This window comes from Pristiophorus japonicus, chromosome 9 (assembly GCF_044704955.1).
Source record: "Pristiophorus japonicus isolate sPriJap1 chromosome 9, sPriJap1.hap1, whole genome shotgun sequence".
Lineage (NCBI taxonomy): Eukaryota > Metazoa > Chordata > Chondrichthyes > Pristiophoridae > Pristiophorus > Pristiophorus japonicus.
In genome coordinates, this window is record NC_091985.1 from 103356311 (window position 1) to 103644668 (window position 288358).

General features: G+C 46.6%; 2 protein-coding genes across 2 annotated transcripts in view; both read right to left on the reverse strand.

Annotated features, from left to right (window-relative positions):
- Positions 1-15862: 15862 nt before the first annotated feature.
- Positions 15863-169906, reverse strand: LOC139273904 (uncharacterized). Its single transcript, XM_070890978.1, has 12 exons — positions 169859-169906; positions 169090-169248; positions 136909-137004; positions 135587-135725; positions 134329-134423; positions 102614-102709; positions 55624-55722; positions 28007-28116; positions 25707-25764; positions 22071-22237; positions 18079-18190; positions 15863-16747 (listed from the first exon to the last, which is right to left on the reverse strand). Exons 1-12 carry the CDS (start codon positions 169904-169906, stop codon positions 16691-16693), a joined length of 1236 nt encoding a protein of 411 aa, XP_070747079.1. The 3' UTR covers positions 15863-16690.
- Positions 169907-287384: 117478 nt separating this feature from the next.
- prr18 (proline rich 18) overlaps positions 287385-288358 on the reverse strand; it is a 2174-nt gene continuing 1200 nt past the window's right edge. Inside the window, exon 1 of the mRNA XM_070888731.1 lies at positions 287385-288358. This exon is cut by the window's right edge and continues 1200 nt beyond it. The gene's annotated coding sequence lies outside the window, so the exon portion shown is untranslated.

A 288358-nucleotide genomic window follows, 5' to 3' on the forward strand; every position in this document is an offset into this window, starting at 1 on the left:
CTCTTCAGGTGTCAACTGTTCAAAAGACACGTCCCAGGAGATCGGTGATTCTTGGGTTAAACTGACAGACGACTGCGTAAGTTCACTCTCAGCTGTTTGTGGGTATTCAGCCACATGCTCATTTAGTCGGGTGATTCCTTCTTTTCCTTTACTTGCTCTGTCTGCGATATACCATTTCCAGCGCACTATGGAGCTTTGCTGCGCTCGCCTGACCTTGTGTGTCTCATTTTCTGAGAGAACCCAGGATAATATGGATAGGTCTGGTCTTAAACTGACTTTGTCGTCCCCTGTCTGTCTTTCTGTTTCTGTTAGGGCCCAATAACATGCTAATAATTGTTTCTCAAATGGAGTGTAACGAGTAGCAGCATCTGTCAATTTTCTAGACCAGAACCCTATGTTGAACCTGCCACAAACTCCATACTGCAGTATCATTGGTAACGGATACCTGTAGCTCAAAAGGCTGTCCAGGCACTCGCGGGGCTCGGGGTAAAGCTTGAGCTACGGCTTCTTTGGCTGCATCAAAAGCCACCTGTTGTTCCTTTCCCCACTCGAAGTGGGCCTGTTTTCGTGTTACGGCACACAGCGGTTTTAATAACATCGTGAGGTGAGGTATGTGTCTCCTCCAGTAACCCAATAGTCCCACGAACCGTTGTGTCTCAGTTTTATTCGTGGGGTGGCTATTTCTTGAATTTTATTCTTCACAGGCTCGGGTATGATGCGCTCACCCCGAGACCATTGGATCCCCAGAAACTGGACAGTCTGGCTAGAGCCCTGCACCTTCTTCGGATTTATCTCCCAGCCCCTGTCTCGCATGTGTTGGACTAAAGCAGCTAGGGCTTCTGAGACCACTGCCTCAGTGGGACCCCTTATTAGTACATCATCGATGTAGTGTGCCAGTGAGACATTAGGAGCCAATGTGCACATGTCCAGGTCCCGGGCCACCAATCCGTGGCATAGGGTAGGGCTATGTAGGTAACCTTGAGGTAGACGTTTAAACATGTGATTGCCTCCCTTCCCAAGTGAATGAAACTGGTCTTGGGATTCTTCCGCTATTGGAATGGAGAAAAAGGCATTGGCCAGGTCGATTACTGCATACCACTCCGCACCTTCTTCAGACAGCCGCTCTGTTATAGTTACTGCATCTGGGACAGAGGTTGCCAGGAGAGGGGCAAATTTGTTCAGTTGTCGGTAATCCATAGTCATCCTCCAACTTTTATCGGGTTTCTGCACAGGCCAAACAGGGCTTTTGTAGGGGGACATCGCATGTCTAATGATACCCGCCACCAAGAGCCCTTGTATGGTTTCCCTTATTTCTTTGTGTCTCCCAGATATTCGGTACTGTTTCATAGTCACTATACGTGATGGCCGTGGTATTACCACTGGTTCCCACTTTGCTTACCCTGCAATCACAGTGATCGCCTGTATCCCAAATGAGAATCGCCCGAACGAGGTGTTGTGTGTGGTTCCTTTTAAAAGGTCCATCCCAATAATATGTTCCTTTACTGCCAATATTAAGACCGTTACCCAACGCGGAGGCCCATTTCCCAATGCCATTCTGATAGTTGTTCGGACAGCGGGCGTTTCTGCCCCTCCAAACCCATTAATCATCGTACTGGTCCCTGTGTGTTTCCTAGGATTTCCATGGATAATAGTAACTTCTGCCCTGTGTCTAGTAAAGCCACATCTCTTTGTATGTTCGCCCCCCCCCGCCAATGTATCGTAATCGGAATATGTGGCCTCAGATCCCTGGGAGCTTGGGTTGATGTGGTTCTAATGGGGAGTGCTCCCGGATCCCGGCTATACCCCTAGTCGAGGGGATCTTCTACATCCTCTAACTGTCCTAACAATAGGCAAGCGTGCCCCACCCGCTGCCCTTGGGCTGGTCCCAATGATGCGAGTAGCGCACCCCTCATCATAGGAGGGCCACTCTTCATCAGCCTGCTCCGCATTCCTGCCTTAAAGAGCTCCTGATCTGGCCCCCCCATATTGTTGGTGATATATTCCTCCTTGTGTTGCCATGTTGCGCAACTGTATCGCACCCTCCGCCATAGTATTCCAAGGTTTCATCTCCCCTTCCCAATCAACGGCAGAGGGATATTTTTGCCGGACCCCTATAGTAACCATGTCCCATAGTGAACTTGTGCCCTGGACATTCCGTAGCACTGCTGTGATAAGGTGGTCCGTAGTCATAGTCCCCATTTTTGTTAACTCTTCAGGGTTAAGTATTACGCCTGATGCTCCCTGGTCCCAAATCCGGGTTAGCCATTCTGACAATGATTCCCCGGGTTTTTGATGAAATTGAGACCCTATTTCTTGTAACTCACTAGTGGTGAAGTCACGCACCCCTCTAGTGGTTACCGGCTGTTCCCCATCTTGCTGTTTCGTCTTATTTGTCATAAGGGATCTAGCGTATGGGGGAGGGTTTTTAGTTCCCTCCCGCTCCCCCCTCTCTATATCTGTCCACTCATATTCTGAGTTAAAGGAGTACCAGATATTTTTGGTGCACCACCCACAATTGTTTCCAGCTTGTATACATTCCCCACATGATTCTGCATTGGCTTTTAAACACTCACTGGGATCTGATTGAGCAAGTCCATACCACATGCAGCAGCAAATCAGTGCAATATAGAAAGGATATTTTTCAAATCCATCTGTAATTTCCGTGGTCTGGCTTTCTTTTTATTTTGTACTGTCGGCAGACAGCATATTAAAGTTTCTGATTGTTCATTGACCTTGTCCGCCTGCTCTTGTGCAGTGCGGACCGCTTCAGTCAGGGTCGAGTTTTGACTTTCCAAAATCTTAACAGCTGTTTTTAACTGTAAGTTTTTTGCCTCACTTTTCTTAAGTTGTTTACACATCGCCCTTAATGCTATCAACAAAATCCATCCCATTTGTGGGGAACTATTTTTCTCCTGTGGGAAGCCTGCTTCCTCCAGGAGAGACAGTACTGCATGGGGTACGGCACTATCTTTGTTCTGTTCCAATAATGACGGATCCCCATGTTGCGGGGGTCCAAACCGGGCTAGTACCTTGGCAAGAGAGCCAAAACCCTCATCCCTCGTGCCCCACCCTGGTATTCTATACTTCTCTCCCGCAGGAGGAGACTGCTTCTTGTCTTTTCTCTTAAACATTTTTACCAGATCCTGTTCATGACGCCAAACTGTTTTGGATCGATAATAATAGGCCCAGGTTCGGGATCTGGATGAATGTTAAATAAGAGACAAGACAAGTGAAGTAAAGAATAAGATACCGTTTACTGAGAGAAAAGAAACATTAATAATACAGTTTACGAAGAAAAGAGAAGTATGATAAGATGCAACAATGCTCACGGCCTTCAACTCGTCGGGAACTCTGCAGTGACGGCTGGTCTGGAGCCTTGGGGGTCCCGGCACCGCTCGCGGATCGCGGTCCAAGGTGAAGTTCAAAGAGCTATGGAACAGTGCTGTACCTTTATACTATCAAATAAACATACTATTGAACAAAACATGGGTGCATGTGGCTTATGGCCAACTCCTAATCTGTAAGGCCCCAGGTGCTCGTCCACAAAGCATGAGATCTTGAGGCGCCGACCGTCTCATAACAAGCTGGTGTGCGTTCCAAGGTCACTTCCCTCTCTCTCTATAGCAACAACATTCTACGGGGCATGGGACAGAGACACACTGTAAATGTCTAAATATCATAATTAACAGTATGTGATTAACCCCATACAATACACCATCAGGACAAAGCAGCCCACTTGATTGGCACCCCATTAACCTTAAACACCTTAAACATTCACTTCCTTCACCACCAGCGCACCGTGGCTGCAGTGTGTACCATCTACAAGGTGCACTGCAGCAACTTGCCAAGGTTTCTTCGGCAGCACCTCCCAAGCCTCGACCTCTACAACCTAGAAGGACAAGGGCAGCAGACACTTGGGAACACCATCACCTGCAAGTTGCCCTCCAAGTTACACACCATCCTGACTTGGAAATATATCGCTGTACCTTCATCGTTGCTGGGTCAAAATCCTGGAATTCCCTCCCTAACAGCACTATGGGAGTACCTTCACCACAGAGACTGCAGCGGTTCAAGAAGGCGGCTCACCACCACCTTCTCAAGGGCAATTCGGGATTAGCAATAAATACTGTCTTTGCCAGTGATGCCCACATCCCAGGAATGAATATAAAAAAGGCTGGGGCTCTTTTCCCTAGAAAAGACAAGGCTAAGGGGGTGATCTAACTCTTTAAAATGATGCAGGGTTTGATAGGCTCGATGTAGAGATGATGTTTCTATTTGTAGAGGAGACTAAAACTTGGGGCCATAAATATGGACCAATAAATCCAAAAGGAAATTTAGGAGAAACTTCTTTACCCAAAGAGTGGTAAGAATGGTCAGAGTGGAACTTTCTCCCACAAGAAATAGTTGAGGCATATAGCATAGATACATTTAAGGGGAATCTAGATAAGCACATGAGGGAGAAAGGAATAGAAGAATATGCTGAGAGGACTAGATGAAGAGGGTTGGGAGGAGGTTTGTGTGCAGCACAGATGCTGGCATAGCACAGTTGTCCCGAATAGCCTGTTTTTGTGCTGTAGATTCTATGTTATTCTAAAAATATGATCCCTCAACACTAATATAAGTCATGAATATAAGAACATAAGAACATAAGAAATAGGGGAACAGGAGTAGCCCATACGGCCCCTCGAGCCTGCTCCGCCATTCAATAAGATCATGCCTGATCAGATCTTGTCCTCAACTCCACTTCCCTGCCCGCTCCCCATAACCTTTGATTCCCTTATCATTCAAAAATCTGTCCATCTCCACCTTAAATATATTCAATGATCCAGCCTCCACAGCTTTCTGGGGAAGAGAATTCCAATGATTCATGACTCTCTGAGAGAAGAAATTCCTCATCAGTTCCGTTTAAAATGGGCAACCCCTTATTTTGAAATTATGCCCCCTAGTTCTAGATTCCCTCACAAGGGGAAACATCCTCTCTACATCTACCCTGTCAAGCCACTTCAGAATCTTGTATGTTTCATTCTTCTAAACTCCAATGAGTAAAGGCCCAATCTTTCTTCATAAGACAACCCCTTCATCTCAGGAATCAACCTCATGAACTTTGTCTGAACTGCTTCCAATCCAAGTATATCCCTCCTTAAATAAGGAGACCAAAACTGTACGCAGTACTCTCGGTGTGGCCTCACCAACGCCCTGTACAGTTGTAGCAGGACTTCTCTGCTTTTATACTCCAACTCCCTTGCAATAAAGGCCACTATTCCATTTGCCTTCCTGATTACTTGTTGTACCTGCATACTAACTTTTTGTGTTTCATGTACAAGGACCCCCAGGTCCCTCTGTACTGCAGCACTTTGTAATCTCTCCCTATTTAAATAATAATGTTTTTTTATTTTTCGTACCAAAGTGGATAACCTCACACTTTCCCACATTACACTCCTGACATCCAATGTAATAAAAATACTTTAACTTGTTCAGTCATCTTGAACCAGTGGGCATGGCCATGTGTCTTTATTCAGGGCTGTTTTCTGTTGTAGTTGTGAAGTTTTTCCCAGTTTTGTAGGTTGGCATATATGTTGTAATGGGAAATACTATTCATCTGGTATTACTTTGTGCATTAATAAATACTAACTCTCATAAATTGTTGCCTTATTCCATACTAGAAATTCCATCAAATAATAATGACATTTAAACTCGAGCAACAGCTTCACGACAATAACTTTGTACTGGATTTGCGCATTTCACAAGCAATTTCTGAAAGCTGTGGTTGGATAACTCTGGGCTCGCTGGCCAGTTCGATGATAGCGGAGAGCGGCTGGCTGCACTGGCGCGTTTCTTCAAACGGCGGCAGGGGGCGGGAAGTAGAAAGTTTGCAGAAGCTGCCTTTCCAGAACGCCTTCAGATAAGAAACAAAAATGTCTTCAAAGAAAAGGGGGGCGGAAGGCCGCCCTAACGCGAGGAGAGGACCCACTGGAGAGCCAACAGAGCAAGAGCGCGCGCTGCTGCAGGTAGAGGGCGGTGGGCGCGCGATGGAAGGCCGGGGGTCACCTTCTCTTTTGGAACGTTGTGTTGGCCGGGGCAGCGCGCGCCAGCCCCTGGCCCCGCCGCAAGGACCACTCTGACTCGCGACAGAAAAAGCCCTTCCGCACAGCAGGCTCTGCAACTGTGAGCTTGTGTTTGTAAACTAGCAGCGCCTTTTGGCCGATAAGCTGGAAGATGTGCCTCGACATTCTGGGAAGTGTAGTTTAACTGATGCACTTCGGTCCCTGCCACAAACTGCGTTCCCCAGCCACGGACTCATAAAAACGTAGGAAGTAGGTGCAGGAGTAGGCCATTCGACCCTTCCAGCCTGCACCACTATTCAATATGATCATGGCTGATCATGCAGCTTCATTCTTGCGTTCTATCCATACCCCTTGTTCCCTTTAGCCAAAGGGCCACATCGAACTCCCTTTTGAATATATCTAACGAACTGACCTCAACTACGTTCTGTGGTAGAGAATTCCACAGGTTCACCACTCTCTGGGTGAAGAAGTTTCTCCTCATCTCGGTCCTAAATGGCTTACCCCTTATCCTTAGACTGTGACCCCTGGTTCTGGACTTTCCCAACATTAGGAACATTCTTCCTGCATCTAACATAGAAACATAGAAAATAGGTGCAGGAGCAGGCCATTCAGCCCTTCTAGCCTACACCTCCATTCAATGAGTTCATGGCTGAACATGAAACCTCAGTACCTGCTTCCTGCTTTCTCACCATACCTCTTGATCCCCCGAGTAGTAAGGACTTCATCTAACTCCCTTTTGAATATAACCTGCCAATCCCGCCAGAATTTTATATGTTTCTATGAGATCCACTCTCATTCTTCTAAATCCCAGTGAATATAAGCCTAGTCGATCCAGTCTTTCTTCATGTATCAGTCCTTCCATCCCGGGAATCAGTCTGGTGAACCTTCGCTGCACTCCCTCAATAGCAAGAATGTCCTTCCTTAGATTAGGAGACCAAAACTGTACACAATATTCAAGTTGTGGACTCACCAAGGCCCTGTACAACTGCAGTAAGACCTCCCTGCACCTATACTCAAATCCTCTCGCTATGAAGGCCAACAGGCCATTTGCCTTCATTGCCTGCTGTATCTGTATGCCAACTTTCAATGACTGATGTACCATGACACCCAGCTCTTGTTGCACCTCCCCTTTTCCTAATCTGTCACCATTCAGATAATATTCTGCCTTCCTGTTTTTGCCACCAAAGTGGATAACCTCACATTTATCTACATTATACTGCATCTGCCATGCATTTGCCCACTCAGCTAACCTGTCCAAGTCACCCTGCAGCCTCTTAGCATCCTCCTCACAGCTCACACTGCCACCCAGCTTAGTGGCATCTGCAAACTTGGAGATATTACATTCAATTCCTTCGTCTAAATCATTAATGTATATTGTAAATAGCTGGAGTCCTACCACTGAACCTTGCGGTACCCCACTATTCACTGCCTGCCATTCTGAAAAGGACCCGTTTATTCCTACTTTTGCTTCCTGTCTGCCAACTAGTTCTCTATCCACGTCAATACATTACCCCCAATACCATGTGCTTTAATTTTGCACACTAATCTCTTGTCTAACCTTGTCAAAAGCCTTTTGAAAGTCTAAATACACCACATCAACTGGTTCTCCCTTATCCACTCTACTAGTTACATCCTCAAAAATTCTAGAAGATTTGTCAAGCATGATTTCCCTTTCATAAATCCATGCTGACTTGGACCGATCATGTCAACTACTTTCCAAATGCGCTGCTATTTCATCTTTAATAATTGATTCCAACATTTTCCCCACTACTAATGTCAGGCTAACCGGTCTATAATTCCCTGTTTTCTCTCCCTTTTTAAAATAATGGTGTTACGTTAACTACCCTCCAGTCCATAGGAACTGATTCAGCATCTAGAATGTTGGAAAATGACCACCAATGCATCCACTATTTCTAGGGCCACTTCCTTAAGTACTCAGGGATGCAGACTATCAGGCCTTGGGGATTTATCGGCCTTCAATCCCTAACACAATTTCCTGACTAATAAGGATTTCCTTCAGTTCCTCCTTCTCGCTGGACCCTCGGTCCCCACGTATTTCCAGAATGTTATTTTTATCTTCCTTAGTGAAGACAGGACCAAAGTATTTGTTCAATTGGTCTGCCATTTCTTTGTTTCCCATTATAAATTCACCTGATTCTGACTGCAAGGGATTTACATTTGACTTCACTAATCTTTTTCTCTTCACATATCTATAGAAGCTTTTGCAGTCAGTTTTTATGTTCCCTGTAAGATTACTCATAAACTCTATTTTCCCCCTCCTAATTAAACCCTTTGTCCTCCTCTGCTGAATTCTAAATTTCTCCCAGTCATCAGGTTTGCTGCTTTTTCTGGCTATTTTATATGCCTGTTCCTTGGATTTAACACTATCCCTAATTTCCCTCGTTAGCCACGATTGAGCCACCTTCCCCGTTTTATTTTTACCCCAGACAATTGTTGAAGTTCATCCATGTAATCTATAAATGTCTGCCATTGCCTATCCACTGTCAACCCTTTAAGTATCATTTGCCAGTCTATCCTAGCCAATTCACGTCTCACACCATCGAAGTTACCTTTCTTTAAGTTCAGGACCCTCGTCTCTGAATTAACTGTGTCACTCTCCATCTTAATGAAGAATTTTACCATATTATGGTCATTCTTCCCCAAGAGGTCTCGCACAACAAGATTGTTAATTAATCCTCTCTTGTTACACAACACCCAGTCTAGGATGACAAGCTCTCTAGTTGGTTCCTCGACATATTGGTCTAGAAAACCATCCCTTATACACTCCAGGAAATCCTTCTCCACCGTATTGCTACCAGTTTGGTTAGCCCAATCTATATGTAGATTAAAGTCACCCATGATAACTGCTGTATCTTTATTGCATGCATCCCTAATTTCCTGTTTGATGCCATCCCCAACCTCACTACTACTGTTTGGTGGTCAGTACACAACTCCCACTAGCATTTTCTGCCCTTTGGTGTTCCGCAGCTCTACCCATATAGATTCCACATCATCCAAGCTAATGTCCTTCCTTACTATTGCGTTAATCTCCTCTCCTCCATCCCATCCCTCTCGCCAACTTCTGTCTGAGGCTGAACCAGACTGTTCGCAACCTTGGTGTCATATTTGACCCTGAAATGAGCTCTCCACCACATATCCGCAGCATAACTAAGACCACCTATTTCCACCTCCGTAACATCGCTCGTCTCCGCCCTTGCCTCAGCTCATCCGCTGCTGAAGTCCTCATCCATGCCTTTGTTACCTCTAGACTTGACTATTCCAACGCACTCCTGGCTGGCTTCGCACGTTCTACCCTATATAAACTAGAGGTGATCCAACACTCAGCTGCCCGTGTCTTAACTAGCACCAACTCCTGCTCACCCATCACCCCTGTGCTCACTGACTGACCTACATTGGCTTCTGGTTAAGCAAAGCCTCGATTTCAAAATTCTCATCCTTGTTTTCAAATCCCTCCATGGCTTCGCCCCTCCCTATCTCTAATCTCCTCCAGCCCCACAACCCCCCAAGATGTCTGCGTTCCTCTAATTCAACCTTCTTGATCATCCTTGACTATAATCGCTCAACCACTGGTGGCTGTGCCTTCTATTGCCTAAGCCCCAAGCTCTGGAATTTCCGACCTAAACCTCTCCGCCTCTCTACCTTTCTTTCCTCCTTCAAGGCGCTCCTTAAAACTTACCTCGTTGACCAAGTCACCTGCAGTAATTTCTACTTATGTGGCTCTTTGTCATAATACTCCTGTGCAGCACCTTGAAATGTTTCACTATGTTGAAGGTATTATATAAATATAATTTGTTGTTGATGCAGACAGTGAAATAAACTTGTTACTATTTATGTTATACTGTAGATAATTATTAACACAACATCATGTTTTCTTATGACTAGCATGAGTTGGTGAATTTGCAGCAAATGAATTTATCACTCCAAGCTGTCCTTCAAATGGTTGTCTCCTTCAACAAGGTAAGTCATTAGAAATTCTGTGGAAGAACACTGAACTGCATCAGTGTTTCCCGTATCTGGTTAACTTTGGAATCTATAGGTTGTTTTCACTTTTGTTTGACATTTTAAAATATATTTTGAATCAGTTACAGTTAACTATAGCAAACTAGCCTGTAGACCTAATGGCCCAAATCTTTTGATATAAGGCAGAGGTTATCTGATAATTTATAGAATTCTGTCGGCATTACGATGGAATACCTACGCCAAGTAATCTAGTTTATACAATATCAGTTATAATTAGACAAACCAATATGGCATCTATTTTCTTTCTCCACAAAAGAGCCTACTTGCGGGCAGTTGTATATGTCAATAGCAATTTTTTAAATTTGCTTTAAGGAACACTGTAATTAATATGAGCCCTGCATGACAAATCAGAGTGACTTCTGATATCCGGTGGTTGTGAAAGGTGATATATAAATGCAAGTCTTTTTCTTTTTCTTTTTAGCAGTTACTGTTTCATTGGTGTTTATAGAATCTATTGTAAGAAAAATTGGACTTATTGTTTTACATGTCTTTTTTAGCTTTTTAACTTTTTTTTGCAGGGCTACTTACCTACCGCCCAGCTCCTGCTGTTTCTCGTGGGCGTTTTTTTCAATCTTGCCTGCGGGTCACCGCTGAGTCTAAACTTGGACGGTGCATGCCGGCGGTCCACTCCCTAGCGGTATTTCGAAACCGCCGGCGGAACTCTTTCTGGAAATTTCCACCGGGTGGTTTTCTGCCTAAACCGAGAAACCGGGCGGAGATGCAGTGGAAAATCCAGCCTGTTGACTCTGAACTGAGAACTTTTTGTGGGACTGAAATGCCCTTTTTAAAGCCCGGGCCATTTTTCTTGGTCACACATAAACTGAGCCAGTCACCCTGCTCCCCAGGCTTCACCAGTGTTAATCTGAACCGTTACTTTGTGATGGTGCCCCACTGATAACACTACCCCCACTTTTTCCTTTCTCCTCCCTGTGGGGGCTGATTGGTGTCTGCTGTGATATTTTCAGCAGTATGGGTTCAATCCCACCTCCTCCCCAACATGCCTCATTACCTCAATGTACAGTGTTTGTGTATTAGTAAAAACTCCTTGTTACTGTGCTTGTGGATCATCCAATCTGATGAGATTTTTCACTCGCTGTAAGTTGCAGGCACCAGTGTTCGAATCCATGATAATTGCTTATTTTATTTCAGCTTATTGAAGAGGTCAGCCAGAACTCTGATCACCTTGCAGGTTAGTACTGAGCAATGAATCATGGCTTTAGATCGCTTACAAGTGGTTACCTCTTCTTTCCTACCAGTGAGGACTAGAGATCAGCAGAATCTCTTTGGTTCCATGGTAATGGCCCGAAAATTGCGGTCGGAGGCTTCCTGTGAGCGGATGCCTCCGACTGAAATCTTTTTTCCGGAAGTACCTGGTGGTCCCGGAGGATCGTAGACTTGCGGTCCAAGGGCTAGATGCGCAGCCCAGCATATGGGCTTGCGGAACCTGGGATCACGTGGGCCTGGACCACCAATCACAATGTAATATTCTCATTGATAACCAACCAGGGGGGCAGGCTATCTTAGATCTCGTCCTGTGTAATGAGACAGGATTAATAAAACAATCTCCTAGTAAAGGATCCCCTCGGAATGAGTGATCATAGCATGATTGAATTTCAAATTCAGATGGAGGATGAGAAAGTTGGATCTCTAACCAGCGTACTAAGCTTAAATAAAGGAGATTATGAAGGTATGAGGGCAGAGTTGGGTAAAGTGGCCTGGGAAAATAGATTAAAGTGTAGGACAGTTGATGAACAGTGGTGTACATTTAAGGAGATATTTCAAAACTCTCAAGAAAAATATATTCCAGTGAGGGGGAAACAGTGTAAGAGAAAAGATAGCCATCTGTGGCTAACTAAAGAAATAAAGGACGGTATCCAATTAAAAACAATGGCACACAAAGTGGCCAAAACTAGTGGGAGGGCAGAAGATTGGGAGGCTTTTAAAAGCCAGCAAAGAATGACTGAAAAAATGATTAAGAAAGGGAAGATAGACTATGAAAGTAAACTAGCACAAAATATAAAAACAGATAGCAAGAGTTTCTATAGGTATATAAAAAGGAAAAGAGTGGCTAAAGTAAATGTTGGTCTCTTGGACGACGAGACCGGGGAATTAGTAATGGGGAACATGGAGATGGCAGAAACTCTGAACAAATATTTTGTATCAGTCTTTACGGTAGAGGACAATAACAATATTCCAACAGTGGATAGTCAAGGGGCTATAGGGGGGGAGGAACTTAACACAATCACTAAGGAGGTGGTACTCGGTAAGATAATGGGACTGAAGGCAGGTAAACCCTCTGGACCTAATGGCTTGCATCCTAGGGTCTTAAGAGAAGTAGCGTCAGGGATTGTGAATGCATTGGTTGCAATTTACCAAAATTCCCTGGATTCTGAGAGGTCCCAGCAGATTGGAAAACTGCAAATGTGATGCCTCTATTTAAAAAAAGGCAAACAAAAAGCAGGAAACTAGACCAGTTAGCCTAACATCTGTGGTTGGGAAAATGTTGGATTTCATTATTAAAGAAGCAGTAGCAGGACATTTGGAAAAGCAAAATTCGGTCAGGCAGAGTCAGCATGGATTTATGAAGGGGAAGTCATGTTTGACAAATTTGCTGGAATTCTTTGAGGATTTAACAAACAGGGTGGATAAAGGGGAACCAGTTGATGTGGTGTATTTGGACTTCCAGAAGGCATTTGACAAGGTGCCACGTAAAAGGTTACTGCACAAGATAAAAGTTCACGGGGTTGGGGGTAATATATTAGCATGGATAGAGGATTGGCTAACTAACAGAGAATGGAGAGTAGGGATAAATGGTTCATTCTCGGGTTGGCAATCAGTAATTAGTGGGGTGCCGCAGGGATCAGTGCTGGGACCCCAACTATTTACAATCTGTTAACGACTTGGAAGAAGGGACCGAGTGTAACGTAGCCAAGTTTTCTGACAATACAAAGATAGGAGGAAAAGCAATGTGTGAGGAGGACACACAAAATCTGCAAAAGGACATCAACAAGCTAAGTGACTAGGCAAAATTTGGCAGATGGAGTATAATGTTGGAAAGTGTGAAGTCATGCACTTTGGCAGAAAAAAAAATCAAAGAGCAACTTATTATTTAAATGAGAAAGATTGCAAAGTGCTGCAATACAGTGGGACCTGGGGGTACTTGTGCATGAAACACAAAAGAATTGTATGCAGGTACAGCAAGCGATCAGGAAGGCCAATGGTATCTTGGCCTTTATTGCAAAGAGGATGGAGTATTAAAGCAGGGAAGTCTGACTACAGCTATGCAGGGTATTGGTGAGGCCACACCTGGAATACTGCGTGCAGTTTTGGTTTCCAAATTTACGAAAGGATACACTTGCTTTGGAGGCAGTTCAGAGAAGGTTCACTAGGTTGATTCCGGAGATGAGGGGGTTGACTTATGAGGAAAGGTTGAGTAGGTTGGGTCTCTACTCATTGGAATTCAGAAGAATGAGAGGTGATCTTATCGAAATGTATAAGATTATGAGTCGGCTTGACAAGGTGGATGCAGAGAGGATGTTTCCACAGGTAGGGGGGACTAGAACTAGAGGGCATAATCTTAGAATAAGGAGCTGCCCATTTAAAACAGATGAGGAGAAATTTCTTCTCTGAGCGTTGTAAATCTGTGGAATTCACTGCCTCTAGAGAGCTGTGGAAGCTGGGACATTGAATAAATTTAAGACAGAAATAGACAGTTTCTTAAATGATAAGGGAATAAGGGGTTATGGGGAGCAAGCAGGGAAGTGGATCTGAGTCCATGATCGGATCAACCATGATTGTATTAAATGGCGGAGCAGGCTCGAAGGGCCGTATGGCCTCCTACTGCTCTTATTTCTTATGTTCTTATAATAATGGGAGCTCAGTTTGTACGAGCTGCCATTGCTATCAATGAGAATATCCCCCAAAACACAAACACAACACAATAAATATTTTTTAAAAAAACACCTCACATATTTAAAATTAATTGAAATTGAATTTACTTAAATGTTTTAGAAAAATAAATCGTTTTTTGAAATTTTTAAAAATATGTTTTAATAGGGTTAAAAATAAACATACCTTAATGGACAGGGGTTTTAATATAAAAATTAGTGATAAAATTAAATATTTATTTGTTTTTAAAACTCTTGCGTGTAGGCTATTTGCCTGTTTTTATCAGGCGTTAGAGTTTGAAGGACGCGCGCTGGGCAAGAGTTGGGCAAATAGCTCAAATCTCTACCCCACGAATGTCCTTGTCTTGGGGATGCGTGCACTTCATAGATCGCAAAAGCCGGTTCTCGACGTATGCGCATCGCGCATCAAGAACTGACATTTGCAAGGCCTCTTCAGGTGTGTGTGCTCATCGTACACGCCCGGAGAGGCCGCAATTTTCGGGCCAATATTCCTGGCAATGGGTGACTGCAACCTAGTCCACTTTCTGTGACACTCAGTTATACCTCCTAAATCAGCATTCAGATTCAGTGCTTATTCAGGGATTATTCAGTCATTCTGACTTGTTAATGGAGGCTGTTGCTGGAGATTGGGATTATTTCCATTGTGTTCCTGCCAATCTTGCAAGAAAGTGCCCTAACTAATAGGATAATTCGCTGGAAAAGCAGCAGGAAACGTACCAGTGCACTGGGTAGATAGGATGTGTGCTTTTAAATAAACTCTAGCAGTACCTTGCACTTGCCAACCCGTGCCTTAGTTCTCCCCTAAACCCACACTTGTTCCTGTCTCAGTCAAGAGTTATGTTTGTGTGTATACTGTTAAATGATGGCAAAGGTATGTCACAAATGTAACTTACAGTTGCAATTTATTAATTTTTATGTAGAGCTGAATGAAGGATGGTCAGCTTTCTTCAGGGTACAGAAGTGATCAAGGATACAAAACTAAATGCTGAAATCTAAAGTTCTGATTCATGGATGTGGTAATATCCTTCGCATAAAATGGAACTCACATGTTTTATGTCCATTATTTTACATATTTCAAAAAACAGAAAGTTGCACATTGCAATAATATAACAAAGCATTACAACAATGACGTGTTTATTTGCAACAGAAAAATGCTATAATTGGGTCCCCTTAATCACATGACCTGGTTGCTGATTGGTCCCCTTAGAGGATAAGACACACCCAGCAGTTTCTCTGGAATGTGAAATTAGAACCGCCTTGTCTACGTAATCAGTGACTTTGCAAAGTGTAATTCGAGCCATACTGACTACCGACTCCCGATAGGAGAGAGCTCACTCTCACAGTTTAAGACCATCCCCAACATCCCAAGTTCCCGGCCCATCCCCCAGCACATGGGGCATTATGTTTGGGTCACGGATTGTTGAGAGGTTTATTGAGTATGAATTGAATAGTGACAGTGTCGTGACTTCCGGATTTCATCCACACCAATGATGTCACTTGTCACAAACGCACCGAGCTTTCTGAGAAATCGGGTGTGGGTATAAAGGAGGTGGGGTTGGAAGAACGTGATCCGTCTTCACTGAGTTCCCTCTCTCTCTTCCCCACCCCCCAGTCTCTTTCCCCCCTCCCGCCAGTGTCTCTCTCTCCTTCCCCCCCCACCAGTCTCTCTCTCCTCCACCCCCCCCTCTCCCCCGTCTCTCTCTCTCTCTCTCTCTCTCTCTCTCTTTCTTTCCCCCCCCCCAGTCTCTCTTTCTTCCCCCCCCCCCCCAGCCAGTCTCTCTCTTCCCCCCCCCCCCCGCCCCCCAAACCAGTCTCTCTCTCTCCCCCCACCCCTCTCCCCTTTCCCCAGTCTCCTGCTACCTCCAATTTTTTTCTCTCCCACAAAAGGTCTCTAAAATGTTCGTGTAGATTATCATAGCGATATTTTAAGCAAAAGTCTAAATCAGCAAAGCTACGTGGTCAGCAACAGCTCTGGACTCCTCACAATACAGGTCTCGCTTTCGGGTTCGAGAAGTCTGCGTATGCGTTGGGGGGGTGGGGGCGGATTCCAGGACGGTCGTGCGCATGCGTAGCACGTGGGGGGCGGAGTACAGGGCGCGCGTGTACAGAAGGACACACAAAAAACTTGCAAATAACCACTCTTATAACAATGGCTGTTCTGACAACCAATCTAATGTGCGTGTCTACATGATGTCCAGAGATGACTGAAGTTTTGAATATATTTATGGAACTAGGACAGCTCATGCTGGAAGTGCTGTTACAGTAACTTGGTTCTCATTTATGCTGCTGGCCTAAGCTTGTGATTTCTAAGTGTATAAAATAAAGCAAAATTGATTAGATCTCCTAACTCTTGTTAAAATTTGTACCTATTTTATTTGGCAAACTACTTTTAGTCTCTCTCTCTAAAAACCGGTAGTCATTTGTATTATGTGAAACAACATTTCAATTGCTGATTAAAGTTTGTCTTCGTGTATGGATTTAAAGACCATATCAGCAGTGAATTTGAGCCATTCTCTGAGGTTACAATAGATCTGTAAGCAGTCATATCCCCAATTAAACTGAACATAATACATGACTTAAATATCCAGGTGAATCCTTCACTGCCTCCTTTAGAACTAGGTGCTGTCCTCAAATAATATTCTGTGCCGGGGGTCTGTTTTGTTCTCTTGTCTTCTTTCATATTCCTATGTTTGCATAGTTTATCCAAAGATTACTGGAACGCCGTTTGGCTTCCTAAAAGACACAATTATCACAAATCAAACATTATCAAATACACTGCTTTATTTGCTTTACATCATGTTTGTCAAAACCTATAATGCGTACATGGACCTGTGAGGGGCAAATAAGAGTTCCCCTTTATCTCTAGTTTTGGTGAAATGGAACTTTTTTCCCCATTTTTTTTTTTTGCTACCCAGTATGGGTAGTTAACACTAAAACATCAGGTCACAGGCCAAGTGTAGAGTTAAACCACATCGCCCAGCTTGAGATGTGCCTACTTATTCTAAAGCTGTTGGGTTTTGGATTAGGGCTTTCGAGAGCAGTGCCTCATGTTTGTTTGTAGTCTGCCATTAATCTCTCATGTGACCTGTTGGAGAACCGAGTGTTCTTTATTGAGAGCTGATGTCAAAGCTGGTACAGAATTTACATCCTTCATAATGTTTGGTACTGATGGAAATAGGAATATTGTGTGAATATCAAATGGCATATTATCAAAACGACAGTAAGCCTCTCCCCTACCCTGAGTTTCATATAAAGAATGAACTCAGGTTTTAACTCTGGTGAATTAAATATAATGGTTGGGCTTCTCCCAATTTCCTGGGGGTAATTGTACTGCTGAGTTGGCCAGTATCAGGATACCAGGGGGAGGGTGCTGCAAGAGGTTTTAATAAGGTTACATTGGAAAATAAGAAAAAAAGTACACGAGTATAAATTGGAATGAAACATACAATAATTGTATGTAATACAATTAGCAATGCATAATTTGAATATATGGTCAGTAGAATCATCATCCCATATCTGGACATCGAAGAAGAAACTGAGAATGCAGCAGACTTGAATTAGAAGTACATAAAGGTATAGTGCGTTCAAGCGAAATACTTATTGTTCCTGGGTTAATGCAATGAGCAGCTTGAGAAGGTCATACGAAACCTCATGCACCTCCTGAATAAAGATTTGACCCATTGATGGTGTAATTGTAACTTAAAACTTTACTTGGTATATATTGTAAAACAGTAATTAATTTTGTTGCAAATTAGTAAGGAATTATCAAATTTGATGACAAGTGCCTTTTTGAAGATGATTTTGTTTTAACAAAAGTTAGTGTTTATTTTAATATTGGGCTTTTTCATGCCAATGTGATCCCACAAGTGGCAAGAGCTTGGGTGTACATAATCTTTCTTATTTAACAGTGCCCACTTTAAATATCCATGTGTGTGGTGTGTGTGTGTATAGAAAGGAGAAACAACACGTATGAATTAGTATTTCTCACTGGTAGTCTAAACTATGCAATTCTCTCCTGGTTAGTGTCCCCTACATTCATCATAACTCCAACCAAATATACCCACCACAATACGGCTGTTTGGGAGAATGTCTTCAATGTTCAAAGGCACATAAACATTCACAGGGTCTGGTGCAACCTGGTTCTGGCTTTGCTCTTTGAGATCTTGGCTTACAACTCTGTCGGACAAAAGTTACAAGTCTTAGAGCAAAGAATTCAATTAATTCTGTCAAAGAAAATGTTGACTAGTGGATAAAGTATGTTGAGGAGTACTATACTACCTGCTAGATTGAGAAATTAGATTAAAACGTATGATGGTAGATAAGGAAGGGCAAACATTTAAAGAAATATTTCATAATTTTCAATGAATATATATTCCATTGAGAAATAAAAACTCCACGTGAAAAGTGATCCATCCTTGGATAACTAAAGAGGTTAAGGATAGTATTGGATTAAAAGAGGGTTATAATGTTGCCAAGAACAGTAGTAAGCGTGAGGATTGGGAGAGATTTAGAAACCAGCAAAGGATGACCAAAACATTGATCGAGTGAGAAATTAGAATAGAAGAGTAAACTAGCAAGAAATATAAAAACAGATTGCAAGAGCTTCTACAACTATGTAAAAAGGAAGAGAGTAGCAAAAATAAATGTGGGTCCCATAGAGGTTGAGATAGGATAATTTATAAAGGGGAATAAGGAAATGACAGAGACAGTAAATAAATATTTTGTATCTGTCTTCACAGTAGAAGACCCAAAAAACATACCAGAAATAGTGGGGAGCCAAGGGTCTATTGAGAGTGAGGAGCTTAAGTCATTAATATTAGTGAAGAAAAAGTACTGGAGAAACTAATGGGACTGAAAGCAGATAAATTCCCTGGACCCAATGGCCTACATTCTAAGGTTCTAAAAGAGGTGGCTGCATAGATAGTGGATGCATTGGTTATGATCTTCCAAAATTCCCTAGATTATGGAACGGTCCCAGTGGATTGAAGGGTAGCAAGTAGAATCATAGAAGTTTGTAGCACGGAAGGGGGCCATTTCGGCCCATTGTGTCCATGCCGGCAAACAAGAGGCTATCCAGCCTAATCCCACTTTCCAGCTCTAGGTCTGTAACCCTGCAGGTTACGGCACTTCAGGTGCACATCCAAGTACTTTTTAACTGTGAGGGTTTCTGCCTCTATCACCCTTTCAGGCAGTGAGTTCCAGATCCCCACAACCCCCTGTGTGAAGAAATTTTCCCTCAAATCCCCTCTAAACCTTCTGCCAATTACTTTAAATTTATGTCCCCTGGTTGTTGACCCCTCTGCTAAGGGAAATAGGCCCTTTCTGTCCTCTATATTTAGGCCCCTCATAATTTTATACACCTCAATAAGGTCTCCTCTCAGCCTCCTCTGTTCCAATGAAAACAAATCCAGCCTATCTAATCTGTCCTCACAGCTTAGATTCTCCATTCCCGGCAACGTCCTCGTAAACCTCCTCTGTACCCTCTCCAGTGCAATCACGTCCTTTCTGTAATGCGGTGACCAGAACTGCACGCAGTACTCCAGCTGTGGCCTAACCAATGTTTTATACAGTTCAAGCATGACACCCCCTGGTCTTGTATTTTATGCCTTGGCTAATAAAGGCAAGCATTGTGTATTCCTTTTTAACCACCTTATGTACCTGGCCTGCTACTTTCAGGGATCTGTGGAGATGCACTCCAAGGCCCCTTTGTTCCTTTACACTTCTCAGCATCCTACCATTTAATGTGTATTCCCTTTCCTTGTTAGCCCTCCCCCAAATGCATTACCTCAGACTTCTCTGGATTAAATTCCTTTTGCCACTGTTCTGCCCACCTGACCAGTTGATTGATATCTTCCTGCAGTCCACTATTTGAGAAAAGAAAGAACTACAGGCCAGTTAGCCTGACATCAATTGTTGGGATCCATTATTAAGGAAAAGATAACTGGGCACTTGGAAATTTTAGCTGATTAGCTGAGGGGTACTGCAATAACCTCAGTGCCTTGGACGAGGAAGAGGACTATCTGCTAGGATTCCCACTCTTGATTGTTACTTTTAATTCCTAATGGAAAGTGCATTAATATGGACTACAGGTGAGGGAAGGGCCAGGCTTGGCTGTACTAGGGGACCTTTTACATCCACCTGAGACATGGTTATGGTTTAACATCTCATCTGAAAGATGGCATCTCTGACAGTGCTGCACTCCCTCAGTACTACATTGGAGAGTCAGGCTTGGCTGTGCCAGGCTGTGATGTCTTTTGTGGTTGAATAACCTGGTAACATGTCCAGATTCACATGAAGAGTGGCCACTTAAAACAAGGTTGTGTAGGACATCTGGCATACCCAAACAAGGGATATGCCTGCAGGAGAGTAGAGGGAGAAAATGGAAATTTAAGATACTACTTGCATAGATGCAACGTCTGTCACATTCACTTATACTACATCTTTCGGGGAAAAAAATAAGGGGATTGACTATTTGTACTGTACTTCTGCTGAGTACCCGCCCTGATGCCTTCCACCCAAAGCATAAGTGCCGGAAACCAGACGTGCAGCCCCGAACTGGAAGTGGGACCCTGCAATCAGTCCAACCATATTCCACAAGCCTTTGAGGGACCCGGTTTGGGAGGGGAGAAGAGAGCGATGGGGGAGGGGGTTTAGGAGGGAAGAGGGAGAGCAAGAGAGCCTGGGGGAGGGAGAGGGAGGGAGGGAGGGAGGGAGAGAGATGGGGTGGGGAGGAGGAGGGAGAGAGACTGGGGAGGGGGGGGCGGGGAGGAGAGGAGAGAGACTGGGGGGATGGGGACAGAGAGAACTGGGGTGGGGAGGGGAGAAAGAGCTTGGGGGGGGGAAGAGGAGAGAGGGGGGGGGGGAAGAGGAGAGAGGGGTGGGGGGGAAGAGGAGAGGGGTGGGGGGGAAGAGACAGGGTGCAAGAGAGCTTGGGGGGATGGGGAGGAGAGAGCTTGGGAAGGGGAGACAGCTTTTTGCAGGGGACACAGAGCTTTGGGGGGGAGGGACAGAGCTTTGTGGGGGGGGGAATAGAGAGTCTGGAGGGAAGAGACACGGTGGGGTGGGGTTGGAGAGATGGGAGGGAAGAGAGATGGGGGTAGATGAGTAGAGAGACATGGGGGTGGGGTGGGAAGAGAGATGGGAGGGGTGGGATGGGGGTAGAGAGATGGTGGGGGGGTGGGATGGGGGTAGAGAGACATGGTGGGGAGGGAAGACGGTGGCTTCTGGGAGATCTATCCTCTGGCTTCTGAAAGTCAAAGTGGATCGAGTTACAATTTGCGAAGTCAGTGAGAACTTGAGCTGCAAGGTTCCAGTTACACATCCTAGAGAAACTTCAGGGTGTGGCTTATCCTCCAAGGGGACCGATCAGAGACAAGGGTCGACTATTTTTACAAATAAATGCATCCAAAAATAATGGGCAATATTTAGTTGAGCTGCTTGTCTGTATAGACCAGTAGCTCGACTAAGTGTCAGCTTTGGCTCAGTGGTAGCACTCTTGTCTCAGAGTCAGAAGGTAATGGGTTCAAGCCCACTCCAGAGACTTGAGCACATAATCCAGCTAATACTTCTGTGTAGTACTAAGGGAGTGCTGCACTGTCTGAGATCCCATCTTTCAGATGAAATGTTAAACCATGGTCCTGTTTCAGGTGGATGTAAAACATCTCCTGGCATCATTCGAAGAAGAGAGTTGTTGTCCTGGCCAATATTTATCCCTCAACTAATACTACTAAAAACAGATTATTTGGTTATTTATCTCATTGTGTGTGGGACCTTGCCATGTCCAGATTGTTTGCCATGTTTTCCTACGTTACAACAGTGACTATACTTCAAAAGAAGAATTTCATTCGCTGTGGAGTGCTTTGGGACGTTTTGGGATCATGAAAGGCACTGTATAAATGCAACTTTGTTCTTAAACCACCCAAAAACATTTGAATATGGAGCTTGGATTTATAATATTGGATCCGGGTATAGGATACTTACAAATGGAAATATATTTGACAAAAACATCTGGTCAGTCATGAGTTGTTTAATGGAAACAGAAAGTTTGTTCACTTACTCTACATTTATTCCTCCAGAAGTTTCATCCTGTTTTTCAGACTCTTCAAGACTCCTTTGGTTTGGCTCCTCACAAAGGTGAGCATCACTGAGAGTTAGGAAAGAGCCATAACTTGTTTTTTGGCTTTGGGTTATCTTTCCAGTTGCATCAGTTTCTTGATGAAGCATCTAGAACAAAGACAGGTTTTCTGATTGGTATTGGGTGTTCAGAATATTCTGTGACATCTGTTTTAATGAGCAACACATTTTTAAAATGCAACATTTATTTTGCTTTGTTTAGTATTGGTATCATAATTCCAAGCAATGTGTCACTGGAGGGGCCATTATTGCATGTCTGAACCACAGAATGGTGGGACATATGCCAGTATTTTCTTGTGGATGCATACACTTGTTTTGAATGTGGTGTGGAGCAGAGTCAAGCAGTTGCAACAGTTTGAGATGCTGTCATGACTCTGGGAAATCCAAATTTGGCCCACACGTACAGAGACCCCAATCCCTGTGTATCTATCTTAGTTTCTCATCCCACATCAGATTGATCTTTGTCTTCATTTTAGGCCAATTGGCAACCAGATAGCGCCAGTGGTAAGATTCGGTATTTCTCTCTCTCGTTCTTCACCGAGGAATGCTATTGTAAGGAAGCTATCCCAGCAGAAGTGAAAGTGCACAATCAAAATTAATAGTTCTTCAGTTGAGATATCTTCCCCTGTAATACCATTCCTTGTTTTTTTTCTCATGCGAGCAGTCCTGAATCAGCATCAACAACTGCAATAGTAAGGTATGAAGACACAGAGTCATAATAGATTTGCTCAGGCCTTCAGTGAACTGGAAAGACTGAGGGCCATAGATGAGCTTGTGGGTGAATGGTTATAACATGAGTGTAGATCATTTGGTGAATATCATACGAAGAGCTTTGCTAGTTATTATGTACAGTGATTCTATTAAATAGAAACATGAGTAGGCACCTCTAGCCTGTTTTGCCGTTCCAGGGGATCATGGTTGGCCTTTATCTCAACTCCATCCACCTGCCTTAGCTCCATAACCCCTTAATACCCTTAGCTAGCAAAAATCTATTAATCTCCGATTTAAAATTATTAATTGAGCTAGCATCTACTGCTTTTTGTGGGAGAGTATCCACACTTCTACTACCCTTCTTGAGAAGAAATGTTTCTTAACTTCTCTCCTGAAAGACCTGGCTCTGATTTCAAAGTCATGTCTCATTGTCCTAGACTTCCCCCACCAGCGGAAAAAGTTTCTCTGTATCTAAGTTTCCCTGTATCGACCTGATCAATTCCTTTCAAAATCTCAATCCAATCGCCCCTTAAGCTTCTATATTCCAGGGAGTGATTGGAATATATCTGCCAATTTTGCCCTCTTTTTTTAATCTATCAATGTCTCTTTAATTTTACGTTTCTGTCTACATTACTTACTATGCCACCAATCTTTGTGTCATCGGCAAACTTGGATATCTGGCTTTCTTCTGTTATCCAAGTCATTAAAAAATATACTGAATAGTTGAGGCCCCAGCAAAGATCCTTCTGGGACACAACGAGTCACAGTCTCTTTTGTGGAACTTTATCGAATGCCTTCTGGAAATCCATATAAACTATATCCATAAACATTCACTTGTTTATTACTTTAGTTACTTTCTCAAAAAATTCAATTAGGTTTATTTGACATGATCCATCCTTTATAAATCCATGTTGGCTCTCTCTAATCAGCTCACATTTCTCTAAACCTTCAGTCACTCTATTCTTAATTATAGATTTCAATAACTTCTCCACAGCAGATGTTGGACTAACAGGTCTATAATTTCCTGGTTTCTCTCTCACCTTAAATAATGGAGTTACATTTGCAATTTTCCAATCTACAGGGACAATTTGTAAACTGGTATCTCTAGTGAAATCGTTAACATACTCGCAGAATGGCCAAAATAGCAGAATGGATAGCTAGCTGGCTACAAAACCGAGAGTAGGGGTTAAAGGTAGTTACTCAGACTGGCAGAAAATGAGAAGTGATATTCCATAGGGATCGGTGTTGGGATCATTGTTGTTCACAATTTACACACACTTTCGACTCGAATCGGAAGTACAAGTTCAGAATTTGCGGATGACACCAAGTTGGGGGGGGGGGGGGGTGGTTATAGTTAATACAGAGGAAGACTGACAAAATGCAAGACGTTAATGAACTTGCAAAATGGGTGTGTAAATGGCAAATGAATTTCAATATAGCTAAATGTGAGGTGACTCACTTTAGAAGGAGGAATAAGGAGGCTATGTATTCCTTGCAAAATAAGAGTTTAAATGGGATAGAGGAGCAAAGGGATCTAGAGGTACACATTCACAAATCATTAAAAGTAGCAATGCAAGTTAACAAGGCCATAAAAAATGTAAATGAAGCACTGGGGCTATTTTCTAGAAGAATAGAGTTGAAAAGCAGGGAAGTTATGTTAAACTTGTATTGAACCTTGGTTGGACCATACTTGGAGTACTGTGCACAGTTTTGGTTTCCATACAAAATAAATATAGAGGCACTGGAGATGTGCAAAGCAGATTTACAAGGATGATACCACAACTGCAAGTTTATAACTATCAGGAAAGATTGAACAGGTTGGGGATCTTTTCTCCAGAAAAGAGAAGGGTGACTTAATAGAAGGTCTTCAGTATTATGAAGGGGTTTGATAGGGTAGACATAGAGAAGAGGTCTTCACTTGTGGGGGAGTCCATAAATAGGAGGCATAAATACACGATAGCTACTAATAAATTCAATAGGTAGTTCAGGAGAAACGTCTTTACCCAGAGAGTGGTGAGAATATGGAACTTGCTACCACATGGAGTAGTTGAGGTAAATAGCATAGATGCCTTTAAGGGGAAGCTAGATAAGTACACGAGGAAGAAAGGAATCGACAACAACAACTCTTAAACGCCTCAAGGCGCTTCCCAGGAGTGCTTATAAAACAAAATTTGAGACAGCCACATAAGGAGATATTAGGGCAGATGACCAAAAGCTTGGTCAAAGAGATCGGTTTTAAGGAGCGTCTCAAAGAATCGAAGAATATGCAGATAGGCTTAGATGAAGTAGGGTGGGAGGAGGGTTGTGTGGAGCATGGGCTAGTTGGGCCAAATTACCCATTTCTGTGCTGTAAGTGTTATGTATTGTTTTTATGATTTTCCTTCTGTTCATGGTTTTGGTACAAAGATCAAATCGAAAAAATTTGCAATGCATTTACATCATTACACATATTGAGCAGAGTAATTCTCACCCCACACAGAGTTAGAGAAATCCCTATGTGTCTATACATTTTTAAAAGCTTTATAGTCATTGTCAAACCATCTTTGACACTATATACTGAAAATAAAGTGTGTTGGAAGCTGTAAAGGAAATCTGATGCTGCAATAATGAGATAATTACTAATAGTCTGCATTAAAGTTTGTACATCTGTGTCATTTGTGTTACATTGGTCATGTAATTAACATAGATGGAACTGTTAGTCACGGATAAGACTATTGTTCACAGATCGATTTCAATTACCATGGCACAGGTACAAATCATTTAATGTAAAACAAATGGTATGTCTGGGTCTTATGGATGTGGATCTTGATCAGGCAAACCGTGCAATGTAAGGGATTTGATTACTTACCAAATCTTGGACACTGGGCTCTTCAAACTCCATGAAGTGGCCACTTCTCTCGAGCAGTCTGCTCAATGTAGCACCAAACAGAGAAAAACAAATGTGAAATAAAAGTGAGATGGTCATCGCTTACCCAACAGACAGTACTTGTTAATATAAATCATCATTTAAATAAAGCTTTCTCATGTTTACAGTTAGTACCCTATGTGGACAACAATATCTACTTTATGCACTGACCTTATAGAGCCAGCATTATGCAGTGATACTTGTGGCCAATAGAAAACATTAAAGAGGGAATATCACTATTAGTAAACATTTAAAATTCAAACAATCTTCATCATACTCCTGTAGGCTTCAGTTAGTCTTTTTAAGTGTAGCATATCTTAGTTTAATACGTTTTGATCTAAGTTGAAACAGATTTATATCAGACCTGTGATTAACAAAAATATATATACTGCCATACATTTTGCACTGACGAGAAAAAAAACCTAAAAGCGCATTCCAGTGTAGATGCAAAAGACATAGATGCATATGTTTACTTTGCAACAACAGGTTGCATTTAGAGAGTGCCTTTAATGTCGTAAATGGAGAGGTCGCGAGTGATTTTCAGAGCTGAAATCTTGGACTGAGATGATTCAGCAAGTTTCAGTGTGTTATAGAAGATGTGGCTTTGTGCACACAGTCCTCAATTCAGTAAGTAAGTTCCTGACGTTTGCAACAACATGGGAAAGTGTGGAGCTGAGGCCAAACACTTCCTCGAGAGGAAGTAGGGAGGATTAAACGATATGCAGGTCACTTCGGTCAGCTCTTGTAGGTAGTTTCAAAGCAGCATTGATGAAGGACCTCATCAATTCTATGTTCTTGGCCATTGTGCAGAAAACACAGAACTGCGACCACTGCAGGAGAAACCGGTTAAATCCCATTTATGATTTGAGAAAAGAATTTAAACAGTACAAGCGTATTTTCCTGTGGAGAATAGATCCATAGTATTGGAGACAGTTGGAACTAAAGACGAAATAAAGGAGATGCTTAGATTGAAACTAATGGAAATCTGTATGATTGTAATATAAGATAGCCCTGTTCTTGGCTCCCAATAACTTGCCTATAATTAGAACTACTTCAATGCTTTTTTTTATAGCACATACTTCCCCCACCCTCCCCCTTTTGTTCCCCTCTTCTGAAAGTGCTGATTCCTTCATTGGGCTGTGGTCCAGTTGTGGGGGAAGGGCCATCATATGGTATCTTATTCATGTGTCCAAAATTCATCTCTTAAACTTCATAGTGCATGCCAGCAGGCTAGCCAACAGTGGAAAACATCAATGCTGAGCCCAATTCTATCCTCATCTAGTGTTTAAACTTGCACATTTCCAGGAGCAGGAATGTGAATCATGGCCATTTTTCTCTTTCTTAAAACCAGTGGTCTGTATCCTAATCTCTGCCCAAATTAAAATCAACTAATTCAGCACAGGCTGTGAAACTAATCTGGGCCCTGAGACAAAGGTGTATCTTTGAGCCAATGGGACAGCAGATATTTCAGCAGTTAACACAGTAGTGAAATGGTGCTGCAGTTTCTTTTCAAAGATTGTTAAAATCTCAAAGAAAATCTGGATTCTGTACACAAGTCCACCTCTTCTAATGTCTAGATAAGTGAGCAAGTGGAGCTGCTGCCACAAAATTAAAGATCCCTAAGAATGAAGTGAATAAATTTACATCAAATGGTGTGATGGTGAGCTTGATTTACTTGGACAAAGCCTACATTTACATTTCAGTCAGTAGAACAAACTTTCTTCTTTATTGTCATTTCCATGTCCATCTTAGCTGATAAAAGGGAATGGGAAGATGACCTTGGCTCTAATTGTTACAACAAAGGGCACATTTCTCTTTTAAAGCAAAACAACTACCTCAGCCTGATTCAAATGCTAATAAAGAGCGAACTGAATTGGTGGCTGGCTTTCTCTCGCAGACAGCCAAATTCTATTTTACTGGGGCCCATTCATCCATGTGACAAAGAATTTATAGTCCAACTTCCAGATCAAGAACTGCAGTTGGTGGTTCTGGAGTATGAACCATATCAACATCCACTTAGTCTTTCACAATCCAATGCACATATGCAGATGATCCGATGCTTGTGCACTGACACTGTTATATGGAATTCTCAATAAAAGTAAATACTCAAAAATTATTTAAAATCAGAGGACCCAATGAAATAAGATTAAGTAATTTCCTGAATTTTATTTTCTATTCAATAAATAACTTTCTGAGCGGTTCTGCTTTAGGGATAAAACTCAAAGAAAGACCAGTAGACTTACCGTTGGGTTACTGCCATGTTAGCAAAGGATCGACTATACATCTGGTAGAGCTTGTTAAGATGCACCTCTCTGTGATGGGAGCTCTCCTGCACCTTATTAAGGGTTTTAATCTAATAAATTGGTTGAATCAAAGGAAATGAGAAAATAAAGGAACATGCACTTTGTGTAAATGTTAAGTATAATTTGTAAAATAAAAGAAAAACACAATTGCACTATTTATACAAATAACCCAGAAAAGAGAGTGGTTTCACTCCCCATATGGTTTAAAAGTATTAATTGCATCATGGGGTGGGACATCATAGCCAAGCCAAGCCTGTCTTTACATGATGCCCACATGTATGCTCTTTCAGGGTGGATCACTGGATAGAGATCAGGAATGGGAACTCTGGCTGATATTACCCCTCTCTAGCCCAGGGGCATTCAGGCTATTTATAGTGGCTCTACTGATATTACAGCACCTATCTCCATAAATCCTGGGACTGTGATCAGGACCTGTAGTATTGTATATCGTAGTGACTGTGTTAAAACCTAAATGAAGTCTTGTAGATAGAATTTCCACAGTGGGTCGCTGATCTCCCACTGTAACTTCAGCATAAACCACTGTTTCTCTGAGGTTGCCAACATTATGGCGGGAGATCAGGGAACTGTTGCGGAAATTCGACTCCATTGTTATTGTGAAAATTATGACCCAGAAAATTATGTCTCGTTTGCCGGGAAGGAGTTCCGAGTAGAGCGCTTGCTTTGGGAGTCTCGTGCGAACGATGTGGCCAGCCCAGCGGAGCTGATCAAGTGTGCTCAGTGCTTCGATGCTGGTCTGGTCGAGGACACTAATGTTGGTGCGTCTGTCCTCCCAGGGTATTTGTAGAATCTTGTGGAGGCATTACAGTCGACGTATTTACTGAGGCGTACGAAAGCATAGGCCTTACGCTAAACATCTGTAAGCCTGTCCTCCATCAACCTGTCCTCGCCGCACAGCACTGCCCCCCAGTCATCAAGATCCACAGCACAGCTGAGGACAACGTGGACCATTTTCCGTACCTCGGGAGCCTCTTAGCAACAACAGCAGACATTGACAACGGGATTCAACACCGCCTCCAGTGCGCCAGTGCAGTCTTCAGCTGCCTGAGGAAAAGAGTGTTTAAAGACCAGGCCCTCAAAACTGCCACCAAGCTCATGGTCTACAGAGCTGTAGTAATACATGCCCTCCTGTATGGCTCAGAGACATGGACCATGTACAGTAGATACCTCAAGTCGTTGGAGAAATACCACCAACGATGTCTCCGCAAGATCCTACAAAGTATTAAAGAGCTACAGCTTAATAACCAGTTGGTATGATGTTTCAAGTTTTTATTACATATTTATGCATCAAAAGCTCAAAGTGGGCCCAGGCAACTCAGTGGAAGATGTGGGGGAACCAGCAACATAATAAACACCATTGTCCACTGGAAACTGGACACCCGGGAGTGTGAAGGAAACAAGCCTGATCTGCAGATTAATCGTCACATTCATTATTTGTTCCCACAAATTAAATTGCTGAAACTGAGCAAGCCAGAAACATGCAGGTGACTTTAATATAATATATACAGAGCACTGAAACTCCTGGAACATCCTGTATGAAACACTGTTTTCCTTTTTTCTAGCGAACAGTCAGTCTAACATCAGTGGTGGGAAAACTACTAGAGATCATTGTCAATGGCAGCAGCATAGGTTAATAAGGGACAGCCAGCACAGATTTGTTATAGGTAAATCCTGTCTGACTACCCTGATTGAGTTCTTTGATGAGGTAGATGTATATATGAACTTTCATGAGGCATTTGATAAAATATCACACAACAGACTTATTCTGAAAATAGAAGCACATGGTATTAAAGGGATGGTGGTAACTGGAGTACATAGTTGGTTAAGGGATAGGAGGTAGGGAGTAGTGGTAAACAAATGTTTTTCTGACTGGAGAGAAGCTTGCAGTGGGGTCCCCCAGGGTCAGTGTTGGGACCATTACATTTCTTGTTATATATAAATAACCTGGACTTAGGTACAGGGAGCATGAGCTCAATTTTCCCGGGTCATTTGTGCCGTTTTTTTTGACGCGCGGCATTTTTTTTGATGTAAGTATTTAAATCAAGTTTCCCCCAGGAATCTGCGCCGGCGTAACTGTGTTAGTTACGATTTTTTTAGGTTAGGTTTTTGTTCCCTCATGTCTGCGCCAGTTTTGATCATTTTTCACAGTTTGCCCCCAAATATTTTCTGCTAGGTCGGCGTATCTGGCGAAAAGTCTTCTGCAGAGTTAACAGAAAGCAGCGCACATTGAGAAATCGGCGCAGAAAGACACCATTGTTTTCATCAAAGTTTTTGGAGGGAGTCAAGAACACTTTAAATATCCATAATAAAGATGATTTTTTATCTTTCAATGGAGAACATGGAAGTTTGATGGAATTCCGAAGTTTTCATTGTTTTTTTACTCACACGCCACCACCGAACATCTTCAAACAGGGCTGGAGGGTCGCAGAATCGGCCCCATGCCTGGACACAATGGCTCGGGGCTCGGCTGCAAAACAAGCCACAAAGAAGTTGTAACTGAGATCTGTGAGTTGGTGAAAGCAGACCTGCAACCGAGAAGCATCAGGAGGACTGCTTTTTCAGTTGAAGTGTCCATTACAGCTGCACTTTCATTCTATGCCTCTGGATCGTTTCAAGCTACAACTGGGGATGTGTGCATCATTTCTCAACATGCAACACATGTCTGCATTCACCAGGTGACAGCTGCACAATATGCCCAGAGGAATGACTATATAACGTTACCCATGACTGCCCAGGCAATGCGTGACGGGGCTGTGAGCTTCTCCAGGATTGCTGCTTCCCAAAGGTACAGGGCTGCATTGATTGTACCCACATTGCCTTGCGAGTACCATTGGAGGACTCCGAAATGTACAGGAACAGAAAAGGCTTCCACTCCATTAATGTGCAGCTCGTGTGTGATGACATGCATCGCATCATGTCAGTCGATGCGAGATACCCTGGGAGCACCCATGACGCGTTCATCCTATGCAAGAGCGTTATATCTGCCATGTTTCAGCAGCAGCCAGAAGGGCAGAGCTGGCTACTGGGAGACAAAGGGTATGGCCTTGCCATCTGACTCATGACGCCCCTACGTGTAACCCGGACGGAAGCTGACAGGGAATACAACATGTCGCACATTGCGACATGCAGCATCATAAAGAGGACAATAAGCAGCGTTTCCGATGTCTGGACCATTCCGGAGGCTACTTGCTATACTCCTCTGAGATTGTCGGTCAGTTCACTGTTGTGTGCTGCATAACTTAGCCATCATGAGGCAGCAGCAGCAGGTGGTAGCAGAAGGTGAGAGTGGCTGATGATAATGATGAGGAAGATGCAGATGACGAGCAGGAGGACGAGGAAGCCATGCAAGTACCTGAACCCGGAGCACGACGACGGAGGAGGGCGGGCCATCGTGCCCCTTTAACGATTGCTCGAGCCTTGTGCCAGAAGCTCATCCGTGAACGCTTTGCTGCCTGAAGGCTCAGCGACAACTATTCCATATGGACCATGTTCTGTAATGTTGTGTTGTGTTAATGGAACAAATGATGGAAATGATTTTTGTTTACTTCAAAAGTTGTGTTAATAATCGAACAAATAATGTAAATGTAAAATATATTTTATTCAAAAGTTTAACAAACAGTTCTTTGTACTTTAATAAAATTATTCTCGTATCAAACTTTAAAGTTTTCAGTTACGATCACTTACAAACTCTAAGATCACTTAAAAACTTTAAGATCACTTACTGGGCCCGAAATTGATCGACTTACTGCCCACTGCCACCGACATTTCATTGCAAGATTCGCCCAGTGCCACATTCGCCCAGAGCGGGCGGAAGGGGAGAACTGCCGGGAACTGCCCGCTGTCCTCAGCGGACGGCTGAGTGGTGTAACTGAGCTCCTGCCCGCTGAGCTCCCATATTGATGTGGGCGGGAGTCGGTACCAGAACGGGGGTGGACCGCTGGCTGGAGGCTGGTCTGTCCCCGACGGTAAGTCTGAAGATCCTGAAAAAAAGGTTAATGAACATTTTTTTTTTCCACAGCGACTTACCTGGATGGGGTCCCCTGAAGATCTTCCGATAGTTTTTTTTTCCCTGATTATTTTTATTTTAAGCCGTTCGACCCTCCGTGGGCCCGACTCCATCCTCGGCGGCACTTGGGCGGCAAGTGCCTTTGCTGCCGAGAATGGGAGCTCCTGCCGACTACCGCCCAGATTGGCGGCGTAAGCCCCTTAATTTGCCACCCGCCGACCTTCGATGAATATCCCGCCCAAAGAACCGTCAGGTACCTCGGCGGCCATTTGGGCGGGCAGGGGCCTTCATCAATTTCGGGCCCACGAAGTTTTAAACTTGTAAACTTACATAACTTCCAAAAAACTTTTAATTTGAGAACAACAGTAACAATAATAATAACAACAGCAGCAGCAATAAAAGGCTGCACCCATCTCTCCTCCACCTTATTTTACGACCGCCTGCTGCACTTGTTCTTGGTGACTCCACCACCCCTGCCCACAGGTGGTGGCGCAGTGTTTCTGGGGTTGGTACCAAGCTTATTCTTTCTAACATCTCTGGTAGTGTGCACCTGTTGGGGGGGGGGGGGGGGAGGAGGGGAGGGTTAGACGGCAATGTGGATGGCCCGGCTTTGGGCTCTTCAGAGGCTGGTGTGGGGATTGGAGTGGGAGTGACAGTTGATTCTGTCAATGGGCGCGGGGTCTGGGCACGTTCCCTTATTGCAGCAGCTAACTCCAACATGCCATCCCTCATGTGCCCTGACAGTGTCTCAACGACCTGTGACATTCCCTCCCTCATGGTCATTGACATGGTTTCAGCTGACTGAGATATTCCCTCACTCATGTTCCCGGACATCATTACCATTTCTCGCGAGATTGCTGTTATTTCTCCCGACAGTCCCGCTACCTCATCACCCATCCCACTGATGGTGTCCAGCAGTGATCGCGTAAGGTCAATGCACTCCGCACTCATTGCCATCATCTGAACCACATCCTGCATATCAGGAGAACACTGTAGAGCTCTCCTTCCCCTCCTCACCCTGGGTGTGCCTCCCCACACCACACCACTGGGACCTGCAGCCTCGGAAGGTGGGGCCCTGGGTGTGCCTCGCTGCACCACACCACTGGGACCCGCAGCCTCGGAAGGTGGGGCCCTGGGTGTGCCTCGCTGCACCACACCACTGGAACCCGCAGCCTCGGATAATAGGAAACCATGGAATGTCCCACCAACACTCAAACCGCTCGTCACGGAAGGGGCTGGCACCTCAATGGGCGGTACCTGCACCTCCTCCAAAGTCAGTACAACAGTGGGGGCTTCATCCATCTCCATCCCCTCCCACTCCCCCTCACCCCCATGCTCTTGGTCTGGAGGATGGGATTGGAAGATGTTCTCTTCAGACTTGTCCTCGTCTGAATCTTCTTCTGCATCATCAGAGTTGGCCTCAAGTTCTGCAAAATATAACAAAACACAGACAACTGGTTAGCAGCAGAGGAGAGGGCAAGTTGGGTGGCATGAGTAGGTTCACACAGAGCAGGCAACAGGCTGATTTGAAGGACCACAATGAATGATAGCACATTGCATCAACTGAAGGGTGGCTGACAGAGACATCCCCAGGAACCAAAGCATGGCTAGCCTGCGCTATACTTAAGCAAAGTCAGTCTGTGGAATTTGCAGGCCTTAACCCTCTCCCTCGAGTGTGGGCCCAGCTTCTGAAGTATTGATTGCTTTTCTCCAGGCAGGACCCATCAAAGCAGCAACCCTCTCTTCCAAGGGTGTAAGTGGCTGCAGATTTGCTGGGCCTCCTCCTGTTCAAGTTCTTTCCCTTTGTTATATGCCACCTTCCTCTGCAAAGATGAAAATGCAACTTTTTGAGGGTATCTTTCTGCTGGGTGGGACATATATAGCTGGTCACATTGCAATTCCATTGAATAAATGAAATTATTACTTACACAAACTACTTGACCAAGGTCCTGCCACTTCTTTTTACACTGGCCTCCAGATCTTGTGGTGGTTACCATTGCACAGTAATCTTCTGCAACTTGGTTCCAGCGTTTCTTCATTTCTTTGGGTGGGAACATTTATGTGACCTCCAGCTCCTGCCATCTGGCCTCAATCACAGTAACTAGTGCCTCCACTTCATCCTATAAGAAATTCTTGGTCCTTGCACCTCGGTGCATCTTGTATTGCAGCTCCGATTTTTCCAATGCTCTCACGCAGCATTCAAGGTTCTCACACACACAACTGACTCTTTAAAAATGGCCGATTGCAGACTGGGAGCGGTACTGCGCATGCCGCCCATTGGGATCACGTCAAAAATGTCCTTTTTTTTGCGCATGCACAGAAGGTGCAGCACCAGATTTGAAAAATATAGTGGGGAAACTTTAGCCAAATATTTCTGGCCTAAAAAAACGGGTGTAATTCTGGCAATGCGCCAAAAAACGGGCTTGGGCAAAATTGAGTCCCATAATTTTAAAATTTGCGGATGATACAAAAGTTGCCAACATGATAACTAGTGAGCAGGATAATAGCAGCCTTCAGGAGGACATAGATACACTGCTAAATGGGCAGAATCATGGCAGATGCAATAATCCAGAGATTACTACCTTTGAGGTCCTGCTTTTAACTTGCTCCTTAAACTCTGTGACTGCAGGACCTCAACCCTCTTTCCCCCACCCCATGTCATTGGTTCTGACATGGTCCACAACTTCTGGCTATTCTCCTTCACCTCCCGCAGAAAGTTTTACACCCTCCCTGTGATGTCCCTTACCCTGGCATCTGGGAGACAGCATAACATATGGGTCTCGGGCCAATGATCGCAGAACCGCCTGTCTGTCCCTCTGACTATCAAATCCCTAATTACTACTGCATTCCTACACTTTACTGTACCCTCACCCCCGGTGCAGTCCTTTGCCTCACGGTGCCAGGCTCCTTCGAGGTGCCATCATTCTCATAGTTGTTTAATGCTGAATATTGGTTTGAGAGTGCCACACTCCCGAAGGATTCCTGTACTACCTGTCTCTTCCTACCCTTCTGGGTGGCCACCCACTTGCTATTCTGACTCTATCTGGCTGTGGGGTGACCACCTCTTGGAGCCGGCGAGCCACGAAATACTCAGCCACCTTTATGCCCTACAATGAATCCAGCTGCTCCTCAAGCTCAGAAACCCTCAGTGTGAGTTCGAGCACCTGGAGGCACTTCCTGCAATCATGGGCCTCCGGGACACATGAAGTGTCCTGAAGGCCCACGTGGCTTCGGAATTGCAGGTTACGCCTCTCCATTCTAATTAGAAACATAAAATAAACTCCTTAGATACAAGGTGATCATCTATATAATTGCGGTTAACTGGGTCTAAACTACACTGTTATTTTTCTACTTGCTCCTCTAGTGAACTAACCAAAGACTAAATTATTTACTTAAGCTTAACATGAACTACTGAGGTACTAATCGCAAAGGACCTAAGTATCTAGATATCTAGATACATAACCGAGTTACTTATCTTAGAATCCGCAGGTTCTGCAGTTCCACTCCTTTTGAGTTGGGCGGAGAAACTGCCTCCCCTCCAGCAGGAGAGCCTGATCTGATCAATATATGTGGTGTAGGTAGCAGGAGAGCCTAGACTTATCATACACATGATGCAGGTAGAAGACTCTAGACAACAACAACAACTTGTATTTATATAGCGCTTTTAATATAGTAAAATGTCCCAACATGCTTCACAGGAGTGTTATCAGAAAAAAACTGATACCAAGCTACATAAAGAGATATTAGGACAGGTAAATCAAAAGCTTGGTCAAAGAGGTAATTTTTAAGGAGTGACAAAGGAAGAGAAAGGCGGAGAGGTTTAGGGAAACATAGAAACATAGAAAATAGGTGCAGGAGTAGGCCATTCGGCCCTTCTAGCCTGCACCGCCATTCAATGAGTTCATGGCTGAACATTCAACTTCAGTACCCCATTCCTGCTTTCTCGCCATACCCCTTGATCCCCCTAGTAGTAAGGACTACATCTATAGAAACATATAGGGAAGGAATTCAAGAGGTGGCTGAAGGCACGGCCAGCAGTGGTGGAGTGAAGGAAATTGGGGCTGCGCAAGAGGCCAGAATTGGATGAGCGCAGAAAACTCGGAGAGTTGTAGGGCTGGAGGAGATCGGAAGGAACGATGGAGGGATTTGAACACAAAGTTGAGAATTTTAACATAGAGGCTTGCCGGACTGGGAACCAATGTAGCTCAGCAGACATAGGGGTGATGGGTGAAAGGTCCTCGGTGCGAGTTAGGATACAGACAGCAGAATTTTAGATGAGGTCAAGTTTATGGAGTGTGGTAAGTAGGTGGGAGGCTGGCCAGGTGAACCTTAGAATAGTCGAGTCCGGAGATAACAAAGGTATGGATGAGGGTTTCAGCAGCAGATGGCTGAGGCAGATCAGAGACAGATGATGTAATGGAGGTGGAAATTGGTGACAGAGTGGATATGGGGTCGGAGGTTCAACTCCGGGTCAAATAGGACATCGAGATTGTGAACAATCTGGTTAAGCCTCAGATAGTGGTCAGGGAGGAGGATGATGTAGGTGGCTAGGGAATGGAGTTTGTGGCGAGGATTAATTGGAGGAAATTTCTGCTCATCCAATACTGTGTCGAGAGAGGTGGTACTGATATAGAGCTGAATGTTGTCGGCATACATGTGGCGCCTGACGTGCTTTTGGATGATGTTGCCAAGGGGCAGCATGCAGATGAGAAGTAGGATGGTGTTATGGATAGATCCTTAGGGGACTCCAGAGGTAATAGTGCAGGAGCAGGAAGAGAATCCATTGCTGGAGATTCTCTGGCTATGACTGGATAGATAGGAATGGAATCAGGCGAGGGCAGTCCCACCTAGCTGGACAACAAAGGAGAGGCATTGGAGGAGGATGGTGTGGTCAACCGTGTCAAAGGCTGCTGACAGATCAAGAAGGATGAGGAGGGAGAGTTCACTTTGTTCAACAGTCACAGTATGTCATTTGTGACTTTGATAAAGTGTTTCAGTGCTGTGGCAGGGGCAGAAACCCGATTAGAGGGCTTCAAACTTAAGTTGCAAGAAACATGGGCACAGATTTGGGAGGTGGCAACACGTTCAAGGACTTTGGAGAGTAAATGGAGCTTTGAAGTTTTTTGAGGAGTGGGGTGATGGCAGCTGATTTGAAAGGGAGGGGGATAGTACCTGAGGAGAGGGTACTATTAAAAATATCAGCTAACATGGGATCCAGGAAGGGAAGTCGGATGGTCTGCAGTTTAGTGGGAATAGGGTCGAGGGAGGAGGATATGGGTCCCTTGATCACTACATGTGTTGTAGATAGGAGGGTCTAGATCTGATCGATACATGAGGCGTAGGTAGGAAGAGAGCCTGTCTGGAATGGCAAATGAAAGGTTGTAAGTCTGATAAATAATAGCTGGCTTGGACAGTTGTGACACCTTGTAACACAACTGTGGGTTGATAAGCTGATGAACTGAAAAGTGTAGCCTGCTTTCTCGTTAATGGGTGAATGCCTTCATTTTTTCCCCAGCATAGTAACACACTGCAAATGAGGTTTTACACTATATTCCAGAAGTAAGGTATACAGGGAACCACTGGGAATAATTATTGTAAATGAACATCTGGATTTTCTTACAAATATCGGTTTTGGCATCTGAGTGCCTAAAATTAAATCAGCTGTATAGCTGAAGCTAGATCCAAGAAACCAGCTGACTGTAGAAGCCTTTCCGGATCACAGAAATTATGAATGTATTTATGGTTCCCTCCCCCTCATAGGTCTCCAGGGACAGATATATATCTTACATCACTGCCCCACCAGTAGAGAAGTAGGTGGGGCAGTGAAACATACCTAGCATCCATCCCACACCTATTAAGACTAATGAGACTATCAAAGCATGCATACATACCCATCTAAAGACTGACAGGGATCAGATGCACCTTCACAGAACTATTAGATTACCAAGATCTTCAAAGAGTGCATAAGCAGCCACTGGTAGACTGACAGGGATCAGACACATTACTGGAACTCTACGAGACCTAACAGACTACTGAGAATTTCAAAAAGCCATCCCACTGCTACTGGGAGACAGACGGGGTTTGGACCCTTCCCCACGAGGCCATCAGGTGTGATGTATAACGTTTATAAATAACACCTGCTGTTGTTCTGGTGCTCGTCCCAGAAACCAAAATGTATGGCTCAGAAACATGGACCATGTACAGTAGACACCTCAAGTCGTTGGAGAAATATCACCAATGGTGTCTCCGCAAGATCCTACAAATCCCCTGGGAGCACAGACGCACCAACATTAGCGTCTTCGACCAGGCCAACATCCCCAGCATCGAAGCACTGACCACAATTGATCAGCTCCGCTGGGCAGGCCACATAGTTCACATGCCAGACACGAGACTCCCAAAGCAAGCGCTCTACTCGGAACTCCTTCACGGCAAACGAGCCAAAGGTGGGCAGCGGAAACGTTACAAGGACACCCTCAAAGCCTCCCTGATTAAAGTGCAATATTCCCACTGACACCTGGAAGACCCTGGCTAAAGACTGCCCTAAGTGGAGGAAGCGCATCTGGGAGGGCGCTGAGCACTTTGGGTCTCGTTGCCGAGAGCGTGCAGAAATCAAGCGCAGGCAGCGGAAAGAGCGTTCGACAAACCAATTCCGCCCACCCCTTCCCTCAACGACTATCTGCCCCACCTGTGACAGAGACTGTGGTTCTCGTATTGGACTGTACAGCCACCTAAGAACTCATGTTGAGAGTGGAAGCAAGTCTTCCTCGATTCCAAGGGACTGCCTATGATGATGATGATGCTCGTCGCAGACAGCAGCAACCAGCTTCCCATCAACCTCAACAACAGGAAACTTCTGATAGGATGCTGAAAACAGCATAGTGAATGCGAAGTGCTATAATATGACACAGAATGTGGTTGTGTATGTGAAACAAGATGTTTTGGCATCCTATTGCCATTATTTTGTCCAAAGTATAGGTGCATCTGAGTCTTGAATACAGGGCGAATTTGGCTCGTCCTGAATAAATCAGCAACAGTCAAAATTCAGGTTACTTTGAGTCTTTACACGATTTATTGTTCATTCTGAGTGACTCTTGAGTTCTGATGATTACATTAACTAATACACATCTATGTTTTGTGTAACCAGAGTATTTAATTACCTGCACATTAATCCTATTTATGTTGTAGCTATATATAAAACAAATCATTTTTATTTTTGAAAAGCAATTTGGGTAGTCCTGAGCATTAGTGCACTGACACTTAGTACCAAAGAGAACAGGTAAGTCACTGGTTTGAGCCCAACCCAAGTCGATTCTTGATCTGAGTCATGCTGAGATTGAAAACACTGAGTGGAAGGGAGTGGAAATCAGTAGGAGAATCATGCCTGGGTAGCTTCTGCCAGCTCCTAGTGGCCAGGCTACCGGTGGGGGTAATTGGTGGCAGCCTACATGCAGGATCAGCCACTCAGCTCAAGACTTCAGGCCATGTGGACAAATAAATTTTTTTTTGCCAAAATACCCCCATGAAACGTTAGACCCCTTGGCTTTCTTTTGAAGATGCTGGCTGTTGTTCGGGTATGGTTCCCCCATCTCCAATACCTCCCCAAAGTGGCCATCTGTGAGGCTAGACAATGAGTGTTGACATGGCTTTGGATCATGGGGGGCCACCACAGTTCAAATCGATCCTGTCCTCACCCGATGTACACACAGATGGACTTTCCAGTAAAGGCCACTGGATGACAATCAGAAGTGTCTTCTGTAGGTGAGTTATCCCTTTCCTAATCTAAAGATACTGAGGCCGATTGTAGTGTCCCAACTGTAACCCTGGCTAAGACCAACTAACTCTAACAGACTGGGAATCAAACCTGGGGTTTTCCTATTCTTTAGGGACCATTGCGATACCATGCAGTGCATTTACTCATTAAGACAACTAAGGAGAGCAAAAAAATAATTACAATCCTGCACGTCAATCAGGTATAACCAGAGCAGGTATTTAACAGTCACAGCTTTTTGCAATGAAAACTCTAAGTTCCTGGAAATCAAGACATATTCTAATAACCTATGAAGCAAAAGATCTACATTAGACAGTAGCAATCCTTGATAGACATCAGAGAGGAAAATTGAAGGATTCCTTGGGTGAGTAATTTAACACGGTATGAATGGTTTCAGGACATGAACTGAATCAGGACATTAATTCTCAACGAGTAAAAAAGGGATGGTCATTATATGGAGTAAATATAATGTGTAGGACCATTATCCTAAGCTGATGAATATGGTCCATAAGACACAAAGCACAAATCCTACAGCTAACTCAGCACTGACCAGACTATCAGGGGAGCCCGAGTAATTAAAGTACACATTGGGGGTTATTTTGGCCAAAGGGCGAAAACAGGCACTAAATGGGTGCACTAAACAGGCACTAAATATGTTTGAAAGTCTGGATTCAGCACACAATATTGGTCCTAATTGCTGATTACCATAATTTGAACTTGCCTGGAGGTGCTAAACCAGAAACCTGCAGGTTTAACACTCAAGTGCTGATTAGACACAATTTTTGTGGAGCAGTATATGTGGGCTCTTCGCAGCCACTTCCATTGAAGGTGTGGAGCGCGTTGGCTGGCACACAGCGGCACGTTGCAGAATGGCTCAAGGACTGAGGGAGATGGCGCCTCTAGGATGCAGCATGGAATTCCTGGTGGAAGAGGTATTGGAGGAGGAGAGATGTCCTGTACCTGCAGGGGGGAGGGGGGAGGATGCCCCCCCCCTTGCCCTCCTGTCTCACTTTCTTGCAACTGCTGGTGCTGCTCTGCCTGGCCTCATGTCCTGCTCCCTTTCCTTATCTCGACCAAGTGGGATCCCTAGCAACATGCCCATGACTAAGCATTCCCTTTCTCGTGGTGACTCCTATAAAGAAAGCATTTAGTCCTTTTAAATGAAGTCCTGAGAGTATTTGCAGAATAAATGTTGGTCAAGTGTTGATGAAGTCTTGACAAGTGTCCCAGAAAGTCTCCCGATGTGTTTCAGCTGAAGCAGTAAGTGAACATGAAATGGTGAGTATCCCTTTAAGTAGCACTTGAAATTAACATCAAGCCCGTGTTTACTCCCAAATAGCTGGTCACTGTTAGGAGGGGGCGTTGGGACAAGGGCTAGCCACCAAAATGTCATGCGGCCTCGTTAATGAACGTTAGGAGGCATTTTAAGTGGCAATCAGCCCCTTAGCGAGCCTCCGGGCGGATGTTTCGATTCCTCGGCTACAATTCCTTTACCAAGATGGCGCCTTGCACTAAATACGGGCTAAACCGACGTTTCAGCTCAAGACCTCATCTTGGCCACCTTGGAGGGTAGTTAGCACCTGAACGAGCTGCCGAAAATCACCCCCAATGAGTTTGAGTTTTAATTATCAGCAAAGCAAACAGCTAAACTCTAGGACTTACCCACAGCACACCCCCTCCCACACTCACTCCAAATCCAACTTACCCTGCCTTTTGTTTAGTATTTGGACTTGGAATATGATGGAAAGCTTATCATCGTGCTGGGTTACATAGGAGCTGCACCAGAAAGACATTCCTTCGTCCTGATTGAATGTTTCAGAGGCTAGATTTTTGCGTCCCCAGGGGAGAGGACGAATTATCTGATGTCTGTCTCCAAACAAGTGTCAGACCTCAGAAAATAAATTTGCAAGTGTAGGTGACTTAAGTGGCATCCCTAATGTTAATGAAGTTTCCCATACAATTTACACTAGGGTGTGCTGGATACTCCGAGACTGATAGAGATGTCAGAGTCTCAGCCCCCCCAGGACTGGTTTCATAATGTTAGCTCTACTGCTGACTGCGACTATAATTTTTTTTGGCTGTACTCACCCACAAATATTGGCTACTATAGTCAATCTGCTGCTCTTTGGTTTCCCCTCTGTGCTGTCACATTGCTAAGCTGTTTGTTGCTTGACTGTCGGTTATCACTGCTTTAACCTTTATGGTCCCGACTGCTTTCAGCAAATAAGCTAGCCAACATCTTGTGAGAAGTAGCTTTTTACTTGTGCCTTGTAGAGGAGATTGTGTAAACTAGGCAGTTACTGCATGAGCTAGCATTAACTTTGTTTGAGGCTGAGCTTGAAGTGCCAAGAGCTGGTGAATACGTTCCTCTGGTGGCTTTGGGAATTCATCCAGTGAATAGCATTCAGGAAGGTCCTGCGTTTGAACCTCGACCTATGCTGAGTTAGCTGATCTTATCAGGGCCAGCAGTCACCATGCTACCAGTGTCCAACTAAGGGAAGGACAAAAATCTGCTGTGGATTTTAGTTCCTGCTTTTGATGGTTATCTAGCAACCCCTTCTTGAAGTGTGTAAATGAGGACAGGATTATGTTTGAGCATGATGGCCCCCAAGTGTGAATTGCTCAGGTACAGACATGAATGGCGGACACCTAGGTGCAATACCTGTTTGCCTGTGATACCACCCTGCTACAACACCTTCTAGAGATTAGGGCAAGGAAGAAAATGTGGCAAGAAAAAAATGGCAAACACAGACCCTCCACGAAACATAGATATCACCATCTGCTTGGACACATTATTCATTTTTTTTCATTTCATCTTAGAGACCTATCTATTTTTCATATTTCACCCTCGTGTCCTGAAGACTTTGACTCGTACTGGGATACGATGCTGAGGGCAGCAGCAAGCTTCTGGTACTTACCTGAGTTTCAATTCTACATTTGTGAGCTCAGGCAGTAGAATATTTTACCATGGAGTGTATCAAAGCCTATCCCAACATCCACACAGGTACGCTCTTCAACAAGAGTCATTAGACAGTGATTTGTTGCAGAAACTCCTTCCTCTGCTTTCCCCTTTCCCTTGAGCCCAGCTTTGCTGTAGCAAACTGCAAGTGCCTCTTTTCCACTGCAGTTGAAATCAGTGAAAGCAGGGATTGAATCTGAGACCTACTGGATCCATATGTTTCAATGATACACCTCAGAATATATTGAATTAATACCAGTGGGTGAGCACACTAAACATTACATTTTGTTGTAGCAGGAAGGAGGAACGACAAGGCGGGAGTGTTTTTTTTGCTACTTTTCTCCTTTTCCGAAGGTGCTGTCTCCTGCTTAGATATGGTCCCACAGGCGAATTCTTCTCCAGAACCATGCATGTGGACATTATTCACGTGTGAGCTCAAATAGTGAGTGATGGCAATTTATTCAACTGTGGGGGCATCGCAGTTGAGGCCGCTGTCATCGTCGTCCATGTGTGCACTTTCCATTGTCGTTCTGAGTTCCCAATCTCAGCTTGTGTATACCATCTCAGTTGAGACCAGGGACTTGTAGAAGAGGACAGAAGGAAATTGGAGCCAGAGACATTTCAAAGGCCAGCCTCACACTTGAAGAATGGCCACTTGGATGATGTACTGGAGGGCAATCTGTGCCATGGAACTCTACCCAGGCATAGCGAGCACATTCAGAGGGGGATGAAATTGACTCTGTACCCTTTTGGACCTGTGACAAACATAACAAAAATGAAAGACTGACCAGCTGGTCCATTGAGCCTGTACCATACAACGATGGCATAACTTCTACACACTATCACCATCACCCACTCACCAGCCTTACACTGTTCTAGGAGAGGCGGAAAAAACAGGGAAAATACCTTTGATCAATTTAGGGGAAAATGGGAAATTGTTCTTCAGTTAGTTCCTTTTGGAATGCTGCAGTGAATCTGAGCCCACTGCAAGTGCCAGCAACTAGTTCCAGAGGTTGATGACTCTGCAAAAGTAGTACTTCCTAGCATCTAACCTAGGTTTATGCTTACACGACTTATGCTTGTGTCCCCATGTCCACCTTAATCTATCGAGTGCAAATAGCCTAACCACATGGACCAAGTCTAATTCTTCCATTATTTTAAAGACATCCATCAAATCTGTTCAAAGTCTATGCTTTTCTAGAGTAAAACGCTCCAGTGCTCTAAGCCTATGATAGTAACTGAGGGCGTTTAAATTAGGTACCAATCTAGTGGCCTTCCCTTGAACCTTTGTGAGGGCCTCTATATCGTCCCACCATGTGACGGGACTAAAACTGGACACAGTATTCTAGGTGAAGTGTAACTACAGGGACAGAATAGTATTTTTAATTTTATATTTAATTGTACTGGCAATACATCTTAACATTCAATTTCCTTCTACAAAAGCCTTCCAGCAGTGTCATGATGTGTGCATTGTAATACCCAGGTCCTTCCCCTGCTCAGCAACCTTGCATACTGCACACATGTGTGCTATCGCCCCTACCCAATTATATAACATTACATTCATCGATATTAAAAAACATTAGCAAGATATGGGTACATTCCTTCATTGCATCTAGATTTGCCTGCAATCTAATTTTCTTATCTAAGGTCCATACACTGCACATATATTTGTGTTATCTGCAAACATAAGAACATAAGAAATAGGAGCAGGAGTCGGCCATATGGCCCCTCGAGCCTGCTCCGCCATTTAATACGTTCATGGCTGATCCGATCACGGACACAAATTCACTTCCCTGCCCGCTCCATAACCCCTTAATCCCTTATTGACTAAGAAACTGTCCATCTCTGTCTTAAATTTATTCAATGTCCCAGCTTCCACAGCTCTCTGAGGCAGCGAATTCCACAGATTTACAACCCTCTGAGAGAAGAAATTCCTCCTCATCTCATAGAACATAAGAATTAGGAACAGGAGTAGGCCATCTAGCTCCTCGAGCCTGCTCCGCTATTCAACAAGATCATGGCTGATCTGGCCGTGGACTCAGCTCCACTTACCCGCCCGTAACCCTTAATTACCTTATTGGTTAAAAATCTATCTATCTGTGATTTGAATACATTCAATGAGCTAGCCTCAACTGCTTCCTTGGGCAGAGAATTCCACAGATTCACAACCCTCTGGGAGAAGAAATTCCTTCTCAACTCGGTTTTAAATTGGCTCCCCCGTATTTTGAGGCTGTGCCCCCTAGTTCTAGTCTCCCCGACCAGTGGAAACAACCTCTCTGCCTCTATCTTGTCTATCCCTTTCATTATTTTAAATGTTTTTATAAGATCACCCCTCATCCTTCTGAACTCCAACGAGTAAAGACCCAGTCTACTCAATCTATCATCATAAGGTAACCCCCTCATCTCCTGAATCAGCCTAGTGAATCATCTCTGTACCCCCTCCAAAGCTAATATATCCTTCCTTAAGAAAGGTGACCAAAACTGCACGCAGTACTCCAGGTGCGGCCTCACCAATACCCTATACAGGTGCAGCAGGACCTCCCTGCTTTTGTACTCCATCCCTCTCGCAATGAAGGCCAACATTCCATTCGCCTTCCTGATTACCTGCTGCACCTGCAAACTAACTTTTTGGGATTCATGCACAAGGATTTTGTACGCCGCCGCGGAGTGTCTGATTAAGGTTAACGGGTCCTTGACGGCGCCCCTTCGCTTTAGGAGAGGGGTGCGCCAGGGATGCCCCATGTCCGGCCAGTTATACGCCGTTTGCGTGGAGCCTTTCCTGCGCCTCTTGCGGACGAGGTTGACGGGACTGGCTCTGCAAGGGCCGGGCGTGGAGGTCGTCCTCTCGGCTTACGCCGATGACGTGCTCCTCGCGGTAGAGGATCCCGCTGACCTGCGGAGGATGCGTGAGTGCCAGGAGATTTACTCGGCCGCGTCCTCCGCCAGGATCAACTGGGAGAAATGTTCCGGACTCCTGGTGGGTCAGTGGCGGGTGGACTCCCTGCCGGAGGAGCTCAGGCCTTTTGCCTGGAGCACGACCCATCTCCTCTATCTGGGAGTCTACCTTAGCCCCGACGAGGAAGCCTGGCCGGCGAACTGGCAGGAGCTGGAGGCCAAGGTCGCCGCTCGCCTAGGGCGCTGGACAGGACTGCTCCGAGTGCTGTCCTACAGGGGTCGAGCGTTAGTCATAAACCAGCTGGTGGCCGCAATGCTGTGGTACCGGCTGGTCACTTTGACCCCTCCCCCTGCGTTTGTCGCCAAGATACAGAAGAAGCTGGTGGACTTCTTCTGGAACAACAGGAAGCACTGGGTCTCTGTCGCGGTCTTGAGTCTCCCGCTTGAGGAGGGCGGTCAGTCGTTGGTGTGCGTCAGCGCCCAGCTCGCGACTTTCCGTCTTCAGACCCTGCAGAGATACCTTTACGTCGAGCCCCCTCCTAGGTGGTGTGCTCTGGCGAGGTATTTCTTCCGCCAGCAGCTCGACCTCAATTATGACACGCAGCTCCTGTTTGTGAACTTGGGGGGTGCCAGGACCGCCCTCCGGGAGCTGCCTGTCTTTTACAGGGAACTCATCAGGGTCTGGAACAAAGTCTCCACCAAGCGCAGCTCTCCGCCGGCTGGAGTGGCGGCCGTCCTGCAGGAACCGCTGCTCGGGAATCCGTACCTCCACGGCCGAGGCTTCATGTGGCGGTCGGAAGAGAGGGCTGTGGCTGGTGAGGTGACCAGGGTCAGGGACCTGCTCGATGGCGGAGGAGCGGGCTGGATGGCGCCAGTCACGCTGGCGCGGCGCCTAAATTCTGCCAACGTCCGCCGCGCGGCCGATGCCATCGAGTCGCTAAAAACAGCTCTGGGCCCTGACTCCGTTAGGTGTATCGAGGAGGCTCAAGCACGTGGGGAGATCCCGTCCGAACTGACCCCCGTCCGGACGGAATTCCTCATCGGCGCCAAACCCCGGAACCTCCCTCGGGGACCGGCGCCTCACAACTTGAGCCGCCTCGGGGAAATCCCCTCCGTGCCTTTCAGTTCCGCGCGGAGGGGTTTCCTGTACGGGCTGCTCCTGCACACCCTCAACTTTGCCATCCTCGCCGGCCGTCCGGACACGCCATGGCGTACCATCTTGCCGTCCGGAGGAGGCGGGGGTCCCCGATGGAGGGCACTCTACGCAGGGGTCCTCCCACTATTCATCGGGGACTTGGCCTGGAGGGTGGTGCACGGAGCAGTGCCGTGCAACAAATTTTTAAGCCGGTTCACGGACTCCCAAGCCGCCTGCAATTTCTGCGGTCTGGAGGAGTCCGTGTTCCATGTTTTTATTGAATGCACAAGGTTGCAGCCCCTGTTCCACTATTTGAAGGGGCTGCTCCTGAAATTCTGGCTGCACTTCAGTCCCACTCTCCTGATCTTTGGGCACCCTGTGCGGAGGGGAGCGGGTAGGTCCGAGGGCCTCCTCGTAGGACTGCTCCTGGGCACGGCCAAGGGTGCCATCAGCCGGTCCAGGCAGCGGGCGGTCGAGGGGGTCGTTCAACCTGACTGCCTGCCTCTCTTCCGCTCTTACATCCGATCCAGGGTGTCCTTGGAGATGGAGCACGCGGTGTCCACCGGTACGCTCGCGGCCTTCCGCGAGAGGTGGGCACCGGAGGGACTGGAGTGCATCATCACGCCCGGCAACCAAATTTTAATTTGATTTTACGTTTTAAAGTTTAATTTGTTTTAATTGCCGGTGTTTTTAGTGTCCCCCTCTCCTTTTATAGGGGGCACTGGAAAAATTTGATTTTAGCGCCCCAAAAAAAAACCAAAAACCAAAAAAAAAAAGGGGCTTGAAAATGTCTGCTGTGTCACCCAGGTCGGGTGGCACAGTTTAATGTTGTTTATGTTTTGCAGGTGAACTCCAAAAAGAGTTTCATGCACAAGGACCCCCAGATCCCTCTGCATCTCCACATGTTGTAATTTCTCCCCATTCAAATAAAATTCCCTTTTACTGTTTTTTTTTCCAAGGTGGATGACCTCACATTTTCCAACATTGTATTCCATCTGCCAAACTTTAGCCCATTCGCTTAACCTATCTAAATCTCTTTGCAGCCTCTCTGTGTCCTCTACACAACCCGCTTTCCCACTAATCTTTGTGTCATCTGCAAATTTTGTTACATTACACTCTGTTCCCTCTTCCAGGTCATCTATGTGTATTGTAAACAGTTGTGGTCCCAGCACCGATCCCTGTGGTACACCACTAACCACCGATTTCCAACAGAAAAAGGACCCATTTATCCCGACTTTCTGCTTTCTGTTCGCCAGCCAATTCTCTATCCATGCTAATACATTTCCTCTGACTCCGCGTACCTTTATCTTCTGCAGTAACCTTTTGTGTGACACCTTATCGAATGCCTTTTAGAAATCTAAATACACCACATCCATCGGTACACCTCTATCCACCATGCTCGTTATATCCTCAAAGAATTCCAGTAAATTAGTTAAACATGATTTCCCCTTCATGAATCCATGTTGCGTCTGCTTGATTGCACTATTCCTATCTAGATGTCCCGCTATTTCTTCCTTAATGATAGCTTCAAGCATTTTCCCCACTACAGATGTTAAACTAACCGGCCTATTGTTACCTGCCTTTTGTCTGCCCCCTTTTTTAAACAGAGGCGTTACATTAGCTGCTTTCCAATCCGCTGGTACCTCCTCAGAGTCCAGAGAATTTTGGTAGATTATAACGAATGCATTTGCTATAACTTCCGCCATCTCTTTTAATACCCTAGGATGCATTTCATCAGGTCCAGGGGACTTGTCTACCTTGAGTCCCATTGGCCTGTCCAGCACTACCCCGCTAGTGATAGTGATTATCTCAAGGTCCTCCCTTCCCACATTCCCGTGACCAGCAATTTTTGGCATGGTTTTTGTGTCTTCCACTGTGAAGACCGAAGCAAAATAATTGTTTAAGGTTTCAGCCATTTCCACATTTCCCATTATTAAATCCCCCTTCTCATCTTCTAAGGGACCAACAATTACTTTAGTCACTCTTTTCCGTTTTATATATCGGTAAAAGCTTTTACTATCTGTTTTTATGTTTTGCGAAAGTTTACTTTCATAATCTATCTTTCCTTTATTGCTTTCTTAGTCATTCTTTGCTGTCGTTTAAAATTTTCCCAATCTGCTAGTTTCCGACTAACCTTGGCCACCTTATACGCATTGGTTTTTAATTTGATACTCTCCTTTATTTCCTTGGTTATCCACGGCTGGTTATCCCTTCTCCTACCGCCCTTCTTTTTCACTGGAATATATTTTTGTTGAGCACTATGAAAGAGCTCCTTAAAAGTCCTCCACTGTTCCTCAATTGTGCCACCGTTTAGTCTCTGTTTCCAGTCTACTTTCGTCAACTCTGCCCTCATCCCACTGTAGTCCCCTTTGTTTAAACATAGTACGCTCGTTTGAGACACTACTTCCTCACCCTCAATCTGTATTACAAATTCAACCATACTGTGATCACTCATTTCGAGAGGATCTTTTACTAGGAGATCGTTTATTATTCCTGTCTCATTACACAGGACCAGATCTAAGATCGCTTGCTCCCTTGTAGGTTCTGTAACATACTGTTCTAAGAAGCAATCCCGTATACATTCTATGAATTCTTCCTCAAGGCTACCCCGTGCGATTTGGTTTGACCAATCGATATGTAGGTTAAAATCCCCCATGCTTACTGCCGTTCCTTTTTCTCATGCCTCCATTATTCCCTTGATTATTGCCTGCCCCACCGTGAAGTTATTATTTGGGGGCCTATAAACTACGCCCACCAGTGACTTTTTCCCCTTACTATCTCTAATCTCCACCCACAATGATTCAACATTTTTTTCATTAGAGTCAATATCGTCTCTCACAACTGCCCTGATATCATCCTTTATTAACAGAGCTATCCTACCTCCTTTCCCTTCTTGTCTAATTTTCCGAATTGTCAGATACACCTGTATGTTTAATTTCCAGTCTTGGCCCCCCCTGCAACCACGTTTCTGTAATGGCCACCAAATCATACCCATTTGTAATGATTTGTGCCCTCAACTCATTTACTTTATTTCGAATGCTGTGTGCGTTTAGGTAGAATGTTTTAATACTAGTTTTTAAACCATGATTTTTAGTTTTGACCCCTCCTACAGCCCCTTTATATTCATACATATTGTCCCTTCCTATCACCTTGTGGTTTACACTTACCCCAGTGTTACTCTGCTCTGTTGCCTCCTGCCTTTTGCATTCTTTCTTGGGGTCCTGTTCATTTGAGCTCTCACCCACTCTAACTAGCTCAGAGCCCTCTCCTGGGTTCCGAATACTCCTTGCATTGAGGCACCGAGCTTTCATGCTTGCCTTTTTATTCCACTTTGACCCTTTAGAATTTTGCTGTACAGTGGCCCTTTTTGGTTTTTGCCTGGGGTTTCTCTGCCCTCCACTTTTACTCATCTCCTTTCTGTCTTTTTAAATGTTCGGCCCCTTATTCTAAGATTATGCCCCTTAGTTCTAGTCTCCCCATCAGTGGCAACATCCTCTCTGCATCCACCTTGTCAAGCCCCCTCATAATCTTATACGTTTCGATAAGATCACCTCTCATTCTTCTGAATTGCAATAAGTAGAGGCCCAACCTACTCAACCTTTCCTCATAAGTCAACCCCCTCATCTCCAGAATCAACCTAGTGAACCTTCTCTGAACTGCCTCCAAATCAAGTATATCCTTTCATAAATATGGAAACCAAAACTGCACGTAGTATTCCAGGTGTGGCCTCACCAAGCAGATAGTTTCCCTGATGTCTTCAACAATGCTTAATGAGGGATAAGCAGCAAGATATGCAGAGGAAAGAAAATGCAACAGATAGTTTCCAGGGCTCCCCAGCCTCACATCGCAAGTACTCTCCATTCCCTTCCACCCTTGAATACTGCCAGAGATCAGCAACCCCCGTTCCAAATTCTTCCCAGCTTATGGACCATTTTCCCACTCAATCCCATACTCATACTCCAACACTTTATTATCAGCCTCAAACTCTGTCACTCAATTGCCCTTGTGACAACATCTCTCCAACAACCTCTCTCCACCCCACCTTCAACCTAATATATGTTGCCTCTCATCCTCCTACATATCACAGACCTTTAAAAAGAAAAGAGAGAGATAGATGTTAAGTACGTCAGTAATGAAATATATATGGGAGTCACAAAGAAACACTGGAGACATTCAGTGGAGACAGAGGGGTGGAGATAGTTACAGAAGATTGCCGTAAAGCAATGTTGGGCAGAGTGATATATAACAGAATGAGCAAGTGTGATAGTCATTGAGAGTGAAAGTGAGAGAGAGAGCATGAAAAAATGCGTGAGATTGTGTGAGAGGGAGTGAAAGAGCATGAGCGCGCAACCTCACAGGAATTAACTAACAGGTAAGAGACAGTTTCAGGAAGAGAGATAAAATTTGTTTATTGTTCACGAGCAATGCCACGGAAGTTTAACTGTATTATAATACAACATGTGTTAGATGGTACAATATCAAAACAATGGGCAGATTTTTCCGGGATGTCAGCGGGCGCGATCGGTTAGCGGGTCGGGTGGGGAAAATGGTTTTTTTTGACAGCGGGTCAAGACACTGCTGTCAACCCGTTGCCATGCATCACCAAATGTTGGGTCTGTCGGCGCTGAGCAGACCCAACACACAGCGGTGGGGGAGGCAATTCAAGTCATGACCTTGTTAAGAGGATTAACAACTATTTTCAGCTCACCCTCAAAGTTTACCAGTCATCCATGGGGTCCACGCTGCTTGGGGATCACGTGAGCTTTGCAGGGTGGGAGTTGAATGGCCGTGGAATCATTTCATTACTTGGCAGCTGGAAATGTGCTATAAAAGCTCCTATCTTACAGCTGGTCACTTTCCAAGCTTAGAAGCTGTTGCTTACTGCATTTGGAAGACAGATTGAGCTTTATGCAGGTTGCAAGTGTTTGGCGCAAACTCTCTATCCAGTGTCACCTCATTGAAACAACCTCTCTCACCATTGACAGATCGCTTCTGTCATCTCAATTTACCTGCTATCTACTACATCAAAATGGGATGGTTAATACTGTCTCACCTTGGTCCTCAGAATCCCACCATGATCAGCCCCAACACCAGCATCACCAGGCACACCAGCAACACCAGCCTTCTCTGCAATCAACTGATGCTGCGCAGGACAGAGGGCATCAGCACCTGACCACATTGCTGCCCGGGATGCCAGGGATAGCCTCACCATGGCCAGATTTAATTCACTTGACGCTGTACACCCTGGCTGCCACATGGTGCACCAGAGGTTGGCAAAACCCCACATCAACACCAAAAAGCATCCTTCCAATGCCCAAGCCATTCTTTTCACACTCACCAGCATTGCGGGGGGTACCATTATGTCTAACCATTCACTGCAACTCACTAAGCCACTTCCAAAGGTTCACCCAAATCTGTTCAAGAACACAAAGTGTTGAAAATAAAGATTTCAATGTTTGACAGCACATTAACAGAAACTTTACATGAACATTGGCTAAAACTAAATTGTTAGTTGGTATGATTGGACAAGGATGAGGATGAGTGTGAGGGGTGGCTAGTGAGATGGGGAACTGATAATGTAGATAGAAAGAGAGGGATGGGTGGAGGTGCAAGGTAAGTTGGTTTGAGTAAGGATGTGCAGGAGAAGGGTAGGGAAGGCAGAGTGATGGGGATGTGATGAGTGGCACAGCAGGATGAGGTTGTGTGTGGTTTTCAGGTAATGTTTCATGATCTACTGAGATCACTGAAAGGTTTGTACCACTGCAGCCTGGTCTTCCTGACGACATCCCTGCTTGTGCCCTCCTGTGCAATGTGCAACCAGGCTGCGTTAATCTCCCGAGGAGATCTCTTCCGCCCATGGGAAGGGAAGAGAACGTCCCTGCGTGCTGTGACTGCCTCCATAAGCATATGGAGGGTCGCATGGAAGAGTCTGGTTGTAGCCGTGCACCTTTGTGCAGTGCTCGTCATTGTTTGCAGCTCCTCAATGCTGTAGAACACTGACAGAAGAACTGTCAAAAGCAATTTGCGCATGTCCCTTGAAGGAAAACGGCTGATGACGTGTCATCAAATGACGTCATCAGACCCGCTTCCTTCAATTGGCCGGCAAATGTGCTGAGCGGGCTTAACAAGCCCCCATCAGGGGAAATCATTTTGTACAACGGGCTGGAGCCAGCAATGAGGCTTAGACCCAGCACCTACATTGCCCGCCACAGACCTGCCGAGGTTAATAAAATCCAGCCCCTTATCTTCTGACTCATCATAAGCAACACTGTGGGAGATCTGCCATCTAATGTGAGGGCGGGCTGAATGTGAGTGAAATTTGACTTTGGCGATAGCGAATTGACAACCGTTTTACACCCCACCCAATTTTCTTTAAAAAAATCATGGGCAAGGTGCAAAGTGGGTTGCTGATTCGCTGTTGCCTGTTTTGCGTGACCGCTGAAGTCAAACTTCACCCGTAATTAATTTGCTTCTCGCAACAGGAGAGTATATCGTCAAATCATGTATGTAGGTCAGCACACCTCATACTATTTTCTGTCTATTGAAGTCTAGAAATACTCTGCCCGCTCCACGTTGCAGGAGTTCACTATTTCTCACGGTTCTCATTTCCACTACTCTACCCAGAAGTTCATTCCACATTTTGAATATTCTTTGTGTGAAGAACATTGGTCCGAATTTTGCTTTTTGCTCGCTTGAGCCTGTGTCCCATTGTCCTTCTTTCACAATTTAGCTTTAAGAAATGCTCCAGATCTACCTTTCCATACCATTTACTGTCTTACATGCGTCTTCTAGATCATCTCTCAGTCCTTTGTTCACATCCTACCCGACATTTAGTTGTGTGAAGCAGGGGAAGGCGGGTGAGGCTAGGGCAGGGGAAGCCTAAAACTTCTTTGTGGGTCCTGCTCCTCCTGGTCCCACAAAGTAAAGCCATGGCTAAGTTGGTAGAACTCTCGCCTTGAAGTCAGAAGATTGTGGGTTCAAGTCCCACTCCAGCGACTTAAGCACAAAATCCAGGCTGACACTTTGACACCTCTGACAGTGCAGCACTCCCTCAGTACTGCACTCTCAGAGGTGCCGTCTTTCACATGAGATGTTAAACCAAAGCCTGTCTGCCCTCTCGGGTGGGCGTAAAAGATCCCATGGCTACTCTGTAGAACAGCAGGGGAGTTTGCCCTGGTGTCATTACCAATATTTATCCCTCAACCAACATCACTAAAACAGATTTTCTGGTCATTTTCACATTGCTATTTGTGAGATCTTGCTGTGTACAAATTGGCTGCGTGTTTCCTACATTATAACAGTGACTACACTTCAAAAGTACTTCATTGTCCGCAAAGCGCTTTGGGATTTCCTGAGGTCATGAAAAATGCTATATAAATGCAAGTCTTTCTCTAAAAACCTCACCGAAGGGCCTTTTCGGCTTCCCGATTCTCTTCATGCTGGCCTTCACCTGATATCATTGAACCCCAATTAGCATATATGAATTAGGACCACACCGGCTTTAGGTGGACAGCTAAGCTTAGCTTAGTTCAGAAGTGACTGTTAAAAATGGGATCCGAGAGGGGTGGGGAGGGTTAAAATTACCCACATCCCATATTCATCCTCGTGACATCCTTCACCTTTCTTTCTGCATGGCTTGTAGAGAACTTTCTTTCTCCTCATTTCATTTCTGATTTTTTTTTGTTCATCAATTTACCCTCATATTTATTGTACCTGCTCAGAAATATGCCTTGAAAGGTGTTCCACTTGTCCTCTGATGAAGTATTGAACAAACCCTACCAAATCAATTTTTGGGTGTATTTATTCTGATCTTAATGTTTCTGTGCTTCTGTCTGCACAGTTCTGTCCTGCCTTTGCACCTGTCATAATGTGACAAATACCTGTGACAAAGCCAACCCCTACCTTGTATTCAGTTGATCCCAGCACCTCCATCACAAAAACTAAGCACTGAGCTTAGCTAATGGAGAATTACAACCTTGGAGCAATCCATTTTATACACCCATCAAATGTAAACATAATTTGGCAATGTGCCCGATGTGAGAGAAAATAGCACCATTCAGTTCTGGAAACAATTATAAATTCATTACTATGTTAACTAATTGATATAAAATTTCAGCATGTGCATGGTAAAGAATTTTTAAAATATAAATTCATATAAAAGTTGTCAAATTTGAAACCTCACCTACAAAACTATTCTGCATGGAGATGGTTTCAAAGGAGACCAGAACCTAATTATTTAAAATCTTCTTTCTATTGTTTTACATTCTAACACAAAGAGCAAATTGACAAATAGAAAACTATCCCTTTGCAGTTGGTTTGGTCTTAAAACTAATACCATACTGAAGAAATCTGGAGTATGAAGGATTTACAGTATATTAAGGTATGCATATTGAAAGGTGCCTCACACAGCTGAAGGAGGTGTAGCTCTGTGTCTTTGATGCTGTGAGAACAGTTGTTGAGCTTTGTAGTTCCCAGCTCTGTGTACGTGTTACCTCAGTAAAAGTGTATAGTGACTCCTTGGAACAGGAAGCAGTTTATACTGTAGTGGCCAATGTAACCCAGTCTATTGTTTCGGCCCATTCTCCACAATATACTAATTACTATTACCATGATAAAGAGGAGTATTCGTCTGCTTTTCTTTTTTTTCTCATTCATTTTTTCTGCCTGCTTTCTACAAGCTTGGGAGTCCAATTGTTATAGTCACATCTTGTCCTCAGCCAGACGGAATCATGAAAGGAACACAAGTAAACATTATAACATAAAATGAAAGACTTACTCCAGGTATTCCTGCCTTGGCTCTGGAATTTACCACAGTCTGGGCGTTGCTTTGCTTAGTTGAAAACATTTGGAAGGCAGAAGAGTGGGGAACCACAACCTAGATCAAAGAGGTATAGAGGAGACACAATATGATGAATATTGTACAAACACCACAAAAACATCCTAAACCATAACACAACTACTTGTACTACACACTGACGGGTAGCACGGTCCCCGTGTACAGCTCAATAGGATGGCACCAATGCCAGCTCAAACAACTTCCACCACCTCCCCTGGGGATGGAGATACCATCAACACATGGAAACGTGCCCAAACTAAAAGTGAGCGGCAGCAACTTATTATACAACATTTGTGAAATTGGAGTTCGGAAATATTGAATACACTGTGGTGCTCACTGGTCATGGAAAGCTTCTTGTGAACCGGGGAACATTGCATGGCCCTACTCCATGGTCACCCAAGCATGTACCCCAGAGATCAAAAATATGAGCAAGCAGTCACAGAGAGAACCTTTCTGACAATATTGTGCATCCTGGACTTGTGGATGGCAGATTTCACCAGGCTCAAGAGCAGACCCTTCCTCCTCCTCCCCTCCCCCCCACCCCCACAACCTTTTCCCAGGAGATCCTTTGACCTGCTTGCCCTGTGCATCAGGTGACCAATGATAAACATTGTTTGTGAAAAACATATTCAGAATTTGAGAAGCAGATGATGGAATGGTGGTTGCAAACTCTGGCAATACAGGTATACGTGGAAAGACGTCTTATCCTGACCACAGAATGTGTCTTTAACATTGGTATTGAAAAGTGGTACTATCAATTGTTGGATACCACTGTGCAGTGCAGCACTATGCCCTTGGTCCCCGATGGTGCCAGGACAGATCCTTGAATTCAGAGTCATCCGCTAAGGACTCTTGTCCACGATAGGTATTAAAATTTCCTGCTGGGGATGTTCCTGCAAAAGATGAAAACAAGGAAGTGTGCAGCAGCAAGGAATACAGAATATAAAGTGGAGGGAACTTCCAAGAGACAGCTCAAGCTGTGAAGCAAAAGTGCCCACAGGGAAAAGGCCTGCACAGAAGAGATCAAGCGCCAGGCCTACAGCCGGTTCTGATAGAAGATAGACAGTTCAAACAAGGAGATCACTCGCTGGTTGATGTAGACGAGCTGCTGGTCATAATTCAGACCATGCAGCTGGATGACGGGAAACATCACCAATGCCAACCAATGCAGAGGATTTACAATGGATAGATCTGAATGTGGAAATTTGACAACTGGGCATGCAGACATTCCAGTGACTGACTGACGTCCCCAAATAGGAGAGTCAGGACTGCTGCAGAGAACCAACTTTGTCTCAGAAGAAAAAGTTCAACTTCGTCTAATTCTTGACCACAAATTCAGGAGGAGGGGCCAAAGTCAGCAGCTGGCATCAGAGCATAGCAGCCATCAGCTGGTTTATAACCAAGACTTTGTACCAATATCAAGGGTACGTTAGGGATAATATTTAGATTGGTCGCAAGCAGGTAGATTACAAACCCATTTACCTTTTCAGAATAACATGCATCATAATGGGGGGAAAATTGCGGTCGGAGGCTTTCTTCGGATGAATGCCCCCGACCCGAAATTATTTTACAAAAATACCTGGTGGTCCAGGAGGAATGTAGGATTCCAGTTGGAGGCCTCCATTTGTTGTGCAGCGAATGGGAACATGTCCTCCAGGTATGTATTCGTATCCTGGAATCACGTGAGCCTGGACCACCAATTACTATGTAGTATTGTCATTGATAATAATGGGAACTCCGTTTTTACGAGCTCCCTTCGCTATCAATGTCTGCACACGCTCTAAAACAAGAAACACAACACAATAAAAGAAAACCTCAGATATTTAAAATTAATTGAAATTGAATGTAATTAAATGTTCTAGAATTTTTTTTTGCTTGTTTTAATGTGTTGTAATAAGGTTAAAAATAAACTTACCTTAATGGGCAGAGTTTTTAATATAAAAATGAGTGATTAAATTCAATTTTTCTATGTGTTAAAACTCTTACGCTAGTAAAAGTAAGGGATCGCCCAAAGTGGAGGAAGAGCATCCGGGGCGGTGAGCACCTCGAGTCCCATCGCCGAGAGCAATCAGAAACCAAGCGTAGACAGCGGAAGGAGCGTGCGGCAAACCAGGCTCCCCACCCATCCTTCAACAACTGCCTGCCTCATCTGTGACAGAGATTGTAGGTCCCGCATCAGACTCTTCGGTCACCTGAGAACTCATGTTTAGAGTGGAAGCAAGTCATTCTTGACTCCGAGGGACTGTCCATGATGATGATGATGATGATGATGATGATGATACACCTTTTACCAGGCATAAGAGTTTGAAGGACATTCGCTGGGCAAGAGTTGGGCAAATAGCGCAATCTCTGCCCCGCTGAAGTCCTTCCTGCGGGGATGAGTTGGATTTGTCAAAAGAAATTTCTCATCGCGTGCCGAGAACCGGCATTTGCGAAGCCTCTTCGGGTGCATGGTACGCACATGGCGAGGCTGCAATTTTCAGCCCAATAAGTTCGATATTTTTAAAGTAAAATAACAGACTGTGTGTATACATATTATAAATATTAGTTGATCTCCTTTGCAGATGGAGAATCAAGACAAAACCATGTCATAAACAGTGTTAGAAAATGGGGGACAATTGGACCAGTGCATGCAGGTATAATTCAGAGGTCCTATTTTAAGGTCCTTATTTTTATATTTCCATTATAAATTCTTATTTTTAGATCGATAATGGAAACTGCCAAAGTAAACTTGTCACACTGTAATTACAGCTCTGACCAGTGGTGGCGCTGCATTGTCTCCACTGAAAGGAGAGTGTAATTGCAGCATAACAATTTACATATGTAGTTTCTATTATTAATGTAGACATAGGAATTTATAATGGAAAAATTAACAGGAAGTGTATGCAGATTTAAGATTTTTTTAATGTATGGATACAAATACTTGCCTCATATATATATATAATATATATTTATATTTATGTATATATTTATATATAGTGTCTCATGAAGTTAAAACATCTAAAAACAACTTTTGAAGTGCAGGAACAGTTGCTGAGTAGTTGTACCCACTATTTCCTATATGCTGAAATGTTGATTTTGGCCACTCCGGCAGGAGGTGACATTGAGCATAGGAGCATTAGGAATATTAATAGTTGTGCCGACCAGAATTTTATCAATTTCAATTTTGAACTTTTCAATTGACCTAGCCACAACGGCTTTTCGGGGGAAGAGAGTTCCAGATTCCCATTACCCTCTATGTGAAGAAGTGCAGATATGAATCACTTCTCCAAGAAAAGAGGCAGTGTGAGTTGAGTTCCATCACTGGTTTACCTCCCAGCTGCCGGTTAACCAGTACCAATGGCAGTGGTCCGACAGCAGGCCCTCAGCTTACTCTTTGAATGAGAGAATGGTGTCTGGTGCCAAGGGATCCACACCGAAAAGGAAAACATATATAAAAACAGGAAGAAAAAGAAGTTCGTTGAAAGTAAGGACTATGTTAAAGCTTCACAAACATTTGTACTATAACAAACAAAGCTCTCTATTGCAACACCAATTTACCTCAGGGACCAACATGTTAGACTTTTAGTTAAGTTTTTACAGTTGCATATTTTTTAGCAGCTATAGGTATTTAGCTTACATTAAAACTCCTAAACATGATGACAATGCCTCTTTAACAAAGCTGCTGGATAAACAGATTACATTTACTTACAAAATAGCACAGATGTTTAGACCTGCTTTGGATCATTATGGCTTCTGGATTAACACAGGCTGGATTAACAAATAGCACTGATTGAATGCAATTCATTTAGAACAGAATATAGATGAGTAATCTCACTTTTTTCAGAATGAATGGTATATAAAAAAGCTTCTGTCTGCAAACACTTTCTGTCAACTGTTTCCATTGTAAATGCCGAGAATGGAAAATGCCTATGTGAATTTGTCACCTTGTATTTATATTTCCCACCTGTGGAGATACTGCACTAGGGATTCACCATAACAGCAACAACAACTTGCATTTATATAGCGCCTTTAATGTAGTAAAATGTCTGAAGGCCCTCACATAGGAGTATTATGAGACATTTGACACTGAGCCACACAAGGAGAAATGAGGCAGATAACCAAAAGTTTGGACAAAGAGGTAGTTTTTAAGGTGCGACTTAAAGGAGGAAAGAGAGGTAGAGAGGCGGAGAGCTTTTGGCAGGGAATTCCAGCGTTTGGGGCCCAGGCAACAGAAGGCATGGCCACTAATGGTTGAGCGATTATAATCAGGGATGCTCAAGAGGGCAAAATTAGAGGAGCGCAGACATCTCAGGGGGTTGTGGGGCTGGAGGAGATTACAGAGATAGGGAGGGGCGACGCCATGGAGGGATTTGAAAACAAAGTTAAGAATTTTGAAATTAATGCATCGCTTAACCTGGAGCCCACTAATATAAAATATAAAAATGTAATTCTTATTTACCCATTACTTATTCCATTGATTCCAAGAATATGTACACATTTTAAAAAGATAATTGCTAAACATTTTGATTGGGCTGACCAGTAAAAATAATTCAGCAATATCTATACTTAATAAAGGTTTCTAATTCTTCGCTTCCCTCCTTTCCTGAAGGCATTGATTATTTGCTAGGGTACGTTTCTGCTGGTGCTTTTCACCCTCTGATGCCTTGTTTAAGTGACTATTATTCATTTGGTCTTAGATGATAGCATTGGTGGGCTATTTTATTGTGGGAAATACTACGACCAAGTCGGACCAAACTCTCACCTAATGTCCACCACATACACACTTCCATTAAGGTTCACTGGATTGTGATTAGAGAGTGTGATGTCTGACTGATTTCCCTCTTACTAACCCACAAGATGCCAAGGTCAATCATAGTGCCATTGTCACTGTTCCAGCTGATTCAGTAAAGACCAGAGATTGTCACATTCCCGGTCTGCATGGCACAGCCACTCACTGAATAAAAGTGATGAGACATCTCTTCCCACTAGACTTCACTATTCCAACGCATTCCTGGCTGGCCTCCCACGTTCTACCCTATGTAAACTTGAGGTTATCCAAAACTCGGTTGCCCGTGCCCTAACTCGCACCAAGTCCCGTTCACCCATCACTCCTGTGCTCACTGACCTCCATTGGCTCCCGGTTAAGCAACACCTCGATTTCAAAATTCTCATCCTTTTTTTCAAATCCCTGCATGGACTTGCCCCTCCCTATGTCTGTAATCTCCTCCAGCCCCACAATCCCCCACCCCCACCCCGAGATATCTGCACTCCTCGAATTCTGCCCTCTTGAGCATCCCTGATTAATTATAATCGCTCAATCATTGGTGGCCATTCCCTCTTGCCTAGTCCTTAAGCTCTGGAATTCCCTACCGAAACCCCTCTGCCTCTCGACTTCTCTTTCCTCCTTCAAGATGCTCTCTTTGACCATGCTTTTGGTCATCTGCTCTAGTATCTCCTTATGTGGCTCGGTGTCAACATTTTTGTTTTATGATACTCCTGTGAAGTATTATAAAAAAGTATTATATGGGACGTTTTACTAAGTTAAAGGCGCAATATAAATACATGTAGTTGTTGTTATCAGTGGAGTTACCACAACAACTTGTGTATGTGTATAGCATATGTACGAAAGGGTGTTTGAGATAAAGGGGCCAAAATTGCCCTTCCCGATAAGACCTCTGGCCGCCTGAAAGCAGCGACCATGGGGCAACTCAGTGTACCGCCAACTTGCAGCGGACTGTGTGACGTTTGCGGAATTGAACTCAGGACTTTTTGCTGTAGTATAAGGATCTGCCCAGCTCCTCTCACTTCTGCTCTGCTCCTGCAGATGCGTCCTTAATGACGCCATCTCAGCGCGCACCGTAACAGCACCATCCATTAAGGAAAATTCAGGTCAAAAAGTCTTCCGGCTGCCTGTCAGTGCCCCCGATGGTTTTTGGGTCGGTGCACAGTGCCGGCTCAAGACCGCCAGTGGGCTTTAAAGGCGTGTTGCGTGTATCTCCAATTTATTTGTCCGAGAATTGTTCAGACTTCTCACAAGTTAGTCAGTTGCCCTTTTCAGAGTGGTATTGAGTGCTAGTAGGCTACAACACAGAGGCCTCATTGTGGAAGTTGTGCTTGCAGAGGCAATGGGCTCAGTGCTGGCAGCGGAACACCTCCTGCACATTGTGTGCGGCAGGGAAGCACGCAGGAGAAGGCGGCACCGTCTCCAATGGATCCAGAGGCAGCGGGCAAGGGACACAGCACACATGGCTGCCCAGCATGCAGAAACATAGAAAATAGGTGCAGGAGCAGGCCTCTCGGCCCTTCGAGCCTGCACCGCCACTCAACATGATCATGGCTGATCAGGCAACCTCAGTACCCCACCCCTGCCCTCTCTCCATACCCCCTCATCCCTTTAGCCATAAAGGCCACATCTAACTCCCTTTTGAATAGATCCAATGAACTGGACTCAACAACGTTCTGTGGCAGAGAATTCCACAGGTTCACAACTCACTGGGTGAAAAAGTTTCTCCTCATCTCGGTCCTATATGGCTTACCCCTTATCTTTAGACTATGACCCCTGGTTTTGGACTTCCCCAACATCGGGAACATTTTACCTGCATCTAACCTGTCCAGTCCTGTCATAATTTTATATGTTTCTATGAGATCCTCTCTCATTCTTCTAAATTCCAGTGAGTATAAGCCTAGCCGATCCAGTCTTTCCTCATATGTCAGTCCTGCCATCCCGGGAATTAGTCTGGTGAACCTTCGCTGCACTCCCTCAATAGCAAGCACATCCTTCCTCAGATTAGGAGACCAAAACTATACACAATACTCAAGGTGTGGTCTCACCAAGGCGCTGTACAACTGCAGTAAGACCTCCCTGCTCCTGTACTCAAATCTCCTAGCTATGAAGGTCAGCATGCCATTTGCTTTCTTTACTGCCTGCTGTACCTACATGCCTACCTTCAATGACTGATGTACCATGACACCCAGGTCTCTTTGCACCTCCCCTTTTACTAATCTGTCACCATTTAGATAATAATCCGCCTTCCTGTTTTTGCCACCAAAGTGGATAACCTCACATTTATCCACATTATACTGCATCTGCCATGCATTTGCCCATTCACCTAACCTGTCCAAGTCCCCCTGCAGCCTCTTAGCATCCTCCTCGCAGCTCGCACTGCCACCCAGCTTAGTGTCATCCACAAACTTGGAGATATTACCTTCAATTCCTTCGTCTAAATCATTAATGTATATTGTAAATAGCTGGGGTCCCAGCACTGAACCCTGCGGCACCCCACTAGTCACTGCCTGCCATTCTGAAAAGGACCCGTTTATTCCCACTCTTTGCTTCCTGTCTGCCAACCAGTTCTCTATCCACGTCAATACATTATCCCCAATACCACGTGCCTTAATTTTGCACACTAATCTCTTGTGTGGGACCTTGTCAAAACCTTTTGAAAGTCCAAATACACCACATCCACTGGTTCTCCCTTATCCACTCTATTATTACATCCTCAGAAAACGCTAAAAGATTTGTCAAGCATAATTTCCCTTTCATAAATCCATGCTGACTTGGACCGATCCTGTCACTGCTTTCCAGATGCGCTCCTATTACATCTTTAATAATTGATTCCAACATTTTCCCCACCACCGATATTAGGGTAACCGGTCTATAATTCCCTGTTTTCTCTCTCCCTCCTTTTTTAAAAAGTGGGGTTACATTAGCTACTCTCCAATCCACAGGAACTGAGCCAGAGTCCAAGGAATGTTGGAAAATGATTACTAATGCATCCACTATTTCTAGGGCCACTTCCTTAAGTACTCTGGGATGCAGACTACCAGGCCCTGGGAATTTATCGGCCTTTAGTCCCTTCAATTTCCATAACACCATATCCTGACTGATAAGGATTTCCTTCAGTTCTCCCTTCTCGCCAGACCCTCGGTCCCCTAGTATTTTCAGGAGGTTATTTGTGTCTTCCTTAGTGAAGACAGAACCAAAGTATTTGTTCAATTTGTCTCCCATTTCCTTGTTCCCCATTATGAATTCACCTAATTCTGACTGCAAGGGACCTACATTAGTCTTCACTAATCTTTTTCTCTTCACATATCTATAGAAGCTTTTGCAGTCAGTATTTATATTCCCTGCAAGCTTAATCTCATACTCTATTTTTCCCCTCCTAATTAAACCCTTTGTCCTCCTCTGCTGAATTCTAAATTTCTCCCAGTCCTCAGGTTTGCTGCTTTTTCTGGCCAATGTATATGTCTCTTCCTTGGATTCAACACTTTCCCTAATTTCCCTTGTAAGCCATGGTTGAGCCACCTTCCCTTTTTTATTGTTACGCCAACAGGGATGTACAATTGTTGTAGTTCATCCATGTGACCTTTAAATGTCTGCCATAGCCTATCCACCGTCAACTCTTTAAGTATCATTCTCCAGTCTATTCTAGCCAATTCACATCTCATACCGTCGAAGTTTCCTTTCTTTAGTCTCTGAATTAATTGTGTCACTCTCCATCTTAATGAAGAATTCTACCATATTATGGTCACTCTTCCCCAAGGGGCCCCGCACGACCAGATTGCTAATTAATCCTATCTCACAAGACCCAGTCTAGGATGGCCAGCTCTCTAGTTGGTTCCTCGAGATATTGGTCTAGAAAACCATCTCTTATACACTCCAGGAAATCCTCCTCCACAGTATTTCCACCAGTTTGGTTCGCCCAATCAATATTTAGATTAAAGTCACCCATGACAACTGCTGTACCCTTATTGCACGCATCCCTAATTTCCTGTTTGATGCCATCCCCAACCTCCCTACTACTGTTTGGTGGTCTGTACACAATTCCCACTAATGTTTTCTGCCCTTTGGTGTTTCACAGCTGTACCCACATAGATTCCGCATCATCCATGCTAATGTCCTTCCTTGCTATTGCGTTAATCTCCTCTTTAACCAGTAACGCTACCCCACCTCCTTTTCCTTCTGTCTGTCCTTCCTGAATTTTGAATACCCCTGGATGTTGAGTTCCCAGCCTTGGTTACTCTAGAGCCATGTCTCCGTAATCTCAATTACATCGTACCCGTTAACAGCTATCTGCGCAGTCAATTCATCCACCTTATTCTGAATGCTCATCGCATTGAGACTCAAAGTCTTCAGGTTTTTTTAACACTCTTTCTCCTTTTTGAAGTACGTTGTAATGTGCCCCTTTTTGATTTTTGCCCTTGATCTCTCTGCCCTCCACTCTTGCTTTTTGTCTTCCTACCTTTTGCTTCTGTCCTCTTTTCACATCCCTCTGTCTCCCTGCATAAATTCCCATCCCCCTGCCATTTTAGTTTAAACCCTCCCCAACAGCACAAGCAAACACTCTGCCTCGGACATCGGTTCTGTTCGGTACAGACCGTCCGGTTTGTACTGGTCCCACCTCCCCCAGAACCGTTTCCAATGTCCCAGGAATTTGAATCCCTCCCCCTTGCACCATTCCTCAAGCCATGGATTCATCTGAGCTATCCTGCATGAAGGCCATGGAAATGGTGACAGACCTCAAGACAGAGAGGTGGCCCAGGAAGGACCTGCAGTGAGGAGGAGGGTCAGGTACGCTCACCCCCCGCACCAGATAGTGGGCAAAATCGAGAGAAGGCAGGATGCACAGGAGGCAGATGCTTACCAGCAGCAGGCTGCAGAGGCCGAGGAGCAGCAAGAGCATGATGGAGAAGGCAGTGAGGCAACTTCCATAGGAAGAGGTGAGCATAGACATGGGGGGAGAAGGCCCTATTATGCAAGAGTCTACAGGCAGCAGTTTTCGTTCATAGACCTGACAGATGACCAATGTCTCCGTAGACTTAGATTCCGGAAGGACATAGTCAGGGAGCTGTGCAATCTCTTGCAGCCAGGCCTCCAGCCTCAGACAAGGTTGAGGACAGCTCTGAGCATCCCAACCAAAGTGACCATAACACTCAATGCATATGCCACTGGCTCTTTCCAATCTGCTGTATCGAACATTTCTCAGTTCGCCGTGCATTGCTCCATCCGCCAAGTGACAGATGCTCTCTATAAGAGAAGGAGGGACTACATTTCCTTCCCGATGAGCAGGGAGAAGCAATTGGAGCGGCAGACCGGATATGTGCATTGTGGGCATCCCCATGGTTCAGGGCGCCAAATCACATTGAGAGCGCCACAGAACAATCCCGAGATGTTCAGAAACTGCAAGGGATTCCACTCTCTCAATGTCCAGCTGGTGTGTGGCCCACCACCGCAAGATTATAGCAGTTGATGCCCGGTATCCTGTCAGCAGCCACGATGTTTTCATCCTGTGCCAGACCGGTGTGCCCAGCATGTTTGCTGGCCCAAACCAAGATTGCAGCTGGCTCCTTGGAGACAAGGGCTACCCTCTGTGCACTTGGCTACAGACTCTCCTTCGCAACCCCAGCATTGCTGCACAGCAAGCCTACAATGACTCCCATTCAGCCACCAGGTGCTTAATTGAGCAGTGCATCCAGATCCTTAAGCAGAGGTTCCGTTGCCTGCATAGCTCTGGTGGAGTGTTGCAGTACTCGCCTGAGCGGGTCTCCCTATTCATCGTCGTCTGCTGTATGCTTCACAATCTGGCAATCATGAGGGCACAACCATTGGAGGATGAGCCAGCAGTACCAAATGAGGAGGACGACCAGGATGTGGGTCGTTGGCCATGCAGGAAGCGGCGTCACCATCCAAACCCTGCAAGGGGAGTGCAGAACCGTCTCATTGCTGCTTGCTTCCAATGAGTTCATGCCCACTTCACCCTTCATCTTTGCATCTCCATGGCCATCCAAATGAGCCCTTTCACATCATTGCCCACAGTGAAAGGAGAGAGCTGCACAGATATGGGAACACAAAATAAAGATTTATTACACAAAAAAATAAAGCTGCAAATAACATACACAATCATTTATCACCCTTATGCATCTCTTTATAGCCCCTCTTCCACAAGCCTATTCTCGAACTACACCGCAATGTCTCCCCTGTGGCTGCATCGTGGTCTGGAAGACTGCTGTGTTTCTAGGATGCCCTCGACCAGCTCTGGCCCTGGAAGGGCCAGCTGCAGACTGGGCCGCACCCTCCTCGGTGTGTTCAGTCAGCCTTGGCTCGGGGCGAGTCCATGCTTGTCGGCAATGGTGGAGTGACAGGTCTGGGGTCAGGACTGCTGTGATCCTGAGAGATCACATCATCATCCTGTTCCAAGGAGCCTGCACCACGTCCCGGGGGCAGCACCTCACCACTGGCACCAATCTGAGGGTGCACAGGTCGGTGGTATGGCACGACACCGGAAGGTCCCCCCTGGACCCAGCCGCGATGGCAACACTCAGATCTCGTGTGGCATCCAGCTGAGACTGTATGAGAGCAGACACAGTCTCGATGCCACCAGAGACAACAGCAATAAGATGCTCCGTGGCCTGTTGCCCAGAGTGCATGAGAGTATTCTGAGCTGCCAGGGCAGCAGCCATCCTCTCCAATACAGCACTGAGACGTTGGCTCCCTTGTGCCTGTGCTGTAATGGCAGCTGCCACATCGCCAATGAGATGCGACATCATGCCTGGATCCACACGGTCTCTCTGGGAGTCCACCATCGTCTGCACTCTGGCAATGATGGGCTCCATGGTGTGCACAGAGCTGTCCACAATGTGGGAGGCGGACTCCTCCACGCTTCTGACCACTTGCGACAGGCTCTCCGGGACCCCTGCCATTGCCCCCAGCATCTGGGAATGCATGGCCTCCACCCTTCTTTCATAAGCCCCAACATTGATGGGCTCGTCCGAGTCCTCTTCAGCAGAACTCGTGTGCAACCTCGCCCCCCGGAGAGATGGCAGCCGAGGTTGCTGTGGCCCTTCACCATGCTGCAGCCCGCTAGGTCCCGGTGCATCACCCAGTGCAGACCCCTCTGCTAAATCTAACCTGACTACGTACTCCAAGTATCTGAGCTGGTGCGTGAGAGTGTAGGAAGCAGTGACGCAGTGCTGGCAGCAGTGTCTCCCTCTTCCTCGGCCTCATCAGACATGGCGCCAATAGATGGAATGGCCTCTAGGGGGTCGTCATGGCTATGGCTGCCAGTGATCTCAAGGCTCGCGTCCTGGCTTTACCTCCCACCCGCATCAGCGGTCTCTCCCTGGCTTTGGCTCACACTCTGGGTCTCATCTGCAATCATAAATGGCACAAGGACCGCCGTGAGGGGCAGATAGGGCATTGCAGCATGCAGCCTGCAACTTGCACACGATCATAAGCAAACGCACAGTGTTCTTTCAGGGCAGGTGGTTGAAAGGAAAGCCTTCATTTACCAGTGCTGGCCCCAGTGGGATCGGCACAACCGGCAGCCACAGGGAAGGCAACATGTGGGCCCACAAGCCTCTGAACCCTTTCTTCCAGGTGAGTTAGCTGCTGGATCTCTGGCTCACCACCACCAGTCCTCTGTTGCTCAAAACTTTTGTGAGAAACCTTCGCCTGCAAAGCAAATAAGGCTTGCTGAGCAGCAGTGTCATGAGGCCTCAGCAATGAGTGCACAAGTGTGTGTCCATTACATGCAGCTGTAACTCCGACATGAAAGGGAGCCTCCATTGCCAGAACGCACACATATATATTTTATTTTGTTTTCCTAACACGGATGAGACTGCAAACAGGGAGGTTAAAGTAACAGTGACCTCAGTCTTCATTAAGACACTCCAGAGTGAGGAACAGGCTTTAGGGGCCGGCTTATATACAGTGCTCCCAAGGGCGGAACATGGGAGTGCATGCTTTACATATACACAACATCACTCCCCGCAAAGTCAAAGTGAAAATTATTTACAAAGTGAGGCGGTCGGAAGCCTTTCTTTCCCTGATGGACCGCCTCGGTACAAATGTCTGTTCTGGTGTGTTGGCTGTACCCTCGCTGGGCTGGCACGTTGTTGGCCCTGCAGAGCTGCTGGGTGAGCCTGGCCTTGCTGGGCTGTTGGATGGGTTCGATTTCCTGGTCCGGGGTAGTGTCGTTGATCCTTTGGGTGTGTGTTTTGGGCTCGAAAAAGGTGGTGTCTGCTGTGGGTTGTTCAGGGCAGTCTGTGAACCGCAGCTTTGTTTGGTCCAGGTGCTTTCTGCAAATTTGTCCATTGTTTAGTTTGACTACAAACACCTTACTCCCTTCTTTAGCTATCACTGTGCCCGCGATCCACTTGGGACCATGTCCATAGTTTAGCACATACACAGGGTCATTCAGATCAATTTCCCGTGACACAGTGGCGTGATCATCGTTTACATTTTGTTGCTGCTGCCTGCTCTCTACCTGATCATGCCGGTTAGGGTGAACCAGTGAGAGTCTGGTTTTAAGTGTCCTTTTCATGAGTAGCTCAGCCGGGGCACCCCTGTGAGTGAGTGGGGTCTCGTGCAGTAGCTGAGCAGTACTCGGGACAGGCGGGATTGGAGTGAGCCTTCTGTTTGAGGCTCTGTTTGATTGTTTGTACTGCCCGCTCTGACTGCCCATTGGAGGCTGGTTTAAACGGGACCAAGGTGGACATGTTTGATCCCATTGCGGGTCATGAATTCTTTAAATTCGGCACTGGTGAAACATGGCCCGTTGTCACTGACCAGTATGTCAGGCAGGCCGTGGGTGGAAAACATGGCCCTCAGGCTTTCAATGGTGGTGGTGGCGGTGCTTCCCGACATTATTTCACATTCAATCCATTTTGAAAAAGCATCCACCACCACCAGGAACATTTTACCGAGAAACAGGCCCTCATAGTCGACATGGATCCTCGACCATGGTCTGGAGGGCCAGGACCACAAACTTAGTGGTGCCTCTCTGGGCGCACTGCTCAACTGAGCAGACACGCTGCATTGCCGCACACAGGACTCTAAGTCAGAGTCGATACCGGGCCACCACACGTGGGATTTGGCTATCACTTTCATCATTACTATACCCGGGTGTGTGCTGTGGAGATCTGAGATGAACGTCTCCCTGCCCTTTTTGGGTAGTACTACGTGGTTACCCCACAACAGGCAGTCTGCTTGAATGGACAGATCGTTCTTTCGCCGCTGGAACGGCTTGATTAGCTCTTGCATTTCAAAGGGTTGCTGGCCCAGCTCCCATGCAGTACACAGTTTTTTACTAGGGACAGCAGAGGAACTTGGCTGGTCCAAGTCCTAATCTGGCAGGCCGTGACAGGTGATTTATCATTTTCAAACGCTTCCATGGCCATCAAACAAATCTGCGGGCTGCGCCACCATCAACAAGTTTGCAGGCTGCGCGATTTCCACCCCTGTGGTGGGCAATGGTAACCGACTGAGAGCATCCACACAGTTCTCGGTGCCTGGCCTGTGGCAGATGGTATAGTTATATGCTGATAGCGCAAGTGCCCACCTTTGTATGTGGGCTGAGACATTAGTATTAATCCCCTTGTTTTCAGCGAACAGGGATGTGAGGGGCTTGTGATCGGTTTCCAGCTCAAATTTGAGGCCAAAAAAGGCACTGATGCATTTTCTTTACCCCGAACACACACGCTAATGCCTCTTTAGACAAGCTCCTGGAGGCATAGGCGACAGGTTGCAACTTCCCCGCAACGTTAGCTTGTTGTAATACACACCCGACTCCGTACGACGACGTATCACATGTTAGCACAAGTCTTTTACACGGGTTATACAATACAAGCAGCTTGTTGGAGCATAAAATGTTTCTGGCTTTCTCAAAAGCAATTACTTGGTTTTTTCCCCATACCCAGTTCTCACCTTTCCGCAATAACACATGTAGGGGCTCTAAAAGGGTGCTTAACCCCGGTAGGAAGTTACCAAAATAGTTGAGGAGTCCCAGGAACGACCGCAGCTCCATGACATTCTGTGGCCTGGGCGCGTTCCTGATAGCCTCTGTCTTGGTGTCTGTGGGTCGAATGCCATCCGCCGCGAACTTTCTCCCCAAAAACTCCACTCTGTTGCCATGAAGACGCATTTCGACTTCTTCAGCCGCAGCCCTACGTGATCCAGTCGCTGGAGGACCCCCTCCAGGTTTTGTAGGTGCTCGACGGTGTCCCAACCTGTGACCAATATGTCATCCTGAAAAACCACCATGCGTGGTACTGACTTGAGTAGGCTCTCCATGTTTCTCTGGAAGATCGCTGCAGCTGACCGAATTCCAAACGGGCATCTGTTGTAGATGAACAGGAACAGTCCCTTGTGCGTGTTGATGCAGGTGAGGCCCTTCGGAGACTCCTCCAGCTCCTGCGTCATGTAAGCCGAAGTCAGGTCGAGCTTGGTGAACGTCTTGCCTCCTGCCAGAGTCTCAAATAGGTTGTCTGCCTTAGGGAGCGGGTATTGGTCCTGTAGCGAGAAACGATTTATAGTTACTTTATAATCACCCCAAATCCTGACCGTGCCATCACTTTTGAGTACTGGAACAATCGGGCTGGCCCACTCGCTGAATTCCACTGGGGAGATGATGCCCTCACGTTGCAGCCTGTCCAGCTCAATTTCCACTCTCTCCCTCATCATGTGAGGTACCGCTCGCACCTTGTGGTGGATGGGTCGTGCCTCTGGGACCAAGTGGATCCGCACCTTCGCCCCGGAAAAGTTTCCAATGGCTGGCTCAAAAAGGGAAGGAAATTTGTTAAGAACCTGGGTACGTGAGACGTCATCGACATGTGATAGCGCTCGGATGTCATCCCAGTTCCAGCGTATTTTGCCCAGCCAGCTCCTTCCAAGCAGTGTGGGGCCATCCCCCAGGACAATCAGAGTGGCAGTTCGTGCACTGTACCCTCGTAGGTGACCTTGACAATGGCGCTGCCCAGGACAGTGATAAGCTCTTTGGTGTACGTTCTCAGTTTCGTGTGGATGGGGCTCAGGGCTGGTCTGAGTGTCTTGTTGCACCACAGTCTCTCAAACATCTTTTTACTCATGATGGATTGGCTAGCGCCAGTGTCCAGTTACATGGCTACGGGTAAGCCATTCAATTTTACATTTAGCATTATAGGTGGACATTTCATCGAAAATGTGTGCACCCCATGTACTTCAGCATCTGCCTCCTCTCCCTGAGGCTCGAAATTGCTTTGATCCACCATGGACCGATCTTCCTCTGCCATGTAGTGTTTAGCAGGTTTTGCAGAGCTTGCAGCTCCTCTGCAAGCTCATTGGAGGTGCCCCATTGTTCAACAGCATGAATAGGCTGAATGGAAGCCTCCACAACACCAACAAGGTGTGAATTGCCTTGCATTCATCCTTTGTTGCGGACTCTGAATCATCTGGGTCACCTGAGGCCTGCTGGCAGTTGCAGACTCGTCGTTTCTGCCCTGTACATTTCTGCTCGCAAACACAGTTTCAGTTAATTTATGAACATTACTAGCACTTGTATGCTGAGAGATTTGTTTGGTGTTATCACTGGTGGACATAAACGCCTTTGCTATCGCAATGGCCTTGCTGAGGGTCGGTGTCTCTACAGTCAAAAGTTTTTGTGGGATGGTCTCGTGGCCAATGCCCAGTACAAAAAAGTCTCTGAGCATTTGCTCCAGCTAGCTATCAAACTCACATTGTCCTGCAAGTCGCCTGAGCTTGGCGACATAGCTCGCTACTTCCTGGCCTTCAGATCGCTGGCACGTCTAGAACCGATACCTCACCATCAGCACGGTCTCCCTCGTGTTAAGATGCTCCAGAACCAGTGTAAACAGCTCCTCAGACGACTTATCTGTGGGTTTCACCAGAGCCAGAAGATTCTTCATGAGGCTGTAGGTTGGTGCCCCGCAGACCGTGAGGAGGACCGCTCTCCTTTTTGCAGCGCTTCCTTCTCCGTCCAGATCGTTGGCTACAAAGTACTGGTCTAGCCGTTCGACATCGGCTTCCCAGTCCTCACCCTCCGAGAACTTCTCCAGGATGCCCACAGTTTGCTGCATCTTTGCGTTGGACTCGTATACTCATCGCCAGTTATTGTGTTCCTAACACAGATGAGACTGCACACAGGGAGGTTAAAGTAACAGTGACCTCAGTCTTTATTAAGACACTCCAGAGTGAGGAACAGGCCTTAGGGGCCAGCTTATATACAGTGCTCCCAAGGGATGCTGGGATCCCTTGGGACTTCAGGGGATGCGCTCCCTGGTGGCGGAACATGGGAGTGCATGCTTTACAGATACACAACATTATATACAGGCCTTAACAATCAAATGCTGCTTCAGTGACTATATAGTGAATGTTGGAAATTGTCATGTAAGTACATGCTGTTTGTAGCCACCAGATGGTGTCATTGTTGGAGGCCACTGAGCAGCACGCACATGGTGCTGCTCTGGTATAAAAGGCCCTCCATTTTGTGAGTTGGACATTTGGGACAATATAAAACAGAAGCAAGGTTGTACCTCAGTTAAACAATACTCAGTTTGAACCTTTATTGCATACATAACATTTGGCGATGAGAATACAAGAACCTTTGTTTGCAAAATGAGCACAATTGGATTTTTAGAGCGATTCGCGGAGGGAGAAGATTAAGCAGACTTTGTGAGCTGTTTGAACCAGTACTTCGTGGCCAACAAAATGAAGGGGGTTGACGATGCAGATCGGTGCTGGGCCGTGTTCCTCACTGTGTGCAGTTCAAAGATCTACGGTCTGATAAAGAATCTACTCATGCCTAGTGATCCAACAGAGAAATCGTACGAGGAGTTGTGTACATTGGTATGGGAGTACCTCAAGCCAGATGATGGCATCATCATCTCCAGATACAGGTTTTATACACACATTCGATTGGAGGGTCTGAACGCGGTGGAATTCGTTGCCGACCTGAGATGTCTAGCGGGACCGTGCAAGTTCGGGATGGTGTGTTGGTAGACATGTTGCGGGACTTCTTTGTTATCGGTATCAACCACAAGATGATCCTGCTCAAACTTCTGGCGGTGGAGGAGTTGGATTTAAAAAGGGCCATCCAGATCGCTCAATCATGTATGACGACGGACAGGAGTTTAAAGCAAATATCGGTGAAGAACCGAACCTCGGCAAGTACTGTAAATGCGATTGATTCGGCGTTCGGCAGAGCGGCACATGGCAGGGCCTATCCGGCTGCGTTCGCGAAACCTGTGGTTGCCCAAAGTCCGCCAGCGGGAAGGTATCCGATTTCTCCGTGCTGGCGCTATGGGGGAAATCATTGGCACCAGCAGTGCCGATTTAAGCAATATAGTTACAAAGGCTGTCTGAGAGTGGGCCATCTCCAGCGCAAGTGTCCGCAGATGAGCAAGCGCGCTGTGACACACCACATGGAGGATGAGTGTCAGACTAGCACGGATCCAAATAAGTAATCTGAGATGCTAGAGGAGGAATTGTATGGACTGTACTGTTTCATAGCCAACAGTAAACCCATTTTGATTAATGTAAAGTTTAACGGGATACCAGTATTGATGGAACTGGACACAGGGACGAGTCAATCGATCATGAACGAGAGGGCATTCAATAAGCTGTGGGATACTAAGACTGTGAGGCCCAGGCTGAGCCCTGTTAACGCCAAGCTGGGCACATACACCAAAGAACTGATAAAGGTGATTAGCAGTGCACAAATTAACGTGTCGTATAACGGTGCGGTTCACGAATTACCGCTGTGGATTGTTCCAGGCAATGGCCCAACGCTGCTCGGCAGGAGCTAGTTGGAGTAAAGGCATTATCGTCAGAGGAAGATACATGTGCCCAAGTATTGAGCAAGTTGCCCTCGCTGTTCGAACTGGGTATCGGCAACTTCAGGGGAGCCAAGATGCAGATCCATGTGGACTTAGATACAAGACCCGTCCATCATAAAGCTCGGGCAGTGCCGTATATGATGAGGGAGAAGGTCGAAATTGAACTGAACAGACTCCAGCGTGAAGGGATCATATCACCGGTCGAATTTTAATGAATGGGCCAGCCCCATTGTTCCTGTGCTGAAAAGTGATGGCACAGTCAGAATCTGTGGAGACTACAAGGCTACGATCAACAGGGTTTCGAAACAAGATCAGTACCCGTTACTGACGGCTGATGACTTGTTTGCGACGCTAGCCAGAGGGAAGTCGTTCACAAAATTGGACTTTACGTCGGCCTATATGACGCAGGAGTTGGTCGTGACGTCGAAGAGACTTACGTGCATTAACACGCACAAAGGACTGTTTATTTACCACAGGTGCCTGTTTGGAATTCGCTAGGCTGCAGCAATAATCCAGAAGAATATGAAAAGTCTACTGAAGTCCGTTCCCAGAACTGTCGTGTTCCAAGATGACATCCTGATCACCGGTCGTGACACCAAGGAACTTCTGAACAACCTGGAAGAGGTTCTACTGCGTTTGGACAGAGTGGGACTCAGACTTAAATGCTCGAAGTGTATCTTCATGGCACCGGAGGTCGAATTCCTCAGGAGGAAAATCGCCGCTGATGGCATCAGACCTACTGACGTGAAAACCAAAGCCATCAAGAATGCACCCAAGCTGCAGAACATGACGGAGCAGCATTTGTTCCTGGGTCTACTCAACTACTTTGGCAGCTTCCTACCTAAATTGAGCATCTTACTTGAACCACTACACATGCTATTGAGAAAAGGCGACAACTGGGCGTGGGGCGCATTGCAAGACAGAGCTTTCGAGAAAGCCACCAATCTGCTTTGCTCGAACAAGCTGCTGGTACATTATGACCTATATAAATATTTAGTTTCGGCCTGTGACGCTTCATCATATGGAATTGGTTGCGTGTTATAACAAGCCAATGAGTCGGGGAAACTTCAACCTGTAGTGTGTGCATCGAAAAGTTTGTCTAAAGCAGAAAAAGCCGACAGTATGATAGAAAAAAAAGCTTTGGTGTGTGTGTACGGTGTTAAAAAGATGCATCAATACCTGTTCGATCTGATGTTTGAATTAGTGACCGATCACAAGCCGCTCATTTCGTTGTTTTTCGAGAGCGAAGGTATCAATACCAACGCTTCATCCCGCATCCAACGGTGGGCGCTGACATTATCTGCCTATGATTATGTAATTCGCCACAGACCTGGCACAGAGAATTGTGCCGATGCTTTGAGCCGGTTGCCGTTGCCCACACCGGAGGTGGAAACGCCATAACCGTCAGATTTAATGTTAATCATGGATGCTTTTGAGAGTGAAGGTACCCCGGTCATGGCTCAACAAGTTAGGACCTGGACCAGCCAGGACTCGATATTATCGCTGGTAAAGGGTTGTGTCCTTAGTGATGATTGGTCGGCCATTCCCAAGGAAGTGTGTGATGAGACCAAACCGTACATTCGTCGCAAGGACACTCTATCCATTCAATCTGATTGTTTGCTATGGGGTAAGCGTGTTGTTATGCCCAACAAGTTAAGACCTGGACCAGCCAGGACCCGATATTATCGGTGGTAAAGGGTTGCATCCTCAAAGGGGATTGGTCTGCCATACCTAAGCAAATGTGCGAGGAGGCCAAACCGTATATTCGTCGCAAGGACGAACTGTCTATTCAAGTAGATTGCATATTGTGGGGCAATCGAGTTGTAATGCCTAAGAATGGAAGAGAGAAGTTTGTGCGTGAGTTACACAGCACACATCCTGGTATAGTGATGATGAAGGTCATCGCCAGGTCCCACATATTGTGGCCAGGAATTCTGAGATGGAAACATGCATGCATCAGTGCAACACTTGCATGCAGCTCAGCAAAGCACCAGCGGAATCGCTGCTGAGTCTGTGGTCATGGCCATCCAAACTTTAATCCAGGATCCATGTAGATTTTGCAAGTCCCTTCCTGGGCAAGATGTTTTTAGTGGTAGTGGATGCTTATTCGAAGTGGATAGAATGCATAATCATGTCATCCAGTATGTCCACGGCAACCATAGAGAATCTCAATGTCATTCTCGCGACACATGGTCTGCCTGACATAGTGGTGAGCGAAAATGGGTCATTCTTCACCAGGCAGGAGTTTAAGGAGTTTGTAAAACTTAATGACATAAAACATGTAAGGTCAGCACCATTCAAGCCTGCTTCCAATGGGCAAGTAGAACGTGCAGTACAAATTATCAAGCAAAGCATGAGGAGAGTAACCCAAGGGTCACTGCAGACCCGCTAGTCTTGCATACTGCTGAGTCACAGGACAAGACCCCACACACTCACAGGGGTCTCGCCTGCTGAACTCATGATGAAACGAGGTCTTAAAACCAAGTTATCTCTTGTACACCCGGATTTAAATAATCATGTTGAATATAGAAGACAGAGTCAACAAGGGTACCACGATCACGCAACTGTGTCACGCGAGATTTCTGTTAATGATCCTGTATATGTGTTGAATTATGGTCAGGGTCCCAAATGGATCGCTAGTACCATCATGGCCAAGGAGGGCAACAGAGTATTTGTTATTAAGCTCAAGAATGGGCAAACGGTGCAGGCTCGAAGGACCAAATGGCCTACTCCTGTACCTATTTTCTATGTTTCTATGAAACACATGGATCAAACAAAGCTGAGGCACACAGACAAGCTAGAGCAGTCGGACGAAGAAACCATCGACGACCAACCAACTTACCAGCGGTGGACTCAAGGGTCACCAGAGAACCCGGAATTTCCATCACAGACTTGTTCAATAGAAATGGACTTGCAATTCCTGATATGGCCACTACCACCCCCAACAAGTCAGCCATCCAGCCACCAGCCACAACAGACTCCACACATTCACCCAAGGCCAGAATCGAACTGAGGCAGTCAACCCGGGACCGTAAAGTACCGGACCGTCTCAACCTGTGAAAGACTGTGGTAAGATCTCAGAGGAGGGTATATGTCATGTATGTACATGCTGTTTGTAGCCACCAGATGGCGTCATTGTTGGAGGCCACTGAGCAGCACGCACATGGTGCTGCTCTGGTATAAAAGGCCAGCCATTTTGAGAGTCAGGCACTTTGGGACTAAATAAAGCAGAAGCAAGGTTGTACCTTGCTTAGTTAAACAGTACTGAGTTTGAACCTTTATTGCATACATAACAGAAATAAAAGGTGAAGGAGAGGCTCGCAGTTGGAAGGTGAAGAGTTTGGGGAACATGTACTCACTTTCATTGGGCGAATTATGTCATTGAGCCTTTTGCGGCATTGGGTTGCGATGTGGTCATGAATGGAGCTCCCCGAGACTTCCACAGCGATCTCCCTCCAGGCATTAACAGCGCGAGTGGGTCTGCCTGTGCCTCCTTCCCTTCACAGCCTCGATAAGGGTTTCCAGTTCTGCATCCGAGAATCTGCTGACCCTCCTTGCTCCTCCTGGATTTGCCATACCTTCGCAAGAAACTGATTCCCTGCTCAGGGCCTAGCTGAAAACCCTGCCCTTTAAGAAGGCCAGGAAGCAGCTGGCTTGTTCGCAGTAAATTGGCACCAGCTGAATTTCACGGCCCAATTGGCCACTCAGCCCCCACACCAGCCCATTCCCCCCCCATCAATACCGCTCCGCTCCTTTTTTTCAGCAAAAATGCTAAATTTTGCGACCAATGGCCGCCGCATCCATTGCGGCAGTAATGAACCGCAAAAAGCGGTAGGTGCACCCCATTTCAGGCAGAGGTGAGTTTCTACCCTAAAGTCTTCAATATATCCAAATATTATAATGCCTTCTAGAAAATATTAATAAAAACAGGAGATTTGTACAGAATCATAGAATGATAGCGCACAGGAAGCCATTCAGCTCATTGTGCCTGTGCCAGCTCTCCAAAAAAGCTACCAATTAGCCCAACTCCCCTGCTCTTTCCCCATAGCCCTGAAAATTGTTCCTTTGTAAGTAGAGATCCAATTCCCTTTTGAAAATTACTATAGAATTTACTTCCACCATTTCAATCAATGCATTAATGATCATAACAACTCACTGAGTTTAAAAAAAAAATCCCCTCATCGCCCCCCCTGGCTTTTTGTAAAGTTGTGCCCTCTGGTTACCAATCCTCCTGTCAGTGGAAACAGTTTTTCCTTATCTACTCTATCAAAATCCCTCATCATTTTCAACATAATTGAGCAGCATATTCCTTGACTGCTTCCTTTCTTTACCCATATTCAGCATATACAGTCCTACCTCAATATACCCAGCACTCCAATCCATCTACGGACTCCATTAGAAATCACTGACCAAGAACAATCTAGTTACCTGTTCATCTCCTCTATAATATCTATAATAATAGTCATTTTTTTGTCTGTTCTGGGCTGGGGGCTGGAAGCCGGTGGTCCGGATTAAGTGACAGTGGAAAAAAGGAGGGGGGGAGGAAGAGAGGGATGGGGGAGGGTAGAGAGAGAGGGAGGGGGAGAGAGAGAGAGGGAGGGGGAGAGAGAGAGAGGGAGGGGGAGAGCGAGAGAGAGAGAGGGAGAGGAAGGGGGAGGGGGAGAGAGGGAGAGGGAGGGGGAGGGGGAGAGAGAGAGAGGGAGGGGGAGGGGGAGAGAGAGAGAGAGGGAGGGGGAGAGAGAGAGGGAGGGGGAGAGAGAGAGGGAAGGGGAGAGAGAGAGGGAAGGGGAGAGAGAGAGGGAGGGGGAGAGAGAGAGAGAGGGTGGAAGGGGGGGTGGAAGGGAGAGGGAGAGAGAGACGGAGAGAGAGGGAGGGAGGGTGGAAGAGAGAGGGTGGGTGGGAGCGAGAGGATGGAAGGGAGAGAGAGAGGGAGGGAGGGTGGGAGAGAGAGGGTGGGTGGGAGCGAGAGGATGGGAGGGAGAGAGAGAGAGTGAGAGGGAGAGAGAGGGTGGGAGGGAGAGAGAGGGTCGGAGGGAGAGAGGGGGTAGGAGGGAGAGAGGGGGTAGGAGGGAGAGAGGGGGGAGAGAGATAAACAAGGACCATGCAATGGTATATATACAATGCCAGAAATTGCCGCGGACTTTGTGTAGCAGTCACGGCCAGAATCTTTAACGGTTTGTGCTGTCCTTAATTCAAAGACAGAACTGGGAGAAAATACTGCACTCTCCCATCCTCCTTACCGACCACTTTCTGCTTCTACTCTTACAGCAATTGTGTTTTTTTTGCTTACAACACACTGAAACATTATAATCACAGTATAGCGTAAACAAAACAAAGTGTGGCAGTGAGTAAGCTTTGCTGAGTGGCTGGGGTTGTGGATGAACTGGAGACCGATTCCAGGTAGTGAGGGAGTTAGGGCTCCTCTGACAGCTTAGTCAGTAAAGGTATCTGGTACAATACTAACACACCAGAAGGTTCCAGATTCAATTTGTGTTGAATTAATTTATCTCAGCTGGGGCAGCACCGGGGTGCTACAATTGGCCTCAACATCCTGGGCTACTGAATGGGGGAAAACATCAGCCAGGAATTGCTCACTGATCACTGTCTAGTGACCCCTACTGGAGTGTTCACGTGGGTGGATGCTGGGTAAAGATAGCACCAGTCTCAGATGTAATGCCTTCCATGCCTTACTGGCACTCTGTCTGACATCAGAGATGAAAAATGGTGACGGGTGGGATACTGAATAGCTGCTCCACTCATAGAGCCATATACCTACAGGAAGAGAGGAGGGGTGAAGTAAGATGGGGCAAAAGAGGCAAAAAATCCCTAAAAAAACAGTTCATTGTCTACAAAGTAGAAATTAAACCTATCCTGACTTGGAAACGAGACAAGTTCTCTCTTCCATAAGAACATAAGAAATAGGAGCAGGAGTACGGCCCCGCGAGCCTGCTTCACCATTTAATACGATCATGGTTGATCTAATCATGGACTCAGGTCTACTTCCCCACCCATTCCCCATAACCCCTTAATCCCTTATCGGTTAAGAAGTCTTAAATTTATTCAATGTCCTGGCTTCCACAGCTCTCAAGGCAGCGAATTCCACAGATTTACAACCCTCAGAGAAGAAATTCCTCATCTCAGTTTTAAATGGGTGACCCCTCATTCTAAGATTATGCCCCCTGTTTTTAGTCTTCACTATCAGTGGAAACATCCTCTCTGCATCCACCTTGTCAAGCCCCCTCATAATCTTATACGTTTCGATAAGATCACCTCTCATTCTTCTGAATTCCAATGAGTAGAGGCCCAACCTCCTCAACCTTTCCTCAAAGTCAACCCCCTCATCTCCGGAATCAACCTAGTGAACCTTCTCTGAACGGCCTCCAAAGCAAGTACATTCTTTCATAAATATGGAAACCAAAACTGCATGCAGTATTCCAGGTGTGGCCTCACCAATACCCTGTAAAACTGTAGCAAGACTTCCCTGCTTTTATACTCCATCCCCTTTGCAATAAACGGCAAGATTCCATTGGCCTTCCTGATCACTTGTTGTACCTGCATACTATCCTTTTGTGTTTCATGCGCAAGTATCCCCAGGTCCGGCTGCATTGCAGCACTTTGCAATTTTTCTCCATTTAAATAATAACTTGCTCTTTGATTTTTTTCTGCCAAAGTGCATGACCTCACACTTTCCAACATTATACTCCAACTGCCAAATTTTTGCCCACTCACTTAGCCTGTCTATGTCCTTTTGCAGATTTTTTGTGTCCTCACACCTTGCTTTTCCTCCCATCTTTGTATCGTCAGCAAACTTGGCTACGTTACACTCGGTCTCTTCTTCCAAGTCGTTAATATAGATTGTAAATAGTTGGGGTCCCAGCACTGATCCATGCGGCACCCCACTAGTCACTGGTTGCCAACCCGCGAATGAACCATTTATCCCTACTCTCTGTTTTCGGTTAGTTAGCCAATCCTCTATTCATGCTAATATATTACTTCCAACCCCATGAACTTTTATCTTGTGCAGTAACCTTTTATGTGGCACCTTGTCAAATGCCTTCTGGAAGTCCAAATACACCACATCCACTGGTTCCCCTTTATCCACCCTGTTCGTTATATCTTCAAAGAATTTCAGCAAATTTGTCAAACATGATTTCCCCTTCATAATTCCATGCTGACTCTGCCTGTTCCAATTATGCTTTTCCAAATGTCCTGCTACTGCTTCTTTAATAATGGACTCCAACATTTTCCCAACCACAGATGTTAGGCTAACTGGTCTATAGTGTCCTGCTTTTTGTCTGCCTCCTTTTTTAAATAGGGGTATTACATTTGCAGTTTTCCAATCTGCTGGGGCCTCCCAGAATCCAGGGAATTGTGGTAAATTACAACCAATGCATCCACTATCCCTGCCACTACTTCTCTTAAGACCCTAGGATGCAAGCCATCAGGTCCAGGGGATTTATCTGCCTTTAGTCCCATTCTCTTACTGAGTACCACCTCCTTTGTGATTGTCATTGTGTTAAGTTCCTCTCCCCTATAGCCCCTTGACTATCCACTGTTGGGATATTGTTTGTGTCCTCTACCGTAAAGACTGATAATAAAATATTTGTTCAGAGTTTCTGCCATCTCCATGTTCTCAATTACTAGTTCCCCAGTCTCGTCCTCTAAGGGACCAACATTTACTTTTGCCACTCTTTTCCTTTTTATATATCTATAGAAACTCTTACTATCTGTTTTTATATTTCATGCTAGTTTACTTTCATAGTCTATCGTCCCTTCATAAATCATTTTTTTAGTCATTCTTTGCTGACTTTTAAAAGCTTCCGATTTTCTATCCCCCAAACCTAATTGTGTGGCTCTGACTAATCTGGTACATATTAATCTACAATATGCGAGAGTCTAACCACCGCCCCATGACATTCAATGGCATTACCATCGCCGAATCCCCCATCAGCAACATTGTGAGGGTCACCATTGACCAGAAACACAATAGAACCAGCCACATGAATACTGTGGCTAGAAGATCGGGTCAGAGGCTGGGTATTCTGCAGAGAGTGACTCACCTCCTGACTCCCCAAAGCCTTTCCACCATTTACAAGTTAGGAGTGTGATGGAATACTCTCCACTTGCCTGGATGAGTGCAGCTCCAACAACACTTAAGAAGATTGACACCATCCAGGACAAAGCAGCCCGCTTGATTGGCAATCCATCCCCTACCTTAAACAATTCACTCCCTCCACCACTGGCTCACTGTATCTGCAGTGTGTACCATGCACTGCAGCAACTCACCAAGGCTTCTTTGGCAGCACCTCTCAGACCCACGACCTCTACCACCTAGAAGGACAAGGGCAGCAGGCACATGGGAACACCATCAACTGCAAGTTCCCCTCCAAGTTACACACCACCCTGACTTGGAAATATATCGCTGTTCCTTCATCGGCGCTGGGTCAAAATCCTGGAACTCCCTCCCCACCAGCACTGTGGGAGTAACTTCACCACAAGGACTGCAGCGATTCAAGAAAGCAGCTCACCACCACCTATTCAACAGCAATTAGGGATTGGCAATAAATGCTGGCCTTGCCAGCGACGCCCACATCCTTGGAACGAGTTTAAAAAATGAGAGTGAGAATGGGCTCGATCTTGACCTGCTGTAGAAACTGTGGTATCCATTTTAATCAAAATGCTGTCTTTTCCAAGGCAGGATATGGTAATTCTTGCTATGTAGACTTTTGGATCTACACTATGGAGTGAATTCCAAAGTACTGTCAGTAACAGACGAACATCTGTGCACATGGACTTGGCTATCAAAGGTCGAAATTGGGCAATGATCGATAAAGATGTTGTTGGCCTGCACGTCAAACACAAAGCTTAACCTACCAGAGGTCAGAAAATATAAGGGAGTGTTCACATTACTGCTTTGGTGGTGCTGCTGCTTCTTGAGGCCTTGATGAAAACCTCTCTTAAAGTGAGTCTTGGTGCCTTTTGGGTCAGCAGCAGCCTCATTTACTTGAACACACAACCTAGGCTAACACTCCAGTGCAGTACTCAGGAGGTGCTGTAATTTGGATGGGACGTTAAACTGAGGCCTCCTCTGCCCTCTTATGTGGATGTAAAAGATCCCATGGCACTATTTTGAAGAACAGCAGGGGAGTTCTCCCCGGTGTTCTGGCCAATATTTATCCCTCAACCAACATCACTGAAACAGATTATCTGGTCATTATCACATTGCTGTTTGTGGGGCCTTGCTGTGCACAGACTGGCTGCTGCATTTTCCTACATTACAACCGCAATTGCAATTCAAAAGTACTTCATTGTCTGTAAAGCGCTTTGGGATGTCCTGAGGTCGCGAGAGGCGCTATATAAATGCAAATCTTTCTTACTTTTTTACTTTAACGAATTTGGTGCTGCCACCAGTGACAGTGCTGTCAGAGAAATTCACCAAAATCAGAGTTGCCAAAAGACACTTTTAGTTCTGTGATCATGAGAATAGCACTTATGACCTCTCAAATGGAGACCTATGCTTGCTGTGCACCCATGCAGTGAGTGGTGGTCCTAAATTGCAGATGCATTCACTGTGTATGTGTGTACAGTGAGCATAGTTTAGCAAAATCATGAGGTACATTACAATGTCCCAGGAAAACTAAATGTAAAAAAGGGAAAATAAATAATTATTAGACAGCTAAATCCCAGGCCATTGACATTCAGAGAATGGGCAAGATCCGTGCAGGCCTGGGAGTTGGCAAGCTATTGGTTCTTATATCATTTATCAGGTCGGAACAAGTACCTAATCTAAAGACAGATTGTAAGACCTGAAACATCTGGGTCTGTGATGGTGCCTGAACTGCAGGGGTGAAGTCACTTTATGAGAATGTACATCTGTCATTGCTGATATCCCCTCAAGGTAAAAGTACCCAGAGACCTGGCTGAGTGTTGGAACTAATTCTCAAACTAACCTGTTCATGACTGTGATGGTTCCTAAACATGAGTTATATCCAGCTCTCTGGTTGGGTGCTTGGCACCCTTATGCAGCATTACCGTAGTTGAGATCGCCGGGAATCGGTTGAAGCCAGTGGGGAGTGAGAAGCGAGAGTCCAGTTGGAGGGACTTGGCAGCAGGGAGGTCGATCTAGAAAGTAAGTCTTGATTGGGGGATGGTCAGTGGGCCCTTGCAGCACGGGGTTTAGTGGTAGGAAAATACTTTGCGGGTCGAAGTGCACCCACTGTTCGGGCTAGTGGGGACTTAAACAGCGGGGGAATGTTGAAGGAGAGAGAGGTGAAGGATGGCAGCAGGTGACCAGAGGAAGGTTTGTTCGGGGAGAGCTCCCTCGGGAGCTGTTATCCAATTTGCCATCTTGCACCACAGGTTTGGGGCCTACCTTCACTCCTCGCCCTCATGCACGAGCCTTCGGACCTCCATCCTTCCGGCGATGTTCGGGCCTCCACTTCCTCCGGCGACGTTTGGTCCTCCATCCCTCTGGTGATGTTCGGGCCTCCATCCCTCCAGCCACATTCAGGCCTTCCGCCCTCCGGCAATGTTCGGGCCTTCCTCCCACTGGCAACGTTCGGGCCTTCCTCCCTCCGGCGACGTTCGGGCCTTCCTCCCACTGGCTACGTTCGGGCCTTCCTCCCTCCGGCGACGTTTGGGCCTCCATCCCTCTGGCGACGTTCGGGCCTTCCTCCCTCCGGCGACGTTCGGGCCTCCATCCCTCCGGCGACGTTCGGGCCTTCCTCCCTCCGGCGACGTTCGGGCCTTCCTCCCTCCGGCGACGTTCGGGCCTTCCTCCCTCCGGCGACGTTCGGGTCTTCCTCCCTCCGGCGACGTTCGGGCCTTCCTCCCTCCGGCGACGTTCGGGCCTTCCTCCCTCCGGCGACGTTCGGGCCTTCCTCCCTCTGGCGATGTTCGGGCCTTCCTCCCTCCGGCGACGTTCTGGCCTTCCTCCCTCCGGCGACGTTCGGGCCTTCCTCCCTCTGGCGATGTTCGGGCCTTCCTCCCTCCGGCGACGTTCTGGCCTTCCTCCCTCCGGCGACGATTGGGCCTCCATCCCTCTGGTGACATTCGGGCCTCCATCCCTCCAGCCACATTCAGGCCTTCCTCCCTCCGACAATGTTCGGGCCTTCCTCCCACTGTCAACGTTCGGGCCTTCCTCCCTCCGGCAACGTTCGGGCCTTCCTCCCACTGGCGACGTTCGGGCCTTCCTCCCTCCGGCGACGTTCGGGCCTTCCTCCCTCCAGCGACGTTCGGGCCTTCCTCCCTCCGGCGACGTTCGGGCCTCCATCCCTCCGGCGACGTTCGGGCCTTCCTCCCTCCGGCGACGTTCGGGCCTCCATCCCTCCGGCGACGTTCGGGCCTTCCTCCCTCCGGCGACGTTCGGGCCTTCCTCCCTCCGGCGACGTTCGGGCCTTCCTCCCTCCGGCGACGTTCGGGCCTTCCTCCCTCTGGCGACGTTCGGGCCTTCCTCCCTCCGGCGACGTTCGGGCCTTCCTCCCTCCGGCGACGTTCGGGCCTTCCTCCCTCCGGCGACGTTCGGGCCTTCCTCCCTCCGGCGACGTTCGGGCCTTCCTCCCTCTGGCGATGTTCGGGCCTTCCTCCCTCCGGCGACGTTCTGGCCTTCCTCCCTCCAGCGACGTTTGGGCCTCCATCCCTCTGGTGACATTCGGGCCTCCATCCCTCCAGCCACATTCAGGCCTTCCTCCCTCCGGCAATGTTCGGGCCTTCCTCCCACAGGCAACGTTCGGGCCTTCCTCCCTCCGGCGACGTTCGGGCCTTCCTCCCTCCGGCGACGTTCGGGCCTTCCTCCCTCCGGCGACGTTCGGGCCTTCCTCCCTCCGGCGACGTTCGGGCCTTCCTCCCTCCGGCGACGTTCGGGCCTTCCTCCCTCCGGCGACGTTCGGGCCTTCCTCCCTCCGGCGACATTCGGGCCTTCCTCCCTCCGGCGACGCAACAGATGAGGCCAAAGAGATATTCTACTCCAGCCTCGAACAATCCCTGTCCCGCGCCCCTGCGGACGACAAACTAATCCTCCTCGGTGACTTCAACGCCAGAGTCGGTAAGGACACTGACCTCTGGGGAGGTGTGATCGGCAGAGAGAGGGTAGGGAAAACCAACTGCAGCGGTACCCTGTTCCTGACAAAATGCCTAGAACATGACCTTGTCATCACCAACACCAACACCAACACCAACATCTTCTGGAATTTTTTGAGGATGTTTCCAGTAGAGTGGATAAGGGAGAACCAGTTGATGTGGTATATTTGGACTTTCAGAAGGCGTTCGACAAGGTCCCACACAAGAGATTGATGTGCAAAGTTAGAGCACATGGGATTGGGGGTAGTGTGCTGACATGGATTGAGAACTGGTTGTCAGACAGGAAGCAAAGAGTAGGAGTAAATGGGTACTTTTCAGAATGGCAGGCAGTGATTAGTGGGGTACCGCAAGGTTCTGTGCTGGGGCCCCAGCTGTTTACACTGTACATTAATGATTTAGATGAGGGGATTAAATGTAGTATCTCCAAATTTGCGGATGACACTAAGTTGGGTGGCAGTGTGAGCTGCGAGGAGGATGCTGTGAGGCTGCAGAGCGACTTGGATAGGTTAGGTGAGTGGGCAAATGCATGGCAGATGAAGTATAATGTGGATAAATGTGAGGTTATCCACTTTGGTGGTAAAAACAGAGAGACAGACTATTATCTGAATGGTGACAGATTAGGAAAAGGGGAGGTGCAAAGAGACCTGGGTGTCATGGTACATCAGTCATTGAAGGTTGGCATGCAGGTGCAGCAGGCGGTTAAGAAAGCAAATGGCATGTTGGCCTTCATAGCAAGGGGATTTGAGTACAGGGGCAGGGAGGTGTTGCTACAGTTGTACAGGGCATTGGTGAGGCCACACCTGGAGTATTGTGTACAGTTTTGGTCTCCTAACCTGAGGAAGGACATTCTTGCTATTGAGGGAGTGCAGCGAAGGTTCACCAGACTGATTCCCGGGATGGCGGGACTGACCTATCAAGAAAGACTGGATCAACTGGGCTTGTATTCACTGGAGTTCAGAAGAATGAGAGGGGACCTCATAGAAACATTTAAAATTCTGACGGGGTTAGACAGGTTAGATGCAGGAAGAATGTTCCCAATGTTGGGGAAGTCCAGAACCAGGGGTCACAGTCTAAGGATAAGGGGTAAGCCATTTAGGACCGAGATGCGGAGGAACTTCTTCACCCAGAGAGTGGTGAACCTGTGGAATTCTCTACCACAGAAAGTTGTTGAGGCCAATTCACTAAATATATTCAAAAAGGAGTTAGATGAGGTCCTTACTACTAGGGGGATCAAGGGGTATGGTGAGAAAGCAGGAATGGGGTACTGAAGTTGAATGTTCAGCCATGAACTCATTGAATGGCGGTGCAGGCTAGAAGGGCCGAATGGCCTACTCCTGCACCTATTTTCTATGTTTCTATGTTTTCTATGTTCCGCCAGACGGACAAGTACAAGGCATCGTGGCAACACCCTCGCTCCAAACACTGGCACCTGCTCGACTATGTCACCGTTTGAGCGAGGGATCGCAAGGACATGCGCATCACCCGCGCCATGACAGGAGCCGATGACTGCCTAATCCGTTCTGTCATCCTCAAAAGCGACGATGGCAACAGAAGCAGTGCCACAGAAAAATCAATGCCGGGGCATTCAAAGACCCAGCTAAGAGAGCCCTATACAGCCAGCGCCTCACTGCCAACCTGGCGACCCTCGATGACCCCGAGATGCTGAGTGCTCACAGCGCCTGGTCTGCCCTCCAGGCCACCATAACCAGTGCCTGTGAAGAGACGCTCGGTCACTCAACCAGGAAACACCAGGACTGGTTTGATGAGAATGACCAGGTGATCCAAGAGTTAATAAACTGCCAGCGCAGGGCATTTCTGAACCTAAAACAACAACCCAACTCGGGAGCAGCAAAGCAGCTCTACAGGCGGCTGAAGGCCGAGGTCCAACAAAAAACCCGTGACCTAAAGAATAGATGGTGGGTGGAGAAAGCACAGGAAATTCAGCAGCTGACCGACAGCCATGAAGTGCGAGGATTCTTCATTGTAGTCACCTATGGCCCAAGCACCCAAGGCCCCACACCCCACTGCTGGTCAAGAACGGGGAAACACAAGGACACCGAGGCAGTCAGTGCCCGTTGGAAGGAGCACTTTGAAGATCCCCTTAATCGAGACTTTGCCTTTGACACGAGTCTCCTCGACTCCATCCCGCAGCATGCTACCCGCCACCATCTCAGCAAAACCCCAACCCTGCACGAGGTAGAAAAGGCCATCCGTCAGCTCAAGAGATAGGATCCCCGCTGAGGCACTAAAGTATGGCGGAGAGGCACTATTGGCTCGAATGCATGGCCTCATCTCTCTCATCTGTAAGGAGGAGAGCATGCCTGGAGATCTTAGCGATGCAATAATCTTTAAAAAAGGGGACAAGTCCGACTGCGGCAACTACAGAGGAATCTCCCTGTTGTTGGCTACTGGGAAAGTCATCGCTAGAATCCTCGTTAACCATCTTCTCCCTTATGCTGAGGAGCTCCTCCCGGAGTCACAGTGCGGATTCCGTCTGCTACAGGGTACAATGGACATGATCTTCACGGCACGATAACTGCAAGAGAAATGTGGGAACAGCACCAATCCTTCTGGAAGCCTTCTTTGACCTCACAAAGGCCTTTGACACTGTTAACTGCGAGGAACTATAGAGTGTCCTCCTCCGTTACGGATGCCCCCAAAGGTTTCTCGCCATTCTCCGCCTGCTCCACGACAACATGCAAGCCGTGATCCTGACCAATGGATCCATTACAGACCCAATCCACGCCCGGACCGGGGTCAAGCAGGGCTGCAACATCGCGCCAACCCACTTCTCAATCTTCCTCGCTGCAATGCTCCATCTCACGCTCAACAAGCTCCCCGCTGGAGTGGAACTAAACTATAGAACCAGTGGGATCCTGTTTAACCTTCGTCACCTCCAGGCTAGATCCAAGACCGTCCCATCCTCTGTCGTCGAACTACAGTACGCAGACGACGCTTGCGTCTGTGCACATTCAGAGACTGAACTCCAAGCCATCGTCAACATCTTCACCGAGGCGTACGAAAGCATGGGCCTTACACCAAACATCCGTAAGACAAAGGTCCTCCACCAACCTGACCCCGCCACACAGCACTGCCGCCCAGTCATCAAAATCCACGGCGCGGCCTTGGGCAACGTGGACCACTTTCCATACTTCAGGAGCCTACTATCAGCAAGGGCAGACAGCTCCAACGCCGCCTCCAGCGTGCCAGCGCAGCCTTCGGTCGCCTGAGGAAGAGAGTGTTCGAAGACCAGGCTTTCAAATCTGGCACCAAGCTTATGGTCTATAGGGCTGTAGTGATACCCACCCTCCTGTATGGTTCAGAGATGTGGACCATATACAGCAGACACCTCAAATCGCTGGAGAAATACCACCAATGATGTCTCCGCAAGCACCAATGTCAGTGTTCTCGATCAGGCCAACATTCCTAGCATCGAAGCATTGACCACACTTGACCAGCTCCGTTGGGTGGGCCACATCATCCGCATGCCTGACATAAGACTCCCAAAGCAAGCGCTCTACGTGGAGCTTCGACACGGCAAGCGAGCCTCAGGTGAGCAGAAGAAACATTTCAAGGACACCCTCAAAACCGCCTTGATAAAGTCCAACATCCTCACCGGCATCTGGGAATCCCTGGCCAAAGACTGCCCTAAGCGGAGGAAGAGCATCCAGGAGGGCGCTGAGCACCTCGAGTCTCGTCACCGAGAGCATGCAGAAATCAAGTGCAGGCAGCGGAAGGAGTGTGTGGCAAACCAGTCCCACCCACCTTTTCCTTCAACAACTGTCTGTCCCACCTGTGACAGAGACTGTAATTCCCATATTGGACTGTTTAGTCACCTGAGAACTCACTTTTAGAGTGGAAGCAAGTCTTCCTCGATTTCGAGGTACTGCCTATGATGATGATGCAGCATCTTTTCACTGACTGATTTATTTTGGCTGCCACATTACTGGCTGAAGAAAACTGTTAAGAACAAATTCTTTAAACAAATACAATGCATTTGGTGAGTAAATATATGTTTGGGAACCAGTCATGTGAAGGATGGATTGAAATGTCATGTTTTTGGCTCCACAAACTTCCAATAGTAGAAGCAGGCATTTTTCAAAACTGCAAGGCACGGGGCCAACAGGCTGAAAAGCAATTTGTCACCAGTTTTGTTTTACTGTTAAGCAAGGTGTCAATTATGAAGTGTGGATTAGGTGACAATTCCACCAATGTGTTGTTTAATTTGCAGTCATTCTGCTCAAAGCAGCTCACAGCCAGTTAGGATACATATTTGCACACAATCTCTGTGTAATAAGTATACAAGACTCATCTGGTTATTTCTGTATCTGTTATGGCTTTTGATACTGTTATGTATGTATGTAAACCTCACCAAAATGTAAGACTTGCCACTAGGGGGCACACCTGTGGGACACCTAAGGGTCACCTGTGCACCCTGAGCCAAGCAGGTATAAAAGGTGATTCGCCATGCTGCTTCTCCAAGGTGACAACAGTTTGAGCTTACAACACAGTCTTGTGGAGTTATTCTGAACATAACAAATTGGCGACGAGTAATGGATCATGAATTTTCACGGTGTAATGGCTGCAGTTGGTATTGAGAGATTTGTTAGGGGTGATGATTGGGAAGCCTTCATTGAGCATCTTGACCAGTACTTCGTGGCCAACGAACTGGACAAGGCTGAGACGGTGATCAAGCGCAGAGCATTTCTCCTCACCGTATGTGGGTCTTCGATATATGGCCTCCTCAAAAATTTGCTGGCACCGGTCAAACCAACGGATAAGTCTTGCACAGAGCTGTGTACGCTGGTTAGGGAACACCTAAAGCCAAAGGAGAGCATCTTGATGGCCAGGTATCGCTTTTACACGCACCATTGCTCCGAGGGCCAGAACATGGTGAGTTTTGTCGCCGACCTAAGATGCCTTGCGGGACAGTGCAAATTTGCAGGATCCTTGGGGGAAATGTTGCGGGACTGTTCCGTGCTTGGAGTCGGCCACGAGGTCATTCTTCGCAAACTGCTGTCTGCAGAATCCCTGTATCTAAGCAAGGCCATCACGCTAGCCCAAGCCTTCATATCCACAAGCGATAATACAAAACAGATATCTTCACAGAATCGAAGCTCACCGGCGAGCACCGTGCATAAAATAATGTTTTCAGCAGGCAGGGCCCACACGACTGCAGAGGCCAGACCTAGGCCTAGAGTGACTGAGTCCGGCACGATGCGTGAATGCGTATCCATTAGCATTATGTTGGTGCTGCGGGGGCAGTCATAGAGCTCATCAATGTCAATTCAAGCTCTATGTGTGCAAGGGCTGTGGAACAATGGGACACCTCCAGCGAATGTGCAAATGATCTCTGACTCACCACGTGGCAGAGTCAGGAGAGAACAACCGATCCAGCGAGGATTACGCTGAGCGAGCAGGAGAGGCAACTCAACCTGAGGATGAAGAGGAAGTATATGGGATACATACCTTCACCACCAAAAGCCCTCCGATAATGTTAAAAGTTGAACTTGACGGCACTCCAGTCTCCAAGGAACTAGACACGGGGGCGAGTCAATCAGTTATGAGTCAGAAGACATCCGAGAGGCTGTGGAGCGACGAAACACAGCAACCCAAGCTGATCCCGATTCAGGCAAAGCTGGGCACCTACACCAAGAAACTGATACCAGTTATTGGTAGTGCGGACATAAGAGTATCCCATGAAGGAGCAGTGCACGATTTACCACTGCAGATTGTTTCAGGTGATGGGCCAACGCTGCTTGGCAGGAGGTGGAGGGAAGATTCGATGGAACTGGGAAGACCTCTGCGTACCCTCTCCGGCGAACAACGTCTCCTCCTGTCAAAGGCTGAGCAAACCCCCACCTTCAGCTGAACCAGGCATCGAAGTGCAGATCCATTTGCGGATCCCCGAAGCACAGGCCACTCATCACAACCACGATGGGGTGAAGATCAACCGAGCAGTGGTACAGACGCAGTACCCACCATCCAAAGCCGACGACCTCTTCGCAACGATGGAAGAGGCTCCGGGTCGACCATGCGGAGTGGGACTCTGACCGAAACAATCCGAATGTGTCTTCCCGACGTCAGAGGCCAAATCCCTGGGGAGGAAGATCGCAGCAGTCGGCATCACGGACACAGACGAGAGGGTGTCCAGACCACGGAATGAAGGTGCGTCCAGACCACGGGACGAGAGGGTGTCCAGACCACGGGACGAGAGAGCGGCCAGACCAAGAGAGGTCGCCGCAATGGAATGGAGGAATGTGTCACCCAGCAAGGAAGACGACTGGGTTTGAGGCAAAGGTAAAGGGGCGGCCACTGAAAAGGCCAGGAACCCACCACATTCCAATAAGTTGTTTGCACTATGTACCCATGTGAGCGGTCTTTCGCGGCAAATGATGTACCATTATATGGGGCGGGGGGACCTTACAACAAGCCAAAGTAGCGGGTGAACACCAATCGGTCGTATATGTATCCAATAAGTTAACCAAGGCAGCAGCCTGTATTCATGGGACAAAAGAGACGTACCAAAGAGTGTCCCAATATGTGCTCGAGTCAGACAAGCTGCCCATCCCACAAGTTTGGGAGAGCAGAGGCACCATTATCGATGCGTTGTTTCGAGAACATCTAACACTGTCTGTGCACTGTAACATGATCCGCCACAGGCCAGGCACTGAGAACGGTACTAATGCCCTCAGTTGGCCACCGTTGCCCACGACTGGGGTGGAAACAGCGCAGCCTGCAGACCTACTCGCGGTCGTGGAAGTGTTAGAAAGTGAGGGGTCAACCGTAACAGCCCCCAAGTTTAGGACCTGGACCAGCCAGGATCCCACGTTACCACCTGCCAAAGATGAACTGCTAGACGTGATGTTGCGATCAATCCGTCGCAAAGACGAAAGGCCCATCCCAACGTTGCAAAGTAAGGCAGGGCGGCCACACACAGTCAGTGGTCTGGGGCCCCCATACTACGGCCCAGGATCCACGAGGACCACTAGGCCTTCCGCCACTACCGAAAGTCTCAAGGCCATTGCGGCCATCCTGGGCGTGCTAGACCTCAGGGTCAGCGACAATAGTCCGGAGCAGGCAGCCCAAATCACTAAGCCAAGCACCACGTGTGTCACAGTGGACTCCCTACAGACCCGGCTATCCCGAGTGCTACGCAGTCACCAGATTGAATCACTCAGAACCAAGCCTTCCGTAGGCCATCAGCAGAAATGAGGCCACCATGATTGCACGGCCCCTCCACGCGACATCAGAATAAGTGATGTAGACCATGTTCAGGGCCCCAGTTGGGCCGCTAGCACCGCATTAGCCAAGGGGGGGAATGGAGAGTATGTGATGAAAACGGAGCGGTTGATTATGAAACCATGTACTGAGTTAACGCGTAAAGCATTTGGACCAGACCAAACTACGAACTACAGATAATCAGGAACCACTGTGAAAGGATCTGGTCCCCAGCGACCCACTAACACAACCGACCTCGCCGTCAACCAAGAGGATGAACCCACCATGTCAGGACTTCAACCCAAACAATCGACCCGGGGGTGCGGGGCACCAAATCGCCTCAACTTGCAAATAACTTGTACATAAGACTTTGGGGGGGGGAGTGATATTATGTATGTATGTAAACCTCACCAAAATGTAAGACTTGCCACTAGGGGGCACACCTGTGGGAGACCTAAGGGTCGCCTGTGCACCCTGGGGCAAGCAGGTATAAAAGGTGATTCACCATGCTGCTTCTCCACTCTGGAGTCTGAATAAAGAGACCAAGGTCACAACTGTTTGAGCCATACAATCCTGTGGATTTATTCTGAACATCACAGATACCGTCATTGTACAGATCTGCTGCTGACACAATTGCTGAACCCAACGTGAAACTTGTATTATAATTGCCACAGTGCTGTTGCCTCTAAGAGGCACAAACTGGAGTCCACCTTCAATAATGGCACCACTATAAACAGCAGCATCACTGGCACTGAACACAGAGGTGGCAAAATAACACGCCTGCTGTCAGACCGAGGTGACTAACATCCTCTTGCTCCTCCTTGTTCAGGTGGTGAATTATTTCTGTCTCCTACATGATTTCCCCAGCCATTGGGCAATTTATTGGGGAAAGAAAGGTTGTGCAAACCAGCTGCCCTTCCACATGCACCGTTTTAAAATCTTTCTTAGCCGATCGTTTCATTTCCCCCGGTAATTTCAAGTATTGGAGAACCTCTGTGCCAGCCAGCGGAATTGGAACTGCTTCAATATCTGCACAGTGAGACATTCAGGTTACTGGTAGTTATGTGCTTGCTACCTCTTCCACCTTTGTTCCTGCAAAAGAATCTCTTGGGGGTAGCTCTTGATTTTGAGAGATAATGTAAAATGGGTGATAGCGAGTCGGAAGCCCGTTTTACTTCTCGTTTTTTATTTCTGTTGACTTATGTTGTTGATTTGCTATCGTGCATGTTATCCTATCGCACAAAGTCAAGATCAATCCCTTGTTCTGTAAAACGGGTTGGAATTCAGGTGTTCTGCGATGAAGACCCTGTGTAATGTTTGCTGTGTTTCCTATAACAATGAGGTTTTCTTTCCACCTCTTTTTGCTGCCTGTTTTTCATTTTTTGTTTTATGAATCTATACACAGCAAGCAGAAAGTGAATAACTAATAAAACGGTTTTTGTGTAGTTCTGAGTAACACCAACAGCACAGTATTGTCATGACTTTATTGGCGTAAGTGTGAGTTCTGTTCGTCGACACACAGAACAATGGTGTAATTCGCATTGAAAAGTATATCTGGAGCCTGAAAAACACCATCACATTGCTTGTGTCATGTTATTGTGACAAAATGTCAGATTGGGCTTTGAGCTGCTTCCTAATCTGATGGCACTTCTCCTGTAAAACAAGAAAGTCTGGAACCAAGGAGGCCAGACCATCCTTCTCACTATTGGCCGACTCTCTTGCATGTCAAAAATGCTCCCGAGTGTTGATGCTACTAGGGGGAGGTGAAAATATCTTGACCTTGTCCTGTGGGAAACCCCTCCTGAAAATACATCACCACCACTACAAACAACATTGCAACATTGGTGCCTCTGGTGAGGGGAACGCTTTGCTCTCACAGGAAGCACGGGACAAAAACTGAAATCCTGATCTATTTCCAGTAGTTCTTTCCACATAAAAGAAATAAAACTAGAAAAAAGTAAATAGGAAGGCAATTTTTGAGGGATTTTATTTAATTAGGCGGTCAGGTTGTCAAAGTACCTGAGACAGCTAATTACAAAAAGGAAGTAGAAAAGACTCAGCCTATTGTAAACATCAAAGGTAAAAGTGAATCTTCATGATCTTTTCTTCCTCCCCAGATCACTTTCCTGTCTCCCCCCACCCCCCCCCCCCCCTGCAGCTGTTGGCTGCTCTTTAAGTGATTGGTGTCAAACTTGCCTCCTCACAGCCCATAAAATTACAGTGAATCATCATGGGAAGGTGTCAGTATTTTTTGATAAGTCTTCTGTTCTCCCCCTCTCCCACTGAGCATTTGACAATGGCAGCTTGTTTGAAGGCGAGACCTTCATGTTGAGAAAGTGCCCAGTGCCATCACATGGAGTGGTTTTCCAAGGCACAGGTGTTGGTCCTCACTTTAAGCTGCTTTAATGACTGTGTCCATTTTTGCCAGTAGCCTAAGAGTTCTCAAATTAAATTGATCTGTACATTTTAAGGTAGCCAAGAAAATGATCAAAAGAGCAAAACCAAATTGAAGATATTCCTGCTTTAGATAACATTGGAATAATCATTATTTAAAAGAGGGCTCCACTTTGCAATTGCAGAATCAACTCGGGCTGACCTGTAAAAGAGTTAATGGAGTGGAACACTTGGGCTGCAGTACAACGAGAAACAGCACCAAACAAGCTACAAAATAACGTTTGATGTGCCTCTGTGCAGCGCTGTGGTATCCAACTTGCAGTGTTGCAGAATAGTAAAAGTATGGCATGGATATATATATATGTTATGATCTCCCTTACAGTGAGATCCCAAACCCAATTGTATTATTGTACAGATACCCCAAGCACCTTCCACACAAAGAGAGGGAAAATTGGCTGAAGTGTAAAATGAGTCTCCCTAATGGATCTCACCACTGCTGGCTATACACTTAGATCAGCAGTGGCTTGGAATAGGTTGCCTGCCTGCTCTCTTGCCAGGGATTCCATGCACAGCAAATGAAGACCTAGTGAAGGGAAACAGGGACAAAAAACAAATCAAAGGGAACTTAAAAGTCACAAAACCTTTTGTTCACCATTTTCTTAAAAAAGGAGAAACTGCCAATATACTTATTGTTTAAATAAATGCCATTAATTTATTGTGCACTCCACCATTTGTGAAATGGCTTCAACCACTTTCTAATTTACCTTTTCAAAGTTACATGCAATCAAACATAACTTCTCAAGCAGAATTTCTGTTAGCAATGTATAACACATTCTTAGTCTGAAGTATTTTGGGCAGTTATATTTGTGGGTGAAGCAACATAATTGCTTTCTAAAAAATAGCAGTGATTAGAAAACCTTGGTAAAGTAGAATTTTAATCAAAAGGTATGAAAGTAAAATATTTGCAGAGCTGAGTACATTTGTGTTTTTATTCTACAAATAGTTTAAGGAGCACAGGGGGTGAAGGGACATCTGGGGTTTGACAGTGTTAGGAGAGCCTGACAGTAACACACTTTTGTAGATCTTTACAGTTATGCAGGTTTTCAGGAAGCCATTACAATAAGTTTAGTTTTTCTTCTGGCTACAAATGCAAACTGATGCTGTTTTGTTTTACTGTATGGGATTTGTCAGCAGTCAGTGTGGAGCTGAGTGTTTCTCACAGGTTTTATAGTTTCCCTTGCTGTGCTGCAATTAGTGTTTTTTGTTATGGTAGGACGAAAATAAGAAACGAGAGTACCTTCCTTACAATTTTTATTGTCCTGGACAATTTTTATCCCTCAATCAACATCACACAAAAAAAAACAGGTTATCTGGTCATTTTCACATTACTGTTTGTGAGAGCTTGCTCTGCGCATATTGGCTGCAATGTTTCCTACATTACAACAGTGACTGCACTTCAAAAAGTACTTCATTGGCTGTAAAGCACTTTGGGATGTCCTGTGGTCATGAAAGGCGCTATATAAATGCAAGTCTTTCTTTTTTTAATACGTTTCAAATCTTATATCTGTGTGGACTTCCCGTAAACCTTTTCCATTATAAGTTCCTATATCCACAGTTACAATGGAAACTGCCTAAGTAAACTCGTCTCACTATAATTATGTTTGCAACTTTGTTATCCCCCGTCTCTAACCATCATTCACCTGAGGTACACTAAATCACCTCCTCTGGCACAAAGGTGCAATTACAGCATGGACAATTTACCCAAGCAGTTTCCATTATAAATCTGGATATAGAAATTGATGATAGAAATATAAAAACAAAGTCTGTGAAGGCAGGATTTAAAAATTAGGACTGAACTATGTCTGCAATCTGATCCAATTATCCCCTACCCTCTAACCCTGGTACACCTGAAGCGGCTTGGCCTTGATTCCCTGTATGCAATGCCATGGAGTTTGATTAATATTTCTTTGAATAATTATTATCCATTGATAACTTGCCAGTGCTGAATAGCACTTGTTCTTACATGTCTTTACAGCTTTCTTGAAGATTAAAAAAATATATTTTGTGACATCCAAATTAAATGAAGATCTTAAAAAATTATTTTGGGACCCAAAACAATGCTAAGCAGCAGTCAGGATTACTGTGCAAAGCCTGAGGTGCATATTGGCAGAATGATTAACTGGCCTGGCGAGATACTGCATGACCAATTCATGAATATCATTTAAATACGCTCCCTGCACAACTTGAGCCTTGAGCCAAATGAAGGGGGTCCCACAAAATACGTAGTACTTAAAATTAGTGCTCAAAATTATAGGATCACAACCACTTGAAGGTAAGTGGCTGTATATGATGATTTAAAGGCACAGAAGCGCTTGAACAAAGTTTTCAACTGTTGCAGTCTGTATGGATGGTAGGATGAACTGAAGCTAATAACAAAAGGACAGAAAACCAAATACAAAGCCATGAAAGAGAGTCTGGGCAAGCGGGGGGAGTAGCTTGTGAAGTGGACTTACTGCTCCATGAGGTGGGTACAAGGAGGGTTGCCTTGTTTCGCACTTGAAGGCACGCTCTCCAGAAGGCAGCTGTGCACCATGTCTTTCCTAAGCTCAAAGCTACCTACATTATCTGGAGGACATGGAAACAAATGTGGGCAAAGACAGCTCTCTTCAAAGAATCTGGAAAGATAAGACTACTGAACAGTATCATGGCGCAGGATTCCATGCCACAAAATATTGCCCGTCATAAAGACCTACGCAAGCACTAGATATAAGGGACATCAACTTCTTTCAGAAAACATGGCCATGTACACAGAATAGAGTGTATTTAATCATCGCTCGACCATTGTAGGAGCTCGTGTGACTGTCCTCCACAAAGGCAGGATCATGAATCCTGGTGTTGTGTTTCACACTGTGCATTGCCTTGTTACGTATTGCAGCTGCGTCATGGCTTGCAGATAGTGGACACCATTGGCTAATTCAAGGATTAGCTCATCTGCATTTTGATGGAATTTCCTCCATCAAGAGTCCCACACCCTTTCTCCATGCGCTCATTCGCCAGAAGCCAAAAGCACTTTTGGAGTTGGCCAAATTACTTAACCACCGCCTGGCACTCATTGTTGACCAGTCGCAGGTAGTACCAGCTACTATCATTGCAATAGCAGCTTTTAACACTGGACCTGACACTTGTGTTCTCTTCTCTTCTTAGGCAGTCCCTCGGAGTCGAGGATGACTTGCTTCCACACTAAAAATGAGTTCTCAGGTGACTGTTGAGTCCAATGCATGAACCTACAGTCTCTGTCATAGGTGGGGCAGACGGTGATTGAAGGAACAGGTGGGTGGGGTGCTTGGGTTGCCATGCACTCCTTCCGCTGTTTACGCTTGGCTTCAGCTTGCTCCTGGCGAAGAGACTCGAGGTGTCTGGCGCCTTCCCGGATGCTTTTCCTCCACTTTGAGCTGTCTTGGGCCAGGGATTCCCTGGTGTCGGTGGGGATGTTGCACTTTTTCAAGGAGGCTTTGAGAGTGTCCTTGAAGTGTTTCCTCTGCTCGCCTGGAACTCGCTTGCCGTGTCGGAGCTCCGAGTAGAGCATTTGCTTTGGCAGTCTCGTGTCGGGCATGCGGACGATGTGGCCTGTTCATCGGAGTTGATTGAGCGTGGTCAATGCTTCGATGCTGGGGATGTTGGCCTGAGCGAGAACACTGACATTGGTGTGCCTATCCTGCCAATGGATTTGCAGGATCTTGCACAGGCAATGTTGGTGGTACTTCTCCAGTGCTTTGAGGTGCCTGTTATACATAGTCCATGTTTCTGAAGCTTGTAGGAGGGTATCACTACTGCTCTGTAGACCATGAGTTTGGTGCTGAGTTTGAGATTGTCTTATGGATGCTTAGTGTAAGGCCCATGCTCTCGTACGCTTCGGTGAAGGTGTTGACGATGACTTGAAGTTCGGCCTCTGAGTGTGTGCAGACGCAGGCGTCGTCTGCGTACTGTAATTCAATGACAAAGGGTGGGACGACCTTGGATCTGGACTGGAGGCAGCGGAGGTTGAACAGATTCCCGTTTGTCCTGTAGATTAGCTCCACTCCAGCGGGGAGCTTGCCGAGGGTGAGATGGAGAATTGCAGCAAGGAAGATCGAGAAGAGCATTGGTGCGATGACACAGCCTTGCTTGACCCTGTTCCCGACATGAATTGGGTCTGTGGTGGATCCGTTGGTCAGGATCACGGCTTGCATGTCATCGTGAAGCAGGCGGAGGATGGTGACAAATGTTCGAGGGCAGCCGAATTTGAGGAGGACACTCCATAATCCCTCATGGTTGACTATATCGAAGGCTTTTGTGAGGTCAAAGAAGGCCATGTACAAGGATTGGTGCTGTTCCCTGCATTTCTCTTGTATTTGATGTGCGGTGAAAATCATGTCCATTGTGCCCCTTAGTGGGTGGAATCCGCATTGTGATTCTGGGAGGAGCTCTTCAGCCACAGGGAGAAGGCGATTGAGGAGGTTTCTTGCGATGACTTTCCCTGTGGCAGACAGCAGGGAAACTCCTCTGTAATTACCACAATATTCAATAACTGGTAACAGTGATACAAGTCAGCAACTGCAAAATCATTTTGTCTTCCGTCTCTATCTCGATCCCCCACACACAGAACCTTCTGGGGTTTCCCTTCTCTTTCCCCGGGTCTGGGAGGAGCCACAACTTCAGAGTTCCACAGTCCATTCCCTCACCATTATTGCACTGTCAACCGGTTCCACATTTACTGCTCACCCATACCATGCACTTATCTTGCAACTCTTGTCAAGGCATCTCATATATATCCAAACCTCTGCTAGATATGTAGGCAAAATACAACATACAATTGAAAGCCTTATCACACTCACAACACATCTTCCTTTCATGGGCTTTACACCTCAAAGCATTGAAATACAAATCCCGGAAGGACTTCAGGTTGGGCAGATGCCAGTTGTCGGTGGCCACCTGTATTTGGGAAATGCAGCAGTGTGATGAGATCAGACAGGCGGCCCTGGTATTCAATGGGAAAGGAGATGAAAGTGCTGCTGATGCTAACCAATGCATCAGTTACTTGTTTGATACATTTGTGGACAACATGTAACTGATACTGCAATGCTAGCCAGGGTTGAGATATCAGTATAACAGTTGAGGACAATGGCAATGGCCATCCCTATGTTGCAAGTTGACTGCAGTTACCTCACCGCAGATGCCAAAACTCTGGCCTGCTGTTCCAGAGCAAGCAGAAGCAGTTGTTTTCAGTCATTGCCAAGTAGATGTACCAAGGTCTGCAGATATGGTCTGGACCTGCTGATCTCCCTGCCATTTTTTATCAACTCAACCATGAAATACTGTCTTTGAGATACTTTAAAAACAAACTTGCTTTAGTTCGAAAAAAAAGTTGGCATCCCAAAAATATGGAAAAATATCTAAAAAAAAACAACACTACTAAAAATTGCAAAATAACAAACAAAGGCAATTTACGAGCTTCGCCACCCTGGATCCTATTCCAAACAGATGCACACGCAAAAGAGCAAAGCTGGTGCAAATACCACAGAATTGTGTCCAGTATGCATTTAAATATAAAAGGCAAAATACTGCAGATGCTGGAAATCTGAAATATAAACAGAAAATGCTGTAAATAAACCTGTGGAGGTTCTCTCTCCACAGATGTTGCCTGGCCTGCTGAGTATTTACAGCATTTTCTGTATATAATCCATTTAAATATTTTGGCTTTAATGAAACGAATGCACAAAAGGGGCACAAGCACTCAGGCTGTTCAATAGAGAATAGCCTTGAATTGCAGGCCGGAGAGAAGCAGGCACAGCTCATATTCTCCCAATTCTGCGCCTCCTCTGTGCCAGTTGAACACCTGCTCTCCCAGCCATAGGATCACTGAATCAGGACCTGCAACTGAAAAACAATTAGTACAAGTGCCTTCTTTTGCCCTCACTATCTGTTGCTTATTGCAAAAACATCCAAAAAATGCCTGGCTTGGATTTTTTGACAAGTGAATGCTGGCCTTGCCCCCTATAAATCTTCACTACATATTTATTGGGAAACTTATAGAGGCGGACTTCTCAGCTGTCAGTGCCAAAGACTATAACTGGCCAGTGAGTAATGCCTCTTGTAGTTCTGCTGACCGCCAGGCTACACTTTGTTTACTGACTCTTCAACAGTCTCCAAAGTAACCCTGCTTCTGTAGGACTGAGTTGACTTTGACAGAAGCATGTGAGAAAATATGCTCAAATAACTCCATCCATCCCAGAATGCCTATCTAGTTCTACGCCGCCACAAACAACCCACGATAGTGTTTTTTCATCTTCCTACAGATTTTCTTTGTTTGTCTTTGGGTTTTGCAAATTTACTACTTCAGCTGAGAATCCAACGTGTTAATGGCCTTTATATCTTGCGTGCAGAGAGGAATGCCTAATGCTAGATTTCCCTTATTCACAGTGAGCATCCACCTCCTGTGAGTTGTAAAAGCAAGGCAAGCAGCGTTTCCAGCACCTACTCACTTTAGGTGACAACAATTAATTAGCTGGAGAGGAAAAGAAGTATTAATTCTAACACTGGGCGGTGTATGTGCTGCTGGAAAACACTGCTAAATAGGGAGTTCGAGGCCTGTGGGTTTGGCACCTACCTTGGGAAACATTTGCTGAGTTTCTTCCTGCACTTTCTTTTGTTTGCTCACGAGATGGTTTATGTGTTGGAAGTTCGATAATCCTGGAAGCCCACCCTGTAAAGACGTGAATGAACAAAAACTACAGTGAACAGTTATTTAGATGAAAAAAACTTGATGTAGTGAACAGTTATCTCCGTTGAGATGCTGCTGTGTTACAAGTCACAAAGCCTTACATTGTTCACATTGGTGAACATTTTACAGCCTTATCTAAACTGAAGTTCTTAAAAGAGATCAAAATAATATCAGCGCATTATTTTATAAAAGTGCTTAAGGAGTAGGGTCAAAGCTCCATGTAAATAAAATATGGATAAAATAGATATTATTTTGATCTCTTTTCAGGACTTCAGTTTAAGGTTGCAAAACTTTTGTTAACACTGTAGATAAAGAAGACTCTGACTGGTGTACTACTCAACCTAATAGACCAGAAGGTCGTAGGTTCAATTCCCGGTCGGAGCTGAGTTGGCCCGCAGTATCTGGTTGGTATAATTGGTCTCCGTGTTTTTGAGCTAATGAGGAGTCAGCCAGGGTTCCCAATCCTGATTTATATCCAGTGACTCTTGCTGAAAAGTGACTCTTGCTGTTGGTAGATATCGGGTAAGAACAGGAATGGGCTGAGCTGTGATGCTCTCCACAGTTGAGTAGCTGCTGTCATTCACTGCCATTCATTGCCAGATAGCAGAAGGTTACGAGAGTCTGTGCAGCTGTAGCCCTCAAGGGGGAGAACATTTTAAAATTGAAGTATCATAAGACACATGGAGTTTCTAGGTTAATGAGAAACCTGCACATGGTATGAGTGGAATTCTTGCAGCTTTTTTTTTTGCACACAGAAAGGGTCATTTTACAAATTTGTGCTCCTGGTACATGGAGCTCTGCCATGGAGGGCAAAAGGGGAATTTGGGCACATGTCCCCCTCCCACAAGAGTTTATCTATTTCTTGTAGCTGTCCATCATTAAACCCTACTATATGCCTCTACATTTAGCAATAGGCACTGTGTGAAGTTGCTTAAATTGAAGATAATCTTTTCACTATTGGTTACCACTCAATCAAATTAAGTATGGAAAAACACAGGTCAGCCACTTACTGTAGTTAAACCCACATGCACAGTAAACAAAATCATTGGCATGGTAATTTATGCAGCCATTTATGAACCAAAGCTATTTTGAATTTGGCATTAAGAATAAGTTATGTATTGCTTATGTAGAAGATTTCCAGAGACCATTGTACAATATCAGAGCATGGAGGCACTATAGTGCTAATTCTATACATCTACATTGCTGGCGGGATCTTCGCCCACCGGCAGCACGAATCGGAAACTTGCCGCATGTTGTCGTGGGCAGTATGTGCCCGAATTTCCAACTTGTACCGCTGGGGGGCTAGTTCCCAGCCAACAGCACACATGCACAAAATTATCCTACATATTTTATTTTTGTGCAGGTAAATAAATATGCTGTTCTCGTTTCTGATTTTTCTTCTCTTTTCTCCTCTCCTCTCTCATGCTGAGTTACCACACTGCACAGCCTACTGCACAGCCAACAGCCAAGAAACACTGAGGAAGAATTCGCAGGGAGGCCTGGGGGAGTATGTTGGAAAGTGTGAGGTCATGCACTTTGGCAGAAAATAATCAAAGAGAAAGTTATTATTTCAATGGAGAAAAATTGCAAAGTGCTGTAGTACAGCGGGACCTGGGGGTACTTGTGCACAAAAGGATAGTATGCAGGTACAGCAAGTGATCAGGAAGGCCAATGGTATCTTGGCCTTTATTGCAAAGGGGATGGAGTATAAAAGCAGGGAAGTCTTACTACAGCTATACAAGGTATTGGTGAGGCCACACCTGGAATACTGCGTACAGTTTTGGTTTCCAAATTTATGAAAGGATCTACTTGCTTTGGAGGCAGTTCAGAGAAGTTTCACTAGGTTGATTCCGGAGATGAGGGGGTTGACTTATGAGGAAAGGTTGAGTAGGTTGGGCCTCGACTCATTGGAATTCAGAAGAATGAGAGGTGATCTTATCGAAACATATAAGATTATGAGGGGGCTTGACAAGGTGAATGCAGAGAGGATATTTCCACTGATGGGGGAGACTAGAACTAGAGGGCATAATCTTAAAATAAGGGGCCCACCATTTAAAGCTGATGAGGAGAAATTTCTTCTCTCAGAGGGTTATAAATCTGTGGAATTCGCTGCCTCAGAGAGCTGTGGAAGCTGGGACATTGAATAAATTGAAGACAGAAATAGACAGTTTCTTAAACGATAAGGGGATAAGGGGTTATGGGCAGCGGGCGGGGAAGTGGAGCTGAGTCCATGATCAGATCAGCCATGATCTTATTGAATGGTGGAGCAGGCTCAAGGGGCCGTATGGCTTACTCCTGTTCCTATTTCTTGTGTTCTTATGTTCTTAATAGGGGGCAGATGTGGAGCAGAGCCCACCCACTGCCTACATCCGTGACCCCATCCATGTGTTAGTGCTCCTGACCCAGACGAAGTGAGGGAAGAAGGGACAGAATTCTAATTTGCTGCTTTCCCAGTGGCTGTTGATCATCCCATGATTGACTGCCGCAGGGAAAGCGACATTTAAGGAACTGGCCCCATTTCAGGCAGAATTTATTGTGGTAAAAAAAGGCTGGAGACCTGTCAGAACTGGGCCTCATCGCAAACTCTGCCCCCAGTCCCCGCCCCGTGTAACCCCTGACTTTCAAGGAAATCAGTGTCCTCCTCAGAACCAGTAATCTCAGGCCCTCATTGTCATACTTGAGGAGTAGCTGTCAGTGCAGGTATCAGAGGAGCTGTGGGGCTGATTGTGTGATCTGTCACAGCAACCTGAGTTTGTTAGAACATGCTCCCCACACATATCGGTGCTGGTGCAGGGGGCATGCTGATTAGAAGAGATGGTAAATGTCTGCACAGGGGGAAAGTTGGCTGCAGGTATCTTTGCTACAGATGGAAGAGACTTTGCACCTTTTCATTTTGTACCACTTCAAACTGTGAAGTACCTTATTTGAGGCACCAAACTTGCTTCGAGTTAAAGAAAGGCCCACAAAAATATATGGGCCCGAAATTGATGCACTCACTGCCCACTGCCACTGACTGCCGCCGACATTCCTCCTCGGGTTCCGCCCAATGCCAGTTTTGATCTGGTCTGGAGCGGGCGGGAGGGGAGAGCAGTCAGGAACAGCCTTCTGATGTCAGTGGACGGCCGAGTGGCGTAAGTGGACTCCCGCCTGCCGAGATGCCAGATTGGTGCGGATGGGAGTCGGCGCCAGAACGGAGGTGGACCGCTGCGAGGAGGCTGGTCTGTTCCCGACGGTAAGTCTTTACAGGGACTTACCTGTATGGGGTCCCCTGAAGGTGTTCCGATGTTTTTTTAATGCTTTTTCTTTGCAGGTCTTCGACCCTCCGTGGGCCCGACTTAATCCTCAGCGGCACTTGGGCGGCAAGCGCCTTTGCCGCTGAGAATGAGAGCTCCTGCCGGCTGCCGCCCAGATTGGTGGCGTAAGTCCCTCATTTGCTGCCTGTTGCCCTTTGAAGGACCTTTTTGATGAAAACCCTGCCCAAAGTACCGTCAGGTATCTCGGCGGTCCTTTGGGCGGCACTTGGGCGAGCGGGGGCCTTCACCAAATTCGGGCACTATATTTTTAAAAATTAATGCAAATTTCAGACATATGGAAAACATGTCAAATTAAAACATAGTAACAAAAAGGTACAGGTACTGTAAACACTGCAATTAAAAAACCCATACAAATTCTGTTCCCCTTTAAGAGATCCAACATCAATGAAGTAAATTAATAATTCACATTGCTGTATCATTTTGCTATTTTTGGATATTTTGGAATATTCACCTTGAATACACTTGCAACTTCACAGCCAACACATCTACATGCCAGCTCCTTCTATTCTAATTTTCCCATATACGGTAAAAACTAGCTTTGTATTCTTGTGTTATCTGCACCATGGAGCTGTGAGTAAACGCTGCCCATTACCTAGTACTTAGGATCTCTTTCAGCAGATATTTTTGCACCCACCAGCCAAAGTGTGCCAGCACTGGAGTGAGCAGTGTTATCGGGTGTTAGCTGCACAGCTCAAAGACTCCTCTGAGAAGTATCACATCATTAGCAAGCTCCTCAGAACTTTAAAGTCCAGTTCTTAGGTCAACTCCAAATCAGATTAAACTGAAAAAGGGATCAGTAGAGGCAAATGCAAAAAACATGTTTTCTGTCTCATCACTCTGGTTTGCAGTGACATACTCTGATAGTCTGTTGCTTACAATTCATGGAATGAAATGAATTCATCTGTTCCACAAGTAAAATAACAGAGTCCACACATTTAAGGGAGTTTACAGGAAAACTGTCCAAATTGGGCATAGGAAGGAAAACATTAAATCGATAGAATGTGTTTTGCATTTTCAGTCCCAATTCCAAAATGGCTTCTGTGTTATTGGGACTTGCACAAGAGATTGTATTGATTTACTATTAGGCAACATAACATGACAATGATTTCAACAGGGATTTTAATCTTTCCCATCTTTCCTACAAGGCTAAATGGAGTGATCTTCCTGCTGATATCCCATCTGGATCCTGCCGTCTTTTTTTTAAACTGCTCTTCTGAGCAGGCGGCAAAGACACCTGCCTGAAACTGGTGTGAGCCTTCTTTAAATATGCAGATTGAGGTCCGATTACATCATTCACGGGAGGAAGCTCCGGGACCATTTAAATGCCATTTAAGGTAAGTTTAAAAAAAAACTTTCCTTGTAAAACCAGGAAGATTAAGAGTGCTACTCCAGGTCCCACAAGAACAGCTTAGACATCCCCTGCCCTGCGCCCCTCCCCTTTCTTCAACCTAAGCGAGATCCTCTCAAACACCCTTCCCACAACTTATCCTAGTAACAGAAAAGAAAGAATCCATTGGCATATGTAAGTATAAACCTTAATCAGTGAGAAAATGCCATACCTGGAGGTATTGAAAAAAGCTGTGGTCCCGAAATTTTCCCAGAGGGTGTGTGAGGCCAAATTCGACTCGAAGAACATGGTCAGGTTGGGGACCTAGAGGCCCTGCCAATCTTAACACAGGGCCTCATTTGCATCTTGTATTGCTGCCTCCCCCTGTCCTCCCCCCCTCCACCACAGCAGATGGCCAAATGGACAGCATTGCCGGAGGACAGGTGGGGAGATGGGGGTGGGGCCCCAAGATTGGGAGTGCTGAGGAGGGTGGGAAGGACCGAGATCGGGAGGACTGGAGGAAGGAGCCTGCAGATCGGGCTGAGGGAGGCTGGAGATCGGGGCTGGGGGAGGGAGGCTGGAGATCAGGGTGGGGGGAGGCCAAAGGGGGAGGCAGGGAGCATTCTTGCTCCTCCTGGCCCACAAGGAGTCCTAAAAGAGCCACTTACCTTGTGGAGCCAGCAGCTCCCGCATCGGTTCACCAGCTGTGATTCCTCCCAGCACTTGGCTCTCCCCATCACTTTGTGTTAAATTTAAGTCACAGCGCCAATGATATAAGGACATAAGGAATAGGAGCAGGAATAGGTCATTTGGCCCCTCGAGCCTGCTCTGCCATTCAATAAGATCATGGCTGATCTGATCATGGACTCAGCTCCACTTCCCTGCCCGCTCCCCAAACCCTTTACTCCCTTATCGCTCAAAAATCTGTCTATCTCCACCTTAAATATATTTAATGACCCAGCCTCCACAGCTATCTGGTGCAGAGAATTCCATAGATTTACAACCCTCTGAGAGAAGAAATTTCTCCTCATCTCAGTTTTAAATGGGCGGTCCCTTATTCTGAGACTATGTCCCGTAATTTTAGTTTTCCCTATGAGTGGAAATATCCTCTCTGCATCCACCTTGTCGAGCCCCCTGATTATCTTTTAAGTTTCAATAAGATCACCACTCATTCTTCTGAACTCCAATGTGTATAGACCCAACCGACTCTACCTATCCTCATAAGTCAATCCCCTCATCTCTGGAATCAACCTAGTGAACCTTCTCTGAACAGCCTCCAATGCAAGTATATCCTTTCTTAAATATGGAGACCAAAACTGTACGCAGTACCCCAGGTGTGGCCTTACCAATACCCTGTACAGTTGTAGCAGGACTTCTCTGCTTTTATACTCTATGCCCCTTGCAATAAAGACTAACATTCCATTTGCCTTCCTGATTACTTGCTGTACCTGCATACTAACATTTTGTGTTTCATGCACAAGGACCCCCAGGTCCCTCTGTACTGCAGCACTTTGAAATTTTTCTCCATTTAAATTATAATTTGCTTTTCTATTTTTTCTGCCAAAGTGGATAACCTCACAATTTCCCATATTATACTCCATCTGCCAAATGTTTGCCCACTCACTTAGCCTGTCTATATCCCTTTGCAGATTTTTTGTGTCCTCCTCACAATTTGCTTTTCCGCCCATCTTTGTATCATCAGCAAACTTGGCTACATTAGACTCTGTCCCTTCATCCAAGTCATTAATATAGATTGTAAATAGTTGAGGACCCACACCGATCCCTGTGGCACCCCACTAGTCACTGTTTGCCAACCGGAAAATGACCCATTTATCCCGACTCTCTGTTTTCAGTTAGTTAACCAATCCTCTATTCATGCTAATATGTTATCCCAACCCCGTGAGCTCTTATCTTGTGCAGTAATCTTTTATGTGGCACCTTATCGAATGCCTTCTGGAAATCCAAATACACCACATCCACTGGTTCCCCCTTATCCACCCTGCTCGTTACATCCTCAAAGAACTCCAGAAAATTTGTCAAACATGATTTCCCTTTCATAAAACCATGCTGACTCAGCTTGATTGAATCATGCTTTTCCAAATGTCCCACAACTGCTTCCTTAATAATGGACTCCAGCATTTTCCCAATGACAGATGTTTGGCTAACTGGTCTATAATTTCCTGCTTTTTGTTTGCCTCCTTTGCGCCCTAGAATCCAAGGAATTTTGGTAGATTACAATCAATGCATCCACTATGTCTGCAGCTACTTCTTTTAAGACCCTAAGATGTAAGCCATCAGGTCCAAGGGACTTGTCTGCCTTTAGTCCCATTATTTTACCGAGTCATCAGGCTGTGACTTTGGTATGTTAATTAGGCCCCCGCCTGCCATTTGCAGGATCTTTGTTCATGGCCTGAATTCTGCACTTTAATGGAATGGGGTCGGGTTGCTCGATCCTGATAATATTAATTCGCCCTGGAACCCACCGACCCTCTCCCGCCTGTCGAGGATGGTTAAAATCATGGCCTATATCTTAGTACAATGACTTCTTTCCTACGTTACAACAGTGACTATACTTCAAAAGTATTTCATTGGCAGTAAAGCGCTTTGGGACATCTTGAGACCGTGAAAGGCGCTATATAACTGCAAGTCTTTCTTTTTTCCTGCCTCGTTCTTGTGTTATGCAGTACAGCTGCTTCCATTTAGCAGTTTTCATTTTCCCTCTGAAAACAAGATAGCAGCAAGGCTCACAAATTGGTAGAATTATACATATGATGATTCTCAATTCATTGGTTTTACTCCTCTCTGCCACACACCTCTCTGTGAATCAGTGATTCACATCTATGTGGTGCTCCACCAATAGCCTAGCTGAAAAAGCTCTCCTGCTCCTGACTGCTTTCTCCTGATCCTGTAGCTCCATTTAGATGAGAGAGACAAATTCATTTTCTGCCCTTCCAATGTTATTTGATAATGGTGATAGTCCCCCATTGTAATGTATTTGCTTCATGGGTTCTTTGCTTAATAATTCATAGCAACACATTGCTATTAAGAACAAGTGGGTTTATTAGCAAAGGTTTAACAATCACACTACACATGACCAATTCATCCACCTGCTTCATCGTGGATCCCTTGAACCCAACCGACTGGGGTTTTACTGAGTCTTGTGAACACCACGTGACTGGCTAAGCCACTCACAACTCAACAGCTCTACAACTATTTCAGTTGAAACTATGAATCAAGTGCCACTTGATTAAAGGGGGGCACTAAAACTGACAATCTTAAACAAATTAAACTTTAGACATTAGTGGATCAAATTAAAATTTAGTTGCCAGGGGTGATGATGAACTCCAATCCCTCCGGTGCTCGCCTCTCGCGGAAGGTTGCGGAATTGGAGCTGAGGGTGGATTCACTCTGGAGCATCCACGATGCTGAGAATGACGTGAGTAGCACGTGTAGCGAGTTGGTCTTATCGCAGGTGAAGGGTCCACAGCCAGCTAGGGAATGGAAGACCAGCAGGAAAAGCAGTGCAAGGAAGGTAGTGCAGGGGTCCCCTGCGGTCATCCCCCTGCAAAACAGATACACTGCTTTGAGTACTGTTGAGGGGGATCACTCATCAGGGGAGGGCAGCAGCAGCCAAGTTCATGGCACCATGGCTGGCTCTGTTGCACAGGAGGGCAGGAATAAGAGTGGGAGAGCAATAGTGATAGGGGATTCAATTGTAAGGGGAATAGATAGGCGTTTCTGCGGCCGCAAACGAGACTCCAGGATGGTATGTTGCCTCCCTGTTGCAAGGGTCAAGGATGTCTCGGAGCGGGTGCAGGACATTCTGAAAAGGGAGGGTGAACGGCCAGTTGTCGTGGTGCACATTGGTACCAACGACATAGGTAAAAAAAGGGATGAGGTCCTACGAGACGAATTTAAGAAGCTAGGAGCTAAATTAAAAAGTAGGACCTCAAAAGTAGTAATCTCGGGATTGCTACCAGTACCACGTGCTAGTCAGAGTAGAAATCGCAGGATAGCGCAGATGAATACGTGGCTTGAGCAGTGGTGCAGCAGGGAGGGATTCAAATTCCTGGGGCATTGGAACCGGTTCTGGGGGAGGTGGGACCAGTACAAACCGGACGGTCTGCACCTGGGCAGGACCGGAACCAATGTACTAGGGGGAGTGTTTGCTAGTGCTGTTGGGGAGGAGTTAAACTAATATGGCAGGGGGATGGGAACCAATGCAGGGAGACAGAGGGAAACAAAAAGGAGACAAAAGCAAAAGACAGAAAGGAGATGAGTAAAAGTGGAGGGCAGAGAAACCCAAGGCAAAAAACAAAAAGGGCCACTGAATATAAAGGGGCTGCAGGAGGGGTCAAAACTAAAAATCATGGTTTAAAAACTAGGATTAAAACACTCTACCTAAATGCACGCAGCATTCGAAATAAAGTAAATGAGTTGACAGCATAAATCATTACAAATGGGTATGATTTGGTGGCCATTACAGAAACATGGTTGCAGGGTGGCCAAGACTGGGAATTAAACATACAGGGGTATCTGACGATTCGGAAAGATAGACAAGAAGGGAAAGGAGGTGGGGTAGCTCTGTTAATAAAGGATGATATCAGGGCAGTTGTGAGCGAAGATATTGGCTCTAATGAACAAAATGTTGAATCATTGTGGGTGGAGATTAGAGATAGTAAGGGGAAAAAGTCACTGGTGGGCGTAGTTTATAGGCCCCCAAATAATAACTTCACGGTGGGACGGGCAATAATCAAGGGAATAATGGAAGCATGTGAAAAAGGAACGGCAGTAGTCATGGGGGATTTTAACCTACATATCGATTGGTCAACTCAAATTGCATGGGGTAGCCTGGAGGAGGAATTCATAGAATGTATACGGGATTGTTTCTTAGAACAGTATGTAACAGAACCTACAAGGGAGCAAGCTATCTTAGATCTGGTCCTGTGTAGTGAGACAGGAAAAATAAACGATCTCCTAGTAAAAGATCCTCTCGGAATGAGTGATCACAGTATGGTTGAATTTGTAATACAGATTGAGGGTGAGGAAGTTGTGTTAGAAACGAGCGTACTATGTTTAAACAAAGGGGAATGCAGTGGGATGAGGTCAGAGTTGGCTAAAGTAGACTGGAAACACAGACTAAACGGTGGCACACTTGAGGAACAGTGGAGGACTTTTAAGGAGCTCTTTCATAGTGCGCAACAAAAATATATTCCAGTGAAAAAGAAGGGCAGTAAGAGAAGGGATAACCAGCCGTGGATAACCAAGGAAATAAAGGAGAGTATCAAATCAAAGACCAATGCGTATAAGGTGGCCAAGGTTCGTGGGAAACTAGAGGATTGGGAAAATTTTAAACGACAGCAAAGAATGACTAAAAAAGCAATAAAGAAAGGAAAGATAGATTTTGAAGGTAAACTTGCGCAAAAGATAAAAACAAATAGTAAAAGCTTTTACAGATATATAAAACGGAAAAGAGTGACTAAAGTAAATGTTGGTCCCTTAGAAGATAAGAAGGGGGATTTAATAATGGGAAATGTGGAAATGGCTGAGACCTGAAACAATTATTTTGCTTCGGTCTTCACAGTGGAAGACACAAAAACCATGCCAAAAATTGCTGGTCACGGGAATGTGGGAAGGGAGGACCTTGAGACAATCACTATCACTAGGGGGGTAGTGCTGGACAGGCTAATGGGACTCAAGGTAGACAAGTCCCCTGGTCCTGATGAAATACATCCCAGGGTATTAAAAGAGATGGCGGAAGTTATAGCAGATGCATTCGTTATAATCTACCAAAATTCTCTGGACTCTGGGGAGGTATCAGCGGATTGGAAAGCAGCTAATGTAACGCCTCTGTTTAAAAAAGGTGGCAGACAAAAGGCAGGAAACTATAGGCCAGTTAGTTTAACATCTGTAGTGGGGAAAATGCTTGAAACTATCATTAAGGAAGAAATAGTGGGACATCTAGATAGGAATAGTGCAATCAAGCAGACGCAGCATGGATTCATGAAGAGGAAATCATGTTTAACTAATTTACTGGAATTCTTTCAGAATAGAACGAGCATGATGGATAGAGGTGTACCGATGGATGTGGTGTATTTAGATTTCCAAAAGGCATTCGATAAGGTGCCACACAAAAGGTGACTGCAGAAGATAAAGGTACGCGGAGTCAGAGGAAATGTATTAGCATGGATAGAGAATTGGCTGACGAACAGAAAGCAGAGAGTCGGGATAAATGGGTCCTTTTCGGGTTGGAAATTGGTGGTTAGTGGTGTGCCACAGGGATCGGTGCTGGGACCACAACTGTTTACAATATACAGAAATGACCTGGAAGAGGGGACAGAGTGTAGTGTAACAAAATTTGCAGATGACACAAAGATTAGTGGGAAAGCGGGTTGTGTCGAGGACACAGAGAGGCTGCAAAGAGATTGGGATAGGTTCAGCGAATGGGCGAAGGTTTGGCAGATGGAATACAATGTCGGAAATTGTGAGGTCATCCACCTTGGGAAAAAAAAACAGTAAAAGGGAATATTATTTGAATGGAGAGAAATTACAACATGCTGAGATGCAGAGGGACCTGGGGGTCCTTGTGCATGAATCCCAAAAAGTTAGTTTGCAGGTGCAGCAGGTAATCAGGAAGGCGAATGGAATGTTGGCCTTCATTGCGAGAGGGATGGAGTACAAAAGCAGGGAGGTCCTGCTGCAACTGTATAGGGTATTGGTAAGGCCGCACCTGGAGTACTGCGGCAGTTTTGGTCACCTTACTTAAGGAAGGATATACTGGCTTTGGAAGGGGTACAGAGACGATTCACTAGGCTGATTCCGGAGATTAGGGGGTTACCTTATGATGATAGATTGAGTAGACTGGGTCTTTACTCGTTGGAGTTCAGGAGGATGAGGGGTGATCTTATAGAAACATTTAAAATAATGAAAGGGATAGACAAGACAGAGGCAGAGAGGTTGTTTCCACTGGTCGGGGAGACTAGAACTAGGAGGCACAGCCTCAAAATACGGGGAAACCAATTTAAAACCGAGTTGAGAAGGAATTTCTTCTCCCAGAGGGTTGTGAATCTGTGGAATTCTCAGCCCAAGGAAGCAGTTGAGGCTAGCTCATTGAATGTATTCAAGTCACGGATAGATAGATTTTTAACCAATAAGGGAATTAAGGGTTACGGGGAGAGGGCGGGTAAGTGGAGCTGAGTCCACGGCCAGATCAGCCATGATCTTATTGAATGGCGGAGCAGGCTCGAGGGGCTAGATGGCCTACTCCTGTTCCTAATTCTTATGTTCTTATGTTCATACCCATTGACACCGCCTGCTCCATCTCCAGAGACACCCTGGCTTGGATCTAACCATGGAAGAGAGGCAGGCAGTCGGGCTGAACGACCCCCTCGACCGTTCACTGCGTGGACCGTGCCCAGGAACAGGCCTATGAGGAGGTCTTCTGACCTGCTCGCTCCCCTCCACACAGGGTGCTCAAAGATCAGGAGTGTGGAACTGAAGAGTAACCAGAAGTTGAGCAGCAGCTCCTTCAAATATTGGAAGAGGGGCTGCAACCTCGCACATTCAACATAGATGTGGAACACGGACTCCTCCAGACCGCAGAAATTGTAAGCGGCCTGGGAGTCTGTGAACCGACTTAAAAATCTATTGCACGGGATTGCTCCGTGCAACACCCTCCAGGCCAAGTCCCCAATAAATAGTGGGAGGACTCCCGTGTAGAGAGCACTCCATTGGAGACCCCCGCCTCCTCCGGATGGCAAGATGGTGCGCCATGGCGTGTCCGGACGGCAGACGAGGATGGCAAGGTGGAGAGTGTGCAGGAGCAGCCTGTACAGGAATCCTCTCTGCGCAGAACTGAGAGGCACGGAGGGGATTTCCCGGAGGAGGCTCAAGTTATGAGGCGCCGGCTCCTGAGGGAGGTTTCAGGGCTTGACGCCGATGAGGAATTCTGTCCGGACGGGAGTCAGTTCGGACGGGACCTCCCCACGTGCTTGGGCCTCCTCGACAGACCTAACGGAGTCAGGGCCCAGTGCTGTTTTTAGCGACTCGAAGGCATCGGCCACGCGCTGGATGTCGGCCCAGTTTAGGCGCCGTGTCAACACCTCTGGCGCCATCCAGCCCGTTCCTCCGCCATCGAGCAGGTCCCTGACCCTGGTCACCTTGCCAAACACAGCCCTCTCATCCGCCTGCCACCTAAAACCGCGGTCGTGGAGGTACGTATTGCTGAGCAGCTGCTCCCGAAAGACAGCCGCCACTCCAGACGGTGGAGAACTGCGCTTGGTGGTGACTTTGTTCCAGATCCTGATGAGTTCCTGGTAAAAGACATGCAGCCCCTGGACGGCGGTCCTGATGCCCCCGAAGCTCACAAACAGGAGCTGCGTGTCGTAATTGAGGGTGTACTGCCGGTGGAAGAAATACGTCACCAGCGCACGCCACCTAGGAGGGGGCTCGACGTAAAGGTATCTCTGCAGGGTCTGAAGACGGAAAGTCACTAGCTGGGCGCTGACGCACACCAACGACTGACTGCCCTCCCGAAGCAGGAGACTCAAGACCTCGGCAGAGACCCAGTGCTTCCTGTTGTTCCAGAAGAAGTCCACCAGCTTCTTCTGTATCTTGGTGACAAGCGCAGGGGGAGGGGTCAAAGTGACCAGCCAGTACCACAGCATAGCGGCCACCAGCTGGTTTATGACTAGCGCTCGACCCCTGTAGGACAGCACTCGGAGCAGTCCTGTCCAGTGCCCTTGGCGAGCGGCGACCTTGGCCTCCAGCTCTTGCCAGTTCGCCGGCCAGGCTTCCTCGTCGGGGCTAAGGTAGACTCCCAGATAGAGGAGATGGGTCGTGCTCCAGGCAAAAGGCCTGAGCTCCTCCGGCAGGGAATCCACCCACCACTGACCCACCAGGAGTCCGGAACATTTCTCCCAGTTGATCCTGGCGGAGGATGCGGCCGAGTAAATCTCCTGGCACTCACGCATCCTCTGCAGGTCAGCGGGATCCTCTACCACGAGGAGCACGTCATCGGTGTAAGCCGAGAGGACGACCTCCATGTCCGGCCCTTGCAGAGCCAATCCCGTTAAACCTCGTCCGCAGGAGGCGCAGGAAAGGCTCCACGCAAACGGCGTATAACTGGCCGTCTCCCAAAGCGAAGGGGCGCCGTCAAGGACCCGTTAACCTTAATCAGACACTCCGCGGGGGCGTACAAAAGTCGGATCCGGGCGACGAAATGCGTCCCGAGCCCGAAAGCGCGCAGAGTTCCGAACAGATAGTCGTGATCCACCCTGTCAAACGCCTTCTCCTGATCTAGGGAAAGCGAGGCGACCAACAGATCAGCCCTCTGGGCAACAGCTCTACAACTCTTTTAGTGGAACAAAATAAACATTAAATCAAGTGCCCCCCGATCTGGGGGACACTCCAAACACTTTGCTCGTGCCCTTTTTTTTGTTTTGTTTTTATGGTGATTTTTGTTTTTTTTTTCGGTATTAAAATAATAATTATTTCCAAGTGCCCCCTATAAAAGGGGAGGGGGACACTAAAAACCCCGGCAATTAAAACAAATTACACTTTAAATCATAAAATCAAATTAAAATTTGGTTGCCGGGCGTGATGATGCACTCCAGTCCCTCCGGTGCCCACCTCTCGCGGAAGGCCACAAGCGTACCGGTGGACACCGCCTGCTCCATCTCTAGGGACACCCTGGCCCGGATGTAGGCGCGGAAGAGAGGCAGGCAGTCATGCTGAACGACCCCCTCAACCGCCCGCTGCCTGGACCGGCTGATGGCACCCTTGGCCGTGCCCTGAAGCAGTCCTACGAGGAGGCCCTCAGACCTACCCGCTCCCCTCCGCACAGGGTGCCCAAAGATCAGGAGTGTAGGACTGAAGTGCAGCCAGAATTTCAGGAGCAGCCCCTTTAAATATTGGAACAGGGGCTGCAACCTCGCACACTCCATAAAAAAATGGAACACGGACTCTTCCAGACCGCAGAAATTGCAGGCGGCCTGGGAGCCCGTGAACCGGCTTAAAAATTTATTCCGTGCACCACCCTCCAGGCCAAGTCCCCGATGAATAGTGGGAGGACTCCCGCAAAGAGTACCCTCTATCGGGGACCCCCGCCTCCTCCGGACACCAAGATTGTACGCCATGGCGTGTCCGGACGGCAGGCGAGGATGGCAAAGTTGAGGGTGTGCAGGAGCAGCCTGTACAGGAAATCTCTCCGCGCAGAACTGAAAGGCATGGAAGGGATTTCTCCGAGGTGGCTCAAGTTGTGAAGCGCTGGCTCCCAAGGGAGGTTCCGGGGTTTGGCGCCGATGAGGAATTCCGTCCGGACGGGGGTCAGTTCGGATGGGATCTCCCCACGTGCTTGAGCCTCCTCGATACACCTAACGGAGTCAGGGCCCAGAGCTGTTTTTAGCGACTCGATGGCATCGGCCGCGCGGTGGACGTCGGCCGAATTTAGGCGCCGCGCCAGCGTGTCTGGCGCCATCCAATCCGCTCCTCCGCCATCGAGCAGGTCCCTGACCCTGGTCACCTCACCAGCCACAGCCCTCTCGTCCGACTGCTACCTAAAACCTCGGTCGTGGAGGTACGGATTCCCGAGCAGCGGCTCCTGCAGGACAGCCTTCACTCCAGCCGGTGGAGAGCTGCGCTTGGTAGAGACTTTGTTCCAGACCCTGGTGAGTTCCTTGTAAAAGACAGGCAGCCCCTGGACGGCGGTCCTGACGCCCCGCAAGCTCACAAACAGGAGCTGCGTGTCGTAGTTGAGGCCGTGCTGCTGGCGGAAGAAATACGTCACCAGCGCACGCCACTTAGGAGGGGGCCCGATGTAAAGGTATCTCTGCAGGGTCTGAAGATGGAAAGTCGCGAGCTGGGCGCTGACGCACACCAACGACTGACCGCCCTCCCTAAGCGGGAGACTCAAGACCGCGGCAGAGACCCAGTGCTTCCTGTTGTTCCAGAAGAAGTCCACCAGCTTCTTCTGTATCTTGGCGACAAACGCAGGGGGAGAGGTCAAAGTGACCAGCCGGTACCACAGCATAGCGGCCACCAGCTGGTTTATGACTAGCGCTCGACCCCTGTAGGACAGCACTCGAAGCAGTCCTGTCCAGCGTCCTAGGCGAGCGGTGACCTTGGCCTCCAGCTCTTGCCAGTTCGCCGGCCAGGCTTCCTCGTCCGGGCTAAGATGGACTCCCAGATAGAGGAGATGGGTCATGCTCCAGGCAAAAGGCCTGAGCTCCTCCGGTAGGGAGTCCACCCGCCACTGACCCACCAGGAGTCCGGAACATTTCTCCCAGTTGATCCTGGCGGAGGATGCGGCCGAGTAAATCTCCTGGCACTCACGCATCCTCCGCAGGTCAGCGGGATCCTCTACCGCGAGGAGCACGTCATCGGCGTAAGCCGAGAGGACGACCTCCACGCCCGGCCCTTGCAGAGCCAGTCCCGTCAACCGCGTCCGCAGGAAAGGCTCCACGCAAATGGCATATAACTGGCCGGACATGGGGCATCCCTGGCGCACCCCTCTCCCAAAGCGAAGGGGCGCCGTCAAGGACCCGTTAACCTTAATCAGACACTCCGCGGCGGCGTACAAAAGTCGGATCCAGGCGACGAAATGCGTCCCGAACCCGAAAGCGCGCAGAGTTCCGAGCAGATAGTCGTGATCCACCCTGTCGAACGCCTTCTCTTGGTCAAGAGATAGGAAGGCGACCGACAGACCAGCCCTCTGGGCAACAGCTCTACAACTCTTTTGGTTGGATAACAAAAACAGTTAAGTTAAGTGTCCTCCAATCTGGGGGACACTCCAAACATTTTTCAACTGCCCTTTTTTTGGGTTTTTTTAAAAACTTTTTTTTTTGTTTTTTTTTTGATTTTTTGGGCAATAAAATCATAAAGTTTACATGTGCCCCCTATAAAAGGGGAGGGGGACACTAAAAACCCCGGCAATTAAAACAAATTAAACTTTAAATCATAAAATCAAATTAAAATTTGGTTGGCGGGGGTGACAATGCACTCCAGACCCTCCGGCGCCCACCTCTCGCGGAAGGCCACGAGCGTACCGATGGACACCGCGTGCTCCATCTCCAAGGACACCCTGGCCCGGATGTAGGCGCGGAAGAGAGGCAGGCAGTCAGGCTGAACGACCCCCTCGACCGCCCGCTGCCTGGACCGGCTGATGGCACCCTTGGCCGTGCCCTGGAGCAGTCCTACGAGGAGGCCCTCGGACCTACCCGCTCCCCTCCGCACAGGGTGCCCAAAGATCAGGAGTGTGGGACTGAAGTGCAGCCAGAATTTCAGGAGCAGCCCCTTTAAATATTGGAACAGGGGCTGCAACCTCGCACACTCCATAAAAAAATGGAACACGGACTCTTCCAGACCGCAGAAATTGCAGGCGGCCTGGGAGCCCGTGAACCGACTTAAAAATTTATTGCATGGGACTGCTCCGTGCACCACCCTCCAGGCCAAGTCCCCGATAAATAGTGGGAGGACTCCCGCATAGAGTGCCCTCCATCGGGGACCACCGCATCCTCCGGACGGCAAGATGGTACGCCATGGCGTGTCCGGACGGCAGACGAGGATGGCAAAGTTGAGTGTGTGCAGAAGCAGCCTGTACAGGAAACCCCTCCGCGCAGAACTGAAAGGCACGGTGGGGTTTCCCCGAGGCGGCTCAAGTTGTGAGGCGCCTGCTCCCAAGGGAGGTTCCGGTGTTTGGCGCCGATGAGGAATTCCGTTCGGACGGGGGTCAGTTCGGACGGGATCTCCCCACGTGCTTGAGCCTCCTCGACACACCTAACGGAGTCAGGGCCCAGAGCTGTTTTTAGCGACTCGATGGCATCGGCCGTGCGGCGGATGTCAGCCGAATTTAGGCGCCGTGCCAGCATGTCTGGCGCCATCCAGCCCGCTCCTCCGCCATCGAGCAGGTCCCTGACCCTGGTCACCTCACCAGCCACAGCCCTCTCGTCCGACCGCCACCTAAAACCTCGGTCGTGGAGGTACGGATTCCCGAGCAGCGGCTCCTGCAGGACAGCCGCCACTCCAGCCAGTGGAGAGCTGCGCTTGGTGGAGACTTTGTTCCAGACCCTGGTAAGTTCCTTGTAAAAGACAGGCAGCTCCTGGACGGCGGTCCTGACGCCCCCCAAGCTCACAAACAGGAGCTGCGTGTCGTAGTTGAGGCCGTGCTGCTGGTGGAAGAAATACGTCGCCAGCGCACGCCACCTAGGAGGGGGCTCGACGTAAAGGTATCTCTGCAGGGTCTGAAGACGGAAAGTCGCGAGCTGGGCACCGACGCACACCAACGACTGACCGCCCTCCCTAAGCGGGAGACTCAAGACTGCGGCAGAGACCCAGTGCTTCCTGTTGTTCCAGAAGAAGTCCACCAGCTTTTTCTGTTTCTTGGCGACAAACGCAGGGGGAGGGGTCAAAGTGACCAGCCGGTACCACAGCATAGCGGCCACCAGCTGGTTTATGACTAGCGCTCGACCCCTGTAGGACAGCACTCGGAGCAGTCCTGTCCAGCGCCTCCAGCACTTGCCAGTTCGCCGGCCAGGCTTCCTCGTCAGGGCTAAGGTAGACTCCCAGATAGAGGAGGTGGGTCATGCTCCAGGCAAAAGGCCTGAGCTCCTCCGGCAGGGAGTCCACCTGCCACTGACCCACCAGGAGTCCGGAACATTTCTCCCAGTTGATCCTGGCAGAGGATGCGGCCGAGTAAATCTCCTGGCACTCACGCATCCTCCGCAGGTCAGCAGGATCCTCTACCGTGAGGAGCACGTCATCGGCGTAAGCCGAGAGGACGACCTCCACGACCGGCCCTTGCAGAGCCAGTCCCGTCAACCTCGTCCGCAGAAGGCGCAGGAAAGGCTCCACACAAATGGCATATAACTGGCCGGACATGAGGCATCCCTGGCGCACCCCTCTCCCAAAGCGAAGGGGCGCCGTCAAGGACCCGTTACCCTTAATTAGACACTCCGCGGCAGCGTACAAAAGTCAGATCCGGGCGACGAAATGCGTCTCGAACCCGAAAGCGCGCAGAGTTCCGAACAGATAGTCGTGATCCACCCTGTCAAACGCCTTCTATTAGTCGAGAGATAGGAAGGCGACCGACAGACCAGCCCTCTGGGCAACAGCTCTACAAACCTGTGAGCATTTTCACAGGTGAATACATTACACCCATTATCAAAAGACCTATTGACCTCACCATCATCCTCATATACCAAGAGTGGTCACTCGGGTGAGATATCCAGTGTCTACGGAACCACATTCCAGCATTAGACACTTCAGGAAAAGATGAGCAATGGAAAAAATCATAAGCAAGGACGCTGTGAGAAGCGTGAAACCATACAATTAGCCGCATGCTCTATTCTGCTTCTCTTCCTGCAATAGGCCTGGAGAAGTGTGCTTGGCAGAGCTGGAGCAGAATGTTCTGCCACCAGGCAGACATGTTTGTCATTCAAGTCGTGAGAATTCACACTAATAAAATACTTGTCAGCACAAGTCACTGCTACTCTTCTTACCCCCTTCCTAATTTCAACTAGACAGATACCTGCAGGAGTTACACACCCTTACTAACATGATACACAGCCCTACTAAACAGAGTTAGATACTCATTGACAAGTGTAACAACCAGCAGCACTAACTGCATGGGTCACAAGTACAGATCTGGAGTATATATAATATAGAATTTCCTGGTAACAAACTGCGAATTATTCCTTTATAAACTTGCAAGTTATGTCACAGGTATTAATCACTCGGTGTGAATGGTATCATACAGCAATATTATGGAGCACATTGGCTTTGGGTATCTGAACGGGTGCAGAACACCAGTAAAGAAGCAGATCACTGAACAAAGCCGCCCCATACATTTTACTGTGAATAGTATATACAACCTGCCTTTCATACAACAAAACCGTTTGTATTTATCAAAATGTTCTGGAGCACATACAAGTCAATAATTTAATCTCAGGGTTTAGATAATGGTTGGAAACTGCATTCATTGCCTACAATTTTAGAATATTTGGGCTAAATTACTGCCTGATAATCATTCCGAATATCAATTATTCTCCACTTATTTTTACCATACTTATCCTCTACTTGAGCCCAGATATTACTCTGTGTGATATTTGTGAATGATGCAATCATATGACATTATTTTATCCAACTGGTGTTAAGTTGTTTATTTCACACCACCATTACAATAAGAAAGAATATAATAAAAAATGAGCAAAGTGTTCCTAAACAGTACTGTGCTGAGAGTTCCGAGACAAGCCATTTAAAATCAAACCCAGCTTGAACCTATACTTTTCCTGAAATGAGATAAAAATCAGGGCCTGGAGTATCTGCTCAATTGCGCTTGTTTTTCAATGTAATTCGCCCAAAATTGGTGTAACTGGCACAAAAGATCGCAGAATTCTAAGCACAAATTCCGCTCAGCGCAACCCGAGTTTCCGCAATCTTTTGTGCTAGTTTTAAAAAATTGCACTCGAAGCTATCCCCGCCCACAAAACTGGCCACTCCCCCAGAACTGGCTACGCCCCCAGGATGAATGAATCATCATTGGGAGTTTCCGCTAATTGTACTCGTTTGCGCGCCTTCCAGTTGGCTCTAAACTTAAGCTGCAGCTTTTGGGCGCAAGGACCCTAATAGGTACCTTTCGAAAGGTTTTGAATTTTTTTTTGAATTTACTAAGGAAATGATTACTGTAAACTACTCTAACTAGAAAATAGTATTTTGTTAAAAGTTATTTTCCATCATTTAAAATGGGTCACTCACAAGTAGTGGATTGACACTGATTTAAAATGCTTATTTTTTGTGATAAACCCATTTCCAGCTGTATTAATCAAACTGCACCAAGTTGCCACTCTTAAATATAACAAGGAATATTTTTAAAGCAAACTTAAAATAATATTTTAAAACGTTGCCCAAGTGCGCTGATTCATGGTAGATTTTGCATTTGCCGATATGTAAATGAGCTTGAGCGGAAATTTGGGCGGAACAAAACACTTTTCAAAACGAGCGCAAATTTGGTGGTAATTTGTGCTGGAATCACCGATTATGGCCAAAGCGGAAACTCTACCCCCGGTAGTTTACAATTACCACATTGGCTGTACTGCGCACTGCGGTAAGTTTCAAACTGTTCTGGTTCCTATAGTGCAGTATAACTGGAGTATTAGTGTCATCTGTTATATTGTGCTGGTTCTGTTTCTGTTTTGGGTGTATTGATTGTCCTTGGAAGTTGCAGCCCCTGGTCCTCTGTAAACGGTGTTGTGGTTCATGTTGGTGTGCTTACTGGCCTGGACAACAGGCGAGTGCGGGCATTGGCTGATCGGGGGGGTTGAGGTGGGGGCTGGAGGTGGCTTCGGTATTTTGGTCCACTGTGTGGGGTGTGGTAGGACAGTTGTGGCAGTCCACATTAGTGGACTTGTACTTGGGCTCTTTATCCTCTATGTGGGGGCGGGAATGGGGAGCGCCGTTACTAATAATGGGAGCAGGCCTTCAGCTGTTGTCCTATGGAAGGCAGGGCGGGGTGGTCTTTGAAGATTTTACAGTCTCTCAGACAACAACATTCCTCATAGCCCAGTGGGATAGCAGATCATCAGCTCCACTGAGGGAAGAGTTGCTGGGACTGCTGGCAGAATCTAAGAGGTGAGCATATTTCAACACTAGCACTCACCACTATTGTGGGGGCGGGGGGCTGCTTTTAGATTGAGAGCACTGGGAGCTAATATAACAAGTGAGTTAGCAGCAGGATTCGCAATTTAGTCAGTGCTCCAGTTGGGACTGTTAAGCACTTCTCTGATGTTTTGAACAGGGTGGGGGCTGGGGGGGGGGGCAGCGGGGGGAGAAGTGGGGTATGCGGGGGTGTGGGGGAGGGGTGGGAGAAGGCACCGAGAATTGGCAGACCAGCTCTCACAGTATTTCAATGCTTTCCTAGATGGAGTCCTTAAGTACTTTGGTTCGGTATTCACGAAGGAGGACACGAACAACCTTCCGGTTATAAAAGGGGTCGGGGGGTCTAGTAAGGAGGAGGAACTGAGGGAAATCCTTATTAGCCGGGAAATTGTGTTGGGGAAATTGATGGGATTGAAGGCCGATAAATCCCCAGGGCCTGATGGACTGCATCCCAGAGTACTTAAGGAGGTGGCCTTGGAAATAGTGGATGCGTTGACAGTCATTTTCCAACATTCCATTGACTCTGGATCAGTTCCTATGGAGTGGAGGGTAGCCAATGTAACCCCACTTTTTAAAAAAGGAGGGAGAGAGAAAACGGGGAATTATAGACCGGTCAGCCTGACATCGGTAGTGGGTAAAATGATGGAATCAATTATTAAGGATGTTATAGCAGTGCATTTGGAAAGAGGTGACATGATAGGTCCAAGTCAGCATGGATTTGTGAAAGGGAAATCATGCTTGACAAATCTTCTGGAATTTTTTGAGGATGTTTCCAGTAGAGTGGATAAGGGAGAACCAGTTGATGTGGTATATTTGGACTTTCAGAAGGCGTTCGACAAGGTCCCACACAAGAGATTGATGTGCAAAGTTAGAGCACATGGGATTGGGGGTAGTGTACTGACATGGATTGAGAACTGGTTGTCAGACAGGAAGCAAAGAGTAGGAGTAAATGGGTACTTTTCAGAATGGCAGGCAGTGACTAGTGGGGTACCGCAAGGTTCTGTGCTGGGGCCCCAGCTGTTTACACTGTACATTAATGATTTAGATGAGGGGATTAAATGTAGTATCTCCAAATTTGCGGATGACACTAAGTTGGGTGGCAGTGTGAGCTGCGAGGAGGATGCTGTGAGGCTGCAGAGCGACTTGGATAGGTTAGGTGAGTGGGCAAATGCATGGCAGATGAAGTATAATGTGGATAAATGTGAGGTTATCCACTTTGGTGGTAAAAACAGAGAGACAGACTATTATCTGAATGGTGACAGATTAGGAAAAGGGGAGGTGCAACGAGACCTGGGTGTCATGGTACATCAGTCATTGAAGGTTGGCATGCAGGTGCAGCAGGCGGTTAAGAAAGCAAATGGCATGTTGGCCTTCATAGCAAGGGGATTTGAGTACAGGGGCAGGGAGGTGTTGCTACAGTTGTACAGGGCATTGGTGAGGCCACACCTGGAGTATTGTGTACAGTTTTGGTCTCCTAACCTGAGGAAGGACATTCTTGCTATTGAGGGAGTGCAGCGAAGGTTCACCAGACTGATTCCCGGGATGGCGGGACTGACCTATCAAGAAAGACTGGATCAACTGGGCTTGTATTCACTGGAGTTCAGAAGAATGAGAGGGGACCTCATAGAAACATATAAAATTCTGACGGGGTTAGACAGGTTAGATGCAGGAAGAATGTTCCCAATGTTGGGGAAGTCCAGAACCAGGGGTCACAGTCTAAGGATAAGGGGTAAGCCATTTAGGACCGAGATGCGGAGGAACTTCTTCACCCAGAGAGTGGTGAACCTGTGGAATTCTCTACCACAGAAAGTTGTTGAGGCCAATTCACTAAATATATTCAAAAAGGAGTTAGATGAGGTCCTTACTGCTAGGGGGATCAAGGGGTATGGCGAGAAAGCAGGAATGGGGTACTGAAGTTGAATGTTCAGCCATGAACTCATTGACTGGCGGTGCAGGCTAGAAGCGCCGAATGGCCTACTCCTGCACCTATTTTCTATGTTTCTATGTTTCTATGTGAGTTCCAAGGGCTGACTTTGGGCGAGCACATTAGGCAGAAGAAGTCGGTCTTCCTGAACAGGAACCCGAAAAAAACTTCCAGAAAGTTCTCGATCTCGGAGTAGGGGAGCGGAATCCCCTGGATTGGCAATCGGAATTTGGGAGCTGCTAGCTGATATCTGGTAACCTTCTTAGGTGGCATGCTGTGGGAAAAGTGATGTCTTATTTTACTGGTTTTCCCTCCTCTGAGAACTAATTTCCAGCAGAACGTGGTGTTGGAGTTCAGAGCTCTTGCCTTAGGCTGCTCCCTGGATCACGATGTCAGCATGTCCGACCCTGTACAATCCTCATCACTTGTAGCGGGCACAGTGGAGTTAACACGATTTTCCTGCTATAAGTTGTAGACAGTAAAACCAATCTCCACTGCTGTGGATTGGTGTAAGTTGCAGCTTCCACTCAGTTCCTATACTGACCCAGAGAAGAGTCAACAGAAACTGCGAGGTTTCTAGCAAAGAGAGAATTGTGGGAGAGACACATAGCAGCACTGACATTTCCTAGAGTCCTCATCGGGGAGAAAAAACAAACATTGCACGGTGTTAAATATTGTAAAGGGGTGAAGGAGGTGCAAAGAACTACCCGAAATAGTCGGCGCGCTTCATGTGTTATAAGCGGTGCCTTTCCCATGGTACTCCTCGAAGAGCAGGGGCGATTTTCCTGGTGTCCTGGCCAATTACGTATCCAATCATCCAACATCTAAAAAACAGATTATCTGGTCATTGTCACATTGCTGTTTGTGGGAGCTTGCTGTGCACAAATTGGCTGCCACTTTCCCTACATTTACAGCAGTGACTACACTTCAAAAATTACATCAGTGGCTGTAAAACACTTTGGGATGTCCTGAGGTCATGAAAGACGCTATATAAATACAAGTCTTTCTCGCTTTCTTTTTGTAATTGACTCTAATGGTACTGGCAAATGGTTAGCGCCATTCGCCCGATATGGGCAGCTGTCCGTGATAAGCATGGACAGAGTAAGTGGTGGGCATTGTAATCATTGTCTATTCTGCCATTTAGAGTAGCTTTATACTAATGGAAAATCAATTCTTATTGATCTGATGAGCTGCATTCATAGAATCATAGAATGGTTACAGCATAGAAGGCGGCCATTCGGCCCACTGAGCCTGTGCTGACTCTCAAGCTAGTCCCACACCCCTGCTCCTTCCCTGTAGCCCTGCAATTATTTTTCCTTCAGATACACATCCAGCTCCCTTTTGAAAGATAAAATTGAGTCTACCTCCACCACCCTTTCAGGATGTGGTGCATTGTGCAATATAAAATGATGCACATCATGGGCTGTGGGCCGAGGTTATGAATGCAAGCTCAAATACCAAATCTTCCGATCCAGAGCTGAATGCCATAAACTGAGCCCAGCTAGCACTCTTTAATTAAAGTACTGTAGTGTGAGATGATAATGTATACCTACAGCCTGATTTAGGAAAAATACTACTTTCCAGATCTACTTCAGCAGCTTTTTGAATATAATACACTATTTTCTCTTTTGTTCTTCCCCTTTTAAACAGTATTTTTCTCATTGCTTTTTTTATCATGCTTCTGTGAACAATTTCTCTTGCTCAAGTTAGATTGATGGCAACAAGGAATGAGCTAAAATCTGTTTGTCCTGGCCCAGGCAGGGTAAACAGTGGCCCATGTGGCTTACCTTAGGTAGGAGGTCGGATGAAAGACCTGCCTGGCCTCCTCACGGTTTGGTGACATTCCCAGTAATCCTCACAGCCATTGGAAGCAATTACAAAAGTCAGCTGAAAGTACTCATAAGAGGTTTAATGGTCAAATTGTGTAGGACTGAACTTCTAAAGAATGCGGTGGATCACAGAGCTTAAGACAGGATGTATACATGGACAGACCACAAAGCTAATGATAGATACTATATCAATAAGTGCACTGCTTCCTTGCAATAACTGATGCAGATTATCCAAAATGAGTGGAATCTAAAAATTGATTTTTACAGCAAGGTTCACAGCAGCAAGAAAATCCGTATTGTTTTAACTGTGAAATTTAAATCAATTACTGTTTGTGCTATCCCATGCAATATTTTAAATAAACACTTCTCTGGCCTGAAAATGTTTAATATACCATTCAGGGATTTTCACACCTTTAGTTCCATCTCCCCTCTCCAATTTTCTTGCCTTCTGCACAGATTGGCTGTTGCACTTACTCACAAAGCAACAGTGACACATTTCAAAAAGTACTTTGTTGGACGTGAAGTGTTTTGGAGATCTTGAAAAATCTATTAAGGTGTGTTCTCTTCCCCTCCCGAAGATGCCAACACATGCTGACACAATGTTCCTTCTACCCTCCAACACCATGCGTGAGCCTAGACAGGTGAGTGTCATCAAGCTTTTTGACCATAGGTTGCAGTATTATTTAGCCCAATCCTTTTCTCATCTGACACCCAGACTCACGCAGACGCTCTATCATGAGTTAGTAACAGGAACCCCAAGTGATTCTTGCCCTTCTTTTGCCCAGGGTGCTGGGCAACCCCAAAGCTATCCTGGTTGAAAATTAACTTGGCACGGATCAAAGATTGAAAGCAGACCTTCCTGCTGGCTCTGTGTGGCTGAATTTCATTCTAACCGATACACTGGAGAAATGAATCATCAGGAGAGCCTCTTCCTTCCGGTTTTACTTTTGTACACCATTGAGAAGCTAATATCCTGAAGTTGAACATACATTTCCAGTTTTACTGACACCTTTAAATCCTTACTCCTGTATTGTGAATGGCTTCAAGAGAGGATAGGTATTTGTTTATACTGTGTCATGCAGCGAGAAAAAGCACAGTACCAAGGAGTTTCTGTAGGGTTTTCCCAATTATCCGTCATAACTTTGATGGAAGATCTGTAGAAACCTTGGGGAAAGGACATTAACAGCGTTTATGCCATTTCTCTGGAGTTTCCGCAGACCTTAAGAACATCTCATGGAAACGTTTAAAATTCTGACGGGTTTAGACAGGGTAGATGCAGGAAGAATGTTCCCAATGTTGGGGAAGTCCAGAACCAGGGGTCACAGTCGAACGATAAGGGGTAAGCCATTTAGGACTGAGATGAGGAGAAACTTCTTCACCCAGAGAGTGGTGAACCTGTGGAATTCTCTACCACAGAAAGTTGTTGAGGCCAATTCACTAAATATATTCAAAAAGAAGTTAGATGTAGTCCTTACTACTAGGGGGATCAAGGGGTATAGCGAGAAAGCAGGAATGGGGTACTGAAGTTGCATGTTCAGCCATGAACTCATTGAATGACGGTGCAGGCTAGAAGGGCCGAATGGCCTACTCCTGCACCTATTTTCTATGTTTCTATAAGAAATAGAAGCAGGAGTAGGCCATACAGCCCCTCGAACCTGCTCCGCCATTTAATACGATCATGGTTGATCCGATCATAGACTCAGGTCCACTTCCCTGTCCGCTCCCCATAACCCCTTATTCCCTTATCAGTTAAGAAATTGTCTATCCCTGTCTTAAGTCCATTCAATGTCCCAGCTTCCACAGCACTCCGAGGCAGTGAATTTCACAGATTTACAACCCTCTGAGAGAAAAAATTCCACCTCATCTCAGTTTTAAATGGGCGGCCCTTATTCTAAGATTATGCCCCCTAGTTCTAGTCTCCCCTATCAGTGGAAACATCCTCTCTGCATCCACTTTGTCAAGCCCCCTCATAATCTTATACGTTTTGATAAGATCACCTCTCATTCTTCTTAATTCCAATGAGTAGAGGCACAACCTACTCAACCTTTCCTCATAAGTCAATCCCCTTATCTCTGGAATCAACCTAGTGAACCTTCTCTGAACTGCCTCCAAAGCAAGTATATCCTTTCTTAAATATGGACACCAAAACTGCACGCAGTATTCCAGGTGTGGCCTCACCAATACCCTGTATAACTGTAGCAAGACTTCCCTGCTTTTATACTCCATCCCCTTTGCAATAAAGGCCAGGATTCCATTGGCCTTCCTGATCACTTGCTGTACCTGCCGATGTTATGGTGAATGATTGGGAAAAGCCCCGCAGATCCCCTTCCAAATCTCCAACTATTTATGCTGACTGTACCTAAAGGGGCCAAAATTTCCCACTGCTGGAAACAGCACGCACCTACCGTTTTTCTGTTGTTTTTATTGGCGCAATTGATGCGGTGGCCTCTTGAGCGAAATTGCGCTCTTTGGCTTTTTTTTCCCCAGCGGACAGGAAGTCGGTCACAATGGGGGCGGATATGCGGTGGTGAGCGGAAGTTCGCAATCTAGAGGGGCGGAAGTTGTGGGTGGGTGGAGTGGCCGCCGCTGTCAGTCATCAGCGTAGCCTGGCACCCGCAGAGGTGGTGTAATAGTCCGGCCAACATAACAGTCGGCCGACAAAAATTAACATGGCGGCAGTGGCAGCAGGTCCTTCCCTTTAATGGCAGCTGCACTGCAAGCACAGTGTACCATGCCGGTGGCACCGAGCGGCGGGAGCAAGATTTCTTAGGTGGAATTTCGCCATCGGTAGGGGAACATCAGCGATGCATGGTCTGATGATGCACTTAGGATGGATCGGCAGCAACGGACCGGTAGTGCGGGGGGGGGGGGGGGGGGGGGGGAGGGTCACCGCCGGGATACCACAGGAGCAAAATTTTCAAAATGGTGGCCATTACACGAAAAATCGGTAGCCATTGCACTCTGCAGCATGGTTGCCGATAGCAAGTGTTAATGGAAGGGGCCGTTTCAGCCCCAAAGTCTCTAGTTAGCAATGAAGACCTGCGGCCAACACAGGAAGCTCAAGCATGAGATATCCTTCTGCTACCATTCCCATTCATTCCAATACTGCGCTCATTTTATTTTTCTCCTTCAACATGTCTCCCCTTTATTGAGCTTTCCATCCTAAACATGTGCACTCATGTTGGGATACATGGCTAGATTCGCTGATCTTCCAGTAGTAAGCCATGCTCAAAGGATGAGCCAGAGAATTGCCACTACAATCTCCAATTCACGTTCCTTTCAAGCATGGCTCCCAACCAGAAGCACACAATCAGAGAATATACCCTATGGTTCCAAGAGCCCTCCAATGCCTCATTCAACTGGGCATGCTTCACAATTGGGCTCAATGAATATCAAAGATTATTTGACCTCAAATGGACATCCCGGCTAAAGGTTATTACTGACTCACCTGATGGCAAAAGAACCAGAAGGGAGATGAGGAGAATTCTTTTTACGCAGCGAGTTGCTAAAATCTCGAATGCAGTGCCTGAAAGTGTGGTGGAAACAGATTCAGTAGTAACTTTCAAATGGAATTGGATAAATACTTGAGAAGGAAAAAATTGCTTGGGGAAAGAGTAGGGGAGTGGGACTAATTGGAGAACTCTTTCAGAGTGCTGACACAGGCATGATGGGCAGAATGGATCAAACACTCCTGGTCTATCATTTCTATATATTCTGAGACAAGGTGGTTAGTTTTATAAGCAATGATGTTCTAGTATAAAACGAAACTCTCCCTGGTAAGTCCACAAAGAAATCAAAATCAAGTACTGATTAGAATTGTATCTTTGTAGGAATTGCTCTGGAATCTTATCTTCCAGTTTATGTTTCTCAAATATGTTGTGCAACAATATACGTGGAATGTAAATATTCATCTTGTTATAAGCCAGACAGGTAACTGTTCCTAATCACATCCCATATTACAGATCAGAGTGTGCAATGTACCAAACATCATTGTTTCATAATGCAGTACTCTAAAAACATGAATCTGATAATAACAAAGTATTCAATGTTATCCCTATCTGAGGAATTACAAAAAAAATACAGAGTAAAATGAAGAATATGGCAGAAAAAAAGTTAGAAGTAGTAAGTAGTCTTTCATTATCAAAGTAAATAAAATACATGTGTAAATATATATAATTATATTGGGGAAATATTTTAATGCAAAACACAGAAAATAAGTTACAAAAGATCAGTCAGAGTGTAAGAAAGAGGTATATTTTCTGAGAAAATCAAACTCATGTTAATAAGGTAACAAAAAATAAATAAACCCAACTCATGAGTAAAGATTATATTGGTTTCTATCATCTTATTAAAACTTTGCATTCAATGAACATTAAACTGAATATAATTTTCTATTTTGTATGATAATTTTACTCTATTTTTAATCATTTAATGACTATAATTTAGGATTATAAATCTTTATTATGTGTTAACTACATTTAGAAAGATGGTTTGTTAAATTAAATTCCTGTGTAAGTGAATAGTGTGCAGAAAAAACAAGTATGATGAAACAGATGAGTCTAATGTCACAAGACGTCCACTGACTTTCTTCCAGATCATGCAGTACCCAAAGAAAGAATGTGCCCTGCAAATTAAACCTTTAACTGCCTTCAGCAATCACTTGACAAATTGGGCTCAGAAATATTGCCACGTCTAGCGGATTGGAAGACTGATGTTCAAGTCGCACTGCTGTGTGAAGGGCCCAACCCTCTCCAACTCATCATCCAGGGCACAGCTGTTAGTCTGTACACAAGAAAACCAGGGCTGAGGTAAACTTAGAGTCATCCTTGACTTCCATCATTCATTCCTCCTCCTACTTCTCATTCTAAACAAGCTTCCCTTCCCCTATCACATCAATGTGGGGAAAAAAGGGCTGCAAGAATATAAACTAATGGTTATAAAACTTGTAGCTCATAAAACTGGAAAATATATTTCTGCTGACTTATTTTAAAACAGCACTGGAAAAACAAGAAGCAATGTTCAGTTCAGAAGTACCTCAGCCTGCATAATATATTGCAATTGATTGTGGATGCATATTCTACAATTGTATCACATCCTCAAAATATGCCTATTACTCCTTGTGGAACAATTTCATATTCTTCACACAGAAAAAGCACCGTTAAAGCTGATTTATATTTGGTTGAAAATATACTCCGTCTACTGTGAAACCATTCTTGTCATTCCACTTCACAATGTGTAACCATTGGCCTCTACTGTTTAAACTACATTTTCTCAGTGGCGCATATATATGCACTACACATGTTGAGTACAGCCCTGTGTCCTGAGTTCTGGTTCAAAACTATGTAAGTGCAAGGAACGCACAGATATTGTGCTGGGTGGAAGCAGCATCAGGATACAAACAGCCAACTACTTATTCTGGGAACAGTGTACACCTTTCAAAGACACCTACAATTTATATTTGCATAAGGGAAGTATAAAGTACCCTCAAATTAAATCCAAGTGAGTGAGTTTTTAAAAACATTTTTTCATGAATTCATAGGGGTTCATATTGATAGTGTTATACTGGAATGTCTCAATACTGTTTTTGCACAGGAAATAGTATTTGTACAAGGATTATAAGGTCAGTCAACCTAAGTAGAGCACGCACCAGAGAGGATTAAAAGAGGCAGCTACTGCATTTCACCAAGTTCTACATTTTCTTTACATTTCTGTGGAAATTAAATACGTTTCTGAAATGAGGCTGTAATTGCAATGAATATTTGTGGATTTCAAAGGATATGTTTCCCCTGACTGACATTAATCTTTTCAATAAACTATCATTGCAGGGATCCTACAGAAACAATGGAGTTTGGCTCCCCCGATGGCTCAGTGAGTTTTATCTCGCATGTAGCTGAGCCATGCAAACCAGGAAGGTCCCAGGGTCTTTACAGTTGGCATCAAATCCCCTGGGTTTGAAAAAGGGAAAATAAAATCAACCGAGCTTCCCACCCTTTGTTGTCCATCGGGAAAAAAAAGTCAGTCAGGCTTCCCATGGCTTATCATTATCCACCAAGAAAAATTAGCCAGGGTTCCCACTCCTGATCGCTATCCAGCAACTCATGTCCATGGCCCCTGCTGAAAATGCGCATGTGTGGACATTGAAAGAGTGCAGAATCAGCTGTGATTCCCTCTCTCAAAAAAAATCCTGCTGATACTGAGTGTCAAGACTCATATGTAAATAATAACCACTTGGGTACCTGTAGAACTGCACCCCAGCAAAGTCAGAAGAGGAGAAAATTAGCCAAAAAAAGTTGGCAGGGATGATAAAAACTTTGGGGCACATCAAACACTATAAACCACTTATATTACCAATTCAAGAAATGAATAAAAAATGACATTTATAATATTGGTAGGTTATAATACAAACATTAACAGGCAAAGCAATCGTATAGTAATTTAATTTCAGTGAATGAAAAGCAATGTAAAATCTGAGGGACTGCCTTTGATGATGATGTTGATGAAATAATGAATTACATGTCATAGTAATTGACTCGGTTATATGGAGATAAATTACTTACAGTTGTGAGATGGTTGTTTTTCATTCTGGCTGCATGTGGGCTTTTTGCTTGATCTTGCACAAGTCTAATGTTGAAGTGAGGTAATGGCCTATTTACTGTCAGCAAAAGAATAGAATTACAACAACAGCAACAACAACTTGCATTTATCTAGCACCTTTAACATAGTTAAGCGGCCCAAGGTGCTTCACAGGAATGTTTTCAAGCAACATTTGACACTGAGCCACATAAAGAGATATTAGGACAGGTGACCAAAAGCTTGGTCAATAACATTGGTTTTAAAGGAGGAGAGAGAACTAGAGATGTGGAAAGGTTTAGGGAGAATTGCAGAGTTTATGACCTAGCCAGCTGAAGGCGCAGCCGCCAAAGATGGACCAATAAAAATCAGGGATGCGCAAGACGCCAGAATAGGAGGAGCGCAGAGATCTGGGAGGGCTAGAGGATGTTACAGAGGCAGGGAAGGGCAAGAATCAAGGATAGCAAGACCAGGCCAGCAGCCAGAAAGTTACTTTACTATATTAAATTCAATACAATTTTATCTCAGAGACCTGGGTGGGAATATGTCAACACCAATACATTGAGGTGTTTGATATCAGGAAGTTTGATGTGTCAAAAAGTCACGGCTGCTTATTGTATTGCACAGCAGGAGCTTGAGGGGAAGGTAGCCCAAGAGCTCGGTGTCATGGGAGGCACATCATTCACAGAACAAACTACCACAGGGCATAGTTCAACTTGGACATCACAGAGGAGCAGTGCATGAGGTGGCTCAGGCTCAGCAGGGAGCCTGTGAGAGATGTAACGCTGGCCTTCCATAAATGCTGCACTATTCTACAGGGACGTCACAGGATCTAGTCAATATGCTGGTTACTGTTACTATTAAAATTATAAATGAAGCCCTGTATCTCTATGCACCTACCTCAGCAGTGATAGTAGCTGGTAGTATGGTTTTCTTGGAGCTCATGCATCCAGTATAGCTCTTAGGCCAGTTAAAAATATCTCTGTCCCAGAAATTTATTGCAGAGGTACTTAGCAATGCACCCCCCTCAAACAACTCTGTCCCTAGAAGTAAGGGCCATGTGACTAGAGGGTAAGGAAGGAAGGATGTGGGGCTTGAATCCACAACTTTCTGACTTAGAAGCAAGGCTGATACCTGATAATAAAATTTACATTCTATAAAAAAGTTAACTATATTAATGATGTAGTCCCTGCTAGACGTTTAAACCCTTTTAAGTGACTTAAATGAATAAGGTAATAACTAAACTTTTTAACTTTACATCCTGGAGTTTTGTTACAAACTGTGAAGCATGGGTATTTTGTTTTAGCAGGCGCCAGAAGTCTTCATAATCTCCTCGGCTTTTCAGAATCCCATTCTTGGCCAGTTGGTCCTGCAGTTCCACAATCTGTACAAAGGGGAGTTTGAAGAGCAGGTTTTAGCACAAAGTAACACCAGTTCCAGGTATAAATCTCACTGATTTCTAGTGCAACACTTCGGCCCATTCTCACAAACTCATTGAAAATATCCAAATGCCCACTGTTGTTTTTTTAAATATATTTGAGAACCACGTACTACATTTTTGCATGTGCAGCTTTGTAGTAAAGATTATAACACTAACCCATTTCACTGCTAATATAATGCCCAAAATACCAAAAAATAAACATCTCGGCCTCCACAGTGGCCCAGCAAGCCTATTCAGAAAGCATTTGAGGCAAAGAGACAAGCATGGTCCCAGGTTTGATTGCTGGTCTATGCGGAGGATTATTCAGTGCTCTATTTGACTGTGGGTATCCCAGCTGCACCTGATGGTATCCTCAACCTATGTTTTCGCAGGTGTTGCAGCAATCTGGAGTGGCCTGAGATTAGCTAATCAAGCATGGGCCAGTGACTGAACCTGGGCTTCCTGGTCTAGTATGGTTTAGTACCACCCATGCATTGCATTTACCCACTGAACAATTGGAGTGCTGGACATACAGATTCGGTTTAACAATAAAAACTTAGGAACAAACATATATTCTTAGTTAATATGGAGTTTGAATCTAAAACTGATGGTTAGGCTTTATTCTACAGTAAAACAGAGCTCTCCTGATATTTGCATGGCCTTTAATACTTGAGTAATGCCAAGGCCAGGGTCAGCCACTTGTATAACAAGTACATTTAGATATTATTAATTGTAGTTCTGCATTTATACCACCAGTGCTAATACGTATCCCCTTTCCCTTCACATATTGGCAGAGGCCATGGTTATTTACATTTATTTAAGTGTTATCCGTTTATCTGGCTCTTTGCCTGCTAAGGTCGGTGGAAAAGCAGCCAAAGTGGGGAGCGGAACAAGATGATTTGGACATTTCTGTATTGCGCAAGAAATAAATGATGGTTTTTCATTTCTCCTGGAATTGTTTGTCAATTTTTGAAATTATTGAAAGAAGAACTTAAACAGAAAAATTGGTTTGGATGGTAAAGATGCTAAAACTGTCTTTTGTGACTCTGCAACCAATTTAGCATATGGAATTTGAATAACAATTGACTGAATGGATTCAAGGTTTTTTTGATACGGAGTTACAAAACAAAAGATTCATGATTCATACCATGTAATAATGTGACTTTGGAATAGACTGGAGATATTTGCTATTATGACGGAGCTGGGAATATTCTGACCGCTGACCAAATCGCCTTGTGGTATTCTAAAAAAAAGACAGATAGAAGAACTGGTCAGTAGTTCTAGTAGCTGAGATACAAAGCACCGAGCAAATGACATGTAAACACTCAGCCACAGGAAGCCATTAACAACACTGGCCACCAATTAGGACCCAGCAGGTAACCTTAACACTGCCTGCTGGTGCTGCTCCACCTCTCCTTCTTTGACATAACTCACCGTTTTAACTGAGGAAACAACAGGCTGTTTCATTTATCCAGCAATTTGTACCAAAAGATCCCTGCTGTCAAGTCTATAAAACCGTTTGTAGTCCTTCTCTGCCTTCTTTTCATTGTGTGCCATAATAAGCAGCAATTACTGGCTGCAAAACAACTCTGCTTCTTACAAGAAAAAGGGAAATGAAGATTCAGTAATGTTCTCGTACTTCTCTGAAGTTATTTATGCAAAGTGCATGTTCCCCCCCCTTTTTTGGAAAACAAAAACATTGTTTATTTTCTGTCCAACTTCACTCCTTTACTTGATTTTAGAACATTCTAGAACCATTGATGAAGGTGCATGTTGTGGTTTGATGCCCAATTCATCAGAAGCAATTATATTTAAACCTTCACTTTTACATTGAGATTTTACATCGTGCTCATCATTTCAAAGCATCCAAAAAAGAATGGATTCCGTGTGGATTGCAGGGATTGCTGCTGCATAGGCCGAATTTTATACACTGACCAGTAACCGTATAAAGATTCTCAGACAACAGTTCCCAAATAATTCACATTTAACATTTAGTTGTTAAATTGTCTCTAATTTTAAATGGCAACAATTTGATGGAACAGGACCTTCATATATTGTTATTAAAATCCTCTAATCAATTCGAGTAACATGGTAACTCTTGACAAAAGACGTGTTCAGGTACCTTTTCAAGAAAGATTGCTCCTTTTTTTATTACGCAGACTGCATCACCCATGAAACAAAGCAATGCCAGCGCAAAGTTTGTTAAAACTGTTACAGTTGTGCCTTTGATTCTGGAGTTGTGTATTGCACCTCAGACGTAGTCTGCGTTCTATGCGCATTTAGGCATGACAGGATGCACCGTAGTGTCAAAGGACTGCATTACAATAACGTGGGAAGACAGGGCTATATGCTGCCCTCCAGTGTCAACAAAATGGTAGTGACTAACAGAAAAATTGTTGGACTTCTTCATCTAACGCTAGAGCTGATTAGCATCAACACCAGATTCAAAGTGGGCTGTTAATCCTATCATTGGCAATGGCACAGGATTTCCACAGCACATAACTGTGTAAGGAGCAATAAGATATTGCTCAGTCACCAAACCTCTACCAGTAAATTGAATTCAGGTCACACTTGCAGCAAGTTGAGTTGATTAAATCGAAAAAAATATAAACTTTTTTTGTTTATCATTTTATTTTCTTCCACTCTTTTCTCCTTGTGCCATTCGCCCACGGAAAGGGCGGGCAAGCTAAGTTTCTCCCTGGCCTTTGCCAATACTGCTCTTGCAGTAGAGGGGAACCTTTAGGTGCAAACCTATATTCCATCACTCTGTGATACAAGCTAGCAGCCATAAGGAACATGCCATTCTCTCTCTCTAATGTCCCCTTCAGCTTACAAAGTTGCTTCCATGGCAAAAATGTAATCAGAGGCAGCTCAATAGTGTTAAAAAAAATCTGGTGCCATTGTTGGCACTGAAACCATCCTGAGGAGACAGTTACAATGGACAATTCAGGGATTAAAAGTTCTGCTGGTACCAACGTTTTTCACTGGCTGCATTTGCATTAGGTTTGCCAGTGTGATTCTGACTTAGACAGGCTTGGATCCTGGGAATGGGAGAGAGACCTGGGAATGGGAGAGAGCAAGGATCTCAGGCTGGGCTGGGAAGGAGCTGGAGACCCCGATTGGGATGTTGGGGGGACAGGTGGGGTGGGAGGTGGCTGGATCTAGAACTGAGAGGGAGGAGTGAAATGGCCGAGGAAAGTATGGGGGCCTTGTGACTAAGGAAGCCAGGGAACTGGGGCTTGCTTGAAATAGGTTATGGGACAGGGTCTGGAGTTGTGATTTGCGTTAAGGAGAGAGGCAGCCAATGCAATGCCATGTTGCCAGAGGTGCTGCCTTTTGGATGAGATGTTAAACTGAGGCTCAATCTGTTGAGATGAAAGATCCAAAGGCACGTTTTGAAGTCTTCTGGTGTCCTGACCAACATTCATTACTCAACCAGCACCATCAAAACAGAGTCATTGATCAGTTCACTCATTACAATCTATGGGACTTTACTGTGTTATTTCTACTATACACTGGATCCATGTTCCCCAGTATACTGAATTAAACATCTATTAATCCCTTCATTGCCTACCTCTGTAACCTTTGTTTGCCTAATGTATGCACCCATGTACACTGGGCCTGACTCAGGTTTTCTGTGCATCCCTCTACCCTCTTGTCCAACCATCAATGGCACAGCCTTCACCTGTCTTAGCCCTGCTCTCTGAAACTACTCACCGAAACCCATCCAGCTTTCTATTCTTTCTGACTTTAAAAGCCTGCTGAAAACTTAACCTTTTTCACCAGGACTTCAATCACCTCTAAATTGTCCCCTCAGCAATCATTCTGTATTCTACTGTGTACAGCCTTGGGACAGGTTTCTGCGATTAAGGCACTATATAAATACAGGTTGCTATTGTTGCAGTAATCGTGTTGGTAGTAATCGTGTTTAATAAAATGGAGGCGATGTCACTTTTCGAACAAGATTACCAGTACCCTTTTCTTCATTCATCATATTTTCTAATTTGTTGTTTCTATAATTAAAATTGAAGTTAACCATGTGAATTACATCATTACCTTTATGACTAACCCCCTCTGCTGGATTTACATGCAATTACATCATATAATCTAAAATACGACAGCGGTGGGCCATGACAATTGGTCTCAGTGGAGATAAAATTGGTCAAGGCCAGTATTGCAAAACAGGCTGTTAGCAAATCTTTTGCATTGACTTCAACAGCAAAGAAAATCGGGCGCAGTATAAAATGAGCTACTGATTTACTATCAGCTTATTTTACACTATTTACACAATGGCCAATTTCACCCCCAATGTCTCCAGGTTAAGGAGATAACTCTTGGACATTGTACGTCAGACTGGAGTGGTGATGGATATGGTACCCTTTGACGATAATGATTTCAAGGACAATATCACATATTATTCTGGGTACATTGGCCCCAAGTTTCCACACGCGGCAAAACAGGCACCCCTCCGAGCTGGGCGCCCGTTTTTCACGCCGAAAACGGCGCCTGAAAAAAAACGCGCTATTCTCCACCTCCCTGCAGGTCCTCTGGCCCTCGGCGCAGCGCAGCAGGAGCTGTAGGGGGGCGGAGCCAGGTCCCTGCGCTGAAAACAGTGCCGGGACCTCTGCACATGCGTGCTACAGTGGCACGCAAGTGCAGTAGCTCCAGGTGCCCGAAACTGTGTGGGAGGGGCCCGAAGCACGCAGCCCCTAGCCCTGGCCAAATGGCCTCACTGGGGCTGCGTGAATAAGGCTCCTCCCACAGCCAGCTCCTGCTTCCTCCCGACTCCCGCTCCTGCTCCCCACCCCCCCCCAGGACCGGACCCGACCCGACTCCCGCTCCCCCCCCGACTGGACCCAACCCGACCCGACCCGACTGCCGCTCCCGCTCCCCCCCCGACTGGACCCAACCCGACTCCCGCTCCCGCTCCCCCCCGACTGGACCCGACCCGACCCGGCACCCGCTCCCTCTCCCGCTCCCCCCCGACTGGACCCGACCAGACCCGACTGCCGCTCCCGTTCCCGCTCCCCCCCGACTGGACCCGACCCGACTCCCGTTCCCGCTCTCCCCCTACTGGACCCGACCCGACCCGACTCCCGCTCCCCCCCGACTGGACCCGACCCGACCCGGCTCCCGCTCCCTCTCCCGCTCCCCCCCGACTGGACCCGACCCGACTCCCGTTCCCGCTCTCCCCCTACTGGACCCGACCCGACTCCCGCTCCCCCCCGACTGGACCCGACCCGACTCCCGCCCCCGCCCCCGGACTGGATCCGGCCTGACCTCCCTCTCCCCGACCTGACCTCCCCCTCCCTCACTCCCCGCCGACCCGAACCGAACCGAACCTCCCCGGCCCGACCCAACGCCACCTACCTGTAAATCTGGTGCTGGGGACGGGCCCTGCCCGAAGTCTCGTGCCCGGCCCGTTCAGCCTTCGGTCCCGACGGCAAACCGCTGTCTGAAAGGCCTGCCTGAAGCACTTTCACACAGGTAGCAACATGGTTTATTTAATCTTTTCTTTGCTTATATATTTTTATTCAGGTTGGATTTATTTGTATAATATTTGTATAAGTATAACTAAGGATTTATTGTAGAATTTAATGACTTCCCTTCCCCCCTCGTTCCCGACGCCTAATTTGTAATCTGTGCCTGATTTTTTAATGTGTAGACAAGGTTTTTTCAAGAGTACAAAAATCTTCACTTACTCCATTCTAAGTTAGTTTGGAGTACCTTTTCACTGTGGAAACTTTGAAATCAGGCGTCAGTGGCTGGACACACCCCCTTTTGAAAAAAAAATTCTGTTCCAAAGTGAAACTGTTCTACCTGACTCGAACTGCAGAAAACTAAATGTGGAGAATTACGATTTCTAAGATACTCCGTTCTACACCAGTTGCTCCTAAAAATCAGAAGCAAATCATGTGGAAACTTGGGGCCATTGTCACTACATAAAAAATACACTGCATGTTTAGAAATTTCTGTGCTATAAACCCTGACATGAGAGAAACAGCTCAATGAATAATTGTGGTCTATACCTCTGAAAATGAGGCATGGTTAGGAATACTGGAAGGAAAATCTTGCTACAATTGTACAGGGTATTGATGAGGCCACACCTGGAATACTGCGTACAGTTTTGGTTTCCATATTTACAAAAGGATATACCGTATATACTCGCGTATCCTGCGATCTCGCGTATCATCAGACCCCTAAATTTTCGTCCCCAAAACATGATTTTACCATATATCTCATGTATCATGCGAGTCACTTTTTTGAGATCGAATACAGACCTTAACATGAAACATCGAGTGGATTCTGCTCTCTCTCCGTGCTCTCTCCCCGTGCTCTCTCTCCGTGCTCTCTCTCCGTGCCCTCCCCCCCCCGACCTCCGCGACTCTCTCTCCCCCCCCGACCTCCGCGACTCTCTCTCCCCCCCGACCTCCGCGACTCTCTCTCCCCCCCCGACCTCCGCGACTCTCTCCCCCCCCGACCTCCGCGACTCTCTCTCCCCCCCCGACCTCCGCGACTCTCTCTCCCCCCCGACCTCCGCGACTCTCTCTCCCCCCCCGACCTCCGCGACTCTCTCCCCCCCCGACCTCCGCGACTCTCTCTCCCCCCCCGACCTCCGCGACTCTCTCTCCCCCCCGACCTCCGCGACTCTCTCTCCCCCCCCGACCTCCGCGACTCTCTCTCCCCCCCCGACTCTCTCTCCCCCCCCCCGACCTCCACGACTCTCTCTCCCCCCGACCTCCGCGACTCTCTCTCCCCCCCCGACTCTCTCTCCCCCCCCCGACCTCCACGACTCTCTCTCCCCCCGACCTCCACGACTCTCTCTCCCCCCGACCTCCGCGACTCTCTCTCCCCCCGACCTCCGCGACTCTCTCTCCCCCCCCGACCTCCGCGACTCTCTCTCCCCCCCCGACTCTCTCTTCCCCCCCGACCTCCGCGACTCTCTCTCCCCCCCCGACCTCCGCGACTCTCTCTCCCCCCCCGACTCTCTCTCCCCCCCCCGACCTCCACGACTCTCTCTCCCCCCGACCTCCGCGACTCTCTCTCCCCCCCGACCTCCGCGACTCTCTCTCCCCCCCCGACCTCCACGACTCTCTCTCCCCCCCGACCTCCGCGACTCTCTCTCCCCCCCCCGGCCTCCGCGACTCTCTCTCCCCCCCCCCGGCCTCCGCGACTCTCTCTCCCCCCCCGACCTCCGCGACTCTCTCTCCCCCCCCGACCTCCGCGACTCTCTCTCCCCCCCGACCTCCGCGACTCTCTCTCCCCCCCCGACCTCCGCGACTCTCTCTCCCCCCCCGACCTCCGCGACTCTCTCTCCCCCCCGACCTCCGCGACTCTCTCTCCCCCCCCGACCTCCGCGACTCTCTCTCCCCCCCCGACCTCCGCGACTCTCTCTCCCCCCCCCGGCCTCCGCGACTCTCTCTCCCCCCGACCTCCTCGACTCTCTCTCCCCCCCGACCTCCGCGACTCTCTCTCCCCCCCCGACCTCCGCGACTCTCTCCCCCCCGACCTCCGCGACTCTCTCTCCCCCCCCGACCTCCGCGACTCTCTCTCCCCCCCCCGACCTCCGCGACTCTCTCCCCCCCCCGACCTCCGCGACTCTCTCTCCCCCCCCCGACCTCCACGACTCTCTCTCCCCCCGACCTCCGCGACTCTCTCTCCCCCCCGACCTCCGCGACTCTCTCTCCCCCCGACCTCCGCGACTCTCTCTCCCCCCGACCTCCGCGACTCTCTCTCCCCCCGACCTCCGCGACTCTCTCTCCCCCCCCGACCTCCGCGACTCTCTCTTCCCCCCCGACCTCCGCGACTCTCTCACCCCCGACCTCCGCGACTCTCTCTCCCCCCCGACCTCCACGACTCTCTCTCCCCCCCGACCTCCGCGACTCTCTCTCCCCCCCCCGGCCTCCGCGACTCTCTCCCCCCCGACCTCCGCGACTCTCTCTCCCCCCCGACCTCCGCGACTCTCTCTCCCCCCCGACCTCCGCGACTCTCTCTCCCCCCCCGACCTCCGCGACTCTCTCTCCCCCCCCGACCTCCGCGACTCTCTCTCCCCCCCGACCTCCGCGACTCTCTCTCCCCCCCCGACCTCCGCGACTCTCTCTCCCCCCCCGACCTCCGCGACTCTCTCTCCCCCCCCCGGCCTCCGCGACTCTCTCTCCCCCCGACCTCCTCGACTCTCTCTCCCCCCCGACCTCCGCGACTCTCTCTCCCCCCCCGACCTCCGCGACTCTCTCCCCCCCGACCTCCGCGACTCTCTCTCCCCCCCCGACCTCCGCGACTCTCTCCCCCCCCGACCTCCGCGACTCTCTCTCCCCCCCCGACCTCCGCGACTCTCTCCCCCCCGACCTCCGCGACTCTCTCTCCCCCCCCGGCCTCCGCGACTCTCTCTCCCCCCCGACCTCCGCGACTCTCTCTCCCCCCCCGACCTCCACGACTCTCTCTCCCCCCCCGACCTCCACGACTCTCTCTCCCCCCCGACCTCCGCGACTCTCTCTCCCCCCCCGACCTCCGCGACTCTCTCTCCCCCCCCGACCTCCGCGACTCTCTCTCCCCCCCGACCTCCGCGACTCTCTCTCCCCCCCCGGCCTCCGCGACTCTCTCTCCCCCCCGACCTCCGCGACTCTCTCTCCCCCCCGACCTCCGCGACTCTCTCTCCCCCCCGACCTCCGCGACTCTCTCTCCCCCCCGACCTCCGCGACTCTCTCTCCCCCCCGACCTCCGCGACTCTCTCCCCCCCGACCTCCTCGACTCTCTCTCCCCCCCGACCTCCGCGACTCTCTCTCCCCCCCCGACCTCCGCGACTCTCTCCCCCCCGACCTCCGCGACTCTCTCTCCCCCCCCGACCTCTGCGACTCTCTCTCCCCCTGAAGAGAAGAATTTCAGCAGGAGTCAAATGGATTTTTTTTTGCATTGGGAGGATGTAGTTAGTGGTGTGCTGCAGGAACTTGGCTTGTTTTCCACATAAACTAATGATTTGGTCATGAGTATCGAGGAACTAATATCAACCAGGGATATTCGATTTACAACCATCATGGAGAGTGAGAGGAGAAACCAAGAGAAATGTCTTTACATAGAGGATTGTTGGAACATGCCGAGATTCTGCTTAACAGCCTAACAGCCTAATCTTGGCCAGCACTTCACACCCGCAAATTTTGTATCTCGCGTATCATGCGACCCCCCAAATTTAGGTTACAATTTAGGTCTTCAAAAGTCGCATGATACGCGAGTATATACAGTACTTGCTTTGGAGGCAGTTCAGAGGGTTGATTCCGGGGCTGAGGGGGTTGACTTATGAAAAAAGGTTGAGTAGGTTGGGCCTCTACTCATTGGAATTCAGAAGAATGAGAGGTGATCTTATCGAAACGTATAAGATTATGAGGGGTCTTGACAAGGTGGATGCAGAGAGGATGTTTCCACTGATAGGGGAGACTAGAACTAGAGGGCATAATCTTAGAATAAGGGGCCGCCCATTTAAAACTGAGATTAGGAGAAATTTCTTCTCTCAGAGGGTTGTGGATCTGTGGAATTCGCTGCCTCAGAGAGCTGTGGAAGCTGGGACATTGAATAAATCTAAGTCAGAAAAAGACAGTTTCTTAAAAGATAAGGGAATAAGGGGTTATGGAGAGCGGGCAAGGAAACATAGAAACAGAAAATAGGTGCAGGAGTAGGCCAATAGGCCCATTTTTGCAACTTTGCTACCCCATTCCTGCTTTCTCTCCATACCCCTTGATCCATTTAGCCGTAAGGGCCACATCTAACTCCCTTTTGAATATATCTAACGAACTTGCCTCAACAACTTTCTGTGGTAGAGAATTCCACAGGTTCACAATTCTCTGAGTGAAGATGTTTCTCCTCATCTCGGTCCTAAATGACTTACCACTTATCCTTAGACTGTGACCCCTGGTTCTGGACTTCCCCCAACATCGGGAATATTCTTCCTGCATCTAACCTGTCTAATCCCGTCAGAATTTTATATGTTTCTATGAGATCCCCTCTCATTCTTCTAAATTCCAGAGAATATAAGCCTAGTCGATTCAGTCTTTCTTCATATGTCAGTCTTGCCATCCTGGGAATCAGTCTGGTGAACCTTCGCTGCACTCCCTCAATAGCAAGAATATCTTTCCTCAGATTAGGAGACCAAAACTGTACACAATATTCAAGGTGTGGCCTCACCAAGGCCCTGTACAACTGTCTTAAGACCTCCCTGCTCCTCTACTCAAATCCTCTCGCTATGAAGGCCAACATGCCATTTGCCTTCTTCACCGCCTGTTGTACCTGCATGCCAACTTTCAATGACTGATGTACCATGGCACCCAGGTCTCGATGCACCTCCCCTTTTCCTAATCTGTCACCAGATAATATTCTGCCTTCCTGTTTTTGCCACCAAAGTGGATAACCTCACATTTATCTACATTATACTGCATCTGCTATGCATTTGCCCACTCACCTAACCTGTCCAAGTCACTCTGCAGCCTCTTAGCATCCTCCTCACAGCTCACACCGCCACCCAGCTTAGTGTCATCTGCAAACTTGGAGATATTACATTTAATTCCTTTGTCTAAATCATCAAGTGGACCCGAGTCCATGATCAGATCAGCCATGATCGTATTAGCAGGCTCGAGGGGCCATATGGCCTACTCCTGCTCCTATTTCTTATGTTCTTATGAAAGGTTTTATTAAAGAATCCACTTTCTGTTCAGGGCTCCATTTTGTAGTTAAAGGACAGTTGTTGCAGAATTTGATGGAACAGGCAATATCGAGATTGATAGATCTGCAAAGCTGGTACTGACTGTCGTCATAAAAGATGGCCTTGTGAAGTTCTAACCTTCTGTTAGTTACCTCTATCTGTTTGACAATTATTTGTTTATCTTTTCTGTACATTTAAGGGCAGCTTTTGTTATGAGACCCACTCTCTGGAACATTGAGCTGACGTAAATTGGTGTAAAACCAAGAGTGAAGATCATGGAGGAGCTGAACTTAAAGAGAGTGTAAGGAAGTAGGGAAGATCCAGAGAGCTAATCTCCCTGTGACCGAACTCAGCAACTGTAACATGAGGTCTCCTGCAGCCTTTGCATCATTGTATATGTTGTCTGTGAATATCATTCCCTCTAACACATTCTGTAAATGAAGACTCTTTGGGGCCGAAATTGCACCCCAGTCTAAAGTAGGCGTATCTACTGTTTTTGAAGTTGTTTCTCTGCCCCAATGCATGAGGCAGAGAATAGAGCGATTATCAGCACTTTATTTTTTTTGTCCTTCCGGGTGGTGTTGAGGGGCAGAAGTGCTGTTGCAATGGAGCGGACGTCGGGAACGGTTATCAGTGCCGCTGATGATGTCAGCGTGACACGGACGTGCCACATCGCGTTGAAGCAACACAATGTCCCTCCCCTTCAGTTAAAGGGGAGGGCCGCTGTGAACTCTGCCTTAGTTTAATCAAGCAGGGGTTTTGGCCGGGCCAGTGGCCCAGTACCCAAGTGGAGGTGCCGGGCCGAACCCGAGGCCATCATTGTCCGGACGACCTTGCAGTGGGCTGACAATTTAAATAAAATGGCGACCGCGGCATTTAAGGGTGGATGTGCCGCTCAGCCACAAGGAGCTTTCTGTCTGGGGGAAGCTGCCGGGGGCACCGAACAGCGGCTGATCCTCTCCCACGGGACAATTTCCTGACGGGCCGGCAACACGGGTGGCGCAGCGCTGATCACCGCAGGGAAAACCAGGTAAGGCAATTTCACAAATGTCGGTGACTCTACACCGACTAGGCGAGTGGTCATTACCGACCCAATGCCTCTTTGAGGCAGTCATGGCTCTTAAAGGGGCAATTTCGTCCCCTTCATTTAGAATCTTAATTCCTGGCACAGAGACAACAGTTTCAAACTGGTCTTTTTAGCAGTATTATCAACAAATATCACAGATCATTCTGGGTATGCAATAGCTAGATAATAATTACAGTAATTTCTAAATGTGCAGTGTAATATAAAACCTGGTGGTTCTGCCATGAGAGAGAGCTAGAGGGAGAGAAACAGATCATTGAATGATTGGGGTCTGTATCTATGAAGATGAGGGAGGCTGGGAATTGTTTCGTATCTGCTTAAAACAACCCTCTTTGTAAGGGGGCTGCAGGAACAGCCAAATTGTTCTTCCAGGTGGGGGTTGGAGGGAGTGGGGGGGGGGGGCACATGATCTCTGGGATCTCCACCTGGGTCAGACAGTTTCAATATTCAGGTGAGGGGGTGTAGCTGCAGATACAACCTCAAATCACCAAAAGCTTACTCCTGGATTCCCCCTCCCCCTGATCCCGTAAACTTTAGTAGGGTCAGTGGCAGAGTTGCACAGTGGATGCAATTCCAGCATATCCCCCACGGATTTTCTGTACCATTGTCTTTACTAAACAGTGTTTGAACATAGGAACAGGATAAGCCCTTCGAGCCTGTTCTGCCATTCAATACATCATGGTTGATCTGTTCCATCTTTTTTGTTAATTTCTTTACTTGTTTGCTAAATACTTCAACATGATGAGGAGTGGATCCATGGAAATTGGTAAACGTATTCATGCTCATATTCCTGTACCACATACCACCTGAATATTCATAGAATGCTCTTCACAGTATGGTATGTATGTCCATTCATAAGAAGTAGAATGGTGGCATATGGTATAGGCTATCCAAAGATACAAGGCTAGAAATTCCTGTTGGGTAACTGAAAGCTTTTGGGAATGTTCTACCTGCTCCTTAATTCCAGAATATTGCTGCTGGACAGCAAATTAGCAGACACTGCCAATGTCTCTTGCACTAGCCTGGAAGAACTTATCAACCGACCAACTGAGAGCAGTGGTCGCCTTACAAAGACAGCGATTTCTAGGCTGCCGACTATCCTCTTCTAGGGAATGGAGAGACATTAGTGGGGTCTCTTCCTTCTTCTTCTTAGAAGACAGTCCCCGGAGTCGAGGATGACTTGCTTCCACACTAAAATGAGTTCTAAGGTGACTGATGAGACCAATGCGGGATCTACAGTCTCTGCCACAGGTGGGGCAGACAGTGGTTGAAGGGATGGGTGGGTGGGGAGCTTGATTTGTCATACACTCCTTTCGCTGTTTGTACTTGGCTTCCATGTGCTCCCGGTGAAGAGACTCAAAGTGTTCGGCGCCTTCTCGGATGATTTTCCTCCACTTTCAACGGCCTTGGGCCAGGGATTTCCAAGAGTCTGTGGGGATGTTAAATTTTTTCAAGGAGGCTTTGAGGGTGTCCTTGAAGCATTTTCTTTGCCCTCCTGGTGTAGCTCAGAGTAGAGTGCTTGTTTCGGGAGTCTAGTATCAGGCATGTGGACGATGTGACCATCGGAGCTGATCAAGCATGGTCAATGCCTCGATGCTGGCCTGAGAGAGAACGCTGACGTTGGTGCACCTATCCTGCCAATGAATTTGCAGGACTTAGCGGAGGCAGTGTTGGTGGTACCTCTCCTGTGATTTGAGGTGCCTACATCCATGTCTCTGAAGCATATAGGAGGGCGGGTCTCTTTAGGATCAAGGTGGCTCTAAGATGACACATCAGGGATACAAATGTTGAATCAAGTCAGTCCTATATGGCAGACCGAACACCTGAGCCACAAAGGTCTGCAGTATCCCAAGGCACGGCTCATTATTAGAACCTGGAGAGTTACCGAGGGCTAAGATTCTTCCTACTTCTCTCCAAATAAATTACTCCCAAAGTTCGAATTGATAGACTGGATAAGTCTAGTTCTGGCTGGACAAGCAGCAGGAAGCTTTCTGTGCTGGTTGGCTGTGTGATTTTAGTTGGTGAAACAGTATATATGTGCATACCTGAGGTTCTGTAGCCTTAGCTTTTGCCAATTTGGGTTCAATTTCTCTGGTTTTAAGTAAGTAAGGAGTGTCCCAATGCGGGGAGAGTATGCACTCCATATTAGGCAGCGGAAACTGAATTTCTCAGTGGCTTGGTTTGGAAACAATTAAATATGATAGTATGTTTCCACATATGTCAAACACCCAGCTAACCGAAAACAAAATCCAAATACATACCACTTGTATACCAAAATGAACTTCCCTCTATCATAAGGTCAGAAGTGGGAATGTTCACTGATGACTGCACAGTGTTCAGTGCCATTCGCAACTCCTCAGATAATGAAGCAGTCCTTCCCCCATGCAGCAAAACCTGAACAACATTCAGGCTTAGGTTGATAAGCGGCAAGTAACATTCGCACCACACAAGTGCTAGACAATGATTATCGCCAACAAGCGAGAGTCTAACCACTGCCCCATGTCACTCAACGACATTACCATCACTGAATCCCCAACATCAATAAACTGGGGGTCACCAGTGACCAGAAACTTATCTGGACCAGCCGGATAAATACTGTGGCAACAAGGGCAGGTCAGAGGATGGGTATTCTGTGGCGAGTATCTCATGTCCTGGCTCCCCAAAGCCTTTCCACCATCGATAAGGCACAAGTCAGGAGTGTGATGAAACTTGGATAAGTGTACCTCCAACAACACTCAAGAAGCCAACACCATCTAGGACAAAGCAACCCGCTTGATTGCCATCCCATCCACCACCTTAAACATTCACTCCCTCCACCATCGGCGCACCGTGGCTGCAGTGTGTACCATCTACAAGATACAATGCAGCAACTCGCCACAGCTTCTTTGGCAGCACCTCCCAAGACCATGACCTCTACCACCTAGAAGGACAAGGGCTATAGGCGCATGGGAACACCATCACCTGCAAGTTCCCCTCCAAGTTACAGACCATCCTGATTTGGAAATATATCGCTGTTCCTTCATCGTTGCTGGGTCAAAATCCTGGAATTCCCTCCCTAACAGCTCTGTGGGAGTACATTCACCACAAGGACTGCAGCGGTACCGTCAAGGCAGTGGTTCACCACCATCTTCTCAAAGGTAATTAGGGATGGGCAATAAATTCTGGCCTTGCCTGTGATGCCCACATCCCAGGAACGAATAAAAAAAAATGTCCCTTCAATTACATAAGCTAGATGGGAGTAACTTTTCTGGCTGTTTTTGGTGTGTAGATGGTGCATAACCAGGTTAAGTACATTTTTGTGGCAGGAATAAGACATTTTTGTCAGTTTTTGGCCATAAAATCATTCTCCCCCAAGTTCCCTCACACCATTTGACCGTGACCTGTGTGGCCTCAGTTACACATATTATAACGAGGCCCAGGAGTGCAGCAGCTCTGAGTTTACAATCACAATGCTCTCAGGGTAACTTAGGCTAAGAATTGCAAGTCACAACAGCCATCAAGGGCAGTTAAGACAGTGGTAAATGAGAGGTTTCTGATCCTGGAGCGGCTGCAGCTAGGGACTAATTTGTATAGTGCTTTATTTTTACCATTCTGCTTATATAGGGCCCAAATTTCCCCAACCCCTTTTTCTGGCACACGCTCACGAGATGCGCCGACTTTGTGTGCTGAAAACAGCACCAAAACACTTTCTAACGATTCTGGACACTCTGCTGTGTGTCCCACGTCCTGGCGCCACGTTTCTCATGGAATGGGGCTGAGCTACAACCCTGCGTCGAAAACAGTGCCGGCAGCTACGCGCATGTGCAGTGGAGTCTGCGCGCATGTGCAGTAGCTCCTCACTCTCCCAGCGCATCCTGCAGGCTGTGAACCGGACCCGATGCTCACCGTCCCTATCCCTGGCCGAAGGGACGACCCAATGTTCACCGTCCCTATCCCTGGCCGAAGAGATGACCCGATAATCTTCAACAGCACCTCCCGATAAAACATGGGCCAGCAAGCAGCAGTGTGGAGAGAACATTGTATTTTGTGTGGGCACATGTCAAATCGTTATGACCCAACACTGATTAAGTTTTCCCTGGAGAGAAGTCCAGTCCCTCAGAGAAGTCCAGTCCTTCGGAGAGAAGTCCAGTCCCGCGGAGAGAAGTCAAGTCCCTCGGAGAGAAGTCAAGTCCCTCGGAGAGAAGTCAAGTCCCTCAGAGAGAAGTCAGGTCCCTCGGAGAGAAGTCAGGTCCCTCGAAGAGAAGTCAGGTCCCTCGAAGAGAAGTCAGGTCCCTTGGGGGGCTGAGTTAGGAAGATAGGACTTAAGTTTTATTTTTTATTTATTTAAAAAAAAATTATTATTGATGGTTTTTATGGTTCTTTAATGTTGTTGTGAAGGTGTTTAGTGCTTTGCAAGGTCCTCTGTGCTTCCCTTCCGCCTCCAATCTCTGGCTACCTGCGCTGATTTCTTAATTTTCCGCAAGGGTTTTCTGTGCGGCCACAAGTGGCCACATACGCTGGCCTAAGTTAGTTTGGAGCAACTATTAGCTGTCCAAACTGGCTTAAATGGCCAAAACGGGCGTAGGTGGCTGGTAACGCCCTCTTTTGAAATTAAATTAAACTAAAAAAAATCCTGACTAACTCACTTACACTGGCACAAATTAAATGTGAAGAATGAGGATTTTTAAGATACTCCAAAAAAATAAAGTTGCTCCAAAAAAAAACGGAGCAACTCCTGGGCAAATTTGGGCCCATAAATCCTACTTGTTTCTCACTGCTTCTGGCAGGGTCAGACCACTGGCAGATTTTCACTTCATCCACCTCCCCCCACCCCCAGCCTCCTACCCATGGTGAGGGCTTCCCAGGCGCAGGTATGGCATTCCCTATGGGCATATGCCATTATCATGGTAGAGAAGGAGGAACAGCACAGGACGGAGGGTCAGGCAACATTTAAGGCGGATGCATTCCCTAAAGAATATACAGGCAGCACAGGTGATGTGAGGAGCTTGTTGAGACGATGCACCAGATCAGGTGTCACATACAGTTGTAGCCTGCTGTTGGACTTTGACAGTGTTAACGAGGAGATCCCCTTTAGGAGCCAGAACTTCATGGAGGAGAACATCACAATGATCTGTACTCAGAGAATTCCTCAGTACATGCTGCAATGGACATTCAAGCACATCTCATCACTGAACTCTTCTCTTCCTTTGACACCAGAACTTTACTTGCTTCCCCCCACTTTCAAATAAGGGACATTCCCTCAATCACTCCCCATTCATAGAATCATAGAATGGTTACAGCCCGTCGAGCCCATGCCGACTCTTAGCTAGTCCCACACCCCGCCCTTTCCAAGTAGCCCTGCAAGTTTTTTTCCTTCAGATACTTATCCAACTCTCTTTTGAAAGATAAAATTGAGTCTGCCTCCACCACCCTTTCAGGCAGTACATTCCAGATCTTAACCACTCGCTGTGTAAAAAAGTTTTTTATTACATCGCTTTTGTTCTTTTAATGTTTAATCTGTGTCCTCTGGTCCTCGACCCTTTCTGCCATGGGAACAGTTTCTCTCTATTTACTCTGTCCAGACCCCTCATGATTTTGAACACCTCTATCAAATCTCCTCTCAATCTGCTCTGCTCCAAGGAGATCAACCCCAGGTCCTCCAGTCTATCAACATAACTGAAGTCCCTCATTCCTGGAATCATTCTTGTAAATCTTTTCTGCACCTTCTCCAAGGCCTTCAAATACTTCCTAAAGTGTGGAGCCCAGAATTGGACACAGTACTCCAGTTGGGGCCGAACCAGTATTTTTTTACAGGTTCATCATAATCCTACAACACGACACCACATTGATCCTCTTTGACCCTACATGACCATTCCAATAATCATCACCTGAGTGTTTAAGTAATCACCAAATAATTGCATTCTTTCCTGCAAGACTCTAACCTCCATGAATAAAAAAGTGCAATGTCTGTGCACATTCTATTCTATTACAATCAAGTCCAAAGTGAACGTAAGCCAACCTACTCTCTCCCAACACCGTGCTTCCCCTGGGTTTCTTTCTTTCACTTATTTTAATTGTTGTGTATGTATAACATAAGTTTACTCCCTGTACACTCAATGTACAGTTACATAAGACTACTGGATGTATCTTCACACTGTATACACTATGCTTGTAGCACCAGAGGGTACAACTAGTGGAGACCGAGGGGTCACCTGTACACAACAGGTAATCAGGTATAAAAAGGAGCTCATCATGCTGTACCCTCACTCAGGAGCTGCAATAAGTGGACTAAGGTCACCACAGTTCAAGTACAATACCTTACCTCATGGAGTCATTACTAGAGTGCTTTAGTCACAACAACTGGCGACGAGATTACAAATTTCCACGCGAAAATGGCTAACCTTGACACGTTTCAACAATTCGCTGATGGGGAAGATTGGGAGGTCTTTGTGGAAAGGCTCGAACACTTCTTTATTGTGAACGACCTGGCGGGAGACAACTCAACCTCGCTGGGTGATAAGCGCAGAGTTATCCTGCTCTCCAGTTGTGGACCCACTGTCTATGGCCTCGTCAGGGACTTGCTAGCCCCAGCAAAGACAATGACCAAAACATATGTGGAGATCGTAACGATGATACAGGAACAACTCAAACCTAAAGAGAGCATCCTCACAGTCAGACACCGGTTTTACACCCACCGGCGGCCCGAAGGCCAAGAAATCGCGAAATATGCTGCAGACCTCAGACGATTGGCTGCACCATGTGATTTTGGCCACCTCACTGAAGCACTGCGGGGCATCTTCGTTATTGGAATCGGCCACGAGGCCTTCTCCACAAGCTGCTCTCTGCGGATACCACGGTCACCCTGCAGAAGGCAATTAACGTAAGCCAGGCATTCATGATCTCGGCCTGCGATTCCAAGCGGATGTCTCACCCCCAGGACTCTAACCCAGCAAGTACTGTGAACCGACTGGCGCCTTTAGAGGCAGGGCTGCTGCAAGCAGTCTCTCTCAGGGGAGAGAGAACAGAACCCTGAGTCCCGCAACCCTGAGTCCGCCACATGGGGCCAACCGTCTAACCCCATGCTGGCGCTGTGGAGGAAATCACAGGGCCCACCAGTGCCGCTATAAAGACTATACATGCAAAGGCTGTAACATGAAGGGCCAATTCCAGCGAATGTGCAAGAGAAATCGTATTCACTGAGTCGATGAAGAGTTGGCCGATTATACGGACTCCAGTGACGATGAAGAGAGAGTCCAGGAGGCAGTTCAGTCCCAGGAAGAGGTGTACGGAGTGTTTACCTGCTCCACCGAGAGCTCCCCGTTGAAAACGGAAGTCGAAATCAACGGTGTTCCAGTCACGATGAAGGTGGACACAGGGGCGAGCCAGTCACTGATGAATCAGGTGGCCTTTGAGAAACTCTGGGACAATCCAGTCGAATGACCTAAAATGATCCCGATCCAAGTGAAGCTGCTCACCTACACAAACGACACCATCCCAGTCGCTGGCAGCGCGGATGTCCCATGATGGCGCGATGCACAAGTTACCTTTGTGGATCGTTGCTGGGGGTTGTCCAACGCTATTAGGGAGAAGATGGATGAAAAAGATCCGTTGGAGCTGGGAAAATCTCCAACCTCCAGCGATCGACGTCCTCCGCGGCCCCGAAGTTGGATCCAGTACAGCACGTGAAAAACCAGCCGCTCAACTCGACTGCGTGGAGATGACCCAGACCGCTCAACCCAACTGCGAGATGATCCAGCCGAATCGACCCGACCTCTCCTTCCAGGCTCCAGTGGTGGGACTCCGGAGGAAGAAAATCGGAGCAGAAGGCAACTTCCCTGCTTCCATGGCAGAACCTGGGGAGAAAAGGATCACCGCAGCCGACCTCTTGGAGAGAAAGAAGATGGCGTCTGAACCACGAGGTGAAGCACCTGAAGTAAAGATGGCGGCGGCCAGACCACGAGGGGCAGCCTTGAGGAAGCAACACGTGATGCCGAGCAGCGAACCGGATTGGCGTAATGATTGCAAGGCCCTCTTAAAGGAGACCGGCAACCCATCACAATTAAGGGGACAGTTCCACTCTTTGTACAGCAATGCCAGTGATACATAGATAAGAGATGTAACTCACAAATTCAAGTTTGTAAATGTAACTGACCATGATAAGTCTGGCAATTGCGGTCGGAACCAATGTATTGTGAGAGTAAATGAAGTGATGATGTGCGATGCCAGGTTCTACATGCATGCCGACAAAACCAAGGGCAACCTCCTGTCGGAAGCACCCAGGTCCAGTGGGCTACCTGACCATGTAGCCTGCGCCTCCGGGACCAAAGTGATGCCCCAGGGAGCGTGGCCACACACAGAGGGAGCATACCAGCTGCAGGGCCAGTGATCAGCGGACGGCAAAGGCACAACTACTGGTACCCTGCCCCTGATCGGCTCTACCTCTCTGGTCACAAGGGCCAGTACCGGAAGCAAGAGGCTAGCACTCTCCAGCTTTCCCAATGGGTCCTGGGATGACCAGGCTCCCACTATTGCTGACTGACAGCAAAGAGACACTGCAGCCCTCAAAGGAGGACAGGGAGGCCATACACTCCTGTGGCTCTGCCCACCACTAGGCAACGGCAAAGGCCCTGAGACTCAGCCAGGGGAGCAATCCGAGCCCACCCAGCTGGCAGGGGGTGCAACGCCACCATCAGACAACCTGGACACAGTCTGGTTACTCTGGAACTAGCGTCCTCACCCACCTGAACCTACACAACCCAGGGGCAAGACTGTGATACCACGTATGCACCTTACCTGTAAAATGTACTTGTTCCACTACAGCAGAACCCAAACAGTGATGTAATTAATCCTATGTTTATTTTTGTTCTTTCTTTCTGTGCATGTATGCACATGCAGGTGTCGAACCACACACATGGTCTATGTATGGGGGGGGGGGAATGGATGTATGTAGCCATGGACACACATGGATCACACCCAGAACCCACTCAACCCCCACTGCAACCATCCACTGTTGACCATTTCCCAATGTTGTGGCAATAAGGACTGGGGGGTCAACAGGAAGAGAGCCAAGCCAAAGCATAGACAAGGTGCAAGGGCTTTGGGCACTCAATGTAAAGGCCAGTGGCACAAGACTTAGGGGAGAGTGATGTTGTGTATGTATAACATACGTATACTCCCTGTACACTCAATGTACAGTTACATAAGACTACTGGATGTACCTTTACACTGTATACACAATGCTTGTATCAGCAGAGGGTGCAACTGGTGGAGACCTAGAGGTCACCTGTACATGACAGGTAACCAGGTATAAAAGAGAGCTCATCATGCTGTACCCTCACTCAGGAGCTGCAATAAATGGACTAAGGTCACCACAGTTCAAGTACAATACCTTGCTTCGTGGAGTCACTACTAGAGTTCTTAAAGACACAACACTAGTGCCTCTCTTAGATGGAATAAGGAGAAGGCAATGGAGCTCACAAAATCACAAAATGTGGTTGGTTGCTCATGCTCCACAAAAGGATCACAGGACTGAGAAGGCTTTGTGCTCATAACATCTTCCTCCTGGCAGGGAGTCGCTGCTGGCTACTTCTCCACAGCTTGTTCCTGGGGAGCCTGGTGTTACCTCCCACATCCCAGTGACGTTATGCTCTGCTGTCACCATGCCAATGGGCCTGGAGTTGTGTCCCACTGATCAGTGGGGCGGCTGGTCTAGTGGCAGCTGCCAAATCTTGAAAGGCCTGATTGACAGCAGCATGTATTGCAGTCACCAGGGTGGAAACCTTATGGAGTGTGCTGTCAATTCTCTCCCCTATGGCCACCAGAGTGCAGTCTGTGGAGGTGCAGGTACCGATTGATCCCCGGCCACTTCTGAGCTGGGGATCTGCTGCAGGTTCCAGTGAAGCTGCTCCATTGGTGCCGGCAAGGAAGGAAACGCTTCCCTGATGGTGCCACAAGTGAGAGCGGCAGACTCGAGAGTCATCCTGTCAGTTGCCGCACATCCTCGAAGAGTGACCTCAGAGCCTGCACAATGTTCGTCCAACATCCTTCTTTTCTGGAGAAACACTGAAACATAGAAAATAGGTGCAGGAGCAGGCCATTCGACCCTTTGAGCCTGCACCGCCATTCAATATGATCAACGCAGCCTCGGCCTCCGCTGGGTAGGTGGCATGGCACATCCTCACCGGGTCTCTCGTGCTCTGTGAATCACCCAATGCCACAACCTCATCAGCACTATCTAATAGGTTTAACTGAAGTACTCAGCAAACACATTTCCAGGCTATATCCACAAAGGTTGTGTGAAGTTTTGCATTTTTCATGACCACTTTAAGTAGTGGAAACATATTTGTACTATGCAAACTATTTTCAAACCCTTTTTTAAAAAAAAGCTACTGAACTGGTCTGTTAGCTTTCAATTCTTCAAAGTTAATTAAAAATAATGTGCAGAAGAGACAAAGTGCCTCACAAAAGCTGCTTTTATATTGCATGAGCCCTGTGCTGGTGATACCACCTCGCAATGCAAGAGTCTTGTGCAATCAACTGCAACATGAAAGTAACCTTGCCACGCTTTACTAAGGATAGTTGCCCAGAAGACCAGGACACAAATGCAATAATTAATATCCTGTTGATTACACTGTGCTACCTTCCAGAGACAGCGCCATCTTTGGGGGCAGCAGCCTATTACAAATGAGGTCGAGCACATGCCTGTGGAGACACAGACTGCCAGCACAGTGGCTTCACTCCCTACCTCTGCACACAGGTGGCAAAGAGAAATCGATGCAAGGGTTGTCACTTGGTTCTGAGCTCTGTGCCGAACCATACAACTCAGCACTGACTATAGATTTCACATAACTCTACTAAACAAGAAAATGTTGCACAACAAATTTTGGGCTGGATTTTCGGTTGTCTACAGCCTCAGTTAGCGACCTGAGGGGGCGTTAATGCGAGCGTTACAGCTTAGCGACCAGGCGGAAAATTCATTTCAGGTTTACCGGGGACGCAAAACCGCTAGCGCCTGGCTGCTGACAATCACTTTGATCATGACATCATCCTGGTGCAACGCCCACACTTGCGCCCAGTTGGGTAAATTAGGTGTGGCCATCTCATTTAGTGACCGCAAATAATCACGTATGAAAAAACAGTCGGTATAGTCTTCCAGAGTCGTTAACTGGTGGCTATTTAAAGGGACGAGGAAGTGCTTCCCTCGGAGATCACAGTCAGTGCAACGTTTACACAGAGTACGGTGCGTGAGCCTCCGAGTTTGCAGCAGCACACACACAACAGTTCTGTGTGAGAAAAAGTCATTTGCTAAACTTTAATGAGTGCATTACAATGCTGCCAGCGTCGCATTCCACCTGCTCTTCTAAGGCGGCGTCAACAGAGAAGGGCTATTGGTCATGTTGGCAGCCGAAGGAGGAGAGCTCCTAGACTTCGGTGCAGGAGGCCATCACCCCCATGGCTTCACCGGTGGCAACACTCATATCTCGACCTGTCCGAGGAGCAGTGTGTCAGAAACTGCACTTCCAAAAGGAGTTAGTTACAGAGATATGCCATCTCCTGCAGGCCGACTTGCAGCCTCACATTGGCACCAGGATTGCACTGCCTGTCACAGTGAAGGTCATGGTGGCACTCACCTTCTATGCCTCCGGCTCCTTCCAGGCTGCAACAGGGGACATATGCAGCATCTCACAATTTGTAGCACATCGCTGCATCCACGACGTCCCACGGGCTCTGTACACATGTAGAATGGACTTCATTATTTTCCAGAGGACCAGAGAGAAAGAGGATGAGCGTGCTTGTGGGTTTGCCAGGATAGTGGGCTTCCCAAGGGTGTAAGTCGCAATTGACTGCATGCATGTGGCCTTGCAAGCACCATTCCAGAATGCAGAGATATTCAGAAACAGAAAGGGATACCACTCCCTTAATGTGAAGCTGGTGTGCGACCACACACAGCGCATCCTCGCCGTCAATGCTCGCTATCCTGGAAGTGCGCATGAAGCCTTTATCCTGCAGAAGAGCACTGTGCCTCGACTGTTTCAGCCACCAGGGCAAGGCCGAGGCTGGCTGCTTGGGGATAAGGGATATGGCTAATGACCCCCGTCCGCAGCCCACCACAGAGCCAGAGGAACACTACAATGAGAGCCATGCCGCTACCCGCAACATCATAAAGCAGACAATAGGGATGCTGAAGCAGCGACTCCGATGCCTGGACCGCTCTGGAGGCAGCCTTCAGTACTCCCCTCAACAGGTCTCACTATTCATTGTGGTGTGCTGCATGCTGCACAACTTGGTCGTCATGAGGGCCCAGGCCTTGCCAGTGGGGATTGCAGGCCCTGCGCAGGAAGAGGAAGAGGAGGGGGAGGAAGAGGAAGAGGAGCCTATTGACGCCCGAATCGCCAGCGACACAACGAGGACCAGCAGCAGCCACGGAGGAGGCAGCCTGTCAATGTTGGTGGCGCCAGGGCTATTCGACGGAGGCTCATAAGGGATCGGTTTGCTCAAATGGAGAGAGCTGAGGGATGCAGCTAATAATGACCGCGCATTGTGCCACAATAATGCTACATCTCCATCACAACTGAACAGTCAGACACCAAATGCTGAAGGAAGCGGTTCAACAAACATTTTATTTGGTAAACATGCCTCAAACAACCACAAAAACCCCACACCCTCCAATAAAACAACACGGAGCACCCACCCCTTCAAAAAACACAACAGATGCTGAAACTTCCCAACATATGTACATCGGTCCCATGGGGACACCGTTCATCAGTGCGTCTTCCACTGACATTTCCCACACCCATCTGCCTCGCCCCCCCCTCCCTCGCCTATTGCTCCTCCTCAATGGGTCCTCAGTGCCTGCAGCAAAGCCGCTTGAGGGCTGCTGTGTGTCTGAGGGAGACGGGACAGATGGCCTAGGATGATGCCCTGGACCAGCTCTAGGCCTGGAAGGCATGGCTGCTGACAGCATTGCCTTAGAATGGGCAGCACCAGTCTTGGATGGCTGGGCTGCAGACAACGGCTGGTGCAAAGATGGAGTGGCAGTGGTTGGGGGCCGGAATGATGTCCTCCTGAGAGAGGACATTCGGTTCCATCTCGACCGATTGGTTGCCACTCCCCCGGGACAGAGCCTCAGCATCCGGCGCAATCTTTTGGAGCACAGATTGCTGGCCTGCTTCAGCACCGTTACCTCCCCATTGGACTGATGGGGGCCCAGACATGATGCCAGCAGTCAGTGCTTGCATGGCATCAATTTATCTCTGCATCAGAGCACACAGTGCATTGATGCCACCATGCACTGACAACATTGCAGAATGCAGGTGTAGCGTGGTCTCGGCCTGCCATTCAATGGCCACTGCCAAGTCAGCCATGACCCGTGCCGTCATGTCTGGGACCCCATGGTCACTTCTGGCGTCGATCATCCATTGGAATCTACCAAGGATGGGGTCGATGGGCTCCTGAGACGTAAATGCAAACGTTGAGGCGGCCTCCACCACACTCAAAGCAAGTACATCGATGCTCGGTGGGATCCTCTCCAATGCACCCATGAGCTCGCGGTGCATCTGCATTGACTCACTGGACATAGCCCCAAGTCCAGGTCCTCACCTGCCTGTGTGTGAGCAGGACTCATGGGCCGACTTACCCTCCAGAGAGCTGGCCTCCGAGTTTCCCCTCGTGCTGGGCGATGCTGCAGGCCACTGGGGCCAGGAGCCTCAGCTTCATGCAACCCCGGGAAGACGGCCTCTTCCTCCGAGGTGGTCTCTCCACTCGCTCCCAATGAGGACGTGTCGCCCTGTCCCGGCACACGGCTCTCCACCTCCTCCTCCTCATCAGCGTCCTCCTCGTCTGAAGATATCCGCTCATGGGCAGGCTGCTGCTCCTCCGGCTCATCATCTGTAAGCACAAAGCAACAGAAGTGCGGTTATCAACTGGGGAGGGGGCAGGAAGGCAAGAAGTAGGGGGGCATCGTTATTTTGGTTGCAACATGTTGTAAGGCATGTGGCCTCAAGGCTAAAGGGACTCACACAAAATGTCCATCTCATTCACATCCCATTACTGTCGAGCGGGGCTCTGCCTCTCCGCCCCCCACCGCCAGGACTGCAGCACCCATGAGGGCGGACACTCGTTCCTCCACCTCGGTGAGGTCCTGCAGGTCGGGCTCACCTCCGCCCCTATGATGCAGCTCGTGCATATTGTGCGTGAGTTTGACCTGCAACGACAAAAACAAAAAGTTGTTAGTGGCTGTGTAGGTGCTGGTGTGCCACGCCTGTCTGCAGTACGGTACTCACGAGTAATATAAGGAAATGTGCATCTCTGTGCTTCATGCTGCGTGACATCACACAGTGAGTGTGTGATCGGTGGGTCTGGGGCACAAGTAACTATCAGTAAGTATGAGGCTTAGGACTGGGACCGCATATGAAGAGTTAAAAGGTGCTGCTCGGTGGGCTCAGGCTGAGTAAGGAGCTAGAAGGTAAGAGAGGCTTGGATGGGCAGGGCATGTCTGGTGAGGCGATGGAGAGGCCTCAGGCTGACTTCAGCAATGAGGAGCATGGCCTGGTAGACATATAAAAGGGGTAGGCACTGCAAAGCCTTGACATTGTTTGAGACAGTGAGGTTCACATGAAGGCATTGGAAGGTAAATGGAAAAGGTACTCACCCTGACGACCCTCGTAAGGTCGTTGAATTTATTGCGACATTGCGTCGCTGTTGTGGCCACTGTGTTCCAGGCCGTAACGTTTTGTGCCACCTCCCTCCACAGCCTCATTGTCCCCCTGCAGACTGGAGGGTGTTCCAGCGAGTCTCCACTGCCTCCAGCAAGGCATCAAAGGCAGTGGGCGAGAAGCGGGGAGATAGCTGGCATCCTCCTTGCTCCTCCATTTTGGCACTCTGAATGTTGTGTGTGGAGAAAGAGTCAGACTGAACACTGCGAGCTCAAAGTAAAGTGTGAACTTAGTCTTTTATTGCATGTCTCCAGAGTGCCTCTCCAACCTGTGAAGCCTCCTTAAATACCTGTGCTGGTGGCTGTACAGAGTAAATACAAGTTTACATATATAACAACACTCCCTCCCGCCCCCGCCATCACCCCACCCCTCCGCCCCCACCAAAGTCAATAGTGTAACTATTTACAATGTGAGTCGATCTGGGACCTTCTTGCCCTGGTTGATCGTCTCGGTGTGAAAGCTGGTGTTGTTGAATTATTTGTTGGGCCCTCGCTGGGCTGCTGTGCAACTGGCCTTGCTGGGCTGCCTGATGTGTTGGGCCCTGCAGGGCTGCTGTGGATGATGGGTTCTGCTTCGTGGTCAACCGTGGTGCCGGTTGCCACTGGTGTGTATGTTGGTGGATCAAAAAAGGTAGGGTCCAAGGTGGGTTGCTCAGAATAGTCCGTGAATCTGAGTTTGATTTGGTCCAAGTGTTTCCGGTGAATGAGTCCATTTGAAAGTTTGACCCGAAACACCCTGCTCCCCTCTTTGGCCATGACAGTGCTGGGAAGCCACTTGGGACATTGTCCATAATTTAATACAAATACAGGATCAATGATTTCAATCTCGTGTGACACATTTGCACTATCATGATATGCACTTTGTTGAAGCCACCTACTCTCTACCTGTTCATGTAGATCAGGGTGAACTAATGAGAGCCTTGTCTTAAGTGCTCTTTTCATGAGCAGTTCAGCAGGTGGGATCCCAGTGAGTGAGTGGGGTCTCGTGCGGTAGCTAAGCAGGACTCAGGATAGGCGAGTCTGCAGTGAGCCTTCAGTTACCCTCGTCAAGCCTTGCTTGATGGTTTGCACTGCTCTCTTTGCCTGACCATTGGACGCTGGTTTAAACGGGGCAGATGTGACATGTTTGACCCTGTTACGAGTCATGAATTCTTTGAACTCAGCACTGGTAAAACATAGCCCATTGTTGCTCACCAGGACATCAGATAGGCCGTGTGTGGCAAACATGGCCCGCAGGCTTTCAGTAGTGGCAGCAGACGTGCTAGCTGACATTATCTCACATTTAATCCACTTGAAGTACGCATCTACAACCACAAGGAACATTTTACCCAAGAACGGGCCTGCATAGTCGTCATGTACCCTAGACCACGGTTTTGATGGCCAAGACCATAAACTTAGCGGCGACTCCCTGGGAGCATTGCTTAACTGCGAGCATGTATTACATCTGTGAACGCAGAACTCTAAATCCACATTGATACCGGGCCACTACATGTGGGATCTAGCTATTGCTTCCATCATTACGATGCCTGGGTGGGTACTATGGAGGTCATTGATGAAGGTGTCTCTGCCCTTCTTGGGGACCACTACTCGATTGCCCCACAGAAGGCAGTCTGCCTGTATAGACATATCATCTTTGCGCTGCTGGAACGGCTTTATCTCTTCCTGCATTTCCACTGGGACACTGGATCAGCTCCCATGAAGCACACAGCTTTTGACTAGAGATAATAAGGGGTCCTGGCTTGTCCAGGTTTTGATCTGCCGGGCAGTGACGGGTGATTGCTTACTCTCAAATGCTTCCATAACCATGACTAGATCTGCGGGCTGCGCCATTTCCACCCTCGTGGTGGGCAATGGCAGCCTACTGAGAGCATCGGTGCAGTTTTGTGTGCCTGGCCTGTGGCGGATGGCGTAGTTGTGTGCGGACAACATGAGCGCCCATCTATGGATGCGGGCCGATGTATTGGTATTTATCCCTTTACTCACGGAGAACAGGGATATAAGTGGCTTATGGTCAGTTTCCACTTCGAATTTTAACACAAAACAGGTATTGATGCATTTTCTTTACCCCATAGACACACGCTAATGCTTCTTTCTCAATCATGCTGTAGGCTCTCTCAGCCTTAGACAGACTCCTGGATGCATAAGTAACTGGTTGCAGTTTCCCAAAAATCATTAGCTTGTTGCAATACACATCCGACGCCATATGACGATGCATCACATGCTAGTACCAAACGCTTACATGGATCATACAACACAAGCAATTTGTTTGAGCATAACAATTTTCTCGCTTTTACAAAAGCATTTTCTTGGCTTTTGCCCCAAACACATTCATCCCCTTTCCGTAGTAAGACATGCAGTGGTTCTAACAGTGTGTTGAGACCTGGTAAGAAGTTACCAAAGTAGTACAGGAATCCCAGAAATGACCGCAGCTTCACCACGTTCTGTGGCCTCGGTGCGTTCTCGATTGCCTCCATCTTCTCATTGGTGGGCCTGATGCCGTCCGCCGCAATCCTCCTTCCCAGGAATTCCACTTCAGGCACCAGGAAAATGCACTTCGAGTGTTTTAACCTGAGCCCCATGCAGTTGAGTCGACTAAGAACTTCCTCCAGGTTCTGAAGATGCTCGGCTGTGTTCCGACCTGTGACCAAGATGTCATCCTGGAAGACCACGGTGTGCGGGACCGACTTCAGTAAGCTTTCCATGTTTCTCTGGAATATCGCCGCCGATTGGATTCCAAACTGGCATCTGTTATAAACAAAAAAACCTTTGTGCATGTTGATGCAGGTGAGGGCCTTTGATGATTCCTCCAGTTCCTGCGTCATGTAGGCTGAAGTCAGATCCATCTTCGTGAACGTCTTTCCTCCCGCCAGTGTGGCAAAGAGATCATCGGCCTTTGGTAGTGGGTATTGGTCCTGCAGGGAGAAACGATTAATAGTTACTTTGTAATCGCCACAGATTCTGATGGTGCCGTCTCCCTTGAGGACTGGGACGATAGGACTGGCCCACTCGTTGAACTCGATCGGTGAAATGATGCCCTCTCGTTGCAGCCGGTCTAGCTCGATGTCTACCCTTTCTCTCATTATGTACAGTACTGCTCTCGCCTTGTGATGGATGGGTCGCGACCCCGGAATTATGTGGATCTGCACTTTTGCTCCTTGGAATTTCCCGATGCCTAGTTCGATCAGCGAAGGAAATTTGTTTAAGATCTGGGCACACGAAGTGTCGTCAGCGGGCGATAGCGCTCGGACGTCATCCCAGTTCCAGCGTGTCTTTCCCAGCCAGCACCTGCTGAGCAGTGTGGGACCATCACCCGGTACCACCCAGAGTGGTAGCTTGTGTACCGCTCCAACGTAGGAGACCTTCACGGTAGCACTGCCGATTACAGGAATCAGTTCTTTTGTGTAAGCTTCGTGCGAACTGGAGTTAAGACTGGTCTTGAGGCCTTGTTGCACCACAACCTTTCGAAAGTGTTTTTGCCCATGATGGACTGGCTCGCGCCCATGTGCAGCTCCATTGACACCAGGAGTCCATTTAGTTCAACATTCAGCATTATCGGGGGACAATTCATGGTGAATGTGTGCACCCAATGTACCTCTGCCTCCTCTATCTGAGGCTCTGGTTCATCGTGATCCTCCGTAGATCTGTCCTCCTCTGCAGCATGGTGGTTTGCAGGTTTAACAGGCTTTGCAGCTCGCCTGCAGACTCGTTGGAGGTGTCCCATTATTCCAAAGCCCTTGCAAATGTACTCTTTGAATCGGCATGAATGGAAATGATGATCACCCCTGCAGCACCAACAAAGTGTTAATGGCCTTGCATTCATCACCTTTGATGGTAGACTCTGAGACATCTGCGGACGTGTAGCTGCAGGTATGTTTGACCTGCCCTGTACGTTACGATTTGAAAACAACATCACTTTGTTCACAGTACTTGTAGCAGCACTTGTGTGCTGAGAGATTTGCTTCGTATTGTCACTGGTGGCAATGAACGCCTGGGCTATCGCAATGGCCTTACTCAAGGTTGGGCTCTCTGCAGTCAAAAGTTTGCGAAGTATGGTTTCGAGGCCAATGGCAAGTACGAAAAAGTCTTTGAGCATGTGCTCCAAATATCTTTCAAATTCGCAATGTCCTGCAAGGCGTCTCAACTCGGTGACATAACTCGCCACTTCCTGGCCTTCAGACCTTTTGTAGGTGTAGAACCGGTACCTCGCCATCAAGAACACTTTCCTTCGGGCTCAAATGCTCTCGGACCAGTGTGCACAAATTATCGTACGATTTCTCCGTGGGTTTCGCTGGAGTGAGCAGATTCTTCATAAGGCCATACGTTGGTGCCCCACAGATGGTGAGGAGGATCGCCCTTCATTTGGCAGCGTTCTCTTCCCCATCTAGCTCATTGGCCACGAAGTATTGGTCGAGTCGCTGCACAAAAGTTTCCCAATCATCTCCCTCCGAGAATTTCTCCAGGATGCCCACTGTTCTCTGCATCTTTGGGTTCGCTATCTGTATCTCGTCGTCAGTTGTGTATGAAGAAAGAGTCAGACTGAACACTGTGAGCTCAAAGTAAAGTGTGACCTTAGTCTTTTATTGCAGGTCTCCAGAGTGCAACTCCAAACTGTGAAGCCTCCTTAAATACCTGTGCTCCCAAGGGATTATGGGATCCCTTGGGACACCAGGGGATAAGCCCTCTGGTGGCTGTACAGAGTAAATACAAGTTTACATATATAACACTGAAGACACTTGGAATTAGAGCTAACTCATGCGCTAACTTAACTTGCCATGTCTTTAAGACTCGGATTTTTCCAAATCCTGAATCGGAGGTTGGCGCATGCGTAATGGGTCAGCAAAATTTCTGACCAAACTTTCGTTAGCGCCCCCCAGCTCTGGTGTGCAACGGCTGATTTACCGCCCCTGTCAACTGTTCGACCGATTCTGACGAATTTCTGGGCGGGAGGCGCAAACTTTTTCAAGGCACTAAAAGTACCGCTCCGCCTGGATTAACACTGCAACAGAGGCACGACTGAATTTCTCCCCCAAAGTGCTTTAGCAGTGGCCATTATTGCTCTGCACTCACTGCATATCGCTGGAAGTGATTCCACAATATGGGTTAAATGGCTCTTCTCATTGATATCTACATTGTGTAATGGGGCATTCATCCCTGCCACTATGATCATGCTGCATTGATTGCTATTCATTATCTTGTAATGGAGGGATAAGTCAGTAATTTGTGAAATTTTATCAATTCACTCCATATTGCTCTTTATTTAAGATAACTAAATGCTGACATTTCCAGTACCTTCCTCTATTGAAAATAATTTGTGATGTTTCACATTAATTTTCACATCATAAACCATTATCTGTTGAGTGTTGTTGTGCACTGACTAACAGAAATTTAATTGCAGAATTTTGGCACCAACTATATTTATGCTATTATACAGAAGTAGCAAAGGATCGGTCAAGTGCTTCGCTCCCCAAGTACGAACATAATCCTTTTCTTAAATCCCATTGAGAATCCTACAACACACTGAAATATGGCTCCCAAACAAAGAGTACATAAGAACATAAGAACATAAGAAATAGGAGCAGGAGTAGGCCTCATGGCCCCTCGAGCCTGCTCCGCTATTTAATACGATCATGGCTGATCCGATCATGGACTCAGGTCCACTTCCCTGCCCGCTCTCCATAACCCCTTATTCCCTTATTGTTTAAGAAACTGTCTATTTCTGTCTTAAATGTATTCAATGTCCCAGCTTCCACAGCTCTCTGAGGCAGCGAATTCCACAGATCCACAACCCTCTAAAAGAAGAAATTTCTCCTCATCTCAGTTTTAAATGGGCGGCCCCTTAATCTAAGATGATGCCCTCATGATCGAGTCTCCCCTATCAGTGGAAACATCCTCTCTGCATCCACCTTGTCAAGCCCACTCATAATCTTATACATTTCGATAAGATCACCTCTCATTCTTCTGAACTCCAATGAGTAGAGGCCCAACCTACTCAACCTTTCCTCATAAGTCAACCCCCTCATCTCCGGAATCCACCTAGTGAATCTTCTCTGAACTGCCTCCAAAGCAAGTATATCCTTTTTAAAATATGGAAACCAAAACTGCACGCAGTATTCCAGGTGTGGCCTCACCAACACCCTGTAAAACTGTAGCACGACTTCCCTGCTTTAATACTCCATCCCCTTTGCAATAAAGTCCAAGATACCATTGGCCTTCCTGATCGCTTGCTGTACCTGCATACTATCCTTTTGTGTTTCATGCACAAGTACCCCCAGGTCCCGCTGTACTGCAACACTTTGCAATCTTTCTCCAATTAAATAATAACTTGCTCTTTGATTTTTCCTGCCAAAGTGCATGACCTCACACTTTACAACATTATACTCCATCTGCCAAATTTTTGCCCACTCACTTAACCTGCCTATGTCCTTTTGCAGAATTTTTGTGTCCTCCTCACACATTGCTTTTCCTCCCATCTTTGCATTATCGGAAAACTTTGCAACGTTACACTTAGTCCCTTCCTCCAAGTCATTAATATAGATTGTAAATAGTTTGGGTCCCAGTACTGATCCCTGCGGCACCCCACAGGTTACTGATTGCCAACCCGAGAATGAACCATTTATCCCTACTCTCTGTTTTCTGTTCGTTAGCCAATCCTCTATCTATGCTAATATATTACTCCCAACCCTGTGAACTTTTATCTTGTACAGTAACCTTTTATGTAGCACCTTGTCAAATGCCTTCTGGAAGTCCAAATACACCATATCCATTGGTTCCCCTTTATCCACCCTGTTCGTTACATCCTCAAAGAATTCTAACAAGTGAGAATGTTCTCACCTATATAGTGCTCTTCATTAATGCATTACAGTACCTGCTTCTTCTCCTGCTCCTCAATGTTACGCTGGAACTGAAGATCTCGCTCTTTGATTTCAAGGCGCTGCTGTTGGACTTTCTTGCTCAGTAGATCCATGTAGTGTAAACGCATGGTATTCAACAGCCTGTACATGTTCTTGTAAAGCTCCAGATGGCGCTAAATAATGAACAATATCCAAGTTTATAATTTATAAGCAGGCCTTAACATATCACAAATTCAACACAAATATGGCAATTAATCCAAAACTTGCCTCCTTTCCCAAATTTGGCCCTAAATGTTGGGTCTCAGGACACGCATACATCCACAGTGATGTTATCACATAATGTACATGATGATGTCACGAACATGATGTGCAGATTTCTTGGGAGCCCAGTAAGACCACGGAGGAGAATTCTTCTTACAGGTCGAAAATCAGGCTTTTAGCCAAACCACCACCTCGGAAAAATCTAATATTTAAAAAATTGATGGAAACTGTTTCCAGGAAACAATTGTAAAACATCTCAATGGATGATGCATGGAGTTTGAAACTCAGCTCTGGGTAAGGGAACAAGATATTGAGATTTTTTACAGTCTGGTTCAGTCTGGAAAATAGTCGGGGAAAGGGATGGAGTTAGCAGCAAGGAAGCGGAGTTTATGGATGCTCTCTTCCCATAATCCCTGACCCTTAGCAGAACTACATTGCATGACATCCCTAGATCTATCTCGGCACCTGAAGCATGCTTTCAATATGCATGGTATGCTCAATTCTTACTGTAGAACATCATACCAGTGCTGAGCTTCTGTCCTGGGAAGCTGCACATGTGTTATCAGCCATGGCTACAGAAGATCATGTTTATCTCTCAGATGCCATCCAGAGATTTGCCTTTCTGAACGAGGACACCTCAAAATGAAGGTGTTGTGGAAACTCCCAAGAAAATTAGCATTCACTTGTACAATATAATTGTGGTGATTGCAAAGGAAGTGCATATTAACAAGAGAGGAATCTTTTCCTGTTGACACAGCTGGTGCTATTGAGCAAAAGACCATGTTGGGCCATGTGGGTGTGATCTGTGACTTCTAGGTCCTTTGGGAATCCTGCCACTCTGTGAACTTGCAGTTACAGTTCTGTCTGTCCATGGCGAAGGAGAAAAAATTGCTTGCTGTAACAGTCAACGTGTGTGTGCCCGCATTGTCCACATGCCCGACACAAGACTCCCAAAGCAAGCGCTCTACTCGGAACCCCTACACGGCAAGCGAGCCCCAGGTGGGCAGAGGAAACATTTCAAGGGCACCCTCAAAATCTCCTTGATAGTGCAACATCCCCACCGACACTAGCTCTAAGTGGAGGAAGAGCATCCGGGAGGGCACTGAGCATCTCGAGTCTCATCGTTAAGAGCATGCAGAAAACAAGCGCAGGCAGTGGAAGGAGCTTGCAGCAAACCAGACCCGCCCACCATTTCCTTCAACAATTGTCTGTCCCACCTGTGACAGAGACTGTAATTCCCATATTGGACTGTACAGTCACCTGAGAACTCACTTTTAGAGTGGAAGCAAGTCTTCCTCGATTTCGAGGTACTGCCTATGATGATGATGATATGATGGTGACTTGCTTGATGTATCCATACACCATCGATTGGCTAATGTGTAGGTGGATATCCCCAGTGGCAATCTGGAATGGATTATAGCATAAATGTTAAGGACACGTGAGCTAACCAGCTATGGCCAGCATGGTGCAATGGTAGAGGTGGTCTGTATGTCTGGGTGCAGATTGTGGATAATTGAGTGATGACTTCCATTGTGAAGTGAAGCCTCTGCAAGCTCTGCTCCTTTGATGAATGCAGGTATGTGTGCCTTTGTCTAACTAACAATAGGGGGGCACCTGTTTGTGTGTATCTCCCTTTGGTGCTGCCTAAGATTCCACCAGTGCTCCTCCTCCTCTTCCAAAAACCCCCAGATAAATTCCTAATGGGAAACTAATTGTGCCCAGTGTAAAGTGCTGGTGGTGGGGGATGGCAGACCCACAGCAAGCGGCACAAGGACAGATAAAGCAATTGGCAACAGCAAAAAAAATAAAACCCTCTAAAATTGAGTCAGAAATATATTACAAATTGGTTAAATTAAACAGTAAAGATGATGAAATTGTGGTAGAGATGATAGACAATTGAGTCATTGTTTTTGCCTCATTTGCATGCACCCACCCAAAATATGTTGGCTCTTCCATGGTGGAAAATGGAGCAGGCATTTATTTTAAGTGACAGAAAATTATAGCTGGGGCATGTAATTTATGCACTCCCAAAATTTGCCAGGAGCAGTGCGTGCAAAATTTTCCCTTAAGACTGGAAATTTGTATTCTTGAAATAGTTGTACTGAATCTTTTCCATGGCTCTGATAACCTTTCTATAATGGGAGGGACGTTTCCAGAACTGCATGCAATATTCCAACGATGGCCTGACCAATTTTTTGTACAGACTCAATATCACTTCCTTTCTTTTGTAGTGAATCCCCCCTTATACACAACACCCAGGATCCCAGCTGCCTTCTATACGGTCTTTTTCTTGAACCTGCACGCTCACCTTTAAAGATCAGTGTACCTGCACTCCTTCGTCACTCGGTTAAGGATCTTACTGCTTGTAATATGCTTCCTTTGACTATCTCCATATACTATTGTACAATTAGGAAGTTGCCCACCAGAAAGGGTCACCCTGTGTTTGAAGTTTCCCAAAAGAACAAATAAAATGGATCAGAAATTTGTCCGCAGGGCTGATTCCACAATCAAGCACTCTGAGCAAGGCGCAGCTCTCTGGGAGAGCGCTGGCCGGGAAATCACAGGCCTTACTTTTTGTCCATTTAAATTAACGGATGGAAAATCCGTTCAGGTTTGCAATTTCCAAACCAGTGTTTCCTGCAAAGCACTGCTCTTTGCTGGGAGCAGCTGATCAGCCCTTAAATTTCAAGGTTCTGCTCATCTTTAACTGAAAAGATGTTGGACAATGGAAATTTACCAAACTTCACTGATCTAAATGTAAATGACCTGAAAATAGTCCTGACCTGGTTAAGAACCTGTACAAGTCAGAAGTGTAATGGAATACTCTCCACTTGTCTGGATGAATGCAGCTCCACCAACACTCAAGAAGCTCGACACCATCCAGGACAAAGCAGCCTGCAATGTTATCTTTATTCTAAACATTGAATACCACAACATCAGAGTGACTCATTTCATCCTGTACAAGTGCACCAGATATGATCATACAGGCATTCTTTAAGCTGTTACTTTTTTATTGCACTGCATTCCAGTCGCACCACTTGGCCATTGTAAACAGAAATTATAGTCTAATATTGATGTGTTTTATTGCACTTCACAGTACTTTGATAAGTCAGCAGTGCAACTTTAAAAAGGTCACTTGTCTTTATTTCTCAATCTGTAACCTCATGGCCCGGCATATACTTCACTCTACCATTACCATCAAGCCAGGAATCAACCCTGGTTCAATGAGGAATGTGGAAGAGCATGTCAGGAACAGCACCAGGCAAACCTAAAAATGAGGTGCCAACCTGGATAACCTGCAACACAGGACTAAATGCATGCTAAACAGCCTGCTATAGACAGAGCTAATTGATCGCACAATCAACAGATCAGATCATAGCTCCGCATTCCTGCCACTTCCAGTCATGAATGGTGGTAGACAATTAAACAACTAACAGGAGGAATTAAACAACTAACATGAATATCTCCATCCTCAATGATGGTGGAGCCCAGCACATGAGTGCAAAAGACAAGGCTGAAGCGTGTGCAACCATCTTAAGTCAGAAGGGCCGAGTGAATGATCCATTTTGGCCTCCTCCTGAGGTCCCCATCATTACAGAAGTCAGTCTTCAGCCAATCCGATTCACTCCACGTGATATCAAGAAATGGCTAAGTGCACTGGATAGAGCAAAGGCCATGGGCCCCTACAATATCCTGGCTGTAGTGCTGAAGACTTGTGCTCCAGAACTAGCCGTGCCTCTAGCCAAGCTGTTCCAGTACAGCTATAGCACTGGCATCTACCTGACAAATTGGAAAATGTCCCAGGTATGTCCTGTCCGCAAAAGGCAGGACAATCCAATCCGGTCAATTACCGCACCATCAGTCTACTCTCATTCTTCAGCAAAGTGATGGAAGGATTTGTCTACAGTGCTATCAAGTGGCACTTACCAATAACCTGCTCCCCGATACTCAGTTTGGGTTCCGCCAGGACTATTCAGCTCCAGACCTCATTCCAGTCTTGGTCCAAACATAGACAAAAGAGTTGAATTCCAGAGATAAGGTGACGTGACTTCCCTTGACATCAAGGCAGCATTAGGCCGAGTGTGGCATCAAGCAGCCTAGTAAAATTGAAGTCAATGGGAATCAGGGGGAAAACTCTCCACTGCCTGGAGTCATACCTAGCACAAAGGAAGATGGCCGTGGTTGTTGGACTCCCTCCTTCAAAAGTGGGGATGTTTGCTGATGATTGCAGTGTTCAGTTCCATTCATAATTCCTCAGATAATGAAGCAGTCTGTGCCCGCATGCAGCATGACCTGGAGAACATTCAGGCTTGGGTTGATAAGTGGCAAGTAACATTCGCACCATACAAGAGCCAGGCAATGACCATTTCCAACAGGAGAGAGTCTAACCACATCCTCTTTACATTCAATGGGATTACCATCATCGAATCACCCACCATCAACATCCTGGGGGTCACCATTGACCACAAACCTAACTGGACCAGCCACATAAATACTGTGGCTACAAGAGCAGGTCAGAGGCTGGGTATTCTGCGGTGAGTGACTCATCTCCTGGCTCCCCAAAGCCTTTCCACTATCTACAAGGCACAAGTCAGGAGTGTGATGGAATCCTCTCCACTTGTCTGAATGAGTGCCGCTCCAACAACACTCAAGAAGTTCGACACCATCAAGGACAAAGCAACCTGCTTGATTGGCAGCCCATCCACCACCTTAAACATTCACTCCCTCCACCACTGCGCACCATGGCTGCAATCCAAAATGCAATGCACTGCAGCATCTCACCAAGGCTTCTTCGGCAGCACCTCCCAAACCCACAACCTCTACCACCTGGAAAGCCAAGGGCAGCCGGCGCATGGGAACACCACCACCTGCAAGTACCCCTCCAAGTTGCACATCATCCTGACTTTGAAATATATCCCTTTTCCTTTATCCGTCGCTGGTTCAAAAACCTGGACCTCCCTCCTTAACAGCACTGTGGGAGTACCTTCACCACACAGACTGCAGCAGTTCAAGAAGGCAGCTCAGCACCACTTTCTCAAGGGCAATTAGGGATGGGAAATAAATGCTGGCATTCCCAGCGACACCCACATCCGGTGAACGAATAAAAAAAAATTCAGAAGTTTAGCAAACATCTTTTGTTCGATTCAATTTACATTAATCGTGTCACCATACCTTAAACACATCATTGTATTAGTTATACACATTGCCATCTTGAACTACAGCTGTTCTGGTTCTCTTTGGCATCAAACCTCCAGCACAATCTTTGGAGTAGCGAATGGTCACATTATGCTGCAGATGGCACAAGTAAGCTCCATGTACCTGCTTTGGAACGGTGTGAGCCGACAGCACTGAGTTATACTGCTGGATGTATATCAAGCAAAATGGGGCTCTGGGGATGCTGAGGATGAACGTAACAGGCCATTTCCTATGTATATGTTGGTGACAGGATACCTAATCTATTAGAAGTGCATATCAAAAGGCTTTCCCCAAAATGTTTTCAAGTTTGTTGGGTGCAGATTTTCCTCTTTGGGTACAAGAGCTTAGCAGGACAGAAGCACTTAATCATAAATTTTGGTACAAGCTGTCCATGATTCTGCATCCTGGACACTGAAGAGGGAAATATGCCCCAGTACCTTTCTCCCCTCCACTGCAATCCTGGTTGGTTTATACTTTGAGCGGTATGAAACCATTAAAAATTTATTTTGAAAAAAATATCAGTGTTCAATAAAGACCAGATAAGCAAGTACTGTAGCTGCATACCTGTTCCTGGAGGGCCTTCCTTGTTGCTTTTACCTTCAGATCTTCTTCATCCTCATTCGATGAGGTGAGTTTTCTGTGCTTGCCTGGCTCTCCAACCTTTTGCTGACTGTTCTTTTGACCTCTGTCACACTGCAAAAACCCAAGATTAAACTGAGTAGGAAGTAGATACTGTTGATTTGTTCAAACAACGTTCTATACGCATGTTCAAATAACATGGACATATTGATGGGCTAGATTCTGCTACATGGCCACAACAAATTTTCATCGTAGTCATCTTTTACAATAGGTAATCGACACGATGGGTCAAATGGCCTCCTTTGGTGGTGTAACTTTCTATGATTCTATGATCTGGGGTTTTGAGATTATTAATTTACAACAAGCCCACTCACATAAACAAGATGTACATTTGTACCAATTAGATTAGTTACAAAAGCAAAATACCATGGATGCTGGAAATCTGAAATAAAAACATAAAATGCTGGAAATACTCAGCAGGTCAGGCAGCATCTGTGGAGAAAGAAATAGAGTTAATGTTTCAGGTCAATGATCTTTTGTCAGACTTGGAGGAAGTTAGAGATTTAACAGTTTATAAGTAACTACAGAGCCAGGGAAAATGGAGGGAGGAGGAAAGAACAATTAGGTCTGTGAGAGGGTGGAAGGCTGGAGAGATTCAATGACTAAAATGATGATGGTGCAAGGCAAAAGGGGGCAGTAAATTGCAACAACAGATGCATTACCAGCACCTGCTGGCCAAAAAAACAAGAGCAGTGATTATGGTCTGAAGTTATTGAATTAAATGTTGTGTCCAGAAAGTTGTAAAGTGCCTAATGGAAAGAATAGATGCTATTCCTCAAGGTTCTGTGGAGCTTCATTAGAACAGTGTAGGGGGCCGAGGACAGGGTGGGAGTTGGGACGGGGAATTAAAATGGCAACTGACCGGTAGCTCATGGACACGCTTGCGGACTGAACGGAGGTGTTCCACAAACCGATTATCGAATCTGTATTTGATCTCCCTAATTTAGAGATTTAGAGACCGCATCGTGAGCAGCAAATACAGTACATTAAATTGAAAGAAGTACAATTAAATCCCTGTTTCACCTGGAAAGAGTGTTTGGGGCCCTGGATGATGGGAAGGGAAGAGGTGAAAGGCGGGTATTGCATCTCCTTCGCTCGCACAGGAAGGTGCCGTGGGAAAGGGAGCAGGCTTTGGCGGTAATGGAAAAGTGGACCAGGATGTCATGGTGGGAATGGTCCCTTCGGAATACTGAAAGGGGAGGGGTTGGCAAAGATGTGTTTGGTGGTGGCATCGTGACGGAGAAAGACCCGTTGAATGTGGAGGCTGTTCAGGGGGAAGGCGTGGACAAGAGGGAACCCTATTGTGGTTCTGGGATGGAGGGGAAGGTGTGAGGGCAGAAGTGCAGGAAATGGGACAGACATGGTTAACCACAGTGGAGGTGAATCCTCAGTTGAGAGAAAAGGAAGACATATCTGAAGCACTGGTGTAGAAGGTTGCATCGACAGACAGATGCTACGGAGATGGAGAAACTGGGAGATTGGATAGATTTTAGGGACTACTTACTTCAGCAGATACAGGTTTTGAACTAAAATTGATGTGTGCACGGAGCTGGGAGTATCTGCTAAACGGAGTGGCCTGCTATACAGAGCAACAACGGGAACTTGGTGAGAGTGGGAATTTGGTGCATAGGGGGAAAGCTAAATGCTTTAAACCAAGGGGCAACAATACATATATAAATAATCAGAATAATTAATTAGATTTTTTAAAGAAAAATGATGGGACATTTGAGATCCGTTGCCTGCAATTCCTGTGTCATGTGGGAACACCAGAATGGACATATAATTGGCAAAGTAAGTTCAACACAGATAAATGTGAGGTATTACATTTTGGTAGGAAGAATAGGGAGGTCACTTATTACTTGGAGGGTGCAAGTCTAGGTAGGGTAGAGGAATAAAGGGATCTCGGAGTACAAATACACAAATCACTAAAAGTTGCGACACAGGTTAGTAAGGCCATAAAAAAGCAAATCAAACACTAAAGTTTATTTCTAGAGGGATAGAATTGAAAAAGTAGGGGTGTTATGCTAAACCTGTATCGAACCTTGGTTAGACCACACTTAGAGTATTGCGTACAGTTCTGGTCACCATATTATAAAAAGGGTATAGAGGCACTGGAGAGGGTGCAGAGAAGATTTATAAGGATGATACCAGAAATGCGAGGGTATACACATCAGGAAAGGATAAACAGGCTGAGTCTCTCTTCTCTTGATGGTGACCAATTAGAGGTCTTTAAAAGTATGAAAGGTTTTGATAGAGTGGATACAGAGAGAATGTTTCCACTTGTGGGAAAGAGCATAACTAGAGGCCATCAATATAAGATAGTCACCAAGAAATTGAGTAGAGAATTCAGAAGAAAATCCTTTACCCAAAGAATGTGGAACTCGCTACCACAGGGAGTTGTTGAAGCGAATAGCATAGAAGCATTTAAGGAGAGGTTAGACAAGCAAATGAGAGAGAAAGGAATAGAGGGTTATATTGATAGATTTAGATGAGGAAAGACAGGAGGAGGCTCGAGTGGAGCATATACACCAGCAAGAACTGGTTGGGCCGAATGGCCTGTTTCTGTGCCATATATCCTATGTAATCCTATGTAACCAGGATGCTTCATGTATCCTGGATAACCCCGTGTGCAGGAAATGCCTTCAGTTGCTCAAACTCGGGCTCAGGGATTCTGTGCTTGAGCGGCTGGAGTCACTGCAGGGTATACAGGAGGCTGAGAATTTCATGGAGCGCATGTTCCAGGAGGTGGTCACCCTGCAGCTACAGAGAATTCGGGAGAATAGTACGTGCGTGGCCATCCGGCAGGGTAGGAATCCTTCAGGAGTGTGGCATTCTCCAACTGGTTTTCAGCACTGAATACCAGTGAAGGTGGCGACATCTTGGGGGAGTGGAGTCTATAGCACATCCATGGGACTGTAGGGCGAATGACTGCACAGGGGAGGGCAGCAAAGTGTGGAAATGCAGTGGTCATGGGGGATTCGATAGTCACGGGGATAGACAGGTGTTTCTGCAACCGCTGACTTGAGTCCTGCATGGTGTGTTGCCTTCCTGGTGCCAGGGCATAGGACATCGCTGAGAGGGTGCAGAACGTTTTGAGCTATGAAGGGGGACAGCCCGAAGTTGTGGTCCATGTGGGAACCAATGACAGACGAAGGAAAAATGTTGAGGTCCTGCAGCTATAGTTTCAGGAGCTGGGGAGGAAGTTAAAAAGCTGGACCTCAAAGGGAGTAATCTCTGGATTGCTCCTAGTACCATGCACTAGTGAGTTTAGGAATAGTAGGATAAAACAGATTAATGTGCGGCTGGAGAAATGATGCAGGAGGGAAAGCTTCATATTCCTGGGGCATTGGGACCAGTTCTGAGGCAGGAGGGACCTGTTCAAGATCTAAGGGTTGCACCTCAGCAGAGCTGGGACTAATAACCTCACGGGAAAGTTAACTAGCACTGTGAGGAAGGTTTTAAACTAATTTGGCAGGGTGTTGGGCACCAGGATGAAACATTAGACAGGAGAAACAAGGTGCAGAGAGGACTGGGGGAGGCAAATAATACTAGAGTAAAGAAAGGTTCAGAAGTAGGAGGGATCAGATGGGGGCAAATGTGAAGGGGCAAATGGGTTTGGAGTGTATGTACATAAATACACGTAGCATGGTAAATGAAGTTGGTGAGCTGCAGACACAATTCACACATGGGACTATGATATAGAGCAATAACTGAGATCTGGCTCAAAGAACGGGAGGATTGAGACTTAATATGCCTGTCTACAAGGTATTCAGGAATGATAGGGAAGAAAAACAAAGGAGCAGGGGTGGCAGTATTGATCAAATAAACTATTGGAGCACTAGAGAGGGGTGATGTAGTTAAGGGGCCAAAGACAGAGGGGCCGAAATTCACCTCCGCCCGAAACAGCGCGGATCTACTGTGTTCAAGGTCTTCTGGCAATGGACGCAGCGGCCTATCTAGAGCAATTCAGCTCCTCAAACGGTTTTTTCAAGCGGGGCAGAAGTAGCCTCATCATGTGGGCGGAAGTGGGGGCGGGGCGGAGCCTCCGCCGCTGTCAGTCATCAATGCTGTGCCGATGACATCATCGCGCTGGCGTGTCAACACGTCTCTCCCCTTCAGTTAAAGGGGAGAGCTGCTGCGAGCTCTGCATCTTTTTCAGTTAGGTCCACCGGGCTACCAGGGAGGGGCTGGCCCGGCCGCTGGCAGTTGGCTGACAAAAAAAATAAAATGGCATTGCCAGCAGCACTACCTCCCCTTTAAGGGCAGCCGGGCTGCCAACCAACAAGGCCCAACAAGGAGTGCACCGACACAAAAAGCTGTCGAGGGCACCATGTGGCGGCCGGGAGACTTTGGCAGATGAACTTCTCTCCTGGAGCGCTCCGTTGCGGTGCGCGCTTTGATGACATCTTTAAGATACATCTGCAGGAGCGGAGGGGATTGTCACATCACAGCAAAAAGCCCCGAGGTGAATTTAGCGAGCGTCGGCCAGGCTGCCGCAAATCGCTGGCTATTCGGCACCTCCCCATGGCCGTCACTTTCTGCCAGCCAGAGGCCTTATTGGGAGGCTGAATTTTGGCCCCACAGTCTATTTGGTTAGAATTAAGGAACAATAAAGAAGCTATTACGCTACTGGGTTTATACCATAGGCCACCAAATAGAGGGAAGGAGATCAAGGAGCAAATTAGCAGGCAAATTACAGAAAGATGCAAAAATTACAGCACTGAGATAATGAGGGACTTCAATTATCCTAATAAAGACTGGGATTGCAACAGTGTGAAGAGAAAATAAGGGAAGGAATTCGTGAAATGTGTACAAGAGAAATTCTTTGATCAGTATATTTCCAACCCAACGAGGAAGGAAGCAATGCTGGATCTCGGGAATGAAGTGAGGAAAGTGGAGTATGTTTTTGTGCATTTGGGGAACAGTGACCATAATATGATCAGGTTTAGAAAAGTTATGGAAAAGGAGAAGATACAATCAAGTGTAAAAATACTTGACTAGAGGAGGGCTAAATTCAATGAGTTGAAAAGCGATCGGAATCACAATTGGTAGGCAAAACAGTAATTGAACAATGGGAGGCCTTCAAAGAGGAGATTGTTTGGCTACAGATTATATGCAATCTCATGAGGGGGAAGGAAAGGCATCCAAAGCTTGAGCTCCCTGGATGACTAAAGATATAGAGATTAAAAAGAGACAGAAAAAGGAGGCTTATGACCATTGTAAGGTCCATAAGGTACAGTAAAGAACCAAGCTGAATATAGAAAGTACAGAGTGTTATATATGTGAATTTGTATTTACTCTGTACAGCCACCAGAGGGCTCATCCCCTGGAGTCCCAAGGGATCCCATAATCCCTTGGGAGCACAGGTATTTAAGGAGGCTTCACAGGTTGGAGAGGCACTCTGGAGACCTGCAATAAAAGACTATCACACTTTACTTTGAGCTCACAGTGTTCAGTCTGATTCTTTCTCTCCATTCACAACAACTGGCGACGAGATACACATAGCGAACCTAAAGTTGCAGAGAATAGTGGGCATCCTGGAGAAATTCTCGGAGGGAGATGATTGGGAAACTTTTGTGGAGTGACTCGACCAATACTTCGTGGCCAACGAGCTAGATGGGGAAGAGAGCGCTGCCAAATGAAGGGCGATCCTCCTCACCGTCTGTGGAGCACCAATGTATGGCCTCATGAAGAATCTGCTCTCTCCAGCAAAACCCACGGAGAAATCCTACGATGATTTGTGCACACTGGTCCAAGAGCATTTGAACCCGAATGAAAGGGTTCTGATGACGAGGTACCAGTTCTACACCTACAAATGGTCTGAAGGCCAGGAAGTGGCGAGTTATGTCGCCGAGCTAAGACGCTTTGCAGGACATTGCGAATTTGAAGGACATTTGGAGCACATGCTAAGAGACTTTTTCGTACTTGGCATTGGTCACCAAACCATACTTCGCAAATTTTTGACTGTAGAGATCCCAAACTTGAGTCAGGCCATAGCGATAGCCCAGTCATTCATTGCCACCAGTGACAATACGAAGCAAATCTCTCAGCACACAAGTGCTGCTACAAGTACTGTGAACAAAGTGATGTTGTTTTCGAATCGTAACGTACAGGACAGATCACACATACCTGCACCTGCATATGTCGACAGATGACTCAGAGTCCACCATCAAGGGTGATGAATGCAAGGCCATTAACACCTTGTTGGCGTTGCAGGGGTGATCATTGTTTCCATTCATGCTGATTCAAAGAGTACGTTTGCAAGGGCTGTGGAACAATGGGACACCTCCAATCTGCAAAGTCTGTTAAACCTGCAAACCACCGTGTTGCAGAGGAGGACAGATCCATGGAGGATCATGACGAACCAGAGCCTCAGGCCGAGGAGGCAGAGGTACATGGGGTGCACACATTCACCACAAATTATCCCCCGATAATGCCGAATATTGAACTAAATGGACTCCTGGTGTCAACGGAACTGGACACAGGCGCGAGCCAGTCCATCATGGGCAAAAAGACTTTCAAAAGGTTGTGGTGCAACAAGGCCTCAAGGCCAGTCTTAACTCCAGTTCGCACGAAACTAAGAACTTACACGAAAGAACTGTTTCCTGTAATTGGCAGTGCTACCATAAAGGTCTCCTACGATGAAGCGATGCACAAGCTACCATTCTGGGTGGTACCGGGATATGGTCCCACGCTGCTCGGCAGGAGCTGGCTGGGAAAGATACACTGGAACTGGAATGATGTCCGAGCACTATCGCCCGCTGACGACACTTCGTGTGCCCAGGTCTTAAACAAATTTCCTTCACTGTTTGAACCAGGCATCGGAAAATTCCAAGGAGCAAAAGTGCAGATCCACCTAATTCCGGGGGCGCAAACCATCCATCACAAGGCGAGAGCAGTACCGTACATGATGAGAGAAAGGGTAGAGATCGAGCTTGACCGGCTGCAACGAGAGGGCATCATTTCACCAATCGATTTCAGCAAGTGGGCCAGTCCTATTGTCCCAGTCCTCAAGGGAGGCGGCACCGTCAGAATCTGTGGCGATTACAAAGTAACTATCAATTGTTTCTCCCTGCAGGACCAATACCCACTACCAAAGGCCGACAACCCCTTTGCAATGTTGGTGGGAGGAAAGACGTTCACGAAGCTGGATCTGACTTCAGCCTACATGATGCAGGAATTGGAGGAATCATCGAAGGCCCTCACCTGCATCAACACGCACAAATTCTTTTTGTTTATAACAGATGCCCATTTGGAATCCGATCGGCAGCGGCGATATTCCAGAGAAACATGGAAAGTTTATTGAAGTCGGTCCCGCACACCGTGGTCTTCCAGGATGACATCTTGGTCACAGGTCAGAACACAATCGAGCACCTGCAGAACCAGGAGGAGGTTCTTAGTCGACTCAACCACGTGGGGCTCAGGTTAAAATGCTCGAAGTGCGTTTTCCTGGCGCCTGAAGTGGAGTTCTTGGGAAGGAGGATTACGGCGGACGGCATCAGACACACCAACGCGAAGATGGAGGCAATCGAGAACGCACCGAGGCCACAGAACGGGATGGACCTGCGGTCGTTTCTGGGACTCTTGAACTACTTTGGTAAGTTCTTACTGGGTCTCAGCACCCTGTTAGAACCAGTGCATGTCTTACTATGAAAAGGGAGCGAATGGGTTTGGGGCAAAAGCCAAGAAAATGCTTTTGTAAAAGCGAGAAAACTGTTATGCTCAAACAAATTGCTTGTATTGTATGATCCATGTAAGCGTTTGGTACTAGCATGTGATGTGTCATCATATGGCGCAGGTGTATTGCAACAAGCTAATGATTTTGGGAGACTGCAACCAGTTGCTTATGCATCCAGGAGTCTGTCTAAGGCTGAGAGAGCCTACAGCATGATTGAAAAAAAAATGTTAGTGTGTGTCTATGGGGTAAAGAAAATGCATCAATACCTGTTTGGGCTAAAATTCGAATTGGAAACTGACCATAAGCCACTTATATCCCTGTTTTCCGAGAGTAAAGGGATAAATACCAACGCATCAGTCCACATCCATAGATGGGTGCTCATGTTGTCCGCGAGATTGAAGTCAATGATTCTGTATTTGTGTTAAATTATGGACAAGGTCAAAGTGGCTTTCCGACGCTGTCGAGGCCAAAGAGGGGATTTAAGGAGGCTTCACAGGTTGGAGAGGCACTCTGGAGACCTGCAATAAAAGACTAAGGTCACACTTTACTTTGCGCTCACAGTGTTCAGTCTGATTCTTTCTTCATACACAACAGAGAGGAGATCTAAAAAAGGGAATAAGAGTGGCAAAAATAGAGTATGAGAATAGATTCATGGCTAACATGAAAGGATACCTAAAAACCATTTGTAAAAATACAAATAGTAAAATGGCAGTCAAAGGAAGGGTGGTGTGATTAAGGACCAAAAAGATCTTCCTGTGGACGTAGAGGGTATGGCTGAGTTACTAATTGAGTACTTTGCATCTGTCTTCACTGGAGAAATGGATGCTGCCAATGTAGCAGTAAAGGAGGAGGCAGTAGCGATATGGATAGGATAAAAATAGATAAAGAGGAGGTACTCAAAAGATTGGCAGTCCACAAAGTCGAAAAGTCACGCGGTCCAGATGAGATGCATCCTCGGTTACTGAGGAAAGTAAAGCTGGAAATTGCAAAGGCTCCAGCCACAATCTTCCAAAACTCTTTGGATATGGAGGTGGTGCCAGAGACTGGAGGATTACAAATCTTACACCCCTGTTTAAAAAAAAGGAAGAGGATGACCCTGGCAGCTATATGCCAGTCAGCCTAACATTGGTAGTGGGGAAACTTTTAGAGATAATAATCCGGAACAAAATTAATTGGCATTTGGAAAATTATGGCCCAATAAATGAAAGTCAGCACAGATTTGTTAAGCATAAATTGTGTTTGACTAACTTGATTGAATTCTTTGATGAAGTAACGGAGAGGGTTGATGAGGTTGTGCGGTTGATGATGTGTATATGGACTTTCAAAAGACGTTTGACAAAGTACCACATAATAGACTTGTAAGCAATGTTAAAGGCCATGCATGGGATAACAGCTGCTGCATGGATTCAAAATTGGCTAAGGGATAGAATGGTGAATGGTTCTTTTTCAGACTGGAGGTAAATATACAGTGGTTTTCCCCAGGGTTTGGTATTAGGACCAGTGCTCTTTTTTAAATATATTAATGAGCTGGACTTGGGAACAGTGAGGACGATAGTAACAGACCTCAGGAGGACATAGACAGACTGTTAAATTGGGTAGAAATATGGCAGATGAACTTTAAGGCAGAGAAGTGTGATGAAATATTTTGGTAGGAAGAATGAGGAGAGGCAATTTGAACCAAATGGTACAATTTTAAAGGGGGTGCAGGAACAGAGAGACCTGGGGCTTAATGTACACAAATCGTTGGAAGGTGGCAGGAAAGGTTGAGAAGGCTGTTAAAAAAACAAATGAGATCCTTGGCTTTATTAAGAGAGGAATCAAGTACAAAAGCAAGGAAGTTATACTGAACCTTTACAAAACACTGGTTAGGCCTCAGCTGGAGTGTTGTGTTCAACACTTTAGGAAGGATGTCACGGTCTTGGAGAGGGTGCAGAAGAGATTTACTAGAATGGTACCAGGGATGAGGGACTTCAGTTATGAGGAGAGACTGGAGAAGCTGGGGTTGGTCTCCTTGGAGCAGAGAAGGCTAAGAGGAGATTCAACAGAGGTGTTCAAAATCAGGAATGGTTTTGATAAGAGTAAATAAAGAGACACTGTTTCCAGTGGCAGAATGGTCGGTAATCGGAGGACAGATTTAAGGTGTTTGGCAAAAGGACCAGAGGCGACATGAGAAAACATTTTTTTACACAACAATTTGTTGTGACCTGGAATGCACTGCCTGAAAGGGTGGTGGAAGCAGATTCAATAGTAACTTTCAAAAGAGAATTGGATTTAAACTTGAAGGGGAAAATTTACAGGGCTGTGGGGGAAGAGCAGGGCAGTGGAATTAATTGGAAGCTCTAACAAAGAGGCACGATGTGCTGAATGGCCTCCTTCTGTGCTGTATCATTCTATGATTCTATGATCTTGTAAGGATGTATGTAATGTCGTATAAACACGGAACATACCATTGTATGTGAAATACATTGAGATGTCCCGAGAGATGCATTAAGACACTTTCTTTTGGGGATTATACAATGTTTACTGACACTAAGCACTCAGCCACAGCATCACTCACTTGCCTGTTTGTTACAGCATGGCCTTGATGCAGAGTCAGTGTAACCTACTGTTATACTCTTCTGATGAGAAAGCAGGAGGGTGGCATTCACAGAAATCAACCAAAAAGTGGTGATGATGGGTTATATAGGGCTAGAATTTCCACTTAATTTTCGGCGGTTTTCTCGGCGGTTCTGCTCGTTTTTGGCGGAAAACCACCCAACGAAAATTCCCATTCCATTTTTTAAAGAGTTCCGCCGACATTTTCAAAATACCGCTGGAGAGCGGACCGCCGACATGCACCACCGAAAAAATGCTACCGTCCAAGTTTGGGCTCAGCAGTGATCCGTAGGTAAGATTGAAAACATCGGCCACAAAAAGCAGCAGGAGCTGGGCGGTAGGTAAGTAGCCCTGCAAAAAAAGTTAAAGGGTTTTTCATAATTCTTTTAAAATTCTTTTACAGCGATTAAGTTAAAAAGGGTCTTGAGAATGTTTTCTGATTTTTTATTTTTTGTTTCTTGGAAAAATATTTTTTGTGTTTTTCCCCCCCCCCCCCCCCCCTCCCTAGGCCCAACTGCAGCCTCGGTCTAAATTTGAGTAATTACCGCCCATTTTGGTTAAGAACCGCACAATTTGCCCAGGATCGTGCTTAACCGCTGAGAATCTACGTGTAAGATTCATTTTCTCGCCGGGCGGTATTTTTTCCTTTTTTTACATAATTTTTCGCCGGTGTTATTTGAAGAACCTTAGCAATCTTTTTGGGGGGCAATCCGGCGATGGCGGGTTTTCAGGAAATTATAACCAAATTGTCTTTTACTGTTGAACATTTCACATTTTTATGTTCTTAATAGGGCTCAGATGTAGGTACACAGCCAAGAACAGCATAGTTGTTATATTGTATGATAGCCATCCTGAAGCTATAGAATGAGATAGTCAGTTAGTGACTGGTGACGCATCCAAAATCAACTGCCAAAACATTTCACAAAGACACATGAATTGGAAAGCATGATATGGATTAAACGTGAACTCGTGTCTAAAGACAAATATCCAAATCCATGGTCCATCTAATCCTCAACAATTCCATTCTCAAACAACAACCCACATTAGGAGCAATGAAATATTCACTTGAACCACACACATGATCAGGTGGTTCTATTGCCGAGAAGTAATATACTTCAGAGTTAGCTGGGTGAGGCAGGAGCCGAGGAACAATTTATTTACATTTAGCAGCCCCTCTCCTTTATATTCAACAGCACTTCTGGCCAAACAGCTAAGCTTGTTGTCTGGTGATCAGTAATGAAGAGTAAGGCAGTATCAGAGAACAATCTTTTGCAGTTGGAAGCTCCTCTGCTCTAGGGCTGCTGTGAAATTGCCTCTCTCATTTTATTATGCACAGTTTTAACTCGTGCATCACAACAGAAATACTGGGGTGGAATTTCCCTGCAGAAAGAAGGGGTTAAATTGTCAAATTTGTGGAAATCGACCACAACCCACTGCGCACGTGCCTGTCTCCGTTCTAAATGCGGTGGATATCGGGGTATCTGAGTAACCACACTTTGGAGAGGCATGTCCATCATTATAATATATAAATGAGGCACCTTTCCTGAGATTTTGGCAGTGATTTGAAATTAACGCCCTCTGCACGGGTTTTGGGAAACTCAGCAGTAAAATAGAGGCGAGATTGTGTCAGAAGTCCCGATATGAATAAAGGTTCAGTGCTCAAAACTACTTTCTCAGATGTTTTGGTGTGAGTACTTGTTGTGAAAAACTCATCTGTACAGATTGGAGGTGTGCACACAGAGAACATCAGGATGGGTGGTGCCATAACTGCTTTTCAGTGGATTTTGGAATAGGAAGAGAATGAGGATCAACAGCAGTAACGGTGTGCTGTAGAGGGAGCTGCAGGTAGCTCCCAGAGAATGGAGCAACAGAGAGGTTCGAGTTCACAGGAGGCGCTACCCACCTAACAGAATCTGCAGCCAGAGGCTCAGCTCCTTAACCTCTCGGAAGTGCAGTGCTTCTGAAGGCTAAGATTGTCACATCAGGTGGTGGCAGACATCTGCAAATTCTGAGGAGACCTGCTACCTGCTGGACCCAGTGGTCATGCATTACCAGTGGCTGTGAAAGTCATCATCATCATCATAGGCAGTCCCTCCAATCGAGGATGACTTGCTTCCACATCAAAAAGTTCACAGGTGTTTCAATGAAGGACTTAAAATTCCAGGTCCGAACTAAACCTTGAAGGGTGGAAGATGCCTGTGCTTGGACTTTTTCAATGTATGGTGACCGTTGCACACCAGCCACCACACGGGCTTGACAGAGCTAGGTCTTGGTCCAGTAGCAAGGGTTAACCAAGATGACTGGAGACCAGTTCTGCTGCACAGACCTAGTGCGCACATATATCGCAGCATGGCGGCCTAGCCCAGCAGTCTGTGAAAGTCACCACCGCCTTCATTTGTTTTGTTTCTGGTTCCTTCTAGGTGCTACCGGAGACATAGCGAGTGTCTCGCGGTCGGCTGCACAGAAATGCACAAGGATGGACTGTTTGCCAGAACTGGGAGGTAAATAAACTTCCCCTGTTGTGACAATAGCCTGAATGAGCGGGAACTCGGATTTGCATCTCAGGCTGGCTTCCCACTGGGGCAGGGTGGCATCGACTCTATACACATTGCAATCTGAGCACCCCCAGATTAATCAGGAGCAAGGAATTTCATTCCATCAATGAATGTTCAGCTGGTGTGCAACCACAAGAAAGGTTAATGCAGGTCTGCTCCAGATTCCCTGGGAGCTGTGATGGTGCTCTCATACTGCGGCAGTCCAACAATCCTGACCTGTTCACACCTGGAACTAGCCTTAACTTGGCTACTAGGCGACAAAGGATATCCCCTTCAAACCTGGCTGATGACACCACTGAGGAATCCCACCGGTGAACACCAAGAGTGCTACAATGCGAGCCACTGACAACCAGATATGTTAAATGAGCAGATACCTGAACAGGTCTGGATGTGCCTGTCGCTCAACGCTCTTCATCGGAAGAGGATTCCAATGAAGAAGAGGAGGAAGAGGAAGAGGAAGAGGAAGATGAAGATGGGGCTTCCAACTCCAGACCAGCCTTTCACATTGCTGTTCAGGATACCAGGGAAGGTCTTGTTAGTCACACTGGACCAAAGTAACTACCACATTCTTCCGCCAATCCCCCATTCCACTTAAAAAAGGTAGTCCTGCAACCAACCATCCACCCATTGCACATGCACCAGTTGGTCTCAGTCAATCATTGTCTTCATATTCACCACCAAGCAACTGAAAACCCGAGTTGGCACTCGCCAGGCAAGAATGGTGAACATGGCAAAGTGGTACAAATTAATAAACTTTACGTGAATAAAGAAATTAAATATACTAACACAACATTTTCATCAACACTATGTGCGTACCCTTGGTGAACTAAAAGCTCTTCATTTTCTTTCCCTAGCACTCCGAATGCTGCAACAACAACTTGTATTTATATAGTGCCTTTAACGTAGTGAAATGTCCCAGGAGTATTATGAGATTGAAAATAATTGACATTGGGCTGCATAAGGAGAAATTAGGGTAGGTGACCAAAAGCTTGGTCAAAGAAGGAGGTTATAAGGAACGTCTTAAAGGAGGAAAGAAAGGTAGAGAGGCGGAGAGGTTTAGGCAGGGAATTCCAGAGCTTGGGGCCGAGGCAGCAGAAAGCACGGTCACCAATGGTTGAGCGATTATAATCAGGGATGCTCAAGAGGGCAGAATTAGCGGAGCGCAGACATCTCGGGAGGTTGTGGGACTGGAGGAGATTACACAGATGGGGAGGGATTTGAAAACAAGGATGAAAATTCTGAAATCGAAGCGTTGCTTAACCAGGAGCCAATGTAGGTCAGCGAGCACAGGGGTGATGGCTGAGTGGGACTTGGTGCGAGTTAGGACATGGGCAGCTGAATTTTGGATCACTCGCCTAGCGGGCCGAAGACCTTCACGCTGTAATTTCGCCATCGGGGGGTAGATTGGCGGTGCGCACTGTGATGTCGCACTTAACATGGATTGGCAGCAGCGGAGCGTTTGGGGGGGGGGGGGGAGCGGGGCTCTGCCAGGATAACACAGGAGTGGAATTTTGATAATGGTGCCATTACACAAAAAGTCGGCGACCATTGCATTCCAGTGTGGCTGGCGCTTTCCGGTGTTAAGAGGCCTTAAGGAACGGGGCAATTTCAGCCCCTATATTTCCAATCATCTACTATCAGATCCTACATTGTGATAGAGGAGTTAAAGGACTATGGTATCATACAATGACATATCTTTAATGTCTACATCACTGTTATCTTTATTATCCAGATTATTCTGTCTCTACCATACTCCGCGCTCGACAATAAAACATTTAAAAAATGTAACCCAGAAACTACTGTTGGTGATATTAGCATACAAAAACTCAACACCTCTGCATGACATTCCTCTGTTCATGGAGGAATTAACCCAAACGTGGCTGAAACTGCAGACTGAGGAATGTTGAATAAAGACATTAACGGAACAATTTTAACTCCCTTCATGGCAGCAAAGTTAAAATCGGAGCATGTAGCTCACTGGCGGCATTTTATTGAGGCCCAGGCCTCGAAAGTTAAAATCCATCCCTTAGCATACACAGTATCATAGAATGACACAGCACAGAAGGAGGCCATTTAAGCCATTGCGCCTGTGCTAGCTCTTTGAAACAGTTATCTAATTACTCCACTCTGCTGCTCTTTCCCCATAGCCCTGCAATTTTTTTCCTTTTCATGCATTTTTTCAATTCCCTTGAGAAGGTTACTACTGAAGCTGCTTCCACCACCCTTTCAGGCAGTGCATTGCAGATCCTAACAATTTGCTGCATAAAGAAAAATTCTCCTCATCTCCCCTTTGGTTCCTTTGCCAATTATCTGAAATTGATGTCCACTGGTTAATGAACTTCGGTACATTTGCACAAACAGACAGTCTAAGTTTCTAGGTTTGAATTTTTTCTTTGTTCCTTCTGTCCTGAAAGCATCAACTCATACTGGTTTTGTTGACAACAGCCATTCACCATCTCACCAAAATGCCCATTCATTGTGTGCAAGCTTAATAAGCTGTGCCTGATTGCACCCTTGCAACTTCCTTCACCCGACCATTGGCGGCCATGTCTTCCGCCATCTAGGCCCAAGTTCTGGAATTTCCTCCCCAAACCTTGGAGTTGTTCTCCTTGGAGCAGAGAAGGCTAAAAGGAGATTTGATGGAGTGTTTAAAATCAGGAGGGATTTAGATAGAGTAAATAAAGAGAAACTGTTTCCAATGGCATGAAGGATCGATAACCAGAGGACACAAATTTAAGGTGATTGGCAAAAGAACCAGAGGCGACATTAGGAAAATTGTTTTTATGCAACGATGGTTAGGATTTGGAATGCACAGCCTGATAGGGGTGGCGGAAACAGATTCAAAGTAGCCCCCAAAAGGGAATTGGATAAATATTTGAAGGAAAAAAATTTGTAGGGATAAGAGGAAAGAGTGGGAGAGTGGGAGTAACAGGATTGCTCATCGAAAGAGAAGACGCGATAAGAACATAACATAAGAACATAAGAACATAAGAATTAGGAACAGGAGTCGGCCATCTAGCCCCTCGAGCCTGCTCCGCCATTCAACAAGATCATGGCTGATCTGGCCGTGGACTCAGCTCCACTTACCCGTCCACTTCCCATAACCCTTAATTCCCTTATTGGTTAAAAATCTATCTATCTGTGATTTGAATACATTCAATGAGCTAGCCTCAACTGCTTCCTTGGGCAGAGAATTCCACAGATTCACAACCCTCTGGGAGAAGAAATTCCTTCTCAACTCGGTTTTAAATTGGCTCCCCCGTATTTTGAGGCTGTGCCCCCAGTTCTAGTCTCCCTAACCAGTGGAAACAACCTCTCTGCCTCTATCTTGTCTATCCCTTTCATTATTTTAAATGTTTCTATAAGATCACCCCTCATCCTTCTGAACTCCAACGAGTAAAGACCCAGTCTACTCAATCTATCATCATAAGGTAACCCTCTCATCTCCGGAATCAGCCTAGTGAATCGTCTCTGTACCCCCTCCAAAGCTAGTTTATCCTTCCTTAAGTAAGGTGACCAAAACTGCACGCAGTACTCCAGGTGCGGCCTCACTAATACCCTATACAGTTGCAGCAGGACCTCCCTGCTTTTGTACTCCATCCCTCTCGCAATGAAGGCCAACATTCCATTCACCTTCCTGATTACCTGCTGCACCTGCAAACTAACTTTTTGGGATTCATGCACAAGGAGTTCCACTATTTGAAGGGGCTGCTCCTGAAATTCTGGCTGCACTTCAGTCCCACTCTCCTGATCTTTGGGCACCCTGTGCGGAGGGGAGCGGGTAGGTCCGAAGGCCTCCTCGTAGGACTGCTCCTGGGCACGGCCAAGGGTGCCATCAGCCGGTCCAGGCAGCGGGCGGTCGAGGGGGTCGTTCAACCTGACTGCCTGCCTCTCTTCCGCTCTTACATCCGGTCCAGGGTGTCCTTGGAGATGGAGCACGCGGTGTCCACCGGTACGCTCGCGGCCTTCCGCGAGAGGTGGGCACCGGAGGGACTGGAGTGCATCATCACGCCCGGCAACTAAATTTTAATTTGATTTTACGTTTTTTAAGTTTAATTTGTTTTAATTGCCGGTGCTTTTAGTGTCCCCCTTCCCTTTTATAGGGGGCACTGGAAAAATTTGATTTTAGCGCCCCAAAAAAAAACCAAAAAACAAAAAAAAAAAAAGGGGCCTTGAAAATGACTGGAGTGTCACCCAGGTCGGGTGGCACCGTTTAATGTTTTTATGTTTTGCAGGTAAACTCAAAAGAGTTTCATGCACAAGGACCCCCAGGTCCCTCTGCACCGCAGCATGTTGTAATTTCTCCCCATTCAAATAATATTCCCTTTTACTGTTTTTTTTTCCCAAGGTGGATGACCTCACATTTTCCGACATTGTATTCCATCTGCCAAACCTTAGCCCATTCGCTTAACCTATCTAAATCTCTTTGCAGCTTCTCTGTGTCCTCTTCACAACCCGCTTTCCCACTAATCTTTGTGTCATCTGCAAATTTTGTTACACTACACTCTGTCCCCTCTTCCAGGTCATCTATGTATATTGTAAACAGTTGCGGTCCCAGCACTGATCCCTGTGGCACACCACTAACCACCGATTTCCAACCCGAAAAGGACCCATTTATCCCGACTCTCTGCTTTCTGTTCGCCAGCCAATTCTCGATCCATGCTAATACATTTCCTCTGACTCTGCGTACCTTTATCTTCTGCAGTAACATTTTGTGTGGCACCTTATCGAATGCCTTTTGGAAATCTAAATGGGTCGAATGGCCTCCTTCTGTGCTGTACTATTTATTGAATCAATGATTCTATAATTTAAACCTGTTCGCCTCTCCACCTCTCTTTCCTCCTTTAAGATGCTGCTTAATAGCTACTTCTTTGACCAAGCCTGTCCGAATGTCTCCTTCTTTGGGTCAGTGGCAATTTTTGTCTGATTACATTTCTGTGAAGCACCTTGGAATGTTTTTTCTATGTTAAAGGCACTATATAAATGCTCATGTTTGTTGCTGTTGCCCAAAGCCAACACATAAAACTTCCAGCACGTGTCCTTAGCCAATTTAGAATCCTGACACCGCTAATTTTTGGACACTTGCCCACACCCACCTGCTCACCACTGTTAAAATTCCCCCCATTGGACTCAACTCTTAAGGCCGTGAAGGCATCGCTTCAGTTCTAATCCTGACTCTAAAGTTAAGTTGTGTTTTACCTTGAAGGTAATGATATCTCTGGGATTTAGGCATTTTCTTGAAGCTGTGTGATGTACAGAGGCATATCATCAGTCTACTGACTTACGTTGATAATGTTCATGTTTGTGATATTCTGGGAATTTGCTTGGAGCTGCTCCCGTTCCATTGCTGTAACATTGTGGAAGGGCAGTCAGATCTCCGTTTAGGTGTTTAAATAGGGTTTCTGCTGCACTTCCAACAAACCTCCACCGGAATTTGAACACTACTTTGTGATGTAACCGAGCTCTCTGTTCAACAATGCTCTATTGATTTGGCTCATTTGATTGATGTGATTTGGCTGTTGTCCCATCAAGGTCAGGCCACTGCGATCAAATGACAATGTTTTTTAATGCTGCATTTCCATTACCAGTGCGTCTTAATAAGAACATAGGAGCAGGATTAGCAGGATTAGGCCATTTGGCCTTTCGCGTATGCTCCACCATTCAATAATATCATGGCTGATCTTCTACCTCAATTCCACCTTCTCACAGTATCCCCATATCTCTCGATTCATTTAATATCCAAACGTTTATCGATTTTGTCTTGAATACGTTAATAAGGCCATAAAAAAGCAAACCAAGCATGAGAGTTTATTTCTACATCGAAACATAGAAAATAGTGCAGGAGTAGGCCATTCGGCCCTTCGAGCCTGCACCACCATTCAATAAGATCATGGCTGATCATTCCCTCAGTACCCCTTTCCTGCTTTCTCCCCATACCCATTGATCCCTTTAGCCATAAGGGCCATATCTAACTCCCTCTTGAATATATCCAATCAACTGGCATCAACAACTCTCTGCGGCAGGGAATTCCACAGGTTAACAACTCTCTGAGTGAAGAAGTTTCTCCTCATCACAGTCCTAAATGGCCTACCCCTTATCCTAAGACTGTGTCCCCTGGTTCTGGACTTTCCCAACATCGGGAAAATTCTTCCCGCATCTAACCTGTCCAGTCCCTTCAGAATCTTATACATTTCTATGAGATCCCCTTTCATTCTTCTAAACTCCAGTGTATAAAGGCCCAGTTGATCCAGTCTCTCCTCATATGTCAGTCCAGCTATCCCTGGAATCAGTCTGCTGAACCTTCGCTGCACTCCCTCAATGGCAAGAATGTCGTTCCTCAGATTAGGAGACCAAAACTGAACACAATATTCCAGGTGAGGCCTCACTAAGGCCCTGTACAACTGCAGTAAGACCTCCCTGCTCCTATACTCAAATCCCCTAGCTATGAAGGCCAACATACCATTTGCCTTCTTCACTGCCTGCTGTACCTGCATGCCAACTTTCAATGACTGATGAACCATGACACCTAGGTCTTGTTGCACCTCCCCTTTTCCTAATCTGCCGCCATTCAGTTAATATTCTGCCTTTGTGTTTTTGCCCCCAAAGTGGATAACCTCACATTTATCCACATTATACTGCATCTGCCATGCATTTGCCCACTCACTTAACCTGTCCAAGTCACCCTGCAGCCTCATAGCGTCCTCCTCATGGCTCACACTGCCACCCAGTTACTATCATCTGCAAACTTGGAGCTATTACACTCAATTCCTTCATCTAAATCATTAATGTATGTTGTGAAGAGCTGAGGTCCCAGCACTGAGCCCTGCGGCACTCCACTAGTCACTGCCTGCCATTCTGAAAAGGACCGTTTATCCCGACTCTCTGCTTCCTGTCTGCCAACCAGTTCTCTATCCACATCAGTACATTACCTCCAATATCATGTGCTTTGATTTTGCACACCGATCTCTTGTGTGGGACGTTGTCGAAAGCCTTTTGAAAGTCTAAATACACCACATCCACTGGTTCTCCCTTGTTCACTCTGCTAGCTACATCCTCAAAAAATTCCAGAAGATTTGTCAAGCATGATTTCCCCTTCATAAATCCATGCTGACTTGGACTGATCCTGTCACTGCTTTCCAAATGCACTGCTATTTCATCCTTAATAATTGATTCCAATGTTTTCTCCACTACTGATGTCAGGCTAACCGGTCTATAATTACCCCTTTTCTCTCTCACTCCTTTTTTAAAAAGTGGTGTTACATTAGCTACCCTCCAGTCCATGGGAACTAATCCAGAATCGATAGACTGTTGGAAAATGATCACCAATGCATCCACTATTTCTACGGCCACTTCCTTAAGTACTCTGGGATGCAGACTATCAGACCCCGGGGATTTATTGGCCTTCAATCCTATCAATTTCTCTAACACAATTTCCCGCCTAATAAGGATATCCTTCAGTTCCTCCTTCTCACTAGACCCTCAGTCCCCTAGTACATTCGGAAGGTTATTTGTGTCTTCCTTCGTGAAGACAGAACCAAAGTAGTTGTTCAATTGGTCTGCCATTTCTTTGTTCCCCATTATAAATTCAGCTGAATCCGACTGCAAGGGACCTACATTTGTCTTCACTAATCTTTTTCTCTTCACATATCTATAGAAGCTTTTATGTTCCCGGCCAGCTTCCTCTCGTACTCTATTTTCCCCCTCCTAATTAAACCCTTTGTCCTCCTCTGCTGAATTCTAAATTTCTCCCAGTCCCCAGGTTTGTTGCTTTTTCTGGCCAATTTATGTGCCTCTTCCTTGGATTTAATACTATCCTTAATTTCCCTTGTTAGCCACGGTTGAGCCACCTTCTCCGTTTTATTTTTGCTCCAGACAGGGATGTACAATTATTGAATTTCATCCATGTGATCTTTAAATGTTTGCCATTACCTATCCACTGTCAACCCTTTAAGTATCATTTGCCAGTCTATTATAGCCAATTCACGCCTCATACCGTCGAAGTTACCTTTCCTTAAGTTCAGGACCCTAGTTTCTGAATTAACTGTGTCACTCTCCATCTTAAAAAAGAATTCTACTGTATTATGGTCACTCTTCCCCAGAGGGATAGAATTGAAAAGTAGAGAAGTTATGCTAAACCTGTGTTGATCCTTGGTTAGACCACGGAGTACTGTTTACAGTTCTGGCCATCATATTATAACAACGATATAGAGGCACTGGAGACGGTGCAAAAAAGATTTACAAGGATGATACCAGAAATGCGAAGTTTACGTGTCAGGAAAGGATGAACAGGCTGGGTCTCCTTTCTCTTGAAAAGAGAAGGTTGAGGAGTGACCTAATAGAGGTCTTAAACATTATGAAATGTTTTGATAGAGTAGACACAGAGGGGCCAAAATTGCCCCTCTTTTGTACTCTGTTAGTGCCTCCGGGAGGTGGAATTCAGAAGAAACCTTACCCAGAGAGTGGTGAGAATGTGGAACTCACTACCACATGGAGTGGTTGAAGCGAATAATATAGATGCATTTAAGAGGAGGCTAGATAAGCATATGAGAGAGAAGGGAATAGAGGGTTATGCTGATAAGGAAAGATGGGAGGACGTTCGAGTGGAGCATGGATGCTTGGGCTGAATGGCATGTTTTTGTGCCGTATATCCTATGTAATCCTATGACTCCACAGCCATCTGGGGTTGAGAATTCCAAAGATTCAAAACCCTTTGAGTGAAAAAGTTTCTCCTCATCTCAGTCCTAAATGGCTGACCCCTTATTCTGAGACTGTGACGCCTACTTCTAGACTTCCCAGCCAGGGGAAACATCCTCCGTGCATCTATCCTGTCAAGTCCTGTCGGAATTTTATATGTTTCAATGAAATCACCTAAATTCTAGGGAATATAAGCCTATTACCCTCAATCTCTCCCCATAGGACAAACTCCCCCCATCTGAGGAATCAGTCTTGTGAACCTTTGTTGCACTCCTTCTAAGGCAAGTATTTCTTGCTTGGGTAAGAAGACCATAACAGTACACAGCACTCCACGTGTGGTTTTACCAAGGCCCTATATAATTTCAGAGACTTCTTTATTAGCACTAAAACAGATTATCTGGTCATTATCACATTACTGTTTCTGGGAGCTTGCTGTGCACAAATTGGCTGCCACATTTCCCACATTACAACATTTCTAAAGTACTTCACCGGTTGTAAAGCGCTTTGAGACGACCTGTGGTCGTGAAAGGCACTGTATAAATGCAAGTCATTTTTTTCTTTACACATATACTCCAATCCTCTTGTAATAAAGGCCAACATACCATTTGCTTCCCTAATTGCTTGCTATACCTGCACGGTAACTTTCAGTGATTTGTGTACAAGGACCCCCAGGTCCCATGTTCCCTGGAAGCTGCGCTTTGTTCAGCACGGCCTGTTTCTTTTAGTGCACAGTTTCTTTAAATTTCCGCACATGCGCGGTATTTACAATGGAGAAGCCGGTGAGCAGCCTGTGTGGGACCTTTCCTATTGCTGCGCAGCCGTGCAGTCACACAGCTTAGAGGGATCGTCGCCCAGGTCCCTCTGAATATCAACATTTCCCAATCTCTCACCAATTAAAAAATGTTCTGCTTTTCTATTTTCCGACCAAAGTGGATAACTTCACATTTCTCCACATTATATTCCATCTGCCATGTTCTTGCCCACTCACAAACCAGCACATATAGAAACATAGAAACATAGAAAATAGGTGCAGGAGTAGGCCATTCGGCCCGTTGAGCCTGCACCACCATTCAATATGATCATGGCTGATCATTCAACTTCAGTATCCCATTCCTGCTTTCTCTCCATACCCCTTGATCCCTTTAGCCGTAAGGGCCACATCTAACTCCCTTTTGCATATATCTAACGAACTGGCCTCAACAACTTTCTGTGATAGAGAATTCCACAGGTTCACAATTATCTGAGTGACGAAGTTTCTCCTCATCTCGGTCCTAAATGGCTTACCCCTTATCCTTAGACTGTGACCCCTGGTTCTGGACTTCCCCAACATCGGGAACATTCTTCTGTATCTAACCTGTCCAGTCCCGTCAGAATTTTATATGTTTCTATGAGATCCCCTCTCATTCTTCTAAATTCCAGTGAATATAAGCCTAGTCGATCCAGTCTTTCTACATATGTCAGTCCTGCCATCCCGGGAATCAGCCTGGTGAACCTTCGCTGCACTCCCTCAATAGCAAGAATGTCCTTCTTCAGATTAGGAGACCAAAACTGTACACAATATTCAAAGGTGTGGTCTCACCAAGGCCCTGTACAACTGCAGTAAGACCTCCCTGCTCCAATACTCAAATTCTCTCGCAATGAAGGCCAACATGCCATTTGCCTTCTTCACCGCCTGCTGTACCTGCATGCCAACTTTCAATGACTGATGTACCATGACACCCAGGTCTCATTGCACCTCCCCTTTTCCTAATCTTCCACCATTCAGATAATCTGTCTTTGCGTTTTTGCCCTCAAAGTGGATAACCTCACATTTATCCACATTATACTGCATCTGCCATGCATTTGCCCACTCACCTAACCTGTCCAAGTCACCCTGCAGCGTCTTAGCATCCTCCTCACAACTCACATTGCCACCCAGCTTAGTGTCATCTGCAAACTTGGAGATATTACATTTAATTCCTTCGTCTAAATCATTAATGTATGTTGTAAATCGCTGGAGTCCCAGCACTGAACCTTGCGGTACCCCACTGGTCACTGACTGCCATTCTGAAAGGGACCCGTTTATTCCTACTCTTTGCTTCCTGTCTGCCAACCAGTTCTCTATCCACATCAATACATTACCCCCAATTCCATGTGCTTTAATTTTGCACACTAATCTCTTGTGAGAGACCTTGTCAAAAGCCTTTTGAAAGTCCAAATACACCACATGCACTGGTTCTCCCTTGTCCACTCTGCTCGTTACATCCTCAAAAAATTCTAGAAGATTTGTCAAGCATGATTTCCCTTTCATAAATCCATGCTGACTTGGATTGATCCTGTCACTGCTTTCCAAATGTGCTGCTATTATATCTTTAATAATTGATTCCAACATTTTCCCCACTACCGATGTCAGGCTAATCGGTCTATAATTCCCTGTTTACTCTCTCCCTCCTTTTTTAAAAAGTGGGGTTACATCAGCTACCCTCCAATCCATAGGAAATGATCCAGAGTCTATAGGATGTTGGAAAATGACCATCAATGCATCCACTATTTCTAGGGCCACTTCCTTAAGTATTCTGTGATGCAGACTATCAGGGCCTGGGGATCTATCGGCCTTCAATCCCATCAATTTCCCTAACACAATTTCCTCACTAATAAGGATTTCCTTCGATTCCTCCTTCTCACTAGACCCTCAGTCCCCTAGTATTTCCAGAAGGTTATTTGTGTCTTCCTTAGTGAAGACAGAACCAAAGTATTTGTTCAATTGGTCAGCCATTTCTTTGTTCCCCATTATAAATTCACCTGATTCTGACTGCAAGGGACTACATTTGTCTTCACTAATCATTTTCTTTTCACATATCTATAGAAGCTTTTGCAGTCAGTTTTTATGTTTCCTGCATAGCGTATTCTCATACTCTATTTTCCCCCTCCTAATTGAACCCTTTGTCCTCCTCTGCTGAATTCTAAATTGTTTCCAGTCCTCAGGTTTGCTGCTTTTTCTGGCCAATTTATATGCCTCTTCCTTGGATTTAACACTATCCCTAATTTCCCTTGTTAGCCACGGTTGAGCCACCTTCCCCATTTTATTTTTACGCCAGACAGGGATGTACAATTGTTGAAGTTCATCCATGTGATCCTTAACTGTCTGCCATTGCCTATCCACCGTCAACCCTTTGAGTATCATTCGCCAGTCTATCTTAGCCAATTCACGTCTCATACCGTCGAAGTTACCTTTCTTTAAGTTCAGGACCCTCGTCTCTGAATTAACTGTGTCACTCTCCATCTTAATGAAGAATTCTACCATATTATGGTCACTCTTCCCCAAGGGGCCTCGCAAAACAAGATTGCTAATTAATCCTCTCTCATTACACAACACCCAGTCTAGGATGGCCAGCTCTCTAGTTGGTTCCACGACATATTGGTCTAGAAATCCATCGCTTATACACTCTAGGAAATCCTCCTCCACTGTATTGTTACCAGTTTGGTTAGCCCAATTTATATGTAGATTAAAGTCACCCATGATAACTGCTGTACCTTTATTGCACGCATCCCTAATTTCCTGTTTGATGCCATCCCCAACGTCACTTCTACTGTTTGGTGGTCTGTACACAACTCCCACGAGCGTTTTCTGCCCTTTGGTGTTTCGCAGCTCTACCCGTACAGATTCCACATCATCCAAGCTAATTCCTTCTTCACTATTGCGTTAATCTTCTCTTTAACCGGTAATTCTACCCCACCTCCTTTTCCTTTCTGTCTATCCTTCCTGAATATTGAATACCCCTGGATGTTGAGTTCACAGCCTTGGTCACCCTGGAACCATGTCTCCGTAATCCCAATTACATCATATCCATTAACAGCTGTCTGCGCAGTTAATTCATCCACCTTATTACGAATGACCCGCGCATTCAGACACAGAGCCTTCAGGCTTGTTTTTTTCACACCCTTTGTCCTTTTATGTTGTCATGTGGCCCTTTTTGATCTTTGCCCTTGATTTCTCTGCCCTCCACTTTTCCTTATCTCTTTTCTACCTTTTGCTTCTGCCCACATTTTATCTCCCTCTGTCTCTCTGCATAGATTCCCATCCCCCTGTCATATTAGTTTAAACCCTCCCCAACAGCACTAGCAAACACTCCCCCTAGGACATCAGTTCCGATCCTGCCCAGGTGCAGACCGTCCGGTTTGTATTGGTCTCATCTCCCCCAGAATCAGTTCCAATGTCCCAGGAATTTGAATCCCTCCCTCTTGCACCATTCCTCAAGCCACATATTCATCTTAACTATCCTGCTATTTCTACTCTGACTAGCACATGGTAGCAATCCTGAGATTACTACCTTTGAGGTCCTACTTTTTAATTGAACTCTTAGCTTCTTAAATTCAGCTTGTAGGACCTCATCCCATTATTTACCTGTATCGTTGGTACCTATATGCATCACGACAACTGGCTGTTCACCCTCCCTCTCCAGAATGCTCTGCAGCCACTCCGAGACATCCTTGCCCCTTGCACTAGGGAGGCAACATACCATCCTGGAGTCTCGATTGCAGCCGCCGAAACGCCTATCTATTCCCCTTACAATAGAATCCCCTACCACTATAGCTCTCCCATTCTTTTTCCTGCTCTCCTGTGCAGCAGAGCCACCCATGGTGCCATGAACTTGGCTGCTGCTGCTTTCCCCTGATGAGCCATCTCCCCCAATAGTATTCAAAGTGGTCTATCTGTTTTGGAGGGAGATGACCGCAGGGGACCCCTGCATTACCTTCCTACTTCTGCTCTGCCTGATGGTTACCCATTCCCTTTCTACCTTTGTAAGCTTTACCTGCGGTGTGACCAACTCACTAAACGTGCTATTCACGACATCCTCAGCATCGTGGTTGCTCCAGAGTGAATTCATGTGCAGCTCCAGTGCCGCAATGTGGTCTGAAAGGAGCTGCAGTTGGATACACTTCCCACACACATAGTAGTCAGGGACACTGGAAGTGTCCTTGATTTCCCACATAGCACAGGAGGAGCATGACATGGGTCTGGGATCTCCTGGCATGACTTAACCCTTAAATGAACTTAATTTGGCAACAATGCCAAAGATTTCCGACCGAAAGGAAAAAGAAAAATACTCACCAATCCACCAGCCAATCACTTACCTGCTTGGCTGTGACATCACACTTTGGTTTTGATTTTAAAAAAATACTTTGTGTCCCTGCATCAGCTGGCTCCTCCGACTCTCTGGCCCCTTTTATGGGCCTCTCGACCCTCCTGCTCCTGCTCCTGTGGCTCCTCCGACTCTCGGGCCCCTTTTATGGGCCTCTCGATCCTCCCGCTCCTGCTCCTGTGCAGCCTCTTTGCATCCTCCTCACAACTTGCTTTCCCACCTAGCTTTGTATCATCAGCAAACTTGGATACATTACACTAGGTCACCTCATCTAAGCCATTAATATAGATTGTAAAAAGCTGGGGCCCAAGCACTGATATTTCCAGTACTCCACTAGTTACAGCTTGCCAATCCAAAAATGACCTGTTTATTCCTACTCACTGTTTTCTATCCATTAACCGATCCTCAATTCATGCTAATATATTACCCTCGATCCCATAACTTATTGTGTGGCACCTTATCATATGCTTTCTGAAAATTCAAATACACCACATCCACTGGTTCCCTCTTATCTATTCTGTTACAGGTACAACCTCTGAAATTCGGTGTTCCAAAAACCTGACGGTGCCAGGAGGGCATTACACTGTAAGTTAGCGCATAAAAATCTTTATCCCCAGCACGAATTTTTGTCCGGTCGTGCTGCGGCCATTTTCAGTGGCCGTAAACCAGAGGAAACCCAGCAGGTATTTGCCAATATTCAATTTCTAGGCCTATATTTTTTTAAGTATCTTTAACATAAAGCAGAAAATATACATCTGGAATAGAGCTGGTGAAGGCAATGGACACCATCAAATGAGCTGGTTTTGGCCGGTACTTCTGATGGCAACATAAACATGAACGGAGTGATTGTTGGAGCTGGACATGTTTTTTGGTTGCCAATGGTGCTGAGTGGCTGAAGACCACCTGTACACACAATAAAAGGCACTGGAGCACGTACCATTGTTGGCCTGTATAGAACTTTCTCAGTTATTGGAGAAAGTACCACAACAAACTAAATAGCTGCAAACAGCAACTTTAAAACAGTTGTTCCTAACTAACCCATAATGTGGACAAGGAGGTTTCTACCAAAAACACAAACCAGCATCGTAGAACAACATCAAGAAACAATATAAGTGAACTACAAATCTATGCGTGTAATCACAGAACAAATGTATATTTTCTGCTTTATGTTAAAGACACTTAAAAAAATATAGGCCTAGAAATTGAATATCGGCAGATACCTGCCGGGTTTCCTCAGGTTTACGGCCACTGAAAATGGTCGCAGCACAAGCGGACAAAATTTTGTGCTGGGATAAAGATTTTTATGCACTAACTTACAGTGTAATGTCCACCTGGCACCATCAGTGCAGACATCCGACCCGAAGTTCACGTCCAAGAGTGGCGTTCCAGCTTCATACAGCCTCTGGGAATTTGCAAGGAATTATGGGCAATTGAAAGGGCTATAAATTAATGGAGCAATGCTTTCAGAACACATTAAAATTAAAATGAAGTGAAAAAATGCAGTTTTCAGCCCTTACTGACTTTTCATTGTTTTAAATTAACATTAAAAAGAAGTTCCAAATGGGAGTCTTCAGCACTTAAAGTTGCTGAACCTTAAAAATGGGAAAAGTGCTTCAGCACTAACACAAATGGCTCAGCAAGCCAAGGAAGTGGTATTCAGGATCTCGCACGCAGCACTCCAGCTTTGTGCAGGGAATCAACGTTGCAAGAAAGGCCCTTTACCCACAGAGGCCAGGAGGCCCTCTAGAAAGAACGATGTGGGAGTACATCACCAAGGCCATCACTGGCAGCAGTGTCACCCCCCCCCCAGTGCCTGGCTCCAGTGCCCAAAGAAGCTTTATGACATCAGACCACTGGTCAAGGTCAGTAAATGCATTTTAAAAAGCCGTTTCCTACCAACTGCATCAGTAGCCTCACACACTGCTCAATGCACAACTCCCCAGTCCCAATCACTCACCTACCAACAATCTGGACCAATCACGAGGCACCCCTCCCACTCCAAACCTCACCTCACCCTCCTGGAGGAGACAATGTTTGCCATTCTTGGCAGAGGCATGGCTGAGCCCTTGGCCAGCAGCGGGACTGAAAGGATATAAGATGCTGGTATCCTCATATGTTATCCTGCTTCTTGCATGCACCTCTTGCTTTACCCTCCTCCCCTCACTACAACTCCACCCTTGTGCCTTCCTCATTTCAGACACCCAAGAAATCCAGCCTGCTCAGCCAGTGATTGGCCAAGAAGAAGGAGAGGAGAGTTAAGAAGAATAATCACGGTCACTTGATTTGACACTCCCAGCCACCAGCTCCTCAAGATCGACCATTTGCATTGAAAGTCAGCAGCCTTCCACCAGTCATGCTGCAGCCAGTGGGGTAGCACTGTGCGACATCAGTAAGATAGGCAAAGGCACACACAAGACCGTCACCAAGAGAATAAGCAATGGGTGATAAATTGATTTCTTGATGTCATATTGGATGGATAGATGTATAAAATTGGATTGGAAAGTTTGTTTTGTGGTGGCTTTTACTTCAGCATTGTGGCCAAGAGGATCGCTGTGATGGTCAGTAACAGAGGGATGGAAAGCTGTGGGACTAATGTTGAAAGTGCAATTGGGGTTGTGGTCACTGGGACCGCATGCGGATCATTCCATCCCAGATATCCCGACCAGAAATGGCTGTCTGGGTTGCATCCTTCCTTCTGCTTCCTCCTCTTCCCTCTGTGAGCGGATGCTGTAAATCGGAAACGACCACATAAAATGCTGGAAATACTCAACAGGTCAGGCAGCATCTTGACCTGAGATGTGAACCCTGTTTCTCTCTCCACGGATGTTGCCTGACCTGCTGAGTATTTGCAGCATTTTCTGTCTTCTCAGAAGTGGAGGTCGGAGCGGAGCAGGTCGGGAGCAGCGAGGCCCATAAAAGAGGCCCAGCAGATGGGAGAAGCAGCGGAGGTCGGAGCGGAGCAGGTCAGGAGCAGCGAGGCCCCATAAAGGGGCCCAGCGGACGGGAGAAGCAGCGGAGGTCGGAGCGGAGCAGGTCAGGAGCAGCGAGGCCCCATAAAGGGGCCCCCAGCAGGCGGGAGAAGCTAGCTGGTGCAGGGTGAAAAAGCAAAATAGAAGTAAAAAGAAATCGAAGTGTGATGTCACAGCCAAGCAGGTAAGTGATTGGCTGGTTGATTGGTGAGTATTTTTTCTTTTTCTTTTTGTTTTCTTATCAGTAGGAAACCTTTGGCATTGTTGCCAAATTAAGTTAATCTAAGGGTTAAGTCATGGCAGGAGAGCCCAGAGCCATGGCATGCTCCTCCTGTGCTATGTGCAAAGTCAGGGACACTTCCACAGTCCTTGGCTACTATGTGTGTGGGAAGTGTGTCCAACTGCAGCTCCTGTCAGACCACATTGCGGCACTGGAGCTGCACATGGATTCATTCTAGAGCATCGCGATGCTGAGGATGCCGTGGATAGCACGTTTAGTGGGTTGGTCACACCACAGGTAAAGGTTACACAGGCAGTTAGGGAATGGGTGACCATCAGGAAGAACAGGGGAAGGAAGGTAGTGCAGGGGTCCCTGCGGTCACCACTCTCCAAAACAGATATACCGTTTTGGATATTGTTGAGGGAAGTGGCTCATCAGGGGAAGGCAGCAGCAGCCAAGTTCATGGTACCAGGGGTGACTCTGCTGCACAGAAGAGCAGGAAAAAGAGTGGGAGAGCTATAGTGATAGGGGATTCTATTGTAAGGGGAATAGATAGGCATTTCTGCGGCAGCAAATGAGATTCCAGGATGGTATGCTGCCTACTTGGTGCAAGGGTCAAGGATGTCTTGGAGCAGCTGCAGGGCATTCTGGAGGGGGAGGGTGAACGGCTGTGCATATAGGTACCAATGATATAGGTAAAAAATGGGATGAGGTCCTACAAGCTGAATTTAGGGAGCTAGGAGTTAAATTAAAAAGTAGGACCTCAAAGGTAGTAATCTCAGGATTGCTATCAGTGCCACGTGCTAGTCAGAATAGGAATAGCAGGATAGTTCAGAAGAATACGTGGCCTGAGGAATGGTGCAAGGGGGAGGGATTCAAATTCCTGGGACATTGGAACCGGTTCTGGGGGAGGTGGGACCAGTACAAACCGGACGGTCTGCACCTGGGCAGGACCAGAACCAATGTCCTAGGCGGAGTGTTTGCTAGTGCTGTTGGGGAGGGTTTAAACGAATATGGCAAGGGGATGGGAATCTATGCAGGGAGGCAGAGGGAAGTAAAAAGGGGGCAGAAGCAAAAGGTAGGAAGAAGAAAAGTAAGAGTGGAGGGCAGAGAAATAAATGGCAAAAATCAAATAGGGTCACATTACAACATAATTCTAAATGGACAAAGAGTGTTAAAAAACAAGTCTGAAGGCTCTGAGTCTCAATGCGAGGAGCATTCATAATAAGGTGGATGAATTAACTGCGCAGATAGCTGTTAACGGACATGATGTAATTGGAATTACGGAGACATGGTTCCAGGGTAACCAAGGCTGAGAACTCAACATCCAGGGATATTCAATATTCAGGAAGGAGAGACAGAAAGGAAAAGGAGGTGGGGTAGCATTACTGGTTAAAGAGGAGATTAACACAATAAAAAGGAAGGTCATTTGCTTGGATGATGTGGAATCTATATGAGTAGAGCTGCGAAACACCAAAGGGCAGAAACCGATAGTGGGTGTTATGTGAAATCATGCTTGACAACGCTTCTAGAATTTTTTGAGGATGTAACTAGTAGAGTGGATAAGGGAGAACCAGTGGATGTGGTGTATTTAGACTTTCAAAAGGCTTTTGACAAGGTCCCACACAAGAAATTAGTGTGCAAAATTAAGGCACATGGTATTGGGGATAATGTATTGACGTAGATAGAGAACTGGTTGGCAGACAGGAAGCAAAGAGTGGGAATAAACGGGTCCTTTTTAGAATGGCAGGCAGTGACTAGTGGGGTACCGCAATGTTCAGTGCTCGGACCCCAGCTATTTACAATATATATTAATGATTTAGACGAGGGAATTGAATGTAATATTTCCAGGTGTGCAGATGACACTAAGCTGGGTGGCAGTGTGAGCTGTGAGGTGGATGCCAAGAGGCTGCAGGGTGACTTGGACAGGTTAGGTGAGTGGGCAAATGCGTGGCAGATGCAGTATAATATGGATAAATGTGAGGTTATCCATTTTGGTGGCAAAAACAGGAAGGCAGATTATTATCTGAATGGTGACAGATTAGTAAAAGGGAAGGTGCAATAAGACCTAGGTGTCATGGTACATCAGTCATTGAAAGTAGGCATGCAGGTACAGCAGGCAGTAAAGGAAGCAAATGACATGTTGGCCTTCATAGCGAGAGGATTTGAGTATAGGAGCAGGGAGGTCTTACTGCAGTTGTACAGGGCCTTGGTGAGGCCACACCTTGAGTATTGTGTGCCGTTTTGGTCTCCTAATCTGAGCAAGGACATTCTTGCTATTGAGGGAGTGCAGCGAAGGTTCACCAGACTGATTCCCAGGATTGCAGGACTGACATATGAAGAAAGACTGGATCGACTAGGGTTATATTCACTGGAATTTAGAAGAATGAGAGGGGATCTCATAGAAGCATATAAAATTCTGACGGGATTGGACAGGTTAGATGCAGGAAGAATGTTCCCGATGTTGGGGAAGTCCAGACCAGGGGTCACAGTTTAAGGATAAGGGGTAAGCCATTTTGGACCGAGATGAGGAGAACATTTTTCACCCAGACAATTGTGAACCTCTGGAATTCTCTACCACAGAAAGTTGTTGAGGCCAGTTTGTTAGATATTTTCAAAAGGGAGTTAGATGTGGCCCTTACGGCTAAAGGGACCAGGGGTTATGGAGAGAAGGCAGGAATGGGATACTGAAGTTGCATGATCAGCCATGATCATATTGATTGGTGATGCAGGTTCGAAGGGCCGAATGGCCAGCTCCTGCACCTATTTTCTATGTTTCTATGTTTCTAAGTCTTCCTTTGCCTTCTGAGGCCTTGCAAGCATCCAGCAACTCTCCCTACACACTTAAAAAAACTTTTGACATATATTGCAGCAAGTCACTACTTCAGTAAAATCAAAAAATCCAGTTCAAATGCTTAAATGCAAAGTTACCTGAAAGATGTGCGTGTCCCTTTAAAAGGTGCTGACAGCGTCTCTGTCAGTTCTGCTTGCACACTAGGTTTACCTGGCGAGCTTAGGACCTAGCACTGAACTCATCACTCGGGTCGAAGTTCGCCGTGGTGACGTTGTCGGCATTGCACACCACCATTTTTCTTCACAGGGTGATACGTCATAACAGCAGTGCTACCGGGACTTCTAAAATGGAGGACGTCACGAGACCCGCCACCAGCTGGCGGAAGAGAGCCGACCACCACTTTTTCAACATTACGCCGCGCTAACGGTGACGATAAGGTAGAAAATTTCTCCCTATATACTTCTAATTTGACTTTTGAAAATCATGATGATCCCAGAGCAGAGTATCTAGGAGAACTCAGTGACAAGCCAGTGTTGTGGCTATGGCGACACCATTTTAGCTACATGTACTAATTTTTGAAAAAAAACACCTTAATACACTCACATGTCTATATTTACTTGTCAAACATCTACCAAATTCAATAACCTAGGAAGTAAAGCACTCAAAACAATCAAAAAACACTAACACAGTCTCATTTTCATTTTACAATTTTACCAACAAATGCACAAAAAGTTTAAAGTACACATGCATATGCCGTATGAATACAAGTATTGAGATCACATGCCCAAGGGCAATGTCTATTGTTCATTTTTTCCTTACTAATTAGAAATATAATTAGCCACATCTGGATTCCCAATTAGCCACATCTGGCTCGTGGCTGACATAATGGACAACACTGTCCCAGAGGGCAGACTAAAGGAGCACAACATTTGCTTTGTAATGAAGATGGAAAGAGGACAGGATGCAGGATATTTAAAATGCAGGAATGGATAAAACAGAAGCTAGTTTCTTACGCCCATTGGACTGTAAAAGGTGTCACTCTAAAGTTAGAAAAAAAAATTAAGAAAATGCAACTCAAGAAAACCCTGTCTATCTTGTGAAGGTATGAAAACATTATTGGATCCATATTGGAGTAATTATGCAAATAAAATGCTAGCAAATCTGCAAAGTCGCTTTAAAAGTATTAAAGCTGCATCTAAAGTTTGAGAAAAACAAGAAATCAAATTCTTGTAAATTAAAATCCCATGATAGCCCAAATCTGGTTTCTCTTTGTGTCCAACATCAATAATGGTTGGCCCCTGCTACCTGAAATTTACGCAATAGGGTAGTGTTTCTGCTTTTGACGCAATCGGCAATCTGGGCGCAAATTGCGCTTGAAATTGTGCTGGTTTTACAAAGTGAAGTTATGGTTCAAGTTTCCACTCAAACCCATCTGCATAATCACAATTGTTAAAAACTTGCATGAACCACCGCAATCGGGTAGCTAATTGAAGGCAATTGTTTATTTTTTTTTCCTTGCATTAAAAAAAATTCCTTGATGTCTTTAAGAGTGTAGATTTAAATGGGTTTATCACCAAAAATAATTTTTAATAAGAGTGTCCAGTCCACCACTTGTGACCTGATTTCAAATCACTGAAAAAAAAATCACAGAGAACCATTTGCTAGTTCCATTAGTGTAAACAAGTCAGTTTTTTTTAGTAAATTCAATATTTTTTATTATTTAAAAGCTTTTAAAATGTCCCTACTAGTGCCTTGGCGCCAAAAAAAGTGCATAATTTTAAGAGCTTCTCGATCAGTCGCAAACGGGTGCAATTAGCGAATACTCGCCATGTTCATTTTATTGATCGAGGGTCGTGGGCAGTTTTGTCGGTGGGTCTGGCTTCTAGCGCAATGTTTTGTAAACCAGCGTTACCGATTGCAGAAACTCGAGTTACGTTCGATGTAACTTGCACTTAAAATTCCACAATCTCATACGTTGGCTTGGCCAATGTCCGGTGAATTGCACTGGTAAAACCAGCACAAACTAGCCGAAGTATTAGGCCAATTAGGCACATTGATCAAATGGAGCCCAGCAGCCTGTGTGCCATTGTTTAATTCTGAAAACAGAATACAAGGAAGGACTGATGCAATCCTGTTTTTATGCTCTCACGTATGGATATATTCATTCTGACTTTACCAATGTTTCCTTCCTAGAAAATACACTAGATGGAGCACAGCAGCTGACAAAACTCTCCAGCAGCAGCAAGAAAGTTGGTTTTCAATAAAAACTGCTCAAGCAAATTTCCTGCCCACGGCTGGCAGTAAGAGGCCTTTGCCGATTTTCACCAGGTCTCATTGCCGGTTTCCAGGTAAGGAGGGGATTTCCGTCCTTCCCGACAACTGCTGACCTTCATCTGGTGGGAAAGCTGTGGCCTGGCTAAATGCAATCAGCATCCTGTTCATGTAATAGGATCTTGATTTACATAGATTCATGAGGCCCCCATTGGTTTTAGGCGAGCGTCTCAGGCACCTGCAGGTGAAGAGCTGCGAATTCAACCATGTTGGCTAATGCAAACAAAACATTCCTAACCAGGAACAGAAGACACACTATTGAGACCGCATACCCAGAGATGGGTCGTTAATGGGATCATAAAGATATTCTTCTTTTCCTGGTCCTGCGTGTCGCCCTTAATTGCAAAGATCGGAAAATCTAAGGAGTCATGCTGGTCGAGGTGCTGCTGCTGCATCAATATGGCTATGTGAGGTGTCTGACACTCAGAATGGCTAAACTCTTATAACACATGTCACTCAGATTGGTCAATAGAATTAAGGAATTTTCTTTTGAAATGATGGATATATAGGGTGGTGTTTTTGTCACTAAAATGTGAAATGTGAAAACTCTGATGTCTCAGAAGGCTAACAGCATCCTCCCAAAGGAAGGCACAGCAAACTGCTCATGCATTCCAGCTCATAAGGATGACATTGGATAAGTTCTGGAAACATTGTTAACTGCAAGTATATGGACTTTAATCTATTCAATAGGCCGGTTCTCTAATGGTGTTAAACTGGATGATGGAACACTGTTCGGCAGGACAAATTTACGCATCATTAACTCTTAGCCAGTGACTGGTGGTAAATCTCTGACAAGGTGTTGTGGGAAAGGGGTTCAGGATTTGTCTGGTGCCATTGAGAATAGTCTTGTCAGGGTATCACTCCCACTGTTCTTACAATTATGAAGGACACAGGCCACTTAACGCAGAGTCTGGTGACCACGTTTTCTGAGCGCAGTCGGCCCAGTGCCGGCTGCATTCAGGGCAACCCAATTATGCGAAGGGGGCCCTCAAACAGGCATTAACCCCTTACATGTACATGCAAAGTGTCTAGCGTGGGCTTGGGACACTTCTTTTTCTGCCTTTTCCAATATGGTAGTCAACACACTTCTGCCATGTAATGAGTGCACCTGCCCTGCCTGCCATATTGGATGCTTAGGTGCCCATTTTGCACCTGAAAAACAGGCGCGGTGCCATTGAATTCCTAGGCCCAAGTGTCACTAGCAGAATTGCCAGCAAACCTATTTCTACTTGCAAAAGGGAAAAGTTTTAAGAAATTGCCAGTACCTTCGATCTGTGAATCTATGCAAATAATAGCTGATCTGTACCAGGCCATATTTAGAAAAATGGGAGAGATGAAAGTATAAACTATAATTGCAATTTTTTCTTATTCGTTCATGGGATGTGGGTGTCGCTGGCAAGGCCAGCATTTATTGCCCATCCCCAATTGCCCTTGAGAAGATTGTGATAGGCTGCCTTCTTGAACCGCTGCAGTCGTGTGGTGAAGGTACTCCCACAGTGCTGTTACAGAGGGAGTTTCAGGATTTTGACCCAGCGATGATGAAGGAACGACAATATATTTCCAAATCAGGATGGTGTGTAACTTGGAGGGGTCCTGGGAGGACAAACACACCAACATTAGTGTCCTTGACCAGGCCAACATCCCCAGCATTGAAGTACTGACCACATTTGATCAGCTCTGTTGGCCAGGCCACATTGTCCGCATGCCAGACACGAGACTCCCAAAGCAAGTGCTCTACTCGGAACTCCTTCACGGCAAACGAGCCAAAGGTGGGCAGAGGAAACGTTACAAGGACACCCTCAAAGCCTCCCTGATAAAGTGCAACATCCCCACTGACACCTTGGAGTCCCTGGCCAAAGACTGTCCTAAGTGGAGGAAGTGCATCCGGGAGGGCGCTGAACACCTCGAATATCATCGACAAGAGCATACAGAAATCAAGCACAGGCAGCGGAAAGAGCGTGCAGCAAACCTGTCCCGCCTATCCTTTCCCCCAACGACTATCTGTCCCACCTGTGACAGGGACTGTAGCTCTCGTATTGGACTGTTCAGTCCCTAAGGACTCATTTTAAGAGTGGAAGCAAGTCTTCCTCGATTCTGAGGGACTGCCTATGCTGATGATGATGAGTTAAGCTCACCTGAATATGGCTATGCCATGTACAATACTAACTCATTCATATATACAGATTTGAGCAGATATGTGATAAGGTATCCATGTTCTTTATTTACCCCTTTTCAGGGTTTTGGTAGCCCAGTATGTAAAGGCACCACATCATCATCATCATCGAAACGAGGATGACTTGCTTCCACGCCAAAAAAGGATGAGTTCACAGGCGTTTCGAATGAAGAGCCCGAACTACATCCTCAAGGGTGAAAGATGCCTGTGCGTGGATTTTTTTAATGTGTGGTGGCCGTTGCACACCAGCCACCACACACGGGCTTGACAGAGATGGGTCTTGGTCCAGTGGCAAGGATTACCCAAGACAACTGTAGACCTGCTCTGCTGCATGGACCTAGTGCGCACACATATCGCAATGTGGGCTGGTCCGTGCTACCCCGGGCCCCTGGCCCCGAATTCACCCCTCCCCGGGCCCTGATCACGTCCCTCCACAGTCCCTCACAGCTCCTTCGCCTCGATCTCGCCGCTCCTGCTGCATCTGCCCACGCTCCAATCACCGACCTGGACCTTGCTGAGGTCACTCTTCGCTGCCGTCACCCTCCTGCACCAGCTCGCGCTGTACCTTGTAGTGGCATGCCTCCACGCTGTCCAGGGGTCGCCGCTTGCCGCTCCTTTTATGGCCCCGACTTGCCGCTGATGGTCTCTCGCAGGTCGGGGCCTCCACATGGTGTAGTACTGAACCACATAAATCATAAAGGTACGATTCTTGGTCTATGCTGACTTAGCTAGGGGCTAAGTCTAACCCCCAAACAACGGGTGGGTTTGGGTCAGGTGAGAAGTTAAAATGTAAAAAATCTCAAACCCGAACACAACCCCCCCCCGAACCCTGCCCACTTTTGGTTTTAACGGAGGTGGGCCAAGGTGGTGGGCGACCAACCCGCTCCCAGCAGGCAGATTGGTCATTTAAATATTTTAATGAGGCTGCGAGCCTCAGATTTTATCTGTGTTTCAGGCTTAATGCTGGTTGGCCGGGTTTCCCAGGCCTCGGGAAACCTGACAGCGAAAGTGGGGCGAGGATTGCTGCATGGGACAGGTAAATGCTTTTCCAGTACGACTTGTGAGCCAGAAGGAGCAGGAATGCTTCCCGCGGCCCCCCAAGCAAACCTTCCCAGCAATTGGACAAACGTAACCCCCCCCCCCGTAATCACCGACTCTCCCCAACTCCTCCATCTCTGCCTCTGATTTGTCACTGACCCCCCCCCTCCACCCCCGCAATCATCCCCAACCCTCTAATCTACGCTGTGCCCAACTGCAACCCCCCCGCGATCTACCCCAGCAGCAGGATATCTACCTGCTCCGGGGATGCAGTCTCTGCTACAACATTCCCCACCCAACACGGAGCCAGGCCTCTCAATCAGGCTGGCTTCTGGGTGGGAAACCTGTTTAAAAACAAACATGTACCTCATAGAAACATAGAAAATAGGTGCAGGAATAGGCCATTTGGTCCTTCGATCCTGCACCACCATTCAATAAGATCATGGCTGATCATTCACCTCAGTACCCCTTTCCTGCTTTCTCTCCATACCCCTTGATCCCTTGAGCTGTAAGGGCCATATCTAACTTCCTCTTGAATATATCCAATCAACTGGCATCAACAACTGTCTGCGGTTGGGAATTCCACAGGTTAACAACTCTCTGAGTGAAGAAGTTTCTCCTCATCTCAGTCCTAAATGGCCTACCCCTTATCCTTAGACTGTGTCCCCTGGTTCTGGACTTCCTCAACATCAGGAACATTCTTCCTGCATCTAACCTGTCCCGTCCCGTCAGAATTTTATATGCTTCTATGAGATCCTCTCTCATCCTTCTAAACTCCAGTGAATACAGGCCCAGGCGATCCAGTCTCTCCTCATATGTCAGTCCAACCTTCGTCCACCGCATTGCTACCAGTTTGGTTAGCCCAATCAATATGTAGATTAAAGTCGCCCATGCTAACTGCTGTACCTTTACTCCACGGTGTTCGGGGAAACCTGGAATTCTGCCTTTTCCAACCAGAACTCCCCTCCCCCCCAGTTGGAAATCCCACCCTTAGTAAATATCTGGACTTTATGTCAGCCAGACCACCAATTAGATCTCTACAATTGGCATCTGTATTCCTGGGTTTGGGGGGGGGTGGCGGGGGGAGAAATAAAAGAACTAGGTTTTCCACTCCCGACTGCTATAGAGTAACCCCTGCTAGAGAGAGCATGAGATGAGCACAGAGTTGGGCTGGGCTTTGAAACTGTGCATGAACCCTTTTCTCAGAAAGTCAATACCTCCAGAGAGAGGATAAAGCTGAACATTTTGAAGAGATACATCGGAATCATGCACATTTTTATAAACTGCTCTCATCTTTTCTAATACAAAAGTAAATTTTGTTTTTATGCCCTACACTGTTGACATTTTGAAATTGCCATGGTGATTTTTCTATTGACTCCCTCTATTGTGTATGTAGGCACTCTGTTAATGACTCCACGAGGTAGGGGTATGGTACTTAAACTGTGAAGACTCTAGTCCTTTATTGCAGCTCCTAGAGTGAGGACACCAAGCTGTGAGCTCCCTTTTATACTAGGTTATCTGCAGTGTGCAGGTGACCCTTAGGCCTCCAGCAACAGCACCCTCTGGTGTACAGTTAAGGTGTGTACAGGGTGAAGGTACATTCAGTGTTACAGTGCATCATAACATTATAAGCATGCATACATAACAACACTCTCCCTCCCCCCCCTAAGCATTTTTCAAGTCCTTATTGCCATGACCTGGGGAGGTGATCAGTAGTGGGCTGTGGGAGGTAGTGCTGAGGGTTGTGTGGGTGCCAGGTGTGATCCCTGTGCTTGAGGCTGACCTCATACATTTCCCCCCCCCCCCACAGACAGACCATGTAGGTGTCACTGTTATGGGATCCCTCAGTGGGGAGCCTGTGCAGCAGTGGGTAGGGTACATACTCTGTGGAGTGGATAATTGTGTGGTGGTGGGCAGGGCCACAGGACTGTGTGGGCTCCTTGTCCTCCATTTGTGATGAAAGTCTAGTCATCCCAGGGTCCGCCAGGAAAGCTGGAGGCTACTGGCCTCTCGCTCCTGGTGTTGGCCCTGGTGGCCAGGAGGTGTAGGGCCGATCTGGGGCAGGTTGCCCATGGTGGTGGCTGTGCTGCCCATTGACCGCTGTCCCTGCAGTGGGTCTGTTCCCACTGGGTGTGTGTGAGCCCTTCCTGGGGCATCACATTTGTCCCAAAGGTCCAGGCTACATGGCCAGGTAGCCTGCTGGACCTGGGGGTCTCCCATGGGGGGATTCCTCTGGCATTTACATTGTCCCTGTAGAACCCGGTGTCCTTTAACAGTCTATTTCCTGTATACATGACACATTGGCTCCGATCATACATAGTCGAGTCTACACTGTTATCTTTGTTTACATTGTTACTTACAGCATTTACATCACTTTCTTGTATCTCGGTCTTTCCATGCATGGTTACATTATCATAACTGTCTCCTTGTAGCGGCACTGGTGGGCCCTGTGGTTTCCTCCACAGCGCCAGCACGGGGCTAGTTGGTTGGCCCCATGTGGCGGACTCAGGATTGCAGGACTTGGGGCAGCATTTCTGCTTTCAGAAGTCACCATTTGGTTCACTGCGCTCGTTAGTTTAAAGTCCTGGGTGTGGGTCATCATTCGCCTGGAGTCGCTGACCGAAATCATGTAGGCCTGGCTCACATTAATTGTCTTCTGCAGGGTGACCGTAGTGTCCGCAGAGAGCAACTTGTGGAGGAGGCCCTCATGGCCGATTCCGGTAACAAATATGTCCCTTAGTGCTTCGTTAAGGTGGTCACCAAAATCACACAGTGCAGCCAATCTTCTTAAATCTGCAGCATACTTAGCAATTTCTTGGCCTTCGGGTCGGTGGTGAGTGTAGAACCGGTGCCTGGCTGTGAGGATGCTTTCTTTGGGTTTTAGTTGCTCCTGTATTAAGGTTACAAGTTCCCCATAGCTTTTGGTTGTTGTCTTCTCTGGGGCTAGCAAGTCCCTGACGAAACCATGAATAGTGGGCCCACAACTATTAAGCAGGATGGCCCTGCGCTTGTTCGGTAGTGTAGCCGGTGTGTCCCCATCCAGGTCGTTGGCTATGAAGAAGTGTTCCAACCTTTCCATGAAGGCATCCCAATCTTTCCCATCGGTGAACTGTTGAAAGTTGCTGAGATTCGACATGTTGTGCGTGTAGTTTGTGACCTCGTCGCCAGTTATTGTGTATGTAGGAACTCTGTTAATGACTCCGTGAGGTAGGGGTATGGTACTTAAACTGTGAAGACTGTAGTCATTTATTGCAGCTCCTAGAGTGAGGACACCAAGAGGTGAGCTCCCTTTTATACTGGGTTAGTTGCAGTGTGCAGGTGACCCTTAGACCTCCAGCTGCAGCACTCCCTGATGTACAGGTAAGGTGTGTACAGGTAAGGTGTGTACAGGGTGAAGGTACATTCAGTGTTACAGTACATCATAACATTATAAGCATGCATACATAACACCATCAATAGTTCAGTGAGTCAATGTCCTGCCAAGGCAAGGTCCCACATTCAATTGCTCGCATATGTGGAGTTAGTTGATTTCAACTGGGGGCACTACAATGTGTCTCTGAACTGAGAATTCTTGCTCCCAATCTTAATGGGGTAAGCCTTGCTGTTAAGTACATATGTGAAAGTTAGGTGATTCAGAGATCCGGCTCAGTTGTGATACCCTGCACTATTAAATTGCCTGCCAACACTCAGTTGTCTACAGGGCTATAGTAATACCCGCCCTCCTGTATGGCTCAGAGACATGGACCATGTACAGTAGACACCTCAAGTTGCTGGAGAAAAATCACCAACGATGTCTCCGCAAGATCCTACAAAACCCCTGTGAGGACAGGCGGACCAACATTAGCGTCCTCGTCCAGGCTAGCATTGAAGCACTGACCACACTTGATCAGCTCCGCTAGGCAGGCCACATTGTTCACGTGCCAGACACGAGACTCCCAAAGCAAGTACTCTACTCGGAATTCCTTCACAGCAAATGAGCCAAAGGTGGGCAGCGGAAACGTTACAAGGACACCCTCAAAGCCTCCCTGATAAAGTGCGACATTCCCACTGACATCTGGGAGCACCTGGCCAAAGACCGCCCTAAGTGAAGGAAGTGCATCCGTGAGGGCGCTGAGCACCTCGAGACTCATTGTCGAGAGCATGCAGAAATCAAGCACAGGCAGCGGAACGAGCATGCGGCAAACCAGGCTCCCTGCCCACCCTTCCCCTCAACCACTGTCTGTCCCACCTGTGACAGAGTCTGTGGCTCTCTGTCCAGTCACTTTAAGAGTGGAAGCAAGTCTTCCTCGATTCCGAGGAACTGCCTATGATGATGATAGACTCACACACGGAGAGGGACCACTTTGACAAACTACTGACGTCTATGGAATAATACCCTAACACTAATTAGCATCTTCAGGAGAGGAAGAAAGCAAGCTGAGGGAAGGGGGAAGATAAGGAAAGAAAGAGAGCCGCTACTCCATCTTATATAATATGTGAACTGATCATTTCTGAAATCAACACTTTTTGGCATTCAAAATTATGCAACACATCACGTGATGAGCACATTCACAGTCGATGACTGAAGGAGTTTAAAAAGTTCTTCCTTGTGGCAACTACAAACAACGGACTGTAGCATCCCTGAGCCTTCCAGCACTTCAACAAGATCTACCAGCAGCCAATTGAAACAGAAAACACTTCAACATGTGTACTCTCCAGGCAGCAAACTTCCTCTCAGCAAATGGAAAGCTGCCACACATAAAAAACAAATCAATTCCATGCAGCCAGTGTTACAAATACAGAAATGCAACCATCACAACGGACACAAGCCAGTACCATCATCACAGCAACCATTCCAATTCACAAGATAATAACATACCGAGCCTCTTTCAAGAGACACAAAAGTCGTCAAACTGCTGATTGATAATTAGATGGGTAACTAAGTAGAACACATTCCTTCTCAGCATAAAGGCAACACACTGTAACACTACATATTCTCCATTACACATTTATTAAGAACTGAAATAATACACAGTATTGATATACATATACTCAAAAACAATATCATTTACAGATGGATATCCAAAACACAGATAAAGCAAGTTCAGAATGTACCATTCTGCTCCACAGGAAAGAAAAATCCTTACTCAAGACCAATATGCTCAAATTACAAGTATAGAAAAACAGTTAGACACCAGAATCCACAGTGATCACGATCAGTAAGATATGGCATAAACTGCTTGCTATTCAGTCACAAAACATCTGAAAATAAAAGAAACTCAAAATGAACTCATACCCGCAATTGTTGGGGTCAGAAAATATCACCAGCTACAACAACGCACATGCCAACTGTTTGTGCTTGAGAGAGGCAGTCAGCGTTTTGGAGCATTCTCTGGGGCCGAAATTTCCCCTTCCGATAAGGCTTCTGGCCGCCTGAAAACGACTCTCCGTGGAAACAAAGAAACATAGAAAATAGGTGCAAGAGTAGGCCATTCGGCCCTTCGAGGTAGAGAATTCCACAAGTTCACCACCCTCTGAGTGAAAAAATGTCTCCTCATCTCGGTCCTAAATTTCCTACCCCGTACCCTGAGACTGTGACCCCTTGTTCTAGACTTCCCAGCCAGGGGAAACATCCTCCCCGCATCCAATCTATCCAACCCCTTCAGAATTTTATACGGTTCAATGAGGTCCCCTCTCATTCTTCTAAACTCTAGTGAATACAGGCCTAGTCGACCCAATCTCTCCTCATACGACAGTCCTGCCATCTCAGGAATCAGTTTGGTGAACCTTTGCTGTACTCCCTCTATGGCAAGTATATCCTTTCTTAGGTAAGGAGACCAAAACTGCACACAATACTCCAGGTGCGGTCTCACCAAGGCCCTGTATAACTATAGTAAGACATCCTTGCTCCTGTACTCAAATCCTCTTGCAATGAAGGCCAACCTATCATTTGCCTTCCGAACTGCTTGCTGCACCTGCATGTTTGCTTTCAATGACTGGTGTACAAGGACACCCAGGTCCCTCTGTACATCGACACTTCCCAAGCCATCACCATTTAAATAATACTTTGTCCTTATGTTTTTCCTATCAAAGTGGATAACTTCACATTTATCCACGTTATACTGCATCTGCCATGTGTTTGCCCACTCACTCAACCTAGTTAAATCGCCTTGCAGCGTCTTTGCATCCTCCTCACAACTCACAATCCCACCTAGTTTTGTGTCGTCAGCAAACTTGGAAATATTACATTTGGTTCCCTCATCCAAATCATTTATATGAATAGCTGGGCCCAAGCACTGATTCCTGTGGTACCCCACTATTCACTGTCCGCCACCCCGAACAAAAAACATTTATTCCTACTCTCTGTTTCCTGTCAGTTAAGCAATTTTCAATCCATGCCAGTACATTACTCCCAATCCTATGTGCTTTAATTTTGCACAATAACCTCTTATGTGGGATTTTATAAAAGGCCTTCTGAAAATCCAAATACATCCACTGGTTCTCCCTTATCTATTCTATCAGTTACATCTTCAAAAAACTGCAGTCGGTTTGTCAAACATGATTTTCCTTTCATAAATCCATGTTGACTTTGTGTAATCCTGTTGATATTATCTAAGTGTGCCGTTATCACAGCCTTTATAATAGACTGTAGCATTTTCCCTACTACTGATGTTAGGTTAACCGGTCTGTAGTTCCCCGTTTTCTCTCTCCCTCTTGTTTTAAATAGTGGGTTTACATTTGCCGCCCTTCAATCTGCAGGAATTGTTCCATAATCTACAGAATTTTGGAAGATGACAAAAAATGTATCTACTATTTCCATGGCTACCTCTTTTAGTACTCTGGGATGCAGATCATCAGGCCCTAGGGATTTATCGGCCTTCAGTCCCATTAGTTTCTCCAGCACTATTTTCTTACTAATAATAATTTCCTTTAATTCCTCTTGCTCACTAGACCCTTGGTTCCCTAGCATTTCTGGGACGTTATTTGTGTCCTCTTCTGTGAAGACAGAACTGAAGTATTTATTTAATTGTTCTGCCATTTCCTTGTTCCCATTACAAATTCTCCCTTTTCTGTCTGCAAAGGACCTACATTTGTCTTCACTAATCTTTTTCTTTTTACATACTTGTAGAAACAATTGCAGTCGGTTTTTATGTTCCTTGCAAGTTTACTCTCATACTCTATTTTTCCCCTCTTAATCAATCTCTTGGTCCTTTTTTGCTGAATTCTAAACTGCTCCCAATCCTCAGGCTTGCTACTTTTTCTGGCAAGTTTATATAACTCCTCTTTGAATCTAATACTATCCTTAATTTCTTTTGTTAACCATGGTTGTGCCACTATTCCTTTTGGTTTTTTTACGCCAGTAAGGAATGTATAACTGTTGCAATTCATGCATTCGTTCCTTAAATGTTCGCCATTGCCTATCCACCGTCATGCCTTTTAATGAATCTTCCCAATTTATCATAGCCAATTCATTCCTCATACCTTCGTAGTTTCCTTTGATTAGATTTAGGACCCTAGTTTCGGATTGGACTACTTCACTTTCCATCTTAATAAAGAATTCAATCACATTATGGTCACTCTTCCCTAAAGGACCCCACACAACAAGACTGTTAATTAACCCCTTCTCGTTACACAATACCCAATCTAGGATAGCCTGTTCCCTAGTAGGCTCCTCAACATACTGATCTAAAAACCATCTTGTACACACTCCAGGAATTCATCTGCTACAATATTATTACTAATTTGGTTTGGCCAGTCTGTATGTAGATTAAAGTCACCTACGATTACTGTAGTACCCTTGTTACATGCATCTCTAATTTTCTGTTTGATGCCGTCCCCTACACAACCACTACTGTTTGGAGGCCTATCGACAACTCCCACCAATGTTTTTTGCCCCTTGGTGCTCCTTAGCTCCACCCAGACTGATTCTACATCTTGAATTTCTGAGCCAATATCCTTTCTCACTATTGCTCTGATTTCATCCTTTACAAACAACGCCACCACACCCACTCTTCCTTTTTGCCTGTCCTTCCTAAATATCGAATATCCTTGGATATTCAGTTCCCAACCCTGGTCACCCTGCAACCATGACTCCGTAATTGCAACTATATTGTATCCATTTACATCTATTTACACTGTTAATTTGTCTACCTTATTACAGATGCAATGCTTTTAGATTTGTCTTTTTAATATTATTAGACATCTGAACATTATTTTGTACAATAGCCCTATTTGTCTTATCGCTATTTTTTCTTACCTGGACCCTATTTGCAAGTGCACTCTTTTGTTTGTATGCTCTATCCCTTCCTGACATAATTTGATTATCCTTACCACAATCACTTTCCTGCATTGCTTCCTTTTTATTTCACTTTAGCATTCTAGATTTCTCTCCACTGCGACCGTCCTTCACCCCCCAATGCCCGCCACTCCCCCCTATTTAGTTTAAAGCCCTGTCTACCTCCCTAGTTATTCGGTTCGCTAGAACTCTGGTCCCAGCATAGTTCAAGTATAGTCTGTCCCCACGGAACAGCTCTCTCTTTGTTGAGTATTGGAGAGGTTGTCTTTTCAACATTGCCATTCCTAACGGTCGGAGCACCGACCCCTTGCCAACCGGCCGCGACCCCTTCCCGAATTTGCCCCGTGGGAAATATCCCTTTTGCGGAATTGTCCCGCAGGAATGGTGACACCACTGGTCGGTGCCCCCGACAGCTTTTTCTGTCGGTGCACTTCTTGTAGGTCGGCGGCACGGCTGCCCTTAAAGGGGAGGTGGCGCTGTCGGGGATGCCATTTTATTTTTTATTTTCGGCTGACTGCAAGGTCAGGCCACTCTTGGGTACCGGGCTGCTGGCCCAGCTGAAACCCTCCCAGGTGGCCCAGTGTTTACCACTGAAGTGGCAGCAGAGTTCGCAGTGGCCCTCCCCTTTAACTGACGCGTCGTTGTGACGCGTCGGCGCGACGCAGTACGTCCGTGTCTTGCTGACATCATCAGCACGACGCTGATGATTGGTTGAGGCGGTGGACCCGCTGCAAGAGCACTTATACCCCTCAGCTGACACAACATCTGCCCTGACCGAAAAGTGCCGAATTTCGACAGCATCTCTGCCTCAACCCATGCTTTAGAAAACGGGGGTGCGCCCCATTTCGGGTTTGGCCCCTCTGTGTTTCCAGACAGGGACCAGGCTCTCACTCCCCACCAACTTTCAATTTTTACAAAAATAATCTGATTGTGGCAAGTGTGGAGATATATTTCACCATCTAGGATTCAACAGAGTACAGTTATTGGTTTTGTACACAGAGATATCACTGTAAAAGTATTTCTTCACCAACTGAATACCAGAGCCTGCCAAATAAATTGGAACAACATTATTTTCTGTGGGCAGCTGCTCTGAAGTAAAATTCAGGAAGAGACTTGTGAGAGAGAGCCTGGAAATGGTTTATTCTTATGTTTGCCAGGGGCAAACAGTTGACTCATCCCTCATGGAGGACATGCAGGCAATTAGGAAAAAATTACAGCCACTAAAGGGGTGTTCGAATGTTAAGTGGAATGTTTGGAGGTAGCGATGTAACACCTTTGGTGGAGGTATTTAGCACCAATATGGTAGCTCAGTTGTAGTGCTTGGTGTCCTGGAGACACACAGATGCCCTCCCACTTGACAAGGTGCAGAATATTTCACTGAACAAAACACTAAGTCACATTTTAAATCAGTTGGTCAGTAGCTCTGTGAGGACTGAACAAATGCTCTACATTTTTAAACAATAAATCCATAAATAGACGGCAATGAAAGCTAAGTAAGATTTATGCAGCTGTAAACAAATTGGTAAGCCTGAATCCATCAAGAGTGTCTGCAGTGAGCTGGTTAACTCGTTTTATCCAAAAAGGCATTTTGCTGTAATTTATAGACTATAACTTCTGTGGGAATGTGACTGAAGTAGCTCTAATTGCCCTCACATTAGGTGGGAAGGAGCCTTTTTCCTGACCTACCACAATGCAGTCCACACCAACGAGGTCTATCATTCTTCAGCAAATCATGCAATGCCAAACCGGCCTCATTCCTCTCTGCATTCAAGGAAGGATCAGCTTTGTCATCTCAATCCACTACCTGTGAGATCAGGCAGGATTTGTGTCCCTGTTGCTATGGCAACATAGAGCACCATGGAGGCCAGCAAATAATGTTTCCATCCCTCAAGCAGCAATTACCTGTCCTCTTCGAGGATGCCCATTGTTGGCCTTTGAATAAATCTGAGAAGCAGACAAGAGTCTGTTTAGCAAACTTGTTTCGTCAATTAAGTGTAGATGATGTGAGCTGTCCACGTTACTAGTTATACGAAGCGCAGTATGCCAGAAAGGCTGTTTCTCTCAAATCTTGTTCCTTTCAGGCTCTGTACAGAGTTAATCCATTTTATTTTCTTTCAGGAACAGAGTGCGCAATGACTTTCACTATTTTAAAAACAAAGGCAGGAACTGAATAAGAAGGGAATGTTGTCATGTGTTTCCATGACAAAGTGCTTAGCAATAATTCTTTGAGGTCGAAATTTGGTTTCTTACGCCGCCCGTTACTGCCAGAGAGCGACAGCTATCGGGCGACTAAGTACTTATCGTCAGTGCCGACTGGGTTCCTGGGCTCACGCTAAATTTAGTTGGGCGGTGGGTGCGGCAACAAGACGTACCGCTGCTCGCTCAGCCGCCACCCACGTGGTGACATCATCGAGCATGCAATGCCCCCTAGCCACTGCGATATTTGATAAATACGATGGCCTTACCAGCCATACGATGACGTTCATACAGCCTGGGAAAGGTGGTCAGGCATCAGGGATCCCAGGGCGGTAGCTTCCAGGGATCATGTTTATGTTTTTTTTTAGCATTTAGGTATAATGGGACCAGTGGGCAAGTATGGATGTGGGTGATGGAAACATAGAAACATAGAAAATAGGTGCAAGAGTAGGCCATTCGGCCCTTCGAGCCTGCACCGCCATTCAATAAGATCATGGCTGATCATGTAACTTCAGTACCCCATTCCTGCTTTCTCTCCATACCCCTTAATCCCTTTAGCCGTAAGGGTCACATCTAACTCCCTTTTGAATATATCTAACAAACTGTCCTCAACAACTTTCTGTGGTACCTTGCGGTACCCCAATCAGTTCTCTATCCACATCAATACATTACCCCCAATATCATGTGCTTTAATTTTGCACACTAATCTCTTGTGTGGGACCTTGTCAAAAGTCTTTTGAAAGTCCAAATACGCCACATCCACTGGTTCTCCCTTATCCACTCTACCAGTTACATCCTCAAATATTCCAGAAGATTTGTCAAGCTTGATTTCCCTTTCATAAATCCATGCTGACTTGGTCTGATCCTGTCACTGCTTTGCAAATGTGCTGCTATTACATCTTTAATAATTGATTCCAACATTTTCCCCACTACTGATGTCAGGCTAACCGGTCTATAATTCCCTGTTTTCTCTCTCCCTCCTTTTTTTAAAAAGTGGGTTTATATTAGCTACCCTCGAATCCATAGGAACTGATCCAGAGTCTATCGAATGTTGTAAAATGACCACCAATGCTTCCACTATTTCTAGGGCCACTTCCTTAAGTACTCTGGGATGCAGACTATCAGGCCCTGGGGATTTATTGGCCTTCAATCCCATCAATTTCCCGAACACAATTTCCTGACTAATAAAGATTTCCTTCAGTTCCTCCTTCTCGCTAGACCCTCAAACCCCAATTATTTTTGGGAGGTTATTCGTGTCTTCCTCAGTGAAGACAGAACCAAAGTATTTGTTCAATTGGTCTGCCATTTCCTTGTTCCCCATTATAAATTCACCTGATTCTGACTGCAAGGCACCTACTTTAGTCTTCATTAATCTTTTTCTCTTAACATATCTATAGAAGCTTTTGCAGTAAGTTTTTATGTTCCCCTCTATTATGTACCTTATTTTCCCCCTCCTAATTAAACCCTTAGCCCTCCTCTGCTGGATTCTAAATTTCTCCCAGTCCTCAGGTTTGCTGCTTTTTCTGGCCAATTTATATGCCTCTTCCTTGGATTTAACACTATCCCTAATTTCCCTTGTTTGCCACGGTTGAGCCAAATCCCCGTTTTATTTTTTACGCCAGACAGGGATGTACAATTGTTGTAGTTCATTCATGTGATCTTTAAATTTCTGCCATTGCCTATCCACCGTCAGCCCTTTAAGTGTCATTCGCCAGTCTAGCCTAGCCAATTCACATCTCATACCATCGAAGTTACCGTTCTTTAAGTTCAGGACCCTCGTCTCTGAATTAACTGTGTCACTCTCCATCTTAATGAAGAATTCTACCATATTATGGTCACTCTTCCCCAAGGGGCCTCGCACAACCAGATTGCTAATTAATCCCCTCTCATTACACAACACCCAGTCTAGGATGGCCAGCTCTCTAGTTGGTTCCTCGACATATTGGTCTAGAAAACCATCCCTTATACACTCCAGGAAACCCTCCTCCACAGTACTGCTACCAGTTTGGTTAGCCCAATCTATATGTAGATTAAAGTCACCCATGATAACTGCTGTACCCTTATTGCACGCATCCCTAATTTCCTGTTTGATGCCATCCCCAACCTCCCTACTAGTGTGTTCCGCAGCTCTATCCATACAGATTCCACATCATCCAAGCTAATGTCCTTCCTTACTATTGCGTTAATCTCCTCTTTAACCAGTAACGCTACCCCACCTCCTTTTCCTTCCTGTCTATCCTTCCTGAATATTGAATACCCCTGGATGTTGAGTTCCCAGCCTTGGTTATCCTGGAGCCATGTCTCTGTCATCCCAATTACATCATGTCCGTTAACAGCTATCTGCGAAGTTAATTCATCCACCTTAGAAAGTGTCAGAAACTTTATTTTTTCATTTTTATTAACTCACATGCCAGCAGCTTACTGTCGGGGAATTCAGTCGGCCTCCTGAAATGCTGCTTCATTTGCGCCCGAGAATGAGGTTGCAACCCATTCCACTACAATATACATAGATGACCTGGAAGAGGGGACAGAGTGTAGTGTAACAAAATTTGCAGATGACACAAAGATTAGTGGGAAAGCGGGTTGTGTAGAGGACACAGAGAGGCTGCAAAGGGATTTGGATAGGTTAAGCGAATGGGCTAAGGTTTGGCAGATGGAATACAATATCGGAAAGTATGAAGTCATCCACCTTGGGAAAAAAAAACAGTAAAAGGGAATATTATTTGAATGGGGAGAAATTACAACATGCTGAGGTGCAGAGGGACCTGGGGGTCCTTGTGCATGAAACTCTTTTTTTTTTGGAGTTCATCTGCAAAACAAAAAAAAACATTAAACGGTGCCACCCGGCCTGGGTGACACTCCAGACATTTACAAGGCCCTTTTTTTTCCCCCCTTTTTTTTTTGTGTTTTTCTTTTTTTGGGGGTTTTTTTTGGGCACTAAAATCACAATTTTCCCCAGTGCCCCCTATAAAAGGGAAGGGGGACACTAAAAGCACCGGCAATTAAAACAAATTAAACTTTAAAACGTAAAATCAAATTAAAATTTGGTTGCCGGGCGTGATGATGCACTCCAGTCCCTCCGGTGCCCACCTCTCGTCCTTGTGCATGAATCCCAAAAAGTTAGTTTGCAGGTGCAGCAGGTAATCAGGAAGGCAAATGGAATGTTGGCCTTCATTGCGAGAGGGATGGAGTACAAAAGCAGGGAGGTCCTGCTGCAACTGTACAGGGTATTGGTGAGGCCGCACCTGGAGTACTGCGTGCAGTTTTGGTCACCTTACTTAAGGAAGGATATACTGGCTTTGGAGGGGGTACAGAGACGGTTCACTAGACTGATTCTGGAGATGAGGGGGTTACCTTATGATGATAGATTGAGTAGACTGGGTCTTTACTCGTTGGAGTTCAGAAGGATGAGGGGTGATCTTATAGAAACATTTAAAATAATGAAAGGGATAGACAAGATAGAGGCAGAGAGGCTGTTTCCACTGGTCAGGGAGACTAGAACTAGGGGGCACAGCCTCAAAATACGGGGGAGCCAATTTAAAACCGAGTTGAGAAGGAATTTCTTCTCCCAGAGGGTTGTGAATCTGTGGAATTCTCTGCCCAAGGAAGCAGTTGAGGCTAGCTCATTGAATGTATTCAAGTCACAGATAGTTAGATTTTTAACCAATAAGGGAATTAAGGGTTATGGGGAGCAGGCGGGTAAGTGGAGCTGAGTCCACGGCCAGATCAACCATGATCTTGTTGAATGGCGGAGCAGGCTCGAGGGGCTAGATGGCCTACTTCTGTTCCTAATTCTTATGTTATTATGTTCTTATAACCCCACTTTTAGCACTGCTCTCTCGTCTTTGGGTGGCAAAACTGAATTTTGCAGTATGAGGCAGCAACTCCCGCCTGGTGTTAAAATCAGCACTCAGCCGGTGACACCGCCTCAAAAACGGCGGGACTGAATTTCGACCCCTTTGTGTTTTTGATGGTTAACTATCGTGTCATGGTTCAGTGTCATATACTGTACCTGTGAAATGAAGAACATATACTGGAAGGGCCAACCTACCGATAGCAACAGCATCACCTCCAAAAGGTCTGGTATTGGAAGGCTCCAATATCAAAATATATTGATAAGAAAAAAGACAGATGTTATATTCTGGACTTGAAAGTCGGTAACTTGTCTTAATGAAGTGCATGTAAATGGGTGGGGAAAAGACAAAGCTTTCATTAACCTAAGCTTTCTCCACATAAAAAAACCCCAAAATAAACAGCAAATGCTGGAAGTTAAAGGAAAACAGAAAATGTTGGAATACACAGAAGAATTTTATTTATTTTTAAATTAGTCATTGAAGTAGAATGATGGCAATGCCGGGTCTGGCGTGTCTTGGCATGTGAGCTAACATTCTCAGCAACCAAATCGGCATATGTGATGGGCTTAATGCCTGTTTTAGATGGAAGCCAAGGTGCCTGAAATATCCTCAGCACCAATTGTGGGTCAGATGTCTTTCAGGTGTCCTTCCTTGGGGCGCTGGATGGTGGTCCCAGAAACGAACCCTCATTGTGCCTGTTTTACACTGGTGGAACCGAAGCCACGAGGCCCAATTTCTACCTCACTGCGTTTTACTTACATTTTCTGTTTTTATTTCAGATTTCTAGCTGTCTTTCCACTCCCCTCACTCTATTTTTACCTGTTTTCTCATGTTTTTCTATGTTTGGGATTTCCCATGTATTTTCACTCTACACCTTATGTATTATTAAAAACAAATGTGCAGGCAAATTTGGGCATAGCTGTAATTTCCCCCATGATCAACAAGCCTGCCAACACTCATTGGACTAAGCTCAGGCATAAGGTATGGCTACTGAGAACTATACTCAAGTCTGAATCAGTGCTTTCAGGAAGAGAGGGAAGAAATGGGTGGGGGGAAATAACTTGTATTTCTTAGCGCCTTTAACATAGAAAAACATCCCAAGCCACTTCATAGAAACATAATCAGACAAAAATCAACAAGCCAACAAAGGAGATATTAGGAGCAGTGATTAAAAGCTTTGTACGGGGTGCATTTTAAGGATGGTCTAAGTGAGGAAATTCCACAACTTCGGTCCTAGGCAGCTGAAGGCACAGCCGCCAATGATGAGGTGAAGGGATTTCTGGATGCACAAGAGGCTAGAGTTGGAGGAATGCAGAGTTCTCGGAGGGTTGGCAGGCTGGAGAAGGTTACAGATATAGGAAGGGATAGATTTGATTGTGAGGATGAGAATTTTAAATCTGAGGAGTTGGGGACCGGGAGCCAGTATAGTTCAGCAAGCACAGGGGTAATGTATGAACAGGACTTTGTGCAGGTTAGGATGTGGGCAGCAGAGCTCAAATTTATGGAGGGCAGAGGATGGGAGAGCATTGGAATAGTCAGGTTTGGAGCTAACAAAGGCAAGGATGAGGGTTTCAGCAGCAGATAAGTTGAGGCAGGGGCAGAGATGGGTGATATGAAGGAGGTGGACTTTGTGATGGAGGGGATATAGGATCAGAGGTTCAGCGATCAAATAGGCTACTGAGGATGCAAACTGCCTGGTTCAGCCTGAGGCAGTGGCCGGGGAGGAGGATGGAGTTTGTGGTGAGTGCTGAGGACAATGTTTTCAGTCTTCCCAATGGTTTACTGGAAGAATTGCGACATCTCCGCGGGACTAGATAATAGACAAGAAATCTGACAACACAGAGGCAGTGGAGGTGTCGAGAAAGATGGTGGATAGAGCTGGGTATCGTCAGCGTACCTGACAGTGTACATGGCTCTGATATTTACAGGGAGGTGGGGAGAGTATGGGGTGAGGCCGAAAACGGCCAAAGAACCCGGCAAGGATGGGGATGTAGAGGTCCTGCTGAACTTAACGGCAGGACATCAATATCAATTTTTAAATCCGTTTCCCGCCCTGCAGCCGGCCAAATTGCCAGTGAAGGAAAAGCAGCGGCAGGAAGCTACAGCCAGGGACCCATGGGGACGGTCCCCTGCAACCAGGAGGGTGGAAAGTCGTGATCATGGCAGGGGAGGAAGAGCTGGCTTCACAGCAGTGGGACGGGTTGGAAGATTGAACATTGGGGGGGGGCGAAGATTGGACGTCGCACGGGTGTGAAGATCGGATCGTGCGGGGGACAGAGAAAGAGAGAGAGGGCATCGGGGTTAAGGGTGGGCGGGGAGAGGTTGGCAATCAGGAGTCAGGAGTCTGAAGGCTTATTTGAGGGGCTGGAGGGACCACTCCTGCTACTCCTGGCCCACAACGAGTGCTGAAAATGCACTTAGCTTGTTGAGTTGGCAGCTTCCACCTCCCTTTTACTGCCGGGTTTCCCAATCCCTGGGAAACCAGCGCTGCAGCAGATAATTTTATATTGGGTTCCCAATTGCAAGGTAAGAGCCCAATTTAAATATGCTAATGCCAGACCTGCCTCTCCACTGCAGGCTACTTAGACGCCCGATATTTGCCATAATAAAAACAGCAGTAGGCACGTGCATGGCAGGGCAGTATTGCATTTCACGCATTTGACGATTGAACCCTCTCCCACCCTTCGTGGGCAGGGGGAGATTAATATTGAGGCTTATGTCTTTGGATGATGTCACCAAGAGGCAGCATGTAGATGTCGAAGAGGGGGCGCCAAACATAGGTTCTTGGAGTCTCCGGAGGAAATGGTGTGGAGGTGGGAGCCTGTTGGATAGGTAAGAGTGGAGCCGAGCAAGAGCAGTCCCACTGAGCTGCACAATGCAGGAGCACCGTTTGCAGGAATACGGTGTGGTCAATCGTGTCAAAGGCTGCGGAAAGGCCAAGACGGACAAGGAGGGATCGTGCATTATGGGCACAGTCACAGAAGATGTTAATGTAACTTTAATTAGGGTTGCTTCTGTGCCGTGCCAGAGCAGAAATGGAGAGATTCAAACATGGAGTGGTGAGAAAGATGGGCATGGATTTGAACAAATAAAAAAATGTGCAAGTGATTGCAAATAATGACTACTTGAAAAATTGTTCTTTACTCGAGTAAATCTTTGTACAACTCTAATTGGAACATCCTCAAAATACTGTGTAATCATTGTTGCTTACTAATCAACAAATAATGTGTAAAACTGCATTGCTTTCTAGTTAAAAATATAAGGAATAAAGCAACTCTTAAATCTGAGTGATTCGGATCATTACTATACTTTTTATTCAATTTGTTCTCAGTTAATATCCTGCTGCAATGTTTATTTTAGCCATTCTAAATCTTGGTAAATGATGATTTACTACAGTTTACTTTTAATATAAAGCTGCTAAAAAATTTTAATTGTCTAGTTTTCAAGCACTAAATTCCCACTTTGCCCCAGCGGAGCAATTGGTGTGCTACAATTCTGCTCTTGGGCTAGGTCGGGGAAAATCAATCAGCCAGCATCCCTACTCCTGATCACTGTGTAGTGACCCCAGTGGAAAATGGAAACCTTAATTCCAGATGAAGACAGGGTCAGGATTGGCCGTGATGCCTCCATGGATGAACTCACTGTTTGAGCTCACACAAGAAAACTGGCCACTTGGACAAAATGGCAGAAAGCAGCAAGCACCCATGGAACTGTCACCTAACTTGAGCCAGTGCCATGAATAGTAATGATGCTTCAAGGGTTGCTGCTTTGGAGCCTTGCCAGTGTTTTCTTTTCTGTAAGTGGTACCAAAAAGTGGCCTACTTCAATTTATTCACAGAGCTTCCCTCCATTGACCTGGCACCAATGTTCTTGTTCATCAGCCAAGCATTTTTGGTCTCACACTAAGTATGCTGTATAACTGATGCTCACTTAGATTTTGCTCATTTCACAGCCCCTGTTTCACTGTTTAGAAATTTATGTACAGATTATTTTCTGCCCACCCCATTGCTAAATGTAATATTTTCCCACATTTTGTGTGGAGTTTTAAAGGACTGAAAAATAACTACCCCCTGTATTTTATTTGCTAACTGCCTAAATTCTAATGGTTTTACTGTACAGATTTCACTGAGTGAGAGCAGTACAAGAAACGTTAACTGGCTATCCCCCCTTGCCCCAATAACAGAAGAGCAGTACCTTTACTCCAGTGTAATAGTGTGCAGTATTGAAGAAACAGGAACTACTGTGGATTGTGATTAATTTGGATGATACAATACAAACCTTGTGGCATTTTTGTTATGTGTATTCCTCTTTGTGATACACAATCATCATGAAAAGCATCTATGTACAATACAATAACATATCCTAATCCCACAGATCTCTGTGAATAGGTGAGGTACAGTTTTAGGCAATTTCACTCAGTGATTTCAAGATTGGCTGGTGTCGGAAACAGAGTGTCACACTAGTAGAATCATGCTGCATTGGGAGTACATTACTGGGGGCAGTGCAACAAGAGCTTTACTGCCCAGCAGACATATGCTTACATAAGAGGGCTCAATGCTAATAAACAATGGGGCCGAAATTCAGCCTCCCGAAAAGGCCCCATACTGCCAGAAAGTAGTGGCCAAGCGGCAGAGTCGAGTGGTCACCGATTTGCGGTCGAATGGCCGTCACCAGCGAAACTCACCATGAGGGCTTTTCCGGCAGCCCCCACTTCCGTCCAGCTGCTGCCAACCCCTCCTAAGTGCGTAATCAAAGTGCGCACCACCGATCTCCCACACCTCCATATAAATTCACCTGCAAAATTCTTCTGTAAGTGCACTGTGTTTTCAATGTGTGCAACATGGCATTCAAGGGGAGGGCGCACTGCCATGGCCGCCATGTTTTTTTTTGTCAGCCGACTGCCAGGTCAGGCCGACAATGATGCCCCTGGGTTCAGCCTGGCCACCAACAGGGAGTCTGGCACCTCCCTTGGGTGCCAGGCTGCTGGCACGGCCGAAACCCTTCCTGGTGGCCCAGTGGGCCAAAGTTAAAAATGGCGAAGACTCTCCCCTTTAAGTGAAGGGGAGAAACGTGGTGACGCACACGCGTAATGGCATCACCAGCGGCAGGCTGATGTCTACCAGCGGCAGAGACTCCCTCCCGCCTCCACTTCCGCCCCTAAAGTGCTCGCCACTTCACTTCCGCCCCCATTATGACCAGCTTCCGGCCCGCTCCAAAAAAATTGACAAAGAGCTGAATTTCGCGAAAGAGGCCACCTCAGCCACAGCGCCAGAAAAAACACTTCAAGGACGGTAGGTGCGACTCATTTCGGGTGGGCCTGAATTTCAGCCCCAATACCAAAATGAGGAAAAAATGTTCCATTTGCCGACATAAAGTTCAGTGCACTTCAAAGTAATTAACTGTTAACATTACTTTGAGATGTTTCTGTGAGATGTGATAAGGCACAAACTAAATCCAAGTGTTTCTTCCTTTTCATTTGCCACCCAAAGTCTGACATCCTTTACCTTAATGAATACATAATAAATGTACTAACAATAACGTTTTAAATACTGTTCACCTTATTCTAATTATTTCAACAAGAGTGTCCAAATTAATTTTCTATACTTGCAACCCAACCGAAAATATGTTGTTGTATTGCAGAAGACCAATGGTCATGACTTAGAAAGTTTATTGTGTAAGTGCATAGGTTTTACCTGTTTCTTGTGATGAGGTGGGAGGTATGCATCCAAGAGAGAAGGAAGGGTGCTTTTTCTATGTGTAGACATTTCTAGTCGTGGAAAATAAGAGAGTATTAAAAGAAATATTAAAGAATTATAATTTTATATACATAACTGCAGGATTATCACCAGGTATTGGAAAAAAACAAGAAGCAGTCAGTTGAACCACATGGCTCCTCTTACTCATCTCTACCATTTTCATGTGTTGTGCTTTTCTCCCTCTAAATCTAGTCTCTCTTCTTCTACCTCTCTATCTTATCTGCTACCTCCTTAAATCTATGTCTTGGTTCTCTTTCCACCCTCTTCTGCTTCTACCTCTCTGCCCTTTGTGTCAGCTGTGGCTCAGTGGGTAGTATCTTCACCTCTGAGTCAGAAGGTTGTGAGTTCAAGTCCCACTCCAGGGACATGAGCATAAAATCTAGGCTGACACTCCAGTGCAGTACTGAGGGAGTGCTGTACTGTCAGAGGTGCCATCTTTCAGATGAGACATTAAACCAAGTCTGCTCTCTCAAGTGGATGTAAAAGATCCCATGGCACTGTATCAAAGATGAGCAGGGGAGTTATCCCTGGTGTCCTGGCCAATGATTATCCCTCAATCAAGGTACTAAAACAGATCATTTGGTCATTATCACATTGCTGTTTGTGGGAATTTGCTGCTGCGTTTCCTACGTTACAAAAGTGACTACACTTCAAAAGTACTTTATTGGCTGTAAAGCACTTTGGGACATCTGGTGGTCGTAAAAAGCGCTATATTAATGCAAGTCTTTATTTTCTTTAGTTGTGTGATGGTGCATGGCATGGAGTAGTGTGGTGCAATGTGGTGTGGCGTGATGTGATGGTGTGATGTGGTGATGTGATGTGGTGATGTGATGTGATGTGATGTGATGTGGTGTGGTGATGTGCTGTGGTGTGGTTGTTATGTATGGAGAAAGAGTCAGACTGAACACTGTGAGCTCAAAGTAAAGTGTGACCTTAGTCTTTTATTGCAGGTCTCCAGAGTGCCTCTCCAGGCTGTGAGGCCTCCTTAAATACCTGTGCTCCCACGGTATTATGGGATCCCTTGGGACTCCAGGGGATGAGCCCTCTGGTGGCTGTACAGAGTAAATACAAGTTTACAAATATAACAACACTCCCCTCACAAAGTCAGTGTGAGTCAATCTGGGGCCCTTCTTGCCCTGGTTGATCGTCTCGGTGTGAAAGCTGGTGTTGTTGAATCATTTGTTGGGCCCTCGCTGGGCTGCTGTGCAGCTGGCCTTACTGGGCTGCCTAGTGTCCTGCTGGGCTGCTGTGGATGATGGGTTCTGCTTTGTGGTCAACCGTGGTGTGTATGTTGGAGGATCAAAAAAGTTAGGGTCCAAAGTGGCTTGCTCAGGATAGTCTGTAAATCTGAGTTTGATTTGGTCCAAGTGTTTCCAGTGAATGAGTCCATTTGAAAGTTTGACCCGAAACGCCCTGCTCCCCTCTTTGGCCACGACAATGCCGGGAAGCCACTTGGGACCTTGCCCATAATTTAATACAAATACAGGATCATTGATTTCAATCTCGCATGACACATTTGCGCTATCATGGTTTGCACTTTGTTGAAGCTGCCTGCTCTCTACCTGTTCATGTAGATCAGGATGAACTAACGAGAGCCTTGTCTTAAGTGCTCTTTTCATGAGCAGTTCAGCAGGTGGGATCCCAGTGAGTGAGTGGGGTCTTGTGCGGTAGCTAAGCAGGACTCGGGATAGGCGAGTCTGCAGTGAGCCTTCAGTTACCCTCTTCAAGCCTTGCTTGATGGTTTGCACTGCTCTCTCTGCCTGACCATTGGACCCTGGTTTAAACGGGGCAGAAGTGACAAGTTTGATACCGTTATGGGTCATGAATTCTTTGTGAACTCAGTACTGGTAAAACATGGCCCGTTGTCGATCACCAGGACATCGGGTAAGCCGTAAGTGGCAAACATTGCATGCAGGCTTTCAGTAGTGGCAGCGGACACGCTAGCCGACATTATCTCACATTCAATCCACTTGGAGTACGTGTCAACAACCACAAGGCACATTTTATCCAAGAATGGGCCTGCGTAGTCAACGTGTACCCGAGACCACGGTTTGGAGGGACAAGACCATAAACTTAGCGGCACCTCCCTGGGTACATTGCTTAACTGCGAGCATGTGTTACATCTGTGAATGCAGGACTCTAAGTCCGCATCGATATCGGGCCACCGCAAGTGGGATCTGGCTATCGCTTTCAGCATTACGATGCCTGGGTGGGTACTGTGGAGGTCATTGATGAAAGTGTCTCTGCCCTTCTTGGGGACCACTACTCCATTGCCCCACAGAAGGCAGTCTGCTTGTACAGACATTTCACCTTTGCGCCGCTGGAGCAGCTTTATCACTTCTTGCATTTCCACTGGGACACTGGACCAGCTCCCGTGAAGCAAACAGCTTTTGACTAGAGATAATAAGGGGTCCTGGCTTGTCCAGGTTTTGATCTGCCGGGCAGTGACAGGTGATTGCTCACTCTCAAATGCTTCCATAACCATGGCTAGATCTGCGGGCTGCACCATTTCCACCCCCGTGGTGGGCAATGGCAGCCTACTGAGAGCATCGGCACAGTTTTCTGTGCCTGGCCTGTGGCGGATGGCGTAGTAGTATGCGGACAACGTGAGCGCCCATCTCTGGATGCGGGCTGATGCGTTGGTATTTATCCCTTTACTCTCGGAAAACAGGGATATAAGTGGCTTATGATAAGTTTCCAATTCGAATTTTAGCCCAAACAGGTATTGATGCATTTTCTTTACCCCCCTAGACACACGCTAACGCTTCTTTCTCAATCATGCTGTAGGCTCTCTCAGCCTTAGACAGAGTCCTGGATGCAAAAGCAACCGGTTGCAGTTTCCTGAAATCATTAGCTTGTTGCAATACACACCCAACGCCATATGACGACGCATCATATGCTAATAAGAAACGCTTAGATGGATCATACAACACAAGCAATTTGTTCGAGCATAACAACTTTCTCGCTTTTACAAAGGTATTTTCTTGGCTTTTACCCCAAACCCATTCATCCCCTTTTTGTAGTAAGACATGTTGTGGTTCTAACAGTGTGATGAGATCCGGTAAGAAGTTACAAAAGTAGTTCAGGAGTCCCAGAAACAACTGCAGCTCCATCACGTTTTCTGACCTCGGTGCGTTCTCGAATGTCTCAGTCTTCGCATTGGTGGGCCTGATGCCGTCTGCCGCAATCCTCCTTCCCAAGAACTCCACTTCAGGCACCAGGAAGACGCACTTCGAGCGTTTTAACCTGAGCCCCACGCAGTTGAGTCGACTAAGAACCTCCTCCAGGTTCTGCAGGTGCTCGACTGTGTTCCGACCTGTGATAAAGATGTCATCCTGGAATGCCACGGTGTGCGGGACCAACTTCAGTAAGCTTGCCATGTTTCTCTGGAATATCGCCGCCGCTGTTCAGATTCCAAACGGGCATCTGTTATAAACAAAAAGACCACTGTGCGTGTTGATGCTGGTGAGGGCCTTCAATGATTGCTCCAGTTCCTGCATCATGTAGGCTGAAGTCAGATCCAGGTTCGTGATCGTCTTTCCTCCCGCCAGCGTTGCAAAGAGGTCGTCGGCCTTTGGTAGTGGGTATTGGCCCTACAGGGAGAAACGATTGATAGTTACTTTGTAATCGCCACAGATTCTGATGGTGCCGTCTCCCTTGAGGGCTATGACGATAGGATTGGCCCACTAGTTGAACTCGATCGGTGAAATGATGCACTCTCTTTGCAGCCGGTCTAGCTTGATCTCTACCCTTTCTCTCATCATGTACAGTACTGCTCTCGCCTTGTGATGGATGGTTCGCGCCCCTGGAATTAGGTGGATCTGCACTTTTGCTCTTTGGAATTTCCAGATGCTTGGTTCAAACAGCGAAGGGAACTTGTTTAAGACCTGGGCACACAAAGTGTCGTCAGCGGGCGATAGCGCTCAGACGTCGTCCCAGTTCCAGCGTATCTTTCCCAGCCAGCTCCTGCTGAGCAGCGTGGGACCATCGCCCGGTACCATCCAGAGTGGTAGCTTGTGCACCGCTCCATCGTAGGAGAACTTTACGTTAGCACAGCCGATTACAGGAATCAGTTCTTTTGTGTAAGTTCTTAGTTTCATGCGAACTGGAGTTAAGGCTGGCCTTGAGGCCTTGTTGCACCACAATCTTTCAAAAGTCGTTTTGACCATGATGGACTGGCTCGCGCCCGTGTCCACCTCCATTGACACCGGGAGTCCATTTAGTTCAACATTCAGCATTATCTGGGGAAATTCGTAGTGAATGTGTGCACCCCATGTACCACTGCCTTCTCGGTCTGAGGCGCTGGTTCATCGTGATCCTCCGTGGATCTGTCCTCCTCTGCAACATGCTCATTAACAGGATTTGCAGCTCGCCTGCACACTCGTTGGAGGTGTCCCATTGTTCCACAGCCTTTGCAAATGTACCCTTTGAATTGGCATGAATAGAAATGATGATCACCCCTGCAGCGCCAACAAGGTGTTAATGGCCTTGCATTCATCACCCTTGATGGTGGACTCTGAGACATCTGCGGACATGTAGCTGCAGGTATGTGTGACCTCCCCTGTATGTTACTATTCGAAAACAACATCACTTTGTTCACAGTACTTGTAGAAGCACTTGTGTGCTGAGAGATTTGCTTCGTATTGTCACTGGTGGCAATGAACGCCTGGGCTATTGCTATGGCCTAGCTCAATGTTGGGGTTTCTATAGTCAAAATTTTGCAAAGTATCGTTTCATGGCCAATGCCAAGTATAAAAAAGTCTCTGAGCATGTGCTCCAAATGTCCTTCAAATTCGCAATGTCCTACAAGTCGTCTTAGCTCGGCGACATAACTCGCCACTTCCCAGCCTTCAGACCTTTTGTAGGTGTAGAACCGTTACCTCGCCATCAGAACGCTTTCCTTCGGGTTCAAATGCTCTCGGACCAGTGTGCACAAATCATCATTGGATTTCTCCGTGGGTTTCGCTGGAGTGAGCAGATTCTTCATGAGGCCATACGTTGGTGCCCCACAGACGGTGAAGAGGATCGCCCTTCGTTTGGCAGCGTTCTCTTCCCCATCTAGCTCGTTGGCCACGAAGTATTGGTCGAGTCGCTCCAGAAAAGTTTCCCAATCATCTCCCTCCAAGAATTTCTCCAGGATGCCCACTGTTCTCTGCATCTTTGGGTTTGCTATCTGTATCTTGTCGCCAGTTGTTATGTATGGAGAAAGAGTCAGACTGAACACTGTGAGCTCAAAATAAAGTGTGACCTTAGTTTTTTATTGCAGGTCTCCAGAGTGCCTCTCCAACCTGTGAAGCACTCTTAAATACCTGTGCTCCCAAGTGATTATGGGATCCCTTGGGACTCCAGGGAATGAGCCCTCTGGTGGCTGTACAGAGTAAATACAAGTCCACATGTATAACAACGTTCCCACCCAAAATCAATCGTGTAACTATTTACAATGTGAATTGATCTGGGGCCCTTCTTGCACTGGTTGATCGTCTCGGTGTGAAAGCTGGTGTTGAATTATTTGTTGGGCCCTCGCTGGGCTGCTGTGCAGCTGGCCTTGCTGGGCTGCCTGCTGTGTTGGGCCCTGCAGGGTTGCTGTGGATGATGGGTTCTGCTTCATGGTCAACCGTGGTGTTGGTTACCAATGGTATGTGTGTTGGGGGATCACAAAAGGTAGGGTCCAAGGTGGATTGCTCAGGGTAGTCCGTGAATCTGAGTTTAATTTGGTCCAAGTGTTTCCGGTGAATGAGTCCATTTGAAAGTTTGACCCAAAACACCCTGGTCCCCTCTTTGGCCACGACAGTGCCGGAAAGCCACTTGGAACCTAATCTATAATTTAATACAAATACAGGATCATTGATTTCTATCTCGCGTGACACATTTGCGCTATCATGATATGCACTTTGTTGAAGCCACCTGCTCTCTACATGTTCTTGTAGATCAGGGTGAACTAACGAGAGCCTTGTCTTAAGTGCTCTTTTCATGAGCAGTTCAGCAGGTGGGATCCCAGTGAGTGAATGTGGTATTGTGCGGTAGCTAAGCAGGACTCGGGATAGGCGAGACTGCAGTGAGCCTTCAGTTACCCTCTTCAAGCCTTGCTTGATGTTTTGCACTGCTCTCTCTGCCTGACCATTGGACGCTGGTTTAAACGGGGCAGATATGACATGTTTGATCCCATTACGGGTCATGAATTCTTTGAACTCAGCACTGGTAAATCATGGCCCGTTGTCGCTCACCAGGACATCGGGTCAGCCGTGTGTGGCAAACATGGCCCGCAGGTTTTCAATGGTGGCAGCAGACCTGCTAGCTGACATTATCTCACATTCAATCCACTTGGAGTACGCGTCTACAACCACAAAGAACATTTTACCCAAGAACAGGCCTGCATAGTCGATGTGTACCCTAGAGACCACGGTTTGGAGGGCCAAGACCATAAACTTAGCGGCACCTCCCTGGGTGCATTGCTAAACTGCGAGCATGTATTACATCTGTGAACGCAGGACTCTAAGTCAGCATCGATACCAGGCCACCACACGTGGGATCTGGCTATCGCTTTCATCATTACGATGCCTGGATGGGTACTGTAGAGGTCATTGATGAAGGTATCTCTGCCCTTCTTGGGGAACACTACTCGATTACCACATAGAAGGCAGTCTGCCTGTATAGACATTTCATCTTTGCACCGTTGGAATGGCATTATCTCTTCCTGCATTTCCACTGGGACACTGGACCAGCACCTGTGAAGCACACAGCTTTTGACTAGAGATAATAAGGGGTCCATGCTTGTCCAGGTTTTGATCTGCCGGGCAGTGACGGGTATAGCTCACTCTCAAATGCTTCCATAACCATGGCTAGATCTGCGGGCTGCGCCATTTCCACCCCTGTGGTGGGCTATGGCAGCCTACTGAGAGAATCGGCGCAGTTTTCTGTGCCTGGCCTGTGGCGGATGGCGTAGTTGTATGTGGACAACATGAGCGCCCATCTCTGGATGCGGGCCGAAGCGTTGGTATTTATCCATTTGCTCTCGGAAAACAGGGATATAAGTGGCTTTTGGTCAGTTTCCAATTTGAATTTTAGCCCAAACAGGTATTGATGCATTTTCTTTACCCCATAGACACATGCTTCTTTTTCAATCATGATATAGGCTCTCTCGGTCTTTGACAGACTCCTGGATGCATAAGCAACCGGTTGCAGTTGCCCAAAATCATTGGCTTGTTGCAAGACACACCCGACACCATATGACGATGCATCACATGTTAGTACCAAACGCTTACATGGATCATACAACACAAGCAATTTGTTTGAGCATAACAATTTTCTCACTTTTACAAAGGCACATTCTTGGCTTTTGCCCCAAATCCATTCGCCCCCTTTTCCTAGTAAGACATGCAGTGGTTCTAACAGGGTGCTGAGACCCAGTAAGAAGTTACAAAAGTAGTTCAAGAGTCCCAGAAATGACCGCAGCTCCGTCCCGTTCTGTGGCCTCGGTGCGTTCTCGATTGCCTCTGTCTTCACGTTGGTGGGCCTGATGCCGTCCGCCGTGATTCTTCTTCCCAGGAACTCCACTTCAGACGCCAGGAAAACGCACTTCGAGTGTTTTAACCTGAGCCCCACGCGGTTGAGTCGACTAAGAACCTCCTCCAGGTTCTGCAGGTGCTCAACTGTGTTCCAACCTGTGATAAAGATGTCGTCCTAGAAGACTACGGTGTGCGGGACCAACTTCAGTAAACTTTCCATGTTTCTCTGGAATATCGCCGCCACTGATTGGATTCTAAACGGGCATCTGTTATAAACAAAAAGACCTTTGTGCGTGTTGATGCAGGTGAGGGCCTTCGATGATTCCTCCAGTTACTGCATCATGTAGGCTGAAGACAGATCCGGCTTCATGAACGTCTTTCCTCCTGCCAACGTTGCAAAGAGGTCGTCGGCTTTTGGTAGTGGGTATTGGTCTTGCAGGGAGAAACAATTGATAGTTACTTTGTAATCGCCACAGATTCTGACAGTGCCGTCTCCCTTGAAGACTGGGACGATAGGACTGGCCCACTCGCTGAACTACGATCAGTGAAATGATGCCCTATCATTGCAGCCTTTATCTATCCTTTCTCTCACCATGTACAGTACTGCTCTCACCTTGTGATGGATGGGTCACGCCCCCGGAATTAGGTGGATCTGCACTTTTGCTCCTTGGAATTTCCCAATGCCTGGTTCGAACAGTGAAGGAAATTTGTTTAAGACCATGGTACACGAAATGTCGTCAGCGGGTGATAGCGCTCGGATGTCGTCTCAGTTTCAGCAGCGTGGGACCATCGCCCGGTACCAACCAGAGTGGTAGCATGTGCACCGCTCCATCGTAGGAGATCTTTACGGTAGCACTGCCGATTACAGAAATCAGTTCGTTAGTGTAAATTCTTAGTCTCGTGCGAACTGGAGTTAAGACTGGCCTTGAGGCCTTGTTGCACCACAACCTTTCGAAAGTCTTTTTGCCCATGATGGACTGGCTCGCGCCCCTGTCCAGCTCCATTGACACTGGGAGTCCATTTAGTTCAACATTCAGCATCGTCGGGGGACAAGTCGTGGTGAATGTGTGCACCCCATGTACCTCTGCCTCCTCTATTTGAGGCTCTGGTTCATAGTGATCCTCCATGGATCTGTCCTCCTCTGCAACATAGTGGTTTGCAGGTTTAACAGGTTTAACAGGCCTAGCAGCTCACCTGCACACTTGTTGGAGGTGTCCCATTGTTCCACAGCCTTTGCAAACATATCCTTTGGAATCGGCATGAATGGAAATGATGATCACCCCGGCAGCACCAACAAGGTGTTAATGGCATTGCATTCATCACCCTTGATGGTGGACTCTGAGACATCTGCGAACATGTAGCTGCAGGTATGTGTAAACCTGCCCTGTACGTTACGATTCGAAAACAACATCACTTTGTTCACAGTACTTGTAGCAGCACTTGTGTGCTGAGAGATTTGCTTAGTATGGTCACTGGTGGCAATGAACGTCTGAGCTATCGCTATGGCCTTACTCAAGGCTGGGGGTCTCTACAGTCAAAAGTTTGCGAAGTACGGTTTTGTGACCAATGCCAAGTACGAAAAAGTCTCTGAGCATGTGCTCCAAATGTCCTTCAAATTCGCAATGTCCTGCAAAGCGTTTCAGCTCGGCGACATAACTCGCCACTTCCTGGCCTTCAGAGCTTTAGTAGGTGTAGAACCGGTACCTCGCCATCAGAACGCTTTCCTTCGGGTTCAAATGCTCTCGGACCAGTGTGCACAAATCGTCGTATGATTTCTCCGTGGGTTTCGCTGGAGTGAGCAGATTCTTCATGAGGCCATACGTTGGTGCCCCACAGACGGTGAGGAGGATCACTCTATGTTTGGCAGCGCTCTCTTCCCCATCTAGCTCATTGGCCACGAAGTATTAGTCGAGTCGCTCCACAAAAGTTTCCCAATCATCTCCCTCCGAGAATTTCTCCAGGATGTCCACCGTTCTCTGCATCTTTGGGTTCTGTAATGTTCCTGCACCTTACTACAAATTCACACGAGGCATGTACTGCAGGCACAGTCACTACATGACCTTAACCTTTATTACCAGGACCAAGGAGTGCTGACCCTGGGTGGGACCTCCACTTTTATACCTGGAAACCCAGGTGAGGAGTGTCTCCCACAAGTTCACCCCCTGTGGTCATGGTGTGCATTTCTAGGGTATAAGTACAGTGTACAGGAGTTGCATGAAGGTTACAGTTACATGAAGATTACCATTGCATGATGGTTACAGACATGACATCACCTCCCCCTTACGTCTTTTTGTATCAAAGGTTAAGTCTTTCAGGTGGTCGTCGCTCTCTCGTGGAGCGCCGCAGTTGGAGTTCTGGTGGCTGAGTCTTGGCATGCGTCTCTGTCACCTGAAGTGATTCCGGCCTGTCCGGGCTGGCCACAGGGACTGTGCATGCTGTGGACTGTCCTTGTTGCTTGTCCACTGGCAGTGGTGTGGGTGACATCTCATGCTCTTCTTCAGGTTCCTCCATGTCTATGCTGAACCTTTTCTTTACTTGGTCCAAGTGTTTGCGGCATATCTGCCCACTGTTTAGTCTGACCACTATGACCTTATTCACTTCTTTGCCAATTACTGTGCCCTCAAGCCACTTGGGTCCCAAAGCATGGTTAAGAACAACTACCGGGTCATCCATTTCTATACACCTCCCCCTTGAGTTTCGATCATGGAGCTCGGTTTGGGACTGGCGCTTGTCCTCAACAATGTCTGCCAGGGCTGGGTGAATGAGGGACAGCCGCGTTTTAAGCGTGCATTTCATGAGGAGTTCTGCTGGTGGGACTCCCGTGAGCGAGTGCGGGCGGGACCTGTAGGCCAGCAGGAGGCACGATAGGCAGTACTGAAGGGAGGGTCCTTGGATGCGTAGCATGCCCTGTTTTATGACATGGACCGCCCGTTCCACGTGGCCATTGGAAGCCGGCTTGAACGGCGCTGTCCGGACATGTTTGATACCATTGCCCGACATAAACTCCTGGAATTCATGGCTGGTGAAACACGGGCCATTGTCGCTGACCAGGATGTCCGGCAATCCATGGGTCGCCAAAACCATACGCAGACTCTCTATGGTGGTGGATGTCATGCAAGAGTTCAATATGATGCACTCGATCCACTTCGAGTATGCATCGACAACGATCAGGAACATTTTACCCCATGAACAGGCCCGCATAGTCTACATGAATACGTGACCATGGCCTGGTGGGTCAGGGCCATGGGCTGAGTGGGGCCTCCCTGGGGGCATTGCCCAACTGCGAACCCAGTGTTCCAGGTCTGAGTCAATCCCCGGCCACCATACATGTGACCGGGCAATGGCCTTCATTAACAGGATGCCAGGGTGCTCGCCGTGGAGTTCCCTGATGAACGCTTCCCTTCCTTTCTGGGGCATGACTACCCGGCTGCCCCATAGCAGGCAGTCGGCTTGGATGGAGAGCTCATCCATCCGTCTCTGAAACGGCCTGACCTCCTCGGGGCACGCCCCATGTGCGGGCGCCCAATCCCCAGTCAGAACACATTTCTTTATCATGGATGGGAGGGGGTCTCTGTTGGTCCAGAGTTTGATCTGGCGGGCTGTGATGGAGGAGCCTGCGGTGTTAAAAGTCTCAACGGCAATGACCATCTCAGCGCTTTGCCCCGACGCCCCCTCAGTGGTGGCCAGTGGGAGCCTGCTGAGCACGTCAGTGCAATTTTCAGTGCCTGGCTGCTGCTGTATGGTGTAGTCATACGCAGCCAGCATGAGAGCCCATCGCTGTATGCGAGCTGACGCATTGGCATTGACAGCCTTGCTGTCGGACAACAGGGATGTTAACGACTTGTGGCCCGTCTCTAGCTCGAACCGTCTACCGAAAAGGTATTGGTGCATCTTTTTCACACCGTAAACACAAGCGAGTGCTTCCTTTTCGACCATGCCGTATCCACGCTCTGCCTGGGAGAGTGACCTGGAGGCATAAGCCACCGGTTGGAGTCAGCCGTCATCATTACCCTGCTGCAACACACATCCAACCCCATAGGATGATGCATCACATGTCAAAACAAGTTTTTTTACAAGGGTCATACAAAGTCAACAGTTTGTTAGAACACAGCAGGTTCCTCGCCTTATTGAAAGCCCGTTCTTGACAGTTCCCCCAAAGCCATTCACAACTTTTATGCAGGAGCATGTGTAATGGCTCCAACAATGTGCTTAAGTTCGGCAGAAAGTTCCCGAAATAGTTCAAAAGTCCCAGGAATGATCGCAACTCCGACGTGTTGCCGGGCCTGGGCGCCCGGCGGATCGCCTCCGTTTTTGATTCAGTGGGCCGGATCCCGTCTGTGGCAACCCTCCTGCCCAAAAACTCGACCTCTGGGGCCAAAAACACACACTTGGCCTTTTTCAGCCACAAGTCTACCCGGTCCAGTCAGCGTAGCACCTCCTCCAGGTTGTGGAGGTGTTCCTCAGTGTCTCAACCCGTTATAAAGATGTCGTCTTGGAATACGATTGTTCCAGGAATGGATTTGAGCAAGTTTTCCATGTTTCTCTGAAAGATAGCTGCCGCCGAACGAATGCCAAACGGACACCTGTTGTAGATAAATAATCCCTTGTGCGTCGCGATGGTGGTCAGAAGCTTGGATTCTTCAGCCAGTTCCTGAGTCATGTAGGCCGAAGTGAGGTCCAGCTTCGTGAACAGCTTGCCACCTGCCAGTGTGGCAAAAAGGTCCTCCGCTCTCGGGAGCGGGTATTGGTCTTGCAGTGACACTTGTTTGATGGTGGCTTTGTAGTCGCCACAAATCCTGACCGAGCCATCTGCTTTAAGGACAGGAACAATGGGACTTGCCCAGTCGCTGAATTCAACAGCCGAAATTATGCCCTCTCTGAGCAGCCTGTCCAATTCACTTTCAATTTTCTCACGCATCACATACGGCACCGCTCTGGCTTTGTGGTGCACTGGTCTAGCATCCAGAGTGATGCGTATCACTACTTTAGTGCCCTTGAACGTTCCGACACCAGGTTGAAACAGTGACCCGAATTTTTGTAAGACCTGTGAGCATGAACTTCGCTCCACAGATGAAATGGCGTGCACATCCCCCCATTTCCAATTCATCTCAGTTAGCCAATTCCTCCCCAAGAGCGTGGGGCCATTTCCCGGGACGATCCAGAATGGCAGCCGGTTCTGTGATCCAGTTGTGTTACCACCAAGTTTGCACTGCATAGCACTGAGATGATCTCTTTGGTGTACGCCCGTAGCTGCGTGTCAATGTGTTCCAGTTTGGGCCTGCTAGCTCTGTGGCCATAGTCTCTCAAATTGTTGGGCGCTCATAAGTGACTGGCTAGCTCCCATATCCAGCTCCATGCGCACCGGGGATGCCATTCAATAAAATTTTCATCATCATGGGTGGTGTTTTAGTGTATGAGCTGTGGACGTCAGCCACATGAACCAGCTGAACTTCAGCATCCATGGCTTTTCCCCAGGCATCATCCTGCATTGCAGACCCCTCGTCTGGTTCCTCTATCTCGCAGATTAGCCTCGCTACAGCCTTTTTGTACATCCTGGCCAAGTGTCCACTGACGTTACAAATCCTACAGCTATATTGCTGAAACCTGCAGCTTTTCGCAGTATGTCTACCCCAGCACCTCCAGCACGAGTTGAGATTGTTGTTAACAAAAGGACTGTTACCAGGCATTCCTCTCTGATTGCACATTTGGTTATTTCTAAGCACTCTGATGGTGGGTGTTAATGGTCCCATCGCGGGTTGCATTGTTCCTCATGATGGCGTGAATTGCCAATCCCTTTTCCATTGTCCCTGTTGTGGACCCACCCTAGCGTCTGTTGCTGCCTGAGGGGTTTCAAAATGCCCTTTCCTGCCTGCGGGGTCCCGAGCCGCATTCACCATGTTAACTCCCTGGTCCATCGCCACGTTGGGACCAGGGCTGCATGCGTAAATTAGCTTGGTCTCCTCTTCCCCTGCCATGAAGGTCTGAGCTATCAACGCCGCCCCTTCTAAAGTCAAGTCCTTTGTCTCTAAGAGCTTCCTGAAAATCCCAGCATGATTAATGCCCTCAATGAAGAAATCCCTTAACATCTCCCCCCTGCAGGCGTCTGTGAACTTACAGAGACTGGCCAAGTGCCGCAGGTCCGCAACGAAGTCCGAGATGTTTTGTCCCTCCTGACACCGGTGTGTGTAGAATCGGTGCCGGGCCATGTGTACGCTACTCGCCAGCTTGAGATGCTCACTGATCAGCTGGCTGAGCTCTTCAAAGGACTTGTCCGCTGGCTTTTGGGGTGTGAGCAGGTCTTTCATCAGCGCATACATCTGTGGACCACAGCTGGTCAGTAGATACGCCCTCCGCTTGTCAGCCACTGCCGCTCCCAGCCAGTCCTTCATGACAAAGCTCTGCTGGAGTCTTTCCACAAAGTCGTCGCAGTCCTCACCCACACAGTAACATTCCTCTGTGCTACCGGTGGCCATCCTCGTGGTTCCCGTTTCTCGTCGCCAAATGTAGTGTCCCTGCACCTTACTACAAATTCACACGAGGCATGTACTGCAGACACAGTCACTACGTGACCTTAACCTTTATTCCCAGGACCAAGGAGTGCTGACGCTGGGTGGGACCTCCCCTTTTATACCTGGAAACCCAGGTGAGGAGTGTCTCCCACAAGTTCACCCCCTGTGGTCAGGGTGTGCATTTCTAGGGTGTACAGTGTACAGGAGTTGCATGAAGGTTACAGTTACATGAAGATTACCGTTACATGATGGTTACATACATGACAGGTTTGCTATCTGTATCTCGTCGCCAGTTGTCTATGGAGAAAGAGTCAGACTGAACACTGTGAGTTCAAAGTAAAGTGTAACCGTAGTCTTTTATTGCAGGTCTCCAGAGTGCCTCTCCAACCTGTGAAGCCTTCTTAAATGCCTGTGCTCCCAAGGGATTATGGGATCCCTTGGACTCCGGAGAATGAGCCTTCTGGTGGCTGTACAGAGTAAATACAAGTCCACATATATAACAATGGTGCTGTGGTGATGGTGTGCTGATGTGATGTGATGGTAAGGAAAGGAACAAGATAACAAATGCAGGCTGCATTTGAAGTAGGGATTGTGGGGAAATTGAGGCCCACAGCAGTGCCTGGTTTTAAATGTTCGCTATCCGATATTTTAACATAAATTACACAGTTGCAATTAATTATAGACGTATATTTTTGAATAAAATCTACCTTCGACAAAACAATTATGAGATTAGTAAGGACACCAAACTGTGCCTCAGGGAGTCTGTCTCAAAAGTTTTCCCATGTCAGAAAACAGGTGAATTAAGGGGAGTGTCAGGGGTAAAAGAGGAAAAACTTGGGGGTGGTTTGAAACCAAACCCTCCGCCAAACAAAGAGAAAATAACACAGAGCGATATATAACAAGAAATTTGCCCTCGGCCAATAGCCCCCGTGAATCCTTGTACTTACCCAGAGCAGGGTCGGGGCCGGGCAGGCAGCTTCCGCAAGGTTGTTGCTCTGGGTGACTGGAGACGCTGCATTGACAGGATTCCGCCTCCTCCCCCGACAATGCTGTGACCAGCTGCACTCTGCTGTTCGTGCTTTTAAAGGGAACGATGTTAGGTTAATATTGTTGCACGCTACTGGGTAAAGTGCCCGAGCACTTCTTTCCCGGGTCGCTGCTAGATCCGTGTTCTTTTTATAGTTAAGGTTCAATACTCGCTTTCCCATTCGGACTGGGGCAACTAGTAACTTTGTTTCAGGGTAGGAATTCGGATCCCCACCAGAAACGGTAATCAAATGATCCCATTAGTCTACTTTTTTCTCTCCAAATAACCATGTGAGTGATTTACTCGTTTAGATAATAAAAATATTTATTTTTCCTAGTGGCTTGTTTTTCTAGTTCTATTTTTGAGCCTTTGCCACATTACATCACATCTTGAGGACTCGCCACCTTATCATTGTAAATGTTGAAAAACACGAGTTTATTTTCATCAATTATAGTTAGATATTCCCTGCAGTCAATGCACGTCCGTCTTCTAACTTCTACATTGGTGTTATCTCAGTTTCATTGGCCCAGTATTTGCTGGAGTGGAGCTGTGTCCATTGGGGATATAGAGGGCGGCTTTTGGTTCTCTGCGTTCTCATTTTTATTCATTCGATTTGGTCATTTGTGATCAACAAAAATCAGTGCATTAAATTGGACCGTCTGCATTCCAGGATCCTCTTAGCCATCTGTGACAAATATTAAAATCTAAAAATGTCACTGTTAAAATGGCTTCTGGTAAGGAATCCAGGAAGACTTCTGTTAATGGAGGCTGGGGCAGGTAGTAATTTAATTTGAGGATTTATTATGTCCTCTCTTATGAACCTCATTGGAAGTCTGAAGATACGTTTTATAATATATGTAAACCTGTATATACCTTGTGTAGCCACCAGAGGGCTCATCCCCGGAGTCCCAAGGGATCCCACAATCCCTTTGGAGCATAGGTACTTAAGGAGGCCTCACAGGCTGGAGAGGCACTCTGGAGACCTGCAATAAAAGACCAAGGTCACACTTTACTTTGAGCTCACAGTTTCCAGTCAGACTCTTTATTCATACATAACAACTGGCGGCGAGGTACAGATGACGAACCCAACGATGCAGAGAACAGTGGGCATCCTGGAGAAATTCTCGGAGGGAGATGATTGGGAAACCTTCGTGGAGCAACTCGACCAATACTTCGTGGCCAACGAGCTGGAAGGAGAAGTGAACGCTGCCAAATGAAGGGCGATTCGTCTCACCATCTGCGGGGCACCAACGTATGGCCTCATGAAAAATCTGCTTGCTCCAGCAAAACCCACAGAGAAATCGTACGATGATTTATGCACACTGATCTCGGAGCATCTGAACCCGAAGGAAAGCGTTCTGATGGCGAGGTACCGGTTCTACACCTACAAAACGTCTAAAGGCCAAGAAGTGGCGAGTTATGTCGCCGAGCTAAGATGCCTTGCAAGACATTGCGAATCTGAAGGACATTTGGAGCACATGCTCAGAAACTTCTTTGTACTTGGCATTGGCCATGAAGTGATACTTCACAAAATTTTGACTGTAGAGACCCCAACCTTGAGTAAAGCCATAGCGATAGCCCAGGTGTTCATTGCCACCAGTGACAATACTAAGCAAATCTTTCAGCACACGAGTGCTGCTACAAGTACTGTGAACAAAGTGATGTTGCTTTCAAATCGCAATGTACAGGGCAGGCCCCACGTGCCTGCAGCTGCACGTCCGCAGATGTCTCCGAGTCCATCATCAAGGGTGATGAATGCAAGGCCATTAACACCTTGTTGGCGCTGCGGGGGTGATCATCGTTTCCATTCATGCCGCTTCAAAGGGTATGTTTGCAAGGGCTGTGGAACAATGGGACACCTCCAATGTATGTGCAGGCGAGCTGCAAACCCTGTTGATCCTGCAAACTACCATGTTGCAGAGGAGGACAGATCCACGGTGGATCACGACAAACCAGAGCCTCAGACCGAGGAGGCAGAGGTATGCGGGGTGCGCACAATCACCACAAAGTGTCCCCTGATAATGCTGAAGGTTGAATTAAGTGGACTCCCAGTGTCAATGGATCTGGACACGGGCGCGAACCAGTCCATTATGAGTAAAAATATTTTCGATAAATTGTGGTACAGCAAGGCCTCAAGGCCAGCCTTTGACTCCCATTCACACAAAACTGAGAACTTACACAAAGGAACTGATTCCGGTAGTCGGCAGTGCTACTGTAAAGGTCTCCTACGATGGAGCAGTGCAAAAGCTATCACTCTGGGTGTATCTTAGTTGAGTCAATATCTTAGTCGACTCAACGGCGTGGGGCTCAGGTTAAAACGATCGCAGTGCATTTTCCTGGCGCCTGAAATGGAGTTCCTGTGGAGAAGAATTGCGGCGGATGGCATCAAGCCCACTGATTCGAAGACGGAGGCAATTGAGAACGCACCGAGGCCACAGAACGTGACAGTAATTTCTAGGACTCCTGAACTACTTTGGTAACTTCTTACCAGGTCTCAGCACACTGTTAGAGCCACTGCACACCTTATTGCATAAAGGAGATGAATGTGTAAGGGGCAAAAGCCAAGAAAATGCCTTTGTAAAAGCGAGAAAATTGTTATGCTCAAACAAATTGCTTGTGTTGTATGATCCATGTAAGCGTTTGGTACTAGCATGTGATGCGTTGTCGTACAGCGTAAGGTGTGTATTGCAACAAGCTAATAAATCTGGGAAATTGCACCCAGTAGTCTGTCTAAGGCTGAGAGAGAAGCGTTAGCGTGTGCTTATGGGGTAAAGAAAATGCATCAATATCTGTTTGGGCTCAAATTTGAATTGGAAATGGGATCAAACATGTCACATCTGCCCCGTTTAAACCAGCATCCAATGGTCAGGCAGAGAGAGCAGAGCAAACTATCAGGCAAGGCTTGAAGAGGGTAACTGAAGGCTCACTGCAGACTCGCCTATCCCAAGTCCTGCTTAGCTACCACACGAGACCCCACTCACTCACTGCGATTCCACCTACTGAACTGCTCATGAAAAGGGCACTTAAGACAAGGCTCTCATTAGTTCATCCTGATCTACATGAATAGGTAGAGAGCAGGTGGTTTCAACAAAGTACATATCATGATAGCGCAAATGTGTCACGTGAAATTGAAATCAATGATCCTGTGTTTGTGTTGAACTATGGACAAGGTCCTAAGTGGCTTCCCGGCACTATTGTGGCCAAAGAGGGGAGCAGGGTGTTTTGGGTCAAACTTTCAAATGGACTCATTCACCGGAAACACTTGATTCACGGACTCAGATTCACGGACTATCCTGAGCAATCCACTTTGGACCTACCTTTTTTGACCCCCCAACATACACACCAGTGACAACCGGCACCACAGTTGACCACGAAGCAGAACCCATCATCCACAGCAGCCCAGCAGGGCCCAACACCAGGCAGCCCAGCAAGGCCAGCTGCAAAGTAGCCCAGCGAGGGCCCAACAAACGATTCACCAAAACCAGCATTTGCACCGAGACGATCAACCAGGGTAAGAAAGGCCCCAGATTGGCTCACCTTGTAAATAGTTACACTGTTGACTTTGGTGGGGGGAGTGTTGTTATATATGTAAACCTGTATATACCTTGTGTAGCCACCAGAGGGTTCATCCCCTGGAGTCCCAAGAGATCCCACAATCTCTTGGGAGCACAGGTACTTAAGGAGGCCTCACAGGCTGGAGAGGCACTCTGGAGGCCTGCAATAAAAGACTAAGGTCACACTTTACTTTGAGCTCACAGTATCCAGTCAGACTCTTTATTCATACATAACACCTTTAACTTTCGTGTTAGAGGTTTTGATAGAGTAAAAGAAAGAGTAGATATGAAGGATCTGTCTCCTCTGGCAGGAGGGTCGGTAATCAGAGGCCACAGATTTAAGATAATTGGCAAAAGAACTGGGAGGGGCGTGGGGGGTGGAGATGAGGAGAATTTTTAATGCAGCAACTTGTTATAATTTGGAATGTACGACCTGAAAAGATGATGGAAGCAGGTTCAATAGTAACTTTCAAAAGGGAATTGGATATACACATGAAAAGGCAACTTTTGCAGAGCTGTGTGGAAAGAGCAGGGATGTGGGATTCATTGGATTGCTCTTTCGAAGAGCCAGCACAGGCACGATGGGCTGATTAGGCTCCTTCTATGCTGCAAAGCTCAATGATACTATGACCAATGGTCTATCTTCATAACCAATGACATTGATGGATTTAAATGGTTAGCAAAGCTCTGAAGTGGCAGCATGGACATCTGATATTATTTAAATTACATTTATTAAAATATCATAATTATATGCCTACGGAAAATGACACATAAACATATGAATAAGACAGTCTCCTGTCCAGGGTTCAGATTGCTTTACAATTCAGGAATCGAAGGCAGCTGCTGCCTACACACTACAGTTATATATTTTATAGCAATTCACAACAAATCAAATTTGATGATTTTCTTCTCTGCTGGTCAAACATTTCTTGCTTTACCAACCAGTTACTGGCCCGCATATTCTCAACCAGCGACACTCACATCCGATAAAGCACTTTAAAATCTGTGTTCTCTCTGTTTCCTTTCAATGCTGTCATTTAGTTGTATTCCCACTGCATTGTATTTCTCTGTGAAGGATTTACTTCTTTCTTTAACTTCCCCAGTTTAACTTGCATCCTGATTGTATGCTTTAAGTTAGCAATTACCATTAATTGCTAACTGGTTTCAAAGTGGAATGCCATTGGAAACATAAATCACTTCATTTACAGGGTCCTTGCGCTGTGAAATATCAGCCTAAATGTATGCAGCGAGTTTAATTTGTTTTTACAGTGCAAATGTAGCAATTTCTTGACATGCGTGGGGAGGTTGATGCCGACTCCGGTTTCTGCGAGGCTAATAACGCAAATTGAGCCCTCTTCAGATAAAGGCCAACATTCCATTAGCAGTTGTGATTGCTTTTTGTACTGTGTATTGGCTTTTAATGATTTGTGTACTTGGACTCCTAAATCTCTTGGCTCCCCAAGAATTCCTAGTTTCTCACCATTTTGAAAGTACTCTGATTTATCATTCTTGAATCCAAAGTGGATGGACTCACACTAGCCCACTCCATCTGCCATGGCTTTGCCCACTCACTTAATCTAACTTCCTGCTCCCATCTGCACTACTTACTGCCCCTCCTAACTTAGTGTCACCTGAAAACTTGGATATACAACACTCTATTACTTCATCCAAGTCATTAATAAATATGGTGAAAAATTGAGGCCTCAAAACAGATCGCTGAATAACATCACTTGTCACACCCTGCCAATCAATCAGAGTACTTATCTTTTATCACCACGTTCTGTCTCCCAACCAATTTGCAACCCAAGTCAAAAGGCAACATCCAATTCTGTGCATTTTCATTTTTGCTAATAATCTTTTGTGTGGCACCTTATCGAGTGCCTCCTGGAAATTCATACAGATAACATTCACAGACACTCCCTTATCTACCTTATTAGCGACTTCCTCAAAAATTCAACTAGATTATTTAGACATGATGGACCTTTAACAATGCCACGTTGACTCTCTCTGATCAGCTCATAAAGTAGTGGACAGGGGAATGTCTATGGATGTTATTTATATGGACTTCCAGAAGGCATTTGATAAAGTCCCAGATAAGAGACTGTTAACTAACAGAACTGAAGGCAAATTATTGACTGGGTTAGGAAATAGGCTGAGCAGCAGGAGACAGAGAGTAGGGACTCAAATTGGTAGATTTAACTAGTAATGTCCTGCTGGGATCTAGTGGTGTCCCATTGGGGCTTCAACTATTCACAGTATTTATTAATGACTTAGATAATGGCATAGAAAGTCATATATCCAGATTTGCCAGTGACACAAAGATAGGCTGCATTGTAGGCAGTGTAGATGTAAACATAAAATGACAAAGGTAAATTGATAGATGAAGGGAATAGGTAAAACTGTGGCAAATGGATCTCAAATAAGCAAATATGTGGTCATCCACTTTGGACTTAAAAAGTATAGAACAGGATACTTTCTAAATAGTGAAAAGCTAAAAACAGTGGCAGTCCAAACAGACTTGGGGGTCCAGATACATTGATCATTAAAATGTACAGGTTAGATATTCCCTACAGTCAATGCACATCCGTCTTCTAACTTCTACATTGGTGTTACCTCAGTTACCAAGTACAATGACAGATACAGAAAAAAATCTAAAAGGCTAACAGAATGCTGGCCTTTATATCTAGAGGTTATGCTGCAGGTACACAAAGCCCTGGTTAGACCACACCTGGAGTACTTTGAGCAGTTCTGGGCAGCACTCCTTAGGAAGGATATATTGGCCTTGGATGGAGTGCAGCGTTGGCTTACCAGAATGATACCCAGACTTCAAGGGTTAATATTTGAGGAGAAATTACACAAATTAGGGTTGTATTCCCTAGAATTTAGACGGTTGGGGGAGTTTTCAAAGATATTAAGGGGAGCAAATAAGGTAGATAGAGAGAAACTATTTCTGCTGGTTGGGGATTCTAGGACTAGGGGGCATAGTCTAAAGATTAAAGAAAGACCTTTCAGGAGTGAAATTAGGAAACACTTCTACACAAAGGGTGGTAGAAGTTTGGAACTCTCTTCCGCAAATGGCAATTGACGCTAGATCAATTGATAATATTAAATCTGAGATTGATAGCTTTTTGTTAACCAGAGGTATTAAGGGATATGGGCTAAAGTCGGGTATATAAGAGTTAGGTTGCAGTTCAGCCATGATCACATTGAATGGCAGAACAGACTCGAGGGGATGAATGGCCTACTCCTGTTCCTATGTTCCATATTTGTTCAAGTGCCAATCACTCTATTCCTAATTGTCAGATTCTAGTAGCTTCCCCACAACTGATGTTAAACTGTCAGGCCTGTAGTTATCTGATTTTCCGTCCATTTTAAATAATGGAACGTAATTAGCAAATTTCCAATATAATGTCACAATTCCCGAATCAGGACAGCTTTGCAAGATTATAGTTAACACTTCTGCAATTCTCTCACTTACTTCTTTTAATACCCTGGACATTTCAGCAAAGAATGATTTTAAGATTTGACTTCCTTTTGTACAAGTTTAAGAAATGCAATTAAGAAGTTTCCCCCCAGCTCCCCCACCCCCCGGATCAAGTGGATGTTATCATGAAGATTGCTGTCAATACTAAGAATGATAAACCTTGCAAATTACTATAATTTTGTGAGATGTTTACAAGATGAATGCATGCAATATCTGTAGGTTAGACATGTGGCATTATAATTGTTATTGTCATATGTGCCTAACTCTGTCCCCCAATTTACCTCCACATTACTTCTCAATAAAAACTCTTTTTTCCTATCAGTTGTGAGTTGACTCCATTATCATATATTACATGCTATAAAACATCCTTTTTCCTAATGTGCTAAAGGCCTAGAAACTACTCTTTTTGCTAAGGCTATGAAACCAATTATTCCAGCATTACAGGTGTGTCATGGCAGGAGATCCCGATGACCCTAACTTAATAGCACCTGTAAGGGATATAAATTATAGCGGGCAAAAGAGCAGACAGATAGGTGGTCAGAACACAATGCTGAAGGTGGTGAACTAATCAGAATTAGGTCTGAGGAATTGCCTATGTATGTAACACTTGCTTATGTGGGTATAGACATTTATAACGCATTAAAACTGTATCCTTAACCTTAGTAACACATAACAAGTCAGCAGCTACAATTTTGATTAGAAGTCTCTGAGGAAGAGATAGGGAAGCCAGTATTTTGAGAACAGTTACTTTAGGCGACATACAGACTGTGGCAAAGTGCAAATGATGGAACAACACAATGATGGGAGATGGACAATTGCATGTACCACTCAGAGCCAGTCTGATAAGAGTCAACAAATCAATGTAGTTCCGCTGATAGCAATAGACCTATCGATGATTTTGTAGGAGTGTAGCTCCTCTCCAAAACCTGTATAAATTATACTCGAAACCTCTTGTATTTTGAAGGTTCCATGAGTGAACCCTCCCTTGCATTGCTCGAAATAAAGCCGGTTGAACCTAAGGTTTTGTTTGTTTACTTCCGTGGTCGTTATACGGAGGGCGACGGGCGAGGTGTCGACTTCCTTTATCAGGTAGTCTGCCCCGAGGAAGAGAAGCCTTCCTTTTACCCCAACAATTGGTGCTGCGAGCAGGGTACAGACTCCACGACTGGATGATGTGACAGCTAGCAATGGCAGTGAGTATGTCTTTGTACCACCTGCAGCTGTAGCATTGACGGGGAAGGAGGTAATCTGTATAAAGAACTAGAAGGGGGTAATCTGTAGAACAAAGTTATAGCGAACCATGGAAGGACAAAAACCAAGGTTGGGGATAGGTGTATTGCAAGAAAAAGAAGGAATACAACCTAAAAAGGGGGGTGGGACCCCAGGATGTTTAGGAAAACTGGCCAGTGGGATAAAATGAAGACCATGGGGGGCCTCTGAGATATGGACCAAAAGAGTCCCGGGGATAGATGCTAGCAGATAAGTCGAAAAATAAAATCGACACTTCCTGTCGGAGTAACCAGATTAGAGAGGCAAGTAGTATTGTTAGTCCGGCCAGACGTTCGAGGGGTCCAAAGGCTTGGAAACAGTACACGGAATGTGGTAGAAGGGTAAGTGTACCCAGACAAAAAAATGTTTGCAATTAAGTTGCTGAAAAAACATAGGATAAGCTGTAATTGGTATGAATGTCTGTCTTTAAGTGAAAGTGTTCGTGTGGAAGCTTGACTGTTGAATGCACAAGGACAGCTTGTTTTTATCAAAAGATAAAGTTGCAACCTTGGAACTAGACTGCTAAAAGGAAAACAAATTGAACATCTAATTGGGAAAGAAATACTAGTTGATATTGGCTGTGAAAAAGATATTGGTTTTATTGGAGGGTAATTAACCAATGAAAGCCACATTTTCATAATGGCCACAGTGAAATCTCGGCTTTGTTTCAAAGTGTGAATATTGGAAAAGAGATAAAAGACACTCTGTTGTTAATGATTTGAAATTACGAGAAAATTTCACTGCAGTAAAGGAGATTTACATTTCTGGTTTGAAAACCTTTCCAAAATGAACGGTGCTGATCGAGAAAAAGTCCCCAAAAGTCTAAACAAGCAGGGGGTTTTGAAAATAATGAGGGGAAAAGATCTAAGCTATGTGAACTCAGCAAAGGAAGGAAACAAAAAACTGGGAATTAGGAAATGTTACTGAGAGAAATAAAACACATGATTTGCTCAGTGAACGGGACCTTAAAAAACAAAATGCTGGAATGTATATAGCTTGTGTGAAAATGTAAAAGTGTGGCAGTTTCCCTGATTGTTTTGACTATGATTTACAGAGCTAAGAAAAATAAGCCACAGTTGCCAGTAATTATTTTAAATTGGATTTCATTAAACAAAATAGCTATTAACAATGTGTGGTCTCGTTTAAAATCAATTAAAAACATCTTTGGCAAGTATTTGAATTGGAATTTTAGAAAAATTTAAAGCTAATGACAGCTTTACTAATGATTTCTGCTGTTTTAACGGATTCCTAATTTCTAAGCAAGTTTTGAAGGCACAAAGACTTGGAAAAAATTCTGATATCGGGAAAGGTTTAAAAAATTACCCGAAGTCACATAATGACATCAAGCCTTCTAACAAACCTGCAAAGGAGTTAATCCTTTCCATTTGCGTTTCTTAATAAAAGAAATGAAAAAGCAAGGATGGCAGCCAGAAAACTCACCTGACAGACAGAGGAAATGGTGGGATAGTCAAAATAAAAATAAAACAGAACAAACCTATATAATAATAATCGCCTGCTACAGAGGACAGATAAAAGAAATAGACACTCAAACAAAACAAATTCAAGAGTTAGAAGCTAAGATAAATAAGCTGGAAGAGATAAAAGATGGGACCAGACGGATAGTGCAGCGAGCAGCCATAGCACCATCACCTACGGTGGGTAAGTGTATTCCACAAACCCAACCTAACAGTAAACCAGACTGGGATAATGAGTGTGGAGTAGAGTGGCCCCCAGCACATGATAATGGCTATCTATCAGTGGCGCCGATACGCACTACTATGATTCCCACCCATGGACATGGAACAGCCCACATTACCATACAGCCCACAGGAGAGACAAATTCTATTGAATGAGTTACCAACCCCTAAAGCAAATTGTAGGAATTCAGAATTCTGGCAAAAGGTGGAAGAAATGCTAGACGCCCATAATCTAATCTTAGCAGACATTCACAATCTGGTAAAAGCCAAAACGGGTCCGATAAATTGGCACAAAGCGACACCAGAGGTATAAAATGGGGAATGACAGAATAAGGGAAGAGCGGATCTAGCAAAAATGCAAAGATTGGAATTCCTCAAGCACGGAATGTTTAAAGACGAGCTAGGAGAAGCCCATCAAAAGATAGTTAAGTTGGGATTTAAAGTGGGGCATGATTACGATGAAACTTTGGAGTGGGCAGAACATGTAGAGGAGTTAAAGTCAGAACAAATGGAGAAGATAGCAAAAATAGCAGCAGAGATGAAGGGGAAGGAGACACACCACCGTCCAGCTCCCCGGAGATGTTTTAGCTGCAATAAGGGAGGAGGCACAGGAAGGTGAGGCCCCCAACAGGCAAAGAAGGGTGCACCCTTTTGCAGTATGTGGATGGTATCCTTATTGCCTCCAGTATAGAACAAAAATATGTACTTGTTAAGTTCAGAATAACTCCATGAGACTGTGTTGTAAGCTCAAACCATTGTGACCTTGGTCTCTTTAATATAACTCCAAAGTGAGGCAGCAGCATGGTGGACTGCCTTTTATACCTGCTTGACCCAGGGTACACAGGTGACCCATATGTCTCCCACAGGTGTGCCCTCTAGTGGCAAGTCTTACACACAGGTGAGGTTCTCAGACATAACATCACATTTCCCCCAAAGTCTTGAGTACGAGTTATTTACAAGTTGAGGCGATCTGGCGTTCTGCGCTCCCTGGTCGATCGCCTGAGTTGACATCCTGGCATGGGTGAGTTGGTCGGTCAATCGCTGCACGGCAGCTTGGCTGGTCTGATCGGACTGTCGGGCAAGGTGGGTTCATTCTAGTGGTTGACAGCGAGGTCAATTGCTGGTTGGGTGAGTGTTGGTGGATCATAGATGGTAGGGTCTTCTTCAACCTGTTCTTGATGGTCCGTGAATCGCAGTTTGGTCTGATCCAGGTGCTTTCTGCATGTTTGCTCATTCAACAATTTCACAACAAACATTCTATTCCCCTCCTTTGCTAAAACAGTGCCAGCAATCCACTTGAGACCGTGACCGTAATTTAGAACAAACACCGAATCATTGACTTCAATGTCACGTGAGGCTGCCGTGCGATCATGGTACACATTATGCCTGTGCTGCCGGGTTTCTACATGACCATTGAGATCCGGGTGGACTAAGGAGAGCCTGGTTTTGAGTGCTCTCTTCATTAACAATTCTGCAGGGGGAACCCCGGTGAGCGAATAGGGGCGCGTCCGGTAGCTGAGCCGTCCGTTACACGTCTCAAGCTTTGTTTGATTGTTTGGAATGCCCGTTCTGCTTGGCCGTTGGATGCGGGCTTAAATGGGGCAGACCTGACATGCTTGATGCCATTGCGGGTCATGAACTCGTTGAATTCCGAGCTGGTGAAACATGGTCCATTGTCACTGACAAGGATGTCGGGCAAACCATGGGTGGCGAACAAAGCCCTGAGGCGTTCAATGGTGGCAGTGGGTGTACATGATGACATTATTATACATTCAATCTATTTTGAGTAAGCATCCACTGCTACTAGAAACATCTTCCCTAGAAAGGGGCCAGCGAAATCTATGTGGATCCTGGACTACGGTTTGGAGGGCCATGACCACAGGCTCAGGGGGGCCTCCCTGGGTACGCTGCTCAGCTGTGAGCAAGTGTCGCATTGGTGTACGCATGACTCTAATTCGGAGTCAATGCCAGGCCACCAGACGTACGATCTGGCGATAGCCTTCATTATGACTATGCCTGGGTGGGTACTGTGTAGGTCGCGTATAAACATTTCCCTGCCCTTTTTGGGCAAAATCGCGCAATTCCCCCGTAGGAGGCAGTCCGACTGGACAGACAGTTCGTCCTTGCATCGGCGAAAAGGCTTAATTTCACCTTGAATTTCCCCGGGAACCCCCGACCAGCTCCCATTGAGGATACATCTTTTTACTAGTGATAACAGGGCATCTTGGCTGGTCCAGGTCCTGATCTGGCAAGCAGTGACAGGTGACCCCTCGCTCTCAAAAGCATCCATTACCAGAAGCTAGTCTGCGGGTTGTGCCATTTCCACCCCAGTGATGGGCAATGGCAGCCGACTGAGGGCGTCAGCGCAGTTCTCTGTGCCTGGTGTAAAGTCCTTACTCTACAGCATGAAACCACACAAGGCACATTCCAGGGACAAGGCCACTCTGTGACCTTAACTCTTTATTACAAGACTCCAGAAGTGATGACCCTGCGTGAGACCTCCCTTTATATGCCTGTCTGATCAGGTAAGGAGTGTCTCTCACAAGTTCAACCCCTGTGGTCAAGGTGTGCATCTTAGTTGAGTGTATACAGTAATACAGTGGTGTTACATTGTAGTTACAAACATAACATAATCTCCCCCCCCCCCCCAAAGTCTTACTGGGATCATAGGTTTGGTTTAGTCTTTCAGGTGGTCTACGCTCCCTCGTGGAGCGCCGCAGTTGGGGCTCTGGTTGTTGGACACTGACGTGAGTGTCTGTCACCTGTGGTGATTCCGGCCTGTCCGGGCTGACCGCAGGGACTGTGCATTCTTCTGATTGCTCTTGTTACACGTTCGCTGGTGGTAGTGTGAGCTCCATCTCATGGTCTTCTTCAGGTTCCTCCGTGTCCATGCTGAACCTTTTTTTTACCTGGTCCAGATGCTTACGGCATATCTGGCCATTGTTGAGTTTTACCACGATGACCCTATTCCCCTCTTTGTCAATTACTGTACCCTCAAGCCATTTGGGCCCCATGGCGTGATTGAGGACGAATACAGAATAATTTATTTCTATACATCTCCCCCTTGAATTATGGTCATGGTACTCGTTTTGTGACTTGCGCTTGCCCTCATCTATGTCGGTCAGGACTAGGTGGATGAGGGACAACTGAGTTTTGAGTGTCCGTTTCATGAGTAGTTCTGCGGGCGGGACCCCCATGAACGAGTGCGGGCGGGATCTATAGGCCAGCAGGAGACGCGATAGGTGGCATTGTAGGGAGGGCCCTTGAATCCTGGGAATACCTTGCTTAATGATTTGGACTGCCCGTTCCGCCTGGCCATTGGAGGCCGGCTTGAACGGCGCAGTCCTGACGTGGTTGACTACCCGGCTGCCCCATAGTAGGCAGTCGGCTTGGATGGAGAGCTCATCCATCCACCTGTGGAACGGTCTGACCTCCTCAGGGCATGCTCGGTGTGCGGGCGCCCAATCCCCAGTCAGAACACATTTCTTAATCAGGGATAGGAGGGGATCTCTGTTTGTCCAGATTTTGATCTGGCGGGCTGTGATGGGGGAGCCTGCAGTGTTATGCCCCAGAAGGGCAGGGAGGCATTCATCAGGGAACTCCACAGCGAGCACCCAGGCATTGTGATGATGAAGGCCATTGCCAGGTCACACGTTTGGTGGCCTGGAATTGAATCAGACCTGGAACACTGTGTTCGCAGATACACGACCTGTGCCCAGCTGGGTAATGCCCCCAGGGAGGCCCTGCTCAGCTCGTGGCCCTGGCCCACCAAGCCATGGTCACGTATTCACGTTCATGGGTAAGATGTTCCTCATTGTAGTAGATGCGTACTCGAAATGGATCGAGTGCATCATCCTGAATTCATGCACGTCATCCACCACCGTGGAAAGCCTACGTGCGATCTTTGCAACCCATGGCTTGCCGGACATCCTGGTTAGTGATAATGGCCCGTGTTTCACGAGCTATGAATTCCGGGAGTTTATGTCGGGCAATGACATCAACCACGTCAGGACTGCGCCGTTCAACCCCTGTGGTCAAGGTGTGCATCTTAGTTGAGTGTATACAGTAATACAGTGGTGTTACATTGTAGTTACAAACATAACATAATCTCCCCCCCCCCCCCAAAGTCTTACTGGGATCATAGGTTTGGTTTAGTCTTTCAGGTGGTCTACGCTCCCTCGTGGAGCGCCGCAGTTGGGGCTCTGGTTGTTGGACACTGACGTGAGTGTCTGTCACCTGTGGTGATTCCGGCCTGTCCGGGCTGACCGCAGGGACTGTGCATTCTTCTGATTGCTCTTGTTACACGTTCGCTGGTGGTAGTGTGAGCTCCATCTCATGGTCTTCTTCAGGTTCCTCCGTGTCCATGCTGAACCTTTTTTTTACCTGGTCCAGATGCTTACGGCATATCTGGCCATTGTTGAGTTTTACCACGATGACCCTATTCCCCTCTTTGTCAATTACTGTACCCTCAAGCCATTTGGGCCCCATGGCGTGATTGAGGACGAATACAGAATAATTTATTTCTATACATCTCCCCCTTGAATTATGGTCATGGTACTCGTTTTGTGACTTGCGCTTGCCCTCATCTATGTCGGTCAGGACTAGGTGGATGAGGGACAACTGAGTTTTGAGTGTCCGTTTCATGAGTAGTTCTGCGGGCGGGACCCCCATGAACGAGTGCGGGCGGGATCTATAGGCCAGCAGGAGACGCGATAGGTGGCATTGTAGGGAGGGCCCTTGAATCCTGGGAATACCTTGCTTAATGATTTGGACTGCCCGTTCCGCCTGGCCATTGGAGGCCGGCTTGAACGGCGCAGTCCTGACGTGGTTGATGTCATTGCCCGACATAAACTCCCGGAATTCATAGCTCGTGAAACACGGGCCATTATCACTAACCAGGATGTCCGGCAAGCCATGGGTTGCAAAGATCGCACGTAGGCTTTCCACGGTGGTGGATGACGTGCATGAATTCAGGATGATGCACTCGATCCATTTCGAGTACGCATCTACTACAATGAGGAACATCTTACCCATGAACGTGAATACGTGACCATGGCTTGGTGGCGTAGTTTTCAGTGCCGGGCAGGTGCCGGATGGAGTAGTCATAAGCAGCTAGCGTGAGAGCCCACCGCTTATGAGAGCTGATGCGTTGGCATTGACAGCCTTGCTGTCTGACAACAGGGATGTGAGTGGCTTGTGGTCCGTCTCTAATTCAAACTTCCTACCGAAGAGGTACTGATGCATTTTTTTTACACCATAGACACATGCGAGCGCTTCCTTCTCGACCATACCATAGCGCCGTTCTGCTTGAGAGCACGACCTGGAGGCATAAGCCACAGGTTGTAGCTGACCCTCAGCATTAGCCTGCTGCAACACGCATCCAACCCCATAGGACGATGCATCACATGTCAGAACTAAACGTTTACAGGGGTCGTACAGGGTCAACAACTTGTTTGAACAAAGTAGGTTTCGCGCCCGATCAAAAGCCCGTTCCTGACAGTCCCTCCAAAACCAATCGCAACCCTTACGCAGGAGCACGTGTAGCGGCTCCAACAACATGCTTAAGTTTGGCGGAAAGTTCCTGAAATAATTCAACAGTCCCAGGAATGAACGCAGCTCCGATGTGTTGCAGGGCCTGGGTGCTCGTCGAATCGCCTCTGTTTTGGTGGGCCGAATCCCATCTGCAGCAACCCTCCTGCCCAGAAACTCAACCTCAGGAGTTAGGAACATGCATTTAGACTTCTTGAGTCGCAGGCCTACCCGGTCCAGTCGGCGTAGCACTTCCTCCAGGTTGTGGAGGTGTTCCTCGGTGTCTCGACCCGTGATGAGGATGTGGTCCTGGAATACGATCGTTCCCAGAATGGATTTAAGCAGGCTTTCCATGTTATGTTGAAAAATCGCGGCCGCTGATCGAATGCCAAACGGGCACCTGTTATACGCAAACAGTCCCTTGTGCGTGGTGATGGTGGTCAGTAGTTTAGATTCGTCGGCCAGTTCCTGGGTCATATAGGCTCAAGTGAGGCAACTTGGTGAACAGCTGGCCGCCTGCCAGCGTGGCGAAGAGGTCCTCCGCTCTTGGGAGTGGGTATTGGTCTTGTAGGAACACCCGATTGATGGTGGCCTTGTAGTCGCCACAGATCCTGACAGAGCCATCCGCTTTGAGAACGGGAACGATGGGACTCGCCCAGTCGCTGAATTCAACAGGTGAGATGATGCCCTCTCGCAACAGCCGGTCTAATTCGCTCTCGATTTTTTTCCGCATCACATACAGCACCGCTCTGGCTTTGTGGTGCACTGGCCTGGCATCCGGGGTGATGTGTATCACTACTTTAGTGCCTTTGAAAGTCCCAACGCCCGTTTGGAATAGTGACTCGAATTGTTGTAGGACTTGTGAGCACAAACTTCGCTCCACCGAGGACATTGCATGAACATCCCCCCATTTCCAGTTCATCTTGGCTAACCAGCTGCTCCCCAACAGTGCGGGACCATTGTCCGGGACAATCCAGAACGGCAGCCAATTCACTAATCCATTGTGTGTGACAGCCATCATTGCACTGCCTCGCACCGGAATGATTTGATTGATGTAAGTCCGTAATTATGTCTCAATGCATTCTAATTTGGCTCTACTGGCTTTGAGTGGCCATAGTTTCTCAAATTGCTGAACGCCCATGAGTGACTGGCTGGCCCCAGTGTCCAGCTCCATGCGTACTGGGATACCGTTCAACAAAACCCTCATCATCATCGGTGGCGTTTTGGTGTATGAACTGTGAATATTCGCCGCATGGACCCGCTGAACCTCGGCGTCCATCGATTTGCCCCAAAACTCATCCTGCCTCACAGAACCCTCTTCCGGTCTATCTGCCTCATATATTAGTCTGGTTGCAGGTTTTCTGCACATTTGAGCTAAATGGCCACTGAGATTTCAGTTTCTGCAGACAAACTGTTGGAATCTGCAAGATCTGGCTGAGTGTTTTCCCCAACACCTCCAGCATGAGTTAAAGTTTTCATTGTTGGGGACAAAGGGACTATGGCCAGGAATTCCGCACTGACTGTCCCTTTGACTGCTCTTAAGTACCCTATTAGTGGGTGTCAATGACCCCATCCCAGGCCGCATTGTCCACTGTGATGGCGTGAACGTCCGTTCAGCCTGCCATTTGCTCTGTTGAGGTCCTGCTCTGGGGTTTATTGCTGCCTGGTAAATGTCGGACTGCCCCTGCCTGCCTGCGGGGCTCTGAGTAGCATTAATGATGTTGACTCCCTGATCCATCGCCGCGTTAGAGGCAGAATTGCGCGTGTAAATCATTTTCGTCTCTTCCTCCCCCACCATGAAAGTTTGAGCCAACAACGCCGCCGCTTCCAAGGTCAAGTCCTTGGTCTCAATTAACTTGCAAAAAATTCCCGCATGACCGATACCCTCGATAAAGAAGTCCCTTAGCATCTCCCCCCTGCAGGCGTCTGTGAACTTAGAACTGGCCAAACGCCGGAGGTCCGCTACAAAGTCCGGTATGCTCTGTCCTTCACGACGTCGGTGGGTGTAGAATCTGTGTCGAGCCATGTGTATGCTGCTCGCCGGTTTGAGGTGCTCCCCGATTAATTTGCTAAGCTCTTCAAAGGTTTTGTCTGACGGCTTTTTGGGTGCCAGTAAGTCCTTCATGAACGCATAAGTCTTTGGCCCGCAGCTGGTCAGGAGATGAGCCCGTCGCTTGTCGGCCGCTGCATCCCCCAGCCAGTCTTTCATAACGAAGCTTTGCTGAAGCCTCTCGACAAAATCGTCCCAGTCTTCCCCAACACAGTACCGTTCCTCTGTGCTACTGGTGGCCATTCTCGTGGGTCGCGAATTCCCGTTTCTTGTCGCCAATGTAAAGTCCTTACTCTACAGCATGAAACCACACGAGGCACATTCCAGGGACAAGGCCACTCTGTGACCTTGACTCTTTATTACAGGACTCCAGAAGTGATGACCCTCCCTTTATATACCTGTCTGATCAGGTAAGGAGTGTCTCCCACAAGTTCACCCCCTGTGGTCAAGGTGTGCATCTAAGTTGAATGTATGCAGTAATACAGTGGTGTTACATTGTAGTTACAAACATGACACCTGGTCTGTGGCAGATTACATAGTCATATGCAGACAATGTTAGTGCCCATCTTTGGATGCGGGATGAAGCATTGGTGTTGATACCTTTGCTTTCCGAGAGCAGTGAAGTAAGCGTTTGTGGTCGGTTTCGAGCTCGAACCAAAGACCAAATAGATATTGGTGCATTTTCTTAACCCCATATACACAAGCCAATGCTTCTTTCTCAACCATACTGTAGGCTCTTTCAGCCTTGGATGAACTTCTGGATGCATTTGCAACCGGTTGCAGTTTGCCTGACACATTTGCTTGCTGTAACACACAACCGACCCCGCACGGTGACGCATCACATGCTAGTACTAAGCGTTTACATGGGTCACACAATATAAGTAACTTGTTAGAGCATAGCAGGTTTCTGGCCTTGTTAAAGGCTATTTCTTGTGATTTACCCCAAACCCAATCGTCACCCTTGCGTAGCAACAAATGCAAGGGTTCCAGTAAAGTGCTCAACCCCGGTAGAAAGTTACCAAAGTAGTTGAGGAGTCCCAGGAATGAACGCAGCTCCGTCACATTCTATGGTCTGGGTGCATTCTTGATGGCCTCCGTCTTGGAGTCCGTGGGTCTGATGTCGTCCGCCACAATCTTTCTCCCCAGAAATTCGACCTCTGGTGCCAGGAAAACACACTTGGAGCGTTTCAGCCTGAGTCCCACTCTCTCCAGTTGCTTTAGAACATCTTCCAGATTGTGCAAGTGTTCGGTGGTGTTGCGACCAGTGATCAGGATGTCATCTTGGAACACCACTGTGCATGGAACCGATTTTAGCAGACTCTCCATGTTCCTCTGGAAGATGGCCGCAGCCGAGCGAATCCCAAAGGGGGCATCTGTGGTACACGAACAGTCCTTTGTGTGTGTTGATGCACGTCAACTTCTTTGACAGTTCAGCCAGCTCCTGTGTCATGTAAGCAGAGGTTAGGTCTAGCTTGGTGAACGACTTTCCCCCTGCAAATAAGTCCTCCGTTTTGGGTAGCGGGTACTGGTCCTGTAATGAGACTCGGTTGATCGTCACCTTGTAGTCCCCACAGATTCTGACCATCCCGTCGCTCTTTAGTACCGGCATGATTGGACTGGCCCACTTGTTGAACTCGACTGGCGATATGATTCCCTCTCGTTGAAGTCTGTCCAGCTCGATTTCGACTTTCTCTCGCATCATATATGGGACTGCTCGGGCCTGGTGATGAATGGGCCGTGCCCCAGGAACAAGATGGATCTGCACTTTGGCGCCTGTGAAATTGCCGATGCCTGGCTCAAATAACGGCAGGAATTTGTTTAGCACCTGGGTGCACAGGACGTCATCCACCGAGGACAGTGCTTTGATGTCGTTCCAGTTCCACCGGATCTTGCCTAGCCAGCTCCTGCCGAACAGCGTTGTGCCATCGCCTGGTTCAAACCATAGTGGTAAATCATGCACCCTTCCGTCATACGATACTTTCACTGCCACACTGCCGATAACAGGTATGAGCTCTTTGGTGCGCAGCGTAGTGTGAATCGGGCTCAGTTTTGGCCTCTGTGCCTTGTTACTCCACAGTTTCTCAAAAGCCTTCTAGCGTATAATCGAATGACTCGCCCCCGTGTCCAATTCCATGGAGACTGGAATGCTGTTAAGTTTGACTTTTAACATTTGACTTTTGGTGGTGAAGGTGTGTACCCCATTCACTTCCTCCTCATCTGGTTGAGTTGCCTCTCCTGCTCGTTCAGCGTGATCCGTGCTGGATCGGTCGCACTCTGTTGACTTTGCCACGTGGCGAGTCTGAGGTCACTTGCATATTCGCTGGAGGTGCCCCATTGTTCCACAGCCCTTGCACACGTATTGCTTGAATCGACATTGATAAGCTCTATGACTGCCCCCGCAGCGTCAGCATGGTGTTAATAGATTCACATTAGCATTCCACAGCAGCCTCTGAGTCATCCTGGGACTGGCCTCTGCGGTCGTGTGGGCCTTACCATGTACAGTCCTGCTTGCTGAAGGCATTATTTTATGCACAGTACTTTCCGGTGAGCTTCGATTCTGTCATGTATGTAACCTCTATGTAACACCACTGCAATACTGTATATACTTAAGCAATGCACACCTTGACCACAGGAGGTGAACTTGTGGGAGACACTCCTTACCTGGTCATCCAGGTATATAAAGGGAGGTCCCATGCAGGGTCATCACTTCTTGGTCCTGTGAATAAAGGTTCAGGTCATGGAGTGACCTTGTCCATAGAATGTGCCTCGTGTGGGTTTTGTACCATTGAGTAAGGACTTTGCAGATTCTGTGAAGATATCTGTTTTGTGTTGTCGCTCGTGGATATGAAGGCTTGGGCTACCGTGATGGCCCTGCTCAGATCCAGGGATTCAGTAGACAGCAGTTTGCGAAGGATGACCTCGTGGCCAATTCCAAGCATGATAAAGTCCCGCAACATCTTCCCCAAGGATCCTGCAAATTTGCACTGTCCTGCAAGGCATCGTAGGTCGGCGACAAAACTCGTCACGTTCTGGCCCTCGGAGCGACGGTGCGTGTAAAAGCAGTACCTGGCCATCGGGATGCTTTCCTTTGGCTTGAGGTGTTCCTTAGCCAGCATACACAGCTCTGCATAGGATTTGTCCATTAGTTTGACCGGTGCCAGCAAATTTTTAAGGAGGCCATATACCGATGACCCACATATGGTGAGGAGAATTGCCTTGTGCTTGATCTTTGTTTCAGTTCAGAATAACTCCACGAGACTGTGTTGTAAGCTCAAACCATTGTGACCTTGGTCTCTTTAATATAACTCCAAAGTGAGGCAGCACCGTGGTGGACTGCCTTTTATACCTGCTTGCCCCAGGGTACACAGGTGATCCATAGGTCTCCCACAGGTGTGCCCTCTAGTGGCAAGTCTTACACACAGGTGAGGTTCACATACATAACAGTACTACCTTTAACTACAGTGCTAGGAGCTCTACAGAGTGCAGGATTAAAAATAAATCCAAGGAAGGTGCAGGTGGGAAGGAGTGAAGTAACATATCTAGGATATATAATATCACAAGGGAAGAGAACAGATGCCCGAGGACAGAAGAGAAGCAATTCGATCAATGCCCAGGCCAGGAACCGTGAAAGGGGTCAGGCCGGTACTAGGGCTATTCAACTACTGCAGAAAAAACAAGCTCTCACAAGTGCTCCAGTCCTGGGATTACCCGACCAGAATAGGCCCTTTCACATCTATACCCACCACAGTAAAGATCGTTACATGGGGACAGGCATTGGCCAGTGGTATAGTAATGTCGGGATATATACCCAGCATACCTTAGTAGAATTGCTTAACAAGGAAGGTTAAAGACAGTATCCGACGCGCGAAGGGACCCCCAACGGGATGGTAACACTAAAAGACAACTGTAACAACCCTGTAGGATGGATCATTACGCAGGGAACGGAGCATCAGTGTAGCCCGACAGGAGAAGACGAGGGAAGTAGTCAGGCTTGAGGAGGCAGACATGGATCTATATGTAGATGGGTCTCGGCGCTATATGGGACACCACGGACGGGATGGGCAGTGGTAGATAGCAGCGGACAGGTTAGAAGGGAAGGATGGATTGAAGGGGGCTTATCAGTTCAAGTGGCTGAATTGGTGGCTCTCACCGAGGGAAAAAGAGTAAACATCTATACAGACAGTCAATATGCTTTTGGAGTAGTGCGTGATTATATGATAGCCTGGAGCAGACGGGGATACATGACCTCAGGAGGAGGGCCGATTAAACATGAGGAGATTGTTAAAAAATTAGTGGAAGCCTCCCTCCTATCCTATGAGTGTGCGATATTAAAAGTCAAAGTGATCAACATCAACAGGGAAACGCATGGGCAGATGAGGCAGTCAAGAGGGTAGCAGAGACAGGCACACTGGCCAGGGAAGCCCAGGTCAGAGCATTGGGCCTGAGGAAGTAAACATGCAAAATACAACTCGGGGGAAAGCAAAGGCCAGAATGGGACATCAGCCCCGACCGAAAGGACTGGGAAAACTTGCAGATAGATTTTACTGGACCGTTACCCAGCAACAAGGGGAAGACATACTGCTCAGTTATAATAGACCAATTTACGAAGTGGGTAGAAGCTTTCGCCACTCGAAATTGTTCAGCAGAAACCGTGGCCAGGATCCGAGCAAAATAAATAATACCCCAATGGGGAATGCCACTACAGCTGGACTCAGGTCAAGGTACGCACTTCACAGGGAAAGTGATGAAACAGGCCTGCGCTTTACTAGGGATCAGGCAAAGGTTCCATATCCCATACCACACGGAATCTTCCGGATTGGGGGAACGAATGAATAGGACCTTAAAAGCGGCCCTAGCCGAGGCAATTAAAGAGACTGCAAAGGGATGGGTAGACAGGTTACCCCGAGTACTGATGAAGCTCAGGGCAACCCCTAGTCAGACGACAGGACTGACACCCTTTGAACTAATGAGACTGCCAGAAGTCTTGGTTATAGGAAGCGAGGACGAAGGACCTTATATAGACAGGATACGGAGGTTTGTGATGGAACTCTGTAAACAGTTACATGACTTAAAAGCACAGGCTAGAGATCAGCAAGTTATCAAGGACTTCGAGAACGAAACTAAGGAACAGAAGGTCCAAATACCCAAAGGGACCAATCAGGTAATGGTGGTTGGGGTCATGTGCGCCTGCATAGTTATAAGGGATATCGGCAAGTGGAAACACTGGACCCAGTTAAAAAAGCATGGTCAGTAACTAACCGGTGATGACCGGGAAATATTGGCCCTGAAATTCCAATGTCCCGGGTCCGTAAGAAGTTCCTACGGACCCGGAAAGGCTTCGGAAAAGCTGGTTTCCAGCGCACAATGTGCATGCGTTGGAAACTGACATTTCCGATCTGTCAAGTTTTTGGTCTTGACAGATGGCCACATCTCGGGAGCTAGGACACTTGCAGGGTAAGATTTCCGATATTTACGAATACCCTGCCCTGCAAATGTTCTTTAAAATCCTGCGCCTGAAAAAGCAGGCATATAGCCTACTTTTACAGGTGCAAGTGGTTAAAAATACACATACAAATAAAAAATAAAGTTGTAAAAGCACTTTTTATGTTTAAAAACCCTCCCCACTACAGTAAGTTTATCTTAAGTTTTAATAAAATGTTTTTTTTAAAGTTGGGAAACTTTTTATTTTATAACAACTTTAATTTAAATGCTTGTTAATTGTGTATTTTATTTTCTATTTTTTATTGTTTTTTAAGTGTTTGGGGGGGGGGGGGTTTCTCATTCATAGCAATAGGAGTTCTGTACTTACGGAACTCCTATTGCTATGAATGAGAAACTATACAGTACCTAATTGGCTGCTGTCACTCGATTCCAGCCTGCGCATGTCCCCACGTGCACAAGCTGCACGCGCAGTCACCTCTGGGCCTCAGGCTCTGAAGTTCGGACAGTCGCAGCAGCAGCAGGTAAGTGCGTATCTTTTTGCTTTTTTTAAGTCGTTTCCCCATGGGAAGAGGTTGAACAGAATTTCAGGGCCATTGTTTTTTTTGCAGGACTCTAGTGCTTGTGGGAAAACGTGGGGTAACGCAGCCTCATATCAACAGGCTGAGGGATGGCAAGGCCTGTATTACAGGGCCTTGGGTGACGGTGATGGACGGAGCAACAGTAGACATAAATAACGGGTATAAAACAACGTAACAAGGAAACGAAACATCATTAGGGATGGGTCAATAATTAGTGGGAATAAGACCACGGTGTGTTTTATAATCAGGCGGGACAAAGATACTGCACCCGGGGGAAGTGGGTGCAGGTTTCACTCAATATCTATGAATGGTGGTGGAGGGGTATCTCCTGAGATAGACCCACCAACATGGCCCCACCCACTATTTTAGCAACAGTGAGCACCACCAGGGCCCCGACCATCACACCCCCAGTGCCACAAACGTGTCCAACTATGAACGCTGGGGCAGAAGTGGGATTGATAAGGCAGACCAAGGATACGATACACTTCGGGATACGCGGCGGGATACATAGCGGGATACGCGGCGGGAGTTGCGACGGTAAACACAACAGATGATCGAGTTGACGCCCTAACACGATTTTTACAGGGATTGTTGGAGAGAAATATAGGAGAAACTCGCGTGCGGTACCATGACAATCCAGAAATGTAACTGAAGAGAACAACAGTACTAAGAGTCTCAGCATAGATAATTGTTATAAAAATAACCAAGTTGCTTTATGTCGAGATCCACTACGAATGATCAAAGATGACTGTGGATATGATCAAGTGGATGGGTGCACCTAGAGTATCACCCCCCTAACACAGGACTACAAAATGGAGATTGATGTGTGAGCACCATGGCAACTGAAAGAAAGGGTCACCTCATGCACCATTATGGATGTTGACTTCTGCTTTACTCCGCTTGACGAGACAGATATAAACCGGTTTATTATAATCCCTGAACTAAGGGAGGAAAGATCGATGGGACAATGATGGACATTACTTGAGGAGTTTATGCGAAGGCCATCGGGCCGCAAGGAAAACCGATACTCAAACTGAAAGAGGAACAAACTCGACTGAATTGGACACCATTCGACAATATAGAGGCAGGGCAGAAATTCGAGCACCAAGAAAATGTTGGCTAGAAAGGACTTGTGCACAAACTATGCTGGACTCAATGTACTGGTTGTAATGCAAGGGAACTCATCTTGATAGTATTATCCTGTAAAAAGGTGTAACCGACGTAAGAGGTAGGCCCTAGCCCGTACTATAGTTAAACATTGAATAAAGGGAATATAGACAGTCCGGTAGAAAGGACTTATTTAGTATGACCTTGATGGAAAAGCCAACAGGTAGGTCCTGCAGCTCGGGAAGTAACACTACCCAAGCGAAAGGACAACCCTGGAAGCTCACCCATGAGGAATTAATTGGGAAATGGTCTATCTTGGGCATATAGCCAAGGTCCAATAGGGGGGGAATTGTAAGGGATATAAATTATAGCAGGCAAAAGAGCAGACAGATAGGTGGTCAGAATAATGCTGAAGGTGGTGAACTAATCAGTATTAGGTCTGAAGAATTGTCTATGCTTATGTAGGTATAGCACACTTATAACGCATTAAAACTGTATCCTTAATCTTAGTAACACATAACAAGTCAGCAGTTACAATTTTGATTAGAAGTCTCTCAGGAAGAGCTCAGGAAGCCAGTATTTTGAGAACAGTTACTTTAGGCGACATACAGACTGTGGCAAAGTGCAAATGATGGAACAACACAATGATGGGAGATGGACAATTGTATGTACCACTCAGAGCCAGTCTGATAAGGGTCGACAAATCAATGTAGTTCCGCTGATAGCAATAGACCGATCGATGATTTTGTAGGAGGGTAGCTCCTCTCCAAAACCTGTATAAATTATACTCGAAGCCTCTTGTATTTTGAAGGTTCCATGAGTGAACCCTCCCTTGCATTGCTTGAAATAAAGCCGGTTGAACCTAAGGTTTCTTTTGTTTACTTCCGTGGTCGTTATACAGAGGGCGACGGGCGAGGTGTCGATTACCTATATCAGGTAGTCCGCCCCGAGGAAGAGAAGCCTTCCTTTTACCCCAACACTCCTATATGGAAATCCTGTTTGATTAGTCGTTGGAAGTAACTTTTTTCTGTTTGTTAATTGCCTAATTGGAATATTGTGTCCAATTCTGGGCACCGCACTTTAGGAAGGATGTGACGGCCTTAGAGAGGATGTAAAAAAGATTTACGAGAATGATTCCAGGGATGAGAGACTTCAGTTACGTGGATTGACTGGAGAAGCTGGTGTTGTTCTCCTTCGAGTAGAGAAAGTTGAGAGGAGATTTGATAGAGGTCTGGACAGAGTAGATAGAGAGAAACGGTTCCCATTGGCAGAAGAGTCGAGAACCAGAGGACACAGATTTAAGGTGATTAGTAAAAGAACTAAAAGCAACATAAGAAAAAAAAAATTATGCTGCGAGTGGTTAGGATCTGGAATGCATGGCCTGAAAGGGTGATGGAGGCAGACTCAATCACTGCTTTCAAAAGTGAGTTGGATAAGTACTTCAAAGAAAAAAATTGCAGTACCATGGGGAAAGGGCAGGGAAGTGGGACTAGTTGACATGCTCTTGCAGACAGCCGTGCGGGCTCGTCAGTCCGAACAGCCTTGTTCTGTGCTGTAACCATTAGGGCTCAATTTTCCCCAAAGCATTTTTTTTGGCATATTTGAAGACTTACGTCTGATTTTTTGGGACCTAAGTACATTAAAAAAAATATTCTAAGTTTCCCTGTTGGATTTCTTCATTTTGGTGTGGCGTAACCCGACCTTTAGTTTTGGGGGTGGAGCCTTGATCTGCTCCAAAAAAATCCAAAGGGGAAACTTAGAATTTTTTTTTTATGTACTTAGGTCCCAAAAAATCAGACGTAAGTCTTCAAATATGCCAAAAAAATGCTTTGGGGAAAATGCCATGGTAACCAAGGACACAATGTGAGCTGAGGCTGCAAAGTGAAGCATACAGCCAGCTCCCATGACATTAAAAAAAGTGAAAAACACATAGCAGCAACTTACCTCCAACCCTGCCCGAAGGGCTTGCCGGTCCGATCCATTCTCAATCCACGGATTTTTTTCTCTCTCTCACTCTCTGTATGTGTGTGTGTGTGAGAACCAGGGACCGAGAATGGGACCGGGCGGTGTTGTAGGTAAATTGCTGCTATGTGTTTTTCAATTCTTTTAGTGTGTCCGGGCATCTGCTGTGCCGATTTCCTTAACACTCCGGAAGGTTTTTCTGTAGAAGCCACATACGCTGGTCTAAGCACAACTAAAGTAACTCTCAGCTGGCCAAACTTCCTTAAATGGTCTGAATTGGCGTAGGTGGCTAGTTACGCCCCCTTTGGCTGAAAACCAAACGGACCTAAAAAAATCGTAACTAACTGAGTTACACTGGTGCAAATTGATTGGGGAAACTGTGGTTTTTCAACTTAGGCCAAAAAGAGCAGCCTGCTCCAAAAAAAACGGTGCAAATCACTGGGGAAAATTGAGCCCCAAGATTCTATGATTCTATGAAATACCAGTTAACAGGAGATTGAGCTAAATTCAGCAATCTGGCACTGGTCATGTGTATTGCACAATTCTCTCCAATTAAGATTTGGGGCTTGATCTATGCAGATTGCTGATGCAGCTGATATGGAGAGCTTAGCAACAAATCATTTCCAGTTATAGTTTGCTAAGCTTGGCAGCACCAGCACTAGGAGTGTGGCTGGAAGCACCCAAGACCCATCTCAATGAAGTGCTGGAATAAGAAAGAATGAACTTGCATTTAGATAACATCTTATCAGATCCTCAGTACGTCTCAAAGCAATTTGCAACCAATGAATTAATTTTTGAAGTGCAGTCGCTGTTATTATATAGACAAATACAGTATCAGAACAGAAGAACTGCATGCTCTTTTACAAACAAATGCTAAGGTGTCTTTTACACAAGCAGATAGGGTCTCAGTTTAATATCTAATTGTAAAGCCAGCAGCTCCTGAGTTCTGAGTCGGCTGAATTTTTACCTTGCAGTCGGGATGGAAGTGGTAGGGTGGGGAGGGTGCGTGGATCGTGCTGAGAACTCGGAAGTGGTAGAGACGCTTTTTGCAGAGCCTTTTTAATGAAGCCACTTCAATTGAATCAAACTTCCGGGTTTCCCGACTAATTAACTGGAGTGGCTCTGATGACATCACAAATGACTCGACATCAGCTAATATATTCAAAGGAGAAATGGACAGATGTCATTTGAAGACTGGTAGCGGCAGAAGCCTGATTGCTACAGAGATTTGTTGCCGACAGAACACTCTGATAATAGTACAGCCTGAATAATGCAGAATCAAAGGCAGACAGCGGCCCCCAGGTTCCGTGATGCCTCCCTGGAGGTATTACTCCAAGGAGTGAGGGTGCGCAGGGACATCCTCTACTCTGCAGATGGGAAGTAGAGGCGAAGACACTGACCAATACTGCAAGGCTGGAGATAGCAGAGGAAGTGAACAGCAGGAGTGTTGTGCCAAAGACATGGATACAGTGCAGGAAGCATTTTAACAACCTCATGAGGTCAGGGAAGGTGGTAACAACGCCACATTGCCCTATATCCTGATGTGCGTGTCACCTCAATCCCTTAACTCTGCCTTCCCAATCCTACTCCTGCACATCACTCTCCACACCGACCTACCTTGCAGATGCACCCATCCCTCTCTGTCTATGCAGTTACTCACATCCCCATCTGACCATTCACTACTGACACTCACCCTCACCCTAATGCAATGTCACACCTCCCTCAACAGATGCTGCCTATCCATCCCTTATACTCATTCCATCACTCTCACTCAAAGGTCTCCTGTTCCCCTCCTTGCAGAAAAGAGCACAGAACACCGGGAGAGGCAGTGAATCGGTGGTGGCCCACCAGTAACTACACCACTCACCAGCAGAGGAGGTGACCCTGGAACTCAGTCGTGTTGCAGAGCTGCTGGCAGTGGGAGACAGAGAGAGGGGGACCTCTCAGCAACCTGGTGACAATTAAATATCATACAGCCACATGGCATACAACAGTCACTAATGGTGGCATGATATCAGCAGCCAGCTGCTGATCATGTGCATAATGGTAACTTAAAACATTCTTATTATAACAGTTCTAATTCATGTCTTTACTCTCCCACAGGTCCATCATGTGTGCCCCCCCCCCCCACCCCACTGTCCAGCCGGAGGAGGAAGGCAACTCCGCAGAGAAAGTTGCAGACTCTGAGGGAGCATGGTCACACGACCCATGCGTACCCAGCACCAGTGCAGACACGCGCACGTCGGTGGGTCCAGTAAGAGAGGGAATAGTATTGTCACCTGGTGTCTCATAGATCATGTGAGCAAGAGCAGATGGTGGAGACTGGGACAGCAGTGGAGAGTTCCTGTCTGAGGGCGCAGGAAGCTCTGCTCAGCTGGATGCAGATGCTGAACCTCGGAGGCCATCGACAAAGAGGAGCAACAGAAACTGTGGGAGGCACTGGCAGCTTTCCCAGCAGTGATGTGCATGATTGTACAGAGAATGGAGCAGTCCATCTCCAACATGAGCAGCATGATGTTGCAGGCAATGGTTATAATGTGTTTGTCCATGGGCCACCTGCATGGAGCATCAAATGTGTCAGTCGAACGATTGCATGCTTGGTGTGAACAACAACTTGCAGACCTTGATTGCAGCCATATCTAGAATGGATAGAAACCTGGAGTTGGCCGTTCATCACCCCACTGATATAAGAACATAAAAACATAAGAATTAGTAGCAGGAGCAGGCCATTCGGCCCCTCGAGCCTGCTCCGTCATTCAATCTGATCATGGCTGATCTTCTACCTCAACTCCACTTTCCTGCATTATCCCCATATCTCTTGATTCCCTTAATATTCAAAAATCTATCGATTTCTGTCTTGAATATACTCAATGATTGAGCCTTCATAGCCTTCTGGGGTGGAGAATTCCAAAGATTCATCACCCTTGAGTGAAGAAATTTCTCCTCATATCAGTTCTAAATGGTCGACCCCTTATTCTGTGATCACTGGTTCTAGACTCCCCACCAGAGGAAACATCCTCCCCGCATCTACCCTGTCAAGCCTATAAGAATTTTATATGTTTCAATGAGATCACATCTCATTCTTCGAAAATCTATAGAATATAGGCCTATTCTGCTCGATCTCCCCCATCCCAGGAATCAGTCTGCTGAACCTTCGTTGCGCTCCCTCAATGGCAAGTATATCCTTGCAGACCTTCCCTTTTGTTCTTTCTTCCACTCCCCCTTTCAGTGCTTGTTAAGAATCTGTTCTCTTCGAACACACTCCAGTTCTGATGAAGGGTCATCGACCCGAAACGTTAACTCTGCTTCCTCTCCACAGATGCTGCCTGACCTGCTGAGATTTCCAGCATTTTCTGCTTTTATTCCAGATTCCAGCATCCGCAGTATTTTGCTTTTGAGCAAGTATATCCTTCCTTTGGTAAGGAGACCAAAACTGTAAACAATATTCCAGGCGTGGTCTCACCAGGGCCCTATATAATTGCAGTGACATCTTGGTGCCGAAATTGTCCCTTTCTTTAAGGCCTGTCACCACAGCAAATCGGCTCCACGTTGCGGAATGGAGTGGAGTGGCCGCTGACTTTTCGTGGAATGGTCGTTGATAGCCCAATTGCCCTTCCGAGGTTTCCCGGTGGTACCCCAATCATCCCCCTACCCTTCCACTGCTGCCAATCCGTGTTAAGCGCATTAGTACCGTGCGCACCGCCGATCTACCACCCCTGTTAGATCTCTTGATTTTCAATGAGATGCAAACTCCGGTGATAGTTTAACATAACTTTATTCTGGCAGCTGCAACAAACTGCTGCCTTTATGCCAGGTCCTTTGTCCTTCTGAAACACATGGCAAAAAATGGCTGTACTTATCCTGGATCAATTTACAATCGTGACCCCGCCCCCTTTGACCTTATTGGCTCAATTGATATTTTGTTTGCCCATAATTGGCTCGCTGCCAAAAGTCCTGAAATGTCAAGTTGATTGATGTCTTAATGCAATGTGCCCACTCTCACGTAGGCAAGTGTCTGTGTTTTCTCAACTTTGCAGCCTGTTTGAATTCTATATCAACCCCGATGCCAAAATTCCGCTCTGAAAATTTTCGGCCCACCCAGTGATGCCAAAACAAGCTTTTCTCCGGTGGTCCAGTGAGGCTATGGCCTTCTGCAATTGCGGTGCGGCTTCCCTTAAAGGAGGATGCATTGCTGCTGCCGCCATGTTTTTTTTTGTCGGCTGACTGCCTTGTCGGCCCGACAATTATGCCCCTGGGTTCAATCGAGCTGCCAATGGGCAGCCTGGCACCCCCTCTTGGTGCCACTGGCCCGCCTGAAACCCTCCCTGGTGGCCCAGGGCACCGAAGTTTTAAAATCACGAAGGCTCTCCCCTTTAAATGAAGGGCAGAGCCTTGGCTACACAATGCCATGACGACGTCATCATGGCGGTCACTCCACACCCCCTCCACTTCCACCCCTCAAGTGTTGCCACCGCCGCGTATCCGCCCCTCTAGTTTACTCACCGCCCTCATTAAGAGCAACTTCCATATCCAAGCAAAGAAAAAACAAAGATTGGAATTTCGCTCAAGAGGCGATCTCAACCACCGTGGTGGGGAAAACACACAAAATGGGGTGGACCGCCCCGTTTTGGGTGGCGGGCAACTTCGACCCCCTTATCTCATACTCAAATCCTTTTTTAATAAAGGCTAATATACCATTTGCTTTCTTAATTGCTTGCTGTACCTCCAGGTTAACTTTTAGAAGATGGTACAGCATCTGGGAGCCATAATGCACTGGTGCAACTTAAATAAATTGTGCCCTTGTGAGGGCATCCCGGGCAGCAATGGGCACCGCTGCTGGTGCCATGTCCACTTCAGGTTCCTCCTCCTCCTCGTCCTGTTCCATCTGCTCATCCTCCGAAAAGGCTCTGCACCTTGCTCCTCCTGCAGCTCCAATTCTCACTGCTGCACCCCATTGTGCAGTGCACAGCATACTACCATCGTTCTGGAGATACTGGCTGGTGCAAATTGAAGGGCTCCCCCAGATCTGTTCAGGCATCTGAAGCACATCTTCAGCATCCCGACTGTTTGCTCAATTACACATCTCATCGTAATCTGGCTTTGATTGTAGCGCTCTTCATCCTCATTCTTTGGCCTCCTCAAAATTGTCATCAGCCATGTCTTCAGTGGCTACCCTTTGTCTCCAAGCCAAGCTCTTCCAGTACAGCTACAACACTGGCATCTACCCGACAATGTGGACGACTGCCAGGACGTCCTGTCCACAAAAAGGACAAATCCAATCTGGCCAATTATCGCCCCATCAGTCTACTCTCAGTCATCAGCAAAGTGATGGAAGGTATCTTCGACAGTGCTATTAAGCAGCACTTACTCACCAATAACCTGGAGGACCTCTCGACTTCAAACCTCATTACAGCCTTGGTCTAAACCTGGACAAAAGAGCTGAATTCCAGAGTTGAGGTGAAATTGACTGCCCTTGAAATCAAGGCAGCATTTGACCAAGTGTGGCATCAAGGTGCCCTAGTAATTGAATTAAAATTAAAATTAAAGTCAATGGGAATCAGGGAAAAAACTCTCCACTGGCTAGAATCATACCTAGCACAGGTTGTGGTTGTTGGAGGTCAAGCATCTCAGCCCCAGGACATTGCTGCAGAAGTTCCTCAGGGCAGTTTCAAGTTCCATTCACAATTCCACAGAAAATGAAGCAGTCCATGCCTGCATGCAGCAAGACCTGAATGACATTCAGGCTTGGGCTGATAAGTGGTAAGTAACATTCATGCCACACAAGTGCCAGGCAATGACCATCTCCAACAAACGAGAGTCTAACCACCTCCTCTTGACATTCAACGGCAGTACCATCACCAAATCCCCCACCATCAACATCCTGGGGGTTACCATTGACCAGAAACTGAACTGAACCAACCACATAAATACTGTGGCAACAAGAGCAGGTCAGAGGCTGGGTATTCTGTGGAAAGTATCTCACCTCCTGACTCCCCAAAGCATTTTCACCATCTACAAGGCACAAGTCAGGAGTGTGATGGAATACTCTCCACTTGCCTGGATGAGTGCAGCTCCAACAACACTCAAGAAGCTCAATACCATCCAGGACAAAGCAACTCGCTTGATTGGCACCCCATCCACCACCTTAAACATTCACTCCCTCCACCACCGGCGTACCATGGCTGCAGTCTACAAGATGCACTGCAGTAACTTGCCAACAACCAACTTCGGCAGCACCTCCCAAACCGGCGACCTCTACCACCTAGAAGGACAAGGGCAGCAGACGCACAAGAACGCCACCACCTGCAAGTTCCCCTCCAAGTTACACACCATCCTGACTTGGAAATATATCGCCATTCCTTGATTGTTGCTGGGTCAAAATCCTGGAACTCCCTCCCTAATAGCACTGTGAGAGTACATTCACCACAAGGACTGCAGCGGTTCAAGAAGGTGGCTCACCAACACCTTCTGAAGGGCAATTAGTGTAAGGCTTATGCTTTTATATGGCTGGGTGAAGATGTTGACTATGACTACCTTATGGTCTACAGGGCTGTAGTGATACTCACCCTCCTGTATGGCTCAGAGACGTGGACCATATACAGTAGACACCGCAAATCGCTGGAGAAATACCACCAACGATGTCTCCGCAAGATCCTGCAAATCTCCTGGGAGGACAGACACACCAATGTTAGTGCCCTCGATCAGGCCAACATCCCCAGCATCGAAGCACTGACCACATGTGACCAGCTCCATTGGATGGGCCACATTGTTCGCATGCCTGACACAAGACTCCGAAAGCAAGCGCTGTACTCGGAACTCCTACACGGCAAGCGAGCCCCAGGTAGGCAGAGGAAATGTTTCAAGGACAGCCTCAAAGCCTCCTTGATAAAATGCAACATCCCCGACACCTGGGAGTCCCTAGCCAAAGACCCCAAGTGGAGGAAGAGCATCCGGGAGGGCGCTGAGAACCTCAAGTCTCGTCGCCGAGAGCAAGCAGAAATGAAGCGCAGACAGCGGAAAGAGTGTGCGGCAAACCAAACTCCCCACCCACCCTTTCCTTCAATGACTGTCTATCCCACCTGTGACAGAGACTGTAATTCCCGTATTGGACTGTTCAGTCACCCAAGAACTCACTTTTAGAGTGAAAGCAAGTCTTCCTCGATCTCAAGAGACCGACTATGATGATGATAACAAGACTGGCCTTGGTGATAGTGTCTTTGTGACCTACAGACAGAAAGCATTGACTAGTGAATATCATTATAATCGTCAATTCAGTAAAGCCAGTAACCTTTTATACCACCCGCAGCAGGTCTTCTTCCAGCAGACTACAAATGCCTGCCACGACAGCCTGAGCCTCCTGGGGCACTGGTGTTAATATCCAGGCTGATTCTCTGCCTATATACCATGTGTTGGGAGTATCGCCTCCTGCGAGGTGCACGCACGCTTGTGCGCATCCCCTCTCTCCTGTGGAGCAGCAGGTCATTGAAAAAAAGGCTGCTGCTGATGTGGCCGGTGTTGTTGCTGAGACTCATCTTGGTCCGAATCTGAAGTCTAAGGTGAAACAACATAAGCAGCACCCATTCTGATCTGATATATGCAAGGTAAAGTGGAGATCAGAGGCACAATACTCCAATGTAGTGCGAGTGACTGCTGAAGTTGTAGAAATCACCTGCAAACTCCCGAAAGCAAACTCTCAGCACAAATGGTGTCAGCAAGAGCCTTTCACTTAGGCAAGGAAACAGGTGAGAGCATTTATGTGATTGTTTTACTGTCAATTGTTCAGCACCCACAAGGGCCGCTCTGCTCTCGCCTTGCTTTCAATGGCGAGAATCAGCAAGCAATGGAATCCCGTGGACAGCCAGTAAAATCTGCAACATCAGGTGTAAAAGGCGGTCAATAGCCTCTTAACGAACTCTCAACTACTTTTATTAGCTCACTCGCCTCTCCCAAGCTTAACTCTGGCGTGCTGACTAACGCATCCGAATTAAAGGCGGAAGGCGACTTCCCGATGTGCTGTCAATTTCACCGCTTTTAACTGCCTACCTGCTCACAAACCCGCACTCTGCAAAGTAATAATTCAGTCCAATCTTCTACATCAGCAAATTGAGTGTCATCAACTGCTAAGCTGCTAGTTAGGCATTGACATCCCAACAATGCAAAGGTCATCACAGAAGGACAGCACATATGCAGGATCAGCGATTTTAGGCTCTCTGGTGAGGGGGCTCAGACTAAGTAGGGAGGCTGTCACTTACATATGATTCTTATTGCAACAACACCTGTAAATATGACTGTTGTTCCACTGATAGTTAAATTCACAACAGCCTTGAACTTCGATGCAACAGGATTTTTCCAACGCCCACCGGGGAAAGAGGATTTATCATCTATGTTGCCATTCTCAAGGAACAAGGTGCCATGTAGACCTCTCTGTACCCGTGAACCATGCATACTTGAACAGAAATTTGGTCCCATCATGGTTGAGTCAAAATGAATACCATACTGGATTATGAATCCACAGGTTGACTCAGGTCATCTCAATGTCTGCTGAATAGACAGATTATCCTTGATCAAGAATGAATTAACATAAAGGCTCTCTTTCTGAATATATACAAACGTAGGGCAGGTCCATCAAGCCTGTTCTATTCTTTCATGGTGTGACTTCTCACCATCACTCCCATCATCGGCCCCCACCTACCAGCCATGCAATCTCCTGGGAAAGGCAAATATCGGACAACAGAAAAATATCCTCAGACTAACTTATAAAAAAGCTCTAGGAAATTCCTTTTACCCCCAAAATAAATCAAACAAGTTCCTGGAGATCCCTGTGACTGGAAGATACATCCCCCAATATAAACCTACCTTCTATATAAAGTTGTTGGCCACACTCAGGAACTCACCCATTTTTTTAATACTTGCAATGAATCTGTGTCTGTTCTTGATCACATCACCACAATGTATGCATGCCTGCACCAGATTCCTGATCATGTCCTGTCTTCCTAGCATTGTAACGGAGGTTTGTACCGGCTTCAATAAAAGGATAGGGTTTGGTGACTCGTTGTGCTCTATCATAGCTAGCAGCTAAGTATAAATGCTATCACCAAGCTTTTGAGCAGATTAACCTTTCTTACAAATGCATTTGCTGGCAAATTTTTTCCAGAGGTTGACAACTCTGATGGTGATGGAAAGTTTGAAGGGAGAGGGTAACCCACAAGTGCCTCAATGCTGATGTTTGCATGATGTTGTCTGGCCAGGGATGTGCCCTCCAGAGTGAAAGATCTACCAGAGCATCTCTGGATTCTAGCCTATCTATGTAAGGAAAAGAAAGCGCAGAATGAGTACATACACAGGTTTTCCATTTGCAGATATGCATCACGGTGTATATTATCAAGTGGTACAATTCAGATGTTGCATCCTGCTTTCCAACCTCTGCTCCTTGATTTCTGCCAAGGCCTGAGCACATAGAATGTCCATAATTGCCTCCTCATAGGGCAGACAGAGTTGCAGCACACAACCTGGTATTGAAGGCCAACTTCTCCTGCAAACACTGGAGAGCCATCTTTTATTCTGTATGCACCACACCATGACCATGGATGGATTCATTCTTGGGAATGCATCACCTTGTCTGCTTCTGTACACTTATTTCTACCATTCTCATTTACACCTGGATTCCATCTAGTTCCCTCTGCAATATTGTTCATCTGTAATCTGAAAGTCATGCATGCACCTTGCCACTCTTGAAAGGACAAGTGTGCATGTAGGAGCATCATCGAGTGGTTGAGGATGACTTGCTTCCACACTAAAAATGAGTATTCAGGTGCCTGATGAACTCATTTTTTTTTTATTAAAGTGGAAGATGCCAGTACATGAATTCTTTTAACGTGGGGTGGCCATTGCACACCAGCCACCACACCGATTTGATGGAGGAAGGTCTTGGTCCTGTGGCAAGGGGGTCCAAGACGACTGGAGACTAGGCTCTGCCACATGTGCCAATACATACTCACAAACTCAAGCATACTCCTACTGTCCTCCTTTCCACAGGATCTCTCTACGTGGAATTCATAGTATGCAATGTGAGCCTCATGACCTTGCTATTGGCCCGTGCTGCGCCTTCCTTTGTCTTGTCCACACTGCTCCACCTCTGGGCTCCGACCTCTCTGCTCCTCCCTGGTCCTGACCTCCTTTAACCATCCAACATGCACATCAGGCACAGCATGTGCCGAAGCCTGCAATCATACTTATGCCTTGTTGTTTGTAAAGAGTATAGCTGCTGTACATTAGGTCCTCTTATAATTCACCAAAATACCTGCAGTTGGGAACTTAATGGCATTTGCATCCTGTCCTGACTAGGATTCCTTCACAAATGCTTGTGCTGGATACATGTTCTGCCAGCCATAAATCACTTTTGATCCTCCAACAGCTGCATGGTCCATAGATGGCATATATTTTACAGCTTACCCTTTTAAATCAATGTTTTTTTCAAGACTAGAAATGTTTTTTCTGCACTTCAATTCAGGTACACCAGGTCCTAGACACCATATTCAATTATGAGTGACAGTAACCCATTCTCACCATCAGTACTGTGGCATGCCATCTGGCCAGGTGCCTCAAAACCACCTGTTCTGTGCTGACTGAGGCCAAGAGTGCCCATGGGGCTTCCTCTGTGAACTGCGCTTTACACTGTTGCCTAGCAGCTACCATTGCCAGCAAGTAGCGAATTTTTAGCTCTTAAAAAACAGCTAAGTGCCCGATTATTGCGTGAACGCCTAGCTACAGAGCCTCACTGCAGTTCTGTTTATACTGGAAGTGCAACAAGTAAAATAACCAAACTTCTTGACTTTAGGGAAGAAAAAGTGTCCAGTACATTTTTTTGTAAAATAAGGAGTAATTTCTAGACAATAGAATTGAAAGGAAAAAATTGTGGCCATTATAGTGATGAGGGTTGGCATCTATCTAGCTATTGATGAGACACTTCAGTTTTTGATTGGGCTGTTCAAAGACATTCAAACTTTAAAAATGTCAGGACATTGTCAATTGAGATTTTATGCATAAAACAATTATATTGCAAACCCATAGAATTGTTATATGTTAGTTAGGCAGAAGTGGTTTAAAATATCCACTGATATTTCAGTGGGTAAGTGCACCTTGTGGTGTGACTGAGCTGGACCAAAAAGTTCTCCAGTTCGATTCAGTCTGTGCTGAGTTAGACAGAAACAGAAAATGCTGGAAATACTCAGCTTCTGTGGAGAGAAACAGAGTTAATGGGGGGGGGGGGGGGGGGATCATTTTAACCTCCAAAAATGGGTGGGATTGGATTGGGTGGAAAGTTAAGTTAAAATATTTCAAACCCAAACCACCTCAAACTCACTCACTTCTGGTTTTAAATGGAGGGAGGGGGATCCTCATTTAAATATTTTAATGAGGCTACCTGCCCAAGATATTTTCTCTGTTCCAGCTTCATCACTAGCCATCATTAACACAGCTGAAGGGAGGCAAGGATTGCTGGATGGAACATGTGCCTTTCGAGCACTGCTTGTGGGCCAAGAGTAGCAGCAGTGCTCCCCACCCAGCTCACCAAGCCACCTTGTTAACCTCCCCAGCAATCAGAGCCCCACCCATGATTGCCGCTACAGGTTCCCTCCCACCCGCAGCCCCCGTGATCACCGCCACAGGTTCTTTTTCCCCCCACCTTCTCCCTCATCCCACCCCACAATCTTTTCCACACTTCCCCGTACCCTTCAGGGTTTCCTGACGGCTAAACTGTCCCACCACCCTGCTCCCTCCCAGTCTCCCTGTGTCAGCTGTGGCTCAGTGGGTAGCACACTCTCCTCGGAGTCAGAAGGTTGTGGGTTCAAGTCCCACTCCAGGGACTTGAGCACAAATCTAGGTTGACAGTCCAGTGTAGTGCTGTACTGTCGGAGATGCCGTCTTTCGAATGAGACTTTAAACCGAGGCCCTGTCTGCTCCCAGGTGGATGCAAAAGATCCCTGTCCTGGTCCAGGTTGCATATCACATTTGTACATTATCAAAATCAGTTAACTAAAACATAGTAAAACTTAGTGAACAAACAACTTTCAAAATCATATTAATTTGTAGGGGAAAGTGTTCAAAGAATGAGATATAAATGATTTCAGGGCACGTAGAAAGATGTGCAAAATGTATTAGCAATAGAAAACAAGCAATTGCAAAATAGGATAACTTGAAATTTAAAAAATAAATTAACTTTAGAAATTAAGATACCTCAAGTGACATTTTTTCTCCCCGAAATCATTGATGTCCTGTAAAAATTCTCCCATTAGCCATTCCTAATTATATAATTGTATAAACTGTTACCATCTTAAATTACTTTTTAAAATGGCAATTGGTTCCCAATTAGATTTTTTTGTAAAACCTCAATTATAAAACTAGCATTTGATCCAAGTGGTCAGTGACTTACTTACACCTTGATAAAAAAAGAACAATTGTTATATAAAATAGATTGTACGCAGCCTAAACGCTTTCAAACTGAACCACGAAATAAACGTGACTTTAAAAAAACAGCACGCTTTCAGATTTCATCTGCAAATGTTAAGCGATTTGCCAAACGACAGGAATATGTAAGGAATTAGTTTATTAGGTATCGATTGAAAAATAAAACCTGCACTGTTTGAAATAATGCTACACTGAATTAATTTTAAACACAAAATATATATAAACTGTTAGTTTCCATAGATTTACTGTACAATTTACATACTCAGTTGTGCACATTACCAGCAACTAGTAACTACAAATATAAAATCTTGCTCAAATAGTCCAGTTTTGGCAATTCCTCACTTCATTTCAGTGCAAGCACTGTCCATTCCCGAAAGCGATCTCGCACTTATCCTCCAGTCAAGTTGGTTGGTTACTTCTTTTGATAAAAGCCAGCCCATTCATTTTAATAAAATAAATACCGAGTCAGTGTTGGTGACACCATAGAATGAACAAAGTCTACAGATTTTATGAATCTTCCTGCAGCACTGCCAACTTTTCTCTTTGTTGAAACACAAGCATCCACCTTCGACCCAGTCGGTTGTTTAGTTGGCTCGGATTTAAAGATCCTGGGTTTCTCATGTTCGGTGCAAACAGTGTCCACCTGCAATACTTTGCAGTTCTTTTGTCCGCAGGAACAGTGGCGATTTAATATAAAATACATTGCACTGAACACAAAGGATATCATTCCAATAGCTGTCAGTGAGTCTGGAAGCAGC

Coding starts and splice junctions, on each gene's coding strand:
- LOC139273904 (XM_070890978.1), bottom strand. CDS start 169,906: ATGGCTGATAACACATGTGCAGCTTCCCAGGACAGAAGCTCAGCACTG. Junction 135,726..136,908: donor CAAAGTCACATTATTACATG/GTATGAATCATG, acceptor CCCTTTGTACAG/ATTGTGGAACTGCAGGACCA. Junction 25,765..28,006: donor AACATGGCAGTAACCCAACG/GTAAGTCTACTG, acceptor TACATTGAGCAG/ACTGCTCGAGAGAAGTGGCC.